Source organism: Falco cherrug, chromosome Z, assembly GCF_023634085.1.
Source record: "Falco cherrug isolate bFalChe1 chromosome Z, bFalChe1.pri, whole genome shotgun sequence".
In the NCBI taxonomy this organism is placed as follows: Eukaryota; Metazoa; Chordata; class Aves; order Falconiformes; family Falconidae; genus Falco; species Falco cherrug.
In genome coordinates this window covers 4,090,001-4,329,967 of record NC_073720.1, presented here as the reverse complement: position 1 = coordinate 4,329,967, position 239,967 = coordinate 4,090,001, and the positions used below count along the sequence as shown (strand labels likewise).

The following is a 239,967-nucleotide window of genomic DNA, read 5'->3' as shown; positions in this document are numbered from 1 at the left end:
CCCACAACACATTCCAATCTGTAATCACACACCTACCGTTTTCTGCAGGGTGATATTTATACAGATATGATTTTTGGACCGTGGATTGCAAAGGTATTAACTGACTTTAGTGAGAGTTTGAAGGCTAATGTTGCCTCAGCCACTGTTGATCCGATCATCTCTGGCATGCGTGTCTTGCTCTGTCTTCCCTTCAAGCCATTCTTCTGAAGAAATACCTAGGAAACACTTAAGATATATCCCTGTGTTATAAATAAAGCAGCACCATTAATACTTAAAAGTGCTTAATAACCATCTATTAAGACCGTGTCATGAAGTAAATTAATACTCCGACGCTCTGATTTGGATCTCACTTAGGTCAGTGTTACAGCACTACAACTGTTGGTTTCAGTTGGGTCATTTACAGACGAATAAATGAGGTTAGCCTGGCCTTGCGCTGCTCTAACAAATACATCACAGTAACGACACATCTGGAGTCAGAAGGAGTTTGCCACTGGTCGCAACAGTAGCATAGTGTAAATAATACATGGATATTAGAAAAGCAATTACACCCCAATATCAGAGGCCAGAACACGAACCAGCTTCTTTGGGATGAATGTCCTTTCTGCTTTACAGTGGTACAGATCAATGAGATATTCAATTTGCCTCTATAGTTGTGCAAAGCAGGAGACTGCTCCAAGTTTAAGGTTAGCCCAATTTTTTAATTTTTTTTTTTAAATAAATCTCTTGAAGGACATGGGTTCATCCTTCAGAGAAAACAAAACCTAACCTTGGCCTTGGACAGGCACTGGATGACACTTCCATTTAGCTCTAGTCCCTCCAGGGTGATGCAGAGCGGGAGAAGAAAGGCAGGATGAGGAATGCTCAGGAAAACTGCCATCAGTCTGATGCCATTTGGCCAATACCTGGCCTAAGCTGGTAAATTCAGGGCACGTTTCTACAAACAGAGCCTTGGCAAGGAGCTCGCCTGTATCCTCTACAATGAAGATGCCCCAAATTAAGGGAGATTAATTCCACACAGAATATCATTGCTTTGTATTTGCAGGAGGTGCAGACTTAACTTTTCTCTATCTCTGTTATTCTGTCTATACACTGAGAATATGAATAACATACAGCTAAGTTCATTAACACTACTCAGGCTGTTGGAAATCAAGGGCAAAAGAGACAAGTTCTCACCTCTTCATTTGTCAGGGTCTTACCACACTGGGGTTGTGTCTCAAATGGTCAACAAGCAAGACCCACCACCCATGGGACCTTCAGTGGAGGCAAGGCGGTCATAAAATGGGCATGTCGGGTAAACAGAGAAGGATATTCAGCCAAATTCCATCACTGCTCCAGAGACATGGCTATCCTTTCCCCAAATATGTTGACTTCAACTAGTTTTATCTATGGGATATTTGGACTGTCAGAATTGAAGAGGAAAAGACCATCTCCTCTGGTTGCAAGGCTAACATCAGTTCTGCATAAGTAAGCCATACTCCATAAAGGAGAAAGAGAAATATCTGATGGTGGTTAGTTTTTATTCTCACCATCATTCGAAGAGCCTACTCAATCAGTTTTCCACATAGCGAGATACTGAAATCTGTCATTGTTGCATAACCTTTCCCAAAATGTTGCAAAGTGAAGCAAAGTTTCCAAGAGATTTATTACAGATATGATTGAGGAGACACTTCTGAAACAAAACAAAACAAAACAAAAACTTTTATTGAGAACCCAGTATTCCACGAAACATCTATATGGGAAGCCAAAAATGCCATTAATCTTTTCAAGTGAAAGTGACGTGTGTTCCATGTTTATCACCCTGCGCCACACGCTCACATAAACATCCAAAGAGCAGGCCATTAGGGGCTCAAGTATTTTATTTTATCACCTGATGGCATTTGCATTGAGCAGCAAAGATGGCAAATTATTTGCAAAATTATCAGACTCCCTCAATGCCTCAGCACTTCTCAAGGGAAATAACGTGCTTAGAAACACAGATGTTGCCAAGATTAACTTCCACTGCCTGAAGGGCATTTGCCTGCCTGACCTGGCTGCAGCCCACAGTTTTATCGAGTGCCGCTAAGCAAACAGGCAGTGAGGTGGAAACACTCCCGGGAAGCTCCAGGCATCAGCTCAGACACCGCGATAGCATTTTATTCACCTCACCTGGGAAAAGGATGAACTTCGTTTTCCAAAAAATGACACTAAGTCCAGCAAGGCAGGAAGACTGCTAAAATTGACAGTGTGCCAGTCCCGGTTCTTGTACCTCTGACAAGATCTATTCCTTGTGAAAATAAAGACAAGACACCCTGTGAAAAGAAAACAGTGGCTTTTTGCCCTTATTCTTTCTAAAGATGCAAAGAAGCCCAGAGAAAGCTTATTTTTGTAGATGAATGTTGTCATGCTTTACCAGACCACTTAAGCCTGGTCTGGCAGCAAACCTTGCACCTGGGACACCCTTCATACACCAGCATGTTCTGGGGGTCTCAAAAGGTAGCACTGAATCAACTGAACGGGTTGGACGTGGTCCAAGAGCCCCTCCTCCTTGCCCTGCAGGACCAGCTACCCCCGCCGCAAGGACCTCCGTGCAACCTTATTTCTGACCCGCTGGTGACAGAGAATTCAGTGGCTCCCCAGGCAGGAAACCTTTTCCAGTGCCAAACCCTCTCTGCCAGGTGCAGCCGGAGGAAGAGGGATTGCAAGCAAGGGAGGGAACAGGCAAAGATCCCCCCCAGCCCCAGGTGCTGGAGGTACGAGCAGAGAGGGGCGAGCACCCAGAGGGATGCTGTCAGCAAGGATGGAGGACATTCACGCCACGGTGGTTTTCTACAACTCTGGGCAGAGAAGAGTAGGGAAGGTGGACTTGGGCCTCTGATTTAACCTCCATTGTAACGAAATGCAAAAAACAAAGCTGGTGATGATGAGCTGAAATGACTGCCCATTGACTTTGCAGCTTTGCGAAACAATATCTGACACATCCAAGAGAGAAAAAATCAGTGCCTATGTACTGGGTAAAACAGCAGGCTTAGGTGGTAAGAATAATCTGAGTGTGTTGGAGGATGTGTAAATCACTCATCCAAAAGCAGAGCGAGAAAAATATTATTATTTTAATTATTTCAGAGTTCTCTTTTGCATCTCTGCCTTTCTGCCCACAGATGTCCGCCTAGGGCTATCGCAGTTACTAGCAGGCACCTAGTGAGACACCTCCTGTAGCACTTGTGTTGATTTGGTGGTAGGATTCAAAGTCTGGTCTGTATTATTGTCTCTGAGGTCTACATAGCCACCTATTTTCTACATCCCACATTCAACAAAATATTCATGCTCCCAACTCTTGGTTAAGACCTGAAACTTGTTAACTTAGTAGTTTTCAGCTGTAGAAAAAAATCAGTGTGTTCTGAGTTTCTACACGGAGGAAGCTTTGGCATCGACATCCTTGTAACCAGGGTGTCTTCTCCACCTGAAAAGGTGCCTGTGGCAGCATTTATACACCTTTAATGGAATATTATCCTTCTCTGTGTTAGACAAAAGCTTCTTTATGGATTTAAAAAGTTTATTTCTCTAGCCAGACTCGCCAGGAGGGCTTAGAGATGACTGCAGCCTTAGAACAAGGAAACTAAGTGAGAAAAATCGCCTGACTGCTAGCACCTCTCCACCCAGGAGTAGATCCTGGTTAGCACTGCTCATCACAGCTCTAGAGCTGGTTAGGAAAAAAAGAAAAAAATATATAAATAGAGATTCATAAAGCTTTTATTCCAAGAGATGATGCCTATGGTGGAAGAAGGGAGGTCAGCATCTGCCCTGGCCCCACCTAGCAGGTCCCACAACCCAAAGACATCTTACTGGGTGCCCTTGGGAGAAAGCAGCACTCACAAAAGCGAAAGGACTCATTTCATCATGTAAGCACAGAGCTAAATTCTGACACTCAGTACCACATAGCATTGCTGAAGCCAAAAATACAAACTGGCAGTGGCAGTTTGAGGGAATACCAGCAGAAGGGCCATTTATTACTTTCTCTGTTTCATCTACTCTTTCCCTAAGTATCCACTCCTGGGCACTGTCAGAGACAGGCTGTGGCGAAACATCTCTGTAATTCACTACGGTTTTTTATTGAGACTTTCTCAGAGGAAAGGCTGCAAACGCCGCTACGGAAAATGACGGATGCTGCAGTCTTTAGGAAATGAACCATTCTTTGATTGCTTGCTTAGCTGAGCAATTTGCAATGTGATAGACAGCAATTATACCATCCAGTGTCAATTTGTCTATTCACTTTTCCCTCTCCACATGTTTCCTCTTCTTGATTGAATAATCACTAACAATAATCACAGGCAGCTGGGGGAAGGAAGTACATCCATCAGTTTTAATGTCAGCAAGAATGAGAACTGATTCCTCTAGCATCCACAGCTCTGCATCTTCAAAGTCAATTACATTCTCCTTATACCCGTGCTAATATTGAGATCATATTATTTCTATTACCTACGCCTATTTCAGTTTATAATCTAGGAAAAATAGAATGCCACAGGAAAACACCCAATTTCAAAATGCATATGGTTGTTTCATCTGCTTCATCTGCTATTTTGTATTCCCACAAATATTTTTACATTTATGTTTCAATTCTCCTGATGCTGAGAATATTCATGGAAGTGTAAGCTTGTAAGACTACGGCTCAATAAGACAGGCCAGACCCCAGGAAGATGAGTTTATGTAAAGGGTGAGGACAGTAAAGGACAGAGGTGTTAGGTAGGTTTAAGTAGGCAAAAACCAGGATTGCAGAGGCTTTTCAAAGGCTGCCTGTGCACAGATTGCTACTTCTAGTAATAAATTGCCCTAATGTCCCTATATATATATTATAGGCTACAATGCAGAACGTACATTGAACATCCAGGGATCAAAATACCAAAATCTCAATTTACATTGTTGTATACGCCTACATATACTTTTATATATTTGTACATATATATACACATAGGGTATATATATATCTACACACATAGGATGTTATATCATCATAAAATCCTACAGTGGTATTCTCTAGTCACACAAAGCAATTTCTATCAATCAGCTGAGCTTCCAGCCCTCTCTATTCACAGACAAAGAACAGCAGAAAAGACAAAACAAGTTTGAAGGCACAAGAAGTGGCCCAAAGATTGCCTTTCCCATAAAACCGTTAAAGTGGTTTATTCAATAGAATTAAATCATCTTTCAAACACAGTGACACAGACCAAAAAAATACCCTGATTACTGTTTTAGTTATGGCTTACATCAATTGATAGGCTTTCTATTATTACTGTAACACAGCTACAGAAACAATAAGCAAAAATTACAGGGTGGAAGGTTAAAAAAGAAAGGTGAATCAATGGACACGAGCAATTAACATCAGTATGAAACTACCATGACTCTGCTTGGATTTCTCCATCCCCACCGTCACCACTTTACAGAAATAACAAACATGAAACAAGCTTTATTTTTGTAATAGCCCAAGCTCTCCTAGCGTGAAGACACAGTTTTGCTCCAGTATTTCCAAACTAAGCATTTGGTTTCCACCAAGTGAAAACAGGGGACATATTCAGGAGGCAGCAGCTGTTCAATACAATTTACATGGGCTGAATTCAGAGGCTTGATCAGGGACCTCATGTTTGACAATAAGGAAGACCCAGAAATGAAGCAAAAATGAACACGACCATGTCCTGTCCCAGCTAGAGCAGGTACAGGCAGTCTGCCTCATCTCTAACGGGACAAGCTCTAGTGTCACACATAAATGTGTGTCACTTGGCCAACACAAGGTTAACAAATAGGGATTAATTCAAATCTCCTTGCTCCCCACTGCTAAAACAGGTAATAACCGAAGTCTTCACAAGCTGTATAGAGCGCTGGAGATATTTCAGTGTCTTGGTCCATCAGACAGTTTCAGGTAGAACAGACATTTCAAGAACTAGCCAACACAATATATGATTTCGCTGGCTTAATTTGTAACCATTTCACATGCTAACACATTTTACAGTGATTAGTACAGTTAAAAATGTACATCAACTTACCCAAAGATCAAACACCAAGAACATTTACGGCTTCGAAATGGAAAGTCAGACGTGTCAGTAACATATTTACAGCTTTCAATCCTTGAAGCGCTGAGGCAGATTTGTCTTTCCTTTAAGTATTCCACTATGGGCCTGTCCCTCACTATGGGCTTCAGGGAGCACTGGAGGTGCTGACTGCCTGGGACCCAGGCTCCCTCACTCAAATGCCTAGCGTACATTTGGATTTCCCTTAAGTTTATTTTAAAAAGCACTTACGTACAATTGCTTGTTGATTTTGATTACCATGCAGACAACACAGGGATGCCCAGCAGCCTCACCCACATTAGACAGGATGATAATAAGACATAATATAAAAATAATCTGGGAGGGGTTTTGGGGAGATGTGGGTTATTGGCTTGACTTACAAGCATTGGACCTGATGGTTTTTTTCTATCGAAGCCAAATGTGAATGTTGTGCTGGATATAAAGGGAATGGGCTGAACCCTGCCTTAAACATGTTCGTATCACTGATAAATTCCATGCTGGTATTTTAAAGCAAGCAGAAAATACTTTTCTAAAGGCATATGATTCGCATACATACAGTCAGGTACAGAGGGTTCATTTGTGATTTCATATGGCGATTTACACTACCACGATGAAGTGCTTTGCATAGATGAGTTTGAAAGGATGAAAAGTGCTGAAATCTGGAAGGGAGAGTGACGGTCACAACATTTCTGCTTCCAGATAAGTTTGTTCATTACGCACAACATTAAAAACACAGTATTGCTACTGCACTGTACCTACAATATATTAAAAAAATGTATCTGAAATCAAGTGAGTAAAAAACAGGAGGCTGCTCTTCCTGCCCATGATTAGGGCCTGTTTCTGGAGGCTTTCTCAGAAGTACACCAAACTTTCCACTGACTTCACTGGACTTTGGAAAAGGCCTTAACCATAAATATTGACTCCTTTATTCTTAAAACTTGAGCTCACTCCAGAACTTCCCAGGGAATCTGGCTTTTAGATATGGACAAATTTTGTTATTTCCTTCTTCATATACTTGTAAAAGCTCCAAAGTTCTCTGCATGCTTAGATGCAACCAAGCTGGGGGAAATGACCATTTCAGAGCTCTCCGTTTTCCCAGCTTGTGCTCTCTAAAATCAGAGCTTTGCTGACAAGCTACCAAGCCTCAGAAGATCAAAAAGGACAGATTCTGTCTTGCTCCACGTCTCAGTGTTTTATCCACGTCAGTTTGCCTCACACGCAAACCAGAGATTGCTCCTTCCTGCCATGGGAAGCTGAGCACGGACAGTCCGCCCACGTAGCTGCGTCACCACCACAGTTTTTGCCTTCAAGGTCTGAGCAACATTTCTACTGATTCAGCGAACCCCCACAGAGCGGACTATTCTTAGAGTTGATTTTGTTCCATCTACTACATCTAACCACCCTGAGTGAACATCACCTTTAATTTATCATCAGTCAAGCCTGCATGGGGGCAGCTCTTGCTGGGGACCAGGGGAGCTACTCCTGACTGTTGCAAGCTCTGAAGCTTCACCTATCATTATCATGTTACTCCACAGTGCTAAAGGCCCTGTATCAGAGTTGGGGTTGCAATCTCCTATATTCCCTTTACATTGCTTTTCGAGGAGACCATGGACCTCCTCACCATGGTGTCTCTCCTCACTGAGATGGCAGCAGGCGGAGCAGACACAGCATGGCTCTCCCTTTGCAATTCATGAGCTGGCTTTGACAGCTCTCTTGCAATCACGAAAAATATGCTAAAATATTATAATGACCCTATCACCATTTAATGCATTCTGTCCAACAGCAAAGTTGGATTTCATAAATCAAAAGCAAGCAGCTAAACTATTCCAACTAAATACTTCCTTCCTTTGATGAAAGCACTGGCAGATTCATAAGCCTCCTCTGTCAACCCGACAATAAAGGAGAAGCAGTCCTTGTTACGTTTTTCCAACTGAATTTGCATTGCCAGTGTATGCAGATCTCACAAACTTCTTAAGAGATTCTCCTAAATAGTATGAGGAGTTGAGGATTAAACCATAATATTATAATTTTCTCTTTCCCTGTCTCAGATTTCATGTCCTCGGCAGCAGTGATGGGATTACAGCTTGAGCTCAGGATATGGTACCAGACAGCTAACAGCTTTTCTTCTTGGACAGATCAGATTTTTGTATTGGGGGATTTCTCTGGGGCCTGCAGCCTTCTCTGTGGGAAAGCATGACATGCTATACATGCCCTTTATTTCCCGTAATGGTGTGCAGCAAACACACCCAGCTTCTGGACACTTCTTATCATTCAGGTATCCCTTGTTCAAAGAAGGTTGAACATTTGGAGCTTTGATCGTATGGGAGAAGGAAAAACAAAATAGCCTCAAACTCAGACAGATTCTTGATGTCAGAAGAGTATTTTCTTACACTCAATACACACAAAAAAAAATGATGGCAGAAAATAAGGAGTGTCCTTCTTTCTGCAACAGCCCTTCTTTTCGTCCATTTAAGCAGGACGGGCAGAAGCTCAGGCTGGTCAATGCTGGCTCACCCACCCCACAGTGACCTCCATGTAGCTAAAATATCCCAGACAGTATTTATTTGCTACCCATGGAGAACAAAGCAGTAGGAAGGGTCCATCCTCAGACCTGCTCCTGCAAGCTGCCACCACATCATTTCCATTCATCCCCACAGATGATGTGGTATGGCAGCAGGAATCTGATTTTACAGCTCCCGGTGCAAGGTAAGGAGGACAAAAATAACTGACAGCTTCTGCATATGGCATTTCTGACAGATGCCATAGTTTTCCCATCATTTTTTGAGCAACACCTGAAAAAATGAATCAGAAAGTAAACACGCTGCAATATGCATTTCATCTCAAGGACTGTGTTATATATATATTTCTTTAAGTATCTTTCTGGCTTGCAAATCACGCCTTATATCTAACTATACATCTATGTACACCTTCACAGACATGTCTGGGCCTGTTTCTACAGCCCCTACACAAATATAATACCCATCCACTTGAATGGGAGCTCTTTTCAAATAAATGTGGCAAGACTGGGCCTTTGGTGCATACGTGCGAGTATCCTGCACACACATTTTAAAATCATTAAAAAAATATAGTAGCTATAGATTTACAACTGATCAAAATCTAAACACAGAAAAACTGCACTTGTTACAGTATAACCTAGGTGAATTTACATTGCTCATTTATATGAAGCAAACAAAGGAAAGGAAATGTCTGTGACCCTGTAATTACCAGGTTAACTGTAATTACAGTTTTGCTTATCCTTTTGCCTGTCCAAAAAGTCCAAAAGGAATTTTGCAACTAAAAAGAGGGATTTGCACTATTTCTTTCCATAACAGGGATGCTTCTCAAGTGCTTTCCCATCTTTTTCAAAGGATCTTTTGCAACATACCAGACTCCTTTCAATTGCTTTTGTTCACTTCAATCACCATAGTAAAGAAAAACCCCTTACTGAAGAAGGTAACCTTAGCAAAGCAGCAGCAGCAAAGCAGTACTGAAGTCACTACTAGTCCCATACTCAGGCAGAAGAAGGAGTAAGGGCTCTAGGTACCAGCCTCAGCGTCACTACTGTTATCATAAAGCTTAATGCACAGCAAGATGGCCAACCCACAGGGTCACATTGCTCTCTAAATAGCACTTTCATTACAGCACTTCATTATCAAAGCCCTTTGCACATAAATTTACAAAACACAGCAAAGACCAAGATCTCTTTTGCATATTAAATCAAGGAAACTATCTCATCTACAAGTTCATTCTTAGTGTGCTGCATATTTCACAGCTAGCTGATACAAGGTGATGCTCGCTAAACACAAAGTTTAACTCTAAGACCAAAAGCACAACACAAATATATAAAGCTTAAGCACAGGTCCTTCACCTACTCCTGGCTGGTATTTCCCAAGTGAGTTCTGACACCTTTATCAAGGATAGGGGTTGCTCTTAAAGTAGTCAGACCTCTGGAGTCTAGTATCAAGTTGAGGAAATACACTCTCACATACCATCCAAGTCACTGCTGGTCAGTGGGGACTTTTGAAATGGTGACCATTGTGCTTCCCATCATTCTGATAATTTTATCTGTAGTGTGAGCAACTTTCACAGCTCTCAGCATAGCACAGAGGCTTTTAAAAGAAGCTTTGTGCATTCATGCATTTCAAAACTAAAATCCAAGTCCAGATTTGGATTTAAACCCTCTCCTCCCTCCAAAAAAAAAAAAAAAAAAAAGTATCACTCAGGTAGAACTAGGGCTTTAAACTCCAAATGCTTGATCAAAGATCTTGTAATCTAAGTAAGACAAGACAAGGCACTGGACAGCAGCCCAAGTGCTTCAGACTAAGAATTTATACGAGGAAACTCTACTCATTTAACTATGCCAGCACAGCTGAAACAGCAAACCTCACCCTCCTGGGTACACAGTCATATCAGTTTGAAAAGGGCACATAGCAGCAGCCTACTGCACCACAGCTCAGCAGCCAAAACAAACTCCAGCAACATGTGGCATCTTTTCTGCATCCGGACTTTGTCAATTCACCTGTATCAAAGTGGAAAATAAAGCTTGGCATAACTGACAGAGTTACATTCATAACTTTTCAATGAATACACCAGCCCTTTTACTATCCTAATAACATTCTCAACATACAAAAATGCCACGTTAAGGCATCTAACATCTTGAGATGCATAATCTTAAAATAAGCATCATAATCCAAGCCACAATGTATCTTCACTATATTTTAACTTCATTTCCTGCCAGTACTTACCAGATACCTGAAAGTATTTGACTCAACCTGCACAACAGTGAATCAACATTCAGATACTCTTACAAAGACTGTAATAAAAATCAATGAGGAAATTTTTTTTTCTATCTTACGCTGTGATATTTGAACCAAAAAATCAAATCAGAAAATATAACTATGTAATCTCCTTGCTATTCAGCCCAAGAAAAGCTTGCAGAACTGTGAAGGAGCATGTTTCTTCCATAAGAACTCCAATCTGAAGCTGAGATAGTCACTGTAGGAGGAAGTACACACATTGTTCATGCATTAGCTAGAAGGAAAGCATTACAGACAGCAAGAAAGAAAATACGATCAGCAGAGGAGACTGGAAATACAAAATACAAGAAGGAAGAAAAAAGAAACTCTAAAATAATTGCACACTATGATCAACACAGTTACCTGTTGCTATGAATGGGAGTTTAACATTCCCTTCTATCCTGGCTGAAAAAAAATCATAAAGGGATCTTGTGTATTCCTATCACATCTATCTGCTATTTTTCACGATACCTTGTGACATTACAGAACAAAGACCTCAAGCTATATACTTTCCCTTAAAACTATAATGCTAAAGAGTATTTTCAAAAACCCAAATGCCAGAGAACAGCGCTTTCAACAAAATCTGGCAATGCCCCAAGGTACTCTATTCAGAAACCTACATAAAGTCAGACAGTCTATGCTAAAATTCTCCATCACTGATTCTCTTCAAATTTTGGTGCTTTTTGCCATACTGAAACGATAAATATATTAATGTGCTCTGTTTACCCCTAAACCTATTGAAATATGCTCCTTATCTGACTTGCTTTCCAGGGCAGCGTATACCCTGGGACAGAGCAGTTTTACTTCTCCTACACTGTTACGGACCCAACTCTGCTAGCAAGAAAGATGCTGGTATCCTAGATCCTATGGGATGCAATGCCTTGAGGAAATTTATATCAAACAATTATTGCATAATCTCAGGATGTAACCATAAACAGGCATCGAGTTTCTGTCACACTTTTGCGTCAGAGGAAGAAGTGTCCCTGTCAACAGCAGCTACAGGTCCCCGTATGAACCCGCAGGATCCCCTTGCTGTGCATGTGGAGGAAGTTGAAGATTTCTGAGGGCATAGCATGAAAACCAGGGCGAGGTTTCACATTGTCGTAGTAGTGGTGAGTTATAAAAATCCCTGAGGGGTTCATGGGGAAGGCCCAAAAGCCAAAGAGGTGGACCTCTTCACAGAGCTCCAGGGCAGCAGTCACCAGGATCAGTCCAGTGCTAATCCGCTTGGCTCGCACCCCGAGGCCGAGCCAGTAGCGTGAGACATTGATGAGATACTGGGGATGAAAGTAATAAACAGCTTGCTGAGATTCAAAATCATCCAGGACATATTTCACCCGGATTGAAACGTCCGTGTTGCGAGTGTTGTAGAAAGCTGGCAGCAGCACGGAAGCGTTCTCGTAGACCTGGAGCACATCGTAGAAGGGTTTCCTCCATTTTTCTAGCTTATGAAATCTAAAGGGAAAAGGATGTGAGTGATGATCAGACCAGAGCAGAGCCAGCAGACAAGAAACCTCCAGTGGGCTTTTACTGAAACATTTCTGATGCAGAGAAAATTGAAATGATGTTTCAGTTAACAAGGGGAATATATTTAGATTTGTAGTTAAAGAATCAGCATGAAATTTAGAGGGAAAATGCAGGGGATAAAAAAATTACATACTTTCCTCTCTTTTGGCAATATATTCATTTGACAGTGGACAAAGTCTATACACATTTCTGATCATGTCTCACTTCTCGTTTTATTATGAGAAGTATGTCATTTTTCCAAGGTGTAGACAGCTGTATACTGTGCAGTGCAGAACTGTACCAAAAATGTGGCAAACTCCAAAGCAGAGCAAATGTCCAAAATGTCCAACTGTAACATTTACAAGAGATTCAAAATGCAAGCACATGGGTTTATGTTGCTTGAGAAAAGAAACACATTCCTGCAGCAAGAAAGGAAAGCAGTAATTAGCCCTGTGTTCCAAATCCTGTCAGCAAGGTGGCATTCAGGTATGAACAAATTTTAAAGTCAATCCTGGCTACAAAGTTTAACTAGCATTTTTTAAAAACATATGACATTTAGGGTGGGATGCAGTTTCTTCCACTCTGGATGTTTCTGAGACATTTGCCTGGGGCTTGCAAGCACAGCACAAGACTTCCAGGGGAAGGATGGCTCTACTGTTATAATTTTAGCTCATCAGCTTCCCACTTTCTGTCACCAAGGTGCAGGTCTAAGCGTTTAACACATTTCTGTAAATTGTTACTGATTCCATATACTGGATAACTTCAGTTCAGAATGAATCATGATTCATAGTGTCAGTTTAAAGTAATAGTGGGGGGGGGGGGGGGGGAAATCTCTGTAACAGTTAGAATTAAGTGAAAGGTAGATTTGGAAAAGAAGTAGAGATGAAAATACAAAAAACAGAAATGACCTCTCAGTAATTATACTGGGATTGACAGTCACGACATCCGTCTTTACCCCAACGTCCATGAAGTATTTCTCAGATATAGGAGGCAAATTGCATCTATAAAGGAAAGAAATTAGTAAGAAAGTTTAAAAAATTCTTGCACCTTTTCAGGACTAGAAATTCGAATTGGTTTAAGATTTCTTCCAAGCAACAAAGCTAGAAGCAGACTGAGAATGTATCAAAACATGTTGATGTCCGAACTGTGCATTAAAGTAACAAGTTCTTTGGGGCTGTATGAAGACCACCCTTCTTCCCTGAGTCTGTGAAAGACAACACCTTTTTGCAGACGTAGCCAACGCTTACTCATTATGTTTCCTTATTAGCAGTTCAGCTATTAAACTTGGCAGTTTAGGACGAGAAATGTGATGAAGCCCCAAGGCCAGTCAGCCTATAAAATCAGAGACTTCCTCAGCAACAGCTGAGTTGTGTTCAATAATTAATAGATAAACTATCTATAACATTGCCTTTAACATGCTTTGGTTGATACTCAAGAGACTTCAGGGGAAATGTTCCACAAGAGACAAATCAGTCCAGTCCCAATTAATGCATAACTATCTGTTTCCCTCCCTTTTCCCTTTATAAGTATCCCCCAGGGTAGTGTAAGAGCAGCAATTCTGACTCTACAGATACGCCAGAGGATGTCGAAGTTATCAGGAGCAAACTTACAAAGACTTGCAAACCTTGACTTCGCTGAGCCTCCGCCTCACCTTGACCTTGACCTAGATTCATCATTTCACAAAATTTAGAGCACTCCTCAAGAGACGCTGAGGTTACTAAAACAAGCACGTACACACATAAGCTTCACTTCCATAGGAAACCCAGCTAAAAATAAAGCTCCAACATGTGTTATCAGAGGCAACATAAGTGGCTTTGCCACTAGTTTTACACTCAGTTTAAGCTAGCATTAGATGCTTGCTGACATTTTGAAAACTTTTTGAAGTGATCTACAAGCCTTAATAAAAGACATCGTTAAGATCCCTACGTCTCAAAAATACTGCTGCGCCCAATTCCCAAACAACTCCACATTTCTGAAGAACAAGGCTGAACAGGAGAAAACTGTGAAAGTATTTAGGGTAAGCGATGCTCAGTGTTTTCACAATACTACAGTTCAGCTCAGCTGTTAGCATAATTTTTCAGTCACAGAGAGAGGGCAAGTGGGGACCAGAAGATGGCACAAAAATGCTTCAAAGTCCTCAGACTCAGGAGGTCCACATCTACCTTCCAGAGAGTCCCTCTTTATGAGGTCAGAGTTCTCATTTTAGCCACCTCATCCTTCTCATAGGCAGTGTTATTTCCAGCACTTTTCTCTGCTAGGTCATGCAACGTCCTTCTGAAGTCCTCTAGCATCTTCAGTTCTACCTAGCACTCGGCACTGTGCTCATCAGATTGTATATGAAAAAGGTTAATACACAATTACAATATTTTTTAAAAGTAAACTCCCACCAGGATTAAGAAAGACTGAATTTTTTGCAAGTGATAATTCCTTATAAAAATGACAAAATCTGTACAAACTATACTTTTGTCATAAGAGTCAAAAAATTCATCCCTATAAAGGGAGTAGTCCCATCTCTTAGTGCACCCAATGTTTCATCACAGATCTCTCCTCTGGCCAGTAGATGGAGATAGACAATAAGAACTAGTAAATAATATTAACTGCTATCAGAATTTATTTCATAGAAAAGTCTTGGTTGAATCCTGTTGGCCACAAGCTTCCTGACAATAGAAGTTTTCCCGAGGTGTCCTGAACGTATCACTAAATGTTAACAGTGCTCCATAGGTAGTTTTTGAAATATTTTAAAGAAATATTCCGTTAGTGATCAAGATGGTGATTTCTGACAGTCTGGTGAACTGGTGCTAGAGTGGAAAGTGGATATATTCAGATCTGATCTCAAACACAAGCTTTACTTTAAAATTCATGTCAGCAGACCTTATGCTCTTAAACATCAGCAGGTCTTTTATGCATAACACTGGTCCCACATGGTTTGGAGGTGGTGAACCAGGGGGGTCTTGTGCACAAGTACTGATGTATTTATTCATCTCTCATTCTCCTTAAGCCTCTATTTAATTAATTACTGATATCAAAAGCAACCTGATTTCTACATTCTGTAGTGATCTGATCTGCTTTTTTTAATCATTTTTGGTATAGTGCAAGGAAGAGTTAACAGTGGTAAAAAGGGACCTCCACTGAAAGTTCTTATACATAAATTATGACATTTGCTGCCCATATTTCCGTTTCCACTCAGCAGTTTAGCATTTCCATGTGTAACATGTACCACTTCTTTCAACCATAATGATAGCTGCGATCCAGCACAATAGAAGGGAACCTACAATGATCATTTAGTGTATACGGGTACACTAGGCTTTTAAGAAGCAAATCACATGAAGCTTGGACTGTTTCACAGATTAAAACTTAAGACAACAGTTTTTTATAAAGTGGGCACAAGAGGCAGACACAAGGGTCTGAAAACAATGAATACTGAAGGTAAGACCTGTAAAATTTTTTTTTTCTTATTTGATACCAGATTAAATAAAGAATGCAATGGGCCAAAAATCTGACCTAATTTTTGCTGGTATGAAATCAGGGAAATTCATTGATCTATGCAGTTATTCTAAACTGACAGCAACATACCTAAGATCAGAAAATAGGCCAACAGAAGTAAAAAGATTTTTCTTTTCTACAGAACAGGTCATGAATTTGTGAGCTAGCTGTCATATGCCATGACCCAGACAAAGAGCTTAACAGGATTTAGACAGGGATTAGTCATGCATATGAATATTAAAAAAATCTTTCCCTTATATATTAAGGATGATAGAAGTGTTGCTAAACTCCGTTATCCAGGGACACAAGTCATGGGACATCCCAGTCTATGCAGAACCTGGGTAACTCTGCATATGTTGGGGAGCACAATAGGAAGACATTCAACATTCAAAGTTATTCAGGCACCTCTGCACACCCTGGAGTCTACGGAACTGATTACTGTAACTCCCATCATCCAGCACTTGAGCTCTGCACCACTTCAGAAATACACCTCCGAGGCACATGAGCTGCATGGTGGGGAGCTATTAACATCTGGCCAAGCTGCTTGTCACGCAGCGGAGGTTATACCTCTGGTTCAGAACCGCCCCAGAAGATCATGGCCACATTCATAGGACAGTACTTGTGGGCTAATGTCCATGGAAGGATAAATCCACAACCTGAGTGACACAGAATGTCCAGAAAGAGGACATCAGACTTTGTCAGTAAGTCAATGATTAACCACATGGAGTTAGGGAGAAATAATTCCTCAAAGCATAATTTTTAAATAGATATTATACAGCCAGGTGTTTTTTTCAAGCCCTTACTTTCTGTGCCACAAGCAGGCTTGCTATGGCCAGTTTGGCAAATCCCATGTTTCCACATAAGAAAGAACAGCTTTGCAATCTTTTAGTTTTCAATAAAACGGGCAAAAAAGAAAAATGGTGCTATGGTGATTACCGAAACACGAAGTCTGCACTGTCAATCTCCCGGCCACATCTGCTGTTCTTCAGAATTCCTCCGTTCCCAACCACTGCACATTTCTTAAACTGGGAGCGGTGGTATGGCATATCCTGCAACATCACAGCAATGAAACAGATAAATAACCTGAAACATGGAGGAAACAAGTCTCGTTTTTACTTCTTCCTCTTTTTTTGTGCAGCTGCATCTTGCTGCAGATGCACTAATCACAGGAAGTTAACACTGGTTCTGGCACGCAATATTCCCATGGTGTACGTAACGGATGGGGTTGTTCTCTGTGCAATTAGAGACAGTATGGGCAACTGAGAGGGAAAAAAAGCAATAACCTGGTTTAGTCCAGACTTAATAACAGAACGAATAATTTTAGAAACTTGCTTTCCCTTTTGATTTCCATATGAGGGCATGACCCATAAAATTAGCATACCCCAGGCATTGCCTTCTGCACTGCCTGCAAACTATTCGCCTCTCAGGCTCTGATGTCCTGCTTTTGAGAAGTCTGCACACATGGTTCCAGAGCAACTCTAGGTTCCAGGAAGCCTCTCGAAGTCAGACAGCACATAACAGCTATTTATCAGAACCTAGCCCAAATTTTACTGCTTGCTACCACTAATTGTACTAATAGTATTATATTTGTTAATTAGCACTTGTACCACAAGCAGTGCCTAGACCCTTTGGCCAGGCACCTATTTTGACTTGCATAGGATGTATCTTTCTGTAACATTTGGGCAAAATTCTGTCTTCATATGTAGACATGCAGCTGCTGCTGAAACCAGAGAGAATGAAAATCACATCCCCGAGAACAGAACTGGGCCGTTAGGGGGAGAGGGTTGTGATGCAGAACTGAGCCGTGCTACACCTTATGAATATGTAGACATGTGCTTATATAAGCATGAGAGTTCTCATTTTGGTACATACATATTTTATCAATAATTTCATACCGCAAACTACAGCGAGATGTGATAGTAGCACAATATTTCTAGGTGATTATTCCCAGGATCTTTCCGTAGCATTCATAAGCCATGAGGAAAAAGGGCATGCAATTACACCTGTTTGAGAAAATTAGCAGCTTTCTAACAGGGAGGAAGTACAGTTGCCTGTGCTTTACCCAGTGATTTCTTAACACAAAATGCCTCAGCAGTCCTGAAAGGGAGATCAGAAGCCAGGCCTCTGCATTCAGCACAAGGCTCTTGCCCTTAACAGTCTTGCTCCTGTGCTTTTAGCCCTTTATCTCCTACATTTGCCATGCTGCAGCCCTGCTCCAAGGCAGAGGGTGGCTTCGGCCACATAGGTGCCGCCCAGTGAATCCCAAAAGCACTTTGGCATGTGATAGCACCTTCAAAGCAGCCTCAAGGCATACCAGGATAAATACAGCAGCAACTATAGGACACTTCTAGCAAAAGTGTAGGCATCTAGTCTTTCATGCATTCATCTGCGCAATGAGGCAGGGTTTTGAGGATAATACTCCTAGGCTTAGATGTACCTATTCTTTGCGTGTCTCCAGATGCCAGTTCTTTCCTGGATCTGAGCCTTTCCCCTGCTCTGCCCCAGTTCCCCATGTGCAAATTTAGATAACAGCCCTAGCCTAACTCTTAGTAGTGCTCAGAAAGCAAAAGGATTAACCGTGGGTAGACCCTGAAGATCCCATGACACAAATCTAAGTACTTAACTTGAATATTTTTCTGACTTTCTGAAAGGGATAAATTTCACTTATCCCCTTCAAATATGCCATTTTAAATTCATGAGGTGTGCCCCATGACAAATCAGTAGTCACATAAGCCCATTTCTGCACATCAGTCACTATGTGCAGTGGGACTTGTCCACTGGTTATAACTTTGAATGCCCTGAGGTCAAGGATTATTTGCTGAGAAGGTTTTGAATAATCATTATGATGAATATATTTAAAAATTGTGCAGCCTGTCCACAGATAATCTGCAAACAGAAATAAGTATAAAAATAGGCAGTCATTGTGAATATGAATTATAAAATAATCATGCCCTCAAAAAAGCAGACCTCCCCCAAGTGTTGGATTTATTGTATGTGAATACTGTACTTTTAAAAGTTCTGATCAGTAAATGCCTCTTTTATTCACCTTTCTTAAGTGATTTCATTAGCCACTTTGCTGCTAAATCAGTAACATTGTGTAGGAAAATATATATATATTGCATACTAGAGCATATGACCACTAGAAAACAGGATAATCCACTAAAATATATCAAAAATAAATATTGTCAAAGTATAAGCAATGGAGTTTGTAGAAATGTCATACAGACAACTGCTAAGTGCTTGGCTATGGGATAGTATCTAATTCAGCAAGCAGAGTGAAGTTGGTTCTGCAAACGGGCAGGGGCATGAGGCACCTTCGGAAACATTTTGAAGATCTCTTGGTTGATATGGAAGATTCCACTAGTATCCACTTCGTATTTCAGTTTAGTTCCCAAGGGAGTATTTTTCTGGGTGGTGAACAGAAAGGCTGGGGCATTGCAACACCTTGACAAAGTAGACCTGTAAAACGGAAAAGAAATAAGATCAAGGAGCTGACAACAGGCTTTAAGATTTGCAATTACTACTACTCCCAAGATGGCATTTTTAGCTGTAGGAGGGGTAAAATGGTGGTTTTCTGTATTTTCCTTTAGAAAAAATCAGATTCAGTGAAATTTTCCTTGACTGAGGAACTAATGATAAAAAAAAAAAAAAAACAAACCACCAGAAGAAATGAGATCCCTGTACCTGTCTCTTCTAGGCTGCAGGAAATACACATGCAAGTTCTGCCCTGATCCAGACCCCAAAGCTGAGTTTCTGCCCCCAGTATCCCAGGGAAAACATCCTAACGAATGAGGTCCTCCACTTTTTGTAAATTATTTACTCATCATTGGTAAGGAAACACAGGGGTTAAAGTATTCCTCTGGGGATGTATAAGCTTGGCAGGGCAGGAACTTAAACACAGCAATACCTAAAGACACTAACCAACTTACCAGACTACTGTGGAGCACAGCACACTCTGATTACAAAAAAACCCATAAAGGTCTTAGTTTTGCCTTTGACCTTGCGTATGTGCATCAAGAAGATGACATGGCCCGAACAGATGGGTGCCAAGCAAGTGGTCATGGCTACAACTCCAAAATCTCGGACAAATGGCCAAAATTTGTTTGTCCCTGGGACAAAATGGCAAGTATTCCAATGCAAACAAGAACAGTTTTGAAATATCAAAAATGTGATTCATGGCACGAGAAAAAAAACATTCAGCTCTGGTCCCCTTACCATAAGTTTCCTACAAAATATAAATGGGAAAAGCAGCTTTCCAAATAGGGGTCCATTTTTTAGGTCTCATCTTTCCCTGAATACTTTTCTCCTTTTACTGGGTGCAACTGAAACCCTGACTTCAGCTTATTCTTACTCCAGAGATGTAATGTACTCCAGAAGTCAATGCAGCTTATGCCTTTAATGAAAAATACATGTCACGGCAAATGCACAAACATGAGGACAATGCCAAATGACTCTCAAATAACCTAGATTAAATACCTTGCCTCTGGGGTATGTGGCCTCATTATGAGTTGGAAGAATTAGCCAGTCTTCTTTATGGGGTTTATTACAAACACCAGAAAGCAAATACAGAACTATGCAAACATTTCAGTGATGTTCAATAACTATTATATACTTAACTCATGCAGAATGACACAATATGATGATCAAATCAAAGCAGCAATTGAGACTGAATAAGTCAATGAATAATTTCTAATAGCAAAATCATTAAATAATTACAAGCAGGCAGTGGGACTGAATTGTGATATTTGAGATATGACAAAACTCTTCATTAGTTATACATTAAGGAATTGAGAGAGATATTGTTCATTAATCTAATGTCCAATGTTGTCCAATGGTTTTCCAGAGGCACGTTCCTTAATGTAAATATCTGATATTTGATGGAGGAAGACTGTCAAGGAAATTGTTTTCCTTAGTCTCCAGATAAAAAAGCTAGCATGATTTTTGTGCTTCCTCCCCCCCTGCTGCTTCAGTAGCTGCCATTTAACTTTTGCTGGATTCTCCCCATCTCACCTGATGGTCCAGAGCTGGCAAAGTTCAAAAGCGCACAGCTCAGTGTTGTTAGACTACCATCTTTTAGCCTCTTACCAGTCCACCTCCAAACTCAGAGCCTTTAAGACATCTGCTTTTAAGGAACTACAGTTTCCACACACATTCACACACTGAAGTCTCTGTCCCAAAAGAAAAATGAAAGAGGCTTTGAACTTTTTTTTTTTTTTTTCATGATTAGCATGAGTATTGTTCCTGGAACCAGCTAACAAAGGTTAGCTTACATCTAGGTGCCCGTGGGAGTTTCTTAAGCAGCGATGTATCCGGCAGGCAGGTATAGCCAGCAACAGGGGTCTTTAATCTCTTCTTTCCCTCAATGCACTGTCTAGGATGGAGAGGGGTTCTTTAGAATCATAGAATCACAGAATCAGTTAGACTGGAAAAGACCTTTGAGTCCAATCATTAACCCAGCACTGCCAAGTCCACCACTAAACCATGCTCCTAAACATCTACACATCTTTTAAATATCTCCAGGGATGGTGACGCCACCACCTCCCTGGAGAACCTGTTCCAATGCTTGACCACCCTTTCAGTGAAGAATTTTTTCCTGATATCCAATCTAAACCTCCCCTGGCACAACTTGAGGCTGTTTCCTCTTGTCTTGTCACTAGTTATCCGGGAGAAGAGACCTACCCCCACACGCCTACAACATACTTCCAGGTAGTTGTAGAGAGCGAGGTCTCCTCTGAGCCTCCTTTTCTCCAGGCTAAACAACCCCAGTTCCCTCAGCTGCTCCTCAAGAGACTTGTGCTCCAGACCCTTCCCCAGCTCCTGGGCACTGTCTCTGGGCACACTCCAGCACCCCTACATCCCTCTTGAACTGAGGAGCCCAAAATAGAACACAGTATTCAAGACACGGCCTCCCTGGTGCCAAGGACAGGGGGACAATCACTGCCCTGCTCCCGCTGGCCACACCACTGCTGGCACCAGCCAGGATGCTGCTGGCCTCCTTGGCCACCTGGGCACACGGGGGGCTCATGCCCAGCCGGCTGCCGACCCGCCCCCCCAGGCCCTTTCCCCCCAGGCAGTTCCCAGCCCCCTGCCCCAGCCCGCAGCGCTGCGGGGGCTGGTGTGACCCACGGGCAGGGCCCGGCACTGAGCCTGGTTGACCCTCACACAACTGGCCTGGGCCCATCGCTCCAGCCTGCCCAGATCCCCCTGCAGAGCCTCCTGCCCTCCAGCAGATCAACACTTCCCCCCAACTTGGTGTCATCTGCAGAATTACTAAGGGTGCACTCAATCTCCTTGTCCAGATCGTTGATAACAACAAACAGGACTGGCCCCACCAATCAGCCCTGGGGAAGACCACCTGTGACCGGCCACCAGCTGGATGTGACTCCATTCCCCACCACTCTTTGGGCTTGGCCATCCAGCTAGCTTTTAACCCAGTGAAGAGTACACCTGTCCAAGGCAGGAGCAGCCAGTTTCTCCAGGAGAATGCTGTGGGAGATGGTGTCAAAGGCTTCACTAAGGTCCAAGTAGACAACATCCGCAGCCATTCCCTCATCCACTAGATGGGTCATCTTGTTGTAGGAGCTCAGGTTCATCAAGCAGAACCCGCCTTTCATAAACCCATGCTGCCTGGGCCTCATACCCCTGTTGTCCTGCATGCATGGTGCTCAGGATGATCTGCTCTGGCACTGAACCTTCCCTGGCACTGAGGTTACGCTGACAAGCCTGTAGTTCCTTGGATCCTCCTTCCTGCCCTTCTTGTAGATGCGCATCAGACTGGCTAACCTCCAGTGTCCTAGGACCTCCCCAGTTTGTCAGGACTGTTGATAAGTCATGGCAAGCAGCTTGGCGAGCTCCTCTGTCAGCTCCGTCAGTACCCTCAGGTGGATCCCATCTGGCCCCATAGACTTGTGCACTTCTAATCGGAGCAGCAGGTCACTAACCATTCCCTTCTGGACTGTGGGGACTCCATTCTGCTCCTCCTCATCCCTATCTTCCAGCTCTGGGGGCTGGGTACCCAGAGGGAAGCTGGTCTAACTATTAAAGCAAGCATGAAGCACCTCAGCCTTTTCCTCCTCCTTTGTGGCAATGTTCGCTGCCACATCCAATAAAGGATGCAGATTATCCTTCACCCTCCTTTTGTTTCTAATGTATTTGTAAAAACATTTTTTGTTATCTTTTACTGCACTGGCCAGCCTGAGCTCTATCTGGGCTTTTGCCTCTCTAATCTTCACCCTGCATAACCTCGCAACATCCTTAAAGCCCTCCAGAGCTGCCTACCCCTTTTTCCAAAGGCGCTAAGCTCTCCTTTTTTCCCTGAGTTCCAGCCAAAGCTCTGTTCAGCCAGGCCAGCCTTCTCCCCTGCTGGCTTGTCTTTCAGCACTTGGGGACAACCTGTTCCTGCCCCTTGAAGACTTTCTTCTTGAAGAATGTCCAGCCTTCCTGGGCCCCTTGGCTCTTCAGAACTATCTCCCAAGGGACTCTTAACCAGGCTTTTAAACAGGCCAAAGCCAGCCCTCCAGAAGTCCAAGGCAGCATTTCTGCTGACCCCCCTCCTTACTTCTCTGAGAATAAAAAATTCTTATAATCTCATGATCGCTGTGCCCAAGATGTCCTTCAACCATCTCACCACCCACCAGTTCTTCCCTGTTTGTAAACAGCAGGTCCAGTGGGGTATGTCCCCTGGTTGGCTCACTGACCAGCTGTGTCAGGGAGTTCTCTTCCACACACTCCAGGAACCTCCTAGACTGTTTCCTCTCTGCTGTGTTGTATTTCCAGCCAATATGAGATAGGCTGCAGTTCCCCATAAGAACAAGGGCTAGTGATCTTGAGTTTTCTCCCAGCTGCTTGTAGAATGTTTCATCTGTCTCTTCGTCCTGGTTGGGTGGTCTACAACAGACTCCCACCACAACATCCACCTTGTTGGCCCTCCTCTTGATTCTTACTTAGAAACACTCAATTCTATCATCACCATCATTCAGCTCCAGGCAGTCAAAACACTCCCTGACATGCAAGGCTAACCCATCACCTCTCCTTCCTTGCCTATCCCTTCTAAAGAGTTTGGAGCCATCCATTGCAGCACTCCAGTCATGCGAGTTATCCCACCACACTTCCATGATGGCAATTATGTCATAGTCTTCCTGCTGCACAATGGCTTCCAGCTCCTCCTGGTTGTTGGCCATGCTTTGGTCATTGGCATAGATGCACTTCAGCTGTGCTATTGATCTTGCATCCAACCCTGGCGTGCTGCCCCCAGGCTCATCTATAGGGAGCTTGGTGTTATTCCCTTTCCCCCTTCGAAACTAGTTTAAAGCTCTCTCAAAAAGCCCTGCTAACTCCTGACCTAGGATCATTTTCCCTCTTTGAAACAGGTGAACCCCATCTGCTGCCAGCAGGCCTGCTGCCGTGTGAACTGACCCATGATCATAAACCCCAAAATCTAGCTGCTGACACCAGGCCCAGAGCCAGGTATTGAATTGTGTGACCTTCCAATTATACACTCCATCATTCCCTGCAACTGGCAGGACAGAAGAAAATACTGCTTGTGCTCCTGCTCCCTCATCCAGTCACCCCAAGGCATCGTTTACTTAATGGGCTGGTGTTGGTGGCCTGAGGGAGAGTCATGGTCCTCCTGATGGTCTTTAGATACTCCTTTCTCATTGCTCCCACCTCTGGGCTGGCCTCCATACATCAATGTGCTCCTTGCACTCAGCACAATCATTATTTCTCGCACTCCAAGTAGGCTCCAACACTGAATGGCTCTTGCCTTCAAAATGGGCTCTGATAATTGTCCACCAAGTAATTTCCAGAAAAATATCTACCAATAGAACCCTAAAAAGCTTATGGGTGCAGCTCATGTTGGAAAAACCGCTATGAGCCTGGGACTAACAATTAGTTATTTTTAAAGATGTTAATGACTAACTCAGCACATGCATTTTCACATTCTCTCATTCACTCATGACAGCTATTTCCTGGAATAGCACAAGAAAATTTGGGAGAAAGTTTGGGGCCTTATTCTAAACAGCAGCTCTGAATTGTGCCAGTGACTTACAAACTTAACCAGTCTATATTCCACTTACTCTGAAAGAATGTATTTTCTCTAAACCTACTCAAATATGCCTCTTGAATATATCAATATGTAACATTAAAATATTGTTTTGGCTTCATTCTATTATTGCCTTCACAAGACCAATTTCAAAAGTTGTATCTTGAAAGGACAATGGAGGACATTCAGCAAAGAAGGAAAAAGAAAGTCACATGAAGGAAGACAGAGTGCTACAGAAACAAAATGCAAAAGTCTCTGAAAACCAGAAAAAATATCTAGAAAGTCTGGGAGTAATAGCTGAGAAGCCATTAAAAAAAAAAAAAAAAAAAAAGAAGTTATACACTAACTCTGACACTACCTAATACACCAGAAAAAAGTCCGGTTTGAGTATTTTGTAGGCCTAATTTGCAGTGTCAGCAATGATATTACCATTTTACACAACCAGAGTTTTTAATTGGGTTATTGGGTACAGCCATTAAGTCTTGGCTCCATCCTCACTTCTGCCTGAATCATAGCTGGAAATCTTTTCCATCCCAGATTTCCTGCCTTTCCCAGGAAGACTGTTCCACATGCCAGAAGAGTTCTCTTTCAGTCTAGCTGTTTACTTTGTTAAAGTAGAAAAAAACTCTGTATTTATTCAAAAGGATGGCACTCCAACAGTGACAGGGTTATAATGCTTACTCTTGCTATCCACATGAAAGTTTGATCTCCTTTCAGGAAGCTAAACTCAAACTAAAGTAAAATTCACCCAGTCTCATTAATGTGGACCATTCTTACTTGAATAAATTAGCTTCTGTGACATTCATCTCCCATTTGCACATCTGTAGGCTCTTCCATCTGTCAAACAACTCTGTTTGTTTCACCCTAAAAGATAAAAATAAAGAAAATGAAAAAATCCACTTATTACAAGGGCTTCATTTCCTAAAACAGCTGCAGCTAGGGTACCATGCAGTAGGCTTTTGATAGGGCAAACCAGTCAGTCTAACCAGTGTAAAATCTATCTTTTTTTTTCTTTTTTTTTTCTCAGACATAGCAACCATAAGCCATATATACACAGGTACTGATGGGGCTCCTCAGATGTTTAGGACTGATTTCTATTTCTGATAGATATTCTCTATTTCTTCAGGATAAAAAATGCAGTATCAAGCAAGAAGCACCTACTGTACCAAAGTGTGTCCACAGTCTGCTGAGAAGCTTCTGAGTGTCTGGCAACTACAGCAGCTTTGGGGGGAAAAGTTGCACCCAGCAGAGGGGGTACTGGAAAAGAAGATACTTTAGATAATTTGATCAACCAACTACCATTATATTTTGGAAAGGTTATCTTAATCCATGAGATCCTACAAACAGCACTGTTGGTAAATGTTGGTAAAGGCCAGGATGGATGGAGATTTGAGCAATCTGGTGCAGTGGAAGGTGTCCCTGCCCAAGGAAGGGGGTTGGAACTAGATGATCTTTAAGGTCTGTTCCAACCCAAACCATTCTATGATTCTATGATTCTAAATCCATCTTATAAACTGCAAGAGCACACAGGTAGGGATAAGCATCTGTGATGGTAAGAGGACATGAAAAGCTCTTTACATAAGGATCTCTCCCTTCCCCTCTGTTAATAAATATACTTTTAGTTATGCCAAAATGACACTCCTATTTCTACTAGGCTGATACCAGATGACACATTTTTTGGTGATATCAATTCCAAACACTTCTACCTTAGAGTTCATACATGTTCTTCTGTATTTGGATAACAGAGATAATGAAGGCCTTGCAAATATCTACTAACTAGGGAGCAATGTCATAATCTAGCTAGGAATTTTGAAGTCTGAGATTTCTTCAAACTGATAGGTCTTAATGAGTTCTCTTCAGGCTTGAGGGATTTGAACGTATCAATAAAGCAGAGACTTTTAAGATAATTATATATTTAAAGTGAGTAGAACTTCTGATTTCCCAGGCTGTGGAAGTTACAGGAAGGAATTAGGTCATATTGTACTTTCTGTAGCCCACCAGAGCACATTTACTTGGAAATCTTCCATTATCATAAGGGCTGACTTAGGAAATACAGCACGTTAGAAGCAAACACATCAGAAGAGCCCAGCATACCAAGAGCTTAATGCCAGTTGACATCAATTGTAAAAGTAAGGCTAATATCTAGCTGAGTAGGAGTCCACTACCTTCTATGTGCCATTGGATAAGATCAAGAGAAATGAGTAATTCTGTACCATCTGATAAGCATGCAGAAAAGCAATTCAAAACTCCCCATCTTCAGCAGAACACTGGCAAAAGTGTGACATTCTCACCTCTTCTATTTATTTTTAAGCACTGCGAGTCAGCAAGCAGTGCAAAGTTGTTACTCATGTATCCTTCATCCAGTACCAAATACAGAAGACAAGGACATAACCTACATTCTTCTGTGCTTAAAACCAGTGAGGGAGACATGCTCAAAATCAAACAGACCTGGAGCAAAAAACTGTAATTTCTGTAGTCTTGATTGCTTTATGCTATGCACTTGTATAGCTGCACTTTCAACTGAGATGCTCCGTGCACTTTACAGACCTTAACAACCCTCATGGATCGTCGGTAAGACTACTAAACCACGGGGTTTTAGTTATGGTAAGGTATTAGGCATAATCTAAGCATCCAGACTCAGTGCAGTGCTGAACACACAAAAGGACAACACAAAAATACCCTGCTACGCTTTGTCCAATGAGTTCCACTGACAACTTCACTCATTTGCTCAGTTCCATCACTATGGCTTCATGGATACATCTCACTCAACTCATTAGCTTCCTGATGTTTAGTTTCCTAAGTAGTTTCCTGACATATAGGACCACAAAAGACAATTTATACATACTTTATTGTTTCTCAGAATCACATTTTCCTACTTTTTACTGCATGTTATTAAGTTGTGAAACTCATTGCTGATTGAGGAGGCCAAAAATACAAATGGGTTCAGAAAAGATCTAAACAAATTAATGGAGAGATCTATTGTCCACTTCAGTTACTGTACTTTAGTCACCATCTACCACTCAGCAAGTCCTCATGGCAGTATTTGTTATCAGGAAGGGCTAACCTTTTCACTTCATTTCTTATTCTTCACTACTGGCCACTGTCAATGACAGAGCCTTAAGCCTCTGAGTCAGTCTGGCTGCTCTTACTCTTCAGTTTTCTGGAATATAATAGTACAAACACAGTATTTAATTCCAGTGATACCAGGCCTGACCAAAATGCCTCAATGTATGTGAAAAGCCTCCATATTTCCAAACAGACCTCAGATCAAATTCAAATGTCACTACTTGATGTACAAGAGAACCTCAGGAATCCTTGACAAGGTCCCTATTGATGGGATCTCTTGAGCTTTGCATCTTTTGACAATATCATTGTAAGTAACAATTTTCATCTGCCTGAAAAGTAATCCTTTTAGCAAGTATTCATTCATACTTACATAGACAAAACCTTCACCTCAATGATGTCCTGCCGTAATTCCAGGCATTTGGTAGAGTTGTATTCCAAAGGTCCTTCATAAAACTCAAAATACCTGAAAAGGAACAAGAAAAAAGATTCTAAATAAGGCTTAGAGTAGAATACTTTTCTTACACATCAACAGAAATTTGCTTAAAGTTGTGATCTATGATTTTTGCCTAACTTGAGAGTACACTGTCTGGCCCATAGGCAGGTTATTGCTTCACAGGAAAACACAGATGTTGCTGGTTGTAGAACAGGCACCCATGTCCAGTTTGTCCATCCCTACAAGAGTTCATCTAACTCGTAGTTGGTGCCAACAAGGACTAGCTACCTTTTCCAGTAGTCACCACATAGCAGCTGACGCTGAAAGTCAGGGAGAAAGCACTGATCACTTCATTTCGGGAACACTGTTCCCATCCTTTGGGTGTCTCAATGTGGGGAAAATTTTTTTAAAAATTACCTCAACTTTTGCTCTTAGGTTGAAAGTAAAGTGCTGGAGGTTGCAGCTTGTCTGTGGAGACTGTTGCATAGCTGTGCACAACTGAGTTTTTCATTAGGATTTACTTTTTTGGTATATTGGGAGGGGAAAGGAAGCTAGGATTTTCTTCTCAAAAAAATTTGAGATTGTTTCAATAATGAAAGGAAATGAATGCTCAGACACAGCACAAATGAAATGCTATTCTTAATTTAAATACAGGCATAAATATTTACTTTTTTGGTTAAATTCCTCCACCTTAGACATCAGACTGGAGGGAAGAGGCAGTAAAACACAATGGTAGCTACTTATGTTTAGGGGCCAGAGAGAAAGCCCAGACTGTCCAGTGAAATCAATGAGGCTGTATTAAAATGACAAAGATGATTTAGGGTTTAAACCAACCTTTGTAACAGTTTCACCTACTTATCATTAGAAGTCTGTATTAAAATCTCATACCTAAGAACTGCACATACCCATACAGCAGTTAGGAGCATAATGAAGAAATACAAGGAGATGACCTGAAGGAATAGGTATTATGACCAAGGCCACAGCAAATTCTTTTCATGGATCCTTTAAAATCTCAGAACTCATGAGGCTGTTAACTCCGAACTATCTTTCAAATTTTCAATATGAAAAGAAAATCCAGAATTCATGGAAAAGCTTTATTTAAACCATCATTGGAAATGTAGTATTTTAGTTTTGTGTCTTTTTAAAATAACATCAAAATTCATGTTTGACCTGAATGTCTGTTCAGTTCTGAACATATAACCCTTAGGTAGGAAAGCCTTGTTAGTTTCCTTAGTAGTTCATGTTTATAGTTAATACCAAAACTGGGGGGGTGGGGGCTCCAAAACTGATCTGTTCTGGAGAAGTGCTAAGCACTCACACCTCCCAGGAGAACTGTAGGAAGGTAGAGTGTCCAGAAAGCAACATCTCTAGGTGTCTCCAACAGGGCCTCCGAAGTCCAGAAGCATCCAGAAGCAAACAGCTTCTGAATTTTGCCTTGTAAGTACATCCAGAAGTCAATCTGATGAGGCAGGGAAGACAGAAACTCATAGAAGGGAGAAAGGGACTATAGTATGTGATTGGAAAAGGCCCAAGAACCTCCCAAAGCAATCTGCTACCAGCTGAGAACATTTCCATCCTGTCAAACGCTGCTCTACAAAGTGTCTCCACCTCTCCCAGAGGTTTTCACCACCTCAGTTCTGCCAAATCTCAAACCAACCACTTCTGTGATCCACTAAGGGGCACAAACCTTGAGACTGAAAGGAGGAAACCCATGCCTGGAAGGTTGCAGGAGGAGAACATCATAAATTCCTAACAAAGAAGTAAAATGATTACTGTCAGGAAAAAAAAACATAGCTTAGCAATCTTTAAAAAATCTGACTATTTGGAAATGTGTTTGCAGAGTCTTCAAGGCAACCAATGTGTTTTTATGAGTTTTGTAGAGGAAAGTACATAGTTAAAGCACTCCATAATCAGTGACAAATCTGGGAAAAGACTTCCTGAGGTATAGTTCACGTAACATGAACCTTCATCTGGTCTCTCATCAAAAGGCTTGGGCTCTCCTTCCAACTCAATCATTCACCTGGGCATTCAGCCTTTACTAAAGAGTGGCTCAAATCCTTTGCACTGGCACATTTCCTGCATATTTGGCTTGTTGAGATGGAGCTGAGCAATAAGCATATTTTGAAAGCTGAACTGCTTTTTGAAAGCTCCAACTGAAATTGCATTAAAAGCTCACCTAGTTGCACCAGGCCAAAGCCCTGTGTGGATGTACTGCAGATACACTTCCCCAACAGAACTGAAACCTCTCCCTGTGGAGTCAACACCATAGGACTTCTTACTGGGAACAGAATTTTAAAGGGGCATAAGGGGGATAGCAATGGCTATCAGCCTCATCCACGTCTTTCACCTCACACTGGATTTCAGTACATTGTATGTGCCTCAGGAAAGATAAGAATGGCAAAAGCCTAGATTAACACATATTTTTATCTTTCCTGTGCACTTCTGGCTCTGCTGCTAAGTTAGAGAACTGCAGCTTGGATGTCAAACAGCACATGCTATCACGTGGGAACGCCGCAGCAGGGGAAAGCTGGCTTCAGCCCATGGCACAGGAAACAAAAATGTCATTTTATGAAACAGAGATGAAATTTCCTGAGTCCCAGCCATTCCCTTTGATCATTGCCTGTTTAACAAACCCACAAACCAAAAGTAGAAATGAAAAAGGGTGCGCTACCAAAAAGGCAGAAGGGTGAGGAGGAAAGGGTTATGTAAAAAATAAACCACTTCTGAATCTGAAAAGAAATCCAAAGGCAGCATTGCATTTGTAGGGAAATTATTCCATTAGCCTACAGCTTCAAAAAGCACAGGACTGTCCTGCAAGTCTCTCTCACAATCACTCCAGCTTTTCCTGCAGAGCCACTGGGAGCATCAAATTCACCATTTGGCACCTTGTGGAAGTGCAGAGGGAGGATCTGCAAAACAGGCTGAATGACACACTGCCGATGGGACACGTGCCTCCTGGGGCAAAGGCAGGGGACATCAACAGTGGTGGTGGTGTCACTTCTGCACTGAACAGAGAGATGTTACTGGCCACGGGGTGAGCTCAACGGAAACTAACTCAGTGTGCTTGACCCACTGAATAATAATAATCATCTGGGCTGTCATTCATAATCCCTGAACCACATCTGAAGCAGACAGCCAGACGCTAAGCCTCCTTGTTAGTGCTACTGATGCTGCAGTGCTTAGGTTGCAAGCATTAATGACGCTACAACAGCATTAAGGGATTTGCAAGATGGTATATGGTCAACAGACCAAAACAAAAGGGTTCCTCTCTTTCTCCTAGGAGTGTAGATGCTATTTATTTGCTTCACAGCAACTCCCCCCCTGCTACAGACATCGAGACAAATTAGCAAAGGCAGTTCCCTGGAGCACCAGCCAACCTCTTCCCACTTAAGTGCTTCACGTTGTACTTTCCCAGAATACAGCTTTTGCATGACACCGGGCTCTAGCACAAGGAACACGGGTTCCTTCAGCCCCCGCGGATGTCCTTTAAACCCAGCTCCTCCGCTTGCAGGGTCTGGTCCTGCTGGGAGTGTTTGGACACCAGCCCCCACCACACTCTCCCAGAGGAAGCATCAGTCTCACCCACTCAATGGGCTCCGAGTGCTGTTTCTGCCTATTAACTCCCACTCTAAACCATGCAGTCCCCCATGAACGAAGATACATTTGCCTGTCAGAAAGCTTAATTAGCACAAATGGAAACTGTCCTCCCCATCATCTTCCTCAGTCTGATATCCAGCTAAGAAGCAAGGATGTAGTGCAGTTTATTTTGATTTATGCTCTTGATCAGTGACAAGTGACAAACCTGACTACACTGTTCCTCTTGCTACGGAAACAGGCTGTGTTTCAGTTTTACAAGAATGACAGTCATGTTTTATATCCATAAAACAGAGTTGATATGCCACTGCCAGAATGTCATCTGCCTGCTTTTGCTTCCCTTTCTGAAATCTAAAAACCCTTTATCCTTCAAAGGTCAGAAGCTTATGGGAAAACCAACATAAGGAATCGTAATTCTTTACAATAGAGAACAAGCTACAACCGAATCACAACAAACGGCACAGATGCATGAGGAATTGCATTTTCCCAGGGTACCAGGCACTACACACAACTCGCTGCTCAATGTCCATTCAGGTCAATTGTAGCTTTCAAATCTACAACATTTTTCCAGGATCAGTTCCTATATCTGAACACCATAAAAGCTGCAAGTACTCAGAGAGGACTCTTTTTTTTTTTTTTTTTTTTTTATGGCTTTCAGTACTGAATGCCCAGAAATGAGATGCTATTCACTCTTTAATTTTCCATCTTTGGCTAACGGAGACTTTCTTCTTTTCTAACCTTCATGTCTCCCATTGCAACCTCACTTCCAGCTGAGCAGCCTACTGATCTCACTAGTGAGAGACAGAATTGGTTTCCCAGTACACCAGCTAACTCTTAGGTCTTTGATCATCTGCAGTTGGGCTGCTCCTGCTTTGATCAAAAGTACACTTTTCTTGATCATGCTACATGAATTAAAAAGCCTGAGACTTCAATCCTGCCTCCAAGTGACACTTGGATTGAGGCACTGATTTGTCTGACATATTGAACAAAAGCTTTAAAATATAATTGAGCGCAATTGTCAGGCATCTTTTAAACAAGACCATTTGCTCCTGCACAAGCCACCTTCTCACTTCACTTATTCCTGCAGTGCCAGTTCTGCACCGTTTGCAGTGAGGCTGCAGCACTCACCCCACAAGAGAGTAAAGTATCACAGGAAGCATTCCACCTACCCTGCAGGAAAACCAAAGATCTTTCAAAAAATATACACTATCCAGTGAGTAAGAAATGGGAATAAATGAACCAACCCCTGCAGGCGTCTACTAAATATTTATGAAGAGAACCGTTTAATTAGCAATGCCTGTGCTCATCACTATGGCAAGATCCATGGCCAGCCTTGGGTCTAGACTCACCTTCCCTACTCAGGAAACTTGTAAGTATGCCAGAACACAGTCCCCAAAGCACATGGGGACTCCCAGTCATCAGACAAGGCCACCATGGGTTCTGCAGAAGCTTGTAGCAAAAATACTGCTGAGGTGGAGCATATCATGGCTGTGGGGTGCTGGAAAACGCATCCAGAGCAGAGCAAACCAGGTGTTGACTTCATCAGAGAGCGCATTGTGAGTGAACAAATCCCACTAGCCTTTGCTTCTATTAATATTTCCACATGATAACATAAAAAACTACAAGATTTGGTCAAAAGGTTTAAGGGCCTGACATCAATACAGTGATTTTTTTTCCCCTCAAAGAGTGCATCCTACCACTTCCCATGGTATATTCTCCTAAGATTACTCTGACCCCATTTGGAAGGCACAATCCCTGTCTGGCAGACAAAGGAGCTGATGTAGAGGCTGATTGACAGGTAAGTCTGTGGCAGCAGGAACCAGAACCTCGGGCTCTGGTCTCATAGACACAGCCTAGACTACACAGTTACCACCACGAACAAAAGCAGCCTCTGAAGTCGATGGAAATCGTACTGACCTTTCATACTACACCTTGCAAAGACAACACCCGTGGTTGTACTGAGGTTAAATGAGATCCTCCTACTCTGCGAATTGGCAAGTGGAAGCACAGATGTTTGATGCCCTTATATTAATTTACATTTCACTAGGGCTGTGGCACAAAAAATGACATTGCTGCATGTTCTGCCATTTGAGAGCCTGAGCTGACTTGTCCACAACAGGGTGGTGCTTGAAAGACTGAACTGAGAAAGAAGGTGCTGTGGGCACAAAGGAGGAGCACATTGCTGGAGAAGCAATAGTCTTCTCTTATACAGGTTGATGCAACTATTTGACTATCTCCTCCCCGGGAACAACAAATATAAAAAAAGATGGTTCACATTCTTCCTGGCTACCACCTGCTGATACCAGTATCACTGGCATTAACTGGTTTAATCTTTTACCACCTTCAACTCTAATGCTACTAGACATCGCAGATGTCTAACTGATCATGAATTTTCAGTATGTGGCTGTAGTTAGGAACAAAATGTGTCACTATAAACTGTCATGTAAAAAAATGAAAATATAAGCAAGAGATCATGGTCATACATCTTTGTATATATAACATGTATATATATTCTGAGTTATATATATATATATATATATATATATATATATATATATAACTGCATCCAGTTCTGATATTCATTTCTGAGGGTTTGAAACACTGGCGAGAGTTACAAAAGGACCTGCAGAAATTATCTCGGTTCTAAAAAGTTTGAGAGGCATATGAAGCTTAATCTAAACATATGGTGACTGAGTAGGGAGACACTGCACCAGGAAGCAATTACTAATGGCAGGAAGCTTTTCCATACAGTATAGCAGGGAAAAATAGTATGCAGTTCCTGGAAGCTAAAGATAGAAATGGCATCTTTAGTTCAAGGCTGGTTTTCTTTCTAGAAGAACCAGAGTAATCAAGCAAAATTCAGGAGCTGGAATTCTTGTACAGGCACACTCATGTTTCCCAGGAGATTCTTGCAGCTAAGGTTAAAAGCTATTAACTCATAAACCTGTTGATCACCCATCCAGAGTATTTTGGAAAGTTCCCTAGATTTGTCTCCTTACAGTGTCACAAGTTTTTCTGGGACTTGATAACAGATGGCATCAGAAATGTCCATCCACCAAGTCAAAGGCAGTTTCCCAAGATACTCTATATTGTAAATTAAATATTTTTACTTTAAAGCAAAAAAAAAAAAAAAAAAAAAAAAAGTGCTTCCTCAAACCAGCCCCAGATTCATAACTTTGATCTTCCACAGAAGAGGAATGGCTTTTGTATTTCTGTCCTTTAAAAGCAGTTCATTGATAGCTCTACGTACCTCCCAAGTAACCTTAGAAAATCACATGCATCTATCTGTCATATCTCAGAGGTGCTCCTTTTCTGGATTCCTTATTTGATCTGGTACTGTGACTTCACAGACAGTTTACACATCTGTACAGTTAAGGAGATAGCTGTGATACCCTGAGGATATGTTTCTCAACATGACTAGGAAAGCTCCTGGCAAACTGGCACTGGCTGCTCACTGTCACTCTGACTTTGATCTCCTGTCTTCATGTCTCAACACACAGATCATTTGGGATTGCTTGGCTCTGCTGCCCAATACCACATTAGCACTGTGAATTCACCAAACACCCACTCCTGTCAAAGCCACAGCCACTTATTTGGGACTCAAGCCTCTCCACAATTTCAGTCTAATGTACTGTCCAATACAGCTGTACTGCAACATCTGTGCATGTAACAGCCGGAGCTAAAGCAGAAACAGCCCTAAAAGACGTAGCAAACTCCAGGTTGCCTCCTGCAGATTGTTTATCCACCTGGGATAAGCCCACCTTGCCGACCACACTTCCAAACCAACACTGCTACCCTCATGCTTCCTGGGGCTTCTCTCACACAGCCTGCCATGCATCTTCCTTTAGAGGTTTTCCCACTGTACAATGTGACACCCCTAGAATGATTTATTGGAGACTATATGGAATTTTAGGTTTAGGGACACTTTCTTCTTGCACACTCAGTTTATTAAAACAACATCAGCTCCTGACGAGCAGCAGTGGGGTATGTTGCAGGAAGTCCTATTTTACCAATGTAATTTCAGAACTCTATAGTTTTTAATAAACTGCTGTTTAGCTGTTTTAATCAAATCCATTCCCAACACTAACTGAAATAAACTGCTGATGTTGTTATCCATATGACCACCTGGGAGGCATAACAAAACACATGACAATGCTTATACATCAATAACAGCTCAAAAAAACACATTTTAATTTATCATTGCAGCCAATGCCTTTTTTTTTTTTTCTTGTGGTTCTTAAAATTTTAGTATTTTTGTATGAGGAGTTCAGCACTATGACTTAAGGAACATCCTCAGCTCCTGTCCTAGTCAATGAGGTCTGATGGCTCAAGCCCTTCCATTCACTCTTGTAAAATGTGTATTTGATGAATGAAATTGATTATACTTTATTTTGCAGTCACTGGGGACAAAGCTCCAGAACTGTCATACTGGAGAATTCAGAGTACAAATCAACAGACCCAAAAGTACAAAGGTCACATCTCCGTTTGCTCATCAAAGGCTTCTGTGGTTTCACCACCTAAGTCCTACATCAAACCTTATCTTCAGCTCACATAGAAGGTGGCAGAGAACATCATAACCCAACCAAAGATAGATCATCATATCATTAAGGCAGGTTCTTAGCAACAAAAAATGCTTCAGGCATGAAGATTCATAATCCCAATAAGCTGCAAAATATATTAAAAGGAGAACAGAGGAATCAGGGTTCTAGGAAGCATTTGCATATATTACTTCTTATAACCAGCATCAGACAGAACCCTTTACCTAATTCCCCACAAGGATGTTGTAAGGTTTGTAATACTTAGCACAAGATATGAAGCAAAAGGTAGAAATCTCAGCAATGGCTGATACGTACGAACCAAAAAAAAGCCAGTATTCAACAATTGGTTGACCTTGCATCTGAGTGGGTGTTTCAAAGATCCTGCAGCCCATCTAGTCCTCCTTTGGTTTAAAGCACACGTCACTATGGTTTGGAGTGTCATTGAGTGTTTCACTTTTACTACTCACAAGTATTCACAACATCTTTGCTACCTAGAAGACCTGCAGCAATGCAATATGCATCAAAACAAAGCTTTTGGAAGCCAAAAAGCCCCAAAATAGAGACCTCTGTTGGGCGTCTACCCACAGCAATATTAGATGCCACAAACATGATCCACACTCTCAGTTGCACCACATACTGAGCCAAGCTCATGATATTCGTTTTTATCTCCGTGGACTGGTTCTACACAATCTGGAGAAGCGTCTTATGCACCGGGATGAAAAGGCTTGGTTAGTTTGGTTACTCTGCACAGTGGAGCTGTCTCCAATCAGAGTAGGAGTCATTTTCTGAAATACTGTAATGAACTCCTCCGTTCATTACAGTGAACAGTGAAAAACATTCCAATTGCAAGCCACATTTTAACTTTGTATATTAGTTAAGGTCTGAATCAGTTTCTACTGAAATCAGATGACATGACATCATGACATTCTTTGTTTCTGTCCTACCTGATCATTTTCATGCATCGTTTAGTCTTCACTTTTCGTTGTTTTTGATATGGCCACTACTCTCCTGAAGTCTGGCTATCTTGCAATGCTAATGCACCTATTCTCTGGTGTGTCTTTGCTTTGGAAGTCCATTTTCATCTAACAAATCACTCCTACAGACTGAGTTGTCAGTGTCTCTACACCATGTATGAAGTTACATAACCAAAAGATAAAGTGTAGTTAGAGAATATACATGGGTTGAGACCACATATGTATGAATAAACATGAGTCTATATAAATTATATACTCTAATGCAAAACATATTAATATATATTTCAATTAATCCCTTTAAACACCAAACCTTTTACAAGGAGGTGATAACACAGAATAAACTGCAGAGACATGCAATGAAAAGTATTTACTCTGCATATACTGACATATAATTAGTTTTGAGCACTTTAGGTGACTCTCTGTAGACCTGTAAACATACACAAGTAACATCAGGTCAGCAAAATGTAGTCTGTAAGTTTTCCATTTGGTGGAAAGAATTATTCATTACAGAAAGGCTTGTGTTCAATTTGTATCAACAGCCTGAAGTTGAGTTTCAGAGTAACAGTCTCAGGAGGTATCTAGAGATAGCACAGTAAGAAAGGTGATCAAAGGTAAATAGTAAACAATTTATGACATAGCTCTGCAGTTATCCACCACACAGTTTCACCTCCACATTTATACTATTTTTATTTTGCTGTATTCTCAGCTTTCAGACAGTAGACAAATGGATAATATCTATAACACACTTATGGGCAATATATGTTGCAGTTAGACTTATCCCTAACTCAAAATCCCCATCTTTCAGCTCTAAAGTCATTAACACAACACAAAATTTGAAATTTGCATCTTTTATTAGTATCATAACCTTTTAAATCTATACCTAGGTTGTGCAGTTTGAGCCTGTTTGTGTAAAAACCACTTGCATCCTGATCCTCTTTGTATTTGAAGAAACTAAACAGATGGAGAATAGTACTGTTGTTTAGTGCCTCACAACTAGTATGCATCTTGCAGTCCAGGGTTTTGGTTCCACATCCTGCAGTCAATGATGGTTCAATTGTCTCTACCAAGGGTACCTAGAGGGGAAATCTAGATTTATTAATTTCCCATGTCTTCAAGAAGACATCTGTCTTTGTGCCTCATTCATTTCCTTTATATGCCTAGTGCCTAAATGGAAAATTTTCCATGTAGACTATGGATGCATACACAAAAAAGGCAAAAAAAGTAGATATAGATAAACAGACAGCTAGATAGAGACAGACAGACAGACATGGAATGAACCATTTTGCCCTTGCTCTTAAGTTGGTTCTTTTTATAAAGAACCTTAACTAGTTAAACCAGTCGAGTTGCGGGTAACACTCATACACAATTACATTACAGTGAAGAGCCTTAACAGGAATTGCAGCATCACTGCGGTTTGGTGAGACTGGATGATTTTTGGCAGGTAAGACTGAACTTCTGCTTGCCTTTGAAATGCTATCAGGTCCACAGCTGTAGTGGTGTATGGTTACCAAAACGATGATATTTTAAATAAAATACATACTTTATCCAGAGAGAGTTTTATATATACATAGGTATTAAATGTAAGCTTCTTTTAATTAATTTTCTTTTTTCTTTAACTCACAATTTTTCTAAGATTTCCCCACTACTTATTGAAGTTGATACTACGCATGGCTCAGGACTTTCAACCTCTACAACTGAGGTTCCAGGAAGATACCCCAAATACTCGCCCCGTACCCAGATTTATGCAGATGACCTGCGATAGCTATGGAGCTCTTTAGGCACAGCTGCAGGCAGTGTCCTGACTATGCACATGGCTCTTCATTACCCTGCAGATACGCATCAGTCAAAAAGATCCTACTAGAAACTAGTAAGTACAAAAACTGCAACAGCACATCAGTGCTTCTCATATGTTCAAAACAGTGTAAATAAAGGAAACACTTCAGTCTTATCTTGATAGAACACTTTTCCCCTACTAGACCCTGGAAAGATTTCAAGTTAAACTATGGGTTTTTAGAATACATATTCTATTGTAAAGAAAGCCTTGGGCCAGATTTTCCAGTGCACTCTATGTGCATCAATATTGTCATGTTGAGACATTTTCCACCAAAGTCCCGCTCTCCCACTCTGCCACAGTGACACATAGCATTGGTGGGGGAATGGAAATAGGAGAAGCCGCAACACGGATGTCACCCTCCTGTGAACTGCAGGGATGATTATGGCATATTCCAAAACGGCCCCAAGGCCTTGAAGGGGGAAAACAGCACCACACTTGGGCATCCCTGGCATTTTCTGTGCCATGGGGAGCAGTATCAAAAGCAAACTGCAAAACTCAGTTCTCATACAGCCTGCGCTCATGTTTGTGGTTCATACAAAGAGAGAGAGAGCTTCATAGTCATTCCTTCGGGGTGTTGGTACCTGGTGCCTGTGTCACTGCCACTCTTCACTGCTCCGTCATCCGTGAAATTAAAGGTGCCGGTCCAATTTGCCAATTCCTCTCCATTCTGCCAGCTAAACTGCAGCCCTCTAGCAAGAAAATGAGGCAGTTGATATTTTATATCATTCATTAGGTTAAGTCTATCAGCATGAGTTCTCATGTCCTTTTTCTTAACACAGAAGTGTGACTATGACACATTCATCAAAAACAATACAAAGATACCAAGAACCACAAGACATCATCTTACTAGTGGACACAGTTAATTCACACTTCCTATAGACTCTACAAGTGCTTGGCTGAAAACAACACTAGACTCCCCAACAAAACTGGAAGGCCAGTAATCATCTGTGCTTATAGACAACATACGTATGTGTGGAGTGGAGCAAGTTAGAAATTTCGTTCCCAGAGACACAAATGCAAAAAGCTGGACACGTGTGGAAAGCTGCAGGGCCAAAGAAGTAAATACTCCAAACTTCAATTTTACATCTACTGTAGTTGTTAAATGTGGTGGGCGCTGGGTCCTTCTTCTGATTTGTTGCCCATGCTAGCAAAAGATTTGTCATTTGATGATTTCTCTATGTCACACTGTATTGCTTCTTTTCCCTGTTTGGGAAGATGTTTTAAGCCAATGTATATCACAATCATCTCAACTACATTTTCCAAACTTTCACAAATCCATGTGCCTGCAGTCTTCCGGAAATTACACTGAGAATTGGGTAGAAATCTCATGTGCATTTAAAAAAGCTGGGTCTGAAGAAACAATGTGAGTCAAATCCTTCCCTTAGCTCAAAAGTCAATGAAAAGGAACCTTGAAGATGGTTATTTTTAATCTTCTCCATTTTAACCCAATTTCATAATTTCAGAAGCCTGGCAGCTGAGTTGTGAACATTTGGTGCTGCCAATAGTGAAAGTTAACTTTCCGGTTGGGCTGTGCAGGGACAGCCAGGAAGCAATCTGCAATCTGCCAGCCCGCTTTGCCCAAAAGGAAGGGCATCCAGAACCCTGCTAGTTTTCTTGGTCAACAGGCTTATTACAAGGACTGGAGAATCTCTCAGACCACATGCATCCTCTAGTCTATTTGGCAGCAGTTATAAGCCTAGGAAATTAAGAGGAACAACATGGGGCATTAAAATAAGGACTCTGTTCCCTGTAGCAGAAAAGGGGAGTTGCTCTAAACAGCTCCAAAACCACGTAATAGGGGTTTATTTGTTCTGTATTGCGGAAATGTGTGCACATAGCTTCTTGTTGTCGTAGTTGTTTTAAGACAAATTTGTCTAAGTATCTGCAGTGCAGGCATTTCCACATGAGCTAATTGTCTTGGTTCTTAAAACTCAGTAGAGATTGGCTCAGTACAATTAATTTAGGGAAACATTCATCCGATCAAAGGCTGGCCTTCACCCTAGGGAGTGATCCATCCCCCAAACTGTCCCTCCATCAGCAGTACAAGGAGCATGGGGTTGCTTGCAGTGCACGCACACATGGCAGAAGAATCCCACCACCCAAGTGAAGTGCAGTGCATGTCACCACAAACATTCTTTATGACCTAAACCCAAGATATTGTGAATGAATATAAGAAGTTTATTCTTGTATGTTTTGTGCTTTTTAATCTTTTTGTTAGGTTTTTTATTTTACTGAAATCAGACTTTTTGGTAAAGGCATTTTGGGGAGCAGAAGAAACTCTGAAGAAGGCAGGAAGCCATTCAACCCTCTGAAGTGAGGAGAGAGCTAGCCTGCTAAATTGCCAAGCTATGTCCCACCACAAAAGGTGGGAGAAAAGCACTATGAAAATATTGGAAAAGCTTCCTCTGAATCTTTCATTTTTATTGCTTGCATGTTCTCCAGTGGTCAAATTTTGCTTTTCCAAAGAAAAACTTTTTAAGTATAAAAATGGGAACATTTCAAATACAGAAGCCAAATTTTTGCTCATAGGAGACCCATTCTGATTATTTCTAATACATGGATGCAATTCTCCTGTTTTCCAAAAAATCAAAACAAGTAGAAGAGACTATGCTGATCGCCATAAGCAAAATGAGATGACAGTGCATACTTACAGCCTATATTCAGCTTTCAGAGAGCTACTTTGGTGATCAGTTTGAAGAATCACATCAAAGGCTGTACAGGTTATGCTTTAATGGTTACAGGGTAATGCAGTGCTATGGCTTGTCAGGGAGTCCCATACCTTGCACGTTGCTCTGACAGTTTTTAATCAGCTGAGGCTGCCCAAGGTATGACTTCTGAGCAGAATATTGTTGCGAATAAAACATGAGAAAATTCTCACTTTTACTAAGACACCTTCACTTTCAGGCTTGTTTAAATAAACACTTGTGATTCCTATGTACGACAGCCTAACACATTTTTTGCCACACTGTAAGTGGTATGGAAACATGTTTCTTTTGAATGTGTATGTGTTTGTAAAAAGCATCTAAATATATCTGGCCTTTAAGATTTGTTTTAATTGCTAAGGACAGCATTGAATGATACATGGGGAGAGAGAGAGTAGAAGTGTGAGAAAACCAAGTTGGAATTGTACTTTTTAATTGGATTTAAATTAGATATTTGGGGCTTAAATGTTTACTTACAAAGTGAAATAGAAAGCACTAATCTAGATAAATAGCTGGTGGTGGTGTGTCCTTCAGAGGTGAACTCTCCTAAAGCATAGCTAATATCAGGCAGATGAAATGAAGAATGAAAACATTAAGTAACGTCCTTTCCCTTCATATGTCTTCACTCCACATGGAACAGCTGGAAGGAAAGCTAAGAAAATGCTCAAAGGCAGAGGAGGGTGAATCTGTCCATAAAGCAAAAGACATTATAAAACCACTCTTTAATGCCCTCCTCTCAAGCCTTTTTTGGGAACAGTGTGTAATGCAGCTGAGGAACCAAGTTGAAAGGAGGACATGCACATTTTGGGTAAGATCCAAGAGGAGATCAGGAAGACTAACACTGAGGAATGGTAGATATGTCTTATGATGAACAGCTTAAAATACTTACCTTTGAAATGGCAGGATGGAGGTTCTAATTGAGGTACAAAAATATCTAATGAGGGCAAGCAAGGGTCTGACACTTCTACATGGTAAGGACAAAGTTGTGAGCTGAGCTTAGGGTCAGGAGCAAGCTTAGTGTCTGACCCTGAACCAGGCAGGGAAAGCCACACAGTGCTCTTCTTCCAACAGGTACTCCAGAGGTTAACAATGCATAGACTGCCAAAAAACACTGCCAAAGAAATATTACACAGCTTAAAGGACTGTGTGTCTCACAACAAGTTTGCAAGACTGACACCAAGCTGCTGCTCTGCATTTTCTGGAGTGAGGGTCCAATAAACTTCTTCCTCCCAGTAAAAACAACTTCCACGAATAACGGTTTTTAGTATCAGGACAGAGTAGAAATTAAGGATGAGATATTTGAAAACACTGACCTGAATTAATTCTAACAAGATTACTGAGAGTTTTACATTTATTTCAATCAGCCCTGAGCTGGGAGATTTCAATTTAAAAAAAATAAAATTTTCTAATCCTCTCAGTTGTGAGTCATAAGCATTCATAAAAGCTGTCTGGCCAAATTTGCAAACAGCCAGAGTAAATAGAAAAGAAACTTGAACTGCCCCATCAATATATTTCATTGGCATATTACTGTAGTTAAATTTTACCATGTTCACTCTCAGCATTAATTACATTTAAATAGGCAAATAAGATGTAAATGCAGCTTCTGTTGGTCAGAATTGCAATAGATAAGCACATGCAGGATGGCAACACAGAAAAAAGGAGTGGAACAAAACAGAAAGTAAGGAAAGATTAAAAGAAGGGAAGGAAAGCAAAGGAAATTACTTAGACATCTCCTATGTAGTTTAGACAGTTCACGTCAAAGAGTTTAAAAAAAAAAAAAAAAAAAAAAAAAAAGCTCATTTTAAGCCTGGGATCATTACCAGTTACTACCAATGGTGGAACTTTGCCATTTGCTCAATTTGCCCTAATGTTATTTCCTACTAAAATTAGTACATTTCCCCAACGCATGATGCTGATGATAAGGGAAGACTTTATAAAAGACGTAATAACCAGAAACACTCTAAGTGCAGAGATTATTTATTTTGCCCATTCACTGTCAGCACATTTTTCATCAAGGTTTATGGACATCATTAATCACAAGAGTTACCCCTAACAAATAAGAGTATGAGCAATGTTGTGCCTTGCATTAGAGAAACTCCATTAAGCTGGATGTCTTAGCAATCAAGACCTTGAGTTTCAGGTAAATGTCAAAGCAATATTTTTATCCTAATTGGTAACTACAAACGTTGAATCAGTATGTGGTCAAATAAACACTGGCGTAATGTAAGAGTAGTGGGAGGGGGTGAAAAAACAGAAAATTAACAAAGCAGCAGCAATTCCGAAGGGCTTGTCAAGACCAGCTGTCAAGAAGCAGCAGGAAGCAAAGCAAAAAGCCTGTTGCCACAAACAAAAAACAACTCCGGCACAAGTGGAGGTTTTAATAGCAAAGAATGTCAAACATTTATGAGGGTTTTGAACTATAAGGCAAGAATGAACAAGTGGATGGATTGCAGCAAGAGGCTTTGTATCCATGCTGCCATTACATGAGATCCCACTTCAGGGGTGTCTCATTGCCTTTCTAAAGCGCAAAAGCAAGGTAAAAATTCAGCTCAGACAGGAAAGTAAGGCTTTTAAAACAGAGCTACTCTACAGCCAATAAATGGGAGAAGGCCCGAAATACTTTAAACACAGCTGGCAGTCCTGTCTGGGCTCTAGCCAGAGAGCAGGCCATGAGCATGTATGCAGCAGAATTTATTCAGGAGAGACCCACGTGCTTTCAAGGCATAAGAGCGGTTTGGTGTGAGTGGCTGAGTGATTAGTACCTATGGGTAACAACGACTGAATGGCAACAGGGGCATCATGCAGGTGCAAGGAGAGGGCATAGAAGAACACGCCAGTGCCATCCCACTCCCCAAAAACCATGAGCTCATCTCATCTAATCCCAGCCAGCAGGCTATTTCCACTCATCTTTCAAGGTGACAGCTACCACTACCCCCATCCTGCATCTACCAGAGGCAGACTAAACCCAAAAGCAAGCAAAACCAGACAGAAACCAATGTAATTTTATATAGCTGAAGCTAAGCCAAGATCTGACTCAGCTTGCTGGCCTACCACAGATGGTCAAGCAAGGGGAAGCAGAGGAGTCTACAGACTCCTTCTTTGAAGTGGTGAAAGGAAGGTACGAATGCCCCCAAGAGCAAGGCAAATTACTTCATTTTCCTTCTGAGCTCCCTCTCTTATTTGTCTTCACTTTTCTTGTTCTTTCTTTCTAGCGGTTCTCACATTCCTTCTTTATATACATTAGCAAAGAGGCCATTACGAGGTGACAGCAAGCCCAGCTTTTGTGACTCTGGCTTCTGTTTCATTTATAAGCTAATAGTATATATATTAATTCCCTATACATCATTAATAATTTTATAATCATATTTCTGCAGGCCTGGTTATGGTGCTGCACTACACTGTTACATATTACCCAAAGACAGAAGCCATATACAGTCCCCACCCTGACAAAAAGACAGTCCAGGTCATGTATAGGTTTCCTGAAGTCAGTGGAAAATCACTTACTTTCACTGTACCTCAGTTTCCCTGTTTCATATTTCTGCCCTTGCAAGGAGGAACTTAAGACTTCAGTGTTAAACGATCATGTTACCCTCTTTGAAAATGGAAAGTGATGCCCCTAGCCTACCAACAGGGATGTCACAGAGATATTGGAAAGTCAGACAGTTAATCTCACTGAAGATCCAGTTCCTTCTTTCTGCAAAATAAGGAAACTATGACTCACTGTGACCACAGGGTGTATGGAAAATAAAATGAAAACAGTGGTATGCATGAATGACCTGCAGATGAGACTGATTGAAAACACTCACTAAAGTGGATTAGCGAATAAGAGGAGGTTGGGTAAGAAAGGGGAATATCAGGAGTCTCCGACATGCCAGGCTGCTGTGCAAGTGAAGACGAGCATAGCAGCCAACAGAGGTAACAACAAGAGGAGTTTCTGGAGAAAAAACAAGGATCTGCTGGGGGTGGGGGTGTGGGGGGGGGGTGTGGGGGGTGGGGGGGTGTAGGCCAGAAACAGAAACTTTATTTACTCTGCACATGAAAAGACATTAGAGGGGCTTGGAAGGAGTAAAGCAGCTAGGTAACAGCAAGACACGGAGATCAAACCCAACCCAGCAGAGTCAAGACAGACTAGCCTGTGTGTCCAAAAACTCCTTCCTGATGAAAAGACCAGCCCCAACCCCCAAAGACAATGAAATTAGATGACAAGAGAAAGGTAAATGCTTACTTGAGTAGTTTAATATTACTTGAAACTCTCCAATCCATTTTGAAATAAATATTCATGGCACAGCAATTTAGAAAGATGTAGCACAGATCACAGAAAGAAACAGATCTGCCTGTGGCAGTCCAGGTCCAATTCACCTGTGCTATAAGGCCAAAAAAATATCATGTGTGTGTTGACTGCTTTCAGGGGAAAATCCATGGGTAAAACCCTACCAGGCACCGCACAAAGAAAGAACACATTTCTGGTGCCAATTTGTGTACTTGAGCAGGGTGCTGCCCTTCTTATGTAAGTCCATAATAAAACTCATGTTTGCATTCGGTGGAAGCAGAGTTCAATCTGACCAGTCCAGTTTAGAAAAATACTTATTTCTCCAATAAAATCAGCAAAATGCAAGTTTTAGTCTGGGTACATACATATACACACTTCTGCTCACTGCCTTAAGACCAATCTTTGTCTTAGCAACCTATGGCTTTGCAAGTTGACTGACAGTGGGTAACCACTGAGCTGATTGTTTGCCATTTGATCGGGAGAAGACCATTAGAAAAGGTTTAGAAAATGTATGAAAATATGTGGAAGAGCGGGAATGGTATATTCACAACAAAAGGAAGAAATAATATGAGTCCCATGAAAAGCAAAATATGGATGGAAAATCTGGGAAATGGCACATCTGGTTACACCATACACTTGGCCATACAGTATTACACCAGGGACAAGCTTGGCTCTACAAGTTAGAGGGAAACAGTAGTAAAAGTGGTGGAGGAGTATATTTTGACTAGCACAAGGAGCAAAATTGGAAACATAAGTGGGAAGCTTCTGGATTATAACCACTACTACACATAAAAAGGTTTTGTTTCATGTAACACATTTCACATTTGGGTTAAACTTTGCATCAGAGATTCACATGCAACATCTGAAAAACCTGATCTAAAATCACTTCCCAAGAAAGATACAATAGACACAACACCAACATTCAACTAGCCTGTTTAAATGGGACGAGTGTTGACTAGGACATCAAGGACATTGAAGGACACCTTTCAAAACAATACAATCTTTCCTTTTGTCATCTGTGGCTGATAGATAAACATCCAAGGAGTAATAGATACTCTGTATCAATTCCATTTGTAATAACTGTTCATAATAAAAATATTCTTATTTGTAATTGTTAGGAGCAACACAAAACCCACAACAGAATGAGCTGTCAGTGAGGCAGGTTGTTTTCAAGAAAAAAGGCCAATCAAGCCCCAAGCACAGACACTTAGAGGAAATCCCAAATAATTTAAGATGCCAGCAAATTCTGACATTTCAGCTGATAGCTCACTGCAAAGGTACCTGATGCAGCATGGGTACCACAAGCAATTTCACCATAGCATTAGAGATCTGACGGAGCTAGTGGCTTCGCATCTCATGTTTCCAAAACTAATATATTTAGCACCAGCCAAAACTAATAAATTTAGCACCAGGTCAGGTGTCCCTACACTGCACTATATTCTTCAGTGTAAACATACTCACAGAGCCCCATTTGCACTAAGGACTCGTGCTGAAGACAATAAGCAAAATGCCATTTAAGGTCAGCGTGCCTGTACCCAGTATCAGCCACAGGAGTAGGCAGTATTCCCTCTCTCCATTCACAGGAGTGGATGGCACAGTCTCCTCTTTCCATTCGTGAAAGCCCTCCAAACTGTTGACTGCTCAAGATTTTCAGCTAGGACTGTGAAAAGCCTAGCTTTGGCTGTATTTGTTCTTATGGAAAATGCCATGAAACTACCAGTGACAGAGATTGCTTTTAAGGTTTTCATCATGAGAACTAAAGCATAAAACTAACTAAATAAAGAGGACGTGCAAGGACAGTGACTATCTGCGGGGCTGGTGAAAAAGCAAAATGGATACAAGCAATGGAGGGCAAGGATGCCTCAAAAAAATGAGAGGTTAAGTCCACAGTTTGCCTGAGGGAGTCATGGACTGCTGAGCAATGAATACACTTGAATTAAAAAATGAGAAATGAAATGAAAAAGCAATCAAGGGCAAGAATGAGGCACAGCAAAAGTAAAAAAATTCAAAGCTTTGCACAGCGATTATATCTAAACCAAATCCAGTAAGCATAAGAACGATCAAGAAACCCCAATCAGATCGAAAATAAAACACTGCATTACCAGGTCTGCAACTCTGGCTACGGAGGTCAGCAGTCAAGGATGTGATCGCTCACAGCTGGGGCTGTGGGGGACACAGGTGTAGCACAACTCAAACCAGGAAGGCTGTGTTCTGGGTTTGACTTTCTACAAAAGTAAAACTGTACTTTGTACCTTGTACCTGCCCGAGCACATAGAGGGTAAGCAGCTAATTTTTTTCAGAACGACATAAAGCAAGTTGACGGCAGGTTATAACAGAGATGTTTTTGAAAGAAATGTCACGGAGTTTAAACCACTCTGGATGAAAGGGCTTTGATTCACAGGTGTTGAATGCTGGCATTGGCAAAACTCACCCATTACTTTGTCACATAGAGGCAACAGATCTGTGTGAAGCACAGAAAGTGGAGTTAGCCTAGATGTTCAGCTAAATACTCAAAAAGAGCTGTGTGTGTAGACAGAAGTAAGCCTAGATCTCCACACAACAAAGTGAGACTTCAGCAAGCCCTTACCAGGTATTATGTGAACTAGAATTAGGATTTGATTGTCTCTGTATTAATCAGTGAGGATAATGGCCACACTTTGGCTGGTATACAGAACATCTATAATTCACTACTCCAGGGCAAGAAGCTTCTGCAGAGCTCCTACAGCCCAACACGATTCAAACTGTGGGTAAAGCAATGACTTCTCTGCAGGGTGGGCTTGTGGGAACTGATTTAGGGACTACCAGGTGGCCACAGCCACAGCAAAAGGGACAAGTGTCTGTAGGTCACTCTGTAGTGACTCACATCCCCCATGGTTTGAGCTCAGGAAGGACCATAGTGTAACACACCAGGGAATGACACACTCAGGATAATGCAATTTGCACATGTAAAATACTGAAATAACTGATTTTCATTACCATAATTTACTGTCATCTGGGGAACAGAGAAGGACTAGCAATTCACAGACTAGGTCAGCAAGTAGCTTTGCCATCTTAACAGCAGAGGTGCAAAACAATGCTAGAAGTAAAGCAAGTCTAGATGGAGCAGGGATTCAAATCCTGCCTGTTTTCTGCATCAGAGCCACTGAGAGTCAGTGAGTACAAGAGAGGAAATAACATACCCTCATGCTCTGGTACTAAAACTTCAGCCACTTGATGCTTTCCTTTAAAAGCAAATTAAAATTACGGGTCAGAAAAAAACTCAAAGTAGCTGAAAGTAAGATTTTGCCTTTGGGATGCTTTCACAATAAAAGTATCTGTTGCAGCCTGCAATAGAGCTGTGATTGTTTGCAAATTCTTGCAGAGCTTTAATTCACATGCCATGTACTTGTGAGCTCTCCCCCTTTATTTGATGTGGTGAGACAGGAGCATTATGTAAAGCAGCCAACAGCAGCAATGAGAAAGGGAATGGGATGACCAGCGAGGGGTGACTTTGCAGGCAGCTGAGTTAATCTGTCAGCCCACTGTTTGTTCTGCCCCCTCCATCCCACTGCCATCTCTTCCCTGAGCTCTCCTGCAGCGCAGGCTCCAGTGCTCCTCTGACCTCTTGGGAAGCTGCTTCAGATCCTTGTCTTTGCAAGGGTAGTTAGGAACAGTGGGGATGCCAGTCCCAGTTTCCATCCACTTGAAAACCTCTTGGGAACACCTGGAGCAAGAACATCATGCTGGAATCTCAGTTTCTCCCTGCTATGCTAGACTAGACACTTTAAGGTGATGGCCATAACCCATACATACACATATTGGTGTGTGTATATATATATTTGGGTGTGTGTATATTTATATTGAAGACTTCGCTCTCTCCTGAAGTTTCCAGTGCTCTTCTCTCTGAAGAAAACCAACCAAAATCAAGACTTGCTCTGCAGCCCCATCAGGGATTCAGTGAGGTGACTCACAGGTCACATGTCATTTTGCTAGTATGATATTTCACTCTGGTTAGAAACAGAGGGGGCACACAGCTGTGTTAGAGAAATGACTCACTAGGTCACCTTCATCTTATGTCTCTTGAGAAAAAATATTTAAATGGAAAAAGACTTTTAACGCTGGAATAGATGGTCTTATGTTACAGTTAACATCTTCACAGGGTGTTATGAACAGGCCAGAGAAGCACATGCCAGGTATGGAGTGGGAGGTCTCAACTGACCTGAGCTGGCTGTAGTCCCTCAAGAGCCCAACTCAGGACAAAATACAGCTCAGGCCACATGCAGCTTCCATGTCCACACTGCAACTACCGCTGTTGGTGGTATAATTAAGATATGATCTTGTCTTACGGCATGGTACAAGCTAAATGATCTCTCAAGGTATAGTCCTGGTTTACTTGCTGAGGGTTTATCCCTTGTTTCCCCATGCTGTGCAAAAAATTATCATAAGCTATCTTTATTTTGTGGGTAACAAAAGGGGTAAAGATGTCTGGGGATTTATTTGCAACTATTGAATAAAAGCTGCTTCAGAAATACCAAAATGGTGGTATAACCTCAAGTTATGAGAGTTTGATACTAATTATATGGTACACACACACAAGAGTGATGTTTTATTCTCATTTAAAAGATGTAAAGCTTTCAAAGAATGCAGGCTGCCTGCATGGGAAGGTTTGCTGTTTCTTGCGGTGTGATTCTTTGAGTTATTGTACATGCCTCCTCTGACAGACCCCAGGGTAATCTTTGTTTAAAGATTTTAATAGCTTTGAAAATGTGTTCTCACTTGGCTGAAATAAAAAAATAGTTTTAAAGGGGCAGATTCCTTTCTTCAGCTGACTCTTAACCCTGTGCAGAAGTCAAGCTGTTAAAAAAACAGCATTTAGTGAATTGCCCACCAATAGAATATTGGTATATAGCAAAGTATTGCTCTGATATTCTTCTCTTGCCAAAGCAAGCAAGGACCATCCTATTGATCTCTCCCATGCTACAGGCTGGGAGATGAAGACAGGAACCATTTCAACATTTTTTTACTGTAGTGGCAGTTTCCTGATGTAATCCAGGATTATTCCCTGCTGGCCAAACAAGAGCTAACAAAAAAAGGCCAGCCCTCAGCTGAGCATCTGATTCAAAAGAAAATTCAGATGAAAGCTGAGCATTGGAAAGATGAGTCAATACAAAAGCAAGCAGCAGCTCTGGATTTAAGAAGAAGTCCACAGCATTTAACCTACTTTAGCAGATCAATGAAGAAGCTTTTTAATCATCACATTAATCCTAAAATAAAAATAATTACCCCAGAGATCTGTATTAAAGTCCCTTAATTATATCTCATTTCATCATCCTTTTTACTCAGGATCAGGAGCTACAGAGACCAGAGCTTCCTGATGTCATTCTCCAGTTTGCTGTTTAACTCTCTCATTAAGACTTCAGCTGCTACTATGGGGATGAGGAACTGGCCTTGCTGAGAGCACCCACATCCATCCCACTTGGAGGAAAACTGAAAAAGGGGAAAAAAAAGGTGGGAAGGATTCTGCTTTCCAGTAACACAGTACAAAACAGGGAAGGTGCAGAGAACATTATATGGTGCGTGAAAAATGTGTGAATACCTAGAAATTCCATCTTTACATTTTCCCCTTCTTCCAGCAATGCCAGGAACTCATTAGCTCATTAAGGGCAAAGAGAGGACTTAACCAGAGGCTGGGCCCCTTATCAAATTTCACTGAGCAGGAACATCCTATCTGGCCTGCAGTCCTGCATCCCCACAGACAGGCTTTGGGAGCACGGCCATGGATAAATGCAGCATCACCAGCCTCCAGGGCACCCTCCATGGAGAGCTTCAGGTGGGTTTTTATGGTAATAAAACCAGTCCGCGCCCTGCTTGTAAGGGCACGTGGCACAGCACAGTTTACAGCCACATAGCTAACATTTCCATCTTTCTCCCAGAAAAGGGTGCTTTTGTCTACACTGCTTATTGGGACCAGTCCCTAGACTGTGTTGTCTCCTGTGTTGTGCCTAAGCTGCTTGTTCTAGGTCAGAGTCCCTCTGCCTTGCTGGCCTTTACTCATTTCCACCATCTTATTGCAGAGAAACAAGATAGCCTTGCATTATATTTAGGCTTAAAAGCATCATACATTTACTGGAACAGTACTTTAGGGCAATTTTCAGTTTTCTCTAAATACACTGGGGAATTTCTTCCCGCTGCCTTGGAAAGAGGCCCAGAGGCCTGTTATTGTTGCAGATGTTGGGATGCAAGCAAAGGCTATCATAAAACAAACAGCATGTTGAATCCTAGCAAGTAAATGGCTTTAGGTTTAGGCAGCGTCCCCAAGCTCCAGCTTGGCAAGCAGCACCAAAGCTATAAATATCGCACTTCCCCTCTGCAAGGATGCTCTCCAAAACCACCAGCTCCACCATGGTCACTGGAGATGCAAGCTATAATGTGTCCAAGGAATCTCACAGCTGGCATCAGCTTCTAATAGGGGACTTTACACCAGAAGTTTGTGAAAGAAAAAGAGAAATTAAAAGTTACAGATATCCCTGCATGGAGCGGACTGGCAATGAAACCACCTGGGTCACCATAATGTACTGTAAGGCATGAGAGTGAGAGAGGCAAAGGAAAAGTTAAAAAGTACCTTCATGATAATATTACAGTAACAATGTAGGCTGCTACGTGAATCACCTTTCTATCATTAAAAACTGACAAGCTGAGACTGCCACATCCTGCATTTTTATTTCCATGAAAGATGGGAACTACCACATCCCAGCACTTCCCAGAAAGTGCTTTTTCCCTGAAATGGGGGTGAGGGGACACGACTCTCTTTGAGACTCTTTCAGGTGATTTTAAAAAAGGAAAAGAAACAAATCATTAGAAGCTGCAATCTAAAAAAAATAGTATTTTCAAAAGTAACAAAATGCATGCACATCACCCTGCTCAAGCCCCTTTAGTGTCAGAGTGCTCGGAACCAGACTTTGCTTAGCAAGCTGGGAATTGGACATCACCCTCTTTTCACTCCCTGCAGCCTGCTGATGACAAGATAGGCTCCCAGGACACGAGGCAGGACAGAGAATGGCCACAGAGGCCACTCACTGGATAAGTTATAGTTGCATTTTCTTGTAATTTTATTTTTATTTTGCCATTTTTCATTTCAGTTTAGACCTTGGATTTATTTTTCATTGCTCTAATCCTGTTGCAGTCATTTTGACTTAGAAAAGCATGTATTGGTAGGGCTGCAAGGCCTCCAGGACAAATGGGAAAAACTGAGAAAATAAGGCAAGATGAGACCTCAACTGGTCATAAAGTCAAACTCTCAGCGCCAAAGCATCTTGGTACTACCCCGGTCTTACCTAATAGGTTCCTGAAGCCCCCAAAGATGGAGATTTTATAGCTCCTCGGGTGTCCTTTTTCTTTAGAAGTTTTCCTTCATGGATATATCCAGATCTTTCCTGCTGCAATTTAAGTCCATGACTTCTTCCCATGTCATGAGTCTTTACAGAAATGTGTTTATTACCTTCCCCTTGGCAAAAATAGTTTGGGTATTTCAAGACAGTTATCATACCTCCCTCAGTTTTCTCCAAGCCAAACACATGTGGTTTCTATACCTCTGCTCATTCTTGCTCCTTCCAACAGAGTCACATCTTCCTGGAAGTGAGGTGCCCAAAAGCAGGGTCCCCCAACCTAGACCTTGCTCTGTGGGTAAACTAAAACACTTCCCTTCCTCATCCCTTTGGGATGTTAGCTCCTGTCTATACATATTAATACCATGCTTGCTGTTCCTCCCCAGCAAGAAACATTTGCTAATTTGTCAGCATTTTGCTTGCTCTTGGCACAAGGCAAACTATGTGAGCTGCAAACCAGGCAAGAACCAAACCATTGATCTCTTCTGACAAAATGCAGCTAAATTCCAGTAAAAAATTCCACAGCAGCTGTTTATACTACTGAAACCACTTACCTCAAAGTATGTAAGAGAAACATTCTCCTCTATAAAATCATACAAGCTGTAACACCTAAAACTAGATTTAAGTTAAATAAACTCTGCATGGGTCAAGGTTAAACAGTTGAAGATTCCCACTGGTGTTTGCTGTAAGAAAAGCAGTACCATTTTCAGATCAAAGACTGATGTGCTCTACAGCAAAGCAGTCTCAGCAGTAATTCATGAGAATACGGCAGTGAAAAAATAAAGTGCACTCTCTGTTATTTGGAACACTAATATTGCCACTTTGATTTTAGGAATTGCATCGGCATGTTAGTTTCTAAAGACATTGAAGTTTAGGCAATGAGCATGCTAACTTAATTCAACCTCTCAAGCCATCTCAGCTTGAACTTACACAGGGTCTTACAAAGGGTCTGATCAGGGGCAAATACTCAGGTGTACAAGTCAGTCTGGTTTAAGTTAAGTAAGACCTAGATTTTTACAACAGCTGAGGATTTAAACACAATCTAACAGACACACAAATCACTATAACCTGCCTAACATTCTCCTTTATTAATAATCTAACAGACATTACAGATGCTGGATGCACCTTCCCAGATTGACAAGATACTAATATTGTAAGCACAGCACTGAGAAGTGGTTTGAACTGTTATAATGGTATGACTGGAGCTCTATCTCCATTCAATCCAATCAGACAACTTTTCCTATTCCCTCAAATCCCCCCTTACCTTTTGAGATAGTTTCTCCCATAGAGGATCTGCTGCAGCAAGGTGACCACGGCAAAGGCGCAGATGAATATGAAGAACAAAGTTCTGTTTCCCAGCAAATCCCTGCTTGATGAAGGGTCAGTGTATCCCATCCTTCTTAAAAACCACTGAAGCTCCACTTAGTAAAATTCAGTTCATTGCAGACTTCATACCCTTTTTGTGGGGAAGTGGAGGAGAACGCTTGCTGGCTTTTCTGTGAGCAATCCAAGGACAAGGTATCCCATTGTTTGGCCCTGATGCCCCTTTTTTGCCCCTTTCGGATGTTAGCTCCAGGACTGTGCGTAATGGCTTGCTTCCATGGTAAAGTTTCCAGGAGATTCAGACGTGGGTAACATCTAAAATCATCTCTCAGAGCTCTTTCAGTGCAGGCAGCCTGTGCTGTGCAAGAGGCATTCTGTTCCCTCTAAGCCTCTCTTGAAAACCCGCTGCTAGCAATTATCTACTTCAATCCCATTTTCATATTCCAGATGGGGGAAGCTGCAAATAAACCAGAAAACTGCAGCCAATGGCAAACACAGGGCTCCGGCAACCTGCGTTGGAAACACATAGTCGTCAGCTCTTCTTTGCTTCTGCTCAGTGATTCCAACGAAATGTGCTTGCAAGGAGACGTGACTGGGGTGTGCTATTATTGAACAAGCATGTAACGATCATGAGGATTTCATTCAGTCCCCTGCAAAAAACAACAGCAGCAATCTGGTCAGGCTAGCAGGAAAGCTGCATTTTGTGTAGCAGCGTACCGTCCATACCGTGCCTTCAGTACTGTAGCATTTGCATGCAGAATGCAGTGCCTTTAGTCACACACCGCTACTATCTGGGCTTCTATATTTCCCCTGGTTATTCCTCCAGAGTAAGCATAAGCAAGGTCACTGTGCATCTCTTCAAGGACAGAGCTCTCAGTTCCTGCATGCTGATTTATTGGAGGCTCCGTGTAGCCTCACAGCCGCAGAGAGGGAGACTGCCTCTCAGTGCAAGCTCTAAGAACCATTCATTTAAAGAGACAAATATTCTGATTGTTCCTCCACCAAAAAGAGTTCTCTTTCGAAAGGGCAAAGCAGTAAGACCTTGTCCACGGCCATCACAACTCCTCTAAAAATCTCCCCATTGTTAGGAAAGGCTCGATTCAGCTCACAGGGAAATCAATGGGAGTTTTGTTGCTGATTTCACTGGGATCAAAATCTGCCCCCATCCCTTAGCTTCTTAAAACAAGTTCCAGTGAAAGCTTCATCCATGAATGAAACACTCTGGCTAGGAGGTTGTTTTGCCCCAATAACAGATGGGAAAAGGATTTTGACAACTAATGCGGAGGAAAAAAATCCTTTGTCTAAGAGAATGGGAAGATTTTTGTGTCAATAAATTTTCCAACAGTTAAATCAGTGTATGCAAAATGTTCTAGTGTGCCAGCAGCCCAGCTGTGCAAAGCAGCAAACAGGGACTGTTTCTGGACTTTGTCTCAGCTGTAATTGGTGCTGCATGGGAAGAAGGTAACTTTGTTCAAGCCTTTCAGCCTAGTTCCTGAAGCCAGGGTTGGTCCTCAGCATGACCTGTGGCAACTTAGGCAAAACAATCAAGGACTAAAGCAGGTTTTGCCTTACCTATTTTTAAGCAACACAAGTAACAAAAGTGTTGAAGGTAGGAACCTGGTCACCCTGAGCTCCTGCAGGCGGGAGCCACCAGTGGAGACCAGCCCTTTAGACACCCTTGACTGTGCAGAGAAGGTGGAGGGATCCAGCCTCTGATACCTTTTTTCAGTCCCTTTCAAAGCTCCCACACATGCATTTGTTAACCCTGCTAAATGTTTCAGTTATCACCTGCGCATATGAAGAGTGGTGATGCCAGGTCAGATGAAAGATTATCCACCCCAGGGCCTTGTCCCTGACAGTGGCCAGTGATGGATACGCAGGGAAAATTAGAAGAGGGCAAGGACATACTAATACTTCCTTGGAAACACACTCCTACTGTTCTGTGGTTCAGTCTTCCTAAACCAAGGAAAGAAAACCAAGATTTTGGTTAGAAAAATAACTGAGTTGTATTTGTACAGTACTGGGAATAATATACCAGGGGACTGCAAATTAAATAGCAAAAGCAGTTTGATTCCCTCTTGTCAAAATCGTCAGCTCTAGGGCCAAATATGTTTCTTTCAACGACCTGTTCATGTAAGCCCATATAATATAAGAATGTTTCCATATAGGAACCGTACCATTTAGATGGATCTAAGCACACAGCATTCTCAGTAACAGGAAAAGCAGTATGGCCATCAGAAATACCAGGCTGGGACTCTACAAGATACTACACAGGCAGATTTGTATGGAGAAGCTGAGAGGTAAGGCCAGTAAGGATAGAGTGAAGGAAAAGGTACTTTTGATTTGTTGGATTTTTACTGAGAGCTTTGAAAATCCTCTCCAAGAAATCTGTCTCAATTGCTCCAGGGGTTATTTTACAGTAAAGACAAAGTACCAGACAGTAGAATTCAGGTTCTTATGACCTGTGGATGTGATGCCAGTTTTGCAGATTTTGATATCACCTTGGTTTTGGTGAAAACACTTTCAGCCTTTCTTCCTCTGTTCCCCTCCACTCAAAGAGATTTTTTTTGAGACTGATCTGTGCTATAGTGCACCAAACTCATAAGCCTAGCAGCTAGCTAGTCTTTCTCCTGGACTGATGGTCAGCCTGAGCTGCAATAAACAGCCTGGAAGCACCATGCACTCTCAGTCAGTTTTTGATTTTCTGTGTCCTCTCAGGCTTCTCTGACATATCAGAGCTGGCCAGAAGATACAGCACCTGAGAGGCTTGTATGCAGGAGAGCTGCACACGTAAAGCAAAAAAGCAAAGTACAAAGACATGTAAGTAGAGAGAGTTTTCTATGCCAGATCTTGTGCAGACACCATTCCTCATGTCACATGTAAAAGAAATCTTTTTTCTGTCTTCATCCCAGTACTACAAAAACACTGCAGAATTGGAAGCAGAATGGCTCTGTGCGGGCATAAACAAATAAGATGTCTATCGACAAATTTTCAAAGGATGCTCAAGGTTGCCTGCAATATTTGTTGTGAGTGAAAACAGTCTTACTGCAGAAGGGCTGAATGAGCAATGCCAGCACTCGTTCCCAGAGGCTCTGTGAGTTTGACCTGTCAACTACAGGCTTCCTTGAAAGCATCAGGCCTCCACAGAGAACAATTTAATTTTTTTTTCATGATTTTACACCCTCCACTTAAGCAAGCAACAGACAACAAAAGAGCCCATCCAGAATTTGAGAAGAGCTTGGGGATAAAGATGTTACAGTAAGTTGTGTTGCAAACACAGATTTGCTGGGCATGATGGCCTCAGGTGCTGTGTGCAGCACTTAGTCACATAAGCACTGACCTTACAATGGGCAATGTAGCTACAGTGGCACTGGTCACATACAGGAAGCCCAGGCCACATCACAATATATGCCAGCCAGCATCATGCCAGAGCACAGGAACCTAGTAAATAAGATCTCTTCCATCACCAGAAGATCAAGTATCACTTAACTAGTAGCAGCTACTCGAAATGCCTCTTATGAGATGGTGAGAGAGAGATGGATAAGCTGCATGATATGCAGAGGCTCAGAAAGGGTATTCCTGTATTTTTATTGGAGCATAGACTTCAGAGGTTAAAGCAAAAGTGGCAAAATGGAACTGCTCATAGCCTCCCATAATATGACGCTGCCAGAAGCAGTCTTAGATGTTGCTAGCCTTTATTTGTTGTATGAGAGCTGCTTGTTAAATATCATTAGAGATAATATATCACAAGAAACTCCTTCAGCCTGAGCAGCGAGACTCTGAGCCCTCTAAAACAAGCATGAACATGTTCCAGATGGTGATACCCTCCAATGGGAGTTCATCGTTTGCTCTTAAGTCCAAATGAAGCAGAACTTAATTTAAAAAAAAAAAAAAAAAAGTTAACATTGAATCTCAAAGACAAACAAATCTCAGCTAACCACCAAGACATGTTTCTGAAGCTCCATACAAGGAAAGCTGAATTAGCAAAAGGACAAAACCTGGCAGGAATCAGCCTCTACTTCTCTTGTGCAGGGAACAAGCACATCTCTGCTGAAAGGACAATATGCAGCCCTTAATTCTAAGATGCATCTTATTTTTCAATGCAAATGAAACAGAAAAATTCCCTTCTGATGGGCAGGTCTGATTGGGAATTTCCTTAAGTACCTTTCAGTAAACCTGTCGTTTGAATCAGTCTTTGACTGATTATGCATTCTAATTTCAGCTGAAAGCAAGGGCATTTAGTGTCTCAGATAGCAGGATCTGTCTGTTGGTTGCCTAAATTACAATATACATGTTAAACTCACAGTATCATACAGGTTCAGAGTAAAGCAAAACACTCTTCACGTTCCCCTTCAGGATTTTTTCTCTCCCTGCCTGCTCAGGCACCCTTCATGACTGTTAACGCAGCTTAAAGACTTCACACACAGCATAGCAGAATACTATGGGCTGTAAATGTTTTTTGTACATTTACATCTCATATTTTCCCCTAAATTAAAATTAAATCAACCCTATTTACAGTTTCTACGATGCTTGTGTCAACTGCTAGATCCCTGCTGTTGCATAGCACTGGCACATAGGTATATGCCTGGAAGGATATGCTGAATGTGAAGCTCATAAACATATGCTTATCAATATGAATTCTTCTGCAGAGATAAAACATGAATTTATTAGCATAATCTAGTGCTTTACACAATGTCTAGTCCCTCATCACTGCCACAAATCCGTATGTCTTAAACTGGGATATTGAAGGAAGCTGAAAAGATATAGCTATGATGTAAACATCTATTCCTTTCTGAGTTGGGCTGAGCCACAAGGAGGTGACAACGGCTAATTTGGCACCAGGCCTCCTACCTGAGGAGCTGCCTGAATTGGAGGCAATGTCCTGAAGATAACATACGGTCTGCACACTGGATGTACTTTACATCATCTGTTGAATCATGACCAGTTTCTTTTCAGTTATGGGTCACATAGGCACTGGGGGAGAAATGACCCGGTGCATAAAATATCCCTTTTTTACACTGCTGACGCCAGATCTGTTGGAAAGGTAATAAGGTCTTCCTCTTACTGGTAGGAAGCTCTAATGCAGAGACTGCCATAGCTATAGTGCTGTGCATTTACTATTAACAGTTCCTTATAGCAGGGCTTGCTAAAATGGATAGCAAAGTGAAAAACTTCAGTTGGGCTCAGTGCTAGGGACAGCCTTGTTTTTGCAGTACTGTTTCCAGATTCCCAGAAAATATAGGAAGTTTAGTGTGATTGTTATGATCCTGTACAGGCTCACAATGACCCTGCAAATAATTGAGAATGATGGAAGCTCAGTTTCTCTGCAGGGAAAAAGAAACAGGACCAAATTGCTTTTACAGAAATCATCTGTTAAAAGCATTATTTTGAAGTCGAAGCACTGCATGGGAGTCCTGGATTTAGCACCAAATCAACAGGACTGAGATATTGGCAGAACCATGGAGGGGTCAAAGAGTTTCCACGGCCAACACTTGCTCTCAGAATAAGAGCATGATCCTGCCTGTATCCCAAGCGAACTGTAACACCCATCCAGTTCATCAAAACCACACTTAAAACCTTCTACTGAAAGCCTGGAAAGTTCTAGAGTCAGTGGCGCTCGATGTACAAGTTTAATAGCAGTTTAAAGTTTTGATACTTTTTTTGCTGAAAATATTCCAGCATTAACACTACAATGAGCAAATATTTCCCATGGTAAGAACAAGGATCACACATTATCTAATTCTGAAAAATCCAATTAATAATTATTTCACTATTTTAACAATACATTTTTAGAGCAAGAACTAAAATATTGAGAGATTTAGAAAATCTATAATATGGCATATAAAGTTAGTTTTAATTCACAGAGACAATTAATCTGATCCTGGAATATATTTTGCTGTGCCATTGAGTGGTACTAATCAGAACAGGAGTAAATATGAAAAAGAAAATATTCCTGTGAATAATCAGCTAATTAAGTATTTCAAAAATTTTACACTATTCTTACAATCAAGGCGTAGAAGAGACCTATTATAAAAAGTGATTTACGAAAAGTTACCTTTGCCTTTACCACAGTTCTGCATTGATTTTGCATTCAAAGGAATGAAGTACATTCCTCTTGAATTAACCATCAGCTTCAATTCACATGAAGTTTCAAGCAGTCCAGACATTCAGCTTTCAAACCATTCTTCATGATGTTCTCCTACAGCACTGATTACATTACCAGCTACACACTGTATGTAACAAGTGTCTTGGGTACTCTACCTCTTTAACTGAATTACTCTTCTAGGCAAATTCAGTATGTTTTCAGACATAGCATTTTTTAGAGACTCCATGCTAGTCCATGCTTAGTTCAGTCCATGACAGAAATTATAAATAAATAAATAAAATGGAAAAAAAAAAACCCAGCTGGATTCTGTGGTCTTCAGAAATCCCCACTCTTCCTGAAATACATTTTATTTCACTCTTCTGGCACTGTGGAAGTGCTCACTGGAAATCTGGACAGCCAAGCGTAAAGAAAGAAATCTCTGTCCCTACAGTACTGTGACTAGGCACATATTTCTGCCCCTCCTGCAATAGCATGGATTCAGCCTTTAAGCCCTGCACAGTGTGTGCTCTGACCTGCATGTGGTTACAGAGATGGCTATTAATAAAACTGGCGACCCTTTCAAATTCCTTCCTTTGGATCTGCGATCTGCCATGAATTCCTGGGTCATGCTTATCTTATTAGGGTAGCAAACAGAGACCACTGCTGGAACAGGACTGTGTTAGACACTGCAGCTGGGCATTAGCAAGGCCAGTTCTTGCCACAAGAATTTATCCTTTAAGCAGGCAAGAAGGAAAGGTGAGAGAAGGATTTATTAGCCCCTTTGACAGAGAGCAGGAATTGCAATCTAGTGATGTTTGATTGCATACAACTTGCTCAGCTTGCAAACATGTACTAGGATGCAAACCCAAGGCAACGATGGTCCATTTTGTTGACAAACGAGCCTGGGAGTTCCAGGGGAACAGCCAGCCACCCAGACCGAGAAACTCACCTGTAGACAGGGCCTGGATCACTCCTAACCTCAAACAGCAGTTTGAGCTTTGCTGGCTCTGTGAACGTAAATGTCACAGCACTATCACAGGCAGTGCTGACACTGGCAGGAAGATTGAGGGGCACAGCCAAAAGGGTATTTAAGCATCTTCCTCCGCTTGAAATTTTGGGAGTTAAATGAAAATCCTTGTTTGGCTCTTGGCTGCAGTGAATTGTCCAGGACTACAATACAGATCAGGACTTACAGTGAGATCTTAAACTCAATGAAGCTTGGGGCTAGCCTGGGTGTTGTTCTGACCTGAACACTACATAGCCTTTGGGAAAACAGCAGCTACCCATGAGCCTCATCACACTGGCATGGGTTTAAAAACACTCCCCAGGCTGAAGGTAGTGATCCATGCTTCCCCTGCTCACACGCCTAAACCTGCCATGAGCACAGCTGACATTCTTTTAAAAGTATCACAAGTTATCACTAATGAATGGCTGACCAGATTTCCATCCTCCATAACTTACTGCCAGAAGAAACTCCGTAACTGAACCCATTGACATTTGCCATGTTCAGCCTACTTCCAGTGCTCACTGCTCCCCAGCACAGAACTACCAGTACAGCCTCTTTTCCCTCGGCCAGAATGTTTTGCACATGTATCAGCAGGTTTTGGTTGGTGGTGTTGACCTTTTGCTAGAGAGCTTACAACAGGTTATTTATTTAAATAGCTGAGTACAAGCACTTGTTTATATTTTTTCTTTAAAAATCTAAAATGGGGAAGACAGAGTGGTAGTTTATCCACAGCCTATTATTAATCTCCAATGCAGGAAGCTGCAACAGCTTCTGGCCTACACGATCCAGTGCATGAAGGAAATGCCTTTGACAGTGAGGGACATCACTGGGAGAGCTCTCCTTTGAGAGGGAAACATGGCCTTTAGCCAGATAGGGGGGTTTTGTAGAACATTCCCATCATCTATTTAAACTTCACTTTCAATCAGCTTTTTTATTTTCTTCCAGGTGTATCCAGCAGCTCCTCTGGAGCTAAGAAGTTTGTGCGTGGGTTTGTTTTTTTTTTCATGCAGTGTGGGTAGGAAGGTATGTGGGAACTGTAATTCATCACTAAATCACATGAAGCTGAAGCTTGAAAGGAAAAATAATAATAAATGTTTCAGATTGTCAGGCTTAGTGCAATTCCAATCAATTAAAGCTTATTTTAGCATCAGGGCAGTTTATTTTTAAAAAATTCTCCTGGCACTTTGATGCTTTCATGTTACTGTGTAGCTAAAAAGGTCTTGCTGGGAACAAACTGCTCTTGGTAAAGCATTTTCTGAACCACATTTTTAGTTTGTCAAATGACAATAAATAAGATCCACATGAACAAACAGCAGCAACAAAATAGCTAGTGGCAGTGAGAGAGTAAAGCTTTGGACCTTGGTAAAGGAGGAAAATAAATGTGGGGCTCAAGCACAGTAAAACCATGGTTGTTTGGGCTCAGAGTCTACAAATGACTTCTTCAATGCATCTAATTTTCAAATGTGATTCAGTATGTTGGTACATTAAACAGCAAAAAGTCACCAATGAAGATAATCTGCATCAGGTAGTCACTTTTTTTTAAATCAGTTTAAAATTAAATACTGTATCTGCATTTTGGATCTCCATTTGTGACATTATCTTGGTTCCCATTTCACAGATGTGGATGGCACAAGAGCAGCCAAATCAATATTCCTCTTTGCAATCCATGCAGCACTTAAGAAAATGAACCAGGGTTCCAGATTCACACTGAAAGTTTCAGAGGTCTAAAAGTTGGCTAATTGTTGAGGAAAGCTCTTCTCTGATGTTACAACAAAAATCACAACTAGTACTGTTTGTGGGTCCTTGCAGTGTACAAGAGTAGTGGGCAAACAAGAACAATGCTGTGAGTTCACCTCCACTGGAATCACAGACAAAATATTTGCTTAATAAAAGGGCAACAATCACACTAAATTCTCTCTCCTTTATTTTTTTTTAATTTTTTTTTTACTGTGACAAAGCGGTTATGGAGGAAATATGCTATACTGCTGCATACTGTCATTATAAACTGATTAAACTTTTGCTCTGAGGTTTAACAGAAATCAAAAGAAAGGTGGAAAGGGTATATAAAAGACTGTCCCTTACTTCTTTTTAATTTAGAGCTTTCTAGCCTTCCACTTCCTCTTCCTTTTCCTCCTTGAGGTCTGGAGACATCCCTCACAATGCAGTGCCCTGGGTAGAGTTTTTCCATTTGCTTTTCCCAACTGGAAAAATGCACCATATCAAATACAAAGCTATTGCTTAAAGCCTTTCAGGGCAGCCGGGAACTATGGCACAGCCATCAGTTTCCCTCCGACAGCTCGTGTTCAGGTGCTATGCCCTCACCTTGGGTATCACTACAGGTTTGTCCTGGAAATCCAAGGAAGTTGTAGTTCAGATCTATACATAATAGCATTCATTCGTTTTGGGCATAGGAAGGACATGCCTTTTTCCTCAGCATTGCTCCTTCCAATTGATGAAGCAGAGGAATTGGCTGGCACTGCAAAAATCACTGCTTTCACAATAAACATTGAGCCCTAGGACATGATCTTAGTTTAGATGGTCACCAACTTCACAGGAATACATATCTTGCTCTGGGCCACACACCTAGTAAATCCCTGCAAGCTCTGGCCAGCCCTACACAGAGAAGCGCTTGATTCTGAATGTTAAATATGTACTTGAATTCACCAGCTCCTGCCTGGAATCATCATGTCACCCTTCCCTAAAATATACAGGAAAGCCATCAACTCTGCATTTCATGTCTGTTGCCCTTCCTTGTCATCCCTATTCTCCCATCAAGGCATGCTTGTACTCCAGAACTTACATGTTCCTGTTAAAAGTATTATCTTCCCAGCAGCTCATGAAAAGTTACAGAGCTACAAAAAAGTTATAGTTCATTTTTTGTACATGTTTGCAAGCTGAGCAAGTTGTATGCAATCAAAGTACAAAAAATAGTTATAGTTCAACAACACCCATCCAAGCTGACTTCAAACATCAGCTCCAAGTGTTTTATACCACCTTGGGTTTTTTAAGTTATTAAAATTAAACGTGAGAGATTAAATTAAAAAATCATTAATGATTTTGCTATTTTTGCAACACTATCCAGTCCTTCTTTTAATGTAAAAGCCTAAACTTCCCCCCAGCAGGCCAAAAGCCAAGTTCAGCCTTATCCTCACCCCAGGAGGGACAACACCCCTAACAATCGTTTATTATTTAGGAGGAGGTTTGGGCTCCTTGTTTTACCAGGTTTCCTTCATGACTTCAGGCAGAGCTACGTCAATCTCTAAGCTGGCTTGGGAAGGAAAATGGCACTTCTGTGAAAGCATAGCCACTTCCAGCACTTGAACTGTGATTTCTGCATGGTGTGGTGAAGTCATCTACTGCTTAGTCACCTCACCTTACACTCCATATGCCGTGCAGATGAGTACCTTTACCCTCCTCAGCATCTCTTCTTTCCTTTCTGAACTAGTAATCATTGCATTTCTTGGCCTTGTATGTGTATTACAGGTGTAACAAGGACAACTGTACAAAGCTTTCCACTTATTGAGTGAGGCAAAAAAACTCTTCTGCCTTTTGACGTGTGACTTTGTCAGTCTGAGGACTGCAAGAGCAGGATCCACCTGACTGTGCACAGGATTCAGTTCCCTAAGTGCTGCTATCCTGAGCTACTTTACATGCCTCAGGATCATCCAGTTAAAACAGATAAGTATCATACACAGCTCATCGGAAACAGGAAATCTAGGTGTTAATAGCACTAAACATAGATGTTACCTGACTCCCACCATAAATGTATGTGCCTACAGCCTACCAAAACCCTCTATGCAGTTAGCTGAGATTTAGTCAATACACTCCATGGAGACTAACAGTTCTTTTCATCCTAAAGTAAATTTCTAAGCTATGTGAAATGAATCACATCCTGCAAATGCCTTTCCTGACTATAATGGAAGCTTGGGATGACCAGTTCAGTTCCAGGTATCTGCATGGTGGATGCCTAAATTCTGGTGAGATGGCCAAGTGTGAAAACAGCATGAGTACAAGTTGAAGTTAATGCCAAGTAAATAACATGTGGAAGTGAGCTATGAAAGTTTTCCTCTTAATAATTAATCCACTGGAAGTGCCTATATTAATTCCAGTGAAACTGTCACAGAAATCTGTATTTCCTGTAGCCACCTCCCCCTGAAGATGGACAAAGCTTCAGAATTTCACCCAGATTTCCAGTAATATTCTGGTCCTCTTTTTTTTTTTGTCTCATAGCTACTGTAGATGATCGTCAGCAAATGAATAAAACATACATTCATGCAAATGAAATAACATTTGCCAGCTTTGCTGCTGGCGTTCTGTCCGCATGACTAGCACTCCCCTTTGCTAACCCTTCTTCCCACTTCTACTATTAACCCTCCTCTCACAGCCAGAAGGAAGCCAAGGCAGATCTGGGAGTTGTGATATTTCTTCCCCCCCAGTAACATTCAAAACTGGTCTGGGGTGAGGAGACGGGGAGTTACACCTCCTTTGATGACCCATGCAAAGGCTATGAGCACTAACAGCTTCACAGATTGCGTACATTGTGAACACCCCAGAATCACTGTGCGAGCCACACAAAACTTCCCTCAGCTGGTCTGTTCTGTAATCAACTGTCAGAAAGGTGGGAGATAGGAACATCTTGCATGACCTGAAGCATTTATTATTCAACATTCCCTTATTTTCATGCCCTTTGCTAAAATGCCTGACCTCCAGGTTCCCCCCCAGGGATGGCAGGGAACAGTAACAGGAATATAAAATGAAAAAATACTCATGTTTGCATAATTTGGCCCCTGGATGATATCAGAGAAGCTAAGGATTGTTAAAAGAATCTGCCTTGGGGTTTAGGTTATATTTCACCCTTTGGTCATCTCACTTGGCTGCAGACTAAATACCACCTGCTATGGCAATAACAAATACAGCTTACTGTAGCTACAGCTCCTGGTACCCTGCTTTATTGGCTATGAACACTTCAGGAAAAGGAATTAAAATGCCTGCAAAAGAAATCTTAACTTGCTGCACCATTTGAAGGTTAGCAGAGAAACCCTCAAACAACAACCACCTAACGACGGGGTAAATGCCAGATTTCACTGAGTTGTGCCAGGGATGTATTTGGCCATGTATTTTTCGTTTGTACATCCCCCATAAAGCTGAATCATCGGGCAAATTCTGCTTAATCAGAACCTAAGCCAGTACATGCTTAAATCAATCGGAGGCAATCTTGATTTCCGAGGAAGGAAGCAGAATCTAAATCACTTTACTATCAAACTCTCTTTTTTTTTAATTTTTTTTGTTGTTATCACAGAAAATCTAGTGTGCCAGTGGCTTTAACCCACCCCCGTTACCATCAGTAATAGGGATCCTTAATCCAGAAACTGGCCAAGCACCCACAAGCTCTTTTAAAGCCCTAGGGAAAGCTTAGAGCAATCCTGGGAAGCATCCAATATCGTATTGGACTGATACATAAAATAGCTTGAAATAGTTTTTTTCCCTATTTGTTACCATGCTGGATAAAAAAAGGCATTAACTAATTATTTTAATTGCACTTTTTGTAGTATGTCTCATGAGACCTGGACTGCAGCTGCCTCAGCTTGATCCCATCTGGCTGGGGGATGGGAAGCTATTATAAAATGTGTTTTTCCCCAGAGTGAATACAACTTTCTGCTGCAGCTGTCTTTGTGGAGGTGGGGGAGCTATTGGAAGCAGGTGTATTGCACATAAATGCTCCCTGGTTTGAATCTAATAGACTCCAGCAGGAAAACTTCAGTCAACTCCACAGGATCAAAACCAGCCTAACTCCCACCACCCTTTTTTATGGGAAGGAAAACACACCCTGATTGCTTTTAAAAGAACAAATACCTTTGTGGGGTTCTTGTCCTGTGAAGGCATTTATGGCTTTCCAACAAGAATTTTAGTAGTTTCTGAGGGCTGAATATTGCAACTTTTTGGAACAGTCATGATCTTGCAGGCAATTACTTATCTGCAATAAGATTAAGATCACTTACGGAAAAATATGCTGTTAGGAATGGAGGAAAACACCCCCACAGAAAACTGATTAATCAAGTACAATTGGCAGCAAGCACAGAAGAGCGATGTGTTCTTTAGGTGACATTTTTTAGTGCAAATGAATTTTTGCTTGCGTCCAAGTGATGATACCATGTTTTCCCTACTGCCATTCCTGTTTCAGACTTCGTCAAAGGCTCCATCAGTATCTCAGACCCATGTCCTGCTAATTTTTCTTCAGTTCCCATCTTTACAGATGCTTGGTGACAAGTAAGAGAAAAGGTAATTGGGATCTTCATTGGTTCCAACCAGCCTATCACTGCTAAAAATCTCTATTTTCCCCTGAAAAACTTGCTTATGTTAAAGATGAGGCACATCAGTATAACAGGCACCGAGCTGGGTATAAGGCATTCCCAGGAGCTGATCAGACCCTGTTCTCCAGAGGATCCATGATAACATAACCTCCTGAACATGCTACTGGGAACCTCCTTGTTGCCAATTCTTTTGGAGTGAGCTAGAGGGTGAAGTTTCCCCCCTCACAGTTAGAATTTGAGAGCCAGAAGTGGATATTGCTCCTTCCCTATATCTGATGTTAGAGAGTTAACTTTTTTCCCCCTGTGTTATTTTAGCTCCTTTTCTGAACATGTAACAGATGTGCCCAGGGCCCAGAAAAGGAACTTTGGGAAACATTTCTGTTTATTCACTAAACAAATTCTGACAAGTCAAACATCCAAAGTACAACAGCTCCTTTCCCCTCTCTGACCTCTGCCTCCCAGCTTGGGAGGCTGTCAAAGGCCTTTTCTCCTCCCTTCATGTTTTCTGTGTCCACAGCCTGATCTGTGCACTGTTACCACTTGCATGCTACCCTGGGGCGACACAGCATCTCCTGACTCTGGAAGAGACTAAATTACATAATTTGGGGTACAGAAAGGGTTTCCTTTGACTTTCCGACATCTGCACAGTTGCTTTATCAAAATGCAGCATCTGGTCTAGCAGGCCCTAATTAAAAAAATAAATAAATACCACTTTCTCAAACATTTCCAACTAGCTGTTCCAGACTACATTATTTTATGGAAATGTTCATGGTGTGCCAGGACAGAATGGTTGTTTAATGGCTGAAGATAACATGAAGCTGCAGTATTACAAGTACTACAACCTGATCTAAGCTGGTATTACCAATGGAACAAGCAAACCTGTCCTGCTCTCAGCTACCTGTCTTTGCTGCTGCACTGCTCCTTCAGTTTTATAGTATTAGTGTTTGCACGAATGTGTTGTGACTATCAGAGAGGTAATCCAGTTTAAAATAAACCCAGCAGAAAAAGGATTTAAAGGGTGAGTTTTTATGTGGATCAGCTTCCCAGTCCAAATTCTTTGCACAAGCACACAAACACTCCTAAAAACAGGAGAGGGGCTGATACACAGGAGTCATGAGCAGGGAAGCTGGAGATGAAGGGGTGAGAAGAACGAATGCTTTTGGCAGCTGTGCTGGCTTTTGTCAGCTGGAAGTGCTTGCAAAATGGTGGCTTGAATAAGTGACTTGTGGCATTCTCAAGTAAGCCCTGCTGAAATCTTCAGACAACATCATATCATGTCTCTATTTTTGCACAGCACAGGCTGATTTTCCAACAAAAAAAGTCCGTCTAGAAAGGCAGGAGGATGAAGACATGTCACACAAGTGGCCAGGACAGAAAGCCTAAGAGCCATGTAGAGACAGGGGTTTTTAACTGCAGAAATGCTACTACCTCACTGTGTAACTCTGGGAGAAGTGCTTGGCCTCACTTTGCCTTAGCTGGCACACTGCTGGGGAGGGACGTGCAGGTGCACAGGCCTGACGGTGTGATGCTATGACTCAGATAAATGTTGCGTAGGTGAGCTGGATGTTGTGTCACTGCTCATGGGCAATTATGTACAAAATCACAACAGTGATGGTAGAAAGCTCCAGGCATCTTCACCAGATTTTGCTGGCCATTAGTCCAGCAGAAGGATGCTAATGGCATCTGATTGCTTTCTTTGTGCTACTGCTATTTAAGGCCACTCTGAAGGACACAAACTCTTCTATATTTTACAGTGTGAGATTCCAGCAAAATAGAAACAGAGGTTTCAGAGAATTAGTTTTCAAAATTATAATAAACTAATGAGATGTTAATTTTTTAAGTCTCCAGCCATGAACTAAAAAAGAATAAACTCTTGAAAAGCAAGGATCTCTGATGATAAATGAAATAACACCTAGTGAGAAAGGATGAAGAATTCATCCATTACACTTCCATTACAAAAAAACCTTTAGAACAACCCCACCCATTGCAAAGCTCTACTGCACTGCAGCTCCTGCGTGTCCACCTGACATTACTGCACATGGAGAAGTGTGCACCATCCACCATGGAGTTCACAACATGCCAGCGTGCAGCAGATATTTTCAGTATGGGTGAGAGGGGGATGTACCAGCACAGGAGAAAGGGTAGCCAGCAGTGTCCTTTGCATCATCCATGCACAGATAGGACCAGACCTGCCAGCTCCAGCTGGGCAAACTTTCAACCCCAGGAGTTGGTATTGATCTTAAGAGACTTTCAGTCCAGCCTTTGGATGATGACTTTTGGTGTGGTTATGCTATGGCCAACACTGGCTATGGTGGGTTATTATAATTTCTCCTTCCCAGCAACGATAACAGACACATCATTCATTGCCTCATTTGAGAAGAACTCACATGGCAACCCAGAGACACTGACATCTGCTACTGCTCAAGTGTTGGCCTTAATATCAGAGGGTAACAGTTCTTTCTCAGAGTCTGGAGAGTCAACTATCATGTGCAAAAAGAGCAAAAATAGAGCCAAGCTATTGAGAGTGGCAAGAACTCTGCCTATCTTGACACTCAGACAGCTCCTTTCAGCCTCCAGGTAAGAGTTAATCTGACTCAGAAAGGATGGTGAGCATCACCACATGGGTTAGTTAGCAAAGAGATGCAGCTTCCCTGTAGTTAAAGACTGCGCTGATGAAATTGTGTCACTCAGCATGTGTACCACTGCCTGCCTTCCTGTTTGTCCCCAGGAGGGATTAAGCTAGAATACCAGTATGATCCCTCATGCCCTGCATAAGGAAAACTGAGGAAGTAAGTGTAAAAAGCTAGGAAGGGACCTTGGAAGTCAGAGGCACAAGCTAAATGGCATGAACCAGCCAGACTGAAAAATCTCCCATCCTATGGAACAGCTCCAGTACAGGACTAGGTTAGGAACAATGACTCAGCTCCACCCAGATGTCTTAGAAACACAATGAAAATACATTTTAAGACATATAAAAATTGGGGGGTGGGGGGTGTTACTGACCAATGAATGTCCAGAGGGAAAACTAACCAGCTTGTATAGCAAGTGAGTCAAATGTAATTTTTCATTTGGCTTGCAGTGAAAAGAAGATCCAGATGATGTACTGAATCCTACCTTCAGAAGCACATAGGACAGCAGTGTAGTTGAAAGCAAAATTTGATTGGAAAAAAGGAGTGAACTGGCCATTTCAATCCCTGCTGTAAGCATTCCTGATTAACCACAGCTGATGGTTTTAGAATAGTAGGTCTGAGGATTAAGGTATTATGTAGGCTGAAAACACCACGTCACATCTCTAAAATTACTTTTCTTTGTATCATTTAATACTCTGCACACTCTTAGGATCAGTTCTTTGGTCCTCATTCACTACTGGGAACCTCCACCTCAAATCTAGTTAATATTCAGGGTTGCTCACTCACTTTCAGAGACTTTTATATGAGATTCATCCTCCAGCTCTGCTTTATCATATTTTCTCATTTGTACTCTTCAAATCCTACCTTAATGGTTTCCCTGGGAACCAATGAACATTGTACGTGTAGATTAAGGAGAACTACAAGCCCTACTTTTTATTTACATGGGAAATTCTTAACACTATGTCCATTCACTCAAATACTTTAACTGTAAATAATATACCAGACTACCAGACTACCTTCTGACCAAAAAAAATTGCATAAAAATATACCCAGGTCCTAAAGTTCATGATCCAAATGTCTTCTTTTTGCATGTCTAACTTCCACAGTTCAGGCACTAGACTCCTTCACCTCTGGGTTTTTGCTCTGTTTACTGCAAATAACAGAAACTAAATTTTCTGGGTGTCACATTACACAGGAAGAGAAAACACAACCAGCATATTACATTAGAAGTGGCAAAAAGTCTCATTAATGCTCAATCTTGATAGCATTACTTAAATATACATCTAATGAAGAATATATACTGTGCTTTTTCTGAACTGAATTTTTTAAGAAAATTAAATCCCACTTCCCTTCTGGAAGAAACGTGTGCTGGCTTTTGCTGTGGGCCTGCCTAGAACACGTGTGTGGAGGGTAAAATGCAGAATTCATTTGACTGAATTTTAGCGCTCTCAGTGATAGAAGAGCTGCTCAGCAGACTCCTGCTACAACCAGCAGATGGAAACAGGCATCTCCAGAAATATTTTATTGTTTTTTAAGGTAGACAGGTAAATCAGCCATTGGGTGTGCTTCTCTCTCCCCACTGACTACAGGAATTACTTAAATTACTATTGCTTAGACAAAAGCTCTAAGCTTCTTTACAACTAAAACTAAGTGAGATTAATCATAGAATCATGGAATAGTTTGGGTGGGAAGGGACCTTCAAAGTCCCTCCAGCCCAGCCCCCTGCCATGGGCAGGGACACCTTCAGCTGGATCAGGTTGCTCAGAGCCCGTCCAGCCTGGCCTTGGATGTTCCCAGGGATGGGCCATCGGGCACCTCTCTGGGCCGCCTGTGCCAGTGTCTCACCATCCCTAGTGTAAAACATTTCTTCCTTATATCTAGTATAAATCTCCTCCCTGTTAGTTTAAAGCCATTCCTCCCTGTCCTAGCACTACATGCCCTGCTAAAAAATGTATACCCATCTTCCTTACAAGCCTCCTTTAATTACTGAAAGGCTGCAATAATGTCGCCCTGGAGCCTCCTCTTCTCCAGGCTGGACAACCCTGTCCAGGAGAGGGGTTCCAGCCCGCTGATCATTTTTGTGTCTTCCTCTGGACTTGCTCCATCAGGTCCATGTCCTTCTTATGCTGGGGGCCCCAGAACTAAACACATGTAGGGTCTCACGAGAGTGGAATAGAGGGGAAGAATCTTCTCCCATGACCTGCTGTCCAGGCTGCTTTTGATGCAGCCCTGGATACAGTTGGCTTTCTGGGCTGTGAGTGCACATTGCTGGGTCATGTCCAGCTTTTCATCCACCAGTACCCTCAAATACACTACCTAACATGGATTAAGCCCAATGTACAGATGACATTATCACCCACCCAAACCACCTTCCTCCTCATAGATTTGTTTTAATTTCTTTCCTCTTTAAAAAGCATTCTAGTTGTTATTGGTAGGGGGAGAAACCAAGAAAACAGGATGTTTTCATCTAAATGTCAACATTTAATTTTAATGTCATCAGTTAAAATTTCATCATCACCCAAAAATTCCTGGAAGAAAGGAGAGGTATCAAGCTTCATGGAATGAATAGTGAACACAGAAGGACAGACTGGGAGCATCAATACTGGCCAAATAGTCTGAATATGTAATGGGAACTAAGATCAGGGTAACAGGTCGACTCAGCTCAAATGATGAGATTCCATGGCTAAACTGGGATTGAACTCTCATGTTCATAGAGCCAAAAACTCATACAGATTAATTTACGAAGGCAGGAACTTTTGGAGGTCCTCTAGTCCAACATGCTACTCAGAGCAAGGCCTGCTCTGAAACAGTGACAAGTTGTGCTGGGCTTTCTCCAGTAAGTTTTGAGTATCTACAAGGATGGAGATTCCACAGACTCTCTTAATAGCTTATTGTAATGTTTGAATGAATACTCCCAGGAGTCCACTTAATAAATTTGCCTTGAAATTCTACAAAACTTTAGTAATTTGTCTCAGGAACAGATTTTCTTTCCTCTCTATCTATCTGCATAGTGCTGCTAAAAATTAATCAACAGTGAAAAAAATGATATAAGAAATAATCTGCTACGTGGCCCAGAAAATATGATGAATTTTGAGGTCTAGGACCACAAGCAATTTGTTTTCACCCCTAACTGAAACCATGCTATTTTGTTAGATAACGAAAAGCACTGCAGGTGGGATTCATTTACCTAACTAATAATACCTCTCACTCTGTTCTAAGCCTTAAGAGATGTCAAAAGCTTAGATGAAAAGCAATAGGAGCCACACACTTTTGCTGAGCTCAAATTGTTTTGTAAGAAGCAACATTCCCAGTCATCCAGTGATTTTCATTCCAGAGCATAGGCTGCTAAAAGTTGTGGATTACTCCAACATATAACATAGCAATATATTTGGGTTTCATCATAAAGAATACAAACCTCTTGCAAAATAGATTTATTGAGAAGCGAAGGGGATAGATATCTACAGAACTTTGAATCTGCTCTTTGAAACTGATATTATTAGTTGTCTAACTGGGAAGTGTATAGATTTCAGCTGTAGTTATAGGAAACTGCCCATGCTAAGAAAATTCCACTGGTTGTAGTCTTATTTCCAAAAATTAGATGTCCATTGAACTGGAGGTCCTTAATGTATTTATGTTTATCTTTACATCAATAAATACAGATGTAGACATCCATTAAAACTGAATGATATTTGCTTTTCTTTTCAGAACAGAATGTTGCATTCTAGAAATGTCACAAACTACATGACTTGAGCACTGAAATAATATTGATAGGTAAAAGCCCCTTACTAGGATACTGAAAAATATATCATAATTGAAATATTCAAAGTTATAGAATTTTAAAATCAATGTAAAATAAATATGGTTGAAAAATAAGAAATTGTTTTAAAAGAGGAGATAGCATTAAATAGTTCAGGAACTATAAAACACTGAACGCTTGTCAGGATCCCATGGAACATACAGACCCTCCAACAAAGATGATCGTGCACAATTTTTACATGTAGAATCACTTATGGGGTATTGACAGAAGCAGCAGAAAAACAGAATTGATAACTGAGTACACAGCTTTCATTTTTCCAGTAAAAACAGGCCAACAGCTGTTTCTTTCTCAGATCTCAAGTCAGGATATACATAACTGAATTTAAAACTTGGAACTACTGATTTGCCCAGTGTTACAGGACTAGAAAGAGGCATTTTGCTAAAAGCACACAAGCAGCTAAGAATGCAGAAATACTGTGTTTAACCTTGTCACACAGAAGGATGCTCTTCTAACTTAGCATTAAAGGCCAGAGATGGTAGAGTGAGATTTCATTTCAGAGGTTGTACTTCTCTTTCTGTTCTTGTAAAAGAGAGCTAAAAGCTCCTCGGTGGGTGTACATCCTCACTGTTAAGATCCAGAGACCCAGTGAGATTTTTAGTAAGCTATTTCTCTTGTACTAATTAAAGCTAATATTCCTAGCAGAGACTGTATTGACAGTTATAAGCAATAAATTTAAACATTTTACAACAATCCTTTTCATGTCTTAATACTGAAATAGCAAGAATCACACTCTTGAGAGTTTTGTAAGGCAAATGCATCCTAATTCTTTGGGGAATAGTCGCTGGAAAGGTGATAAACGAACACTAAGGGTTATAACTGATGATGATGAGCAAATACAATAAAAGGTAATTTTCCTGGTCTGTGACTTTTTGTCCCATTAGAGCAATTCGCTTGATCTGCAACACATCCTCCAGCACCCCTTTTCCCAACAACAAACTATTGATCACATCTCTAGTCCGTCACTTTCAGTGTCCTAATAAATCTCCCACAACCCAATTTAAAAAATGCTTTCCAGGTAAAGTCTGGTCTGAAAAGGAACACAAGGTAAAATTAGCAAACTGACATTCTCAGAATTCAGTAAAAACGGGCTATTCTAATTAAATCCCATATGAATATCATCAGCTGTGCTGTCAAAGCTCGAGACAGTTAGACTTGAGCTGTAAAACTTAAGGTTGTCCCTTCCTTCATGCATGGCTCCCCACGTATCATCCAGAGTATTTCACGTCTATGGGTCAGAGAACGAACAGCTGAGCTATTTAATAAGATAGACTGACTTCCATTTTCCAAGTTTCCCTTCCCATGGGAAGTGAGACCTCTGGGAAGTCAGAAACACCTGGCTGCATCTCCTTCATCACATTCAGTGTAGTTAGTGGTAGATCTGGAAATATCACACAACCTTTTAATGAAAATTCCCTGGATCTTGGGCAACAATATTTTCAAAGTGTTTCTATATCCTTTGAGAGATGCTATATAAATGCAAATACTTACTACTCTATGACTCTGCTCCCATTTTCTCACTTTTCCTGATAGGGAAACACTGCTGTTTTCCAATACTTTAGAAATACACACTTGTGCCTGAAATATGAAGTGGACTTCTAAAAATTAGTTAATATTACAGTAAATGGAGTAACAGCCCAGAATGAAATCACTTTGCAAAAGCAGAGATTTAGACGTGGCTGAAACCAACACTAGTGGTCAGAAATACCTGTAGTCTTTAAATGCCTTAGTCAGAAATAGTTGGTGTCTTTCAAAACCACAATGCATTCACATGCTTTAGAAATCTTAGAATTATTCTAGAAAACAAGTTTAGGCACTTCTGTACATTGATCCTAAACCAAGCTTATTTTACTCCTGCCCATTACAAAATCTGGATCATTTGGGGGCAAAAATCAAGTTGTTTGGTTACTGTTAATTTAAAATACTACACCTAATTACTCCATCAAATCTCTCATTATGCTATATCTGTGAAAAAGTCTTTCGAAAAGGTAGTTATGGACATAAGCATCCTGGCCTTCTGCCCAGAGACAGGGTGCAAAACACTGCTGAGCACAGGGCTGGAGAGAATGGGTAGCTGGAGAGTCATTTAGTTCTTCAAAGCAAAGCTGTACTAGGGCAGGGGTGATGCATCATCCCTCTGTAATGCATTTATTTGCAATTACTGCAGCCTGTCTTTGTGGTTTCTGCATTCCTGCAGGAAGAGCTAAGTATTTTAATATTTATCTTTTTTGCCCATGAAACAAGCACAAAATGAAACAAGCTGCATTTTCTCTGTTGGAGTTCATCTTTATCCTGGTCTGCCACTTTTTGAAATCTTAGTTTTTATCTTTTCCTTTTTTCTGAGATGTTTCAGCACTCTTAAAAACCTTCCATGTAATTAGAGCGTGTAATGTCAGAGAAGTGCAGTGCTGCTAGCAGCCTCCCCGGGATGTGATGGAAAGATTCATTACTGCAATCTCTCGGCATATTGGTGGATAGTGGATAGTAGATCCTAGATAAGAGATTTACTTGGAAACAGGAAATAAGATCTTAAATCTCTTCAAGGGCAAAGCCAATGTCACATTTGTAGGGTCAGATGCCAAGATACAGGTTCCTTTCTTCTCCCATTCCCATGCACACACTGGATGATTTGCATTACTATTTAGTTTAACAGGGTCCCATATGACCTGAAGCCTCAGCAAATGCCCTGATCAGTCATCCCTAAAACTCATGCTTGTGCTCAAACGACTGTTCGTTTGATTAACTTGGCAGCATCTGCACAATGCTCAAATACTATTTAGGTAGCACAGGAAAAAACACCCTGCAAACCCGGAGAAGTCAAGTTGAGGCAAATCATAACTGAGTCAGATTTAATAGGGCTTAATTTGACTTCTGATTTGTTTACACTTCATCGCACAGTCAGTTTCCATTATGATCCCTCTTTATTTCCTACTTCTATAATTCCACATCATTCTCTTAACATATGAAACTATTATTAGAATTAGTTAAATACTCCAAGACTTTTTAGCAACTATGTTCAGTGTAGGTGTTAAGAGCACACTCACACATCTAAAGGAAGCAATCTAAAGCACATGTGAAGTTCAGCAGCTAATTGCCAGTGATCTTTAGCTTGCAATCCCACCTCCCATAACATGCACGCATCTTACAAATGTGCCATGCTTGTCTCTGAATGCTCATTTTCTTCCATAGAAATGTATTTTACTTTAAAAAAAAAACAATCACCGTTTGAAAACTAATTCTCTTGTGTTTGGAGTTGATTCACAACTTTTAACAAAGCTTTCAGATTAATGCAGATCACTATGGAGCTAGATGTCCTGTAAAGGTTTGCACAAACGTATCAGCAACATGCTGTAGAAAGAACACCACATATCATCTGCAAGAAATCCAGCCAGACCAGGAGAGCAGCAGCAACCAGTAGTTTTTCATTCAAATTGCCCCTTATTTTACTGTGATTACTTATTTACCTTCTACACATGCTGTGGCTGCCCTCCTATTATGCCAGATTGCCCTTTTCTCTCTGTTTCTCCTCCACTCGTGGACTCCTGCTTCTTTCACTCTTGGAATCGCAGGCTGTCCCCCTCTCTCGCCTCCTCTAAGCGTCAAGCCAGAGCCAGCCTTCACCTCTGCATCACAGACAGCTTCCACCAATGCTGGGTTTCAATTTCCTCTTGATGTCAACTCTCAGCCCAGCCCACGAAACCCACCCCCTGCCCTTTGCATCACGAGCTGCAAAGCCCTCCTATGCTCAAGACTTTGTAAGGGGTGTTTGCAGGGAAGCAGCAGTTTTATTCGCTCCATGCTTTATGTCCTATTTCTTTTGCAGCTTTTCTCTCTTCTGTGACAAGAAACAGCTGTTTGTGTCAGGGGAAGCCTCTTGCTTGAGCTAAATCCTTGCCTTTTCGGGAAACCGTTCTTTCAGTTGCTCCAGAGGCACTGAAATCCCCTGGAGTCAATAAAACTTCTCTAAGGAGTATTTCTACTACCAAGCTTTATTTTTGTGTCTAAAAGAAGCATTTAGATGGTCTCTGAAGGGGTTTATTTCTCTTCAAATGTGAACAAGATTCTAATTCTAAAATTCTAAATCAATGCAACTTTTGCTAGGTATGGCTGCTGAAAAGCAATAAAAAGGGGCAGAGGACTTGTTTCTTCCATAATTTTGACTTAAACACTGAATCTACAGGTTAAACCTACAAACTGTCTCATGAGTAACTTGACTCAAATGCTGACCTGTTTGGGGCCACTCACATGAGTATAGTGGTAACAAAATAGGTAAAAATTTGCAGAATCTGGGCTATTAGATTAATATCTAATTGAGGCCAGAACCGCCTGCTACTGTTTAACACACAGCACAAAGCAGCTTTCTGCTCCTGCTAAAAGCCTCCAGGTAGATCTCCAGTAACACTGAACAATAAAAACAGATTGCTAATGACATCTGGAGCAACGTCCCTGGCTTATCAACTCTACATCACATTTTACACCCCAAATGAGGGCTGAAGTTTTAAAGCTGGATAAATGTGCAAGCTTGGTCAGATACACTCATGTAGATAAGATAATGGGCAAGAAGTTGTATTGCAGGACTTCTCTGTTTCTGGTACAATTTGCAATCCCTGTAATTCTGTCGTAACTTATCAGTGTACTTGACATTCCCACTAAGTGCTTTCCCAAAGCTCTGGGCAACTCATTCTGTTTAAAACATACCACCAGTAAATCTGGACTCACAGCACAGTGAAATTAATGACTGTACCATACTGTAACTTTCCCATTGGTAGACTGGAACTCCCAAACCAGAGACATTTGCAGGATTCCCTGGGAGAAAAGGCAATAGGAGAGATAAAATGTTTCACTGCCACCCAAGTATACACTTGATGGAGAAGAGTCAGTGGTTATAAGGAGGACCCAGCACCCAGGCCCCACAATAAACTCACTTCAGAGCCTTGCAGTTTATGGGAATGTTTCTCAAAACCTCATGAGCGAGCTGTTTTTTTATCAGACTTGTGAAGGTTTGCTACATATGTTTCTCACTGTGTTTTTACTCCTTACTGTGTTCAGACTTCTAGAAATAGGACTTCATCCTTTATTTACCACCATCACCATCACCAGATAACAGTGGGCCAGCAGGACATGGACAGAAGGAATTATAAACTCCTTAAGGTGACATTTCTGAATTTTTCAAAATATTGATTCTTCTCACAGAAAAGGCAGTAAAAAGGAAAGGGAGAACAATGCTCTCATCAGATCCTGATCATCAAGGAGAAACAGCAAGTTCAGACTATCTCAGGCATGATTGTTCACAGAGAGCTATCCCTCAGAGAAGCAAAGCAGATTAAAAGGCATCAATGTTTAAAATGCTGTAAAGGTGCATGTACAGTCTCCTGAAGAGATCTGGCGCTTATGAGCAGGGCCAAGATGAGGTCCTACTGCTTCCAAGGGTTACTGCTATCAACACAGCAGTGTCCACTGTTACCCTTAGAAAACCTTGCTACCTTCTTTTGCTGTGGTTGTGGAGCAAATTATATTAATATATTAAAATATAAAACACAATAGAATTAAAGACTCAGCAGGTGGAGAGTGCTAATAGAGCATGCACTTGCTGGGAAAGCAAGATGCTGCTACCATTTTGCTACAAATGACATTCCCATAGATGTTGCCAACTCTGCCCTGCTCTGTATCTGTGAAGTAAGAGCAAGCATTTTGTCAAGAACACAGTGATGATGATGCCCAGTTCATTCAACCAGTATATACAACCAATATATACAGGTATCCACAATGGCACTGCAGCAGGGCAGATAAACAGTCTGATGAATATTTGGTGTGCCACTACCAAGGCTTATCAGGTGATGCTCACAATTCACTGCCTGGAATCACAACTCAGATTCCACTTTATAACAGAATCTGCAATATTTGTTTTGCATATACTGTGCATGAGATTGAGTTAGTTTGCATTATTTTGCATTTTCAGCTTCTGGGGACAACAGGCAAGAAGGAGGTAAGGCAAGGCAAGAAAAGGTAGGGAAAGGAAGAAGAGAGATAGAGGCACAGCTAGTTTTAGGAATGTAGTGAGCAACTCAGTATTTAGGTGCTGTTGCTTACAGCTCTACTACAACCACACTGCAAAGCTGGCAGATTTGAGCCTTGCCCAAATACATGTCCACAACTTACTTTCACCCACGCTGGCAAACACAGCTTCAGGTTGCCACCTGCTTGGACACCACAATGCAGAACGCCTGTAGAAATACCCTCAGTGGTATATGTGCTGGGAACTTTGTAAGGGGGTAATTTTTTCTCTAAGGGATTTTATGCAGACAGAAATCACAGAGGTAAAAAGCCTAATAGGATTTTTAAAAAGGATTGGACAATACAAATATCTCCAGTTACATTAGAGACAATAGCTCTAGAGATAATAATGGTATGTTTTAGGAGACATAAAACCCCCTCCAGTTTCAAAATAGAAACCTGCTATTAAACTGCTGATGATTACACAAAAACTTCCCTGCACAGGCTTCTTATGTCAAAACTGCTGAGTACCTGAGATGTATGCCTTTTTCCTCAGAAACCACAAGCAACAGCCTCACCCCGAAACTGTCTTGTACACTGACCTGATACTCAAAGATAGTACTGAAACAAATATAACTACTTCTACTACTTTTTGCTATAATCTCTGATTACACATGGATCTGAAGAATATCCCTGGATTCCAAGCACATGAAGGCCCTGGAGATGTGAAGCTCCCTCTGTAGTCCAAGACAAGCCTGGTCAAGCACAGAAGAGAAGGATGATGGGAGCTCAGGTTTTGCTAATGCTTCTGCAGCATGATGCCCTGAAAAGAACACTGAAAAACTTAAACAATAAATAATAAATTCTGAAATGTAATACTTTCCATGCAGTCACCTCCAAGGCTAGGAAGGAATTCCTGAGACCAAGCCAACTGCAGTTCAGCATTACTGCAGCGGCACAAAAATTGGCTGAGGACCAGCACTGTTTTTCTTTGGAGCAGTTATTGCTTTAAGATGGGGAGGAATTCCTTCTCCTGGAATTTCAGCATCCTAAAGTCTCCATTAAGGCCATTGAAATCCAAGCCTCCATTACCGCTTCTACATTATAGTGGTGGCTCAGGCAACTAGTGAGGAAATTTTTCGTACTACTTCTCTGCTTCTTCTGGGGTTCTCTCTGAAGCGAGACCTGATCTAATAGGTAGCTTTGACGACAGAGGAACACTCTATTCCTAGACACAAACAGAGTAGTTGAATATATATTAGAACAATCATATTTGCCAGAGAAGACAAGAGAAGGAAAATTCACAGTCAGAGCTGGAATATTATTGCACCATATGCTTTCCAACACCCAAGCACAACACTGTCCCTCCAAAATCCTTGCCTTACTGCACCCTGTTATATTTCCACCTGGAAAGACATATGGCAGTGCCTAAGAGCAGAATTCTTCCCTTTTTTTTTTTTTTCTGATGTTAATTTCCTAGCTCTAAAGGAACATTTGATTATGAAACATACACAGGCCAAGGATAAAAAAAAGTTCGTATCTGTTCCCATTAATGACAAAAACAGGTCTATTGACCTGTTGACATTATGACCAAATAAAAACTTGAAAGAATGGCTTGGATGCTACTTTGTCTCATGCATCACTGACAAAATTGTCTGCTCTGCAGAAACCTGATGCCTCACATTTATGTCAGGGACACTGAAGAGTACAAATTTTATTTTTCAGCTCTCAGGGAACACTGGGGGAGAGAGGCACTGTAAAAGTCATCCGTCTGCTTGTAAAATGAAAAATAACTGTTTTGTGAAGAACTGACCATGAACAAATGTTCAGCACCACAACAGATGCTTTTATCCCTGATTACAGTCAGGTTTTATAATGCCATTTTTTACTGTGAAGACATTTATCATACTAGTAAACTCCTCGTGACTGTTAGAAGAGGGAAGAAGACATTATGTCAGAAGATGGGAGTCCCTGGAAGAATGAAAGACTACACAAAAAGCTCTTATAACTATCCTATCATCACTCAGATAAGCAGAAATATTTAACAGTGATGTTATTGTAGCAGTAATGCTTTTCACCTCCCCACAGTAGCTCTCAGAGAGTTATATGGCTTTGAATAACCTGGTCTAATGAAAGGTGTCCCTGCCCATAGCAGGGGGGTGGAACTAGATGATCTTTAAGGTCCCTTTCAACCCAAACCATTCTATGATCTTGGACTACTTCTGCTTAAAAGGGCTATATTGAGCCACTTTTTCAAAAAAAAGTGCATCAAGTTGAGTATCACAAGCCTTACCATAGATGTGATTTGAGAGGACACTGGTGAGACTCTGGATCTGCTTCACCAGCCTGGATTAATATGATCATTTTGGAGGGCTGTTGCACCCTCTTTAGTGAGGGTGCCCTTCCTCCAGCCATCTCACATTGTGCCTTAGCCCTCCGATACCCATTGCTCAAAGAGGCACATCTGCCTTGGCAGGTTGCAGACAGAGATAAAGTTTGAATGCCGCAGGCAACTGCTACAACTGGGCTTTGAAGTGCCAACTCCTCCACCCCAGACTTGAAAGTGCCCAAAGTGGTTTAACCAGTGCAGGAACCTGGCTGCCACCTCTGGCTCAGGCTGGGAGCTTCCAGTCTTAATCTGTTCACTTCCTGACTAATAGCGATCCAGAGACTCCTTAGAGAAATCAAACCCTGTATCTGTGGGTTCACCAAGACTGGTCATTCCTGATAGAGCTTCTTGGAATTGCTTTGCTCAAGGGAGCCTTATTGGCTTTGCCCTTAAAATGTGTGCTGAATGCCACACAGCTCTTGGGCTGAGCCATTTCTATACGCATAATTTTGATTCTTTAGGCTCATTTTAGTTAGCTTCGTTGATTGGCTTTACTGAAGATACAATCAGAAGGGGGTTAGTACAGTACTCTCCATGTTCATGGCTGAAGGTGATGCTGTGGCAGAGAGAACAAGGACAGTAAATGCTCCAGAAATACAAAAGAAGGCTGGACTCAGTAAAAAAACAAAATAATCATAAAAAAAAAAAAAGGCAGGAAAAGGACTGGTTAGCACCTGTAATAAGATTTTTGCAGGTAGTGTACAGGCTGAAAGATGTTTTGTGTAAGAGTTCTCATTTTTAAATGGAAAGGTCACATAAAGAATAAAATACCCATGAAGATGGCAAGCCAGTAAACTCCAAAGGTGGCTTTTTTTAGGGAGCCTGTTAATTTGGAAACTTTTCAACTGTTCTGGAAGGTTTGTTTTCCGGCACAGACTGGCATAAATTGGAACGTAAAAAAGGCAGGAAAATAAAGTGAATTTCAATTATATTTATAGGATCATGGCAGAGCACCAGCTGTGCAAAACAGTCCTAAAACTGTGTGCATGCATGCACACTGGCACAAGGAAAAGCTGCTTTTGTAATCAGCCATCAAGTCCTGAGGAAGCAATCTCCACGTTGACAAGAGAACTGTGCACAGAGCTGAAGTTCACTCTGCATAAGGAAGTCCATGAGAGTGCTGCCCAGCTCTTCAGAACAAAACAACAGTACCTTTTCTCTGTTGTGAGACAACCAGGTTGATTAAAGGAAGTGATTTGATGCCTGCCTCACAACCCCTGGAAGAAAAATGAGCCTTTGGGTAGAAAAAGCTTGCCAGTGAAGTATCTGGTGAACATTTCTGGTTGTTCAGCGAAAAAGATGAATAAAACAGCACGTGTAAGGTCACAGGGGCTGAATGGCAAGAAGCTCTCAGCTTTTTTCTTTCTTGCCTAGGTAAAGGACTTTGGTCAAAGAGATTACTTTGTTCTGAATACAGGTACTCACAAGGCAGCAAAGGCATTGGGCTTGCAGCCTATTCAAGGTGAAGTTGCTAAGCATCTGGGAGAAGGAGGTCTGGAGCTCTCAGATCTAGCGTTTCCTCTGTTACAGTACTGCTTTGAGGAGCATGGTGCAACTAATACCTGCTCTTTAATCAAACAAGCAATGCCTTTGAGGCAAAGCATAACTCTGAACTCTTGATAGCCATTTATGACTACTGAAATTGCTGTTTAATAAAAAGAACAAACAAAACAACAAAAAAACCCAAACACCTGCAGGCCACAATTTCCTAATCACATTCCCACTTTCTGCTCCTTCATGAGTACTTGCTTTTGCAATTTGATATCTTAAAGGTATTTGATTGTATTAAATTTTGTCCAATTGCATAAAAACCTGCAAGTTAGTTCTCCTTACTCCTGAAAGTAACAGGACAGTGATTTTCCATGCCTGAGGCTGGAAGCAGTTTCTGCATTCATTCTGTATGGCTGAAAATGGCCATGTATTCCACCCATAGGGTTTTGTATATAACAATATGTTTGCATAATACTCATCCGATCCTCAATCCATATGAAGTGTTACTATGTAAGTTTTCTCTTAGTTTTATCCCAGAAGTTGGTGTTTTCAGCCAAGACATTCACGCACTCACTCTACACTTGACAATTTAATTACCTAATATTTCTAAAAGACATTTTTGGGTGAAAGCCTGTATTAAAAAATGTGAAGCGCTGTTATTAATTTAGCGTCTTGCGTGACAGAAGTTATTTTTAAAGGGACACAATGTCATCTTCACATTTCCACAGGGAACCCACCAGTCATGTAACCTATTTTTTAAAGTAACTAATAAGGGGTTATGGCATCCAGCCTGACTTACCTGCTCAAAGCAAGCAGTCAAACCTGCCGCTCTGCCGTTAAACAAGCGGAGAGGGAAACCCACCCGGGCCGGCCCAGAAGGGCGGTGAGGCCCTGCCGTCGCCTCGGCCCCGCTGCGGGGAAGGGACGGGGCTCCACCTAACGTTCCCCTCAAGAGCCGGCACGCCTGACCGGGTTGACGTGATGGCCGCGGTCGGGACTCTCTGGCCCCGGGAGAATTAACCTAGGGACACCATAAGCTCCTGTGGTGGCGGGGTGCCCGCGTTCAGACTGCCCGCCGCCCTCCCCGTGCCCTCCCGGTACCCCGGGAGCCGCTGCTCTTCTGAGGGACGCGGGAGACCCTCAGGGACCGGGGAATGGCGGGGGTCATGGCGGTGTTAGGGGCTACCGTCAGGGAGGAGCTCCGGGGCAGAGCGGCCGGGAGGCTCGCAGCTGGAGCGGGCTGCTCACCTCCGCGGAAGGCTCGCAGCGGGAGCCGGCGGCGGCCGAGCGGGACAGGGACCCCCCCGGCCCGGCCCCGCCGCCGAGAGGTGAGCCCGCCCGCCTCGCCGCACAGCGGGGGCACCGGGCAGGCTGCGCAGCGCTGGGCGGGGGGAGCGGGACGCCAGAGCCCGGCAACAGCTGATCTCGGCTCGTTCCCGCCTCCCGCAGCCCGGCTGAGGCAGCGGCGGCCGGTGGGATCCTCAGCCGTCCGCCACCACGGTGAGTGCTCCCGCGGGGAGGCGGCCGGGCCAGGTGCCGCCAAGCCACCGAGCCCCAGCGGCGCTCTGGGGCAGCTGTGCTCTGCCGCGCCTTAACGGGGGACAGCCAGCGGGGCCGGTGGGCGCGGCGGCCATCTTCTCGCTGTCTCTATCACAGCACTACCTGTCAGGCGCAGCGGGCTGGGAAAGGGGTGGCGGGCCGGAGCAGTCCGGCTGGCCTTCGCCGGAGCCGTCAGAGTTTTGGGGAGTTTGTCCTTGTTCTCTCTCAGCCCTGGGGGCTGGCTGAGGAGCGGGGGAGGCGGTTCCCGCCCTCCCGGTGCTGACGGGAGGCGGCGGCCGGTAGCGCTGAGGCGGTCCTGGCCGCGTCCCTTTCTGCCCGGCTGCGGGACTGGGGCACTGCTGAGCTTATTTATTTTTATTTCGCACTCACCGTGCTCTTTTTTTTTTAGAAGGGTGCCAGGTGTATGGGTAGGGAGGGTGCTGGTGCTTCTTTCTTTCTCCTCCTTTTGTAGGTATGGCAGCGCACCTTGTCAGTGTAGCTCACGGATTTGAACGTTTCCATACGTTTTGCCCACCAACATGTAGAGTGATATCCAGTATAAGATTTGGGGTTAAATCCTGAACATTAGTGTTTGTAAGGGTAGGAGATAAAAGCAATACTTCCAATAAGACTGGAAAGAGGCTATTAATGTGTGAATATATGTATTATACAGGGCTGCACTGCACTAATTTTGAGGAAGAATGGTCTGACCTGATTCAGATCAGAGTTTTCTCATGAAAATCATCTCTTAGAAACACTACTGGGTGGATTGTTTTGGTTTTGATTGATTTTTCCCCTTAGTAAGCCTTCCCTGTAGTTTTAAATCACTGCAGTTCTGGTAATGAGTTTCAAATCACTGCAGTTCTGGTAATGAGTTTCACCTGTCTTAAGTGTCTGTTCTAGTGAATCAGAATTTACCAGCCTGTTTCCGTGACAAACAGATGCTTGTACATCTTTGTGTTTCTTGGTAATTAATGCTATTGGGAACCCCTTCCTTTTGTTTTTCTAAAATTCTTTCAATCTTTCATTGTATAAGTAGTATTGTTTACGGAAATGGACATTCTAGTTACCTATGTCAGCTTCAAAAAGTGTTTCATTTTTCTTTCGTTTTAGAATAAATATTTCTGAACTGAAGCTATGTAATGGCTCATTACAATAAGAATTGGAATATCTTTAAGAGAAAGAGATGCCCTGCAGAAGGGGAAGGCAGTCTGCTGTGGAGGCGTTACTGATAGCCAGGATAAGCCATACTGCAGTGTAGGCTACCCAAATGATGTAATGCGGTAGTTAAAAGGAGCAAGGTCGTTTTCTGTCTGTAGTGGCAATGAAACTTGAGGCTTTTGGCAAAAGTGGTGTTCTGTTTGTAATAAAGCGGTGATGTTTCTCCCTTCTGAAAATACTGCTTTCATCTCCTACATTTTTCGCTTGCTGTTGCACATGGAAGAAGTTAATCCTTCTGCAGCAAGCATTTCATGGCAAGATAACTTTGATCTGGTTGCTGTCTGTCAGCAGCAGAACAGAAACTCTGTAACAGCTCTTCAATGGAAAAATTTAAAATTAAAATTGCCATTAATTTTTAATCTGGCTTTGTGTTTTCAGTTGTATTTATGACAAAAAAGGAAAAGTGATTCTCTCTAAAAGAGAGAAATGCCTCTCTTATAGAGCAGCACATATGGTAAACTCCTTTTTGGCAGTTATATAAATGAAGTGGTAAATAAAATGCTTGGAAGCGGATAGCATTTATTAATACATAATCCTGAAGTTCCTGCCAGAAGGTCTGGTAAGACATTAATATTAATGCTTGAATTGAGCCCTTGATCTTTTCTAATATACTATGGTTTATTAACAAGCTCATTAGCGAAAACTTAAGAATGGTTTACCCAGTTATATTAACAAGAACAGCTGCTATGACATAACAATGTGAATTAAAAATGAGCTAGCAGTGTTAGGCTTTTAAAAATACTCATTTAGGCCAATGGATGAACCATACAATAGTGAGGAGTGCCACTTAACTGAACTTAGCTCTCAGTATTAATTTCCTGCAGGCTGAAAGCTTCATGTCCATACGTATTATATTGTTGTAAGCCTGGCAAAAAGTGCTGATGCAGTAATATCTAAGACACAGGTCCTTCAGTTTCTGGGAAGGGATGCAGTCTTGTAGTACAGCAAAAGGATGGAAAGTTTGAAATAATAATATGTTCATGTTGTTGACATTGGCTTACCATGAGACTGATCAGCAGAAGCTTTGAGGTCACTTGTGGAGGCCTGCTGCTTTACCTCCTTGACTGTGATGATTTCTTTTGAGTTATAATACTGGAGAGCTGTGGGTCCGACAGTTCACCTAATCCCTTAAACTCGGTTGTGGATTTTTCCTTGTCCTTTGTTTTACCCCCCACCTCCCACCCCAGTACTGCTTGACCCTGCTCTTCTCTCGTGGTGCTGCTTCTCTCTCCTTTCCTTCACCATGACTTAGTGATTGTTTTCCACCTCAAACCCAAGTTGCTCCAGCTCCACCACGGAGTAATAGGAATATACTAACAACTTCTTGAAACACCAAGCAAATAAACACATAAAACTAACATTTTGACATCCATGCCTTGTGTAATGGTCATTCTGTGTATCCGTTTTCATTCTACTTTGTTAACAGTGGGACATAATTATCCCAGCTGGGGAGCAAGGCTCCATTGTTTTTAGGCACAATTCAAGGTTTTTACAACGCCAGTATGATCCTTTCTCAGATTATATGAATGGCTCCAATAGTTCATAGGAGAACATCCAGTTCAATTAATGAACTTTACATTTAGAATTAACATAAGTGGACATGTGTAGGAGGCCGGTATGCTTAAAAAATGTGGAAGAAATAAACTGTTATGGTCACCTCTGCTCTTTGCTCCAAAAGAAAACAACGATGTAACCTGTGTATATAAATGTACTGGAAACTTGAAAACAATGGAAAAAATACAGGTTTCAGTTCAAAATTTAATATCTGGGCTAGTTAAGTATTTATCAGAAGTAAATTTCACTTGTTCCATTAAGAAGGTGTATAATTAGCAAATACAAAGAGCACACATGTACACTTCTCAACACGTAGGTATATGTTTACATTATGAAATAAGCGTATATAGCATAGTTCTAGCAATAGACTTAATTCTCACTAAGTACTGGGGTTTTTTTTAGCACAGCACAATGTTTTAAAAACAGGGAAAATTATAAAAAAAGTAATGGTGCTGTTTAAGTGGAAAAGAAAGAGCAGAAAGAAATAATTTCAGGATCTCAGAAGTAGTATGTAAATTTTGCTGGGGGTGAGACTTTGGATGCCAGGACACCCTGGAGCATTCTAGAAAAGCATAATTAACAGAACAAATTCAGTGTCTTCATTTGAGGTGGATCACTGACAAAACTGTAAGTATACTCTGAAAATTTTCTTGTTTATACTAAATAAGCAGGGGGAGGGGAGAAAGGGTGGGTTGGTTTGTTTCCGCATTGCAGACTTTGAAGTAGGAAAAAAAACCTGTAAATGTAGGGGAGAGTGCGGAAATGCTGCATTTTAGGGGGAAAAGGGCAGGCTGCTGCTTAGTTTGGATATTTCCCATCTCTAAAAAGAACTTGGCTATTTTAATTGGAAGTATTCCTTTTTTAATAGAAAAACATTTTCTTGAGAAAATGTATAATGAAATAGTTGAACTGAAGCTCCAAAGTTAGTATGAGAATATGCAGTAATAAGATATATATCAAAAGTGTATCTGTTCAAGTAAAAAAATTCTCTCCTACAAATATTTTTGAGCTGGGCTGGGTTGGTTTATTTATAGGTAATATCTTATCCTGGCAAGAAGACAGGTTCCCTGTGTTTAGATGCACTCATTAAGACCCAGACTCTATTAGAAACCTTGGTTTGTGTAGCGACAGATAGGCATGTTTCATTATTTCTGTGTCATTTACAACTCAATCGCAGGTGAGGAACCTATTTAATTGTTTCTTACGGTATATTTTTCTTCACTTGGGCAACTAGTATAAACAACTGATGTGGTATGTGACTTTTGTCTTTGTTTAATATTGCCCATCATTTTTTCCTCCCTATTCTGTCTTTTTCCATGTCCCTATGAAGCACTTCATGCATTAAAGGGATTTGCAAGAATAACCACGTTAACTGCGCTCCTGTGACCTACAGGTGACTCTCATTACAGAATGAGACAGGCCAAGATTAGTAAGATCTCATCTTCCTTTGCTAAGTTGTCATGTGTTTAACAGATAATTACCAGGGCTTCTGAGGGTCAAGATTTTTTTACTGCATATTGAAGGAGAGGAATTGTTCTTAGTGAGAGGTAGAAGAATTATGGAGATAAGAAAAGTTTCTTTCTGTGATATCATTTGTGAGAGGGGCTCTAAAAATGTCTTGTTTGGCTAATGAAAGTCTTCAAAGAGTTTTTTGACTGAGCAGGACCACCAGTTTCTAGAGCTGGTGTATTGGCTACAAAAGGAGATGACCCAGCCTCCTCTTTCAAGAGTGGCTCACCTGAAAAACCCTGGGAGGTGGAGAGCAGCTGAGGGAGGAAGACTTGGCAAAGCAAAAGGGCAGCGGTGCGAAGAGAGGAGAAGGTTTTGTGCAGGAGCTCTGATGAGAGCTACAGCTTGCAGATGTGTGCACAAACACCCCTGTAGCATTCAGCAGGGATGAGCTGTTCTGTCTCCACAGGTGGATTCTTCATTTTCATGGTAGTTGACATTTTGTGATAAGAAGTCTGAGCTGTATTTTAAGTTATGACTCTTTGTATTTACAAAAACATCCCAAAAATGTGAACAACTGTGTGTAATACTAAGCTTAAAATTATGAACAGCTTCATTCCTTCTTTAGATTGGAATTTAATAACAAATAGTAAAAGTTTAAAATTTCACGTGGACATTTGTGTACTTTAAAAGGAAGCAATTGCTGTTTTTCTTTTTTATTTTTCAGTCCCCCATCCAGGTGAATTTCACAGTAAACCAGATCCAAGCGATCATGGACAAGAAGTCCAGTATTAGGAATATGTTTGTGATTGCTCATGTTGATCAAGGCAAATCAAGCTTGACAGACTCCTTGGTGTGTAAAGCAGGCATCATTGCTTCAGCCAGAGCTGGAGAAACACGGTTCACAGACACATGGAAGGATGAGCAAGAAAGATGTATCACCAGCAAGTCTAGGTAAGAATTTGTATCTTTTTTTTTTTAGTTTTTCTTTCTTTTTCTTTTTAATCTGAAGACAGAAAAATGGGTTTCCTCAAAGCCTTGTATCTTGTCAGATCTTTTTTAAGTTGGCGTGTGAATCAAGCTGTGCATCAGAACAGAAGTTCACAGACTTCTGAGTGCAATCTGGGCAATATTGGAATATAGCTTTTAAGTGATATCTTGCAACCATACCTGCCTGCTTCTCACTATGGAGAAAAATGGTTTTAGAAAAAATTTTAATAGTAAATTTCGTTTTTATTGGGTTGCTTACAGACTAACACCCTGTTCCTCCAAGCCACTGTAGAGTCTAAACTGCAAAGCCAACAAATTGTAAAGTGATTTGGAGCATGACACTACAAGTGTCTGACAGTGATATTATGCTGTGACTACTGTCTTGAGGTGTCAACTTTGAATGACAATAAAAAATAATTATACCTGAAGCAGAATTTTAGACCTTACGAATTTAGAAACTGAAATATTGAAGTCTTCTTGGGGTTTCTCCTTTAAGTACATCAAGCAATATTGCCACTGTATTGCCATGGGTATAGTTGCCTGACCATTCAAATTTTAAAATCAGTAAATTACGAAACATTATTAAGTTATTAAAATTAATTGTCTTCTCTTACAGGGCAATTTCTATGTATTATGAAGTCTCAGACAATTACCCGGCCTTCATCAAACAGTATACAGATGGTTCAGGTTTTCTTATTAACTTAATTGTTAATTAATCCCCTGGACATGTTGATTTCTCCTCTGAAGTTACAGCAGCTCTCCATGGCACTATCAGTGACTTGTTGTGGTTGACTGTGTTTCAGGTAAGCATGCTTTTCTAAGTAGAAAGACCTCAGTATAAATTGTTTTCTTTCTTAAGAAAAAACAAACAAACAAAAAACAACAAAAAACCCAACCAAAATCATGAGTGGTAGAAGAAGCTTCTTTCTCTGAAAGTTTAACTCCTGATGGTATGAATTTTGATTTGCAGTCTTAGCCCATGGCCTTTCCTGTATCTTAGAGAATTATATGCACTTTGTATCCAGCTTCTGGGTTGAATGTAGAGTAACCAAGGAAATAGTGTCATTCTTTCAGTAAAGTCCTAGCAAGGTTTGATTTCAGCAAGCTTTCAAAAGACAGTTATAGATAACAGGGTGTATTAAGAGAATTCTTGGCAACAGGTTTGTTTACAGTCCCTAGAGTTCCCTGTAAAAGCCTAAAAATGCATGTCGAAGTCAGTGTTTTTAAGTGTAGTAAAAACTCAAAAACATAAGCAGACAAGAAGCCATCCGTTGCCTCCGCAAACATCTAACAGTTACTGCTACATTCAAATAAGGATCTTCTGCTATTTTAATCTCTGCTTAAATATGAAACTTTACAAAATTTTCTTTTAAAAATAACTGTGTGGAAATTTGCAGGAAAAGTGGGTACTCCTCAAGTTCAAACTGGATGAGTCAAAATAAACACCTTCTTTAGATATTTTGATCCAGCAACTGGAAAATTCAGCAAATCTGCCACTATCCCAGATGGAAAGAAGTTGCCAAGGACATTTTGCCAGCTAGTTCTGGATCCTGTCTTTAAGGTAAGGTAATATTTTGTCTTGATTTGATTGCAAGGGCATAAGGGACAATTTTTTTCATTCAGCATGTTAGCTCTTAGGAAGGCTATCCCTCTTATAAAGTAGGGCCGTACTTTCTGTAGAAACTAGACAAATTCTGCAGTATAAGATGGATAGACCACTTGGTGGATAGGGAATTGGCTGGATGGTTGCATTGAAAGAGTTGTGGGCAACGGCTTGATGTCCAAGTGGCGACCAGTGGTGAGTGGCATTCCTCAGGGGTCCATACTGGGACCAGCGCTGTTTAACATCTTTATTGGCAACAGAGACCGTGGGATCGAGTGCACCCTCACCAAGTTTGCTGACAACAGGAAGCTGTGTGGTGCAGTCAACACACTGGAGGGAAGGGGTGCCATCTAGAGGGACCTAGACAGGTGAGCCCATGTGAACCTGGTGAAGTTCCACAAGGCCAGGTGCAATGACCTGCAAATGGGTCAGGGCAACCCCAGGCACAAATACAGCTGGGCAGAGAATGGATTGAGAGCGGCCCTGAGGAGAAGGACTTGGGGATATTGGTGGACGAGAAGTTCAACATGACCCAGCAGTGTGTGCTCGCAGCCCACAAAGCCAGCTGGGTATCCTGGGCTGCATCAAAGGCAGCGTGGCCAGCAGGGTGAGGGAGGGGATTCTCCCTCTCTAATCTGCTGTGGTGAGAACCTCCCTGCAGTGCTGCTTCCAGCTGTGGGGCCCCAACAGAAGGAGGGTGTGGACCTGTTGCAGTGGGTCCAGAGGAGGCCACAAATATAATGAGAGGCTGGAGCACCTCTGCTGGGAGAGGCTGGGAGCTGGGGTGGCTCAGCCTGGAGAAGAGGAGGCTCCGGGGAGACCTTACAGCACCTTCCAGTGCCTAAAGGGGCCGACAGGGAAGCTGGAGAGGGGCTCTGTACCAGGGCCTGTAGTGAGGGGACAAGGGGGAAAGGCTTTGCACTGAGAGAGGGGAGATCTAGATCAGCTGTAAGGAAGAAATTGTTCCCCGTGAGGGTGGGAGGCGCCGGCAGAGGCTGCCCGGGGCAGCTGTGGGTGCCCCGTCCCCGGCAGTGCCCACGGCCAGGCTGGGGCTGGGACCCACCTGGGCTGGGGGGAGGTGGCCCTGCCCGGGGCAGGGGGTGGGACTGGGTGGGCGTTGAAGGTCCCCTCCAACCCAGTCAATTGTGTGATTGTTTGAAGAACAATGTGCAAAAAGGTGGGGCAAAAGTAGAAGGCACCAAATCTGAATGGTCTCTTCACTGAAATAACATATTCTACATACTATTAGATTAAAGATTTGTGTGTCTTTTGTGAAACTATTTTGACAGGAATTTGGAATTTCCTTTGGAATTAGAAGCATTTTATATAATTTGTGAATCGAGCTGTATGATACATAGCTTGTGAACAGTTTCTCAAACAAAAGCCCAGAACAGAGAAACTAGTGGGTTTTCAGATGTGCAGCATGTTTAAGAGAAATGATAAACAAAACCTATGTCTGTTATAGTACTTACTAGGGTTGCTATAAACTTGTTTCAGATCTTTGATGCCATTATGAATTTTAAGAAGGAAGAGGCAGCCAAACGGATAGAGAAACTTTATATCAAGTTAGACAATGAAGGTTGAGATAAAGAGGGAAAAATCCTTCCGAAGGTGACGTGGCCTTTCTACTTCGTTAGAGTTGCCAGCATGTTAGCATTTCTTACCCTTCAGCTGTGTAATGAGAACAGTCTTTAGGTCTTTCTAAAATCCACAGAAACTTGCCTTAGTTGTCTTTTTATAATCTGGTCAGTAGTTAGTTGTGTGTCAGGAATGTCATGATTTGAAATAAGGTGCTTGGTAACAGTACTGCACTGAAACTGCTGGAGAGATAGCAGGACTTAAGTGTGTTGCAGCGTACAAAAGACATACCTGTTCTGATTTAAGAAAAGGGAGAGCATTTTTATTTAATATGGGGAAAAAACATGCTCGTCCTGCCTCCCTCCCTCTTCTCAAGGTGTAAATGCTCATACAAAGTGTCTGTTGCTGCACGTGTTTGGTGGGGCTGTGTAATCAGAAACATGGTTTCTGGTTGGCTCCCACCAATTCCAACATATTCCAGAACCCTGCTGAATTCCAGTCAGCCTTTTGAAAAGTAATGTCTGAAAGCACATGATCACTTTCTATGCAGCACTGCCTGTTAAGAGCAGAGACTTTTAAGAAACTGTCCCTTTCCTGTGCTATCTTGTGTTCTCCTTAGATATGTTAAAACCCACATGAAAAGAGGGCCGAGGGGATACATGGGGAAACTTCTTGAAATAATCACTGGAGAAGGGAAATCCAACCACATCACTCTGGCAAATGGCCAGAGGTTTAATAAAACATTTTGTTTTATTTTTATCTTCCATATATGGAAGATACAGCCATAAAATATGACTATTCATGGATCTTTTTTTTTCTGCTGTTGTAATCTGTTGTCAGCGGAGAAGGACATTCACGTTTTATTTCAGGAGCTTAATATAACCCAAGAATCCTAACCTTTCTGTTGAAATGTAAGTCATTAGCCCAAGGAAAAAAGAATGCAAGGCCTGTTGGTTTTCAGTAATTCAAACATACAGTTACGTTCAAATTGCTTGTTCTAGATAAGTATTTTACTCATAGCCTTGAACAAGATTTAAGTAGTCACAGAGAAATTTTAAATGTCTGTCACAACATTTTACATTGCATCCCCAGGTGTAGCCTTCTGCGTGCTAACCAAAAGGTTTATCAGTGATGATGTTGAAACAAGTTTTAATTACCATGTGAATTTTGGGTCCCTAGGCCGTGATGCACTGCTGGCTGCGTACTGGAGATGCCTTGCTTCAGATGATCACCATTCACCTACCTTGCCCTGTAACAGCACAAAAATACCGCCGTGAATTTCTTTATGAGGGGCCACCTGATGATGAAGCTGCTGTGGGTAAAAAAAAAAAAATAATTCCCAGCTTACCAGGAGCTGTCAAAAAGACAGTACCCCTAGTGCACAGATGAGTAAAACTGCCTAAAATGAGTTTGTATTAAGTTTCTGTGTTATAATGATAATTACTAATTTTGGACTCCGTTGAGCAGGGTATTACAAAAAGTAAGAAAGCAACAGAAAAGTCTTGGGGTACTACGCATGAAACCTGATTTATGTCCTTACATGCTGGATGGTGGTGTGTGTGGAACCACATTGTATTTATTTTAGTTTCAGGGAACATGTGGTTGAGGAGCAGGAATATGGTCTGTACCATCCTGTGGATATACTGTAAGAGAGGGATGGAGCAGCAAGTTCATTACCCTCATTCTCTGTGCAGCTCTGATTATGGTTTCCTGGTGAATTTTGTGATTTCTCCTCAGTCACAGTCAGAACCATAACAAGATACTTTGCCTTCAAACACTTCTAACATGTCACCTGGTAGCTGACATGTTGTCACTGTTTTCTGATTTACTGTCAACCTTAAAGGTGGAGGACGAAAATCTGGTAAAAAATGGAATCATCTCCCAGTTGTCTGAAGGTATGGCTCAGATCTTGACTTAGATAAAAAGCAAATAGCTGAAGCTGAAACAGGGCTGTTGGTCTGATGTTGATAGGAAGGAGTTAAGTTTCGAATAATTCATCTATAATATGGTCATCAACCTGAGTATTTTCAAGAGGATTTGCGTTTTTTGGATTTGTGTAGATTTGTCACTTCCCTCAGAAATCCACAAATGTTGAAATAAATAAATCATATTTGAAGTAGTTGTCAAGTCCAGTATTAGCAGAAGAGAAGCTTATCTGTGGTGGCACATGTATTTAACCCTCTAATAAACTGTTAGCTCTTTCTTGCAAAACCAGAACAGGAATTCAGGTTAGAGAATCATCACAAGAGTCATAGAATGCTTTGGGTTGTAAGATCATCCAGTTCCAACCCCCCTGCCATGGGCAGGGGCACCTTCCACTAGATCAGGTTGCTCAAAGCCCCGTCCAGCCTGGCCCAGAGCACTTTCAGAAGTCCTGCTTCTGACCATATTTCATCCGTATGATAACTGAGGTCGCAAACTTCTAGCACTGTATTTTGTCTTCTGGATTCTAGTGGATTAGAGGGGGTCTTTTAATCCCCCTATTTGAAACTTTTCCTGGGTCTAGGTCATATTAGTAGAGATTTAGTGATGATATGTAACCTGCTACCAGGAAAGGGAAGGTGGGCAAGTGGGGAGTAAGTACTAACAGCAGTCTCAGTACTGAAAGAAACAACAATGGTGATGATTCTTTACCTTAACAAAGAATCTTTGATAGCTGTCATAGCTGTAATTCATCTGTCTGCACACATTTGTCCTTACAAACTGAAAAAGAGAGGAGCTGTTAATAAGGTTCACTGAATTTTGGGAATCATATGTATAAAGTTCTAAACTTTTAAGTCTCACAGAAAATGTGTCTGATGTAGATAGATATTTTATTGCAGGTGTCAAAACCTGCCCAAAGGCCCTCTGATGATGTGTATTTCCAAAATGGTCCCCACATCTGATAAAGGGCATTTCTATGCCTTTGGGCGAGTCTTCTCTGGTATTGTTTCTACTGGACAGGAAGTTTGAATCATGGGACCAAACTACACACCTGGCAAGAAGGAAGATCTTTACCTAAAACTCATTCAAAGGTAGATGGAAATAGTGTATTTCTTTTGAATAGCAATGCATGCAAAAGCAAATGCTGTTTCAGTTTTTGGAATCCTAATGAATGAAGATGATATTTCTGTATAAAAGTCTTCCTGTTTAATAAAATGAGTAATCCAGAAGGATTATAGGCAAATAATAGGCAATTTTCCTTTGTGTGAAAAGACTTAGGTTTTGGAAATACTGGGGATAAACCAAGTGTTCAAGGATTGTTGCTCATCCTCTGTTTTTGTAGAACCATTTTGATGATGGGTTGTTATGTTGAGCCCATTGAGGATGTACCTTGTGGCAACATTGTTGGTCTAGTTGCTGTTGACCAGTTTTTGGTAATAATGGGTACCGTTGCCACCTTTGAACATGCCCACAACATGAGAGTGATGAAATTTAGTGTTATTGCAGTTGTACATGTTGCTGTTGAAGCAAAAAACCCTGCTGATCTACCAAAACTAGTTGAAGGTCTAAAGCGTCTGGCCAAGTCTGATCCTGTGCTTCAAGTGAGTGTTAGCTGTAAGTTTTAGGCTACTGGTTTGCAGCACAACACCCGAAGCATTCAACTTTGTTCACAGAGCACCCTTTATGTCATCTAATGGCACGGCTGCAGGCTCAAAGCAGTTTCCACTTGTGATTGTATGAGCTAACACCACTAAGATAAATAGGGATAATTTCAGTCAGCATTTGAATAGGAAAACCCTGAGAAAAACACAGACTCTGCAGCAATTAGTGTTGGGTTTCTGAGCAGTGCTTTTCCTGACACTTCTTTTTTTTAGTGCTCAAATACCTCTGCAGGACAGGCACTGTGTTTAATGTGAGAGTACCCAGTTTTGTTGGTGAGGAGATCCATTCTGAAGCACTCCTGGTTTGTTACATTTCTAAATACTTGGGGTTGAGCAGTTTTGGGATCTGACATTTTTCTGATTTAGTCTGTGTGTGTTTCTGTTAATACTAATAAATTCTTAAAATGTTTACTCCTTACTATTTCCTTTTCTAGTGTATTACTGAAGAGTCTGGTGGACATCATTGCTGGAGCAGGGGAGCTGCATCTAGAAATTTGCCTTAAAGATCTGGAAGAAGATCACACTTGTATTTCAATTAAGGTATTCAAGAATTTTTGTGGACTGCAGTGTATGGAATATGACTAAGTATTATTAACCTTTGAAAATGTCATCTTAATCTGCTGTTGTTGGTTTCCTTAGAGCAATTTGAAACTTTTTAGGAGACCAACTGATTAAGTAATAAAATGAATTCTTTATTAGTTCGTTGAAAGAGTTTAGAATTCAGACAGAGATGTGAAGAAAATCCAGCTAACAGGAAAACTCGCTTGAACAATGACGGTTATCGTAGATGTGTTACTGAAAGTGTTGTTTCTCTTGATGAAGCTAGCAGAGCTTGCCTGGATGGCTGAGGGAACCTGGCATTAACGCACTGCCTTAGGTGGACAAGCCGGGGTTTATTGAATGGCATTTTACTGGTATGTGGAAATGATCATCTTTGTACTTGGGATTTTTTGTCTTTGATCTATTTGGCAGAAATGAGATCCAGTTGTATCTTACCATGAGACAGCTGGTGAAAAGTCAAGCCAGGTGTGCTTATCCAAATCCCCCAACAAACACAACCAGCTGTATATAAATACTCAACCCTTTCCTGATGGCCTGGCAGAGGACATAGACAAAGGGGAGGTCAGTTCCTGTCAAGAACCGAAACAGCGCGCATGTTGCCAGGCAGAGAAATGCGAGTGGGATGTGTCTGAGGCTCGTAAGATTTGGTGCTGTGGACCTGATGGAACAGGTCCAAATATCTTAGCTGACATCTCAAAAGGTGTCCCGTATCTAAATGAAATTGAAGCCAATGTCATTGCTGGTTTCCAGTGGGCTACGGAAGAGGTAATTGCAGTTCTGTATGTTGTCTTGTGTTACTGATGTGTACCTGAGCTCTGTTCATGTGAAGTCTTCAGAAATAGTCAATAACCGAAAAGAACAGGATAGTGGGCTATTTGGAATTTGTCCCCACCAAAGAACGTACATCACTCAACCTGTGTAATGAACGCATTGTTGGCTGTGTGTGTTTTCATGTTTGTTCCAAGTGTGAGCTCTCAAATGCTGGTGTTCCTGGAAGGACTTTGCTCTGTGTATAGTGTATGCTGCCTTTGTCCGAACGCATCAGCATGAGGAGCTTGAATCAGGCCAGAATCCTGTGAAGGTTCGTATCTTAGAAACTCCTGACTGCTATCATGCCTTTGTTTTTTCCTCTTTTAAGACTGTAGGATGTCTTGTGTGAGGAGAAGGTGAGAGGTGTACATTCCGATATCCATGCTGTCACTCTGCACGCTGGCGCTATTCACTGTGGTGGTGGGCAAATCATTCCTACTGCCGGGAGGGCTCTGTGTGCCTCTGCTCTTGCAGCACAACCCAGGCTGATGGAGCCCAGGATCCGGTGGAAATACAGGTATGCAACAGGGTATTATAGAAAAGATCACAGAATCATTTAGGTTGGAAAAGACTTAAAATCATCGAGTCCAACCGTTAACCTAACGCTGCCAACCATGGAGATACAACAGATAGATATATAATCATGTTTCCACATTCTCTTCCAAGAAACCATGATAGCTCTATGTCCATTATATCAGTGATGCAAAGACTTTGTTTCAGAGGAGGTTTTTTGTTCCCAAGTTAGGAAAAGGTTAAATGGAAACAGCAAAATGTAGGTAGGGAGGTGAATTACACTGTTCCTTATGAATTGCCAGTACCTTTGGGAAAGTTATGATTTGGGGGGGTGGGGTCCACCCCTCCTTTCTTGCTGTCACTGTAAATATTCAGGAGAACAAACAATGGGCATCCTAAATAAGCAGAAAGAGGAGCAAGGATTTATTTTTTTTTTAATAAACTTTTTTTGAGCTGTTTAAATGTTAACTTCTGTCCTTTGAATAACTGGATTTTCTTGGTAAATTAAATTCTTCCATGAAAGACCCTGGAAAATATATTCCATGGTAGAAGTATTTATCACCAAGTACAGCTATTCACATACCAATTTGTCTTAACTGTCTTAAAAGCAATTGGAAGACTTAAAACATGCTTTAAATATTAATTCCAGGCTACGGTGCTGGGTGGTGGGCAGGACATCTATCAGCTCAGTTGCTTTAAAAATGTCTTGGCCGTGAGCACTGAAGATTAGTGCAAGTAAGAACAAAACAGCAAAACAGAGAATTTTTTCACCTCTATGACTTGCAAGACCTATCGTGTCAAAGCAGAGGAGTTTTGCAGCCTTAGTAGTATGTTTCCAAGAAAATGTTGTTTTTTAAGTACAGTTTTTATCAGAGTGCTTGTCAGCCATGTTTAAGTTTGAAGATAAGGTATGGTGAGATCCTGCTTGTATAAAATTTGCATCCTGTAGTAAATGCATGTACTACAAAGCACTAGAGGACTCCGCTTTTTTGCATCCAAAGATTGCTGAAGGTATTTCACTGAGCATATGCACTTTTGCCTCATGTGGTGTGTGTAAACTACAATCTGGTGCAGTCGGTATACGCAGTAACTGGAAACTTCACAGTGGTGTAAAGTGGAGAAGGCAGGTAGAGCTTCCCAAAGTTGTCTTGGAAGTGAGAGTGAGGCCACTTGTTACATGAGAGAAATTTCTCCGAACGAGGAGCCATCATGAGAAAAACATCAAGAGACCTGTTGGGGGAGACTGCCTAATGCTGTCTGGCTGTGTTTTAATAACCAGGGATCTCCTACTTTTATGCAACTTGATAGCATTTTATTATTTTTTTTATAGTGCCCAGAACAAGTGGTTGGTGGGATCTATGCTGTGCTGAATGGGAAAAGGGGACACGTTTCTGAAGAATCCCATGTGGCAGGAACTCCAGTGTTTGTAGTCGGGGCATATCTACCTGTAAATGAGTAATTTGGTAAGATGATGCTTCTTTTGTTGCCCAGATGCAATTAAAGACAGACCTCTGCAGGATCAAAGAGACTTAAGAATTTCCATTTTATCAGCTCCAAGCTTCCTCATGTTGTCTCTTTGCAGTTTCAGTTCAGAACAGAGTTTACTCCTTTTTTTTTTCCTGGCAACCTACTCTATTGGGCTTTCATGCCAGTGGAGGGTGCCAAAAAGACATGGTGGCTTCTGCACATGAAGACTTTTCAGTGTACACCAGATTTGGTTTCCATCACTTTAAATCAAGGTCTTCCTTTGAAGCATGCCTGGCAGAACAAACTGGTCTGCAGCAGCAGCAAGCTAGAAAATTTGGTACTGATACGAATCTTTCAAAGGGCAGAGTACCAGCCTGAATAGCTTAAATGACATTTTACACCCTCTTGCCAATCTTATGACTACCTTTAAAATAATAATATGATTCTTCCTAAGCTGCCCCTGAAACTTCAGCTTTTCAGCATGGTACAGAGCCCTTCCTCTGGTTTGTTCTGTGTCCCATTTCCCTCCTTCCCATGTAAAAATCACTTTGAGAGATATCTCAAAGTATACTTTGAGAGTATCCTGTGACATCATGTCAGAAAGTTTACCAGATTCGTGGGGTGCATTTGGAACTCCTCACATAGTAACACTGTAAGAAATGCCAAAGTGTTATTTTGGAGGGAGCTTCTTTGCCAAAGTGCATTAGTGTGGTACCTGCTAAAACAATCAGCGATGAAATAAGAGATGCTTAACTTTTATAGTCTGAACTGGGAATTTAGCTTCTTAGAACAGTTCACACATGTCTCTGTGTGGCTGAATTTTGAGTATTTGGGGTTTTTTTCCCTTCTCCAAGTTTCCATACAGCTTAAAACAATTTCATAGAGAGACCCACTTTCCAAACATGGAAAACCAAAAAGTGTAAGCTTAGACTTGGTAGAAGGTATATTACACCAGGCTCTGTCCCAATGTACGTAGCACATCAACATCTACATTCTGCAATGCTGCTTTTCTGGTTCCTTGCCTAAGCTGCTGTTGAATCGTGCTAAGGCAGTGATCTGAAGGTTTGGGAAGTGTCAGTATTCCTATGAACTAGTGGCTAGAAGCGGTTCTACAGCAGCAAAGTCTCAGCTGACGGGCAGCAGCTCTTCATGGGACTTGTGCTTGCGGAAGGGAATGACACTGCTGTGAAGATGAGGAAATGCCAAAGCAAACACCTGTATATCCTCAGTGGAATGTAGTTCCCACTGTCTGCCTAAATGTCAAGTTAGCCCAGCATCTTGTTCATGACAGGGACTGAAAGTGAGCACTTAGGGAAGAGAAAGAACAAGGTAAGCCAGTGTGAAACTTCCCCACATGCTTTTTTTATAACCACTTTCAGAGGTTTCCTGGGGCAGAAGTGGTTTCTAGGTCTATTTAATAACTCCCAATTGATTTCTTTATGAATTTACTCAGTCTCCTCAGTGTAACACATCAGCATCCACAGCACGGGCAAGGACTTCCACTGACCTACATGTGTGAAGCTCTAGGCGTGCCTCCTTTTGGCTCTCAAATGTGGCTCCGGCCAGCTTCAACCAGTGCTTCCTTTGGATCAAAATAAGCTTGAGCTCATTTTGATTTTTATATACTGTGACCATATTGCTTAATTTTTAGCCACCTATATCCTTCCTACTACATTGCTGCGCTTTCTGTACTGGAGTTGTAGCTTGCCAAGCATGTTCCTACACGTGGAAGCCAGCTCAGGGCATCGGTCACCTGGATTCCCCTTCTCTGAACCTGTTCTGCACTAACAGCTTCTATAATACAGGAGCCACAGCTGCACAACTTGATAGTAAAGGTGCGGGCTTTCCCTGGATGCAATGTTTTGTTTTCTGTTCCTTTCCCAACAGGTACCAGCACCTGATTGCTCATTTTGACTGCTTCTGAACACTGAACTAACACTTCTGTACTGCTTACCATAACCCTAACGTTTCAGAGTGGTAGTGATTGGGGTCAGGTCCTGAGGCATATGAAACACAATTTCCCTCATATACTTCTTTATCTACCTAAATTGAATTTTGTCTTTTTACTGCCAGTTTACTTGGTCACATGAGATCCTCCTGCCATTCTTCAGAGCTAGCCTCATTTTTCCCTGTTTGAAAGAACCACCTGCAAAGTAGCAGTTTCCTGCTGTTTCAGATTCTGGGAGAGTGTTTTTAGGGTTTTGTCTGTGCAAGAATCCATGACAAACCAGTTTTATTTTTGCCTATAGCTGGCTCATCCCTTTCTAATATTATTTTTTTTTCCTTCCCATTAGGTTTTACTGCCAACTTGAGATCCAGCACTGGTGGCCAGGCTTTTCCACAGTGCGTCTTTGATCACTGGCAGATTTTGCTTGGAGGTCCTCACGATGAGAATTCTCGTCCTTGGCAAGTTGTGGCTGAAACACGTAAACACAAAGGCTTGAAGGAGGGTATTCCACCTCTGGATAACTTCCTAGATAAGTTATAAGCATTTCTGGTTTAGATTGCATGATGCAGTGCCCAGTTTTGTCCTGTTTCCTCACAAAATCAGGAATGAAATGGGAAGTTTTTAGAGTGTCACACTGAATACACACACAGCATTAACCTGTTGTGATGAAGGCATGATCGACTACTAAAAACAGAAATAAAAATGATGTGCTGATTTGATTTACGGCATTGTTGCTGTCTATCTCATCTGTGGTCACTGATGGCCATGTCAAAAATACACATCAAAAAAAATAAAAATCAGTTGCCTAGGACTAATGATGTTCTTTACAGGTTGCCTAATCCGCAGTTGTCTTTTAACCTAGGAAGCAGCTCCTTTCATTGTTGCTCTTGCAGAAATTCTGGCTGAACTGTCAGGTTTTGTCCTCTCAGCCAGAAGACACATTCTTTCATTTCCAAACTTGAGTCCTCTGTGCTCCTGAAGACTGAAAGCAGAAGGCCTGTGGTTACAGGTAAGCTTTCTAGCATCCAGCACCTAGGTTTAAGAGCAGATACTGGAAATCCCCAGTAAGAAATGCCAGAATTCCTGCTGCTGGACAGGTGCAGAATGCCCTGGGGCTGGCTCGCTGGCCAGGGCAGCAAAGCCCTGCTTACGTGGCTCATGATTGTTTCAGACGGCTTTATCTGACCTGGAAGTATAAAAACCAGAAGCAAGCTCAGGCTAGTAGTCATACTAGTCAGTACATGTATAGCCTTTCTGTGACAGGTATTTTAGCAGCTTGGTCACTTCTGGAAAATACAGATGTAGCAAATGGATTGGGGTGGGAGGCGGGAAATGGGCTAGCTCTTGCCCTGTGACTTGTTGCATGCATGCTGGTTATCTGTGCCGTAGAGGGCCTCTGTATTAGTCTCATAAGCTTTACTTTCCTTCTGCAGTTGGTTTGAAGGTATCTATCTTCGACACAGTCTGCCCAAAGCAGTAACCAAATACTTCCACAGTGGAAACAGAGGTAAGAAGTCATCTCACTTCTTCTTCAGGATTTCTGTTCTGTTGGAAAATCTTGAACAGACATTCTGATGTATTTTAGAACTTGTTGAAGGAAAAATAAACCAAAACCCTCATCTAGCCGTAACAGAGAGGTTTGCTTAGAACAAAGTCAATTCTTTGTCTTGTGGAAGAAGATGCATTAAATGAATGACGCGACTGCACCGCAGTACTCCAACCCCTTAATATACATCATCCACAAGATAAAAATTAAAAGATTTAGGCATTACACAAGCCTCATAATTACCCCCTTGTGTGTACAGCAGCTCTGCAGGGAAAATGCGTTGTGCACCTGACCACCTGCCTCACACCACAGCCTGTGGCAGCCTAGCTCACCCCTGCAGGGGTAAGGCTCAAGTGCCTTCAGTTTGCATTTGACATAGCTTTAAACCTTTAGCCCCATGACAGCAAAATGCTGCAAAGCACCTGCCCAAAACAGCTGGAGAACACAGCCCTACCTCAGCCCTGATAACTAACTGAACAGGGCACAACAACATTCCAGCCATATTCTGTAGTACCACAAATGGTTTAGAGCAAATGTCCTAAAAATGGCACTCGCATAACACATGTACCCGTAAGATGTTTACACCCCTTCAGCCATTTCAGCAGTTGCCCGAGTCACACTTTACCCTGATATTAAGAGCACAAACAACATCTTCAGCAAGAGATACCAGTTTTAAACACTTTATTCAGAATGACTCCAGAACCTCTCTCTACACTCTGTAGTTCAAGTCACTGTGCAATTGTGATGCAGAAAGCACTGATCTGCTGCAGGCCATTAGGAAAAAACTTCATGAGTAGCATGGCTTTATTGGAAATAAATCACGCTAAAAACTGATCCTGAACAGGTTTTAAAAATCCAGCAGCTAAGGAAAGGAGAGGAAAGACTGGAAGCAATATTAAGACCAACATGTGAAGACTGCTGTGAAAGACCATACAAAAAAGGCCATGAGGAACAGTAATGCAGCATTAAAGGTGGGAGTACAGGGCAGACAAGAGTTACAATACATCCCGTGTCAACTTCAGTCAAATACTCTAACAGAAACAGAAAGCAAAAAGCACTGGACATCCAACTAAAAGAATAAGAGAAAAGGAACACAAAGTTAGCAAAAAGTGAAAGCTGGTAATAGGGAAGAGAATCTCAAACACAGTTAATAGAAACACAACACTTGGAAAAGCTGCTATGTCAACAGGTATAGGCAATGCCATTATGCCAGCTCCATGGAAACAACTTGATTTTCCTGATCTGATAACCTTGGCATGCAGAAGAGGTAACCTTAGAGGTGTGTGGGGAGACACTGCATACACGCAACAAAAGCATCGGATTCCATCAGAGGAGTAAAACAGGAGGAAATTATTCCAATTAAATTAGAAAAGCCATGACTAGGAGGCCATGAAACATGGGACAAAGCATCATTAAGCCCTGAACACATAACTCCAGTTAGGTGGGGAACACTGTGCAGTTACGGCTTTCTTCTTCAAAAAACTGAAGCCTCCCCAGGGCAGGTCAGAGCACAGTATTCCCAAGCAGCCACTGAAGTGACAGAAGCCACGAGCAGGAGATCTTAAGGAACAATCCTGCACTAGAGAACAGAACTCCTCTTCTGGCTCCTTTCAGCTGCCAGAGAAAGCATGTGCTTCACTTCAGCACCCAGTGATGGGTGGCAGCTTCCAAGAGGACCACCCTAAATTTGAACTTGACAGCTTTTTTTTTTTTTGTTAATCACCTCTTAAAATTACCAAACCAGAAATTCTACTATAGCTTAACTGTGCATAGTTCAGAGTTTTTGGCGGTTGGGGTGGTGTCCTAGTTCTGACACAACAGCACAGAGATTGTGTAATGCAGGGTTTGCATAGAGTTTGTCCCCTCCCCAGCCCAAAGAACATTAAGAAGTTGTCACAGCTTAGGATTTTGTTGCATTTGTGAAAAGAATGAAATCAGGAGGAAGGAAAAAAAAAAAAATCCTCTTTACAGAGGCTTCCCCTAGATCCCCTGGTAAGGTGGAAGCGGGGAGCAAGAGACATGCGACAAGTCATGGCTATTTCACAAAACTTTATTGTCTTAAGTTTATTACAGGCCCCAGTAAAAGTATTAAAAAAAAATTACCAATGCATACACATCTGCACCTTTGTCCAGGCTGTTGTTGTTCTAGAGTGGTTAATTGCTTTTTTTATCTAAAAAAGTTTGTTTTTACATTATTGCTGTGTTTTACAACAAAACTAAAAACCATTTGCAGAATCCACCCAGCAACTAAAAAAAGTCTTTCCCCAGAACAAGCCGAAAGCATAAAAACATGTTCTGAAGGGGCCTTTCCTATCCAGCTATTTAATGAGCAAGGCGGGGCAGGGGCGGGGGGAAATCTATTACTTCTGTTCCTAGTGTAGATGGATTTGCGCCATTTTCCAGAGGGCAAATCCTTTCAATAAATACCAGAATTAACTTCCGAGATGCTGAAGTTCCAGAGATACAAGCAGCAGCTCTGTGCAATTTCTCCTGGTGTCCCGTGCTGCCCCTTGTTTCAGTCCAGTGAGATGATGTCGGGAGCGCTGCCTCCGCTGCTGGTTATCACTCCTGCCTCGCTCCTGCTGGAGGAGCTAACGTGCATGCTGCTCTCGTGGTGACTGGTTGATGTGATGATGCTGCCAGGCGTGCTGCTTGTTAAGGTTGAGGTGAGACTATCCAAAAACATAGGAGGACAGTACTGCTTGAAACAAACAATGAAGAATGAAGAGACTAACTGCACAAGGGAAATGTATGCTCTGAAGATACATCTTCCCTACAACAAGCACAAGACACAGTACTAGCAGAACGTTGTTAAAACATGCAGAGCAAGAACCAGAGTTCTGCAAACCAGCATGTAAGCAAGCAGAGATGGTAGCCACGAGCCCTTCTCCCTCATTCTTCCCCCCGCCCCCCCCCCCCCTTTTTTTTTTTGGTTCTTACTAACTGGTTAGCTTGAGCATTTACTAGTGCATTAAAAAACACCATCATGTTCACATGATGTCCACAAAAAACCCCAAAACCTTAGCATCTGGAGAATGTTCACCACCCATAGCTACTGGGCACAACTGCATATTTCAGGCTCCTTTCATCATGAAAGGCAGCAAAAAGCATTCTGCTACTTTGGTGGAGGTCAGAATAATTTCATCCCCTCAAATGGCAGCAGCTGTACTAATCAATATTTGCATCACATCTACCCACAACGGTACAGGCAGGTCTCTACACGTTTTAGTTGTGACAAATGAGCCCTGATCAAGAAAAAAAAATGACTAAGTTGCTTTAAGTTTCCTCAAGTGAAAGGCAAGCCTTCTCAAAGCAGAGCTGAACATTCTAAGCATTTAGAAACAGGACACGACTGCCACAGGTGTCAGAGACGAGGATAATGTAAGGCACCCACCCGCGCGCACGCACGCCGCTCAGCACACCTTGCACTCTCTTACCCTGTGGATTCCAATCTCGGGCATAAGTTTGGAACTGAGCCTGAACTGTTTGAACTGTCCAAAGTGGACACTTCCCAGCAGCATACCTGCTTCCAGTCTCCCACATCAACAAACTTCTGTTAGTCCCACTTTTGGCAGTTCAGATCTCAAGGTCAGGCACAGAGTATTGCAAGATGCAGTAAGCGGAAAGAAAAGGAGGAAGTTCATCCTTTGCTTTTAAGGCACCAGAAAGTCAACTCTACTGCAGAGTCTTATTCCTGTTGTCTTCTAGTGACAGGGAGATGAAACAGAGGGTCTGCTTCAGATCCTCTTGTCTTAGGGAGCCAGTATTCCCCCACGCTTCAGCCCTAGTCTGTCTGTGTAAGAATCTAGTTACGGTAAGAATCGTTCTCCCTAACTACATAAACTTTAAGTTTCCAGGGAAGGAAAAGCACCACCTTGTTACTTTTGACTTACACAATTTCCATATAATCCAAAGCCAATGGGATTTACGTGTTACACGGAGGGATTTATTATAGAAGCGTTCAGTAATGTGCCCATCAAATTAATGAAGGTATTTTCTTTCTAACAATCTCCTACTGATATCGAAACCAATGAAACAACAATCACTGCAGTATAATTACAGAGCTTAATCTGGCCTGCAGACACACAGCATGAACTAAGAGCGTGAGGTAACGTAGTGGGTGTATTCACGTTAGTGCTGCACAAGTACTTGCTTCAGAAAGGCAAACTATCGATAAAGAGCGGGTTTCCATGCCTGGTTTTATCACAGTAAGGCTAAACCAAACCCTCCCTTAATGCACCTTTCATTGCCACCTCTCGCTGGGAAAATGGGATTTTCCTGCTTTGTGGTCAGGTCTAAGCAAGTGGACTGCAAACGCCGCACAGATGATGACAGCACCCTGAAATACACTCGAACAGTATATGACAAAAACCAGAGTTGGCAATTTTAACCCCCCAGCCATTCAGAAACATACCTGTGATTCAACTGGGATTAGTGAAAGAAAATCCAGACCTAGAAAGAAGAGAAGGACAATAACTTGATGAGCCGTTCTTTTATTCATACACAACAAATTTAAGGAACTTTTTTTTGTGGTCGTAGAACAGATTTTGTAATTGTTACACAGTTTCTAAATGGAATATACCACTGTGACACCACTCTCAACGACTACTTCAGGCAGCAGCAAAACGAGTTATTTAGTACAAGTGGCTCTTTTTAAGAATGAGAATGACATAATGATGTATTATTCACTGGATATTGCAGGGTGGTTCAATGTGGTTGCTTAGATGGAGGTTGCCATTTGGAGCTGTTGGTTCATAATGCAAGTTTCACTGCATATTGTACCTGACTCGGCCAAACTGGGACATGAAGAATGTCATCACATAAAAGATGCTGGAATGAAGTAAAGTCACAACATGCACAAGTCCAAAAACAAGCAGCAGGTCTCTTCCTCCACCCATGGGCAGCCAATAAGGAAACATTTCTAATATCATCCCCGTTTTGTGTCTAGACAAATAAAAGGAATGAAGAAGAGGAAACTACAAGTAGTTCAAGGTATATCCTCTTAAGAGCAGTGACAACTAGCGTCCATCTTATACACCAATAGCGTGTAAGCATTTAGGGCAAGATGTTTAAAATTACAAAACCAATGAGAAATTACAGCCTTTTTCATTTCGTTTCTAAATATTGGCCTTGTGTTTGCTATGTCAACAGAAAGAAATGGTAAGCTTACTCCCTCCCTCTCCCCTCACCTCCAGACCTGTTCTGGCCAGTGGCTTCTCTCCTCCTCTTCTCCGTTAGAGAAAAATTTTGAAGGAGATTTAAGCTCAGCTGCTTTTACGGAATTGACAGCTGCTTTTGTTCTTGCATGTTCTAGAACTTTGGTTGACAGAGATGGACAGCAGTTCTAGAATTCCATTCCCTCAGCTCAGCCTCCTATCCAATTTGGGAAGACAACAGATTCCTTAACAAGGGAGAAGTGGAGGGAGGGAGCAGTAAGGGGACCAAAATGGACAGAGAAACAAGGGGAACGATATCCATCCCATTGCCAAACTGGTGCTGAAAGAAGAGGAAAAAACCCAGAGATGTTGCAGGGGAGAAATGGAGACAGGCAATGGAGGGGGGAGAGGGAAGTACAGGAGGCCAACGTGACACCTGTCACCACAAGTCACCATTTCCTGGGCTCTGGGTTCGTTACAGCCGGCAAAGAGAAACCCAGAGTCCCTCTATACAGTGTTCTTTTCAAGGAGCCAGGATAGAAAACAATCAGTATCCCCACCTTTTGTCTGATATTTAGCAGCAGTGTTGAAGAATACATCATAGGCATTTAGGGTATGTCTAGGTAAAGAAAGTCAATAGAGGTCAGCTTACATATTGTAGCTCACCTTAACCTTTTCATACAGTCTAGACAGAGCACCACTAGAATCAGCTAGCAGAACATCTCTACATCTAGCATCGGGATGAGTGCCATCACGCATCTATAACACTTAAATAAAGCAGCCACTCTTCCCTCGCATCTACAACACGTAACAACCGGACGTTTACACAAAGTCTAACTGAATATAGCAAGAAGGGTTTCTGGCTGCCGTTCCAAAGCACCAATTTGTACCCCAGAAGCAATGTTTTTCCCCTTCACTGTTGCAAAGTGCAATCTGAAAGTGGAAAGACAGCCTGTACTGGGCTCGTCTAGACAGCACATCAGTACAATACCGCATATAGTCTTGTTCCATTAAGGAAAAATGTTGACCAATTCTCCTATTACTTTTTTCTTTTTTACCCACCCCACAAATTAATAAGGCTGTCAGAATAGACATCAAAGATAGCCACCACCTACCTGGCAAGTCCGATGAAATACTGGATATCGGTGGATGATGGAACGGTACCGGGTAGTCCGTTAATGAAGGAGGAATAGCAGCAGCATCGACCGTTGTCACACTGGGCACTCTGACAGTAGATGGCTGATACATGAGAACCCTGTTTTAAACAGCATGGGAAATTACAAACAACCTGGCCGTTAGTTACGGAAGAGAAATTATGCACCGCTGTGCACTCTCACTCACAAGGTCACTATGTTACAACACAGCTATGGTGCGGCTACTCACTACAAGTATTCCACTTTAATTTCCTCTTTCATAACAGTCTTCATAATAATATGACCATATCTTGGCTCTCAACAGCAGCTGTGACATAAGAGCAAGCTGGCATTAAAGCAGAGTGCTGGGCCGGAGCTGTAAGTCTACCACTCTGAGACAAACGGCTGCCTGTGTCTGTGGAGCACCCTGGGAGGGAGGTGCGGGCAGCCAGAGCCAGGAGAGCAGCACTCAGTGCAGCCTCTCCACGGAGCCCTTCCTCAGTGCCAACCTGTCATGCCAAGGGCACGACTGACCATTACTCAGCCCCTGGAGCACAGGTTACACACATGGCAGTTAAATATCAAACCCATCTTTACTCACAGCCTGAGCCCAAGCTAAGTTCAGCTCTCCAGGAGCGTGCAAGCAGCTAAAACCCTCCTGCACCCCCCCCTCCTGCTCGATTACTTCACGGCACTGTTAACGACCTGACACCGCAGGCGTTTAGGCACCAGCCACGTCATAAAATATTTCGTAAATTCCCAAACTAGGTGGAAACACCCAGCGTCCCAGCTGCTCCGCATGGCTCCCTCCAGCCCACCAGTGTTACCCACTCACAGCTTCCTCCCCAGACCGCTGCACTGCTGGCATTTATGCTGCTTCCGATTTCAGACGTCCCTACTCAAGCACCTCTTACATTCCAGCCTACGTTGCTTCTGCCTACAGGAAGACAGCCCCAGTTTTACCAAAACTAGCGTTAAGGCAAGGCTGTTTGCATGAGATAAGCTACTCCCCGAAAGCATAACTTTGAAAAATGAAAACATGCTATTTCCATACCCAAACAGCAAGGAGAGACATTGGCCACAGACAAGACAAGAAAACTCAGTTCTTCTACAATTATGGTTGCAGGTAGCCATATTAGACAAACACAGGAGCACAGAAGGAAGCCTTGGTGCCTTCTGAAACTTCATTAAGATGTGTTTGTAGCTATTTTTTCCTTATGGAAATAAGAAGAGTCTCTTGCAGGACTCCTCCACAATCCTCACAGAGAGCAACATTTCAGTATCACTGCTCAGAAGCTGTTGATGGTGACCAACAATGTGCTCAAAGACCTCACAGTCCTGTGGACTAGACACAGTACACCCACTCATTACTTCAAGAGCTTGCAAAACAGAAGGAGCGTGTTTTTACTGCTATTATTTTAGTACAAGACGTAAGCTGCTGCACTGAGAGACACAAGACACATACCTCACGCATGCAGCAAACTAATAAGCCATCGCTACAAGCTGACGCTTGGGATCACCTTTGTGGAGCAGTGACTGCTGGTGAGCCTAACCAGCACCCCTCTCTCCCTGCGTGCCTCCTGCGCCCTATGGGCCAAGAGCAAGAATGTTACGGAAGCCACAAACAGTAACTGCAGCAGAGTTGCACAGATTGGGACAGACAGAAGGCAGCACAACAGTAACAAAGCTGGTTAAGCCTGCTGCTGGCGTCAGGCACGACTACAAAGACGGAGCAGCTGACCGAGGACTTGGGAAGCTGTTTGGTTGCACTAACCAAGGTGCAGGACTGACTGATAACCATGGCCCACAACACTGTCCCAGACATTCCAGAGTTCAACAGAGAGATGGAGGAAAAACCCATGCTGATTCAAAACAGCAAAGCACCTCCCTTCCAAGCCCAACAAGATGGATGAAACACGCAGCACAGTCTAGTTTCCTGGGCACCAGAGCAGGTTAGATAAAGGGTGTAACAGCGAGAGAAAAGCCTTTCAGATGACACCAACACAGCAAGCACACATAAAGCTCCTCCACTTGGCATAATCTGCTTTCTCAGGAGAATCCTGTCCATTAGTTTAATCAGCTTCCTTTTCTATGGAGAGAGATCCCTGCAAACACAGCAACAGTCAGCGCAAGTCTTTTGTGAGATGTAAAACTATTTAATAGTGTTTTGCCTATACAAAGTTACTGTATGAATACAACCTTCTGCAAGGAGAGGCCTAGCAATTCCCCTCTGGGAAGTGTGGATCCAGCTCCACACACAAACTCCAGTTCGTCTACACATCAGTTTATCTGAGACATTACAGAACAACAACTAACTTTAAAATTGACAAACCCTTTGGTTGGGCTCCCTTGCGTTTCAGACATAAATATGCACTTCCTTTTGGCGGGAGGATCTTCCTCTTCATCAGAAGAGCTTTCTATTGTCAAGTCAATAACGTCAACTTTCTTCTTGTTTACCTCATTGGCTACCGTCACAGAACACTGTTTGCTAACAACACTAGAACCTAAACAAGAAAATAAAAGACATCATGGGTTTTAAGAGGCTGTTGGCATCAGCAGTTATATCCTGGTTTAGCTCCTCTTCCTGGCCACTGCAGAGAATGTGGTGGCCCAGGAACTGTTTTATTAGTATCGTGTATCATGTTACAAATCTTAAAGCACAAGCTTTAATCTTTGCCTAGTAGTTTAAGGGCTTAAAACAAGAGCAAGCTTTTGTTTTCTTAACTGCTATTATAAAAAGCAAAGACTAAGCCCCAAACCACACATATTTAGAGGTACAACCACCCTTCCTTTTTAGTTTAAATGACAAGAAGGTTAGAAACATTAAGCCCTCCACAAAAACATCTACATCCACACACATAATCCAAGCTACAGCTAAGTCTCCGAGCCTTTTTGTTGGTTTGCAAGCGGTACCCAGATGTACATACTTTCTATTTTGGTGCATTGTGGACTTGAGACTTTCACAGCTTCTTTCTTTGGCCTCATAGGGCACCAGGATCCATCTTCTTGGAATTTGATCTCATCCACATCTGAACATTCATTAAGGATTTCCATAAAGAGCCTGAAAAATAAAAAGTTGAGTGGTTTCATTTTTGATTCCAAGTGAATTTTTTTTTATTCAAAGTAAAAAGGAGACACTGTTGAAAAGCTACTTATGATCACCTTCAACCCACCGTACATACTCTTTTCCCTAGTTCATCTTACCTGAAAGCCTGTAACTGCAGCCTTCGCAGCTATCTAAACCCGAGTATCCCAGCCTACCCATATTCCACTCCAACATTACTGCAATTCATGGATTTCCATACAAAGGATGATGGTTCCTGCTTCTGAATCAAGTCTGACACTTGTTCATGAGTTAAATTTTGAAGTTAATATCTTTAGAGACAGGAACACGTGAAAGGCGTTTCATCTATCCTTAGATGTCACATCTGGATTTCTCCAGAGGAAATATACTGAGGCTCAAGAGTTTGTCAGTGCGGTTAGGAGATGAACGATATGAATTTTATTACATGGAAACAGAAACTAACAAGGTCTAATAACAGTTCCTCCCAGTCTAAAATATTTTGACAAATAGTATGAAATGGCTAAAGCTCAAGTCACAAAGTAGCTATCAAGTACATCACGAATAATTGTAAGTAATAGTGTAATCCGCAAACCCAGTCTCTTACCCATCTAATATTAGGCTCTCGTAAGCTGCCTTTTTGTCACAGACAGGGCAGATCCAGGTAGGCTTCTTTTCATTCATTTGAAGATAAAGAGCAGCATCAAAACATTGCAGGTGTGTGCAAGTAACAGCCCGGCATGGGATTGTCAGTCTCATTTTTCCCAGCTGCAGGAGATGCATGTGAAGAGTGTCAGAACAGAAGACCATGAAGTCGGCCTGAATCGGCTAACAATGAAATCAGAGGCAGTCAGTGAAGCAACTGCCTCTTCTCACTACAGAGGTGCCTGACGCTAAGGTCACAGCACACACAGTGCACTTGCAGGAACAATAAAACCATCCTCAAAGCCTGAGCTAAAAACAGTCAGAAGCATTTCTAACAGACCTGCAGCAACATTTCTAGGGGTTTCTTTTTATTAAAATACCCGCTGAAGTACGGGCTTTTGTCATTTTCTTTTAGGCAAATATTTCAAGGGGGTTTGTGAGCTCCAGCCACGTTGGACTCAGATACACATAATACCCATTTCGACACTGAGCTTAACACACCAGTCACAGACAAAAAGCCAGTTTCTACCTGGGAAGAGAAACCCCAAGGCAACATTACCTTGTTACACTGTGATCAGTTTTTTTAATTTGTTATGGTAGCTGGCAGTGTAAACAATCCCACCCAGACAAGGAGATCAAGTTTTATTTATCACTGTATCCTTTAATTATTCTGTCACCCTGCTTAATTAGCCTCAGCGCCTCAATATATAGGATTACTCCTTCTAAAGGCCTCGCTATATGCACGAGCAGTAACTTGATGCTGACTGCATTACAACAGAGGCATTCACAGCTTTAAACCACTGTCAGCTGAAGGCTGCTACAACCAGGTGCTTGTAGATGTGCACCCTCCGCCCAACTATTTTCTGTTAATGAATCAATATATAACAAAAACCAGTGAAGTTTCTGAACTGGGGCCTTTTAAAAGTAGCCCAACTCTGCACTTAAGTACAAATCTGTGTATGGTAATTTCCAGCCATACTTACAGGACACATCAGAGATACCCGCAGACTGGTTGTGGCAATCTCACTGTCAGGATCTGCAGTTAGTTTTTCTTTAACTATTAAAATAAATTAAGAAATTATACACGACATCATTATTTTAAATGATAATCTTGATTTTCCAGTACATGTACTTTATTTCCAGCTATCTAAAAAAACTAAGCATCTAAGAAACTAGTTCACAGCAATATCAAACAAAACAAAACTATTTATAAGCAACAAGCAAACACAGTGCATCACAAGATTGTTTGATGTGCAGCAGGTGCACCAACAGCTGTGATGGTTAGCACACCAAACAACCTGACATGCAAAGAGATAATTATAAAAAAAAAAATCAAATTAAAAAAAAAAAAAAAAAAAAAAAAATCGGTGAGTGAGGTACAATCAGCATCACATGCAAGTGAAGAGAATTTAGGACATCTACCTGCACCTCACAGCCCACCACAGTAAGGAGTGCTCACGGCATTCCCATAAGAACATTCCAGATGGGATCTCATCGTGTGCTCCCTACCAGTGCAGGGACCCTCAGTGAAGAAGTGCATGATGCCTCAGCACAGCAAAGGGAGCCTCTGATACTCTGGGCATGGACTTTGTTGTCATAATGCTGCGAATCCCCCAAGTATTACCAGTTCTGTTTTAAAAGAGCCACCAGCCACCCTCCAAAAGTACAGACGGGCAAATTAATTTGACTTACTCAGTGCTCTGGAATGATCGGGGTTTCTGATACCTTTCATTTTTAATCTCTGCAAGAGCATTGCTGAAGTAAGCTGACGAACGAGATACACAGACATGGAGTAATTCTACAAAAAGAGTGGTTAGAAATTAAATACTGGTTTCATACAGTACTTCCACTATGACAACAGATTGCTATTTACACCAGTAGCAGCATACAGTAAAAACAAAAACATGGCGACTTTTTTGCTTATAGTTATGAAACACATTGACAGATGACTTCATCATTGTGGAAGAGTCCAACACTGCCAGAATTCTCCTGTCAGTGAGGTCCAATTGTCCTACTCCGGTTGTGACTTAACTATGAAGAATAACTCCACAACCCGGAGACAATCCAGGCTCTTTTGTTGGCAAGATGAGTTAGACTGGTGACACACCTTCTCATACGTGTGCAGTCGTTAAGGTCTCTGCACATTTGTCTCCCGAATCCTTCCCCTTTTCAGTGTCAATCTGTTAGCAGGGAGCAAAATGACAAAAGAGAGAGGAACGGCCTTTCAGGTGCAAACAAAACACCTTCAAATGGCAGGGCACTGCACCAATTCCTTTGTACTTTTTCTTTAGCTTGCTCTGCACTTTTCAGCCAGGCCTCATTACACCATATCCACTCCTCTGAGGCTGGCCACATTTCCTAGCTTTTACGACTCTTCCCTAATTCTCACCACTTGCCAGCTTCTTTTGTTCAGCATTCCCTCTCTCTTCAAGGTCACTAATGAAAAGAAAATTCTGCAAGCCCCACTACTGCAGAATATTAATGCTTTCAGCTGCAATCTCTTATTTCCACCCGCCGCCACCCACCTTCCTATGGCTCCTATCTGGGCGCTGCATAAGAATTTTAAACAAGAACACCTACTGACCTGCTCCTCCTTTACCACCTATAGTAAAACCAGCTCTTACCTAGATAAGCAAATAAAGTGATCTAAACACATGGGAGACCACCAAGAAAAATGGCTGGGTTTTTTTCCTTAAAGACTGACCAACATTGCAGTTTATTCCAGAAATAATTCTGTAGGCTCAAGCCTGACCACCTCTGTGGGGTTAATGCCTCCTTCGCTCAAAAGCGCTCCGCTGTCAGTCAGCCAGAGGCCAACAAGCCCTTACCACACTGTCCCCAAGGGTCTCATTTAGCAGGTGAGTAGAGACGGCTGCTACATGAGGTCTGGTACGCAGAGCACCAACATGAAACCAAAGAACTCACTTTACCTCTCAAGGGTAAAGGGGAGTGCTAGGACAACCTCCAACTCATCTGCTTCCCTGAGAATACGTTTTGGCAGACACAGGGGCAGAAGAAAGCAGGGGTCAGCGGGAGAGGCCAAGACCACACACAACACTGCTGACGTTTCAAGATTCTTGTGCTTTATGACTGGGAAGCAACAGCTTAGATCTTTCCCTCCACCTCTGTTCTAGGAGAAAAAAACAAACACCAACAACCTGGCTATCAACACTGCCCTTCATTTATTTTCTGAACATTAGCCTTCTCTCCAACTCCTTTTTATAATCTTAACTAGTGTATAAAAGTTTATACTGGAGTATCACTTTGAAACGTGATGTCTCTGGTCCACAGATTCAGAGCGGGGAGAAGTGGAGAAGAGGTAAGCTACTTTGATAATTGAATCCAGAAAGATTTACACAACTAGTCAGAGGGAGAGGAATAAGTAGTTCTTGACTTACCAACAGCTGAAAGGGCTGCTGCAACAGCTATTTAAATCTAGGAAGAATTCAGAAAAAATCCTCACTCCTCCTTTCTTTCCTTAGTAAATCCACAGAGGAATTTCTAAACAGCTACGCAGCCATTTTAAAGGCTAACTCCTTTCCAACTCTGATGAATGATGGCAGGCACTAGAAAGCAACGGGTATCATGTTCCAGTCACCACACTATCTCCTGCCACCTGAAGTCTAGTGTGCTTTTCCCCCACGGCAGTTTTCCATGAAGTTTAGAACTGCATTATGAAGAGGCTTCAATTACATTTTTTTTCCCTAGCTCGCCATCCTTCTCCACATTGAGTCACTTCTCCCTCAAGTCACTTCCGGAATACTCTTAATCTGTAACAAAGCACACACCCCACACACAAGTATAGTCCAACCAAGCACGTTTAGGATCCATCAAGCCCAGAAACAGTTGACACCAGCAGCCTGATACCTCCCCAGTAAACCCTTCCCAGCAACCTGCCATCTAAGAGCTCTCTGACCTAGACCCATTTTGGTTTATTTGCAAGTACAATTATAAATCAACTCAAGAGAGGCAAGTTTCACGTAAAAAAAGATTTTCAAAAAACCCAGAGATGGAAGTCTCCATTAATCAGTTCTTCCTATGAAATAAAAAATTGCTTTTGTAAAACTACTTCGTAATACCTTGTTTGAAAATACAAAAACCTCAAAAGCCAATGTCAATGGCCCATTACAACAGATACTGAGAAACGTGCCTTTGAAAAAACAGCTACAGAATTTTATTTTTCACACCACCAGGCTACAAAGGAAGAAATTAGGTTTTTCTTTTGTTATTTTGTCACATCTGAACTGCTTTGTACTATTTACACCACAAAAAGTTATTGTTATTTTTGACACACATCAGGCAAGCCCTAACAGCAGGCTTTCTAACAGGAATTCTACATCAAAGTCTTTGCCATCTGTATGCAAATCTCACATACATTACTGTAAACTACTGTACATCTAAAGCAAACTGTTTCCCAGCACTGATAATACATTCAGTCACCTGACACTGAACACTTCCTGGTGTACATACACCTTGCCAGCAACACCAAGAAGCAGGGGAGAAGGCATGCTAGATGAGGTTATTCAGACAACTTCCCCAATCCTACAGAACACGCAGTTTACCTTTCCAATTTCGGAAGCCCAGGAAATGGAAATCTGGTTTGGCACTGCCGACGACAACCTAACCAGAGATGTTATATTCAAGGGGCGCCCAGGTCGCTTCTGTTCTATTCCATTTTTTGGCGGTGGAGCATATCCCTGTGGGAAGAAAAGACAACAAAAGCATTACAAAGTCTCCCCTCTGCACTCTAAAACCTGCTGAAACAGACTTGTTAGTTTTAAACAGATTTATGGGAAGCACATAAAGCCTAGAGGCTTTCTAGGCTGGAGACTAAATCCAACACTTTGAGAAATATCAGTCTTTGACAGTCTAATGCTACAAGTCAATTTTAAAGCATTTTTTGTTTTAAAGTGGTTTTACAGGAGTGCTGAAAAAGTGGAAGAGAATGCAGTTTTGCTCCAGGTAAGTTCGCTGGAAGAGTAAGAAGTAAATGTTGATGCTTTGTCCTTTTCTTCCGCCACCCTACTGAAAGAGTGTGGAACATCAAAAGGATGCAGCCTTAGTGACAAACACGGCAAGTCCTGAAGAGTTAATGCAGTATTTCACACCCAAAAAATATACTTAAGAAACAATAAATCTCATCCCAAGAACTCCACATCTCCTTGGTGTTTGCTTTGCCCTGCATCAACTACACCCAGACCCGTTAGCAACAAGTTGCCATCTGTACACTGCCAAGGCCCCTGATAAAGGGCTGTACATAGAATATTAGCTGTATTTAAGAGCTAATGGGCTCTGCTGTTATCTGCAGAAACCAAATAAACTGGATATTGTTTGCTTAGCTTTGACGAAGAATTTCATAACCTGGACAGCTTTTGTCTGTAGTTTATTTCCTACATGACGTCTGTGAATTGAATCGGGAGCCACTTGGTTTCCTTTCGCTTCCAGGCAAGCACACACCCTCCAGCACATTGTGAGTGGAAAGTCCTTGTGCTGTGGGAAGGAGCACACGGCCTGACTGCAGCTTATTCATCTCACCCTGTGTCTGTCACTATGAAAGCCAGCCAGTCTGCAGCAGCAGCTCCAACTCTGCTCTGAGCTCACAGACAGCCTGCAGTCCACTCATCTCAAAAACTCATCCGGCAAAAGAAGGATGCCAGTAAAAGATTGCAGCCCCAGGTCCTGCACAGAACCAACTGCCAGATTTCATTTAGTTCAAGCCAGTGGTGTTCTACAGGAAAAACTCTCCCAGAAATTATATGCTGGAAAAATACACACACATATTATTTTACCCAGAGAAACACAATTTTTCCAAGTACTAGGCTGTGAATGTAAGAGTTACTTTGAAAGACACCAAGTCTGAAAATAAAAAACAGAAATAAATAGCCTCTTCCACTCACTAGCCAAGTGTATCAAGGACAATCACTGCCTTTAATCCAAGGACTCTGTGGCTGTCATATCACTTCCTAGGTTTCCAAAGCAGCTCTATTACTAGTCCATACACTTCACCTGACAACCAAGCCCCAGCTGCGCCCCACCACTGCCCTTTACTAATTTCAGACAGGACTCTTGCTTGCAGTGACAGAATAGGGACTCAGAGCTTCCAGAGGCAGGCCTGCCATGCCAGAGTGGCAGAAAGCAATCACTGAAGCACTCTCTCTAAAAACTGTTTTCATCCCAGATGAGTGAGCCAGTAGCCATCAGGAACCTTACCACATATGCTTTATCACAGAACAGAGGCAGCAGATGCATGGGGACTGCTGACAATTTCACATTTAAAAGAATGAGTGATTTGCCATTTCTTTAATCAGACATAACAGCTGCAGCCATTTATAGACTATATATCCATTTGCTTTGCTGTAGTAGGCCTTTCTCTACTACGACTTTATAATGAGCTTACGTGGACAAACACACCATCCCTGCAATACTTAGGAGAGTATTTTCACGCATGCTGTACCAGCCACAATAACCCCGTTGGTCTCCAACCTAAAATGCAGCTGCTTTGTTTTCAAGAGAGCAAGGATTCAAGTTATCTGACATTTTCCAATATTTTTTTCTTTTTTGGAGACAAGACTGCAGCACATGTGCTTTTTTTCAGTCAAGATTTTTGTTTTCTTCCACAGAGCAATAGCCTTGAGATCCGATTCAAACTTGTACTCCTAGAACACTTTAAACCCTCCCTTCCTAGCCTTCCAGGAGTTAATCGAAGAGCCTCTCCAGTGGCCTAACACAGCCAGCATGCTCCAGCACCGTTTAGTTAGGCTGCCAATTCTAGTGGCTACCAAGTGCCAAAGTTATTTGGGCCTTTAAGTCTTCCACGCTTCTCGCAAGAACTGTATTAGTCAAAACAGGTGGAATCTGCTCCAGGCACAAAGAAAAAGTCTATCACCAGAAAGGACGATTGGTCTTCTATCTGGTTATTTCCAGCCTGCCCTGACATATTTGATTTTGTCCTTTGAAAGAGGCCTGCAGCAGTCTGTGGAGGTTCCCCGAGAAGAAAAGCAAATTACCTTTTTCAACTTTGGCATTTTGTCTTGCCTGCAAGAGAAGTCAACAGAAGAACCACCTGCTGTGGTGCATTATATATAAAATCCTTGTTACTTGCCAATACATCAGCATGCAAGGCTCTATATTTACTCCTTTTAAGTCAGAACCGACACTATAAGAGCAGGACACAGAAGAATACAAGAAAACACTGTTAACATGAGTTGGCACAACCTGAAGCAGTACTGGCACACTGGCAGCATTTCTCTGAAGTTTCTGGTAAGGATTGCAGCCAAGGAGATGACCAAGAATGATTTACAGACATCTGCAGAGGCATGAACCACTATATCAGGGAAAGACAGAACAGTACTCACTTAAGAACTGTACAAGCTGGCAATAGAGGCTGGCATCACTGATTAATTACCTAATACCAACACTACCAAGCTGCACAATAGCCGTCTTTCAGGCAAAGAAGTTATCTTACATTTCCTGCAACAGAAAGGAACCAGAGGGATGCAGACAGTAACCAAATCAACAGAAAAATGTTTACAGGAGGACTCAGACTGAGACTGTATTTGTCATTCAGCTCATAGTGAAGAAAGAGAGGAAAGGAAGTTGCCAAGACAATAATCATTTATTCACTTTCTCACCTAAAGTTTCTGCTGAACAGATTAAAGAATCCTGATGTGCAGGAAGAACCTACAGGATGTAAATGTAAAGCAAAGCATTGTCCAAGATGACAAACAATTTTTGCTACGACTGTGACATGTTACGCACAAAATGGATAGCATAACAGCATAGCAGAGACTATGCTAGTCTTACACTAGCAAGACGGAGAATTAGCAAACATCAATGTCCGCAAGATAACATCAGACCCAATTCTTTTTGGCAGGTTGCTTCAAGAAAGGAATACAATCCGCAAAAGAAAATCCTCAAGTTTATCACAGCGAACATAACTGGCAATTGCAGAAGATATGGACCAGCAAACATATGAAAGAACTCCTCTTACACACTGAAGACAGAAGAACAGTGATGCAATGGTTAAAGAAGCAGGGGGGAAGAAAAGCTAGAGAGTCTAATTTAAACTGAGTAGCGGCGGTCATGGTTGTATATGGCAGAAGGGAGGGTACAGGGCAACACATTTGACACTCCAAGAAGGTGACAAATGTTCTGAAAAGGCAGTTTCACACCTCCCCTCTCCACACAGCATTTTCCTAAACCCACTGCTGAAAAAAAACCTCTGTACTACTACTTTTCATGTCTTCTACAGCTTCCAAAACTATTTCAGAATGGGTTACATAAGAGTTTATCTGTTCTGTTGTACAGTGATACCCATTCCAGAGATTTTTCAATAATAATGAGAGCTTTTCACTTTTTGTATATATTCAAGCCTTGAGGCCACCTTGCCTACGTACTAACTTTTGCAGTATCAGACACTACAAAACTGTGTAAGTGTCAACGCTGTTCTGTTCCAGTATCAGCAAACACTAGGAACTAACACGTGTCTGTTCCTCAGCCCCACAACAAACTCTGTTCCAACCAGACAGAAGCAGAGCAGTGTAAGAATTTGTACACAAGGTGATACCATTCCCTCATTAAGAAGGAACTCAAGCCAATCCAAAATACAGATAGGCCAAACAGCCCAAAATGATCAAGTCAAATTCAGTTCTAAGACCTGTGAGGAAGATTCCCCATGCAGACACTGGTATGGTTTTGACATATTTTTGTTGACTGCAACAAATGAGGTTTGCTATAGGTGGCTAAAACACAATTAATCTAGCCATTACTATTATTACAGCCACTGGATATCTCACACAGCAAAGGTACAAACCATATGCCTAACATTAGCAACTACAGAAATTTGAGTGATAACAATAAACAGCTTGATTGTTTTAGCAGGCTAACATCACAGAAAAAAAACACACCTCACAACTCACAAAGAAGCCACAAATACATACAAACAAGCTTACCGGCAACGGAAACAGCTTTCCATTTACTTTAATACACAAACTATTAGGGTAATTATCTTCTTGAGGGCAGCTTGTCTCTGCTAGGCATAACCTATATCCCCAAAGAGAGAAAGTGTCATTTCCAAGTGTCACCACATTCGTATGTCCCCACAAACATCTAGACTTATGTTACATTAGCCAATTAAGAAGTCCTAAGAGAACACTATGAAAAAAGGTACCTTAGCTGAACTTGGACTGTGTAGTCTCTCCTGCCCCCTGGCAAGAAGTCCCTGTGATAAAAGACAAAAAAAAGTACCCATTTAGAAAGCAGATCTCGTATTCCAGCCGTATGCAGAAAGAACTGACACTCCTGTCCCAACATCACTAATACTGGGCTCTTATTTTAATTTCATTGAGCTATGAACAACTCTTGCGAGCAACACCTCTGTTTAGCTACTTCAACTTAAGTAGAACTTCAGGATTAGCATCCTCTGTCAGGAGTTTATAGTAACAATAAAGTATAATGTTGCCAGAGAGGAAAAAAAACCATTAATTCTCCTGGCTTACACCACAGGTCTTGCAACACAAACCCAGGGACAAAAGATAAAAGCAGCTTTCCATTCCTGCAGCCAGGAAACATGCAGGGAAGAAAAGCTTACCACCTCTCTAAATAGTCACAATTACTTGGAATCAATCAAGTAATTGTTAGCTCTTTAGTAGCATAGGATTTACCCCAACAGCACATAGTCTGTGCACAGTAGTTTCTGAAGAAAAACAGAACAGAAAAACTCAGCATAACTTTAGTGTAGTGAGGATTACCACTCTGCATCTGCAAGCTTACGCGATGCATAAAATTAATCAAAAAACCCATGCTTTCTCTGGAAATTTTGCAAAAGTTTACCTATGCCATGTGACACGTTTACTTCTTACCTGGAAATACAGATTTCTCTGACCTGTTGAGGTGTTAAAGCAAAGATAAAAAACTTCTCTTGGAACCTCTGAATACTGCTCTGTACTAGAAAAAAAAGAAAAAAAAAAAGACAGACAAAAGAGGTTTAACCATGGTGATTAAAGTCTTGATTAAAACAGGACCTACAATTGAGCTTTTCCTGGAACAAGGTGTAAGTCACTTAATATAATCAAATTGTGGCTGAACTGCAGGTAACCGTCAACAGGAAAGCAATGTAACAAATCATTCATTCAATTATATTCAGATGGCTTAATATCACATTACACTTCAGTACTAAAGAAGCTTGGCAAGACGTGTTATAATCCTTTCTCCCAAGGGAGAAAGGTTTAAACAAACACACAACAAAACACAACACTAGACACCTGATGAAAAGAGTACCACAGAGATATGTATAACTATTTTAATGTACTACAAGAAGACAGCATGCACCAGCAGTTATTAATGGACAGCTGGAAAATTACTCAATTCAGGAACAGCTAAAACCTTTGAGGAGGAAGGGAGGGAGCACAACCCCTAATGCCAGAGAAGCCAGCTAGACTTCATGTCTGGGAATTACCAGTATTTGGCAAAAATAAAAAAAAAAACCAACTTTCTTATCAGAAACCTACTTGTCTGTCAGTGATGGGAAGCAGTAATATTTTACTATTAAGGGTTCATAGTATGCACATGTTATTTTTCTACTTTCTTTTGACTTGAGAAATTAGAAATCATGACCTGAAATAAAGGCAGATTAGGCTTGTCCAACAGTTTAAAGTAACCAGCAGGAGGACAAATTCAAAAATAGCACAACTAAGCCAGGCAAATTCAGAGGAGCTACACTGCCTTGTACACCGTGTCATTCAGAGATTATCTCTATGCCCAGAAAACAAAAAATACAAAAAGGACACAGGTGGAGTGAACACACACACCAAGTTCCTCAAACAATTCGGAACAGCTACACTATGCACATATGCATGCAGACGCACACCTCCCATAGATAAAGCATTCTATATTTTAAAATACTTGAGCGCATGTGAAAAATATCATGGAATTATCAGATTGAGCATGGGTTAAAATTAAACCTCACACCTACACATTCTCTTGTGTTCTCTATTAGTGCAAAAGAATACCTACACTCATCCCTTTTGAAGGGTTGCAGTGAAGCGGATTATATTCCTAGCTCTCTGACCTACTTGTCTGTTTGTCTTCTGAATCCTTAATTATCAAACACACAAAACTTGTTTGTTCCACGTCCCAGTCACCTAGGTCTACTAACTGGGACTATAAGCTATCCATATCAATCTAAAAATATTAAATAAAGGAAGCCTTATTTCTAAATTTGCTCATGAATCCATGTAAAGAGTTATCCTCAGCTACTGTTCATATCCTTCTAACATCAGAAGGGCCCACTGTTTGCATATCAAGCCATATCTCACATCTCATCTCCCCATTCCTCCTCACACAGATCTGAGTTGCTGTTCTGGCCGCTGCCAACTTCAAGTACTGTATTCTGGAAAGAGTTTGAAGGTAAGTATTCAGCTAAATCAATATTGCCCCTCTTGCCCACGTCCTGTGTGGAACCAAAAGTTACAGGACCAGATAATTCTCACTCCTATGAAAATCAGGCAACGTGCAACAAAGCCTACAGTCTTCAAGGGAAAGAGGAAATTCCATGCAACTAACTATAACATGGTGATATCCCCGAGGAAGCATTCTCCTCTCAGGAAAAAAAGGATCATTTCCAAAGTCGAGGGAAACAGCTGTTAGGGAAATTTCTAGCATATCAACACCACCTCTAGATATCGTTGACCAGGAAACAAAAGGTAACTACATAGCAGAAATACAATGCAGAGCACACACTGTGTGTTTGGACAGTGACTACAGGGCTGGCAACTAGTATGGTTAACTATGAGCCTAACAGTTGCCCCATACCACAGAACAATTCAGGAAGCAAGTTAAGATACTCAGCTATTGCACACAGCAAATATAAGCAGGAGTTGGCCAAGACATCGTGGCACTGACAGATTATCTCTGTAAAGATGATGAGGCAGCATGAGCCACAGAGCTCCAACACCAAAGCAGCTACTGTACCAATACACAGGTTTGACATTAAACTCTTCTCTAACAGGCTGTCACGACAAAAAACAAAAGGAATACCAGGCGTTGTAAATCTTGCTTGTTAGTAACGTTTGCTGCTTTAGGTACTGGAGGATGACCAACGATCAGTATAGGCCTCACTGAGGTACAAGTCATGGCCTAAAAGGCTTTATTATCAGTAATAAAAGAAACAAAAATATTTAAGAGGACGCAAACAGCTTGCAAAAATGCTGAAGTGTTTCTAAACAATATTTTCTACCGTGCAAGATAAAAAACAGGTTGAATTTCCAGACAGAAAACACATATTACCAAATAATTGGATATGTTTAAGAGTGAGGCACTTGAAGCTAAACTGAGAGTTCAGGTTACTGGGAAGACTAAGGTCCACTCTAAATTTTAAAATGCAGTATGGCAACAGCCGGTAGGCTGAGAAACCATCACTAATCCGAGTACAAGGCTGAACTTTGCTGCACAAGGTATCTATTTCAGTGCCGGATGTCAGAACCTGCAGAACTGCTGCAGTGAGATAAGCGTAAAGTAACAAACCGGTGAACTTCTCTTTCCTTGTTGCAAGTCACAAAGTACTGAACCTGAAATACTTTTCCTGGTGGCCCCAACAGATGTGTTCCTCACTTGTACCAGGCAGAGACTTCAGGTCCAAATCTTTCAGCCAAAATTGAAGGTTCAGACTAGGTATCAGGAAGCATTTCTTTACTGAGAGGGTGGTCAAACACCAGAACAGGCTTCCTAGAGGTGTGGTCAGTGCCCCAAGACTGTCTTTCAGAGGCATCTGGACAATGCCCTTAACTATTACTCTTTAATTTTTGGTCAGCCAGTTAGATGGAAGGTACCTACAACAATCAACTGAACTATTCTACTCTATTATTCATTATTCAAAAGACAAATGTCTTTAATCATATGATATTTACAAAAGAGAATACTATTTTCTGAAGTGCAGCTTGGCACTTCTAAGGACAAGCAGTAAAGAGAGGGCAAGTGCAGAGATGAGAAGAGAAGGCAGGTTCCACTTCTCCCCAGCTGCAAAAAGCTACTTACATCTGGACTTAGTACTGTCAGAAGTAACACCTATTTCATTAATTAAAGCAACCTGCAGAGCTATTAAACACTTACCTAGACTTGTAGGTTTTATAAGCACATCAAGCACATCATAAAAAGGTAGGCTTTTCAGCTGAACATCAGGATGCACTGGTGGAATTGGAGGGGATGGCTGCTGCATCTCAAAGTGGGGCTTAGTGTCCTGAAGAAGCACAGAACTGACAGGCGAGGAAGGAGACTGAGGCGTGACCGAAGTTGAAGGGAGTGGGTGAATGCCAGCAACAGCCAGGTCAGGCTCGACAGGAGAGGAACTACTGTCCAAATTGAAAACTGTCGGTTTTATAGCTGGTAAGTCCGAAAGTCCTTCAATCGTCCTTGGGTACCTACGCCTATAGAGTTCTCTGATTTTTATCTGAACTGCTGGGCTGCAGCCGCTCTTCAGTAAGTGCAGTGCCCTCATCAGGAGGTCATGTTTCCGCCCGCTTTTATTACGTCCAGCAAACCCCAACAACACTTGTAGTTCAGAAACACGAAAACTTGACACCATATTCTAGAAAGAAAAGAGAGATAAACACAGGTGAATCAACAGTACCCCAAGTAGGACTTTGAGGAGCATGGTGAAGCATCTGAACTCCCATCGATCTAGTGTCACACTTGTTACCTTAGGTACCACTCATACCCTTACCCCACACAACAGTATAGTTAGTTTCAAACAAAAAAACCAAAGTGTCCAGGGTTAAGGCTGTTCGGTTGTGTTAATAATTTCAAAAGATTTCTAATTGTTTTCACACTCAAACAATAGCAACAACATAAACCTTAATGCAACCTGTGCAGCACTATCTTAAATTCACAGGCAGAAGCATAAGCTCCAACACAAAAATACCTGTGTCACTTCATGAAACAAGCAAATAAATACAAAAAAATAATCAGATGAAACAGTATTATCACCTGTTTTCCAACACATTTTAAAAATAAAATCAGGAGGTGTTTAAAAAGCACAGTTTACTCTGAAACATCCCTCATTTTGGGCAGCATGTTAAATGCATGAACAGAGCCAGGCACATCAGGCGTCATCCTTTCAGGAGTGAAACAGCAAGAGAGACTGTTTTCAAAAAGCTACATTGTATCATACCAACAAACTGTTAAACCAACATAACTGATTCTGAAGGTCACAGAAAGTTTCCTGTCCTTCTCTTAACAGGTTCTGGTATCATAGGCACGAAGATCTCTTCAAAGGAAATAATACTATTTACTTGATTATCAGAGTTAGCTGTGGAAGACTTTGAGGATTGAACTATGAAATTAATGAACAAAAAGATTCTCATTTAAAAAAAAAAGAAGAAATAAGAAAAGTCCACTATGCAATAGGAAGCAATCTTCTTCCAGTTCAAGAGAGGCAGGGAGCTACTGGAGAGGGTTCAGCAGAGGCTACCAAGATGATGAGGGGACTGGAGCATTCCCCTGATGAGGAAAGGCTGAGGGAGCTGGGGCTGTTTAGCCTGGAGAGGAGAGGGCTGAGAGGGGACCTCGTCAGTGCATACAAATACCTTCGGGGCGGGTGCCAGGAGGATGGGGCCAGGCTCTTTCCAGTGGTGCCCAGCGACAGGACAAGGGGCAACGGGCACAAACTGCAGCACAGGCAGTTCCGTCTGAACGTGAGGGAAAACTTCTTCACCTCGAGGGTGACAGAGCACTGGCACAGCTGCCCAGAGAGGCTGTGGGGTCTCCTGCTCTGGAGACATTCAAAACCCACCTGGACACGACTGAGCAACCTGCTGTAGGTGAACCTGCTCTAGCGGGGGGTTGGACTAGTTGATCTCCAGAGGGCCCTTCCCACCCTGACCATTCTGGGATTCTCCCCCATTATTAAAAACAAGTAGCTCAGCGTAGGCACAACATCTCACATTTTTGTGAGCAAGGCCCCTTTTCAGAGGTATAAAGTTGTCCAGAATTATTCTATGCAACTTTGTTCTTATTTCTGTGGGACTCCTCCACCATACCAAGGAGATTAAGTTTTAAAGATGAAAGAACATCTGCCTTTAATCTGTACTGCTGTACCATACAAACTCCAGACTCAAGGACTGGCAGGTAAAGGCCCTAAAAGGCAGTATATAGTAATAGACATGTGGGATCATAAAAGATATTTTTAAGAACAGTTCAAGAGTGCATTGTTGAGTTTTAAACAGTAGTCCAATACACAACATTTAAAGCTTTGGACATTGATTTCAGAAGGAATACAACTCAAAACACAGTGTTTTGGATTTACCTTCCCTAATATTTACTATACAGCTACAGAGTTTACACCCAGGTATTCTAACACGGATCTGATCTCAGCTTAAGTTTTAACACAACTATGCCATAACCATGCAGTCATCCACAAAAAAAAGTCTGAGCTCCCCGTGTGCCCCTAGCTGCTTGCTCCTTCTTCTCTCCTTAATGTTGAGAAAACTGGTTTTTTACAGTAAGATAGATCAGGAATTGAGCCAGATGAAAACTAAACTCGGAATCACAGAATCATTTAGGTTGGAAAAGACCTTAATGATTATTAAATCCGACCATTAACCCAGCACTGTCAAGCCCACCACTAACCCATGGCCCTGAGCACCATATCTACATGTCTTTTGAAGACCTCCAAGATGGTGACTCAGCTGGTTCCCTGGGCAGCCTGTGCCAGGGCTTGACTGCCCTTTTAATGAAGAATTTTTTCCTAATACCGGACCTAACCCTCCCCCAGCACAAGGTGAGGCCGTTCCCTCTCGTCCTGTCGCCTGTTCCCTGGGAGAAGAGCCCGACCCCCCTGGCTCCAGCCCCTCTCAGGGGGTTGCAGGGAGCCAGAAGGTCTCCCCTCAGCCCCCCCTCTCCAGGCTGACCCCCCAGCTCCCCCAGCTGCTCCCCACAGCACTTGTGCCCCAGCCCCTTCCCCAGCCCCCTGCCCGGCTCTGGGCACGCTCCAGCCCCTCAGGGTCTGTCTGGGAGCGAGGGGCCCAGAGCCCACCGCGCCATTCCAGGGGCGGCCTCCCCAGTGCCGAGGGCAGGGGGACGGGCACTGCCCTGCTCCCGCTGGCCACACCACTGCTGGCACCAGCCAGGATGCTGCTGGCCTCCTTGGCCACCTGGGCACACGGGGGGCTCATGCCCAGCCGGCTGCTGACCAGCCCCCCCAGGCCCTTTCCTACTGGACACCTTCTCAGCCGCTCTGCCCCCAGCCCACAGTGCTGCGTGGAGCTGGTGTGACCCACGGGCAGGACCCAGTACTCTTATCAGGTACACCAGACCCTTTCCTCATTGTTGAGGGGCAACGTTACTCTACATCAAATACTGAATTTCAGCATTTCCAGACAGCCAGTTTGGGTATGGTGATACTTCTATCAAGTAGCTAGGAGAACTAACGCAGCAGTCTTCCAACTGGTAATCCCCAACACCTCATCTATACATGCACCACAGACTCAACTGCCAGTTAAAGCAGTGTCGCACTGCAGCACTGAATGGGTCACTAACCTCTGAAGAAGTGACCAACAGCAGATGTCACCTTGATTTCATCCCAGCAACTCCTCTCAACAGCAAAATATCAGAAAAAAGGAGATGGAGACAGAACTGCATCCTGCTTGCAACTTCTGGAGGTTAGTTTCCACCTGACATTCCCCTGTTAAGTTTCCTTAGTCTCACAGTCAAATAGGGTGAAGAAAATAAACTGTTTCAGTATTCATAAAAAACAGCTTGAAGTACTAAAACAGTTTTAGAGTCATGCCACATAAAAGAAGTTTTGTTAAAAGATAACACTGATATTCAAGAATTTACTGAGAACTTCATGTCGCATGCATCCATAGATAGTTCCATAAACTTCATGGCAGCGTCAGCTCAGCTCCTTTATTTCAGATGCAGGCAGTAAGCATGACTCTGGATTCCATAATCAGTATGCAAATGAATAAAATAATCCTTTACATTGAGATTAAGGGAACAGTATGTATTGCAAAATACTGTCCGTTACCCTGCCTGCTGCCTTCTGTACATTCCTGCAAGTTAATCAAGGTGAAATGTGCAGTCAATCACACCTTGAAACAGCTAACATTTTATGTGGAAATTCCACAAACTAGCATTTTGTTATAAGATGGATTTCATTTTAGTAGAAGACACAGGCTGGCTTCAATACCATAGTCAGCAAGATTTTAAATTGACACCTCCATTAAAAATGCTTGGTAGTACAAAAAAGTCCCACAGTTTTCTTCATCAATACAAAAATCTTACATATGCTTTTGAAAAAGTCTTGTAAAAGTGAGTTTTACTGAAAGTAAGTAAAAAACGGCTTTTGCAACACTCTCCCCCTAAAGCTGATTCTATGTTCCCTTTAAGGCAACAACCACCATGTGCATAAAAACACAGCTAGTCTGATCTACATGTTTAAGCTTATTACTCCATTTACTGATATATCAAAATGGGCACTCATTATAATCAACGAGGCTTTATGGAGGCATAACATATGCTTAGAAGCATTTATAATCATGGTGCAAGACAGATATTACTTCCAACAAACACCACCAAGTTATGTTGCTGGAGCCCCAAAATTGCAGAAGACTGCAGCCTAGCTATTAACATGCTTTTCACATCACTGAATTAAGATTAGACGTTCAAGTTGCATCATGTAAATTCCAATTTTCTCTTAAGAGAAGTTATTTACAGCTGCACAGCCCAATAAAAAGCTTTTTTAGCACAGAATACCAAAGCCATTTTATTTTCAATGTTTCTCCATTAACATAGAATAGTTTGACAGAACTGTAAAGAAGGAAATCAGACCAGATAATTCATCAAATCATAAAATGGTTTGGGTTGGAAGGAACCTTCAAAGCCCACCCAGTCCCACCCCCTGCCCCGGGCAGGGCCACCTCCCCCCAGCCCAGGTGGGTCCCAGCCCCAGCCTGGCCGCGGGCACTGCCGGGGACGGGGCACCCACAGCTGCCCCGGGCAGCCTCTGCCAGCGCCTCCCACCCTCACGGGGAACAATTTCTTCCTTACAGCTGATCTAGATCTCCCCTCTCTCAGTGCAAAGCCTTTCCCCCTTGTCCCCTCGCTACAGGCCCTGGTACAGAGCCCCTCTCCAGCTTCCCTGTCGGCCCCTTTAGGCACTGGAAGGTGCTATAAGGTCTCCCTGGAGCCTCCTCTTCTCCAGGCTGAGCCACCCCAGCTCTCCCAGCCTGTCCTCACAGGAGAGGTGCTCCAGCCTCTCATAATCTCCATGGCCTTCTCTGGACCTGCATATCCTTCTTATGTTGGGGGTCTCAGAGCTGGACACGTTACTGCAGGTGGGGGTCTCACAAAAGTGGAGCAGATGGGGAGAATCACCTGCCTCAAGCCACTGATCACACATTCCAGTAATTCTATATTCCAGAACCTTTCTTCCCCTGAAATTCATACTTGAAGGTCGTAAGAAATTTCACAGGGTTTTTTGTTTCTTATTGTTAAACTATAGCAACCGTGATTCATAAGCAGAAATATCATTCTAAACCATTAAGCTGTAGGTGTATCTGGAATGGCATTCATTTCACAGGGACAATGATGTTAAGGAGTCCAGGAAATGCTGACACGCTGCTGAAATTAAGGGCGGACATGTTTCAGAGCAAAGAGATCACAGTATCTCTCAAATGAGATACGTGATATTTCACACTCCCTGTCAAAGCTACCTGCAATTGTAATAGTCATTGTAGTTACGTATATAAATGAAAGGTAATCAAGAATGCCTGTTAAATTCTTGACGTATGTCTACAATAAGCACCAATGACTGTAGCTTAGCTTCTAGGGCAACTACAACTGCTCAAGTAGTGAACCCTGCACTTGAACCTGCAGAAGTTGACTCAAAAGTTCTAGTCAGTCTGCAGCAGAGAGCTCTGCTTCAGCCCCACTGGTTTCTGAAGTGTCTGAAGGCTATATAGGGAAGGGGTGTACCAAGAACCAACCCCACAAATTGTCATTCCTGGCTTTAAGCCCTCTTCTGGACACTCATAGTAGAGAAGCACATTTGTGACATCTTTTGCAGTAAATCTGCACACACACTGATTTACATCAGGCTAGAAATGTGTAATACTTGTAAGAAAGAGCATCTCGTGCATTGGAAGGTTGAAGATGTCTATGCTGACCCTAAATACAAATATAGATGTATTCTGGAAGCTGATGTAACTATAGATAAAAAACTGCAAGTCCTGGGAAAGAATGAAGACGTCACTAGTTAAATCTGTGTAAGTATACAGCACAGGAAGGGTAGCTCTGAAGAACACAACAGTGGATACAAGCAGCATGACCATCAGGTCCTCAGCATTATGGGAATTTTTCTTTGGCCTAACTCTAGCCTGGCTTCCAAATCAGGCATTAGTCCTCAGAGTTGCATGCACTCAACGTAACAGTGAAAACTGTAAATTAAATACTTGTGTTCATTTCATGTAAGACGCTCAAAACAAAGCTTGACCCATTTCATTGCAGCCACATTTCTCCTTCCTCTCCCCAGTCACTGTATCTCAGCACAATCATTTAAAGTTTTTTGTATCTAGAATAATTAAGGCACCACAATAAGCTTCACTGGTCTGAAAGAGTGACTATACATCTAGGAAGGACAGGGGAATTACATGCATGTACAAGATAACAGTACATTATCACAGGGTTATTAACAGTATTTTTCAGAGGTTAACTTATTTAATACACTCAGCGTTAACTACAACCTAAAGATGACTACATCACCAACAGAAATTACTCAGTATCTGTTCTGTCCATCATTTCTAGATCAACATGCATAATTTGATTTCTACATCAAACCCCCAAACTGGTCGGCATATACAAGCCAACATTATTAACATGGCTAAGATAAAACAGCATACAACAGACTATCTGGCAATGAGCTTGATGAGGACACATGAAAATAGCTCTCAGTGTTTTCTTCTTTGTCAACAATTTAGCACTAAGCAATGTTCCACCTGGTAAATAGGCAAAGGCTGTTCATTCAGACTGGAAAAATAAAACCAAGAGGACCAGAAAGACATCAAGTCTAGTATGAACAAGAGATCCAATCACACAAGAATGAGACTTCAATTTCTGTATTTTAATATGGTATCTAAACCGTATTGCTCTTCACATTTGAATGGCGTGACTTTAGCACCAGGTGTGCAAGGGCAAAAATTAAAAGTGGTACCTACTTACAGCATTCATAAACCCTGATTTTCCAGTAAAATGTGTAACATCCCCTTCCACATAAGATGTATGAGCACACTTCCACCCTTCTCACTAAAATGAGGGGGGGGTTCCACAATGGCCTCATGGAAATGGAAAACCAATTGCTTGTGTTGCACAAATTAGTTTTGGCAGACATACTCATTTGCCTATAAAGAGGTTTTTTTTTTCCCATAAAGATGAAACTAATGCATTACTTCAACACCTGATTAAATACAAACTATGAGACTGAAGCCATTACCTTCTAAACTAGGGATCTGCAATGTTTCAAGGATAGCGTGCACTCTGTATTATTTGTTTCCAAATTAGTGCCAGGATGCCAGCAGAAACTTAGGGGACCCAAGAGACATTCTCTCTAAGTAGTAACATGTAACTGATCTGCTTATCTGCAGTACTTTGCCGGGATGCAAACCACAGCTTCAAGCCAAATCTTGGTAAGTTCAGAATTTGTAGGGAGCTGGAATCATTTTCTCACAGATGGCTCTCAGAAGGAGCTGTAGTTCCCCAATCCTGGGCCAATTCTGTTCAAAAACGTGTTCACATGCCATCTCTGGCCTCCACACCAGACTGCTGATTTCTGTTCCATGTCTGCCTATGCCTGTGTATTCCCTTTGATATTCACCAAGCTGCCTGTGAGTATTACAGATAAAAGTATAAGCCACATTTAAAAGCACATCTGTAAACAGCAGGTCTGAAAATTGTACCTCAAAAACATAAGGAAGATACAATTGTGCTCACCACGTCTTCTCAGCAACTCCCTATTATTCCAGAAACTGGTAACTTACAGAGCTCAATAAATGCTATTAATTAATTAAGGGTTAATCCAAAGGTCTGGAAGGGCAAGCCTTATGCTAGGCATTTTCATCAGCATCTTGAAAAGTAGCGACTGCGGTTACAGCTACTTCCGAATCCTTTAACAAAACTGAAGATTTCTAAAAGGCATGATGTAACACCAGGTTCCTTTGAGTCCATTTGTTTTCTTTCACTACAGCCTCTCAGTTAGAACCCTTTGGTCATAGCTCCGCAGAACTTTTACTCTGAAGATCCAGAGGACAGCACGGATGGTACAGACAAATACCAAAACGATCTTTTGCACTGAGAATAGAAAAATGCTGCCCCTGCATGTTTCCCTCAAAAACAGAATTTAAGAGAGGACTCTGACCTCCTGCCTTTAGTCAGTCCATAACGATTTACTAAAATGAATTCCACTCTCCACATTGCCCTAGTGGCCTTTTATAAGGCAGGTAGAGATCACATACTACAGGAAATTGCAATCAACAAGAGAGCAGCAAACAATACTGCCATAAAAACGTCCCATACATTATTCTATAAAGCAGCAGTTTAAAAATCACTCCTAAAGGTCAATTCAGAAAACCTATTGGGGGAGGGGGATGCAGGTGTCTCTTCATTGGCCAAAACCAGGAAGAACTGGCTGTCTGAAAAAAAAAACAAACAAACCACAACCAAACTGCAGGAGGGGGCCTGGAAACAGGACCATAAGTAACAATCAGTTAGGTGAAAGGAATGTGCTCGAGCTTGTAGGCCACAAACCCTGGGAGGACAAGGAATGTGAACAGATAACAACTGACAGGATGAGTCAGGAGGAGAAAAGATAAGGAGATGAGGAACAGATAGCGCCCATGAGAAGTAACACATTGCTGTTAATTGATGACTGTAAAAACTTAAAGTGGGTTTTTTTTGTTGTTAACCAATCAGGGATTGCCTAGTATGTAAAGCTTAAAGAACCAATCTGTTTAAAGCGCGCAGCTTCTGAAAACATATATAACCTCGTGATTGTATACAATAAATCGACATTTGCCTGCATCAAGCAGCGTCCCGTCTCCCCATCGCAGCACCAAACCACCAAAGAACATAAACCTGCAAACCAAGTACCTGGTATTCAAGCAGACACATTCAAATGTATCCCCTTAAAAAAAAAAAAAAGGCAGTAACGTCCTTGAAGACATAAGGCAGTCGACTATATTCTCTTCCAAAAATATATCTACAGCTTTCCCAAAATGGACCATGAATTATTATCAGCCAGCTGTTGAACATTTAGAGAAGCTCCAGGCTAACAGATTTATCTCACTGGTACTCCAGTTTACAAATAAGATGAATGGGAACATCAAAAGACATTTCTTCAGACTAGTATTTTTTTAACTGCTGATACCTATTCCTCTGAGCGACAAAAGGGCGGTCCTGTAGTTGCCCTGAAACCTAGTTCCCTTTTCCCTCCATACTTCCTATGTTACTTTTGGCAAGCAACTCAGGTGCATGTATAATTGCAAAGGTATTTAGGTACCCAATTCCCAAACAGAGTCTATCCATACTTATGTCTATCTACATAAGTGATTATAGCACTTTGGAAAATGCAAATCACAGCTCAAGCCTCGGTAAGAGGAGCTACACCAAGAGTTACTTACCTCTGCTACAAAGTTTACACTGAGGGTTTAGCCAACTACCTAGCTACACCCTTTAAGAGGCCTTGGAACAAGGGCTGAAAATGAGCAAGGACACTAAACAAGAAAACAGGTAAACACAAACAAGTTAATTTAATGTGTAGGTGTTTTTTAAGTAAGCCAACCCTTCTTAAACCTGAGACTGAGATAGAGCACTACTGTTCTCAAATAAAGAAACTCAGTTCTTTCCATGAGATTTTTATAACCGAGCTGCTCTGCTACACCCCAGCCACTTCAACCCAAGCGGTGTTAGTGCTGGAATAAGCCTTAGTGTAGGAAATTCTCTGGCAATTGCAGCATGTTTCCCACTGTTGGTCAGATTAGTCAGTTCAGCCATCAGCCCTCTCTCTACACTGAAGCCTAACTCACAGTGGTTCCTATTTAAGTGACTCTTGATTCCTTCCGCAGGAAAGTCTGGGTCGGGGGGGTTCAGCATGCATGCTGTATTCCCTCGGCGGCACTTCTGCAGGTATGGATGCTGCAGAAGGGCAGCGTTTTCCTTCTGGACAAAGATATTCACAGATGGTTCAAGAAACGTAAGGAAAACCAGAAACGATGCAGTCAGCTCTTTGTGTACACACCTTAAAATACGAAAGGCCAACCCCCCACCGCAAAAATCTGTTACGGAAAGTCCACAAGTGCAATATAAGACATTCAACTGAGGACAAAACAGATCTGAAAATAAATTGTGGATTTCACGCTTCACTGGCGCGATCTTCCCGGTTCGAAAGCGTTAATGAATTTTTTAAAAATCCAATAATGACTAGTGTTTGCCAAAAACCCCAGTCATTATTCAGCATTCTCCCGTCAGCCGGCGCTACGGGCAGCACGGCGCGGAGCCCCGCCAGCCGCCATGCGAGCCACCGGCCCCCGGCTTCCCGCCCGCGAGAGCCCAAACGCCGTTTAAGATGTCGGGAGGGGGTGTGTGGGGAAGAACCCCACTAACAGCACAACCCACACGGCGGAGCTGGGAAGCGGGCTCGCCCCCCTCCCCGGGGAGGTGACAGGGAGCGTTTTCCTCAGGGACGCCGCCGGCTCCCGCCGCCCTCCGACCGCGCTCCAGGGCGACCCCGCTTCCTCCCCGGGGAAGGCGCCGGCGGTTTGCGGCCGTTACGGGCTGGCTGCCGCCTCAGCGAGAGGCGCCGCGGACTCACCGCCCGCCCGGGCACGCACCGGGGGGCGCGGCGCGGGCTCCCCGTGAGGAAAGGCCGGGGGATGAGGTGGGCGAGCGCCCCCCCTCCTCCCCACCCCGCCGCGGGAGCGGCCAGGCGACATCTTGGCCCGCGTCTCCCCCCGCCGCCGCTTCTCCCTCCTCACCCGCAGTTCCTCGAAATCCGCCATTTTCTACCCGCTGCTGCCGCCGCCGCCGCCGGGCCCCGCCGCCACCATCGTGCACCCTGCGCGCGCCCCCGGCACGTGACGGGGGAGGGCGGCTCCGCCGGCGCGGCGGGGGAGGGGGGGGCTGTGGGGGGGAGCGGGGCCGCCCGCCCGGCGGGGAACCGAGAGGGAAAGACAGCCGCTTCTTTTGTGTACACGCACCCGGTACGGGGCCGGGCTCCTCCGCCACCCTCGGGGTCCCTAGCAGGCCCAGACCCGAGGGGCGGGCGGGAGGAGGCAGCTCCCCCCCGACACACCCCCGGGGCTCCGGCCTGGCAAGAAAGCCAAGGGGACGCGGCCGCCCAGGGACCCCAGGGACATGGCGACCGCCCAAGGGGCTGCCGCTCTCCCCCTCCCCAGAATTTAACACCGCAGAAGACACAGGGGTTAAACACAATTGCTACATTCACACACAAAAGAACAGCAAAAGTCTCGCTATTGAAGTGTGTTACATGGAAAGGTTGGGCTTGCGCTGTGATTTTATAGCTTTCTTAGTTTTAATCCATCTAATCAAGAGCAATCTCATAATTTGTATTATAATGATGATGTGACACGTTTTATTAATAAAAAATGAAGTGAAAATGTCACTGGCAGTAAGCTTCAAAACCGGATAATGGGTTTCCAGCTGTAAGGGAAATGTTGAGACATTTACAGAAGAATAAACATTGAGGTGCAGCTGAGAATATTATTTTCAAAAGCAGCCAGAGATCATTATCTAGTCACAATAATTACCTAGTCACAATATTCCATTTCATTGGCAACTGGGCCGTTAAACCAAACAACCGATTTATTGCAATAAAAAAAGCAAAGACTGAGCCAACAATCTGGCAAGCAGCCAAACCAACCCAAACACAAAGCTGAGGAGAGACATTGGGGGAAAATAAAGGTCTGAAATACAAAATATAGTTGCCCATATTAACCAAAAGGCACCAGTTTTTGCACAACTGATGGATCCAGAGCAGTAACTACAACCAGAAGCTATCACAAGAACAAATATAAGTACACTACACAGAAGTTTCTTAGCAGGCCAGGACACAGGCCATGCTGGCAGCAAGCTCTGTGAGGAGGGATTCTGACAGACAATTTTGGGAACAGATAGCCGAACCTTTACGGAGGGTACACACTGGCTAAGTTCACTCAATATTGTTACAAAATCTGGATGCACAGGTACTCAATAAGTAACATTGTTAGCGGTAATTTTGCAGTAGCTTTTTGAGATAGGCTTTCCTTTTTATTTACTGTCAGCTAGTCCAAGCTAAACCCTTACTTCTGCTGAAGATTTTAGCCATAACCACAGATGGCTAGGCCTTCCCTGCATAAAAAGATTTGGTGCTTGGTCTCGTAACAGTAATTTCCTTAACAATTTAAACATATGGACTTTATTAATTTCAAACCCCTGTTGTTAGTCAAAACCAGGAATCTGCAGCCTAATAAAACGTGCTGCCTGCCACACCACTGTGCAAGTTCAACTCCCGAGTCAGTCAAACATTTATTTTTCCCTGCAATTCAATACCAGGCTAAAGGGGCAAGCTGCAGGTTGGGATCTCTTAGATCATTAAAGCATACATCAGCACAGGCCAGACCAAAGCTTTTTCTCCTCTCCTTTCAGCACACCCTCACACATTTCTTCCTTCAAATACAGCAGGAAAGACAGTATTGTTCAAGCTCACATCAAGCTGGGCATTTCTTTTCTCACATACACTCACTTCCCACTTCAGAACCGCATCTTTCAACCTTCCCATTCATCTCATCCCCAATATCTGCTGGGATAGAGCAAACAGATTATAGTTTGTATTTTAACACCTCACACATATAAGATAATAAGAGTTTATGGATTAACTTACATGGATTTTTTGCTTGAGGATTTCCTTAGGAGTTCTATTCATCTTATTTTGATTTCCCCCAGCTTTCCTTCTTGTACTCATCACCAAGGCCATACCCTTGCAAAAAAAAAAAAAAAAAGTACTCTGCTTCTGGTCCTCCTCAAGCTTTTTCCTAGACCCTTACTGCACAGATGTGCAAGGCACAGGCCCTATCTTCTCCCACTCTGTTACCTTAACTCTGTACTGATTTAAAGAACTAAGTCAAAATTTCTTAGTGACTGAGTATCCTTTACTGGCAGCACGGGGGATCCTTCTGCCTAACGTGCATGTTTAAAGTAACTAATTATCTTATATTTATACAATAAAACAATGAATATTCAATTAATGCCTATAAATATTCATTACTAATCCCGCCTACTCTCACTTCGTGTGTTAATTAGCTTATCAGTGCGCTTGCGCATATTCCTCCAAGAATTGTGGGCAGGGGTCTTTGGGAGGAAGGCCATAGGTCTTCCTCATGGTGTACTTTTCACCTTTTGTCTGGTATGTGATGATCTTGCCAGTTTGCAGTGTTCTTATTGGTCTGAGCTAATTTACGTCCTTGTCAACCATCTGTTTCTTCCACTTGTTTCTTTTAATTGCTCCCTCTAGATAAGTTATAAGCAGGCCCCTTGTTAGAGAAAGTTAGAGAAACAGACTCCTTCTCTGATCAGTTATTTCATTAATTATTTCTTTCAGACTATGGTTACATGACCTAATTACTATACCTACATTTTTGAGTAAATATAAGTCCTTAGCCTTGGTACAGGGTTGTACAGAGGATTTCATAGCAGCTTTTGTTGTGCAACTATTAATTTCATTAGAATATATTTCTTTTATTCATTATACTTTAACTACAAGGGTTATTCTATCCTAGAGTGAATTCATTCAGTATCAGTACCAAGGTCTCAGTCAAGTCTCCCTTGTCTGTTTTTTCCAGTTACTAAAGCCAGCCTCCCTTTTTGCTTTAGCTCCTCAAAATCCTGCTGTTTTTTCAAAACTCCTCACATCAGCTCTAGGCTTACATCTACCAGTTACCAGTCCAGCTTAGCAGCTTACCAACATTTCAACCTTTCCAACATTTCTCTTTCCTTTTAAGAAACCTACCTGAAGTTCAGACATTCCTTCAGCTTCTGATACTTCTTTGCTGCTGCTGCTGCTTCTTCTTCTTGCACTTCTGATACCTCCTCCTCCCCCTCTTCTTTGCTCTCTCATAACCCCCTACTATAGCTCCTAAAGTTATTTCCTATGCTCTTCCCTTGAGTCATTTCTGATTTTTCAATACAGGCTTTAAAACTAAACTCAGCACTAGCCACCAGTAGCAGACAACCTACTCTTCTTCAAAGCAACCAGTTCAGACTCCCATAATATATCACTGCAGCAGCTGCTGGGGCTTTATTTTCCCAATTAGCTCTAATTATGGTAAGCAGGGAGCCTATAGGTGCTAAGCATCCTGCCCCTAAATTGAGTTAGGCTTGTTAAGAGGGGGAAAAAAAATACAGTTGGGCTTCAAACATCTCTGGTAATTTTTCTAGGAGTATGCACAGTATGTCCATACAAGCACTCTCTCTTCCCACAATTATGTTACTGTTGTGGTATAACTCCAGCCAGTTAATAAGTACCACACAGATGCTCACTCACTCCCCCCTCACCCAGAGGGATGTGGAGGAGAATCAGAAAGGAATATAAAACTTGAGGGTTGAGATAAGAACAATTAAAAAATTGAAATAAACCACCACCACCACCCAGTAATAATAACAATAATAGTTGTTATGAAAAGGAGGGAGAAGCGGAGAGGAATGAAATCCAAAGGGGAGAAAAGAAAACAACTGATTCACAATACAGTTGCTTACCAACCACTGCCCAGCCAGTCCCCAAGCAATGATGGGCAGGCTGCAGCCAACCCCCACATGAGCGTGATGTTCCATGGCATGAAATACCTCTTTGACTACTTCACATCAGCTGTACCCCCTCCCAACCTCCTGCATGCCTCCAGCCTTCCCACTGGCAAGGCCTGAAAAACTGAAAAGTGCTTGACTTAGTACAAACACCACCCAGCAAAAAACAAAAAACATCACTGTGCCATCAACATCGATCCCACACCAAATCCAAAACACAACACTGCACCAGCCACTAAAGAGAAAACTAACTCCATCCCAGCTGAAACCAGGACAGTTATCTACTGAAACAGGGACATCTGATCAGCTAAATAAACTCTCCCCGCCTCTCACAAACACACTACACACAGTTAAAAATAAAACAAACCCCAAAACCCCTATCCTACAGCTGCTCCCAGCATTGCAGCAATTACACTCATCAGCATTATACCAACAAACTCCTCCTATGTTGCTTCACCAGCCGCTAACAAGACAACTGAATATGAATTATGAGCAGTGCTAGGACTGGGGTCAAAGGTAGATTTTTTTTGTGTGTGCTATGTTTAAAGGAAAGAACTTTATGGGGCTAGCCTGAGGGTTCTGCATTGTCTTTCCTGTCCCATAGCCATTTACTTTTTAATGTAACACTAAAGAAAATGGATGGCAAAAATGTAACAGCGTGGTGCTTAGTGCCCACACCTCTCTTGTGTTAGGTTTAGAACTGTCAAAGCACAGGGGCTCGCAGACCTCTTTAATTGCTCTGCTACCGACAGAAATATGGGCTCTGGTTACAAGACAAGATATTCTGAGTGGGATACTTACCGTATTTATTTGAAACAAATTATTCATGCCAGTGCTTTCTGTGCAGCTAATTGATAAAACAGAACTTAGGTGGGATATACTGTGTTATGTCAAGACATACAGTGAAGTTTATATATAAACTACACTAGTACCAGGCTCAGCAGATATGCTAATGTTTAGCAGAAAAAATGTAGATTAGAAACCTAATATATTCTTCTTTATTTTTTATATTTTAATCAGTGTTAACAATGAAAGACATCTTAAACTAGTTTTTCTTGCCTATCCTAACATACCAGGGTGATACATCTAGTTTGGTTATAAGCATAGCAGGGAAATATTTAAACGTTTGCTATAAAGTTATTTACCTGACCGTTAATATTTTTATTAAATTATGTCTATTGAATGTAACACCTAGATAACGAGTGCCCCATCAAGGTTTCTTTGTAGGTTCTTGAATTACGTAGGGACACCTTGATCCTGCCAGCCAGCACAGCTCAGCTGCAGAAGTCTGCCCTCGCAGATTTAACCACCTAAGCTTTTGTGGCAATTTCACTTTTTATGCATGAAAACAGCAGCAAACCACACATTAAGATACCACTACCTCTTTAAGAGATGTGGTACAAAACTCTCTCCAGTCAAGCAAAGCCAAGAATCCCAGCTATCCTCCTAACAGTAATGATATCACTTTGGAAAATTAATTCGGATGGTTTGAATCCTAACTCCAATTATATGAACTTCTCTTTCAGAGCCATAAAAAAGAAGCACCCAATAATGGGAAACAAATGCATTACCTACCTGACTACCACATTAAGGCCACAAAATTAAACATGAAGTCTAGTAGGAGAGGACCTAAGCAAGATGCAGTAACATTAGGCTGATCACTTTGAAAACTCCATGTTTTATGGGACAAATTTAATAAAAAAGATATGTATTAAATTACATGCTTAACAGGATGAAAGCACAGCATGTTTGCAGCGCAACTAATTGAGCAGTTAACATACGCAGAAGTCATGTTTTTGCTCAGGACATCCTTGAGATTAAGGCATACTGAAAGGAGAGAAGGGTTGTAAGAAGTATGTGCAGTTAGAGATACTTAGTGAGGAAAGCTTGAGGGAACTGAAAGCTTGTGTTGGCATATACTGGATTGGGAAGGTTTAGGAAAAGGGCTGGAACAACATTCCTGAGTAGGAATAGGTTTGCACCAAAACAATGAGGCCTTCTGAGGTGCCAACCATTACACTAAGAAGACAGTGTTGGAGGGAAGTCTGGATGTCTGGAGAACACTTTTGAGGATGATCAGATGCTAAGCAAGCATAGCATGGCATGGATGTAAAGAATCTGGTGGTTACCCCATCCAAGAACGGCTAGAAGAGCTGAGCAGCTGTTGCTCTCCAATGGTCAGGACCTGGGGAGAGCTTACAGCTCCAGCTGCCTGGCTGAGGAGCACTCACATACCAGAGAACAGGGTGTTTACTGAGGATTGTTCTTCACCCTTCTGACCTCTTCTGTCCTGCTTTGTGCCCTGTTGTAGCTGTCACTGAACAAGGCTTCTGCATGCTCTAACTTCCCTTTCATGTATTTTCAGGGGTGTTTTTTTTCTTTTTTTTTTAATGTTCTTCTCCTGCCAGACTGAAGCCAAACAGCATCCATCAGGCACAACACACCGCACCAACAACCCGCCTCCTAAATGCAGGAGATCAGCAGCAATCAGGCAGCCGAGTTTAATCAACGGCTTTCAGGTGCTCTGAAGAGGGTTCTGCGTCCCCCCAGCCACCAGCATGATGGCCTCCATTTCAAAGGCCCACCGCGATCCTTGATGTGAGGGGTAGACCGCATTCTGCTTCTTCTCGGACGCATCTCGCCTGTCTAGGTGAGCTGGGCATGTTTAACAGTGGGGCGGACGGGGCTGGGCTTGGTCGGGTCCGTCTCTAATCCCTCAGTTCCACACCCCCATCGCTCCCCTCACAGACCAACACACTACGCCGCCACACCACCCAGCTGAGCCTGGCAGCGATTGGCTAGCACTGCCTCTAGCCCCGCCTTTCCTCCCTACCGTGATTGGTCTACCTTTTAAATTGCCTCCCGCTACTCCACCTGTGATTGGACAATTCTTCGGGCAATCTTTTACCCTTCGGCCTCTCAATTGGCTGCGTGAGGGGAGGAGGGCGGGTCTCTGTCTCACAGCTCCCGCTGGCCGCGGCGGGGTGCGGGGCCGGGTGGTTGTTGTGGCTTTCTCCGCCGGCTGTAGCCGCCCGCGGCCGGGCCCACTGCCGCCCCGATGGAGCTCTCCTGCCAAACGCTGAGAACCACCTACCAGGCGAGGGAGGCGGTAAGGAACCGGCAGGCCAGGCGCCAGCGCATTACAGTTGCTATGGAAATCGCGACGGGGCCCTTTGCGCATGCGCAGTGCGGTAGTGCGCAGGCGCCTGGGGGACGCGAAGGTGTCATGGCGCCTGAGGGGCTCGGGGCTGCCTGGCCTGGCCTGGCCTGGGCTGGGCGGGGCGGCCACCAGGCGCACTAGCGTGACGGCGGTTCTGGCAGCCCGTAAGGGTGGGGGCTTCCCGCTGCCTTCCTTTCCCGTTTCCTTTCCCGTTTCCTTTCCCGTTGCAGGAGGGAAGTGCTTCTCCTGCCGCTCCTCAGGGCAGGGCAGGCCTCTTTCCTCCCCACAGCCACTGGCCGTTGTACGGCCCTGGCAGAAGCCGATACAAGTCTGTGTTCCTTCCTCCCTCGGCTCCCTTTGCCCTAAGTCCCACCGTGCCGCCGTCCCACGGGCGGGTCGAGCTCCGGGAAGCCTATAAGCAGCAGGATTTTGCTGAATTTCTTAACCTGTTCTTTTGCTTCCATCTGCTGGTCAGATTCAACAAGAGTAAGCAAGACTGCAGGACTGCTAAAAACCTTTCCCACAAAGGTTTTGGGTGTTGTGTGTGCATACACAAATCCTTGTTCCCACTCTGCATGACTAGGACAGGATTGCTCACAAAAAGACACTTTTGGGAAGGGTTCTGAGACTTGGGCTTTGGGTTGTGTTAACCTCTTAGGTTATTACCTAGGCATGGGAGCCTCTAGCACAGTGTTTCTCTGAACCCTGAAGTAGATTCAGGTCCCAGCCACTGAGAATGGTGCCCTAAGGTGTGGTATTGAAATGGTGTTAATGTGCAGAAGGAAGACTGGGGGAAAAGGGGTCTGATTTATAACCTCGCCAATGGGGATTTGGGTGGCCCCAGTCCCAAGGATGGTTTTGACTACGAAATGCAGAAGTGTTTGTGGGAATAGGTTCTGGAGCTCAGGAACACTTTGCTGTGAGCTGTACCTTTGGGTTAGTGTGCTTTGTAAGCTGACTTCTCCATAGCCTTTCTGGTAAGATGGATGTGAAGATCAAGAGTTTACATTTTGGGTATGGAGTTGAGGGAGCTATTCATATTCTGCAGAGGGGCAGAAGGTTGGAGCCTACTTTTTTTAAGCCAGTCGGTGACTAAGGAACAACCTGAAGCTGCCAAGAGGATTTTTGATTCTTGCTCCAAGGTTCTTGACTTCTGTGGAGGGAGCCTATATACTCAATTTCTCTTTTCTGAATTCCAGTATTCCAGTGCAGTATCTAAAAGTTAGGCTGCTACATCTTTAATTTGTAGCACTGAATAGTTACTGGAAACCCTAGTTCCCCCGTCCTGTCCTTATCTGTATCACATTTTCCCATTAATCTGTTCTATAGAATGGAAATTATTATTTTCTAACAATTTTGGGGGAAAGGATTTTAAAAAGTAAATTCCTATACATACTACAATTCTATAGCTGTTTGCATATACCCAGTGTGGTCTTACAATCCAAGAAATTTGTTCTGTGAGGCATTTCACTGGCTTTAATTGTTAAGTGTTTCCTATATTTGTTCTATAAATCACTTTTGATAAGCAATATTATTGTAAACTGCTGAAGTTCACAAATTCCTACAAATGAGTGGGAGAGTTAATGCTTGTTAATTAATTTATAAAGTCAGCATCCTTACTTTGTATTGTGTAATAGTTCACCATACTTTGTGTCCATTCATTTTTGTGTATTCATCATATAGATCACTTCAGTGAAATCTTGGCAGTGTAAAACCTGGCTTCAGCAATGTTCTTGTTAATAGAGGGAGCTAATAGCTGTCTGTGAGTGGCTCTTTGCATCGGAGCGTGAATTAATGAAAGACAGCATGTAACTATTGCAATGGGGATAGAAATCAGACAGTTTCTGGTTTTAGTGCACCAAACTCAAGTAGTAAAATGTCTTTACATTTAAATGTAACACGTCTTGGATGCATCCTAGTGTTACTACTAGGACAGCTGTAACTTCTGTGGTGAGCTTGCTCTATGCCTTTGGTTATGAAAGCTGTTTGTAATCCTTGAGAAACTTTGCCAACTCTATTGTTTGCAGCAGGCTTGTGTAATTTGGAAGAGAAAACAGGGTAAAGAAGCGCCTTTTCTTTGTGCTGGGAAGTTCTATTTAACGGCAGCTAAGTTATACATTGTTTAAAACTCACCATTTCCCTTCTCTGCTTGTGTTTCTCAAAAAACACTGTCAGCAAGCCAAACAATAATCGAACACCAGCCTTATAAAAAGCCTGGCAAGGCTGCAAATATAACATGCAAAGGGCTAGGGGAGAGGGAAAGCTGTGGTGTTACAGCATGGTAGAGGGAGGAGGAAAATTAAGTGAGAGTCCATCATGCCCCAGCCACTCTCTCTGTCCTGTCACATGGTGGCAGCTTGATTTTGAAGGAACCCCATACTTGGCAGCTGCCCTGGGATCCCAGAGGCAAAAGAGGGAAGGGACACTGCCTGTGTATTATGGTAAGATCTTTCCCTGTCTGATAACAGAGCTAACTGCTTGCCTCTTGTCTGAATTCCTCATCACTGATCCTCTGAAATCATCTTACTGACTTACAAGGGCACAATGCTATAGCAGTATAGTTCTTATTTCCAAGTTTCTCAGACCGTAACTTGCTCTGTAACTTTTTTCTTCATTCTATCAAATATATTCATGCAGAAATATAGGGTTAAATTAATCTTTTAGTAGTTCTATTAATTTGATGGAATTGCACGAGCAACTAGGTAGATTTGTAATAGAAATGCATTTTAGTAAAAGGTATGGAAATGGCTAAACAAACAATTGCATTTAAAGATGCAATACTCTATTTAATAGGGTTTCATTTTAAACATCTCAAAGAAAGGAATACCTACCACTTTTGTTAAGCTAGAAATAAGTAAAATACACTATCAGCATTGGAGCTAATTAGTTAAGTGCTCAACTGTTTAGTTTTTAAAATGAGATCACGCTTAAGTGCCTTAAGCTTTTATTAATTGCATGGACCCCAAAATCCCCTGTAGTAATTGAAAATTTAATTACATACATTTTTTGTTCTTTTAAGAATGGAAGCTTATTAAACTTTAAACATTTAAACATCTATTGAAATACCAGTGGCTATAAACAACATGCAATTCTAAATACTAATTAAACAGGAAGGCTAAATCGCTATAAAGCTAAACTGAATTTTAAGTAACTTTGCACTCATAAGTACTCTGATTTTTTTCATGCTGTGTAAGATTTACCATTTCTTCTCTAAGCACAGCAGGAATCCTGGGCAGTGTTAGTATCTGTCTGTACTGTGGCAAGCACGTTGTTTTGTGGAGATCAGTCCCTAGAGGATAAACTGGTGTTCAGGAAAGGAAACCAGCGTGGGCCCAGAGCTGCTTTAAGTGGCCAGCTAAAGCTGCTGGTGGCACCCACACATGCGGAGGTTCCTTTACCTCTTGGAAAGAGTACGTGGTAAAATAAGACGGCTAAAGGCAGGGAGACATAGCTTTGTGTAATTGGTCAAGAAAGCAATGATCCGTGTGCCACTGCCTCACAAGATTTATGATTTGGTAATAGTTACATGTTGAAAGATTTACTTTTTTCTTGATTTTTTTTAATTTTATTTTACAGAAAACTCACAGAAATAGCACCAGAGATACCTCTGTTCTGTTTTTTGGATCCAACCTAATGCAAGTCATTGTCTGTTGATCAACTGATTAACGGCTTAACTTTCTTTGGATATGTCTGACTTTGAAAATTAACCTTCACTGTTTGCATTCTTATTAACACAAAATAAAGACAGAATGAACCTAGGAACCTAAGAACAGTCTAAACTGTCTTCTGTTTTTTAAATAGGGCTCTTTTTTTGATATAAAGGTTCACTTTTGCTTTGCTTGGTTAACACAAGAACAACATTACCATGTTAAGGCTGGAGCAGGTTGCTCATACATAGAATGTTATCCGATTCCCAAAGCAAGTCTCTACTTAGAATACTTGAGATGCTGCCCATCACTGTATCACTATTTATACTAGAACTTAAAATGCCTTTAGGGGTAGTGAAAGTAACCTAGTGGGAAAGACAGCAGCAGAAGACACACCAGAATACAAATTATTTTCGAGGAAAGTTCCGGGCATGCTTTGTGGGCCCCTTCAGCTCATGAAGTGGATACAATTCCTCTCTTGTTGGAGTATCGCTGTAAATAGTCAAACATGAAACACTTGATGTGTTTTATTTCTGTGGCAGCCACTGTGTTTTCATGCTGTGTTTTAAATATTTGGAGGTAGCAGTGATCTTGCCCTTTGATATGTGGGCAAACACAACAGTTAATTTTTCTCAGCGTAAAACAGCAGGAGCAGTTTGCATTTAGAAGAATGTACAGGTGGGATTCTCAGCCAGTAATGATTCCAGCTTCCTTCTTGCACCTCCAACCCTGTTTCAGAAGATTCAGATCATCCAGGACAAATGGTGAGAGGTTCGCAATTCAAAATCTGTTCAAACACCAGCACCTCAAAACAGTAAGAAGGAAAAGATCATTTCATTCCAGGATGTCGGTGTTTTCTCTTTGCTCATGACAGTTCTCAGAACTGGGTCATTTCTTGTTGCAGCACCTCTTAGGAATTGATCCACTTCATTCAAGAGTTACTGATTTACTAAGCAACGTTCTCCTTCCCCAAAATGGTTTAGAAAAATCATCTTTGTACCAACACTGAAAGGCAAACAGTATTGTAGCTTCCTTACCAAGTGGCTGCTACCTTTATCAAGAGGATATCAAAGGTAGTAGAGGCTAGAAGTGGCGTATGATTTCTTCCCTTTTCTCCATACAGCTTGATTCTTCTCTCTAGAAAACCAGAATGAAAGTCCTACCAATCTTTTTATTAATATGTGAAATACAAATACACTTCCACCCCGCAGGAAACGTTAAAAGCAAGCCCCAGCCTTTTCTTAGTTGTGTCACTAGATGGCCCCACGCCTGAAGCCAGCATGCCAGAAAATAGCTGCTATGCTGGGGGACCTGGGGCTCTACCCAGTACTTTTTACAGGTTGGCAAACACACAGAGAAGTATTAGCACAATCAGCTATTGTTTTATTTTTAAAACTATCTCAAATGTTTAAGTTAGCAGTGGAATGCTACATGATATTCGCTGCTGTGTACAGAGCAAGTTTGTTTTGCTGTACATTGCACCACTTGAAAGCACCTCTGCTTGTAGGAATAAATGATTCTGTTATCCACAGTTTAATGATGCTTCCTTCCTGAAACCGGGATGGATAGCCTAAGTGGCTTCCCATATAGATACTCCTTTTATGCATCTTGGGGAACTGAAAAATAATTCTTGCTCTAGTAGTAATTCTTTGGCTTGTTTGGTGTGGCAGAGAGCCACAGCAGCCATTGCTATGGATGCTGGGGCTCTGTTTCTTGTATGAAGAGGACAAAGATTTTTTTGGGGTTTGTCACCTGCAACATCTATTATGACCCTAAAATCTCAGGTTTTCTCTGCAGATGCTCAGCATATATGGCATGTTTCATCAGAGTAAGGTTTTGTTCCAGTATCTTACAAGATTCCCATTTCTGCTGCCTCTCGTGCTCTACTTGATATTGCACTTTATGCTCCCCCAGATGAAGCTTCAGTGAACGATGGCAAAGATATTTTACACTGCCTTGTTTTTATTGCTGAACCCTTTGTGAATGACTTTGGGTTCTCCAGTCAGTGTGAAGAAATCCATGGGACTGACTCCATACTGAAATTTCTGTGTGTTGGCACCTGACTTTGGTCACTGTGGTGTTAAAATCGGACAAGTCTGGTGTTACCCCAAACTACTAATTCCTCAAGTGCTCTGTGTTTCACTTGTGTTTATGTATCAAGGCCCATGAAAAGGGAGGTGCAAACAGTGTTACTGCTGGTCTTTGTAGTGTAGTCATACAGATTCCAGACCTGTTCTCCATCGCCCTTCTCCCAGCACTCAGAACAGATTTCTGGTTGTAAGGGAAGCACGGAGCCACGCTGGAGCACGAGGTTTCCTTGTGCAGCTCTTGCTGACACTGTACATGAGGTGCAAGAGTCCTACTCTGAAATGTACATCAGCCTGAACATGTTGGAGATCCATAACCATAGTAAGGGAAGTAAGTTATATTTTCAACCTCAAAGCAATTTTCTCTTCTCTATGAAAAGGTTTCTACCCATCCAGTAGCCCTGATAACGTGTAAGAAAAATTACATTGAAAACCGCTTTCCTTGTGTTTATTAACAGTGAGTTGTTTTACAGTTCTTACATGCTGTTGTCTTAATTTGTTTGTTTCCACAGGCTACGTTTAGATGCTGTTTACAGCAATAAAGAGAATATTACATTTGATCTAGAGTTCTGTCTTAATTCACAGGATGAAATGCGAACAGAAGCTCGTCGAAAAAATCTCCTCATTCTAATTTTGCATTATTTAATGGAGGAAGGGTATGGTGGTTTTTTTTTTTCAATAATAGTGCTCTACATTTGTGGGTTTGTGTGTGTCTGACCTCCTGTAATGTGTCCTTCTGTCCTCTGTTGGGTGGATAGACAGCATGGCCTTTTGGTTTGATGTGAGAAAGAGGTAAACTACTGTTATGTTTCTTGGTAGTTTACTTTGCTAAGTTGTTTCAGTTTCTGGGACAAAAATGTCCTATACAATTTAAAAATACTTTAGAGCAATGAACAAAGGGTTTTTAAACAGAGTTTATGCTTTTGTAATTAGTTGTAATAAGAGTTTTGGACAGGTCAAACCCCCCATATACTTATTAATACCATTGTTTGCTTTTTTCCCTCAAAAATCAGAATAAGGGCACTCCGTTTTTTGATCTTTGTTTTTTTGAAATTATCAGGTATGTCGATGCTGCAAACGCATTGGAGCAAGAGACGAAATTAAGTTTACGTGGCTTTGAAGTTTGTGACAACATTGATCTTGAGACAATTTTGATGGAATATGAAAGCTATTACTTTGTAAAATTTAAAAAGTATCCTAAAATTACCAAAAAGGTCCTTGGCATTGGTACGTGGCTTCTTTCAAAAAAGGAAGTTTTTGTTTCCAAAACCTAAAATGTATACTTGCCTGATATGCTCAGTGCCCCTCTCATGTATGTCAGTGCTTAATGTTTGAACTCTTACAGTTGGAGCTATACTTCTAGCATATAGCACATAAGAATTCAGAGGTGGTGTTTTGAGCCCTTCTGCTCTTCCTTCTCTTTATGTGGAGGAGCAAGACAGTGATGTTCTGTCTTTTAAAAACTGCTTTGATATTGGAAAATACCATGTAACTAGAAAATATTATGTCATAGATATATCCACTTTCTTCTTTTTGGAAGAGAATAGTAAGTGTTCTATTTTGGATTTAATTTTTAAATTAAAATAAACCACTTATGCAAGATTATAACTTAGGTCATTCAAGCTAGTGCTTAAAAGCTTATCTTAGTCCAAGATTTAAGTCTCATTAACTGTTTATTTTACCCATTTTCGTGTACTAAATGTTATGTGGCAAACAAGTAATAGGTTTAGTTACTCCAAAGGACTTAAAGTCTGAGGTATAAATGAATGATACAGAATAAGGCGAATCAGAATATGGTCAATCTGTTATGACCTTAAGAACCTGATCAGTTTTATACTTAAGTACAAAATGTAACTTATAAAAACAGTAAAAACAACTGTACAAGAATCAGTTATGAAGAACTTGAAGGGTACAGAAAACACCAACATCTCTGTTCTTGTAAGAAAAATATAATCATCAGAGAAAGAGGTGATTGGCCAGGGAACATCTCTGAGTAGTTGTCATTGTTTTGTATAGCTGCCAGCAACTTTGAAATCTCAGGTAAATTAAACATTATATAAATATAATAAAAATTACCTGTATAGCTGAAATGATTTTGAAAGCTGTTAGATGTACTAGTCATCATTACATTCACTGTGATGTAGAAGATCAGTACTACCTGGAAGCAAACATCATCTGCCTGAAAAAGAGATTTACCTGTAGAACCTATTGGTTGGTGTTAATACAAAGAGGAACAGCCTTGCAGGATAAAACCAGAGAGATTTATTATGAACCAAGAAGGAAAATGTATCACAAGGCATTTGCCACATCTTACTTAGTCAAACTGAATGGTAGCCAAGGCTCAAACTGTGATTCAAGTGGGAAAAAAAAAAAATTCCCAAAAAGCCACTGTCAGACAACGGTGACCAAAAAACTTTTGGGTTTTTTTGTTTCCTGACCAAAAACTGGGTACTGAGAGCTTCTAAAGCTGTTCAAACATGGGGTAGTCTGCCATTACCCAAGCTTAGAATTGTGACCATGCTGGCAGGGATGCATCCTCCTTTCTCCCTGAAGCATAAGCAGCCTCCTTTCCTACATGTAGTTTGCAACCTGCCTTAAATTGTGTCTGTGGTCAGATTGTGGTATATGCAGGCCAAACAAAATGATTAGTGTGGTTCTCCTTCCTATGGAATTCTTTGTGCTATTCTCAGCAAGTCCTACAGAACCAACTGGTTATTTCTGTGGTGAATTGCAGTTTGCAGTGTGGTAGGTGTACCCCCAGGATTACAGGTATCACTCATGGGCTCTCCTGCCTCTAAGCACACAGTGTTCCCAGGCTCTTTCAGCGAAGTGGCTGTTTGGGAGGGATTATTTTATGTAAGTGTATGAGACTTAGAGTGGAGGAGCATTCTACAGAGAACACTGATAGGAGATGTATTTTGGAACAACTGGGTGCATGCCAGTATGGTACAAAGCCTGAGCTTTATGAGTTCAGAACTAGGCTTTGTGAGTTCGACATTTTGTGAAAAAAGCTTTTCTTTGACGGTAATTGTTCCAAATGACATAACTGCAAAAAATAACATAGTTTGATAACCACCGTTGCAATGTGACATTTGTGCTGTCTTAGTATGTTGAACATGATAAAATTCCTATTAAGAGGAGGAAAGCAAATTCTTATTTCCCAATTCAGCAATGGAGAAATTATTAGCATTAAATAAGCATTTTGTGTGATATATTAAATTAGTTTGTTGTGCTTAATCTAATTCTGGTAGTGCCCATTTTACTGTGAAAATTATATTGGTTTTAAAATGTAAGCAAAGAAACCAAAGACAGAATGAGCCTAAAATTTAACAAGCCTGAAGCCAAACTGCTCTCTCCAATATCAGTTTGTTTTCAAAACATTTTTGCAAGCTTGCATTGCTTATAATCATGCTGTTCCTGCTTATGCATTGCTTTTCCAAGATTGTTAATGTGTGCTCAAAAATATTTTTCAGGGGAAGGGAGGGAATCAAGTTGCCCTTTTTTATATGCCTTATTATTTTCCATTTTAATATTGATTTTGCCGCAGCAGAAAATAAACAGCTGAAGACTGGCGGAAGACCAAGAAGGTAAGAGAAATGCATGAGGGTTTTTCTGGGCAGAAAATTTTCCTATAAAAGCAATATGCAATGTAGTTAAAATAATGTTGTGATACCATAGGAGTACTAAATTCTAGAGTCATGCTGCTGACTGTGTGGTGCATTTTTCTGTATCTGTTAGAGGAAAATAGAGACTTATTTCCCAAATGGAGATGCAGACGATTTACAAAGTTTCTACAGTGTGGATATGGTAGGGTGGTGTGTTTGAAAGCAGAAAGCATTGAACTTTGCTGTGATTAAAATTGATGCCTTAACTTCAGTGGGAGCAAAGTTAGCCCCAAACTGCTTTATTTGAAAACTCTGCCTTTTAATCTTTTGGTGTTTTAAGGAAAAAAGAAGTTGTGAAAGCCTTCCAAGACATTATTTCTTTAATTCTAGGACAGCAAGCTCTTCTCAGAATCTCCCAAGGCTCAAACTTCAGACAGTGCAACAACCATTGTCAAGAACTGCACATGGGAATAGAACAGAATTTAAATCATCCACCAAGGAGGGCTTCAAACAGGTTTAAATGTGTTTTATCTTGGTGGCATTACAGTTGAAACTAATGTGATTTTGAGAGGCTATAGGCAGCAGGAGGATGTGAGTTTTGGGTTTGTGTTTGAGTAGTTATGTAACTTAAAGATTATAGATATGAGACTTCAGGAGAATAGGCTTTCTGGCTGTGAGCTGGGGAGCAAGTCACAGGCAAAAATTACAGGAAGAGGAGTCATATAATCCAACCTATACTGAAATCAACCAGAGTTTTCCTATTAATACCAGCAGATTCATCCATTAGTGCCAGAAAGCAAGGCTAACAAACCAAGTAGAAAGTCTGGTGTAATTTGTAGGCTTCTTCACAGTCCATAAGGTGTTTGAGATTGGGGGAGTAATTTGGCTCTGTAATTTTCAGTTTTGTGAGTCTCATTTTGGTAAGATTGCTGTGAAAACTACTTTATTACCATCCCTTACAGAGGACAGAGCAGAAACAGCAGGTTGGTGGGCAAGTACTGTGTGTGTTACAGCTTTTGAGGAACGGAGTGAAGGAGAAGCTTTTTTTTTTTAAAAAAAAAAGTCCTTGTTTTGTTCCTGCATGGGGAGGAACTCATCTCTGACCAGTTCTCACCCTTTAAAAAAACACCATTAGCTTTTGCATGTTACAGCAATAACTGTGGTGAAGTGAATGTCAAAGTAACTTACAATCCTAAAACAGCTCCTCATTTATGAGTTGGCATGCTGTGTTGTATACTCGCCTGTCGTTTCCACTGTTCATAACTGTTCTTCTTATAGCTATGTAAAATGCAGATTTCTGAAACTTAAAATGGAAGCTCTGTGCATGAAATAGCTTGAATGCTGAGCTCTAGAGCCGTAGCTTTCACCACTGCTGTCACCAGTCAGATGAAGTCTAACCAAATGTACAATGGTGTTTGCCTGACAAATATGGGATTACTCTTGTAACTTCCATGGGATGATAAAGTTCATCTGGGCGTGTATGAAGAGGTGGGACAATACCTGTAATGGAATATCTGTGACTCATCTACTTGACAACACATCTGTTTGAAAATTGATTTCTCTTTAGAATAATGACAGTGCAGTTACTTTGGAGCAATCTGACTTTGGCTTAAGCATCTCAGCAATCAGCAAAACTGGAGGAGACAACACTCACCCAAGAAGGGTTGGTAGAAACATAGTATGTGATTTATGATAGAAATATGTATGTAGAAAAAACACATTATAAAGTTTTTCACAAATATCCAATACAAGCTTTTTGTGTCTATTTTTACTAAAATGTTTCTGTATAATTAGCTGAAGAGTCAATTTTATTATATGGGCAGTAATTCTTTGCATAGGAGGCCCTGCTTGTATTGAATAGTTTCAAACATTGTCGAGAAGGAAGAATATTTCGGTATTTAAAACCCAGTGGTAAGAGCTAAAATTGAAGCTATGTTTCAGATTCCTGAATGAGATAAGAGGCTCTGTGGTTAAATTGTTGCAATGGCTGAGATGTGTGGGTTTTTTCCCATTGCTGTCACAAGATTCTGTGGACAGGTTTTGCCATATTTAGGACTTGCATGTGCAGTAAGAAAATTCATTGCTGTAATAGCAAGCAACATTTAGCCAAATGCAGTTCTAACAGTAGTGCTACCATCATGTTAAAGCCTATCACCGCATTATTTTCTCCTTTAGGGCCAAGTAACTGACTTCCATGGGATGATTCAGGATGCTGTCAAAGTATCATCAGATGGAATTGCCTTGAACAGCCTTAATTGTGATCCAGATCCATCAGTAAGGTTTTCTGTTCATATTTCTATCTAATGAATGTGAACATCAGTTTTACATAACCAGGAACAAAATAAAATACCACAACGATGTTGTCTTTGTTCCCAAGTGCTAAAAAGTAGGCTTAGATTTCTGAGCGGTGCATTTCCTTGAATGAACAGTCATACTTGATACTGGTCTAATTTATTGACAGTTGTTTACTGTTTGAACATGAAAGTAGGCAACAAATACAAATAATACCTTACAATTCACAAAAAATATTGCAGAAACCTACAGAACATCTGAGAGTGAAATGTAGCTTCCTTTGAATTCAGTATATTGTGTAGCATTTGCCTCTGCTGAGACAAGAACATAGTTTAGCTGGTCAAGAGAAATTTTGAGTAATCACTCCTTGACACAAGCCATAGCTTCTCAGGCAGTGCATCCAGCTTACGTGGTACCAGTCAGCTGCTACGCTTGAGGAGACTTGCCAAACAGAGAACATGACAATGCAGTGACCCATAGCTCCACTTTTCACTCCTTTTAATCTATTTAGGGCTACAAGTGCAATAACAGAGCTGATCATTTTAATGTTAATTCAGGATTAGATTTTGTTAGATGAAAAGACGAGTTACTGCAAATATGGCTTACTTCAAAATCTTTATTATCATCCATGTTTTTACAGCTTTAAAAGTTGATATTATTAGGATGTATCAGCTTTTTTTTAAACTGTTTTGTAGTTCCTCTGTTTAAAAATAATTGAAATCTGACAAGGACTTATGTTTGCCTTTTTTAGGAACGATTATTGAAACCCCTTAGTGCTTTTATTGGCATGACTGCTGAGATGAGAGAACTTGCAACAGTTGTAAGCAAAGTAAGATCAGGTCCCCATTTTGATTATACAGGGGTCTTGGTTATCTTTGTCATCTGAGAAAACTGTTTGTTTCTTTTTACTGTCACTGATAGTGCTTATTCTTGAACGTGCAAGCTATTTTTCTTATCATGCGACTCCAAACAAGTAATTTCTTTACATCTAATGATGTTTCTTTCCGATACACAATAGGAGGAAGTAATTAAGACCATTCCTTTCTAATGGGGAACTTGTAATCTAATCATGCTGTACCCATGAGACTGTCGTAGCTTTTCTCTTTATTCTTACTGCTACAGAAAATGTATAATACTTCACCGAAAAGAAAGATTTAAACATATTGGCTAATACCAACTATTACCTAATGTATTACCAAACAATGATCAAATGGTGGGAAAAATCTTGATGCAGCTTTGTGGGTGCAGTTTCCATTCAAAGCATTGGGCTGTATTTAGTGTGGGTGGTGTGCCAGTATCACAGCAATATCCTGATTCTGAGCGTATCCACTAGATACCATGTACCAAAATTATTAAATCCTTATGTTTCCTGCATCGTTTATGATACTGTTCCTGTGCCTGCCTTCGTGCTGCCTTCATAACCTGGACTCCTTGTCTTTTCTCACTTGGTGCAGTTGAGAGATGCTTTTTATAGGCTTTGCAAGCTGCACCCTTCCCTCATCCCAGCACAGGAGCTGCATGAGCAACATCAAAAATACACTTTACTCCAGGGCAGGCTGGGGATTCTTCCAGGATGGGCAGTTTGGCACCTGCAGGGAAATCCCAGTGTTGTCAGCACCATTTCATTTCACTCATGGGTCAAGGTGCAGTCTAGCAAATGGGCCCTGGCCTCTGGGGAGCAGTAGCTATGAAGCAGGTAAATGCTTTGCATGCATCACCTCCCAAACACCATGAGCCACTTGGCCAAAAGGCTTCATAGTTATCACAGTATTTTATAGTGTTGTGACTCTTTCTGGATATAAGAATCAGAAATTATATCGTCTGTTGTTCCCCAATACTTAAAATCAGCTGTTTAAAGAGCCTGGAAGACTTTTGCTGACTGATTTTTATAGCTGTGTATGGCCCAAATTCTTGGTCTGTAAGTTTTGCATTTGCAGTTTAGTAGAACTGGGATCTTAAGAAATTTCCAACCTTAAAGTAGGAAAATTTTCATTTGTTTGGATTCTTGTCTGGTTTTTCATTTATGGTAAATGTTAAAAATAGTGTTGTTCTTGCTGCTACTTCAGCAAAAAGCAATAGGGTTGCTTTAACATTCATTATGTTTTTGAAATTGTGCTGGTATGTTCGTAGTTGCTATGGTAATCAACACTGTGGAAATCAATAAAAATAAATAGCATGTGGTATCTATTTCACAACACAATCTAATTTAATTTGGAAACAGTTATGGAAGTCTCTACTTAGTATCAGAAATCTGATTCATCTTAATTTGCTGTTAATAGAAAGGGAAAGTGTAATCTACTCTCTATAAATAATTCTTCTAATCGTATTAAATCAAATTTTCCCCTCGGATATAAGCACATAATTCTTCTTCCGTATCAGGGGGCTGCCTGTTTTTATTGGAGAGCAGAATTTATTCAAGTATTTGTACCAAGGAGATGATATTTTCTGCAGAACAATAAGTCTCTGGAATGCAAAGCCACAAAATATTACTAAGGCAAATGGAAAGATTCATAGAAGATCTGGAAAGTTTGATGAATTAAATGAAATTAATTTAGTGAGTGCTTCAGGGCATAGACTAATTACCGACTATTTTTTGATAGATGCTTAGGGGAAAATTTTCCTCCTGTTACAGAGTTCCTCGCAGCTTTTCTCACAGCATATAAAATCTTGTATAGTGTGGAGTAAATAGCAATTTTTCACTGTTACTTATAACTTCAGCAATAACATAAGTAATAGGCGCAGCCATAATGTTACTGAACATCAAGTTTAAAACAAGTATTTTCACACTGCACATGATTAAACCGTGGAACTCATTACTACAGAATAAGCATGTTCAAAAAAGTGGTAAGAAAAATTAACTGAAGAATGGTTGTCAAAGGGTGTTTGAACTCAAAGACTAAGATGTAATTTTAATTAGCAAAGTCCTTCTGTTGCAGATTTTATTGGTTGTAAATGTGAACCAACACATCATTCCTATTGCTTATATTTTATTTTTTTTAAACATCCAATACTTGCCAGCATCACAGACAAAATACTAGGATTGGTGAATCTTCATATCATGATAGCTCTTCATATGCTAGTTTGTTATTAAAACCAACTAACAGAAAACAGATCTGAGAAACAGACCTGCTGAGCATATACATTTGGCAGTGTATATGCTGTCAGGGAAATGAGGGGCTGGAGGGGAAGCAAAGCACAATGTAGTAGTTCTGTAGAAATGATTGCTGTCTAGGCTTTCCTCTTGGGAGGTCCCTAGTACGTAGGATTAAATAATACAGTTTGTATCGCTTAATAGCACTCTTATTTTATAGCCAAGTCAATTGTTTTACTTTGCCAGAAGTCATTATCCCAGCGCAGAAGTTTTACTAACAGGATGCAATGTATGTTGCAGGACATTTATCTCCATAACCCAAATGTGAAGTGGGATGATATTATTGGATTGGATGCAGCTAAAAGGCTAGTCAAGGAAGCAGTTGTTTATCCCATAAGGGTAAGGCCCTAAGTAGTTTTGAGAAAACCGCTGTTGGGCTTGTTAGCATTTTCTGTGTAATCACAGACTTCTCACTATTTCTGTGCTTTTGTAGACAGTTCATGTTAGAACTATTCCTGTTCATGTTTCATTTGACAGTGGTATATGCATTGTCCTATAGGAAAATGGCCTTTCAATATTAACATTGTAAGTGTTGGGCCCTATTCTTTGGCACATTTGGAAATGTAAGAGGTGCTGGATTTGGCTATATTAATTCAATGGAAAATAACTTACAGAAGACATTTGAAGAATTCACTTAAAACCGATTTCAAATGGCAAATACAGTATTTTTTTCAGTACTCAGATCATATATGTTATATTGTTTTGGAAGGGGTTTATCCCCCTCTCCAAATTTTGTAGGTTTCCTGAATGTGTTATAAGCAGTGCAGGTATGGGTTAGAATCCCTTGCATTTTGTTACAGACAATACATTTTTAGTCCCTGAATTACTTTTCTCTTCCCACAGTACCCACAGCTATTTACTGGCATTCTGTCTCCTTGGAAAGGTTTATTGCTATATGGACCACCAGGTATGGAAAGCTTTATACCATATCCGTTTGTTTCACACTGCTTCTGGTTTTGTCCCATGGATAAATAATTTTCACTAATTAGATCAAATGTGTTAATAAAGAACATGTTTTGTAAGTTGAAATAAAAGGGCACAACACTGTATGATTGTCTGACACTCAGACCTGTCCATTTGCCTTGTTCACAACCCTTGACTATTTCTACACCTGAATTTTCCAAAAACAGTACTTATACTAACCATATAGAGGCATGAGAACTCATATGTCTGTTTTTACTCAATTTGGACCGTATTAATCAAGTTTGACTTGACTTGATCTCATGAAATGTGAATAAATCTGGCCTGGACTCATCATCTTAAGGAAAAGGTCCCTTTCTTCTGTATTTGGGGGTTGTTTTGGAAATGGGGTGGAAGCTTTGCCCTTTTCTGGGCTAGCTGAGTATTTTCCCTGTCAGCATGGCTTCAGTGCTCCCTCTGCTCCACTTTGACATGAGCACTGCCACCATGAGTGTCGCTGGAAGGGGACAGAGGGCACGAGTACTGCCCGAGTCAGGTTGCAAAGGCTGCTGCTACAGTAAGCTCCATTTGTTCCTGTGAGTGTTCAGATGTACTTGGCAAAGAAGACATCTGACCATTTCAGCATGTAGTACTTCAGAATTTGGGGAATGCATTTGCAGTGCTGTATTACCTGAGTTTCTCCGGACAGCCCTGGAAAAGCCACAAAATGATCAGAGGCTGGTGCCCCTCTCCAGTGAGGACAGGCAGAGAGGGTTGGAGTTGTTCAGCCCGGAGAAGGCTCCACGGAGACCTTATTGTGGCCTTTCAGTAATTAAAAGAGGCTTATAGGAAAGATGGGGATACATTTTTTTAGCAGGGCACGTAGTGATAGGACAAGGGGAAATGGCTTTAAACTAAAAGAGGGGAGATTTATACTAGATATCTAGATATAAGGAAGAAATGTTTTACGCTGAGGGTGGTGAGACACTGGCACAGGCGGCCCAGAGAGGTGCCCGATGGCCCATCCCTGGGAACATCCAGGGCCAGGCTGGATGGGCTCTGAGCAACCTGATCCAGCTGAAGGTGTCCCTGCCCATGGCAGGGGGCTGGGCTGGAGGGACTTTGAAGGTCCCTTCCAACCCAAACCATTCAACAATTCTGCGACTTTTTCTGTTTCACTGGTTTTATCTGCCTCATAGTAGGATGAAGGGAATTATTCAGTCATTTGCATTATATTTCTTTAGAGTTAATTTCTTCAACACTGTTTGTTCATAGGTACTGGAAAAACTTTGCTGGCTAAGGCTGTTGCCACAGAATGCAATACAACCTTTTTCAACATATCAGCGTCAACCATTGTCAGCAAATGGAGGGGTGATTCAGAAAAACTTGTCCGGGTAAGAATTATTATCTCATTCATTATGCTTCAACAAACATCAGGTTCCTACTTAAAGAACTGGAGTTTAACACAGAATTGTAAAGTGAATATTCCTCTGATACTCGTGATCTTCACAGATGTGACTTTGTTCATATTTAGCTTTTAAAATGGGAATAATACCACTTCTGCAGGAGTCTCACAATGGATTCTAGCTGTGGAATTTTAGTTCTGTAATGTAAGATGAAGCAAAGATTCTGAAGGCAGCAAAGATTTTTGACTCACTGAATGAGACAGAGCTCCTAACTAAAGCAGCATTTGCTTAGAGACCCCTTCAGAGCGCTTCGCATCATTTCTGCAAGGGTTGGCTCCTAGGCTCCCTACAAAATGTGATTTAGATACCCAGATTCCCAACTCTTCCTAGTCTTCAGGGCACAGAATTGGCAAAGAATTCCTTTGTGACAAAGATCTTGCAGTCAAACGCAAATGTAACGTTGTTTTAAGGAAGGTAGCTTGTTGGTAAATGAGTACATGTATTTTCACATATAGACTAGCAAGTAGCGTGCACAGCTCAGCTGTGGTACAAATAAATGCAGGGATTCAGGTGTAGCATCCCTGCCGTAAGATGCCCATCCTAATTCTCTGTAATGACCACCATTTCAGTGTAAGAAATGCACAAGCTCTTAGCCTTCCTCAAAGCTCATCTCTTAGACTACACTTCAGATAGATACAGAGCTCTTGAAAATGAATAATAACAGACTGCACTTATTGTTAATCTGTCTTGAAATGTAGGCAATGTTTGCAACATAGTTATTCTTCATGTACCCTTTGTTCTTTAGATGCGTTTTCCTTCTGACATTCACCTCCTGTGTTATTGAGCCTCTTGACATCTGTCTCAGTAGCTTCCTAAAAGTTTCGCTGCTGGCAGGAGTAGGGATGAGACAGTCTGTTTTCTGACACCATCATCCAAAAAGTTTTCCTGAACATGCTGCAGCATTTGCAAAGATACTGAGTGTGTGGCATTTTACCCTTAGTTGAGTTTTTGGCAGAATCCAAAAACAAAATGAGATTGTGGATTAGGACAGCTCTGAGAAAAATACTGTGTGAATTTATACCCTAAAATCCCATGGCTGGTGCAGGAGGTTTCTGAAGTTGTGTGAAGTGTATGTGGGTTTTGTGGTCATTTGGAGGCCTGTCTACTCACCTGGTTTTCCTTGGTTCTGAGCTGTATTGGGTGTGATTTTATATTTTAGATTTGTAGTAAAATTGTAGACTGGTCGTGGACTACCTGGGACTCTGGGCAAATATTATAAACCCTGTGTTTTATATCCAAAGTTCAGAAAATAGGATATATATTTAAATTTGGGGTTTTAGGTGTTCTGATTAAAAAATGTTGGATTAGTATATATTGTTAGTGATATTTATTTTAAAAACTCGAAGAACACTTCACTGAAGAAGAACCGACAATATGTTCTTACTGCAAATATAAGCCTCTCTGTGTTTACAGAAAAACAGAACTTCTTTCTTCAAAGGGCAGGCCCAGATGTTTCATGTCAGCTTAATAGTCCATTTTTTAATCTTGATTGTTCAAGCAGTTTATGTTTGTTTTCACCAGGAAAAACAAAAGCACTGCTTGATTCTTACCAAGAGAATCAGTCCATTTTCTTTCATTATGGTTCAGCTGACTTGTAATTTCTTTTTTCTCAAATCCTTATTTAAAAAAACTACAAATGGAGCAACAATAAAAGAAGGATGTTTAATCTCTGATAACAATTTAAGAGTTCCCAGAATCCTGTGATGGATCATTTTCTTCTATCCCATTATTCACAGGGTACTCTGATAGGATTTAGCCAGAAAGATTTACATATAAAGGCAGGATTACAAGCCTGTTCTTTATATCTCCTTTACAAACCTTTCAGAATTTGAGAGGATTCAGGAACCCCCAGCCTACCCAGAGCTTTTTCCCAGCAGATACTCCTTTTTGTCCTAGAAGTTTGGAATGTGGGTGCTGTTATTTAACTTCTGTGCCATTTGGCCCTTAATGCCTTTTTGTGTTAGTTTATCTTTTCTTTCACATTTACTTCTCTCTAAACAGGTGTTATTTGAGCTTGCCCGGTACCATGCTCCTTCCACAATTTTCTTGGATGAGCTGGAGTCAGTTATGAGTCAAAGAGGCACTGCTTCTGGGTAACCGATGAGACCACTTCCTATGGCTTTAGGAGAATATTTGTCCCCCTTTTACTGCATTTTTTTTAAGTGTGTGTGTGTTCAGGTGCTGACCAACGTTTATTCATAGAGTGTGCCTGTTAGAAACAAATCTTAGCTGAGCTAAAGCCTGGGGCTACTCTAACAGGATCATGATTGGGCCCCTGAAATACTTGTCTTTTAGATTTTTGTAGACATTATAAGTACTTTGACATTTCTTGACATTTTGTTAAGCAATTCTTTTGCTCTGTTGTAAACTTTAGGAGCCTCACAGTGTGTTATTGCCAGAGTGCCTATCACCTCTGAAAGTACTGCTTCGTGGAAGCATTGCATGCGCTGTGGGGATTTAAAAAGTGAGACATAGCGGTGGTTTCACTCACAGTAGATGAGATCAGTAGAGAAGCAAGCATGAAAGACAGGCTGTGTGAAGGTTAGCAAGGGACTATGGGTCCAGCGAAATTGTGAGAAGGAGGGAGGTGCAAGAGTGTATAACCAGTGGTGCTGCACTTCAAAATAAGGAATTTGAAATGGAAATCATGGTAGCGTGGGGGAACAACAGATGACTTGTTAGAGGTGATTAAGAAGCAGCTGATTTTGTGACAGGCTTAGGCGCAGCAGGGTAAGGTGGAGTGTGCAGTGTGGAATGGCATTTTCATCAATGGACAGATTTTGGTGGCATTGTCAGGACTCCCAGATACAGGAATGGGAGGATGTTATTATTGTCTTCCATGGTGTTGACAGTTCATAATTTAAAACAGATTGAAAAGGTTAGGGAAGGGAAAGAAGCAGGAGAAATACAAAAACATTGTTATAACCATTAGAAGCCCATTACAGTGGATTTTATGTACTGTAAATTATATGCTCACAAAGATTTATAAATAGAATATGTCATATCATAAAGATACGACTTGTAGTAATTGTCAGTTAATAGTTATAAATTATGGGCCAAATTTTGTCTTCACATATACTTCTACATGCTCTCATTACCGTCACTGGGTTATATATTTTAATAAGGATTTTTATCTACGGTTTTGTAGTTATTTTTACTTATCTTTATTAAATAATGACTTGGCACTTATTTATTAAATATTAAATAAAGACTGTGGATGTCTTTACAGAAATAAGTCATTAAATTAAACCTGAATTGTAGCTCTTACCATCTAAGGCTCTGAGTTTGATCCAGGAGTTTCTAAGAACTCCATATCTGGGACCAAGAGTTTAAACTGGTTTCCTGCAAGATTGGTTACCTGGATCAGGGCCAGAATTCTTAGCACTTTGCTTACGTTCCTCTTCTCTTTTTGAGGAAGGATCCTGTCTGTATGGTCTCTGCCCCATTTTTAAATTCATTTCAATATGGCATATTTTTCTGTTTGCTTTTTATAGAATGTGTTGCAAAATACCGAATTCAGTAGTAGGTGTGTCTTCTAGTGCCCACTTAACATTCACTCACAGAAAAATGCCAGTAGTTGCACTGAATAGGTAGGTGTGTTAGTTATTTAATGGCAACTATCACATTATAAAAATTCTCTTATATAGTTCAATCAATCAAAGCCTTATCTGTTTTCCAGTAAACGTCAACATTGTGTGGAGATTAATATGAAGAAGAAATAAAAATAAGCATTTTCTTTGGATTCAGTAAATTCTCTTCACTTTAATGCACTGAAAAGGGTCCATTTAAGTAATCATTAGAAAGCTTGATTTTAATGCTTAGATGTTAGCTAATGGAGCTTAATCATGCTTTGAATTGGGGCAAAACTGACAAGGGCTCAATTGCTGTGAATGACACTGTATAAATAAAGATGATTACTTTAATGCACTGAGCAAATACTATTTCTCTGAATCTTGGTAGTGGTGAACATGAAGGAAGTCGGCGGATGAAAACAGAATTACTGGTGCAGATGGATGGCTTGGCCCGATCTGATGATCTTGTGTTTGTTTTAGCAGCTTCCAATCTGCCATGGTAAGAGATCCAGAGAGTACATTTTGAATACATTTGCATGAGCTTCTAAGCACAGATAAAGATTTTATTTAGACTTTTGCAGAAAAAGCCTTGATATTTGGTTAAAGCATTTAAAGATTAATTTGGAGCTTTTACTTTTAAACTCTACAATTCTTGCTATTTGTGTCACATGAGAATAATCCATAATAAAGTCAACATATGCTGGTCTTACAGCTGCTAATATTTAAAATGGAGTATTTGACTTTCTAGGTAAGTTATTTACTATGTTTAAGCTAAGAAGGGTTTCAGCCTGGAACTGTAAGGTGCTTAAAACATCTAGTGCTTAGAAGGATACTCCATAAATAGGAATGCTGGATTATATTGGTGTCAAATGTGACTTTGAAAAGTTGAGGGGCAAGGTTCTTCAGTTTCTTTAACACAATTTAGAATAGGAGAATAAGCGGTTTAAGATTGGAACTAGGGCAGTTCATCATTGTTGTTCTCAAAATGGGCAGGACATGTACTGAGGACAAGACGGACAGGAGATGATGAGGGAGGGAGGTGCCATTTGTAGTGTAACAACTGTGGATGCTTGGGGGAGTCCAGCGACAGCAGAAAAAGGCCAGCTCACCTGCTGTCCTTGAATAGCTTCTCCTATGGCTGCTGTCAGAGCCAGCCTGTTGATCTGGCTTGATCATTCATTTGAACTAGCATCATATATCTTTTTCTTTTGTACAAAACATTATCAAATGATTGCAAGCACTACATGGGGAAAACGATGGCTGTTGATTAAGCACAGCAATTTTTAACACTCTGATTTGTAGCTCACTAATCGTTTTCCAGGGTAGAAGCCAACACCTGTACAGAGAATTGAAGCATATTGGTGACAGGTTTGTTTAAAGTTAGTTTTCACAGGTCTGGAACTAGTCTGTGGATTTCTGCCTGCCCTGAGATTCCCCCTGTCCCTGGGCTACCAATCCGTGAAATCTTCTGTGGAAAATCGTATTTTCCTACAGAGAAATATGTGTGTTGAAGGCAGAGAGGGGAACAAAGTAAACTGTGGAAACTGTTTGGTGAGGGACAGTCTTGGATGCAGATGTCTGCAAAAAAGATGAGTTAGGCATAAGAAGGGTTGGGTTTTTTTCTTCCTTTTCCTGAAGTGTACGTGAAGCAGAGAAATACAAGGTGTCTGCTGGGGGGGCAGACAGTCTGAATGTCTAATGTGTTTGCAGCCTGCTGATCATCGTAGCGCTGAGGTCGGTCTTGACATCCATGCCCCTAAAAGCAGGCAGACCCAAGTGGGCTTGCTGCCTTCTCATATGTAGGGATGGTGAAGCTAGGAGTCTGTAAAAGACTATGGGTTTTTTTCCTAATTCAGAACCTTGTGTTTCCCATACAGTCAAGGAATGATGCCTCTGAGAGCCACCAGGCAGACCTCTTTACCTGCTGAAATTCAGGTGCCAAAGTGGCAACGGGGATGCAGAGGCTTTCATCTGCCTCCCTCTAGGGCCTGCCCAGAGCTTCCAGGCTCTTCAACTAGAAGAATGGCAGTGTGGGCACCTAAAAATTATGTAGAAATTAGATGTACAAGTGAGGCTAGTTCCTGCCCTGGCCCAACAGCATGAACACAAAGCCATCACTGGCTTTTATAGCCATAGTAGCAGTCTGTGTGTTCATTTGGGGGATTTGTGTCTTGGACAAACTCATGAATTTAAATCAGTACAAAATCCTCCATATTTTGTGTTGCAGTATCTACATGAAAGGAACTCAGCAGAATTTGATTTAATTATGTTCCAGTTGTGTAAGAAAATACTGAAAAATAAATAGCTGTGGGTGAACAGTTAAGTTTGAAAGAGAAGTAGTACATTAATAATCCATTTGTCTCTTTAGGGTTTGTTAGTAATACACTATAAATGTTTGTTATTGTAGCGTCATCACCCTTTTAGAAACTCTGAGCAGTGCATTGCAGCTTTCCGTGGTCTCTTACGTTATCCTGTGAGTAGCTAAGCTTCACATACAATGCTGCAGCATGGCACTATTGAAAAAGGTCACATGTCTTTAGAGTATCCATGTCTTTCTACTCTCACACTACTGGTTTGAAAGGAAAAATTGGGTATTTGAAACTCACTGAGGAAGAGTTCAGAGGTGGCAACTGACCTGAAGGTCAGAGTGTAGCTGGGGCTGGATCTGGGAGATGTGTTAATGTAAGCATGAGGCTGACCTCTCTCCGCTTCTGCAGAAAGAGGTTCCTGCATGTGTCTGCCTTTTGCAGTTGATAAACTCTTTCTGGAAAGTCATGAAAAAATTACAGAACACAGTTTTAAGTGTTTTACGTGTTTGATTTTGGATCATTTTGCAATTCTGAAGTGCTAATTTCTGCAAAACTGCTTCTTTGAAACATCAGAAATGACACAGCTTTTTTTGAGATAGATCCAAAATCACAAGATTTCTATTCTGGTGGAACTGCTCCCACAAAAAGCTGGCAATCTGTGTTGGTATGAGGGTGGCAGCTGAGATGCTGTGAGGAGCCAGCTCTGACTTTTGAAAGTTTTATACCTGAGAGCTTAGAAATTTCCCTTTGGATTTTGTGAACGTTGCTTGTGGTCAGGTTGGATTTTTCTCTCTCTTAAGCAAATCCAACCTATGAGTGTAATGACTGGGTTGTCTGGCAGAGCTGTGACTACCACAGAGAATCTGCTTTAAGATGTGGCTGAGTGTATGCTTAGAAAGGTGTTTTAAGGGGATGGAGAGCTAGTGAAAGCCAGGGGCATCTTACATCATCATTGAAGCTTACAGCCTCAAGGGATGTGGGAGTATCTGCTTCCAGAGAGGTCGGTGGAGTTTGTGGCTCCGAGGTCTGTTCCGAGGTTGTGGCTTCACAGCACAGCCCTGTGTTCTTGCAAACATTTGATCTTAAGCTGGATTTCAAGAGATTTGTTTAACTTGGGTATTTATTGATCATGGAAAAAATTAGTACCAATCTGCTTTTAGATGAATGAAAAGAAGCCTAAACAAAGCTCTTTACGCTGTTCTAAGCTGCACTGCAGCTATTGATCTTCCTCTTCAGCCAGTGCTTGCTGCCCAGCCCCGCTTCCTGCTACTCATCAGCAAGGTGCTTTCTATTGACAAACTCCTTGTTGAAATGATTCAATGTAATTAAATAAAATGAAGGCCTCATTAGTGAAGAAATAAAGTGGTCCGTAATCACGTAGTGAATATTTCCTAATGTATTAGTGCATTTAATTCAACTTCCATTGCAGTGCTTCTTTCTTCTCCCTCCCCACCCTCAGGGTGAGTGAAGCTTTGGTGCAGGCTGATAGTTGAGCTGAGTCCTGGTGGAGCTGTGAGCACATGGCCAAGATGGATTCAAGCAGAGGTGGGCTGTGAAACCCAAATCAGATCTGGGGCTACCCCACAGTGAGCCCTTTCCTTCACCCTCAGCAGTGCACCTGTGTATGGTGGAGTGCGGGGGATGGTGTGGGGAATCCTTAAGAGGAGCAGGAGGAAAAGTGGAGTGAGAACAAGCCCTCAGTTTGTGGGGGCTCTGCCCAGGCCACCTGCACAGGAGGACGGGAGGTAGGAAGGACGAACAGCTCACTCGTTTTTAGTGCCTTTCCCTCTAGAGCGCTGTGGTGATGATTGCACTAGGCAGGGATTAATTACAGACCACTCAGCCCTTGTTGCTGTTTCTGCGTTCACCTCTGGAGTTGTTGAGGTCTCTTAATTTCCACCTAAAATGTGTTTGTTACCCTTCTCCCTTCTGGAAATGAAAATAGGTGTTTGTCTTGTTTAGCTTCATGAAATTGGAGAGCGATAACACGGCGTGATGCCTCCTGATGTCAGCCTGGGGAAGGTCTGAAAAGTCACCGGCTTTTATAGGTCCTGTACAGCTTTGTGTATCTTTTCATGAGCATTTTAATACTTTTATCGGCTATTGTTTCTGAGAATATTTTAGTTGGCTCAGTGCTTATTATTCTGTTCTGGTTAATGTCACTTAACCTTGCATTTGATCACTAACAAAATAATTTAGCAAACAACCTAAACACTTAAGATAACAAAAATATTATGTCTTTATCTTCCTGTTCAGCCAACAGGCAGGGTCACTGTAGCCTTTCTGGATAAATAGAGCAACTTCTCTGTATCAGTGGGCTTAATTTACAGGGCATGGCTAGGGAGCTCATGGAACTGTGGTCTTGGGGGACACCCCAGACGTGCTCTGAAGCAGGAGTGATGAAAGATGCCATCATTTAGAGGTTTTTTAGGGTATTTGCAGAGACTCTGGCTGTGGTTGTCCTTTGCCTGCAAGCATGGTTTAGAGTAGCTGCACCAGCACCTCTAAGCCTTGAGAACTTTTGCCCTGTTAACACAGAGTATGGTAACGTGGGTAAATAACAGCCAAGGGGTTTGTCAGCCAGTAAGTAATTATTTCCAGCCAAGCAAAGCAATTTTGAGGTGAACTTGAGCTGAAAAATAAATTTGGAAGGAGAGTGGGGACTAATGTGGTTCTTTGTCTTTTCTGGGTGGGACCCTGTGTGAGAGGTGATGGGCAGCATCTTCAACAGCCATCAATTAGCAAACTCTGGTGTTTACTCTGAGGTCTTGATTGGAAGTACTGGGATGGAACTGTCTGAATTCCTGTTGTGCTCCCAGTTCCTACTGATCTGGTTTTCTAATCTTTGCTTTCATTGCCCTTGGCTCAGTGCACGTGGAACAAGCTCGTCCAAACCGAGAGGTCCTTTCTGGGGAGAGGGACGCTTCTGCTCCCACGAGCTGAGAGCCAGGTGTGCTGAGGTCTGTGGAAAACCTAGGCAGGCACCTATATGGGGATTTGGGAGCCCATTTTTGGTCTGCTTTGTCATGTGCTATACCAGTAGAAAACATTTGCTATTAAAAAACAAGGACAAGTCACCAAAGGTGACAGAAATAAGCTCTGTTGGTGTGCTACAGATCCATCTTGAGCTGGCTTTGAGCTCCCTGTAAATTAAAGAGGAGCTTCATACAAGAAACATTGCTTGAATGTTGACTTTGCTGGCAAAAAGATTTCACCCAGGAAATCAGGAAAGGTAGAGGCAGGTTTATTTAAGTGTATGTACAGGCACAGCCCTCCAACAGCTGGCTCCCTCTGCTCAGCCACAACAAGGGTGGAAATGGTGCTTTGGGCTCCTGTTTCTCGATCTGCACAAGACACATTGAAGTGCTTTTCCCCTTGTTGAGAGTTTCTCAGCAGGTATGAGGACTGAATTATATTTTAAACTGAAATAAGAAGTCTGTGACTGAACGGGACCTGTAGTGAAAGATTGGTACAGCACTTGGAAGGGTAATAGCTCAGAGCAGCTCCTGGAAGGCACTGGAGACTTGTGAGTAAGTATTTTGTAGCAGCTGTTTCTTCTTGAAAATTTCTGGATGACTGGGAAACCTGTAGACCATTCCCATGACACAAGTGACAAGGGATGAACTGGAGTAGGAATTTGTATTCAGTTCTTTGGTTGTGTTACTGTTAGATGCAAACAACTGAAAAGCACTTAGGGGAAAAAAAACTAGATTAAAATGAACCGTTTGGATGTGTGTCTGAGAGGAGCTGGCGTGCCGGGCGTAGCAGGACTCCTGACACTTGATAGAATCTGTGGCGCTGGCAAGAAGGGCTGTTTCTAGGTGGTGATGAAATGCATTGAGAAAGGAACAAAATTACTTTTGTGATCCTTTTTATAAAGATATTTTCCTCTGCGGCTGTATTATTTATAATTATTGCAGGAGCAGTCTCAGAATCATCTTGTTCCACCATAAACATGGCCCTCGCATCCAAGACCTTCAGTCTGTATTTTATACCTAGTAAGCATCCCTTACGAAGTAGCAATTAATTAGTCCTGACAGTGCCCCAGACAGACAATTTGTAGTGTTTCCTTAATAGCAAAAGGAGAAAGGGAGAGGTTGTGACTGATGAGACATGCTGCAGGTGAGTACCAGAGCCAGGGAAGATAACTACAGCTTCTGTTTGTTATTGTTAAGCCTCATTGTCACAAGGCAGCATATCACTAACATACTGAACAGGAATATTCTGGATAATTAACACTTTTTTTTCCTTTTTTTCTTTTTTTTTTTTTTTTTCCTTTCCAAAATTAGGTTGACACAGTTACAAATGGGGTTGAAAAATGTCAGTCCCTGCAGTGAGGAGATGGCTATCAAAGCCACGTCTCCACAATGAGACACACTGAGATGATTCCTCTCCTCCTTTGCTTGCAGGGAGTTAGATTCTGCCATGCTGCGGCGGTTGGAGAAGAGGATTTTGGTTGACCTTCCTAGTAAAGAGGCACGACGGGTGATGATCCAGCACTGGCTGCCCCCTCTGAGCAACAGTGGAGGAGTGGAGCTGAGAACTGACCTGGACTACAGCTTGCTGGGCCAGGTGAGACAGCACTGCAGCAGGGACCGTGCCTGCTTGAGGTCTTTTTGGGTGGGAACCTTAAGCAAGGGTGACATACATCACCCACAGTCGTGTGATTATGTTGTGACAGAAGAGGTTTGAGAAGCAGCAGGTTGGGATAGCACCTCTGTATACAGCAATTGTGACGTACAGAGCTGGGGAAAAGACCTCAGCTCTGTTTGAGGCTCAGGGAGACCAGCGAGACACGGGGCTGAGCATTTCACAGGCATGTACCTGGCCGTGGAAATCACTGGTTTCACACAGCTCTCCAAAATGGTTCTCATCCTCTCTGCTGGGCCAGCTTTTCATCCTTAAATACAGGGAGAATTCCAGCAACAGTGTATTTTTATTGCTCTTCTCACCAAGCTGGGAGCACTTCCAATTCATCAGGGTAATGAACAGTTAATTGTGTAGGGAAGGTTTGTCACAGCTCCACTGCTGTGGGAGAAGAGAGCCTTTAGACAGTGAAGAGATTTCACCAGATAGCCAGGCTTTCTTCCTTTAGCCCTCTGTCATATCCTAAATTCTTTGAAAATATCTTACAGCTTACCCCGCTGGCCCCTGTTACTGTTTGTTTTGCAACAGTCTGTTTGCAGAGACAATAATGCTCAGATTTTTTTTCCTAAATGTTATCAAGGAAATACAGTTATTTTATTAACAGGAAAGCTGGGACAGACAAGAATCCCAGAATGGTCAGGGTGGGAAGGGCCCTCTGGAGACGATCTAGTCCAACCCCCCCGCTAGAGCAGGTTCACCTACAGCAGGTTGCTCAGTCGTGTCCAGGTGGGTTTTGAATGTCTCCAGAGAAAGAAACTCCACAGCCTCTCTGGGCAGCTGTGCCAGTGCTCTGTCACCCTTGAGGTGAAGAAGTTTTCCCTCACATTCAGACGGAACTGCCTGTGCTGCAGTTTGTGCCCGTTGCCCCTTGCCCTGTCGCTGGGCACCATTGAAAAGAGCCTGGCCCCGTCCTCCTGACCCTCGCCTGTAAGGTATTTGTATGCACTGACGAGGTCCCCTCTCAGCCCTCTCCTCTCCAGGCTGAACAGCCCCAGCTCCCTCAGCCTTTCCTCATCAGGGGGATGCTCCAGTCCCCTCATCATCTTGGTAGCCATCACTGGCCCCTCTCCAGCAGTTCCCTGTCTCTGGAACTGGGCAGCCCAGCACTGGACACAGCACTCTGGATGTGCCTCACCAGGGCAGAGCAGAGGGGCAGGATCCCCTCCCTCGACCTGCTGGCCACGCTCCTCCTCGTGCACCCCAGGATCCCAGTGGCCCCTTGGCCACCAGGTCACGCTGCTGGTGTCCCCCAGCACCCCCAGGCCCTTCTCCGCAGAGCTGCCCCCCAGCTCAGCCCCAGCCCGTGCTGGTGCCTGGGGCTGTCCCTCCCCCGGGGCAGGACCCTTCACTTGCCCTTATGGAACTTCATGAGGTTCCTCTGCCCAACTCTCCAGCCCGCCCAGGTCTGGCCGAACGGCAGCGCAGCCTCCTGGGCTGTCAGCCGCTCCTCCCGGCCTTGTAGCACCAGCAGCCTTGCCGAGGGTACGTCTGTCCCCTCACCCAGGCCACGGATGGACGAGTTGACTGACCCTGGGGGAACACCAGGAGCTTCAAGCCTCCAGTGAGACTCTGTGCTGCTGATCACAACCCTCTGAGCTCTGCCATCCAGCCAGTTCTCAATCCGCCTCACTTGTCTGCTCACCCACCCAACCCACACTGCCTAAAAGGCAGGTTTGGTTTGACCTGCAGAAAATTGCCCTTCAGAAAGAATGCCCGGTATTCTCCTTGCTCCTACAAGGTACCGTGGGCATTCAGTAGAAGAATAAGCAACATAATGTTGAGGAGAGGGTACACATAAAAACGAAAACGTGTGTGTATGCTTATACATATTTCAGACAGAAAGTCTTTACAAATATTTTAGATCTATAACATGTGTATGCTTGTAAATGCCATTCCTGTCCGATGTGTAAGGCTGTAAGCTGTAATGTATCCTTTGCTCCTGTCACAGGAAACAGATGGGTACTCCGGCTCAGACATAAAACTCGTGTGCAAGGAAGCAGCCATGAGACCAGTGAGGAAAATTTTTGATGCTCTTGAAAACCATCAGCCAGGTACCACAACTCTGAGTTGAGAATCCAGTCTGGGAAATGCTGCTCTGCTGGTGTAACTCTAGAAATTATAAATTCAACCCCAGCAGGTGGAGCTCTGTTATCTGCTTAGAAAAGTTTTAAACTACACTCCTAAACTTAAACATTTACTTAAGCTCACGCTTCTGAAAATTGGGCTTTTTTTAAAGCACCTGTGCTCTATGCACAAATTTTTCATTGTCTCACTAAATTTATTCTTCTTGTTTCCATACATTAAGTGCTGCATTAGACAAGGACATAAATGTCTTTTGATAACAACAGTATTTAATAAATTCTCTTCTCTTTAGGTAGCAGTAACTTACCCATGATCCAGTTAGACACGATCACAACAGCAGATTTCCTGGATGTAATCACCCACACCAAGCCATCAGTGAAGAATCTAAGCCAGAAGTACACAGCTTGGCAGAGAGAATTTGAGTCAGTTTAAAAAGAAGAAAAAAAAAAAAAAACCTGAAAACTTTCAAGACTTTGAGTTTTGCCTTGCCGCCAAAGCATCGAATGATAAGGCGGAAGGAAGTTGTTTTTTCCAGGGAAGACTGTACACAGTGACAAATGACAGGGGGAAATCTTTACTTCAGAATTTAACGGTGGGCTGGGGGTGTGTGTGGATTTACTTTTTATTAACCATTTTCAATGACCATTCAAAAAAAAATTCTTCATAGAATTAATGTAATAGCAGTGGCTATGTAGAAGGCTCCAGCCTTGATTTTATGTATAAAGACTTAAAACATTGATTGCTTCTCAGTCTTTATTCATGACAGTTGTTTACAGGTTTGGGGTAGAACTGGAGCAGAAAGCTCAAGAACAGTTAGATGATGAGTGTAATTCCCCCTTTCCGAGACTCACTAGAGCACCACAGTCAGCACAGCTTTTCCAGCAGAGACCTGCACCCTTTGTAACAGAACGTGACGGCTTTCAGTGAAATTCAGGACCTTAGCAGTGCCTTGGAAATTTGGTTAGTTTGTCATCATTTTCAGCTGAGATCAAAGCCTCGATGTGATTACTCTGCAGTCCGGTTGGGGTATTTCCAAACTAGAAGAGGCAAGGAATTAGAAGAACTTGGGAGACATTGTAGAAAATCAGCTGATTTCAGTTAACTGAACTGGAAAGTGGAGTAGTGGTTACACATTGGTTTGCAGCTGGCCATAAAATGCAAAAAGCAAATCTTTGCAGTGCCGTGGTAAATACTGGCCAACTTGATGATTTCTCTGCTTACAAACATGGCCAAGTAAGCAGTCAGGACTGCCACGTGTCCTGCAATCTCTTAATCAGAAATTCTATTAAGTAATTTTTTTCAGGCTGTGACTTGTTGCTGCCTCATACCGTCCCTCTTGCTTGGCAAGACACGTTACCCTTTCTGCAATTCTCTGTGGTTTTCCTTGTGTGGGCTTCTCTGCAGCTGCTTTTCTACGTACCGTGGTCTTGTGTGCCTTCCAGCATGCTCCGGGGCCTCTAAGGCACCGACAGCCTCTTTTTGTTCCAGTGTCAGTCACACCATCAGAGGTCTTTATGGGAAACATCTTCACAGGATTCTGCTTATGGATCTCTCACCTCCTCAGCCTGACTGACTATGGGCTAAAGACCTCCCTTACCTACTCCAAGCAGAAACCGACGCAGGTTCAGAACCATCGGCGTGAATGCTAGATGTGTGAATTCATTCCAAACTGTAAGTTACGCTTCATGAAGGCACACAAAGAGCATCTAAAGGGAGGTTTTGTTCCTGGGGAGTTTGTTTCTTGTGTTTCCAAGTCTATTCCATTCACACATTCTCCCTCTGATGGAGATTAAATCTGAATGTAGGTAACCTCCTCGCGAGCGCAACTGCAGATACTCTTTCATGTTGATGACAAACTGCTAAAGGAGGAATGTGAAATAATCCAAGGAACCGATAAAGCTTACAGAATACAGACAGAACACAGCTACGGGCCCCGAAGAGTCAGTTTTGTGGAACTAGGGTAAGAAAAATACTTGCAGATCCACCAATTGCTGAGACACACTACCCAAAAGTAACCTATCCTCATTATAACATAATAGGAAAAAGTAGCTCCCCCCAACCTCTGGAGCATGCGTATTGTATATAATATTGTAAAGAGTTAGAGCCAAGGTACAACAGCTACATTCCTTGTTTGTTTAACTGTATACAGAGCTCCTAAAACCAGGAAAAACTGTGATAGCTTTGTGGATTTACCACCTAGCACCCATCTCTGCACAGACTTGAAACTAACAAGTATCTTGACTGCCTGTGTTGACTGGCTTTTGCACGCTGGGTGAAAAACCCTTGGTTTTGGAACAACCGTGTCAAGAAAAATCAACAGGAAGCTCTCCTGACAAGAATAAGCATGGTTCATTACCACAAAAGCGTATTTTCAATAAGGTTAGTACTCCAGTAATGTATAAATACAATCTAATAATTTAACACTCAGGAGCACCGTAAGGGACTTTGATTGTTACAGTTTGCCAACGGACCAGAAAAGCGATTGACCATCGTTACAAGGTTGGTTCGTACCAGGGGTTTAGCACACAGGAAAAGCATTGCATACTACAGAACTCAATTTCATTTTGCAGCTCTGCTAACCAACTGTGTAAAACCTGGAATCTGTCCCCATGGCTTGTGAAGGACTTTTCCCGTAACATTAAAAAGAAAAAAACCCTCGCAACAACAGTGAAATTTTGCAACTGTAGCATTAATAGGACCCCACTGAAGTCTAATTTCAAAAATTCACAGCCTCTAAGGCTTTTGATACCCGATTTTTGTTTCTCTATCATTCTTTTTAATAACAGCATCTAATTAAAACATCTGTAAAATGCTGACAGTTTTAATTTTATGTAAAAATTGAAAAACAAAACCCAGGATCTGCTCTAATGCGAGGAACGATACCAACAGTAGTTAATATTAAAGGATGGTGCTATTTTAATTTAAAAGTCACTTCTAAATGTGCATAATCTCTACCTTTAGAGTAGAGACATCCTCAAGTGAAATCATTACAAAGGTGACTAAGGTTCTATTAGTCTTTGAGGTTTATTTACTTGAGTATTTCCAGTGTGTTTTTTCAGTTTAGCTTATTCAGCAAAAGAACACGACACCTTCCAGACAGGGCTTTTCATCAGCTCTTTCTTGACAACTGAAAATAAACAGAACTACAGAACTCTCTGCCATGCTCCCTATGTTATTCAGGAAAGCAGCTGTGCTGGTTGTGGCCTTTCTGCCTCACCTGCAGGGTATCCGTGGTCCCTCACCACATCCTCGCGTAACTACTATGGGAAAGGTGCTTTGTGACAACCGTTCCGGGGCCCACACTGATCCTTTCGAGCTCACGGCTAGGTTTCTGATGCAATGCATGCATTGATCCTGTGACTGTAATTTTTGAAGCAAGAGTGAAGAAAATTATGTGAAACATGTTTTTTCAAACTAACTATTCCCTTTCTTATAGCAGATGCTCTAGGATGTGTTCCACTGCCTCCGGGAAATTCTCACAGGTTAAGTAAGGAGCCGGACTGATTTTTTCTTCATCTGCTGGTCGGTATTTACCTGTAACAGATTAACAAAATGATGCAGTTACTAAGCTGCTTTGAGTATCCTTTTCTTCCCTGAAAACTACAGCCACCTCAGATCAGTAACAACTACCACGGTAGGAGGAATTGCCCATCGGAGGTTCTCCTGCAACAAACATCCCACAACATTCCCTAAACACTGAGCCTTACACTGAAGATTTTTCCAGGGCCGGCTCCTGCTCAGAATTGGTGTTATTTATGCACTGGTTTCACTCTGCTGTACTGGCACTGTTCTTTCACTGACTAACCAGATATTCATGCGGTAGATTCTTGAAATAATAAAGTTATCATCTTCCTTTCTGGCTTTTATGAGGAAGAGTAGGATTGATTGCTTTCCTTTCCAACATCATGGACTGTGTGGCACGAGCAGCTGCCACCTCAGAAAGCCCTTAACCCAGTCCATGGTACCATCAGTAACACTGATAAAAATGGAACCTTCAGGACTGACAGGTATTATCTGAAGTAAAATTACTTTTATAATTAAAAAACCAGCATAATTACTAGAGAATGTCACCAGAGTTCCTGAACAATCAGAGGTTCCATGGCTATGACCGATTTTGGCAATCAAAGATGTCACAGTAACAGTTCTCTCTGATTAGCGTTCAGGATTTTGGAGTCATTAAAGCAAAAATTTCACAGCTACAAGATCAGCCACCCCCATCTATTACTTCACATGATCCTGCTAGCAGCATGGGGTCTGTGCTCTAGCCCTGTTGTTCAAACATTACATATAATGCCCTATCCTGACTTAATCACAATCTACTGCCACCCCAAAATGAAGGGGGTGATGGACTGGGGGTCTCCCAGCAGTCGCTGGGTGCTGCGAATGGCAGGCCTCTACAGAGCAGCAGGGCTGGACCCAAGGCTCAGAGCATTCCTTCGCTTTGGGGCACGGAGTCTGCCCGTACCCTGGGGTGAGACCATGGAATGCACCGCTGTCTCCTGATACGACCGATCCATCTAGTACTTACCGGTCCTCACCAAAATCCCACGCATGCCAGCGTTCTGGGCACCACCAACATCATCCCTGCAGTCCTGGGACAGAACAGATCAGCTGGTTAGTAGTCACAGACACCACTGGTTAACAAGTTTTTCATAACATTCTCTGCTTTGCACACCCCTAAGCAGCCACTTAAAAGCAGCTACACGGAGATAAATCTTTTAGCTACCAATTAGACAAACTGTCACAGGAATGATTTATGTGCTTTTTGCCTGATAAATAGTGACTCAAGTAAGAGAACTAACCCCTACATTAAATCCTGCAAGTTTTGATGGTTCAGTTTCACCCCGTTTAATATCCCAGCACTTTTAGAAAGATAGTTCACAGCACCTGGGAGGCACTGCGCACAGGTGAGCGCTTCATTAAGGTAATAAGGTATTTGATCCCCACATACATCACCAATCATGATGGCCTCCTCTGGGGCACAGTCAGTTCCCCGCAAAGCTTCTAGAAAGAAGGTTTTCTCTGGTTTCCCCACCACTGTTGCTTTGGTGTCTGTCGCATATTCCAGCCCAGCTACAAAAGGTCCAGGTCCCAGAGCCAAGCCATCTTTTTTCTTGAAGTATCTGGCTTTATGTATAGCTATAAGAGGAGCCCCGTCCAAAATCAGCCTAAGGAATGAATGAAAAAGAGTACAAAAACTGTACTGAAGAAAGTACAGGAATAATATTAAACAAACAATATCTGCAGCTGAAGACCTCAACTGGCTTTCATTTCAGTTGATGACAAAACTCACACTGACTTTCCTGAAGCTTTGTTTTCCCCAGAAGCAGTTAATAAAACAAATCCCCCAAATAAAGAATACGATAACTATTTTTGAATCCTGTCTAAATCTCTCATGCAATTAGGTCCATTACTCTAAGCAGCCTCACCTTTCACTAAGGCAAACATCCCAACGTTAGACCCCGTATGATTTCCCCACACAAATATTATTTTAAAATACATTAACCACAGGTAGTGGCTGGAGGTAGCAGTTTGACGGCTGCAGCCTTAATCTCCCTGCCTGGACAGAGAACACAGCAGTGCTTTCGGGCTGGTGCTGCCAGGCAATCTGCAGCCCGGCAGCTCTTGGGGCTGGTGGTATCGCCGGGAACAACCAAACAGCTGCATATTTACAGCAGAGGTGGGTGTTCAGGGAAGTGCCAGGTACAGCATAAATCATTTTACCTTAACTTTGTATTTTCATGTCACAGGAATTACAATAAGTTGCATTAAAAAAGCACAAAGATAGCGCGTTCACATCCCACAGAATTCCCCAGTTAACAGTACTGAGTCTTTTAGAAAGAAAGCTGGATGCGAGCTCCTTGCTCAAACCAAAAATTCCGGCTGGAAGGTAGTTCAAAGCAACAAGTCACCAGATTCCCAACAGTTCCGAGTACAACAGAAGGGTCACAATGCACAGTATGGCGGCATTACAGGAGGGTCTTGGCTGGGCACAGCACCTGGAAGCTCAGGAAGCGAGTGCAGCACTGGGGAGCTGCTCCCTGCCAACAGCTGAGATCCTGCCACCTTCCACATGCCCACTTCTGCTCGGGGACACCAGTGTGCACCCTCCTCGGGGCTCCACAGACAGCATCTCTGCCTGCCACCTCACCTACCTGTGCAAAACCTGCACAGAACATGGGACTGGCTGGGGTGGGTGGACAAAGGTAAGGGAAGATGTAACTAAGAAACTGCTGCTGCTCCACCAACCTCAGTCGGTGCCTCCTTAGCCTCACTACAGTGTCGAGTCATGTTTGCTTGAGGGCTCTTGTCTAACACCTGCTTTGTAAAACCCTCGTGGCAGGGAGCCCCTCTTGTTAGCACATGCCGCACCTGAACAGTGGACCCACGACAGCAAAGTAGTAACTGGAGTTTAAGAGGGCTTGCTTTCACAGAACCTGGACCTAATCTTTGATTCTTCCATTTCCATTTCCATTACCTGTCCAGTACGTTTTCCTTCCAGCAGACACAGCAGCTACCTGTGCACCAGCAAAGGGAAACCTGTGTAGCTGCTGCGCTGGAGGAATCCTCCTGGTACTAACTACCAAGCACAGCAAGGTCACTGCAGTCCTCCCCAGCCTCAAGTTTCAGCACAAGAAAAGCCTCCCAGACAGTATCTGTAAAAACTGAGGTTACAGCTGCCAAACGCTTCCCATTTGACTTTACAGCACCTTCTTCAGGTACTGCCGGCAACTCCACTCTTTATCGCAACAGGCAGGAATGTCACTAGCAATGCTGGGGGACAGAGGAGAAACATTGGCCATTATCTTCAGGACAGAAAGGAGGATTTCTTTCCCCCTTAACCACACCTGACTGACAAAAAAAAAGAAAAGCCTTTAAGAAAAACAAAATCCTGCACTGCCCCTTCACTGCCTTTCTGGAGCTCTGCTCAAAGAGGCTGGCTTAGGTGAGCTACACACACCTTGGAGGATGTCTGCTCCTTCCCACACGCCTGCAGAGCAGCCCAGGCACTAAGCAGTACATAAATAATAGTATTTCATTTCACTTAATTATTCCAAAACATGTGTATTGAATCAATGTGTTCCAAAGCAAGCTCAAACTGGCACGTGTATCTGTGAGCAGGCAGATATGCTCACGATAGGAGGATGCCTCTACGATACAGAAAAAAATAATGTGACAGCAGCACCACGATGACTCACACTCAGCAATTTGCAGGAAAGATCTCACCTGAGAGAGTGCTTTAAACGTGGCACCAAAATCCCATGTGCAAAAAAGAGAAATTCAGCCTCTGTCATTTCAAATGGTGCCTAAAGAATGGCCTTACTCTGTGCATCTCATTTTGGGACTCCTATTGGGTTAGATTTACCTAACCTAATGCTGGACATCAACCAAGTAGCTGCCTACCAGGTAATTAAGTCAGCCTGGGCTCTTCACAGTCAGGGGAGAGGAAAAAACACTTCTAGGGCACAGTTCAACTGTCCTATTTTAAGCACTACTAGGGGAAAAATGGATGATGCCTTACAAGCACCTCTTCTCTCCTTCAGGAACCCAAGTTACCAGGTCAGATATGGGTACTGGCACTGCAGAAACGTGCATTTAATCAGATTCACCTTAAAGTTTTGCTACAAGCAATGCAAATCCCAAGTGACTTAATTATCTGAGCAGTAAAGGACAAGGAATACAGACATGGCACAAGGCTCAAGAAGAAAGTGTGGTCAGTAGTTAGTATTTCCATTAGACCAAACAAAACTGATACCAGCAAAACCATCTCCCCTCAATAGAGGACCGGGGGGAAAAAAACAGAACAACTCAGTGAGATGTTAACGATCAGACAGAGCCCATCAGGGCTTCTGCCCAGCCTGAAACACAGGAACAGGAAAACACCGGGCAAACCCAGGACAGACTCACAGAGGATGAAATCTTCCCCCAGGCAGACAAGTCAGCCAAGCAGCTGCACAAGCCAAGGTGAGCTGAAGAACTTGGCCTTGCTCAACACCCAGCAGCCACACCACCCAGACGGCTCTGGATATAGCATGCTCACGCAGCATGCACTCCATGCTACCCCATGAATGTCTCTCTTGTGCAGCAAAGCCATGTTGTGCCCACTGCAGGGGACTGGATTTGTCCTTCAGCACCTTCCTTCCAACACCCGAGCCAGTGTTTAACGCAAAAAGCCCAAACCCAGCCTGGGACAACCTTGCCTACCTCCACAGGGCCAGTTCTGCAGGCTCTCCTGCATATGCTGGCCTGCGGAAGCCTGGAGCCCTCATGGACCCTGAAGGTGATGAAGGTTTCTTGTTTTGAGTGTCCCAGCCTGCAGCCTGAAGCAGCTAATGACTATTATTCAACAGCTAATACAGTCACGACAGAAGTATCAATCTAAAAAATGATGTAAGCACTGGAATATATTATGGGTTAAGTCCACGCTGTTGTGAAATTGAGTCCACTCATGAGTGCGCTGTAAAACTCTAAAATCAATGCTACTGGCAACATGCACTAATGAGGCAGACAGTCAGTCACTTTGGGTCAATACATGTTCTTATGACATTGAACTGGCAAGCAGATAAGGCCAGCACTGGCTTCCTACTCCAGTGTGCCTCCGTATGATACTGGTGAGCAGTAATTGATACTCCCTTGTGGATAACTGGCTAGCTGAAAAAGGTCTCATAGACATAGTCCAGCTGGCTGGACAAAAATGCACATCGCTCTCAGCTTATCTGAAGTAAAGCAAAAATACACTGTCTTTGGCTGTTCTTGTTACACAATAACAGGAAGATTTCGGTGGGAAAAGAATGTTGCAGGTGGGAACAGATAACTACAGAAGAGAAACTAGGGGCGGGCTTGGTATTTAGGCAACTAACCAATAATGAGCTTAACTTTTGTAATATGTATGAGCTAATTATAACAAGGCATAAAAGGTGACTGTAAGGGACAATAAACGAAGTCTGCTGATCACTCATATTGAGCGACTGTGTCTTCCCTCCGTCTCAACACTCCCTCGTTGGATTTAGTAGTTAGAAAGACGGATTAAGGTGCTTGAGATAAGATTTTTTTCAAATTCCATGGTGACAACTTGTGTGATAGTCATCATCCCGAGAGCAAAGAGTGAAAAGGACTCACCACACTTACTGCACTTACCGTATTGCAGCACAGCAGGGAGTCACCCAGGGTGTTACAGGATGTCCTCTTTAGCTCTGAGACACTAAAGTTGGTTACCAGCTGCTCGCAGGGGTTAGCACCCCACAGCTGGGACAGGCTGTGCAGGTGGGTGCTCCTCCTCCATTACAAGGCGAGGCTAATCACCTGGCTTAAACCACTGCGAAGTACAGCAAGTTCAGAATGCTCCCAGCAAAATGAAACAGAGGCACAGCGGGCTCTGCTGGGGTGCTGGGTAAGGGGCATGCTCAGACAACCCTTCTCTGTGCATTTCACAACAGACAAGAGGCACATCACCAGAGCTAAATTCACCGACAAGTTCATGTTCAATTCTTTGAAGTGAAAAGTTTTTTTCAAGTTAAAAATCAAGAGTGCTGTGCTGAGCTAGAGAGAAGGACACGTAACTATGCATCTCCGCATATATTATTGTATCTTGGCTCCTGTACAGTGACAGATAAATTTTATCTGATTTACCCCTTAATCAACACACAAAACAAAGAGCTTTAGAAATAAGACCAGATCAGATCCATAGTTCATCTAGCCCAGGATATTGTGCTGGCCACACCTGAACACAAAATGCTTCAGAAGAAATTGCTAGAAGTCCTGCATTAAGTAGATAAGGAATAATCCGCCCTGAGTACCGGATTTCCTTCCCTATAATATTTCAGCATCGAAGACTGAGGTTTGAACCAGCTCCCAAATACTTCCCAACATCCTTGGGTTTGTGTATTTCTCCTTGAAGCATTGCTAACTTCTTCACCTCAATGACAACTGTGACTGTACTTGTATAACTTATTTACAGACTGAAAGCTATAAAAAACAGGGCTGGACTACCTGAGGTTCATGGTTAAGGTCCCAAATCCACCACAGTTAGTGTCTCTCTGTCAGACACTGAGGAAGACATCATAATCATGCTACGTAACGGTTATATTGTTACAACGTTCTTCTTCCCATACAAGAAGGATTTCCTTGCAAGTGTAGAGCTACAAAGTTCAGCACAAGACAGCCACCATTCAAAAAGCCACGAGGAGAGGCTGACTTACCGAAACGCTCTGTTCATCATCTCGTAGTGAAAGTGCTCAGGAGCCAGTCCTACCACGACTGCATTGGGGTCATCCGTGATTATCTCTGGAAAAATCAAACCATGACTCTGAGCAAACAGAATTTTATTCATATTTAGCAGTACGCAGTCAACAAGTGCAATTTTTCACCTTACAGCAAAAATGAGCATTTTCTGACACAGCCACATCACATAGACTAGTTTTAAGTCTTTTAGAAATGAGGAAAGCATCTGCGGAAAAGTTGTCAATCTATCCAGACCCTGCCATCCTTCATGCTGAACACAATTCTGCAGCTGGATAGTCCTAACAGCAACTGTTGAACAGTGATTCTCTCACTGCCTCCATGGAAATACAGTAGACCGCACAAATAACTTTTCTAACAGAATGATTTTTTTAATCTGAGAAACTATCTCAGAATCTCTGTTACCTGACAATCTCTTTCTACATATATTTATCTGCTTTGTAAGACAGTAAAGCTGGAAGCCTGGTGCATTCCATCAATTTTTTCTATTCCCTCTAGTCACCGAAAACTCCATGTAGGGTATAAAGCCTGACTGTTGTTTTACATAGCAGTCTGGTTATGATGGCAAAGATGGTATTGCAGCGTGACCGAGAAGCTGTGACACCCCATAAGAATAGCTTGTACCTCCTTTGTCCCACACTGCTCCAGAGGACCATGTCTGTTTTTACATGGCAGTGCCACCTCTGAACTGAACCAGCAGTGGAAGCAGTAGCATCTACAGGAGAAACAGGAGTAGCAGAGAATTTAATTTATGATGGGTGAAGTTATCAGCTGTATCCTGTGCTTGCTGAGGTTTTTGTTCTGCCTTTGCACAGCATATCCTCTACACCTTTACTAGGACAACTAGTGCTCCTGGGTCTCCAGAGTGTCACTGCAGCCTGCTGGCTGATGTCCCCTGCTGCCTGTCCTTCAGTTAGCTCAGGCAGCAAAATGTACACTCAGAGGTGCCACGTGGATTTGTGACACCACCCAAAAGCATCTGGGTCCTTTAACCAAGAACAGATTACATTCATCCATCTGTGACCAAGTTCGTAGAGATTAGCCAAGAATAGTTCAATAGCAGCCATTAACAGAAATTTAAAGCATTCTCCGTTGTACTTAAATGTTTCAAGAGCAGCACTGAATGTGAGCCAAACTGCTTGTAGCAAAAAGGAACAAAACAATCCATTCCAGACCCAAGCAATGCAGATAATGCCAGCAGTGTGCTCCACTGATACCTCTCTCCCTTTGCCATCTTTCACAAAATTAGCTTCAGCTACTGTAAAACTGATGGAAAGATCCCAAATACATGGAGATTAAACTGATTTAAATACCTCTAGTGAAATAGCTGATGTTTCTGACCCAAGTAAGCCTTCCCAAGAACACAAATACAGAATATTGCTGGGGGTTTATCTCTCCGGATACAATGTTCAGTAGAACAGACTATCAGGTTTCATTGCTCTCAGAGCCCACAGAGGCTTTTCTCCCAAACACTGACCTTTCTAAAGACTACTGACTAGACTACGGCACCAAAATTTAACTGGAAATGTCTAGCTCCTAGCAAGATTAGAACCCACTTAAATTACACTGCCATAAGGATTTCAGTTCATAAGGCAAGGGGCAGGGAGCAGTGGTAAGCCATCCACGATTTTGCTGCCTTGACTTTAAAGAAAAGACTGAACACACAATATATAGTTTTTGACCTCGAGTATGTTAACAAAGTGGGTATCTCCACTACTCAAAACAACAATGTGATTAGATCAAGGACTAACAGACACCTGCCAGACACGTCCAAGTTAGATGTGTCTAACTTGGATCTTCTGCTCCCCTCCTTGTTGAGGGAGGGAAATGGGAACATCTGACCGTAAAGCAAGTTTTTAACCAGGTCTTTAGAGATGACAATCTAGAGAAGACAGGGTGATGAACCTTCTGCCATCAATTATCAAAGTACATGGAGTGAGACCTAGATCTTTAATACAAGATAAGTAACAATAACTACTTGGAATTTTTTACATTTAATAATAATCTATTAAGAGAAAAATTAGCCTTCTGCATGTGCCTGCACACTGGCTTTTCATCTCTTTATAAGCAAAACCTCTGTGCAATAGCTGAGGGAAACCTCAGATTTTCAACAAATTGACAGATCCTTGCTATAAAACAAATCAGCACTGGTAGATGCACTAAATCACCAATGATCTAGATGATCTAGTGGTAACTATTACTTTTTTTCACACTGGGAGTTAATAAAAAGCATTGAGTTTTACCAGAATTCCTGACTATCTGAAGGCTGTGACTGCCATTTCCAGTACTTCTCAAGAAGCTATGACTTCAGACTGTTTAATGTTAATTTAAAAAGAAGAAAGCACCTTTACAACACCGGAGAGTTCCACATTTCAGGCTTCATCACGACGAGCAGTATATACATAGACTGTCATTCTAAAAAACCAAGCACCATGTTTCCTTAGTTGCTCTGTTACTTCCCCCATGGTGTTTTCTGACCACCTCACCTGTGAAATCAGGCAGGGCCCTATCGTCCACCAGCAGGAGAGGCCTCACGTGCTTTTGCTCCAGAAGATTTCTGGCTGCTGTCAGAGACGTGAAGATCTCATTTTCTGCAATGTCAAATCCCAGTTTCGTCAGCCTGTCCAGCAGGTCTCTCTTGCACTCCTTTGTTGTGTTCGTCACAAATCGAATGGTAACCGGAGCGCTGCGCAGCCTGATGGATGAAGAGCAAAGGCAAATTGGTCACAACATGCTTCTGTTTACACACCTGTATGCCTCTTTGGGACTGGAAAAGGACCGTTTGTCTAAAGGCTGCAGAAGAAAAGACTGCATACATCCCAGAGTACCAGTGCTACACAAGAACCATCAGGCTGGTAACTTCTCTGGACTGGAGGGTGATGTGAAACAGATGGCAAGAATTACAGCTACCAGAAAAAGACCAAGTCTCCCCTGTTTTGCTTCTACTGGGAAAAGTGTGGAAGAAAATGGCAATTCCAAACTCCATCTTCACAGTAGTAGCAAACAAATCTATTACAGAGTCACAGAATGGTTTGTGTTGGGACCTTAAAGCCCACCCAGTCCCACCCCCTGCCTGGCCGTGGGCACTGCCGGGGACAGGGCACCCACAGCTGCCCCGGGCAGCCTCTGCCGGCGCCTCCCACCCTCACGGGGAACAATTTCTTCCTTACAGCTGATCTAGATCTCCCCTCTCTCAGTGCAAAGCCTTTCCCCCTTGTCCCCTCGCTACAGGCCCTGGTACAGAGCCCCTCTCCAGCTTCCCTGTCGGCCCCTTTAGGCACTGGAAGGTGCTCTAAGATCTCCCTGGAGCCTTCTCTTCTCCAGGCTGAACCACCCCAGCTCTCACAGCAGAGGTGCTCCAGCCTCTCATCATATTTGTGGTCTCCTCTGGACTCACTCCAACAGGTCTATGTCCTTCTTACACTGGGGGCTGCAGAGCCGGACACAGCACTGCAGGGGGAGTCTCACCAGAGCAGAGCAGAGAGGGAGAATCCCCTCCCTCACCCTGCTGGCCATGCTGCCTTTGATGCAGCCCAAGATACCCAGCTGGTTTTCTGGGCTGTGAGTGCACACTGCTGGGTCATGTTGAGCTTCTTGTCAACCAACCATCTATGATCAACAACAACAGCTAGTCTGAAAAGCGTTTTAATTCAAACTAAACAATAAATAAACCAGCCCTGTATTCTGAATCAACAGCATCCTCAACCAAAATAAACAAACAAAAGAACCTTGTTGCTAAACTAATATACTGGACTCCCCATGCCAGGTGAATTTCACAGCAGCTGTGGCTCATTCAGAGATGCAGGACACTCTAGGAGCCTGTGTTACCTTTGTGGTGATTTTATGCCAGCTTTTGCAGCCATTTCTCTCTTTACTGAGGAACACCAAGATCACATAAAACCACATTATTGCCCTACACTGACAATACATGCTACCAAACAATCAAATAATTTTAAGTGACAATTTCAACAGCATTCCCTTTAATTATTCCCCCACCATCACTTTCTCTGTTTGTTGCTATAGAAACAAACACTGGCATCAGGTCTGCATGGAGAACATCAGAATAAAGTTGGTCAACGCTAGAGACTTGCTTGCACCTGCCACTTCTTTCTCTTCTTTGTCAGATACACTGCTCCTTCACAAACATGAACTGGTAAGAAAGACCCCTAGTTGCTAATAAAATAAAAATTAATTTATTTATTTTTCTTATGGACCTCAATACTGAGAAGTAACCCTAAAAATGGAATCTATCCATTTGTTCCCTAAGCAAGCTGCACACCAATCATTCCAGCTTCTCTTCAGGAAGGGCAATGACATGGATTGGCAGGAAAGAGTCAGAAAGTATTTTTTTCAAACATCCAAGCAAAAAGACCCTGCTGTCCTTCACGGTGAAATGACACCTGCTCTCCATACCTCTGACAGCAGGCTGAAGCTGGCAAACAGCACCAGACTCTCTCTGTACCTTACCCCTTCTCTAACCCTGTCCCTTCCCAAAGCCAGCATAGGGCCTGCGCGAGCACAGTGCAGTAAGAATCATGCAGAAGCAGAAGACAAAGAAGAATCATCAGCTTCACAAAACAGTTTGTCTTCCGATTCTACAGAAGCCATTTCTTCTGTCCAGCCTACTGTCTGGGGGTTTGGAGGTGAGCAGCAGACAGGACAGGTACTGAGCTCTTCTTGACCATATCACCACTTCTATATAAAACATATATGGATTTTTGAGAATGCTGGCTCTCACCTGGCACGAATTCTCCCAGCAGCATTAAACACCAGGCAGACAAGGTCCAGCAAATGAAAGGGTAATGAACGAAAGTACCCAATGCTTTAGCAGTTTTTACTTCTTTGCAATGTGACAACTTAGGAGATAATTATGTCCACAGAATTATTTGTGAAAAGAAATGCAGTTTCCTAACGCCTCTGTGAACTTTTCATCTGAGCAAGTCTAACTCTATAAAAATCCAAGCAGCTAGTACAACTCCAGTATAAACTTCTCATCCATAATTCAACTCTATTTCTCTCTCCTGATTAATTCTTACTGCCCCAGCATCCTCAGGTGTCTTCCCTCACTCACCATGATAGCACGTGTCACTTTGTGGTTTTTTTCATCCATTGCAAGATGTCTTCTCCAGGAAAATGGCATCGTAATACAATACAAAGATCCCTGGGGTTTTGTATCCTGTTTTGCCACTGACTCAGCCAGATTAAGTCATTTTACTATGCCTCGGTTTCTTTAGGCACCCTTTCACCCAAACAGGAGGAGGTACTTAACTGTCCTGTTTACTAACACATTGAAATGCCTACAAAAGATGGGCTGTATTATCAATTGTTTCTCAAACTATAAAATGACTGAGGTTGTTTACCTAGCAGAAGGAAACTTTGAAAATAGTAAAGCAAAGCCTTGGCTGAAAGACCAAATGAAATGAGAACTCTGCAAAAGATGCCCCCTGCTCACCAGGCCAAGTTATTCTGTTATTCCACTCTGGCTCACCACAGACCTAACAGCTCCAAAAATCAGGTTCCTGTAGTTAAACAAAGCGCTGACGAACTGCTTAGCTGAAGTGACTTTGGTGTACATAGGGTAATTCAGGTTGACTTAACTACTTTCCACTTTGTCTAAGGCTGTAGTCCCATAAAAATTAGCAGAAACACTCCGAGTATTGCCTTTTTCTACCTAGAAAGACTTAAAAAAGACTTAGAGAGCAAGGCAGGAAAGCTGTGGAGGCTCAGGTGACACATGGCAACTTTTCAGCGCCTAGGCCCTTTGCCGATTTATCTCGGTATTAATACAGGTGTAAATAAAAGCAGAATTTGGCCACTTATTTGCTTATCCATGACAGTACAAAGAGGCAGAAGCTTCAGGCCCATTCACTTCAAGAAGCATCTTTATGCAAACAGCGCTGTCATAACTGATCAGAGGAAATTGAAAAAGGTAGCTTGCCTTTTAAGAGCTTCCTGCGCGCCTGGCACAGCTGAGTCTTCAATGTGAAGTGTGCCGCTGAGATCCACCAAGACAGCTTTCAGCACACGCCGAGCTGCCATCCTTCCTTCCCCAGGGAAAAGACAAATAAATGAAACAACAAAAAACTGGTTAGTAGACAATGGATAATAAAAATAAGGAACTCAGTTAAGCGCCTCATTTGTGCCAAGCCCAGTATTACTCAGAACATTACTCGCAGTATGAAATGGGCCCCTTTAGACAGAGAAATAAAAGGCAGTGTTTAAAAAAAAATACATAATTGATGGGGTGGTATTTTCCCAAAGACTCTATATATGGAAATCAGGTGCTATTTGTTTTCTAAGTGCCTTTATTTGTGCAAGTCAAAAAATTCTCTAAACAACCAAGACTGTTGGGAAGAGGATCATTAGGTCTGGTATTGCTGGTTCAAGGCCTCAGCAAGCACATTTCAGCAAGTCCCATCGACACCAATGGCACTGTTCAAGTAAAAATGTAATACTACTAAGTGATGATACAGTGTTCTGACTATAAAGCTCAAAATCCTCTGCAGAAGTGGATATTGTTAATTTTGGTTTTGTAAGCAACATCTAGGGTGATCCACCCAGAACACAATTCAGGTGACCTAACTCAGGTTATTCGGGGGTTGACTACCCATGTGACAGCGTGGATTTTACAGACTGTTAGCTCAGAAGCTTTAAGGTTAGTCAGCACCCCAAAGGGTTACTTCTTCCTCTTGCAAAGCAGACAGTCAAGTAGACATTCTCCAGCAAGCTTCTGTGCCACACAAATAAGTACACAAGACTCAGCCCAAAACAGAAGGCAGCACTCAAAAGGCAAAGGCCCTGGAGAAAAAAACAGCAAGGTCAGGTACAAATCCTCTGGCTGAAAACGTGTCTTCAGAAACTAGTACTTCCCCTTATGTGTGCTGCAAGTGCTGCATTTTGCTCCACAAGCAAGTTTAAGCAGAGCTATTTCTTAGCAAATGTCCAACACATAAATTTTTCTCCTGTTTGTTAGACAATAATGACCATCTGATCTGCCATCAGTAGCAAGTTATCATGACTTTATACTGAGCTAGTCTGATTACAGACAAAACATGTCACATGTACGTACTTTTAAAAAACACACAGAGTAGTCAACACCATGATTAGAACCTGCCTTAATAGATTTAATTTTCTATCAGGACAGTTTTATCTTTGCAGACAAAGATAAAATTTTTTATCAATGATCAAGATCATGTGAACTTGATGCCTCAGGTACAAGACAAGCACAGAAAACTTTGTGATTCCACTTTCACTTTTCCTACTGGTTCCCTGCAGTAAGAAAAAAATGCTTATTTTATATGACTGCTGCTACACAGGCCAAGGTTGAACATCTTATGATACAAAACTGATAACAGAACTCCTAAAGGAGCTTCAACAATTGCACAGGAAAAGAGGGCACCAGGTTTCTAAGACATCTTCTCTGAGTAAAATACTTAGTGCAGACACAGTGCCTGAACAGAATGGACTTTACATGACTCCACATTACCTCCACAACAAAAAAACCCTCTCCTCCCTCAAGCACTTCTGCTGTGGCTCAGGGAATGCTGAGTGCTGAGAGAAATTCAAAAGACTCAAGAAAGTGCTTTCATATAAATTCTGTAGCCTAGCACACATGACTGCAGAGTAACTGCACCACACTGGCAGAGAGAGCACAGCTAAGGACATAGATAGAATATCCTAGTTTAACAGAAATTGGGTATTTTTTTAAATTCCTGTTTTACCCTAGATCTCAGTTGGTTCTCCTACTCACAGTGTATTTATTCTGTCAGTATGGAAGTTATTTGCCGAGCCAGTTTTACGCATAGCCTAGTTTTAAAGTATAAAGCTCAAAGCCTAGCAAAAAACCACAGCCCAACTCACCAGGGGAACCTCACCTTTGTGCTGACATTACAGCTACAGCAACGGGACGAAGCCATACAGTAATTCTGGCTGGTCAGGACATGAGGGACCATCCAGTTCACATCCCACCTGGTCCCTGGCAGTCTAATGGGCCTACCTGCCCTACAGGGACTCAATAAGATACTCGCAACCTTGTTGATGGGGAAACAGGCCTTCTTCCCTCGCGGAAGGCCTGTAATGGCACAGATGTGCTCTCTATGGCAGAGGTGCCCGGCATTGCCAGCCCCCCCTGCTCCTCTTCTCCCCCAGACCCCAGCACTGGGCCACGCCACAGGGCCGGCGTGGTGCCACCAGCGAAGGCCAGGCCATGCCCTCGGCTGGCAGCACAAGCTGGGCAGGGAAGCAGGAGCCCCTGAAGCCACTGGCCAGCCCCAGGACAAGGCAGCAGCGCGGCCCAGGCCCGGCTCAGGCTGTGCTGAGGGGAGTGGGGCTGCAGGCCCCCCGGCCACCCACCCAGACCCACAGAGAGCCCACACAGCCTCCCCCGGTGGGCCTGTCACTGCGCCCTGACGAGGGGTCTCGCTGGGGAGCCCCGAGACCGCTCCCCTGCCCCACAGCGCCTTCGAGGACACATACCTTCCCCTCACCATGCTGGAATGGACATAAGGCTACAACCACCTCCCCCCCCCAGCCAACGAATGGTACCGTCTCCTTCCGCCAGTTTACAATGGGTAGGTGGACTGGTCCATTCTCTGCTGAGGGAGTCTCCGAGCTCAACGGGCCTCCCTTCCCCGTGACGCGGATGGTTCCGCCCGCCCGTGGGCGCCCGAAGAAGGCGGGCGGGCCCACTCGGACCAGAGGGGAGACTCCCCTCCCCGCCACTAACCTGCCTCCGGCCGCCCCGCCACCGCCCCTGCGGCCTGCCCGCCGCCGCCCCGGCCCGCCCCGCGGGGTCCTCGCAGAGCCGGGGCTGTCCGGCCGAGCGCCGGGGCCCGCCTTGCCGCCAGCACAGGTGCCACAGCCGCGGCCAAGCGCGGCCCCGCAGCTGTTCTCAGCCCTCAGGGGCTGGTATCCCCCGCCGGTGCCCGGCAGTCGCCGACAGGCAGCGCGCCGGCAGCCCGGGACAGCGCTGAGGGCAAAGGGCCCTCAGCCGGGAGGGCGGGAAACGCCGAGGGCCGCGCGCCCGCTCTCCCTTCCGCAGCTGCGCTCTGAGGGGACGTGGGGCGGGGGGCACAGCCGCTGCGTGCCCCGATGGGCCTGATCCTTTGCGGGACGCGTGGGAGCTCAGCTTCCTACAGCAGCTCTGTTGGAAACCTGCGAGGAGTGTGGGAGCCGCAGGGCCTAGGCTGTGGGGACCACTTTGCCTGTGACGGCAGGGGGGAGTGCCATGCTCATCTGCAGGAGCTTTTTAAGCTATCGCAGTTAGGTTTTCATAATTCTTTGCTGTGCCCTCATTTCTTAAGCGATACACACAGTTTTATATTGTGACAGTACGTAAAAAAATCCAAGGTCTGTAGGTTAATACGATGCCTAATTCATAATATTGCAACCGAAGATGAGATGTCAAAGATAATTAAAAGGAGTTTGAAATTCATTGGTGTACAAACCCACTACCTTCTACTTTGCCCTTTGCCCGTCCCCATGCCCTTCAAAACAAAACCTTTAACAGTGTGGTACACAGAACTGATCCCTTACTCCTCTGTGCATTTGCACTCAAGGCCCTCTGAAGTGCTGCATTTCCACCACACAGCCAGCCCCAACTGGTACCAGCACGCTGCTGTGAAAGCATCTTCTTTTTACAGATCCTTGCTAGAAATGAGCCAATAATTCTATACTGGAAAAATCTTCATCCTTACCCTGATGTGTAAAATGCACTGGTCATTGTCATTTCTGTGCCAGGTAGGAGTGATAATGATCTTTGTGGTTTGAAGCGACAACTAGAGTGCAGCCTACTTTTCGTGCAGAGCTCTTCGCCAGGTGGAAACTTTTTTCAGTGTTCCCTGTTGTTGAAGAACCTGAGGCCCTGCCACGTTTGAGGTACTATGCCTTGTGTGAACTTACTCACAGTAGACTTCTTTCAGAACTGCTCAAAGCCATGCAAGGAGACGGTGGCAACACAGTCGTTCCCTTGGTGTATCTCTCTATGCTCTTTTGTCTGCCAGTTACCCTTTTGCCCTCTTCCCTGGCTCATTACCTGGGAGACCTGATCTTCAGCTGCTGCCCCACTTTGAATGACTATTTTGCATTTGCCAGGTAAAACGCGTCCCAGTTTTGCCTCAATTGCAGGATTCCTGCTGCACAGAACCACTGCTCCTTTTTACTGCACATGCCTAATTGGTTTTGAAGTGATCTGCCCACGTGCAGTAAGCCATGTGTTGAAAGTTCAGCCTTTCTGAAAGGACAGGAAAGTGGGGGAAATCACTTTTTAAATTGATTTAAAAATGCACCCATTTTTAAAGCTGTTGCTTGTAATCTTTAGTACTGGCTTTTATTTTAGTAAGAACTAGTGTTTTAACAGTCAATACATATGAAAAGGAAGCGATATGCCAGCTGTGTTCAAATAATTTTCAGTGCTCCAATCCAACACATCAGCAATGGAAATATCTACCACATTGTATTTTTGTAGAATTTTTGCAAAAAAAATACAAAATTGCCTGCATACCTTCCATGTTTTAGCTGTTCCATGTACATACCATCCAGTTTCCATGAAAGAAAGACATATGAAAATAACTGATCCAGACTGTAGCCTCATCACCTCTGGACTACACAAAATCATAAAGAAATACTTTATAACAGATATACCTACTATCAAATTTAAAGACTGGCATGATCCCATCCTGCCTCAGGCCAACGTTACCATGGCTCATTAGGTTTGCTACATAAAATACAGCTTCATAACGAAGAGATGATACTCGCAACTGCCACAGGGATGAGGGAAAAAAAAGTATTTCATGTAAGAACAGTAACTCTGGTATCTGGAAAGGAATGAAGCAGAGTTTGGGGATATTCCCACTGTACATCGACATAGAGCAAGTTACGAAAGAGTGCTTAACTTAGAAATTCAGAATTTATTTACAAATTTTCACTAAAAAATGGAAACAAAAACTCTCCTCCTGAATATACTCTACTCTGCAAAACACTGCAATTGAAGACCATTAATTTACACATTTTACAGATTTATCTTTGCATATAACAGCGTATACTTTAGTCATCAAGACATCGAAAGAAGAGATGAAAAACTACGCTGCTTGAAAATAATGAAACTGCCAGGTTTCCTTTGACCTTCCCTCTTTAAAGATAAGCTGAAATACTCCCAGCAGAGGAACAGATGTAAGAATTCTTAACTTTTCTAAAAAGGTTCATGAGGATCAGACTTCTTCAGTTCAGACCCGCTACATAGCATCGGACCTAACTCAACAGTCGTAACTGAGACAAACTCCATACTAAAGCAATACTCTCTGTGACAGAACTGCAGGATCATACCCAGTTTCAAAGTTGTTAACAATGCAAGATGGAGGGCAGGGGAAGAAGCAGCAGTAATTGAAGCTGCAAATTTGCTGGGTTTTTAACAAATTACATTTAAAAAGGGCACAGTATTTCACTCCCACACTTCCCCAAAAGCTCAGATAACAAATGGTTCTCCACTTCCAACACACTAATCACCACACAGAAGTTTAACACACATCTTAAAAAGTATAATTCTTGACAGAACAGTAACAAATGCTAATCACCAATTATCACCTGCTACTCTAAATTAACAGAGTTGCCCAGCTTCAGATACAGGTTTTTTAGATTTTGCATAGCAATTGCATCTATTTTTAACTTCACCATCATCAGGAAACATTATAGGTTTGAACAGGCTGTGAAACACCACGAGAAAAATACTGGTCTCGATCAAACCAGGAAAATTCAACTTCCAATATGAACTGAATCAGGACTTTACCCAACTAGTTTTATCTCTCTCAGCATCACAACTGTGCTTCAATAATTTATAACATGTTTTCAGAGCCCAATTCATATTCTCTTAAATAGTACTGCGGTAGTAATTGAAGTAAGAAAAACAACAAGTGCTTTTTAATTTAAAAATAAATTGGGAAGCGTACTGAAGGAAATTCATCCCTGAGTAACGAGACATTTAAAAACCGCATCCTATCGACAATCATCGCAATATGTTATGACGTGTACTCTAACAGTCAATGCTATTACAGGCAGCAACAGAAATTCTCATAGTCCAATATATTTGCAGTGTCGTTGCATTGATCCCATTATCTTGTTTAATTAAACTGCAAGTGAATATTAGGAAATAGGATAAATAGAAATAGTGTCTTTATTATTTTAAGTTGAATGTCAAACTGACAGCTAAACCATGCTGGATCCCAGGAAACTCAGAGCAGTGATGGTTAGCAACTTGCTTCTTTGGATGTCCAAAAGATTATCACCACGTATCCTCAACCAAACAACAGGAGCAGAACGATTGTAATGGAGTTCACTGCTATTAGAGGCACTGCAGAGAAAGAAGAAGAACTGTGAAAATCTTCTTTTCCACATCATAAAGTAACAGAACTTCACATTAGCTTGGGAGACTACCTTTTAAGGACAAAAATCAATTTTAAAAATACACTTAATTTTCCTATGCAAAGTCAGGATGCACAGAAGGAGCCAGGAACAAAGCCTAGGATACTAAAAATTAGTAGGAAGCAACAGCTTAAGCATTTTTCTACAACCCATCATGTTTTAGCTTTTACCCACACAACCCTTTCTCCAAATGAAACCAAACCATCTCAAAGGTGGTTTCTCCATGCTTGGCCTTACTGTGGTTTTATCAGTTTTCACTCTGTGGTGGGCAAGACAGGTAAGATTTTTTTCCTTTCTTTTTATTATCACCTACAAAAGGAATTACTGGTGTGCTTTACAGTGCAAAAAATATCAGTAACTTACAAATTAAGAGTCTATTTTTTCCCCCCATCCTTTGTAAACCTGGCTTACCTTTTAAGAATCCCAGGAATTAACACTTCCCTCACCAGGTACTTCACGTAAAATTGGATTTAGCCAAGGTGAAGCTAACTGCGCACTCTGATCCCCAAGCTTCCCCCCAGCTCCCACACTCCAAGGAAAGACAAGACACCGCAGCGGCACCACAAGCCAGAGGCAGAGTCAGGGAACGTTTTACACTTTATCAGCATTAGGACACCTCAGCTGTGACCTGCACCCTCCTATACAGAGTCCACGCATGAAGGAAGGAGAGACTGGAAATGCCAAGCAGAAATAGCTGTTTGGTAAAAAAGTCAAAATACTGCTGTTACTTTGTTAAAGCACAGAAACAAAACTTTACAGACAGTAATATTTAAATAACAAGATTGCCAGCGTACCTCTCATAACGGTTCGTACAGCTCGAATAAGGTTCGTTAGCTGCGCTTTAATTCCTGGTTCCTCTCCAAATCCTCCAATCCCCTGATCGCTTCCCCAGCCAACTGTGTCACATAAAACCAGCCAGACATGTTAGACAAAAAAACCCCAAAACAAACAACCCAAACCATGCAACAAATGTTGTCAGCAATATTAACGAGCAATCTATCTTGAATCTGGTTACGTTTATACTAACACTGAAAGACAAAGCACAAACCAATTAGCTTTATTTCACCATCACATGTTAACATACTAAAACCTGTTAAACGTTTCAACAAACCCAAGAGTAACAACAGATCCCTGTTTCTGTGAAGGAAACCCTTACCTTTTTAATACACCTTAATACAGTTCCCTGCACGCCAGGGAAACAAATTAGTTTATTTCGGCTCCAAAAAAATACCTGCCAAAATAAAACCAAACCACAATCTGCTCACAGTCCTTTGCCAGAAGATAAAACAGCAAAATAATTGTTGGGTGTGAAGTGATGCTTCAGCACCAAGAATCGAGCTACCTGGCAGAGAATGGTTTGCACAAGTGCCAAATTGGGATGATGATTAAAAAAAGACAACTTGGGAACTTTTCAGAGGGCAATCGAAGGTTTACAAAGCCCTTTGAGAGGGAAGCCCTTCCCCACCCGCTGCGGGGAGGCAGAGCATGTGGTCCCAGGGATGGGCCCAGGGATTTGAGACCCGCAGGTCACAGCCGTCACCTGTCTAGGGGGGAGGGGGCAGAGATGCAAGCGGCTCTTGATGCTCAAACCTGCCTGCGCGTTTCTTTTCTCCAGACGCAACTCTGAAATGGTTATTTTTTCCCCTTTCTTGTCTCCTTTGCTCTGTTGGGCACCAAGGTGGGGGCAGCAGGCAAGTCCTCTCCCACACCAGCCTTGCTGAATTCCCACTTGGATGCACTTGGAGTTACTCCCAAGTCTCCTGAGTCACCCGGGGCTGACAAGTGGCTTGACCCATTCTGTCAGTCCCCACATCTCCCTTTCCCTCGAGCTGCTGCTCATCAGGAAAGCAGAAGAAAACCCCAAACCCACACTGAGCAGATCCCTCACAGTGGATTCTACCAGGGAACGGGAGAACGGGGTAACTACCTGTGCTCCTGCCAAAAATCCTAGCGCAGTCCGCCTTGGAGAAAACAGGATTCTCCAGACAGGGAAACCGGGAAACCTTGGTTCATAGGTGATATTTCTGGGGGGTGGTCTGTGGACTCTTTGTGTCGGTGGCTTTTCTGTGTTTTGTTTTAAGGCCAAGGCTGCCCAACCTCAGGGATCTTTCTTTGGCCCCGCAGAAATACCGGCGCGAACGTGTGAAGACAGAGAAGCGCTACCTCATCACAAAAATAAGGCACAGCGAAATGAAAGAAACCATCTCAGCCATCACAGCACAGCAGGGAGCGGCACAGACAGAGATGAAATTGTAGGAATGTAAAAAAAAAAAACAAAAGAAAATTCTGGAGCAGGGCGAGGAGGAAAGCGAGAGGCAAAGCAGTGACAGGAGTGACATCAACCACAGCAGCCGAAATTCACCTTCAAGACCGACATCCTCCCCCCCCACCCCCGCAACCCCCGGCACCAGCACCGGCAAGGAACGGCCGCGGGGGGTGGGGGGGGATCCCACGGAGCCCGGCGGGTCGCGGTGAGCCTCCGGCACCCCCGGGCTCAGAGGGAGGCGGCCGGGCCCCGCCAGCGCCGGGAGGCCCCGCCAGGCCGGGCTGCGCGTGGCAGCGGGGGCCCACGGCGCGCACGGCGGCGGCAGGGCCTTCCCCGGGCCGCCCGCCCCGCTCCCCGCAGCCGGCCGGGCGGTGGCCGCTCACCGTGTCGGAGGAAGCGCTCTTCGTGCAGCACGGCCACGGCGTTGACGACGAGGAGCGCGGCCTGCAGCAGCGAGTACAGCGTGAACGCCATGGCCAGCCGCGCTGCGCCGCCGCGCCGGGAGCCGGCGCCCGAAGGGGACGTGGCGGGGGGCGGGGCTGAGCGGAGGGGCGCGGTTTGGCGCAGGGGGCGGGGCTTGGCGCAGGGGGCGGGCCCCCGGCGCTAGGTCCCCGCCCCGCGGTGGGGTCAGGCGTGGGCGCGCACGGCAGCGGGTGGTACCGTGGGCAGCCTGACGTGCCGCTTCGGTGGCGTTCGGCCTCGGTCCGGGCTGAAGCGGGGAGGAAGGCGCGGCCTCAGCTTTCCCCAGCCGTCACTTTAATGGTGTGACCCGCAAAAAGTGGGAGCTGGTGGGGGAAGGCCAGCGCGGCGTGGGGCAGCGGGGCAGCCCTCCGCCACCACGGGTTGATAAGGTAGTGTTAACAGAAGTCAAAAACATAAACCACTTTGTATGAAAAAATACGGGTTTAGTATTTAATTTTATGGGAAATGTCAGCTTTTTAATATTTAATTTTATGGAAAATATCCACTTTTTATATGGAAAATATCTGCTTTTTTTATATTTAACTATGGAAAATACCTGCTTTTTATGTTTAATTTCACGGAAAGTATCTGCTTTTTTATATTTGATTTTATGGAAAATATCTGCATTTTTATATTTAATAGCTGCTTTTCATATTTAATTTTATAGACAATACCTGCTTTTTTATATTTAATTTTATGAAAAATATCTGCTTTTTTAATATTTATTTAATTTGATGGGAAATATCCGCTTTCTTATATTTATGGACAATATCTGGGGTTTAATATTTAATTTTATGGACAATATCTGGGATTTTTTTTACCCTGTATTTTTTCAGTATGTATTGATTTACATTTTTGTTCTAGCAGGAAATCAGCTTGGATCCCAATTGTTGTTTATCCAAACCATAATGACTGCGGAAGTCAAGATTTGCAGCAGAATCCAAAAGAAAACAATTATATTTTATATTGGATTGATCAGGGCCTCTGGCTGCTTCTGCAGTCAAATAACAAAAATAATAATAACTGGAGCTCAGGGATACTGTATAGTTATTGATGCATAAATACACATTTTTTTTCCCTTGCAACTTTCAGTCCGATTGGCTGAAGGGGATGATTTGCATAACCACTCTGATTTTATTTCTCAGTAATCATACAATATGCAAACCCCTTCACTCCGGATGGTTGATAGCTTTTATTACTCAATCAGGGTACAATGATTTGCATAATCACTGTGCTTTGATGGTTATTAGACTCATCCGCCTTGATAGAAATGACAACTTTGTGCTTAATGTGGTGGACTGGCGAGACCCCATCTTGATTCTTTGCCCTGCCTCAGCCTTCTGATATGATGCGGGCAAATTATTCAGGGTTTATCGATACTCTATCTTCATGCTTGAGCTCTGGGTTAAGATCCACTCACCAGCAAGCATGACATGAGCTGATACATCAGCAACTAATTAAGCATTGGGACCGTAAGACTAATAGATGCTTGGACACCATGTGAATTAGCCGTAAAGAAGCCCACGTCGGGTGCTGCTTGTTGTCTTGCCTTGCCAAAACACCTGGCTTTAGTATAGTCAACGACGTAGTATTTTGCATCTAAATAAATGTTACTATTAAATAATGTCACATTTTAACTGGAAGCAAGAGAAAGCACCCCACCATCACAGCCATAGCATATTTTGTTACTAACTTACGCCCCAAATTACTACAATTGAACAAGGGAGATAGAACAGAGAACAGAAATCAAACATATTTGTCTGAGTTTTGTCATCTGATCAGAACTATTTGTCATTTCAGTCTTGAGAAGGAATACAGCCTCAACTCAAGGAAGCGAGCAAAACATCTAGTGCAATTTCCAGGGAGACCAATGCCATTGAACATACACTGAAGTATTTTCTTACATGAAAGCTCAAAATATTTCCACATGTTGGCTCTGATTCTGCAAACATGCATGTGATCGCCTTCGTGTATGCCAGCAGTTAATGTGAATACACAGGTGTACTGGCACCTGTGAACAGACACTTGCAAGCTCAAGAATTCCAACACGTTTATTTTTTGAAGATTTTTAAGTATTTTTAAAATTTGGTGTAACTACAAACCTCCTAAAAGCTATCAGTTTAACATTTTAAAATGGAGCCATTTCTAGTTACCCAGGGGTGCCAAAAGTTCACAAAAAGCTTTTTTTAATCACTCAAACCATCTTTTTCCGTGTGTTTATAAATAATAAAAAAGGCTGATCTTGATTTTTACCAAACTCCATACGCACAGGGGAAGTCAATATTGGGCTGAAAAGATTTCATCCCAAAGGTCATTACTATTTTTCAAGAAGTTGTGATTGCTGGCATATAATGGGCTCACAAATGGAACTGCCTCTTGTTCTCAGACATAACTTAGGGCATTATGGCAGTAATTCTATAATTAAATACAGATAAATATGAGGGGTCACTAACAGACTTGTCTAATAACCACCAGGATCAAGTAGCATTTCCTGGGCTACCTCCTTACGGTATCCAACCTATAAATAAATACTGACCTCAGTGAAGAGCTAATGTTTAGGATTATGGCACTGAAAAAAAATGAGGTTTTTAAAATAAGTATACAAGTTATGGCTTAGTATTTTTACCCATAATTAAGATGTATTTCCAAAGAGCAGCTGCTATCAAGCTTACATAAACTTGATGTGATTTTCCCCTTTGTAAAATCCATCATGGCAACTCAACAACCACATGAGTCTTCTCTCTGAATCATCGTGTTAGGTGGTTGAAGGGAAAACCAGACAAAGTTGCTTGCTTTAGAAGGAAAGCTTTTTTCTTTTTTTTTTTTTTTTCATTAAGGTGTTACGTTTCAATGCAGTAAATTCCTGTGGTGTCATCTGCAGAGTGCAGTCCATCACCATAAAGGAGAGTTTTAAACCACCTTACAGATATCAAAGGATTAAACTTCAGGCTGGTGAAGTATTGTGAAGACCTTGGTACTTTTTATTCTCAGTTTATTGTTCAATAGTGTCAAGCAGAGCACAGCTCCTTGGGTCTAACTATGCTCTACAGTTAACAGGACTTGGGCTTGTTCCACCAGGGTTTTGGGATTACGTTAGTTTATTCCTGATGAGCAAATTAAAGGAAGTCTTCCCATTACTTCAGTTCTTCGCCTCACTTGCTACAGTCTTCTGAGTCTACTTTCTGAACTAGCTTTAACTTCCTCTTTAGGTATATTTCCTACCCAGACATACCCATACCAGTATTTTTGAGACACAGGGAAGGCTGGAAATCAGCCCAACCATCCCCAAGCTGAAAGCGAAGAAAGGATTTTGTTGGTGGCAGCTCTTTTACCCTGATTTGGCTCCTCTAATTGCCACTGAAAAGACTTTAATGGGAACATGGCGTCAATCTCTCTGTTTTCGGTGCTTCATGCCAAGCGGTTGCTAATGCATGTGTGCGTCCAGGTGAGCTTTTCCAGTGGGCCCAGTCATACCTCATGAGCTGAAGACGAGCAGACTTTTAAATATTCACCCTTGGAGCCCAGAAGGAAGCTTGCGACATCGTCGTTGTACCGTAACGGGGCTCAGGGCTCTGAAGGGACACAAAGCGTTGCACTGTGTGTAACAGGGTACTGCATCAAGGAGTGGAATCCTTACACCTGCCTACCACGTACCAAGCTCTGCCATCCCTAACTCCATTGGCTGAAGAACCCTGCGTATGTGAAAAATTTAGGTTCTGTGACTCAGTTCGGTGCTATAAATAAATCCCACAGCTACATTTCACAGTTAAACTACAGCCTTTGTCATCCTTTACTCGTCACACCCATTGCGCTGTCAAACAGTTGCAAAGGTTAACGATGCATCATCCTACAGCGTAACATGTCTCTTGCCACACAAATTGAGTATTCAATGGATTTTAACATCCAGTTGTTTGTTTTAACCACCAAAGCTGGGAATGCAGTAAGATTTTGTACATCTGTGAGAACATGTATCTGGTTCTTATCCTTCACCGGCTAGGCACAGAAAAGATCTTTGTGACTCTGAACGTGCCGCACGATTATCATCTCTGCCCTTACTTATTTGGAAAGGGAATAGCTGTCCTGTTCAAAATCACAGCCTGCTGGCTTTCCTGAGACTTGTACCTTGAGAGGACATTGATATGGCTTCATACACAAAAGCACTGCCTGGGGATTGAAGAGCAAAGGAAAAACAAATACAAAATTCTGAATTTACACCTAAATTTATTGATGCCATTTCCTATGTTTATCATACTTGGCTCTGCAATGGCCTTTAAATGTCAGCTGCTGTTCACCTTGGTATTATCAACAGTACAGTATTACATTATGTTACAGTATTTTGCACTACGATTATTGGCATCTTCACCCTGGTCACCGTTCGCATTGTGTCCAAGCTGGAATACACCAGTCCAGAACCAAAGCCTGTTACACTCAGTACCTTATAGATATTTTTCAGAGATGACTGGTGTAGGGATTTTCCAGTCCATGTCTCAGCTGGAAGACAGTGGATATCAAAGCAGGCCAATATGGGGGGCGAGGCAGCAAGAAAATAATAGACTTTGTCAGAGAATTGGAAGTCTCTGCTTAGCCCTGCCTTACTGCTGACAGACGGTCAGGATTTGCAGGTGTTGAGGCTGCAGCGAGTCTTAAGGAGGGATTTAGAGGAGGATGAGGAAACAGCTCCATGAATTTTGAAAGGGGGTGGATTTTGTCTGTGTGCAGCGAGCGGCATGAAGAGAGAGCAGGGGTATTAGGGAGAGCGAAGAGAAGGGGTGCCTGAGGCTGGTGTTACGGGCAGTGGACAGGCAGGAGCAGCTCACTAAATACAGACATGGGAAGAGGGAGACCAAAGTGGCACAGGCTCTTACAGGCAATGAGTTGGGTGTTTGCCACCACAGACACGCAAGCACGTGCTTCCATCAGACTGTAGGAAATGGTGTCAGCAGTGATATTTTGAATGGGAATATGGCCTAATGTCAAAGGGTCCTGCTGTGGCTGAGCCTCTGCCAGGGATGGCTGACACATCCCCTCAGCTTCAGAATCAGTTCTGGTTTCCATCTCTGCTAACAGAAAAATTACCCAAACTGCCCTTTGGGCACAAATACAGAGGTGGTGTCATGGTGACCGAAGTCCAACTGCCTCTGCAGCACCGCACACAGATTGCCACTCAGGTCTATGAAATGCCTGCGTGGATCTGTGCAGGAGAGCCTCATCCTTCTGTGCCTACCCTAAGTTGTAGAGGAATGAAGCTGGGTAAATTAACATTGATAATATACAGCTGTGGGCTGGCTTCAGGGGTGGGGGGGTTGGCCAATGTAGTAAGGTACAGCTGTGGCTGGTTCTGTTAAGAGGTTGGGCAGCCAAGGAAGAGAGAGCAGCCGAGGAAGAGAGAGGAGGAAGAAGCAGAGGAGAGACAGAGCACACACACCCTGGATGAGGAGAGACTAGGAGAAGGCAGCAGAGGGACTGTCGTGAAGAGTATGCTGGTATGTGATCGTGAAAGACCTTGCTGCAGCTGGCTAGTTTGGAGAGTGCTGTGACACCAAGTCTCTGTTTTGACAAGCACCACATACAGGAGCTTACACAACCATGTTGGTGCCACAGTGTGTCCTGCTGGGGCCAGACTCTCCACCAACAGCTTCCCCTGTGAATGGCTGGCCCCATCTGAGCTGCGAAGAGGAGGAAATCCATCGGCTGTAGCCTTCCTTTTCATATATCTGGCAGACCTTAGGTCTCCCGTTTGAAAACATGAGTCCTGAGAGCACTACTTCCACCGAGGTTAGCTAAGGCACAGCCACTGATGCCAACGACCCTTCCGACCTGCTGGCAACTCTGAAGTGCCTTAGTGCTCCTGCAGGGACTTCCAGTGCTCTGCAACGTGTGAGCACAAAGGCAAAGCGGACCGTGCCAGACCCCTTATGGAGGATTGCCCGCTAGAAAAAGGGCTTTTCTCCTGCTTCTTTTGATTTTTTCCATCCACTTATATGGAAAATATGCAGGAGGTAGGCCAAGAAAGTTGGTAAAATAAATAGATTATGTATCTTGCAGGTCTTGCAGGGTTCCCAGCAGCAGTTAGCAAAGGGCATGAAGTTGGACCAGGCTGGCCAGACCCAGGGAGCACACCTATCTCTCTCCCTGCCAGACCTCAGACTAACCTGTTCCCTGTAACTGCCACCTGAACAGGGACAACAGCCAGGCTCGTTCCTCAGCAAGCTGGTGTCATGCCAGAGACAGAGGTCATCGGTGCTGGGAAAGTTGCAGCACTCAGTTTAAAGATTAATAGACGGTATCTTCCTTCGGGCTGTAAAAGTGGGCAGATTAAAAAAAAATCACAGACCTGGTGACTGAAGAGACTGCGATCTGTCGCATAGCCACAGAGTTGTACAGCTAGTAGGAAACCCTGCGCGAAAGGTTAGGTCTCAGCATAACCTGTGGGATTCACGTCTGAGTCAGAGGGATTGAGAAACCTTTGTAAAAATTACCAGAAATTGCCCTCCCCCTTTTTTTTTCCCCCATGACTCATCCCACAGAAAGAGATAAATGGATAGATGTAAGTCTCTATAAGAAATTTTTAACGCAACATTTCACAGAGATAAGGTATGTATATCTACGCTTTTTCTCCACTTTCATTAAAAAAAAAAATCTATTTTCCTGTGTTTTCTAATACTGGTGTGGTTCGAGTCTACAGTCGAAAGCTATGGTGGAGAAAATGAAAACACCTCATGTTGCCCATCAGCTCGCAGCACACCCCCAGGTCCTTCATCCACTTCTCCCTCCAGAAGAAAGCCACAGATGGAAGCAGCTGTGGGCCACCACTGCTCTGGCGCTGAGATTGAGCCAGCAAAGGAGAACAACAATAACTCTAAAATGAAACTGTCTCTTCAGAGATGGCAGGCTCTGGGGATAACAGTTCAGTTGTCAGAAACGTAACACACACACACCGGGCCAGTCAAATCCACTGTTGAAATCTTATCAGAGCTATTGCTCGTCACCATAGTGTTTTCAACCACCTCAGGTGGACTGAGATCTTTGGAGGAGTAATTAGATATGCAGCGCCTGGCACAACAGAAATGGAGCAAAACGAATCATTAGGTGTCAGATAAGCATAAAGAGCTGTTTGTATTTTGAACACAATCCAATTAATAATGGGATATAACTAATGGCAGTACAGAACCAATAGCTGGGATAAAGCTGATTTAATTAATTATAGAGGTGACCTGTTCCCCTCCCCCTAATCTTCCACCCTTCAGCATAAAACAAGTCTTATGACCCCATGGCCCTCCTCCATTTGGCTAGATGCATTCAAACTAAAGCTGAACAAAATTTTTGTTTGAAGAGATTTCTCAAAACATTGTCTGCTTTCTCATTATAGAAATAAACATCCGAAGGGACGTGCCTCTTCTTATGACTTCAGGTTGTTCTTGAAAAAAATGAAATGTTTGTCAGTAGTGAGAAATTAGAGGCTTGGGTCTCTTAATTTTCCTCAATAAAATTTCAATACATATATACACGTGACAAATCTGAGGATGGGGAGAAGCATGTGGACCAGCTATAAAACAAACCAAAATGCTACTGCCCTAAATTGATATTACCCACACACCCAGCCCGGCAATCCTCCAGCCACCGTTATCACACCTTGCTGTGGGCTGATGGGGAAGGAGGCTGGGAGGACCCCAAGAAGCACTTGGGTTTGGCAGGCTCTTCCCATGGGCTCCGTGACCACACTCGGCTCCTGCAGGAATTCATCACTGCACACACTTCCTTGGCAACCCCGGCTCCTCCCCTGCTGCCCGAACACTCACCTCCAGAGAACGCTTATTGCTACGCTGATGGCAACCAACAGCAAGAGGCTTCCACTGAGAGACACCATGATAATATTGTAAGTAGATGGTGACAAACCTTGAAGAGAGTACAGAAATCACTGGTGAGTTTTCCAACAAATGGCTTTATGAAACACAACCTTTTGTGAAACGACCTCAGGTTGTTACAGGTTGCAAATACTGATGGGCCTCCTGCTGCAAGCCATGGATGGAAGGGGATAGCCAGCTCCGTGTCATAACGGTATTCCTGGGAATGACTTCTTCAAAAACCTCACAGCTCAGTTAATTAACTCATGGGTCTTGATCTATCAAAGTACAAAGCAGAACTGCAACTGAAACCCAACCCTATGGACCTCAGGGTGGAAAAGTCTGCCCTGCACTGTCAGACCACAAAGTTACTCCACATATTATCCACCTGTTCACAGGCGGGTAGCAGGATCCTGAATCTTACTGCCTCTCCAGCCAGCACCCCCCATCCACTTCCACCTTTTTTTCAATCTGCTTCCACCCTTTTTTGCCCTTGGTTTTAATTCCAAACTTAAAGGAGTGAAATTTGTCTAACATCCCCTACCTACCCCTGCCTTCACGTCCCCCACTCCTCCCTTCTGCTGCAACAGCTCCTGGTACTCCCACCATTCTTCCCACTCTAAAACACCAACAGGAACAGGTGTAACAAGGCTGAGTGAGTCATTCCTTTTTTGAGCTCATTCAACACTCCGTACCTGCCAACCTTACATCCTTGGTAACTTGCCTGGTGCCTCTCGGCGGTGTCATGACACAAATGAACATTGCAAAACTGATATAAAATGCTAATGAAAACAAACAAACAGGAGAGTAAAACACCTTCTTCCTCGGAAACCACCGTGTTGTGGAAACCCTCGTCAGCAGCAGTGACCATCCTGAAGAAGAAAGCCAACATTCAGATGGCAGTCTAATGTTCAAAACCAGCACACTTATATTATATCCATTTATGATGTCTGAGCATTTCACTGTCTCTAATGTGAATTATCTTTACAACTTCCTCGTGAGACAGATTCTGCTAACACCACTTTGCAGACTGGAAATCAAAGCAAGACGGGTTAAGGGACAGATCCAAAAGGCAGAGTTCAATCTGACATCAAACACCTGGATGTTTCTCTTAAGGCAGTAGGCTTCCCCAGTGTCTTGAGTTTGACTTCGTGTTTGTCCATGGCATCTAATCTTGGCACGGACAAGCACGTGGGCATCACGCTTCAGCACATCTAGCACACACTTTTATCTAATCCCAGCCAATCTGCCCCAGGACACAGATGGGAGACTTTAGCAGAAAAGGTAACCAAGCCCAGGTTTCTTGAGTGGAGGTTTTACCTTTTCTTTTATTGCCTCCAGAAGTGGAGTGCTTAACTCCTGTAAAAAATCTCAGCCATCACATAAGAAAGTAACTAGGAGTGATCAACAACTGGATGGAAAAATAATGGGGGCCCAAAATACAATTTCTTGCTTTGTGACAAATAACATTACCTTACCACAGCAATACTGCCTGTCACCAAAACCCTCACCCAAGCACCAAGTTTCTCAAAATGATAAGCAGAGCTTTCTTCAGAGCAAGCATGTAAGGCAGAGGAGCATCATTAACCTAATGTCAAGACAGGGAAACTGAAGGTAACAATTTGTCTTACATCAGTCAGAGAGTCTGTGGCATGGCTGGGAATTTCTAGGAGATCTCCTGCCTCTTGGTTTTATGATCATATTCCTCTTTTAGAGGCTTAAAACTATGACATGCCTTATTACGGGAAGGTGTGATGGATAAAAAGCAAGTGCTTGAGTTAAATTCAGGTGCCACCTTGTACTAATACAGCCATACACAGACACACACAAGCACCCATGTATTTCCAGCTTGCACGTGTGCTACGCAAATTTGCAATCATTATTTCATTTGATTCTAGCTCTTTTTCCAGCATAGAAATAAAAAGCAGAGTCACAGGATGCATTCTGATGACATCCAGTTAATAAATGCAGGAATAAACTGTCCGCCAATATGTTCTTTGGTATGAAACAGCTTGTATCTGAAGTCTTCGATGTTGCACCTTAAATTCCACTCTTGGCATCAATAAGCTTAACTTCAAAGGGAATTATTATGAAAAATCAGTGTAGCCACAGGCTGCATAAGAAAAAAGTGAGGGAGTGAAGAAAATTCAAAACTATAAGAAAAAAGCCAAGCAAAATCCATACTCACATTTATACAATGACACCAGCTTTGAAACGCTGCTCAGACTGAAGTACTGTATATGACATAGAATCACAGAACCACGGAATGGTTTGGGTGGGAAGGGACCTTCAAAGTCCCTCCAGCCCAGCCCCCTGCCATGGGCAGGGACACCTTCAGCTGGATCAGGTTGCTCAGAGCCCGTCCAGCCTGGCCTTGGATGTTCCCAGAGATGGGCCATCGGGCACCTCTCTGGGCCGCCTGTGCCAGTGTCTCACCACCCTCATCCTCAACAATTTCTTCCTTTCTGTCTAGTCTGAATCTCCCCTCTTTGAGTTGAAAACCATTTCCCCTCCTATGGACCTGAACCAGAGGGATCTGCAGCTTCTTTTATAAAGCTTGGACAGTAAAATGAGGCAGGATAATTGTGTAGCAAAGCAGAGTGTCCAGGCTTTGCCTCTCACCCATTAGTGCCTGTGAATAACCTGAAATGATGGCCCAGAAGCTGTTTCAGGGTCTTGTGAAATTTCCACTGATGCAAGGACAGCTGGAGCCCAACAGAAGGACACAGGCATCTTGGAGTGAGTCCAGAGGAGGCCATGGAGATGATCAGGGGCTGGAGGACCTTTGCTGAGGGCAGGCTGGGAGAGCTGGGGTGGCTCAGCCTGGAGAAGAGGAGGCTCCGGGGAGACCTTACAGCACCTTCCAGTGCCTAAAGGGGCCGACAGGGAAGCTGGAGAGGGGCTCTGTACCAGGGCCTGTAGCGAGGGGACAAGGGGGAAAGGCTTTGCACTGAGAGAGGGGAGATCTAGATCAGCTGTAAGGAAGAAATTGTTCCCTGTGAGGGTGGTGAGGCGCCGGCAGAGGCTGCCCGGGGCAGCTGTGGGTGCCCCGTCCCCGGCAGTGCCCGCGGCCAGGCTGGGGCTGGGACCCACCTGGGCTGGGGGGAGGTGGCCCTGCCCGGGGCAGGGGGTGGACTAGATGGTCTTTAAGGTCCCCTCCAACCCAAACCATTCTGTGATTCTGTTACTGCAAATGGAAGATCATTTGCTTATGACAGAGTCCTCCAGCCCCAAACGATACAACCTCCTTTTGTCACATCAGTAAGATGTCCTAAGGAGCACCTCAGTGTCACCCTTCAGCTTGAAAAAAGTTAAGAAAATAAACCATGGTCATTTAAATCTAGAGCAGAATAAGATTACAGATTTCTGGATTACCTTGTGGCTGCTGGAGACGCTTGCATCAGTGCCATGCTGCTGACCTTGCTGCAAAGTAAAGGTGGTCCGAAGGGTTTCAGACTTAATTGCTCACTTCATTTGCCTCTGTTGATTGCTTTCTTCTCTCCAAGGTTTTTATTAGGGCAGAACAATCTCTTCTGTTTATGGCCAGTCAATAAAGTGTGGAGGTGGATCAAAGAGAGGTTTACTCACCATCCTTTTGTTAAGCAATTCCTTTCACAATCTTTCTGGTGGAGCAGGAGACACAGCTGGACTCCACCTAGAAGCCTGCCAGGGTTTTCTCTGGGCACTGGACCAATTCTGGCACACTACAACTGCATTAACTCCTCCAGCAAAACCACCCTTGCAGTTTGCATTCAGAAGTCCCTGTGGAAAGACGCCGTGTCCCAAGCATGGTGCCTCTGGGTCTCCTCCAGCAGCCTGGTGGTGCGGGTGCTCTCCAGGCAAGAGAACCCCTCAGCTGAGATGGCTCCCGGCCAAGGGGCGATGACAGGACCTCAGTAAGTCTGAGACCTGTCCTTGCTTTTTGGGTGTCAGGCAGACCAAAATGGCTCTTTGCACAAAAGGAATGAGGCAGGCATGTAAGGAGCTGCCGCTGAGCTGTGAATTGGTGATGGCCCGTTCAAAGCTGGGTTTCAAACATTCTTCATTTTGGTGTTTCTTGCAGCATGGTGTAACTGTTCTTCGCTGCACCGTGGGCAGCAGGATACCATCAGTCTCGTCCGGCAGCACCCACCACCTCATCTGTTAGGGGAGTCACACCTCCGCAGACCTGGACCTTGGTTTGCTCTGCAAAAGCCGCTAGTCCTTACTGCCAGTCCGGGGCTGAGCTGGCAACTGCACCGAGTTATCTTGTGAAAAAATGTAATTACCTGTGCTTTGTGATCACAGAAGGAGTGGTGTTCTAGGGTGGGGACTCCTTTGCATTAATACCCTCACACAGAATACATTAATACACTCCAGACTGGCAGGTTATTTCAAAACTAACAACAGAGATTGACACATTTTTCTGTGCGCCTGGATAAATGGCTGAAAAATCATTTAAACGCCTCTTGCCTCACTGCTAGTACCAAACAGGACCAAAACACCTCTTCAAGTACCCCAGAGATTGTTTGGCAGGGTTTCAGATGTCCACAGTCCAAACCACACAGCACGTTTCGATAATGCCCACGGCTGTAAGTTTTTCTCTGTGGCATAAGAAAACAGCAAATGATCTCCCATTAAATAGATTTTACACTGAGGTCAACAGCAGAGAGCAGGCCTGCAGATGTATGCAGGTGTGTTCTTGGTTAAGCCCTACATCAATTATCCATTCTGTACCATCCATAGAGGAGGACATCCAGTATGTAGGTACCTTCTCTCCTCGCTCCAGGGCATCATTGGCCTTTTATTTGCCTTTGAGCCAGAGCAAGCATGATGTTAAAACCCATTTCCAAGTTGTATATGCCACAAAAGGCTTCCTGCGAAGGGAGGACTTTATATTCAGGCTGACACCAATGCTTTCCTTCTTTATCAAACAAACAGAAAACTCAACCTGAAACCTAAGGGGCTTTGTGAAACCCATTTGTGATTTGGAGTCTGATCCAAAGCTCACCAAAGTCAATGGGAGCCTCTTTAGTGACTCCTCTGGTATTTAGCCCGTGCCCTGAGGGGAAATGATGCTAAATACACAGCAGACCTCACTCCTGCAACCCACTGAACACCTACATGGTAATCTCCATCCCTTGTATGTACCAGTATGAAGACATGATGTTAGTGTCTGGGACACGTTCTTCTCTGCAGACTCCTCTTGTGAATGGAAATTCACTTTCATTGAACATTCAGAGACATTAAGGAAAAAGCAATGGGATGTTCTGGATATTCCTGAAGGGGATCTATAACATCTGATTTATTTTTTTTTCTTTTTTATCCCAGTATTTGCCTCACTCCGAACTGAGGTTTGTGGAGAAGCTTGAGATCACAGAGTGGGGAGCTGCGGTGGAGGAGGCAGCTCTTTCCTGCAGAACATTTTATCTCACGCAGATTGGGTGCAGTCCACCACTGCATACTGCCAGCACAGATAAAACCAACCCAGCAAGACCAGGACAACGAGCCAATTGTGGACGTGGCCGCAGAGAGACAAGCCACAGGGCGCAAGGATCCGAGCCATACACAGGACCTGAGCTTCTTACTGCAGCTGTAGGTTATTTACCTGCTCTGGGATTTATTAGCAAATACCTGGCTACTAGTTTGGAGATGAAGTATTTCACATCAGTGTATGTCCCAAGGGAAACCTTACTATAGTGCAAAAAAAGCCCTCTCAAAAATGTACTGAATAGTCCAAGCCAGCTGAATCAAATTGCATCAAAACACATTCAGAATCAGGATCATTGAATGGTTTGGGTTGGAAGGGACCTTAAAGATCATCTAGTTCCAACCGCCCTGCCATGGTCTTCTGGGCATAAACTCCATGGAAAAACCTCTCAGAGGAAAGAAAAGCTACACGAGACAAAAAGAAAACAGTGAGACGTCCTACAGGAGCTCTCCCAACAGTTTTGCTTAGTAGAGCAATTCTACTCTGAAATCCAGTGGGGTAAAAGCAGTTCTCCATGAGGGTCAGAGCAAATGCCAGGCTTTGTTTTTGTTAATTCCTTGTTGATACAGCCTAAAAAATACAGCTTTGCAGAGAATGTGCTCATTTTTGTACACTGCAAAATTTATACATAACTTTTGGCACAACTGCCTTCAAGCTTTACATTAAAATTACAGAAAAGGAAGAATTTTGAGGCAACCTGAACTTCAGTCCCTCACAGAAAAAACAAAGGAACGGTCAAGAGTTGATCAGTAGCACAAAAAGCACACAAAGAGAATTCATTTACTATCAGTTAGCAGGGCCTTATCCTGCTTGCAACACCCAGTTCAGACCAAACTTCCAAATCTTCGTTGTAACGCCTTTAATTGGCCTATTCATACAGAGATAACTTTTTTAATAATAATCAAGGTATTTATTCATCAGTATGATCAATCTCGAGAGCAGTAAATGCTCAGATATGCTGTCTGCTTCAGATAACTTGTTCACAATTCACTGGATTGCACCTGCCGTTTCAGAACAGGGGCAACAAAAGGTAAAAAAAGTCTTTGAGGGAGGTGGTTCTAAGGCACCTAAAAGTATGGTCCTGAGAGAAGGTCTGTTCCCGTGCTCTTAAGTAAGGGAAAGCACATAACTTTATGCTTTTGCTTGGTGTGCTTCTTCACCAGCGTAAATATCTGTGCTAAGAATCTCAGAAGCAAAGGAGGTTAAGACCTACCTCCTGGAGAAGCACCACCATGTCTGAAGGCCAGAGCTCAGTTTGTAGATGTTGTGGGCAATTTCTGGTAACCGAGCTCTGCGGGGGAAAAAATGAATGTCAATCGCTGACGAGCTTTTCAAATCTATTTATTGTTCGTTGAAGCACCCAGGAAAATTCAAGTCACAGCTCAGTGTGTAGCCTGTGCTGTGGTTTTTGCCATTCTCGGGGGATTTTGATGAAAGAAAGATTAAAACTAAAACCTGTAATACAGCTGTTACCTTTTGCCTCTCTTGTGGTAATAGCTGTAGAAGGGGCATTTGGTCAACTACACAGGTTTCTTAAAGGTGCTAACCAGCTGCGCGTCATGTGTAAGAAAAGCTGAATGTTCATTTTCCATGCTGACACGATGTTCACTTTCTGTTAAGGACAGCAACAATATGGGTTATCGTATGCCAGTAAATTAACCGTGGCTGGAACCGTTCCCACGTGGCACCGCAAGGCTGCACCCACCCCATGAAACCCTTACCTTTTGGCTCCGGGTGGCCACGTACAAACTGCCATCGGAACGGCTGCAGGTCTGGGTTGACCTGCTATCCATGCTGGGAACTGCTCCCCAGGACATCAGCGGCCTCAAACACCATCCTGCCAGGGCCACTGCAACGATTTAATTATACAGCCGAGTTCAAGTGGTTAGTATAGACACAGCCTTAGGCTATGCATACTGCACGTACAACCGCATCCACTACCGGGTAAGTATCCTTGTTTTCTTTTCTTTATGATGCCAGCTGGTGGAAGCGTTGAGGGCTGAGTCTGTAAAACACAAGTGTTTTATGGGGTCCTCATCACTGCAACGTGTACAAACTTTGGCAGAAGAGGAAAACAAACAAAAAGCATCCGGTGATAAGAAGCCGCCTTGGATGTTTACCGAATTAGGCTTGTGTAGGCGGTGGCTGCTCCGTTGTTTGTTTTCTAGGATCATGTTCTTGAGCTTTATCAGCGTGAAGGCTGATTTTTTAAATTCAAAACACTTCATTCATGCTTAATTCTGAGACATATGTTCCACCTTAATGTTTGCCGTTGTGGTCTGTAGATCAGTTACAAACCAGGCAAGCGGTGCTTCCATTTCCCGGCTGGGGGGTTCAGCGTAACTCACCAAGTGCAAATTGGAATTTCAAGTTTGAATGTTCAATTTGACACACATTTGTTGCATCTCCACTCTTTCAGCGTGAACTCCGTGTTTAATACACAGATTCACAACCTCAACAACATATGGAGGCACTACTTACTTGCTGCGGAAATTCACTGGGGAAGGTGATGGTCTGAACGCTGCTGAGCAGGGAAGTAGAAAAGAAATAAATCTGCTGAAGATCTTTCGTGTCTGCTCCTGGGCCTGAACAGGCTGGCTCTCAAATGGAGAGGGACAATGGGTTACTCTGCGTGCCTGACCACATCCAGGAGCTCTGGCACTCAGAATCCATTAAAGCAGTAATTTCTTATTGAGCAACGGGATTACTTTATGTCTGGGCAAAATTTTTGATCTATAGTGGTAAGACATTTTACCACCACACTACAGTTGAGTTCATTCATCACAGAAAACATCATCATGTCACTCTGTACTATGATCTATGTAGTATCCTGTATCCTGAATACTCTACGTGGCTAATTCTCCATTTCAAAACGGATACAGCTGATCAGGGAAAGGTACATGAAGGCTACAAAGCTATGGGACTGTTGGAGGGATGGCTACGACTCTTCAACCTGGAAAAAAAGACAACCAGAAAGGCTTGGCAGATGCCTAAAAAATAGCAACTGGCACAGAGAAGGCGGACAGGGACTGCCAGCAACCGGCACCTGGTCTCACCCAGTACAAGAAGCCCAGGGCATAAAAAGAGGCTCACAAGTGGCAGCTCCGAACATCTGAAGCTGGTTTTCTTTCTCCCCACAACCTGTGTTTAAGCTGTGGAGCTTATTGCCACAGGATGCTGGTAAGCTGCTAAGTGTGCCTAGGTTTTAAAAAGTCACTGGACGAGTTCATGGAAGAAAAAAATCCATTGAGGGTTATTAAAAACAAGACATTATGTCTAGGTCAGAAAAGCCATGAGCCGTAAATCATTAGAAGCTAAAACAATATTCTGGGAACGTATCTCTCAACTGCTTGCATGCTTTCACAAAGTATCTGATTTCATCTGTTATTGGGAACAGGGTTCTGGCACAGCTGAACTTTTGGTCTGACCTGGTCCAGCTTTTCTGGCACTTTCGTTACTTTTTTCCACTCTACAAAAGCTGTAAGGCTGCCGGTTCGGCGAGTCTTGCATTTGAGTCTTGTCAGCTCACCTACTACAAGAGCAAACGCTGCAGGGGAGGGCAGGAAAACAGGCTGTGCCCTTCCTCCCCTGCCTCCCAGGTCTGTCAGGCTGCACTAAGGAGCTGTAAAGCCAGCTGATTTAACCTCCTCGGGATTTGCGAGGAACGAGGGGAATACTGAGACAACAACACTGCGACACATTCAGACACCAGGGGTGGCTGAAACCGCTTTCAGATGCTGGCAGTGCTGTATTCATGTGGACGATCTTCTACACAGTCATATGCTCAGGGGTGACGCCGTGCTTGGGACTGAGACCTTCTGCATGAAGGCAAGTTTCGCTCAGGAAAGCCCTGGCCAGTGGGGCATTCCACGTGATCAGGAAAACACTGGAAGACTATGGCTGCAGTCTTCAAAAGCTGACTGACTTGGGCACGTCTCCCTTTATTTCTGTGGATCCACAAGGCACTTCCTGAAACTCCACTCAATCTACTTCCAAACAGTTTTTAAATAACCAGAGGCACAGGATTTCTGCCATGAAACACTCCCACACATTATTTGTGAATTAAATTACTTCTAAGAAAGTATTCTTGGGGATAAATTTCCCCAAGTTCTTTTCTTTAGTGGAGTAAGCACAGCATTAAATTACAGGGAAACTCAACTATTATTTCATAGTTTTCTTTTTTTTTATTATAGACTTTTTATCCACATGAATGATAAAGAAACTACAACAGAGTTAAATACCTTTTTTTGATAACAGTGATTATATTCTTAATTACACTCAATATTAAATTGTAAAATATTTCCAGAGGAGTACAATTGTAATTCATACAGCAGGCAAAATACCAGAGGAGGAAAGGGCCAAGGGAGAGGGGTGTGAGAATTTCCAGTCTGCTTTTAAAAAGCACTGTGTATGGCTAACACTGCTCTATCCATCCATCCATCCAAATGTGGTTCTGGCCCATCCGGTAAGACGCGCATTTCTTTCCGTAAAACAATCACTATTCAAAAGCAAAAGATGAACTGGCAGATGTTGTCAGTGTTTGAAAGGATCGGCAGTTCCTTCCACAGCTTATCTGTAGGATTCATCGAAAGCATTTTCTCTATCAAGTTCAGTAGTCCTTCTAAAAACACAAAGACTTAAACTTTGGTACCACCAAAAAAGATCCAGGACAGGCATTTTTTTTTTTTTTTTTTTGTTTGTTTTGTTTTTACTAATAAATGGCTGCTACATTCTATTTTACATGGTTGTCCATGATGCTTTGAGGTCACTTGTCCTTGGGTTCAGACGAACCTGATTTGTTTGTTTTTTAAATCCCCAAGCCCTTCCACTTTCTCAGTCCTTATACAAGTCAGACTTCTGAGTGGCGGGTTATAACTCCCAAAGTAACAGCTGCAAAGGATCCTGTGCTTCTGGGAATAAATAAATAAAGAAAAAAAGAAAAAAAAAAAGAAAACATGAACACTAAGCCCAAATTTGAGATTTATTTACTCACAGATTTAGGACATTTATTTACAATCCTTGAAAACGAGATAGACACAAATCACAAGCTCCAGAAGCATCCTCAGACACTTTGCTAGTTAGTACCTGTAGAGTCAAGTGGAAATACTCACATTAAAGATGAAGTGCAAATTGTGACTGACAGAAGTACGACTAAAATCAAGAGGAACACAAAGCCCAACAAAGGTAGCTGAGAAACACAGAGCATTAATTGAGTGGTTGCTCCACAACACACAAGGTCTTCACCCCCTTGGTGTATTGTGCGGGTATGTACCTGCATACACGTTCCTTCTTGAGGCAACTCTTTTCTGCTTGGCACATTGAGAATCTGAAATTGCTTCTGAACAATATAGTTGTGATTCTCTGCTTGACTGATTTAGCTTAGCAGTTAAGTAACAACTAATCTTTCAAAAGCACTAGGGCCTACTTAGAGAAATCCCTGTTGTCTGCAGGGATGGCGTGCCACTGGAAGCAAAAACAGCGTGAGAAACACATCCATCCTTCACACTCTCGGCAAATAAGCAGGAAATGCTCGTAGCCGTAATGCCAGCACCTTCCTTGCAGGGACTGTCAGCTGATGAAAACCTGATGCTGGGAACTAAACGGTGCAGTTCATCTGATGCTGCCATCCTCAGGCAGACTTTTATCGTAGATCAGTGCTTTGGACGAGGCGCTTAGGGCAGGACCCGCTGCTTTCTCATCTGGGGAAGCATACTGTTTTATTCAGGATATTAATATCACTGAATTTATTTTAAATCAGTGCTCAGATTAATGTAGACTCAACTGGAAAATGCTGGCAGCCAGTAAGAAAGTATGAACAAGAGGGCAAAACAGACCAACTTGATGCTTAGATTAATCTCCTTATCTCAGCAGGCAGAGCTCAAGGCCACAGATACTGGTTATCCAGTTACTCTATACTTACTCCTAATGTTTTTATTTTTAAGTATCCGCTTCTTTCCTAGCTCAGGCAAACTCCATCATCGATACTATCAAACCCTTCTCAGACACACCAGATTTTCTCTTGAATACCTCTACTTTGTGCATTACCGAAGTCTCTGTGTATGAATAGCTCTTTTTTCCTAATCCATCTACTCCACCTCCGGGATTTTTTTCAGTGAATGCACAAGCCAGATTTTGTGGCGTAACACTGTACCAGGGCTACCAGCTCTTTGCCTCTCTGCCTCTAAGTCCTAATCCTCTCATTTTACCAGAAAAAAAGAGAATGGCATTGACGTGTTAAGGCTTTAGCACCCAAAACTGGAATCTTCCAGGCCACTGATGATGGAGATGGTGTTTCTTCTAACTGAATGCTTCTAAAAAACACTCCTGAAAAATGCAGCATTGGGTTTAGGAAGACACTGCCCATGGGCAGCAGAGTAACTGCCATCTGCAGGAGACTGAACTACAGAAGACAGTGTAGTTCCGTAAAGCTCCCAAAACATACTGCGCTTTCTGGGAGCTGAAGAAGCTCCATTATGAGCAGAAAACATCAACACTACCAGCCCATGTGTGAACTTTCACTGCACTGTAAATGCCAAGGTATTTCCCTCCTTCCACTGAAGGTACATGACCTCCACACCACTTCCCAGTGCCAGAGAGCAGAAGCAGGTGCTCAGGTGATTAGGCCTGGCTTCACCCAGTGGTCAACTCTCAACACTATGTCCTACGCCAGTGAAGCCTCGTAATTAGTGTGATGTGTTAGTTATCAGCTTTAGACCATAGCACAACACCTCCCCCCCAGACACAGCTTTTCGACCAGAATCAGTAACATCAAGCGACAGAACAATCCTCTTAATTCTTGCAATGGCTACTAAGAAAAACACAACGGGCAGATGAGGTAGAATAAAGCCCCTTCTTTCACAAGCTTACCTTTAGCTTTTGCTGAGGTGTGCACCCAGCTTCTCTTTTCTGATCAAGCTTGCTGCATAGGGAATCTGCAATGACACAGAAAAAAAGCCACTGCTTTAAGCCAGGGTTTGGCTAACAAAACATCCAAGCCAGATCCCTGCAAATGAAATGTTTTGTTTGCCTCCTTGAATCATTTCAGCCAACAGTGCCATAAATTAAAAGGATTCAACTCTTTACAAAACCACAAGAATGTCAAAGCAGAAATAAAATAAAAATGGCCCAAATTAAAACAGCAGATAGATCTTAAAAATCCAACATAAAAGATGCCTTCTGATGTTTTCTTTGTATCAGTTGCTGACGGCAAGTAAGGCCACCACCCCTTCTGCTACTTGTGAGATGACAAAAATCAGTTGTCTGTAACAGAACAGGCAACACAACACCGATCTCTCCACAGTCGAAACAGCACGCTGGGAGTATGAGACTTCATGTATTTATATCACCATAATTAGGAAGTTCATAATAGTTATCTCTGACTTGCACCAATCTGAAGGAAGCCACTGAAGTGGAACAAATAATTAAAGAAAAACAGAGAACACAGGCATATTAGGGAACATAGCTATATTTAGAAACAAAGTGGGATGATGTGCTCATTGGCTACTGGGAATACACTACAGGGCCACTCTCTTTCAATGCTGGGCCTTTAAAATGCAACAAAACTAAATTGCTCTGAGACTTCTCCATAGCTTGGAATCCAAGTCACTACAAGTTCACTATTCTTTGATGCTGCCTTTTGAAGGACTGTTGGAGGCATTCAGATTAGGATCAGAAACTCTATGTCCCTACACTCCTAAGTGCTGCTGCACACCGAGGTGACCTGCATCTGCTGTTAAGCACTCGGGAATACATTCACAAATAACATCACATATGTTACTGCCGGCTGACAAACAGGCTGGGCTGAAGTCAGGAGCAAGGCCTTAAGCTGCAGAACCAGCAAAAGGAACAGACAGACAAACGCACAGAGTTCAAGCAACCTGCCCCACACACCTAGTAACATACCAGAAGCATGTGAATTTGCATCCATATCCACCGATCATAAACCTAACGTGTGTTCTTGTACATCCCTGTTTTGGATTTAATTCTATTACGCCCACAATGTGTAAGGACACTTGTATGAATTGCGCTTAGCATGTCTCTGGGCTGGTGTAAAGCATAGTATCTACAATGACATCGAGAGATGTATCCACCCCGCCTACCTTAATAAGGAAGAGAGCAGGAAAGGCTCAGGATGAGAGGAAAGAAAGTGGCATCTGCCGCTCAGGAACTAACCCTTTCATCTCTCAGGAAAGGAGGTCAATCTGATTGAAAGCAGCAACACCAGGAAGCAGCAGTGTCTGCAAAGACGAGCTGTCTGACTGAAAGCAGAAGCCTTGCATGAGGGCATGCTGCTTCCCCCACTATGCAGCCCTGGGAAAAGGGAAATGCGCGTGCACAAACTAAGAGGCCCAAAATACTGACGACCTGAAAAGACCCATGATCCAGGTGTTTTATCTGACTCTCTTATAGCCCCTACACTTGACAGCAGCTAAAGGTATCATCAGGGAACCCTGCTTCCAGGTGCCCCAAAAAACCAGCTCTCCCCTCCACCAGCTCCTTGAACAGAGCTGCCTTCCAGGGCACGGTGTTTGCAAAGGCTGGAAAACTCCCCTCCGAACTGCAGCAGAGAAGAGTATACGAAGAAGCTGTTTTACCTGGTCACCCATTTCCATGGTTTAGATTTGAAAGGGAGCCACAAACAAACTGCCTGAATAAGCACATTTCAGCTTAGACCCGTGATGCTTCACCAACTGCTTTCTTCCTCTCTCCCGCTCACAACGGCCAATAAGCAACATCGGCTTGCATGGCCGCCAATTATATAGGACATCTCCCAAGCCGTACTGACCTAGATAATACAACGGGGGTACGTTCTGTCAGAAATTAACTGTTCTTAATCCACTTCTCTGCTATATTTGGCACATCAGCGTCTTTTCAATGTGTGTTGGTTTATCCATTCTCCTGGTAATAAATGAAACTGGGAGAGATGGGTGTTCAATAGGGAAATGACTACCTTCCTGCTGAGTTAAATCACCTACAATGTCATCTTCTACTTTTGTCATTGGAAGAGTGTTTGGTAACTCCGGTGCTGCAGTGGAATAGTATTTAGGGCTCTTCGTGACAATACCGTGGATGCACAAAAGGGGACTGTAACTGCTGTGATGAAGATAGGATCAGCACTTAAATCAGCGTGAAGATCCAACACATAGCCCTTATCAAAGGGTGTACACCGCTGCCAACAATAACAGAAGTGCAGATAGTTCGGCTTTAAGTAGCAAGCAATTTGTTTCTTATGACTAAACCCACATTAATAGAAATATATCACAATGGGAGCAGACCTTTAGGGTGCAGGAGAAAGACACAGTGTCCGTATGGCATTTCTCTTGGGGCTTTTTTGTCTTAGGCTAGCTCTAGTCTGGTCCTGGGTACTGATCACCTGTTAAGAGTGAGAGCACACTCCTAAGTGCATTCCTGGAACACATCCTTGTTTGCTTCATCTGGAAGCTATCCAGTTTGCAAGCTCTGAGTCTGCTCCACAACATGAACCACAGCGCAGGTAAGTGGACATCAAAGAAGCTTTGGCACACTATCCTCTTTTGGAGACTTCACCTTTGCATCCCATCTCTAGGTAGGGCATGCAACGATACAGCACCCTGACTTCTGTCACTTGAGGAGAGAATCTTCAGTACCCCAAAGCACTACTACCTGATGTGTATCTACAGGTATTATTTAAACAATTCTCATTTCCAGAGAGCATGCTTGAGACCCCAAGTCAGAACACCATCCAGCCAAGACAGCCTTTCCAAACGCAAAGCATATTTATGCAAGAAAGGAGAAAGATGTGCAGCTGAACTGCCACTGGAAAATTACAGTCTCTGCACACACTGTGCTTTTGGATAGAACAATGCATGGGATTATCCAGAAGTAAAAGCATGCACTGAGCCTCTTGACAGCCGGAGGAGGAATGGAAGTGCCCTACAGCGCGAGTCTCCGCTATTGCCCTCTGAAAGTATTTATAGCTGTGTGGGCAGAGTTCAGAGATTCGTCCCTCCTGGGCAGGCGGTACTACACAGGATGCAAGGCAACAGAGAGCCATGGCTGGAGCACACAGTGTCTCCTCAGCATATTTTTAAGTACTGGAGCACAATACCACAGAAAAAGGACTTTGCACACAGGCAATGGCACAGGCTGGCTTGTGGCTCTCCGGTACATACACATTCATTTTTGATCAGAATTTCTGCAGATTCTAAAGGAAGAGAAGCTTTTAGTTCTGTCTTTAATAGCCATTAATTCTACAAAGCATTCCTTTTCTTTCTCCAGAATTTACTGGAGAAAGGGGCACAGCTCCACCCTATTAACCCAAGGCATACCCAGATGCACAGTCAAGATACAAGTTTTGCTCACCTGTCTTAAGAAAGCAGACAGTGGCAAATAAAATTCTGGTGAAAACAGTAACTGACAGTTCACTTTACTGTACACAGTCAGAAATGTGTACGCTACCTTTGGCATCAAAAGGACATATTCCCAACTTGTACCACTAAACCTGGAGAGGAACTCCACCAAAAATCAAAAGAACAGAACAGAACATAGAGAAGCACATCTGCAGTATCATCCCAACTGCTAAAGCACTTAAGAAATTAAAGAGAAATAAATATAAACATCTCTCTGGTTTAGAGGATGCAAGGTAATGAAATCTGCCGTAGGAGTCTGCAAAACGCAGTGTAAACAGTTCCAGAAATGCTCTTTTACCTGCTACTATCTCACATGTCAGTAGACATGCACTTCAGCGCAAGATGCAGCTCAAGAAATGCAAAAGCCATTCTGCCAAACGAACATTTGCATTTAACATTCTTGTCAAGGTCAATCAATCCAGCTGGACCACTTTAAGCAGCAGACCAAAGATTCCCAGTAAAGCACTGCTACTTATTTCCACTTTTGGAACGTGGAGTGACATGCATGCAGTGACCAAGATCTCCGCACACAAAAATGTGGATATTCCATGTTTGTATAGTGAATACATTAGTAGCACAAACCACCTACTTTCCATATACAATCTAAAGTAGGAATTAAACCTATTGGTGCTTTTCTTAATTACAGTAGGACCCAGAGGAACATAATCTCATACCTCTGAAGATCCACCTACATTACCACACTGTAGACTTTTTTCCTTCTTTTAAACACACCTCGTGAATCTTTAAAGACCAGGGTGAATGATGATGCAGAGGTAGATAAAATCAGTTTCGCATATACATAGTTCCTGATTTATTTTATTCTCTGCCTCTGAAGAACGGAGATGATTCAAAGCAGCACAGAGTAGAAGGTCATCAAACATCAGAGCAGTTCCAGCTAGATCCAGTTCTGAGCTCTGAACATTGTTATCATCAGGCTAGTGAGGAGGAATTCAGTTCACAGGAGTATAAATAAATTTTAAAAACCCAAACCAACACCTTCCACTTGAGCTGGAAAGACAAAGGAGTCTGAGTGATTCACATTTTTAACATGTCTCAAAGACCTGCTGCCTTTTACCCTTATGGAAGATGAATGGGATTGATCACTACCTGATCTTAGTAATCTGAACTACCATGGCAGGGTGACAAACACCACCTTAGCTTTTCCTGATGGATAGGTTACAACTGTGGTCAGTGCTTCCTGGGAACCTACAAACTACTTGTAAGAGACCAAGGAAATTAAGAAAAGCTAACCTGTTTGCAGGAGGCTTAAAGTTACTGCTTGGTGGTCTACTCCTCTGTGACAATGTTTTAGAGGGGCTTACAAAAACATAAAAGGATAAAAATCATCACATTGGGAATGCTGCTTCTGATCTTTTTCTCCCACCAGGCAGCTAGGAAAAAAGCTGTGCTTTTTACATTTGATCCACTAACACTGTTGCTCTGAAGACAGTATCAGAGAGATAGAGAGTCTCAAGCAGAACCTGACTCAGTACATTGTTAGGCTGTCTGGGCTGTCCAGACAGACGAATTCTGGTCACACTGGAAAAGGCGGGTGAGCTCTTCTAACGCCATACCACATGTGCCGTGTTAGAATCTACCCCAGCCTCCTTGGCAGTGATTTTTTCTCAGTGGCCCTTTCTGTACAGGTTAATTAAAAAAGTTAGATCCATGCCTGAATCCGTATGTTAAATCTGTATTTTACATATGGCCTCCAAGTACATACATGGGACTTAGCCAATATGGGAGACAGCACTGTGAAGGAGGAGGAAGAGAAAAATGCATTCAGTGATTTAAGATCCATTTTCTTGTTAAATACGATGCTCAGCTGCTTCCCGGCACTTGGCTCAGCGCTTGGCACAAACAGGTTGCAATGCTTCCTGGTAGCTGCTCCAGACACTAACTCCTTTCTCAACAGAAATTGCTGATGGCCACACATTGTCCCACTGCTCCAGCTACCTACCAAGCCAGGTTATGTCCAGAGAAGCCAACATCCACTGCAGATGATGTGACAGCACAGAACCCACCCCCCACCTTCCCAATGATCTGAGCTTTACTCCTGACTTTCAGGAAGCCAGAATTTTTTTTTTTTTTTTTTTTTTTGAAGTCCAGAGCGGGCAGAGCAGTAAAATAAAACCCCACTGATTAAACACGGCTTTAACGGCGGCTGCTAGGTACCGAGCCCGTGGCGCCGCCCGCAGGCGCCGGCGGTGCAGTGCCGGCCGGGGAGCAGCAGAGGGCTCCCGCAGCCCGCGCCAGCGCCCCCCGAGCTGCCACCCCACTGCGCGGGCCCTCGCCACGCGTGGCGATTCATCGTCACCTTCTGCATTGCAGTTTCACAATGTCACCCAAAAACCGGGTGACAAAAAGCGTGACACTCTGCGTTCGGTAGCGGCTAGGCACTAAGCAGTACCATCAAGTAGTTCCTTCCATACAGCAGGTTACAGCGGGCCTTGGCACTAGAAACTTTTGAAACATATTTGGTTAATTTTTTTCACGCTTAGCTTCAGCTTGTTGTATTCCAGACATTTCTGATATATCAAACACACTAAAGCAGTTTATTTTAAAGTCTGACTACTCAGTTAGGCAGCTTGAAGAATTCCAGTTCAGGGTGAGTGAAACCATCGTTCTGGCAAAACCTGCCTCTGGTACCCATTGTTATAGAGATGCCTTCATGATCATGCACAAGTCTTCAGGAAGGACTAATTTAAATTGTATAATCCTTAAGTGGTGAGAGGAGCCAAAGAAAACCGACTCTGTGCATTTATATTGTTTGTAAAATTAAAAAAAAAAAAAAAAGGCAATTAAGCCAAGTCCTACAGCTAGTTATACAAGTAAATTTTGAGTATAATACTACAGAAGTATATACCTATGAAGCTGTAAGTAAAAATAAAGTATGCATTAAACACTTCTGCTTTTCTCTTTGCACTTTGGTGTTAACAAAATTAGGTGTGGGCTGCTCTGTTAAAACAATAGTATAGAGTCCCAGGTACATACCAAACAACACAACCTGCTCCTGCTAAAAATGAGTCAACAACAACCAAACAAAAAACAACCAAGTCACCATGCTTTTTGTGTATTCTGCACCAAAAGCTTTAATTCATTCATGTGATAACCCAAGAAGGCCAAAAGAGTTCTATTGTTAGCACATTCAGCTCGTTAACATTAATTCTAGATCTAATCATACAAGATGTATTCACATGAATGAATTAAAGTAACTGCAGGCACTGTCACATCAGAAGTGCTGACTCCATTTCAGTTATCAACAAAAACATCACTGAAGATTTCTGCACCCATCTTAAACAAACACACTTGTTATTTGCAGCAGTTTCTCTGTTCTTCATATGCAAACATCCTTTTATCCATCCCACTGATACACAACCTGCCTTAAGATAATCAGCAGGGATATACAAATGTGAGCATAAAGGCTTACTGATGATTTGCCAACGTTTCTATTAGTAACAGTTAAACTCAGGAAGCCACAGCCAGTGAAGAAGTCCTGAATTGTTGGTGCAGTACATTAAATGTTGCAATTACTCTCTATAAGTACATTCAGCCAGCTCTGTTCAATGATTAAGTGACTATCAGTCTTTCTGTAGCCCGCATCAGCAAGTGAAAAGGGTGTGAATTACATGATCGTGTTTCTTTTCCTGTCCAAGCAAAAATACTACACTGAACCTTGTGATTTCTCCACGTCTAATTCAGAAAAACCACCACAGTTGGCTCGCTGGCAGTCTGGGATATCCAGGTTCAGAAACAACTTCACAACTGGGCCACAAAGTGAACGGCAGAGATGATCCGTTCTCCTCCTGGGAGGGAGAGTTAGTGAGCTCCAAGTTCAGCTGACACAAGAGATGAAGGCTGAACTGGGATCACAAACTTTGTGCTTGACTGTGCTTCGCAGTAGGAATCAGGTCACCTGCCTCAAGCCCAAAGCAGCAGGGGAAGTACTTTTCAGGATGTCATCCTAATCACCACCATCTGTGTCAACGCAATTCACAGATCAAGCCAAACTCCTTGTCTAGCATTAGGAGACAAATGGGAACACAGCAACAACTGGACACATTAAAGGAAAAGAGTGGAAAGACCAGCAGCAAAAACTCTCCAAAGATGTTCTGGACTTGAAATTCCTGCATAAACAACTTCCTTCAAGAACCCTCCATCTCTCATTGAAATCCCCAAAGTCAGCAGGAACGTTCGGCAGCTCTAAAAATAAGGCCGCTCCTAAATGCCTCTAAACAAAGGTGCACAAGTTTGACAATCCTGGCCTTCAGCTTTATTTTTATGTCCTAACCCATCAATTAGAAAATGACAGTACCAGAAGGCTGGACAACGCCTTCTCTGCACCAGGGTGTGTGACAAGCACAAGGAAAATTTAGATGCTTGAGCACAAGGCTTATTCAGTTATGTGGGGGGATATTTGGCAAGCCTGCCTGCCTCAAAAACCCCTGTTGAATACCATCAGACTGATCACACAAAAAACGTCAGCAAAACAAGCATTAGATGATAGCTTCCCATTTGTTACAATGCCCTGCTCTTAAAACTACACTAAGCAAGACCTGAGTAAAGAAACAGCTTCCCGTACTCCACTCCACACTTTTACTGGATTAAGTATGTCAAGTTTTCAAAACACCATAGTTGTACACAGTGATCTAGAGCTGCACTAACACACACATGCGTGTGCAAAATCCCTTGATTTTAAAATAACAAGCAAGAGACCAAACAACATGTGCCTGCACTGAACTGTGTTTGGCAACTTGATCCTTTACTGCTGAGTTAAGCACTTCTAGTGGCTGCAATTCGAAAAAGACACATCCTAAGGTTTATTTGCCAGTAAGAAGCTGGCCTCGCGCAGATTCCCAACTGAGGGCTGAAATGCACCCCTTGGCAACTCGTACAAGGTAGAAACATGTAATTGCTTAAGGTTTACTGATTCAGTCCTCACGATTCTCTCTGAAGAAGCACTTCTCGGTGTTGAGGCAACAAATTTCATTTAGCCGAAACATGAAGATCCATCTGGTTACTGTATGAAAGTAAATCTCCAGGTAATTAAGACTCTAAACCAGCTGAGAACCACATGCTTACGTCTTGCTAAGAACATGACCTCTGTAACAGTACATCCACATGGCTCACAAGAGAAAAAGTTTGAGTGCATTTAAAAAACATAAAGCAACCATTCATAACATTTTTAGCAGAGAAGGCAAACTTACAATTTGTAGCTGCTGTACCATTTCTTCTCTGTACGCCAGTTCCCGCTTCATCTGATCTTGAAAATTATCTATAGCAGAGGGAAAAAAAAAAAGTCGATGCAGTAATTAAAACAGAGACCACACGGCAGAATTCATATAAATCAAACCAAATCACTACTAAGGAACCATGAAGCACTACAAAAGCCCTTCACCCAAATAAAGCATGTGCCTAATAAAAACTTAACTAGTAGGAGACACTACAGACAACAGAAAAACTATTTCCAAACTATTATTTAGCTACTTCCCCAACTAGGAAATTTAGGCTGTCGAGTTTCTGTTGCTGGCATTATTTCCACAATTATCCTCTCAATGGACAAAACTCTGCAGTCATTAGTCATACTTCTATCAACACTGAAGAGAACAGCAAAAACTGCTGTGTTTTGCTTTGGCATAAATCTGTTGACATCAATAGCGACATCCAACATGTGAGAAGACGAAGCACTCAAGGATGCAGGATTTGATTTGTAGTTTGTAACACAGTGCTGACAGCTTTGAGTAAACCTCAGACTAAAGCTCCACAAACAGTGATGTGGAACTCAGAAGGGGAAAAAAAAGTATTTGAAAGACAGATCCTGAACAGCTGGGTTACAGCATAGGCCAGCCTTCCTACTCTAGTTGCTCCTCCTTCCCTTACTTTCCTCCTCAATAATCATTTCAGACAAAAATTAATTCGGTAGAAGATTAACTGCTGGTCTGTGTTCCATAACACTGCTGCTGGAGCAGGGGAAAAAGAAAAATATAAGCAGAACAACTGATAAGCAAACAACCTGGAGAGTTGCATGTTGGAGACTTGAGTGCAATGATGGACTATCACATGGAAGAGAAAACTCATTCAACCATTATCATTTTGACCCAGGAAACAAGCCTGTCCTGGACCACAGAAGCAGCAAGGTGAACGCCACCGCAAATCAGTATGGAGCACCTCAACACACAGAACTCGGAGAAGGGAACTACAAGGCCAAGGCAGCTAAAATGATGTATTTACAACTAACCAATTCAAAGAGTTAAACAGTCGTGCTGGTTGCTGGGACACTAGCCCAGGACTCAGGAAGCCTGGGGTCAATACCTGCTCTACTGGACTCTGCATGTATGTCTCCATGCCTCCTTTCATCACCAGTACTGCAGGAATAATAACATTGCCTCATCGGACAACTGCATTGGGAGGATCAGTGGATTAAATGACTGCGGGTACTTCGATAGCACAGAAATGGGAGTCACAGAAACACCTACATTGCAATGGAAAATCTGAGTGCAGGTGAGAACGAGCGGCTTCTATTAATACTCTGTGTGCTGCCACAGCGCTGGCAGCTCACCCACGCCCAAACCAGCCGCACAGCCTCGCCATGACTTCTCAACCCCAAAAGCAGGAGCAAGAAGGCAGTGAGCAGCCGTGGCACAACAGAGTGGAGAGGAAAGATGCACCTCACCTGCAGGAAAAGGGGACATGTGCCCCATCAAGTGTGGGCATAGAAATCGGCTAGAAGAAAGTACAAGAAGGCAGAGCTCTGTCACACAATAATTCTGCCCTCTCTGAATGACAAGCAGAAGCTATTGTTTAAAAGGAAGGAGGCACTACGGGACGAGAAGAAAATAGCAACGGAACAAAGAGTGAGAAAATATGTCAGGCTGAAATTGAGTCCAGCAAGAATACAAGCACAGCTACATAGAAAAGGACATGACAACACTGACTAATAAAGTTCTTCAGACTTCAAATAAATGCCCACATAATTTTTCAGCCTATTCCTTCTACTCTAACTCGACCAGAAAAAAAAAGCCAACAAAAATAAAGATGGTTTGCAATCCTCTCTTCCTAGCCCCCAAAAAGCCATGCAGTGTAAAAGGTGACCACCTCCTGGTCACTAAAGGCTGCTAGATCTGTGCTAGCTACTACTGAGGTCCTCTGAGTAGGCTATATGGAGATTTCTTCATTCTCTCCTTTTCCTTCCTGGAGGTATGTAAAAGGCATGTAGATGTGGCACTTGGGGACACGGTTTAGTGGTGGACTTGGCAGTGCTGGGTTAATAGTTGGACTCGATGATCTTAAAGATCTTTTTGAACCTAAATGATTCTATGATTCTATGACTGCCTCTTCATAGGCTCATCACCTCTCAGAACAAATAGCTCAGAAATCTTGCTCAGTCCTGCACTGCAAATGTCCAAGCTCACAGTGGAAATGGAGTGTTAATGGTAAGATAGTGTTTTTACGCCAGCATTTATCTGAGTCTGAAAGCTTACAGACAAAGCTGTAAGCAATACCCAAGAGAAAGGATATGAATATTTAAATAGTTTTCTTAACACAAAATTAAATACTTTAACTACCCAGACTATTGTCTCTGCTATTTTATTGCCACATTGTTAAATGCAGCCGGACAAAATGCATACCAAACAACACCAAAGGTATAAACCGAAAGAAGGTTCCGGGAGAACACACTGCCACCATGCACAGGTGCTCGCATTTCTATCAGGACAGCAAATTCTTCGATTTTCTTCAAGTGATCTGATCTTTTTTGATTTGCTTCAAGTGATCTCTGCGTTGAGAGACCTTACAGGCAAAGGAAAGCCTCATCTGCAGCTTTCAATACAATAGCATATGAAAAATAAAGGTGCAAACAGCAGAAGACAAGGTCTGCTGTCTTACAAATCATCCCAAGTCCACATTTCAAGCAGGTACAAGAAGCCAGAGAGAAGCATGCAGCATAGCACTGCTAAATCAGCTCGCAAATATCAGTTCTCATTTAACAGTGATTTCCATGAGGAAATCCACATGTGTTCATCCACATACAAGACTGCATAGCACTTGCTGTGGGTGGTGGTTTGACGCTATTAATGTGCAACACCCTAAACGTGCTCGGTTCCAAATCCAAGATCCAAAGAAAGGTGTCTTTGGAGTTAACCACAGGTAACCCAACAGGAGCATTTTCTAGAGAGACACAGTATGACCTTCCACATCTCACATGTTGCCTCCCAGCTGAAACATGGATGACTTTTTCTCTTTTTTAAAAAAGGCTAAGAGGACTTAAGGACCAACAGATTCTTATTTATCCAGACAGCGGAAAGCACAGGAAGAACCACCACCACCCTGGCAGTGTGTTCCTGTCCTCAGCAGCTTTAGGGACGGGACAGAGATCCGGTACCCACAGACACGCAGCCTGATGCTGCAGTGAGCCAGGCTGGGATATAAAGCCTGTTACCTGCCTGCTCTTCGCTCCCTCCTACAGCCTCAGGTGTCTCCAAGCCATGATAAATCCATCAACACAATTTTAATTTTACCTCAGTTTTCCTTTAGTTGGATCTCCAAAGACTACTCTCCCTAGCTCCTCCCAATCCAATACCACCACAGGCAGTCAGTGACTTAGGAAACCTGACAAAACAAATAGTTTCTAATACCTGACCTAAAGCAGCAGCCCTGTTCAGCTGGAAAAGCCTGGAACAGACCCCATTTCTTTTGCTAGAATACGTACTGCTCTGGAGGAGAAATTACACTTATCTTGGATTCTACACTTACTTGATTTACAAAGACCCTTTTTCTTGGTTTATTATATGTGGAGGAGGGGTGTTTTTTTGGTAAATCTAAATCTGTAAATAGGTTTTACGGTTACTTGTATGTATTGTTTATAGCACATTATCTGTTTTCTATTTTAATCCTGAAGAAAATTGACCACTACTTTGTGGTACTTTGAAACCACATATTTTTCAAGCTGTTATACACAGTTGCCACTTCCTTGGTCAGCCGTACGTGTTCTTTTCTTTTATTTGAATTGTATTTCATGTGGTTTAATTGCAGTGTTTATTTACATGGCAATGACAGAGCATTAATTTTACTGCAGAAGAACAAAAGGATAAATAAGTGACCTGAATGGCAAAACTCCAAGATGCCTTTTGGCCAATACCACACATCAGTGTTTTGATCTACACAAATTATTTGAAAATTACCTCACTCCAAACCCAAGTAATGACTGAATTTATACTGAAGGATGAGGTTATCCTCCTTTCATTAATCTCTGTATCACCTTAGGCAGATCTTCTCCTTTATGTAGCTGTCTACATCTTCCAGTATTTGGGCTAAGGATGGAGTCATTCCCAGAGTCATCACACTTCCTTGCTTCCCTGAACTTACCCTAAATGCTACAGAGAGGACAAACATATTTTTTAAAATAATAGGAAAATGCTGTCCATGTTCCCACCTTTTCCTGTGATGCGGGGAGGTACAACACTTGCGACAGTGGGTTTTGGTTGACTTGCTTACCTCATGGGTACTGGCAATACTGGGGTTTGTCCCTGGAGTTTTTATGAAGGAACTCAGAGGACTAACAATACTGAGGGTTTCTGAACTCTTGAAGAAATTATGATGAACCAACACAAGGGCATTTTGCGTTGAGTGCTGGTCAGATATTTCAGTCACACAGGAGTTAACAAGTTAGCAAATGGCTGAAGAGAACGACAATTAGCCTGGGAAGGTTTTAACGTATATCTTGGCTTGCTGTGAGTCACGCAACTCCACAAGGCGCCATCCGCATATAGTCTCATGGGAAAACACAGACAAAAAGTGAGAGGTTTAGAAAGCAGAGTTTATAAAAAAAAGTAGTATCAACATTAGGAAAATACTGAATGGAGATGCTGCCAGACCTCCTTTGGACTTCACAAAGAAGCAAAATGCGGGTGCAAAGACACTTTTTCTTTTAGGTTGCATTTAATATCGACTGAGGGGTCTCTGGGCAGGCAGCTGCAGAGCCGTGACAGCCAGGCATGGGAAGCCTGCACAACAGTACTGATCTCTGCATGGTGCTGTATTACAGACAGGCAGAGAGCAATGGAGATGCTCTGATCACTCCTGCTCTGTAACACTACCTTCACTGCATGTTAGAGAGCCCTTACTGTGTCTTCTACCACGTCCTGATCTACGTGGGATTTTCTCTTGGAAGCATGTTTTCCCCTGTTGCTGCCAATGTAATTCAAAAGGTCTCAGTCACTTAAGTCTTTTCCCATATCCCTGTGCATGCAGTTCAACTTTCTGGCAGCTTTACAAAAAACCCAGCTAACTGTCCATTTTGTTTCCTTTTATTTAACACATGCCCAGCACATTCTATCACCCCCAGCTCGCAAGCACCCTGTTCATCAGCCATGGTGAAAGGGTCATCTCAAATAGCCCACCTCAAGAGGAAAAATCCAACCAGGTATTTCTACTCCTTAAACACAAGCCAAATCAATGCTACAGCGTCAGCTAAAACCACCTAAAGATGACTATGAAGCATCTTGTCTTCAAAAGCCTCCAAGAAGACGGTTAAGACCACCGACATCACTGTATCCTGAGAACCCTCAGACATGTTTCTGTCTACTGTATTCAATGTTATCAAAAAGTTATCAAAACCAGTAAAACATTCACCAAAAGAGACATCCAGTTCCATATTTTTCCTACAAAAACTTGCTTGGGCAGCCTGAGAAGCCACAGCAGAAGTGCCATCAAGCTCAGCAGACCTAAGCCAAAGATCCTGGCAACACAACTGGGAACATTCCTCTCCCATTTTAACAATGTGACACCACCCACCCACAAATAACACCAAAACCACAGATAAGTGCCTTACTGAAGACTGGGAAAGACGCATTTCCTTTCAACACCTGGAATTCCTGTTCTAGTCTCCTCCGTAAGTCGATCTGTTCAAACAAAACCTTCTGGAGTTCCTCTAACAAAGAGAAAAGAAAAGTGGTTTTGCTAATCTGTATAAATAATTCTTGAAAGAACCATTGCAGAGCAATTCATTACTATAAGACAAAATATTTAAGCAGTTACAAAAAAAAAAAAAAAGTGTTGCATAGACCTACAATAGATTTTGTGCAGAAAGCCATGAATATAAATCAATGTAATATATTATTTTAAAGTATTATATTACAGTGTCATGTATTGATTGATATATATGCATTAATCTCAATTATATCCACCCAAAGGTCCATATATTATTCATATGTTACTTGACAAGCTTAAAATATGGTGCAGAACAAAAGTGCCCCCTATTATCCTCATATTCTATTAAAACAAAGAGCAGTTTTATAATGTAAGAGGCCCTTATTTGTTTTACCTTTCCCCATGTTTTCTACATCCTTCTTCAGTGAATGAGGTGAATTGGTTTCTTGCGTGTGTTCACCTTAAAAAAAGAGAAAGAAAAAAGTTATTGATTTACTGATACTGCTTTTTTTTAGCATTGTCCTTGCTATGCAAATGCTTCAGAGAATCTGGATAAAAAAAAAAGAGGAAAAAATTATACAGAAAGAGTAAGATTGAGGTTTATCTACACATCTCCACATATGCAGCACAAATGTTTGCAAGACCTGCGCTTGCTTCTAGTTTAGTGAAGTACCTACTCCAGCCGTGGCCTCCTGCAGACAAGACCCGACATCTCCTTGATACATAGGAGAGTTCCTCTTGCACGTCACCTGCCAAACTGATCCCTGCTTTCCCTCTAACCCCTCTTGAAGATGCTCTCATCAGAGAATGACTAGGAGCAAGCTGAGAAAGGTGTAGAGCCTTCTCTACAGTCTCATCTCCTCTCCTCACAACAGGAAGTCCAAGCTAACTAGCTGAGCAGGACCTTGTTCCAAAAACCAAAGGCAAAATCCTTTCTGCACGAGCCTCTTTGCCTTCATCAACTCTTTCACTCATCACCTTCTAGAGCTCTATGGCATGTGCTTGTTGTAACAGGATATAATTCATATCCAGCTGAGATAAAATTGACTTTAGTGGTATTTGCATCTAAAGGATACACCCGTAAGGTCAACCAATTCAGAGACTTCCGTCTTAGGTTGCTCAAGTAACTTTTAATCACATAGCAGTAAAGAATTTTCTAGATAACAGAATTTGGCTGTTTTCAGATATATGCATGCTACTTCTTCCAGCCTTTTCCCTCTGCAAGTAAAACAAAATAAATCTTCACAAGGTGTTAAGTTCACCTGGATGACAGTTTGACTTAAGTATGAACCTTCTGACAGGTGTTATTTTCATTATCCTCTGGAACTAGGGAAATTTTCCTGTAATTTCTATGAATGTGGTCTTGAAACAAAAAGCTATGAAAAAATGTTTTTAGCAGAAAAAAATAGCTTTTTAGCAGAAATTAATTGGAGATTGTCTGTTATTTACAGCTGAAGTAGAAATGGACTCTCAATAATTATAAAAATATTTAGTAAATAACCAATTACTGAAATAATTGGACTAATTCTTGTTTTAGTCCGGCCAGTAAACACCTATCATTAACTCCCCTGATAAGTAATCACAAGACATACATGTAAAGCAAGTCATGTCTTTATGTATTTGAAAGAAAGAATTATGGAGGAAGTACCTTGGGTTTTTTTGAAAATAGAAAGCCATAGCACTGAATAGGTCATCACACCACAGACAAGATAGCAGTTACTTAAAAAACTTGTGCTGTCACCATGCATTTGATAGTTGGTCATCACAATAAGCTAATTTTGAAGTTGAATTGGAAAGTCTTGTTTTAGATGCAGTCAGAAATCTTTCTGCAAAACATTTATTTCTGTTTTTCAAAATCAATGCATTCTTATATCTAGAGTAAACCTTGAAGTCACAGTATATGAAACATATCCAATATTCATGCATTTTAGCATCTGCTATCTCTTCATTCCTTAAAAAAAAAAGCAACCATTCAGGCATACACATTTACAAAACGGATCTCCGGTGCCAGCAATTCCATTTTAAAAATCTGTTTACATAACACAGTAATTACAAAAATCATTTTTGTATGATATCTGATAAAAACAAATATTTTCTGCAGGTAAGTTGTCTCACCACACTAAAAGAAATAGCAAGCTTAAAAATATATCACCTTTTGGGCAGTGGTTTGAGGTGCTTCCATAATCTAAAATGGTCTTTTTTTTTTTTTTTTTTAGTTAAAATAATTGTATTTTAAACAGGATTGCTAGCAAAAGAAGTATTTTGTTAGATAAATTAGGGTACACAAAATCAAAAAGAAGGCATTTAAATTTAGAAAGGGTATTTATTGAATTATAAATACCAGTATATTTTTCCAATCAATGTCTTTCCTTGAAACATTCTTTTCTCAATGTTTTATGTGCAATTTTGAGGGATAACAGACTCACAGACAGAAGGTAACTGGATTTTTGAAGGGGAGGAAAAGAAAGAGGAAGAGACTAGCTCCTAGCACAGAGCATGGTGGCAACATAGCTCTTTCCCACTTGCTCGGTTGAGCTTTCAGGGCCGTATCATTTCAGGCTGCCAACTCGCTGGGACTGAAAGAACTGCATCAAAATGAAAATAAGGGCATGCAGCATGAAGAGTAACTTCTCCAGCATCTGCAGCCACCCTGCTAAGCCACGGAAAAGGCTTACTATAAAATCCCCCATCCTGCCCCCCAAACAAGTAAACAACAGGATGGGACAAGTGAAGGTATTTAAAGGCAAAACCCAGCATATACGGTTTTAAAGACTAACTGTGCTTTTAAACTGCTTTCTGATGTTCAGAAAAGCCTCAACATTATTATTAACTGTAATAATAATCAGATGGGTTTCACCTTTCCAGTCCCCTGAAAATGATAATCAGGAGCCTGCTCTTCTCCATTTTTCCATACTTCCCAGAGGCCTCATCATGTGTTGTGTACTCTTCTACCTTAATTGAAAGGGAGGAGGTATTGAATATTTAACCAGCTTCCTTTCTCTTAAATGTTAATTAAAAGCTAAATAGGTGTTTAAAAACAAACAAACAGAAAGCCCAAAGAATTTTAATCAGTCTAAGCAAAAATCACTTCCCCTTCTAATAGCTCCACCATAACTCTCTTGGGCTTTGCCTACACACAAACTTGGAGCAGTGTTTCAAACAGCAGCACTGAAAGCTGCGCAGCACCCCCAGTACGGACACCTAGGTTTTCTTTAAGAGGAGCCTATTTCAGTTTATGTAGAAAAATCAAACTACACCCCAACTGTCTGTTGGCTAGGGGGAAAAGGGGTTGAAGTATTTGTAGCCAGTTTAAACTGTCTCAGCTAAAGCTTTCAGTACCTCTGCTCTTCCCAGTTAGCTCAGGTGCACGGACATTGTCATTCTGGAGTAACGGTACACGGGTTGTATTTTACACAAATGGCCTTTCTTAACCTGGAATGTGGACATCCAGCCACAAAGGAAAGCAGAAATGACATATGTGAGTAGACACATCTCAAATTACTCTATCAGTACTCTGAAAACAAGAGGTCCCAATCTGTACATTGACACCTCAGCTCTTGTGATGCCACCATTTAATTAGCTCTACAACCACTGCAGTAGTTAAGATTTAAATTTTTAACGTAAGAAATGCACAGAAACATTTCTAAATGTATTCTCCTCAAAAGAAATGCATATTGCCCTTGTCGTACAAAACCAAACCAGCCATAGCCAGGTTACCTCTTCATTCTGCGCCACCCAAGAGCAATCTCCTGCGATCCTTCCTTGGGAAGCTGTCAAAGCACTCTTCAAGAAGCAACCAAAAATTTCCACGCTGGCCCAGACATCTCAACTACATCAATGGGAAAGTGATTTGCCCAGCGCAGAGCTCTAGCTGACCGGGAATACAACTCCGCACTCCTGACTCTCAGCCCTGTGCCTTGTCCCCAACTCGTAGTAAGAACTGCAGAGAGCACATCTGCAGTGCCAGACCACAGCAGCCAAAAAGACCCACTCACCTGTGTCTCAGCATCGGCCCTATTATTCCTGGACAGTACTGAAGTATCGCAGAGCACAGCGTGTCTGCCAGCCAGCTCTGCAGCTTGCTCCTACCAGGTGAGCTTTATGATTATGAAGCCCACAACATCAATGGTCTACCATAACTTATAACGTCCACTGTTAGTTTTA

The 239,967-nt window shown here is 42.5% G+C and overlaps 6 protein-coding genes, 2 long non-coding RNA genes and 1 pseudogene across 49 annotated transcripts in view; 4 read left to right on the top strand and 5 right to left on the bottom strand.

Moving 5' to 3' along the window:
• Positions 1-5,128: 5,128 nt before the first annotated feature.
• Positions 5,129-85,668, bottom strand: ST8SIA5 (ST8 alpha-N-acetyl-neuraminide alpha-2,8-sialyltransferase 5). 3 transcript variants are annotated; one of them, XM_027816234.2, is made up of 9 exons: positions 85,481-85,668; positions 54,903-55,611; positions 39,884-39,991; positions 28,300-28,392; positions 25,641-25,727; positions 19,135-19,279; positions 16,757-16,869; positions 13,246-13,338; positions 5,129-12,286 (listed from the first exon to the last, which is right to left on the bottom strand). In XM_027816234.2, exons 2-9 carry the CDS (start codon positions 55,031-55,033, stop codon positions 11,818-11,820), a joined length of 1,239 nt encoding a protein of 412 aa, XP_027672035.1. In that variant the 5' UTR covers positions 55,034-55,611; positions 85,481-85,668; the 3' UTR covers positions 5,129-11,817. The 3 variants fall into 3 exon arrangements, with proteins under 3 accessions (XP_027672035.1, XP_027672036.1, XP_055555504.1); XM_027816235.2 differs by lacking the exon at positions 85,481-85,668 and adding an exon at positions 78,272-78,415; XM_055699529.1 differs by lacking the exons at positions 39,884-39,991; positions 85,481-85,668 and adding an exon at positions 78,272-78,415.
• A 1,402-nt stretch (positions 85,669-87,070) lies between these two features.
• Positions 87,071-106,793, top strand: LOC102048801 (elongation factor 2-like; annotated as a pseudogene). Its single transcript, XR_008730261.1, has 10 exons — positions 87,071-90,388; positions 91,172-91,398; positions 92,051-92,237; positions 92,868-92,995; positions 94,535-94,648; positions 95,795-97,629; positions 98,634-101,546; positions 103,845-104,507; positions 104,932-105,005; positions 105,889-106,793. The product of XR_008730261.1 is annotated as an elongation factor 2-like (transcript).
• Positions 105,711-139,209, bottom strand: PIAS2 (protein inhibitor of activated STAT 2). 23 transcript variants are annotated; one of them, XM_055698738.1, is made up of 16 exons: positions 139,057-139,209; positions 128,147-128,621; positions 124,900-124,984; positions 124,209-124,259; positions 123,991-124,081; positions 119,602-119,736; positions 116,732-116,837; positions 116,023-116,096; positions 115,002-115,162; positions 114,261-114,394; positions 113,650-113,837; positions 111,316-111,455; positions 110,761-110,819; positions 109,459-109,496; positions 109,285-109,383; positions 107,580-107,716 (listed from the first exon to the last, which is right to left on the bottom strand). In XM_055698738.1, exons 1-15 carry the CDS (start codon positions 139,078-139,080, stop codon positions 109,288-109,290), a joined length of 1,857 nt encoding a protein of 618 aa, XP_055554713.1. In that variant the 5' UTR covers positions 139,081-139,209; the 3' UTR covers positions 107,580-107,716; positions 109,285-109,287. The 23 variants fall into 23 exon arrangements, 21 of the variants coding, with proteins under 21 accessions (XP_055554709.1, XP_055554705.1, XP_055554716.1 ...); XM_055698737.1 differs by having other exon boundaries at positions 107,606-107,742; XM_055698734.1 differs by having other exon boundaries at positions 105,711-109,383.
• A 6,616-nt stretch (positions 139,210-145,825) lies between these two features.
• KATNAL2 (katanin catalytic subunit A1 like 2) lies at positions 145,826-176,284 on the top strand. 8 transcript variants are annotated; one of them, XM_055698908.1, is made up of 16 exons: positions 145,826-145,985; positions 152,356-152,426; positions 152,831-152,997; positions 155,318-155,357; positions 155,766-155,889; positions 156,943-157,038; positions 157,551-157,649; positions 158,419-158,496; positions 161,059-161,157; positions 161,662-161,725; positions 162,994-163,112; positions 165,186-165,277; positions 167,145-167,255; positions 173,475-173,637; positions 175,661-175,763; positions 176,087-176,284. In XM_055698908.1, the coding sequence occupies exons 1-16, from the start codon at positions 145,935-145,937 to the stop codon at positions 176,224-176,226; spliced, it is 1,617 nt and encodes a 538-aa protein (XP_055554883.1). In that variant the 5' UTR covers positions 145,826-145,934; the 3' UTR covers positions 176,227-176,284. The 8 variants fall into 8 exon arrangements, with proteins under 8 accessions (XP_055554883.1, XP_055554884.1, XP_055554887.1 ...); XM_055698909.1 differs by having other exon boundaries at positions 145,826-148,477; positions 149,613-152,426; XM_055698910.1 differs by having other exon boundaries at positions 145,916-145,985; positions 149,613-152,426.
• Positions 176,285-178,799: 2,515 nt separating this feature from the next.
• On the bottom strand, positions 178,800-194,901 carry HDHD2 (haloacid dehalogenase like hydrolase domain containing 2). 8 transcript variants are annotated; one of them, XM_055698917.1, is made up of 7 exons: positions 194,759-194,901; positions 191,972-192,073; positions 188,520-188,728; positions 185,994-186,078; positions 180,746-180,962; positions 180,323-180,386; positions 178,800-179,328 (listed from the first exon to the last, which is right to left on the bottom strand). In XM_055698917.1, the coding sequence occupies exons 2-7, from the start codon at positions 192,070-192,072 to the stop codon at positions 179,225-179,227; spliced, it is 780 nt and encodes a 259-aa protein (XP_055554892.1). In that variant the 5' UTR covers position 192,073; positions 194,759-194,901; the 3' UTR covers positions 178,800-179,224. The 8 variants fall into 8 exon arrangements, with proteins under 8 accessions (XP_055554892.1, XP_055554891.1, XP_027659399.1 ...); XM_055698916.1 differs by having other exon boundaries at positions 191,972-192,077; positions 194,759-194,892; XM_027803598.2 differs by lacking the exon at positions 194,759-194,901 and adding an exon at positions 194,599-194,716 and having other exon boundaries at positions 191,972-192,077.
• Positions 194,902-196,920: 2,019 nt separating this feature from the next.
• On the bottom strand, positions 196,921-201,255 carry IER3IP1 (immediate early response 3 interacting protein 1). The gene is made up of 3 exons (XM_055699627.1): positions 201,097-201,255; positions 199,242-199,343; positions 196,921-198,376 (listed from the first exon to the last, which is right to left on the bottom strand). The coding sequence occupies exons 1-3, from the start codon at positions 201,185-201,187 to the stop codon at positions 198,321-198,323; spliced, it is 249 nt and encodes an 82-aa protein (XP_055555602.1). The 5' UTR covers positions 201,188-201,255; the 3' UTR covers positions 196,921-198,320.
• A 109-nt stretch (positions 201,256-201,364) lies between these two features.
• LOC114015523 (uncharacterized) lies at positions 201,365-204,946 on the top strand. Its single transcript, XR_003559515.2, has 2 exons — positions 201,365-201,564; positions 204,385-204,946. It is a non-coding gene; the product is annotated as an uncharacterized LOC114015523 (long non-coding RNA).
• A 521-nt stretch (positions 204,947-205,467) lies between these two features.
• On the top strand, positions 205,468-208,567 carry LOC114015542 (uncharacterized). The gene is made up of 2 exons (XR_003559544.2): positions 205,468-206,425; positions 207,861-208,567. It is a non-coding gene; the product is annotated as an uncharacterized LOC114015542 (long non-coding RNA).
• Positions 208,568-218,684: 10,117 nt separating this feature from the next.
• SKOR2 (SKI family transcriptional corepressor 2) overlaps positions 218,685-239,967 on the bottom strand; it is a 28,743-nt gene continuing 7,460 nt past the window's right edge. The window contains exons 4-8 of one of the 3 annotated variants that reach the window (XM_055699883.1): positions 236,198-236,263; positions 235,706-235,804; positions 230,085-230,152; positions 221,357-221,421; positions 218,685-219,399 (exon numbers count right to left, since the gene is read on the bottom strand). In XM_055699883.1, the coding sequence (XP_055555858.1) occupies positions 221,359-221,421; positions 230,085-230,152; positions 235,706-235,804; positions 236,198-236,263 (296 nt within the window). In that variant the 3' untranslated portion in view covers positions 218,685-219,399; positions 221,357-221,358. Of the gene's footprint in view, positions 219,400-221,002; positions 221,422-230,084; positions 230,153-235,705; positions 235,805-236,197; positions 236,264-239,967 lie in introns of those variants that run through there. The other 2 variants (XM_055699884.1, XM_055699885.1) reach the window with 2 other exon arrangements.

Coding starts and splice junctions, on each gene's coding strand:
- ST8SIA5 (XM_027816234.2), bottom strand. CDS start 55,033: ATGGGATACACTGACCCTTCATCAAGCAGGGATTTGCTGGGAAACAGA. Junction 39,992..54,902: donor GGGAGAAACTATCTCAAAAG/GTAAGGGGGGAT, acceptor TTTTCTTGCTAG/AGGGCTGCAGTTTAGCTGGC. Junction 19,280..25,640: donor ACAGAAGCTAATTTATTCAA/GTAAGAATGGTC, acceptor TCCGTTTTACAG/GTCTACTTTGTCAAGGTGTT.
- PIAS2 (XM_055698730.1), bottom strand. CDS start 139,080: ATGGCGGATTTCGAGGAACTGCGG. Junction 113,838..114,260: donor ACAATGCACCAAAATAGAAA/GTATGTACATCT, acceptor TTTCTTGTTTAG/GTTCTAGTGTTGTTAGCAAA. Junction 109,497..110,760: donor TGCTAAATATCAGACAAAAG/GTGGGGATACTG, acceptor TCTTCTTTCTAG/GTCTGGATTTTCTTTCACTA.
- KATNAL2 (XM_055698908.1), top strand. CDS start 145,935: ATGGAGCTCTCCTGCCAAACGCTGAGAACCACCTACCAGGCGAGGGAG. Junction 152,427..152,830: donor CATTATTTAATGGAGGAAGG/GTATGGTGGTTT, acceptor TGAAATTATCAG/GTATGTCGATGCTGCAAACG. Junction 158,497..161,058: donor TTGCAACAGTTGTAAGCAAA/GTAAGATCAGGT, acceptor TGTATGTTGCAG/GACATTTATCTCCATAACCC.
- HDHD2 (XM_005437975.4), bottom strand. Junction 188,729..191,971: donor GCGCAGGAAGCTCTTAAAAG/GCAAGCTACCTT, acceptor TTCATCCATCAG/GCTGCGCAGCGCTCCGGTTA. Junction 179,329..180,322: donor TGGGATTTTGGTGAGGACCG/GTAAGTACTAGA, acceptor AATCTGTTACAG/GTAAATACCGACCAGCAGAT.
- IER3IP1 (XM_055699627.1), bottom strand. CDS start 201,187: ATGGCGTTCACGCTGTACTCGCTGCTGCAGGCCGCGCTCCTCGTCGTC. Junction 199,344..201,096: donor AGAGCGCTTCCTCCGACACG/GTGAGCGGCCAC, acceptor TATGTGACACAG/TTGGCTGGGGAAGCGATCAG. Junction 198,377..199,241: donor TGTACGAACCGTTATGAGAG/GTACGCTGGCAA, acceptor CTTTCTCTGCAG/TGCCTCTAATAGCAGTGAAC.